General features: G+C 41.7%; 2 protein-coding genes, 1 non-coding gene and 1 pseudogene across 15 annotated transcripts; 2 read left to right on the forward strand and 2 right to left on the reverse strand.

Moving 5' to 3' along the window:
* Positions 1–15,043: 15,043 nt before the first annotated feature.
* LOC136378739 (keratin, type I cytoskeletal 18 pseudogene) lies at positions 15,044–17,191 on the reverse strand (annotated as a pseudogene).
* A 19,739-nt stretch (positions 17,192–36,930) lies between these two features.
* TMEM185B (transmembrane protein 185B) lies at positions 36,931–61,604 on the forward strand. 4 transcript variants are annotated; one of them, XM_066344849.1, is made up of 3 exons: positions 36,931–38,121; positions 58,991–59,066; positions 61,495–61,604. In XM_066344849.1, exons 1-2 carry the CDS (start codon positions 37,421–37,423, stop codon positions 59,022–59,024), a joined length of 735 nt encoding a protein of 244 aa, XP_066200946.1. In that variant the 5' UTR covers positions 36,931–37,420; the 3' UTR covers positions 59,025–59,066; positions 61,495–61,604. The 4 variants fall into 4 exon arrangements, with proteins under 4 accessions (XP_066200946.1, XP_066200942.1, XP_066200945.1 ...); XM_066344845.1 differs by lacking the exon at positions 61,495–61,604 and adding an exon at positions 56,470–56,700 and having other exon boundaries at positions 58,991–59,054; XM_066344848.1 differs by lacking the exon at positions 61,495–61,604 and having other exon boundaries at positions 58,991–61,163.
* A 233-nt stretch (positions 61,605–61,837) lies between these two features.
* EPB41L5 (erythrocyte membrane protein band 4.1 like 5) lies at positions 61,838–204,919 on the reverse strand. 10 transcript variants are annotated; one of them, XM_066344835.1, is made up of 26 exons: positions 204,768–204,919; positions 196,187–196,374; positions 175,085–175,189; positions 163,332–163,374; positions 161,903–161,981; positions 159,791–159,835; positions 159,559–159,611; positions 155,922–156,042; positions 155,703–155,790; positions 154,858–154,946; positions 152,051–152,120; positions 137,776–137,945; positions 136,343–136,449; positions 135,175–135,202; positions 126,983–127,007; positions 126,417–126,532; positions 103,196–103,359; positions 98,491–98,588; positions 90,049–90,177; positions 85,086–85,150; positions 80,526–80,616; positions 77,902–77,976; positions 74,779–74,820; positions 74,592–74,609; positions 74,259–74,386; positions 61,838–61,973 (listed from the first exon to the last, which is right to left on the reverse strand). In XM_066344835.1, the coding sequence occupies exons 2-26, from the start codon at positions 196,364–196,366 to the stop codon at positions 61,907–61,909; spliced, it is 2,196 nt and encodes a 731-aa protein (XP_066200932.1). In that variant the 5' UTR covers positions 196,367–196,374; positions 204,768–204,919; the 3' UTR covers positions 61,838–61,906. The 10 variants fall into 10 exon arrangements, 9 of the variants coding, with proteins under 9 accessions (XP_066200932.1, XP_066200931.1, XP_066200938.1 ...); XM_066344834.1 differs by having other exon boundaries at positions 74,259–74,389; XM_066344841.1 differs by lacking the exon at positions 90,049–90,177 and having other exon boundaries at positions 74,259–74,389.
* On the forward strand, positions 166,345–166,450 carry LOC136379231 (U6 spliceosomal RNA). Its single transcript, XR_010746719.1, has one exon. It is a non-coding gene; the product is annotated as a U6 spliceosomal RNA (small nuclear RNA).
* Positions 204,920–226,949: the final 22,030 nt, after the last annotated feature.

Below are 226,949 nucleotides of genomic sequence, written 5' to 3' on the forward strand. Positions count from 1 at the left end.
TCCTGACATTTGTATCATCTAGTTCATGAAAACCAAAAGTCCTAGACTGGGGAAGAACTGAGGAGAGGACCTAAGACCTTCAGTCTCACTGCTAGAATGGAGTGACTCATCCCTTCTCGGGAAGAGGGAGCGAGCTTCTCTTTCCTCGTTACTGCCTTCTGGTGTCGTCTCTCCAGCCCAGCCAGCTGGCAGGACTAGCCAGATGCTCCTGGGAGCTTCTCTACTATTGAAAGAAAGACAGAGGCCCAAGTAAGCAGCTAGAGAATGAGCTTTTGTCTTCCAAAATAACTTAATCTCCTTGGGAAACATTAGAAAAAAAGAAGATTCATTTCTATTTCAAATTATTGAACTAGCTGGACTTATCTTCTGCCATCATAGTTTATAAAGAATTATCTTGCAGTAATGAATTCAACCCTATCTTGTCATTGAGTAATAATAAGATCTCACCATTATTGCTGATCCTCACTACCTGCCAGTACACGTTCTCACCTTCCTACCATCTATGCAGAGACATGTGTGTCCTGCTTCCAAAAATCATCATAAACAGAGATCTGGTACTCTCCTCCAGGTAACCATATAAAAGCCCCTGCAAAATGATAGCTGTAAAGCACTGATTGAGACATAAAATGAGATTTGAGTGTCTGGGCTTTTGTGCTGAGCTCTCTCCAAAGTGAAATATTATCCAGTCTCCCAGGACTGCATGAGCAGGGGGCAGCGCCATGTGTGTATAGTCTATGTAAGTCTGTGGGTGCTTACCCTCAGGGCAGCAGATTGCAAATTGGGGATTGCCTGCCTGTCTGGGAGGGGCCACTGTTATTGTTTGTGGGAGAAGTGGCTTTTCCCCCAACCTGTTTTTGCTGGAGTGTCCGGAGAGAGATAGGAAAGCTGTTTCCCCTGCCTGCTTGCTTGTCTGCCATTGCAAGACTCTAATAAATGGAATGGCCCACCATTTTCTGGCTCCACAGTTCCTTTACCATCTGCCCGAATCCAATGTGAACCTGCATGGCCATGCCACTGGCCCTACATCTGACGCAGCCTGCAGGATTTGGATCAGATTGGTATGGAACCACTGTCACCCTTGAGGGGGGAGGTAGAGGACTGGTCATTGCTCTCCAGTGTATGGTTCCCCATGGCTCTCCTGTTAGGGACTATTGGTTGGCTTGTTTTTTACAGTCCTGTGAGAGGAAACTGAGAGCTCTCTGTGAGAGGCTGCCTGAGGTCGAGAGCTCCAGGGTGAGCTGCAGACCTAGCAGCAACAAAGGTATAAGCTGGAAAGGTCACTGGAGAAAGATCTGCAGATCCGAGAACTGCAGGTCAGGTTGCAGGCTAAGAACCAGTGACTGCATGAACTGGAGCAAGCTCTGGAGAGAAAGGCTAACCGATTTCAAGAGCTACAGTATGAGGTGCAGGCTGAACATCATGACACCTGGAACTGGAACGATCTCTGGACAAGGAATTATGGGTTCATGAGTTGCAGTTTACCCTGGAAGCGGAATCCTGGCACCAACAGTTGGTGGAGAAACAACTGTGGGTTCAAGAGCTCGAGCCTCAGCTTCAGGCCAAGAGCTTGCAGCCACAGGAGCTGCAACAGTTGCCGAAGGAGCAGCAGTATCCGTGCCAGTGGAGTGGCTCTGAGTTGGCAAGAGCAGGCATTTCCAACTCCTCTTCTGAGGATGAGGAGACTCGGAGCCGAGCTGATGGTCACCTAGGAGGTAAAATCCCCGGCAGAGCTGATGGAGCTGGGGACACAATTCAAGCAGAAACCTATGGAGCCACTGGCAGCCTGATTGCTGCAGTTGTGGGACTTGGGGTGGATGGCATCATGTTCTCTGGGACAGAGATAGAGAAACTGCCACCATTACCACACACTCCTCAAGGCAGCGTTTTCAGAACTGCCATGACAACAGGGATGGGGAGGGAGGAGGCCTGAGGCCCAAAGTAAAATTGGCAGTCCACTGGTCCCCTTCTAATGTGCAGCAAGTGTTGGCATTAAAAGGTAATAGGTGCTTTTTAGCAGCAGCAGCAAAGAGAACTGTCAAGGCAGCACAGGCCAAGTGTTTGACCCTGCCAGACCCTGGGAGCTTGCTGAGGGGTTTGGATGGGGCTTGTGGCAATGGACAGAGTGCTTATGAAAAGTTGCTGAGGTCCGTTAATAAAGAGCTGTATGCCTAGTTGCCTGTAATGAACCTTTACCTTGGTGATTTGCACAGATAGCTGGGCTATCTATCATGGACTGATCATTGAGCAGTGTAATGGACTCTTGGACTGCAACCAGAAGGGGGCACTGGCTCCGTTGTTGGAGGGATATGACACTTTTGGAAGTATGAGAGACCCTGATGGGGAGGGGGGCAGCTCTCTCCTGCATGGGGCAGCTGCTCTCATCCAGTTGCAGAGACACACCAAGGACACTTTACAGTTTCCATAGACACAGCCCTGGACTATACAGGCAGGCCTTTCTACGTACCATGGGGTAAGGGGCTAGAGATGGGCCCCCAGTTAGCACCTTGGGTACATTTGTAATTATTGTAATTATATAACTTGTGCTGTTTCTGTAGTCTGTCTGTTTATGTAATGTACCTCATTCCTTGCACTGGGACCATCAGGAAGATACCAGCCGTGTAGATTGTGAAGTGAGCAACCCTAAAGGGGTTGAATGTTGGGCAAACAAGTGTGTAACAAGTGTGTTAGGCTTGCTCGCTTGTATTTTGACTGATTGGTGCATGAGCACAGGGCAGCACCTAGGAAAGGCTGCTGTGCTTGCCCTCAGGGCAGCAGACTGCAAATTGCAGATTGCCTGCCTGCTTAGGAGGGGCAGTTGTTTGCTATTGTTTGCCAGAAAAGGGTTTTTTTTGACCCAGCCTGTTTTGCTGGAGAGTCCAGAGACAGAGAGGGAAGCAGTTTTCCCTGCCTGTTTGTTCATTCGCCCATTGCGAGACTCTAATAATTGGAATGGCCCACCATTTTGCATCTCCACAGTTCCTTTACCATCTTCCCAAATCCAATGTGAACCTGCCTGGCCATGGCCGCTGGCCCTACACCCTCCCACCCACAAATGTTAAGCCCTCCCTTGTGGCTTTTTATTAGCAACATATTTTTAAACGTGGTCTTTCTTTAACCCTTTGAGTAGTACAAACATTCATGTACATCCTGGTGCCTCCTGACAATCCAGAGTGCAATCATACATGTGTAAGGCAACATTAAAAAAAGGCAAATGCATGTTTTCTTGTTTCCATAAACTGGTTATCAAACAAATGTGATTTTAATAAAACTGGAACTGGAACTAATTTCATTTTTTTTTTAAACTAAAAACTCACTCCTGGAGGTCAGCAAGCATGAAAAAAACTCACTACTCAAAGGGTTAATGGGCAGCCTCATCTCTTCCCTTGCACCTGCTCCTGAGAACTCAGCCAGTTCCAAAGGTCAGGGAACATTCTTTGAATGTGGGCTGGCTTGAGATGGGGAAAGGAACCCCTGAGCCAGGAGACCCCTGCTTTGAAAAGAAAGCAGCTTATCTGCAGGGTCACACCCAGCTCCTAGCAAGCCCCCGAAGCAAGATGACCAAAATATTAAGATGTACGTCTCTGGAGCGGGTGTCCAGGACAGTTCCCCTTCCGGGAATGCATTTTTCTGTAGAGTTTTTAATCTTTACAATGGCCAAGAAGAAATTTGGCAAACAGAAACAAAATAAAGCAGCAATGAAGTTCATGTCGCCCCAGGGGTAGAAGAGCTGCATCCTCTGTAGGTCCCTATGGAGGCCAGCCCCCACAGGGTAAGTTCCAGGAGGAGAGGGTGGCTAGGGTCACTCTCTTGTGTGGGGGGAGGGTGCACATATTGTAAGGTACCAAAAAGCTGAAAATTAGTATTGAAATTCTAGGAAGAAAGGTCAGACTTTCCTATCAGACTTTCCTGTCCCGTCCTACCTTTGGGGAGGGGAGGGAAAAGAATATAGAAGTTTCTGACTTGCAAGAACAATGGGTCATTTAGTTAAATCTAAAATAAAGGTTAACTGAGAAACTTCTTCTCTTTTAATAGGAGGCAGAATTTACATACCACCTTGCATTGATTGTAGTTCCTCCCCCTTCCTGGAATCTTGAGAGTAAAATACCTCTAGGCTAGTGAGGGAAGATGAACCTTAAAAGATTTATAAATGTAGCATCCACTGGGTACAAGAACAAACGTCGGAGACTTTCAGGAGTATAGATGTAACTTTATTGGCCAGTTTTACCTGCGCAGGGGCAAATTCCTGAGGTGTCCAGAGACACCGTGCTCACAAGGAGCTGCGGATGGGAATCGCACCTAGCGCTCACAGCTAAATCTTTTTATAAGTTAAGCAAGCAAGCTTAATACAGAAGCAGATGTGGCGGTAACCTATTTGCTAAGGGGGCTGCACATAGTATAGCAACAGGGGCTGGGGTCTAGCTCATTGGCGAATTCCAAACCTAAACTTCTGATAAGGGTCTTTTAACCAATAGAATGCAAACGTTTGTCTCTTTTTCTTTTTTTTTTTTTTCTTCTCTCTCTCAGCCTCCCAGAGTCCCTATCTGTCTCTGCTTCTTGAACGACCTTGGGCATGTTATTCCTAACAGAACAGGAGCAGGACCTGCCTGTAACCCTTAAGTTCCCTGTTCCATTAGTGCCCTGCTTATTTTCTGATCTTCTCTTGGTCCTTACAATAAACATCTTTGATTGTGTTACCTTGAAAGTCTTATTTTATTTATTTATTTATTTATTTATTTATTTATTTATTTATTTTTATTTTTTCTTTCATTTTTCTGAAGCTGGAAACAGGGAGAGACAGTCAGACAGACTCCCGCATGCGCCCGACCGGGATCCACCCGGCACGCCCACCAGGGGCGACGCTCTGCCCACCAGGGGGCGATGCTCTGCCCATCCTGGGCATCGCCATGTTGCGACCAGAGCCACTCTAGCGCCTGAGGCAGAGGCCACAGAGCCATCCCCAGCACCCGGGCCATCTTTGCTCCAATGGAGCCTTGGCTGCGGGAGGGGAAGAGAGAGACAGAGAGGAAAGCGCGGCGGAGGGGTGGAGAAGCAAATGGGCGCTTCTCCTGTGTGCCCTGGCCGGGAATCGAACCCGGGTCCTCCGCACGCTAGGCCGACGCTCTACCGCTGAGCCAATCGGCCAGGGCCACCTTGAAAGTCTTAATGTTTCTGTGTATCCCCTAAACAAATGTTGTCAGCTCGTGCCATGACGTCATGTTCTCCCTTGCCTGTATGTGATCAAGAGTCTATAAGCAACCCCTGAACTATTTTTGGGACTGCACGATTTGGGTCTGATACCCCGTGTCAGCCATATGAGGCCGGCATATTTAATAAATCTCCTCCTTTCATAAAACTCTTCAAAATTCATCTGGACTGGTGTCTCTATGTGAACTTGATGAAATGAGGTACAGTGCCTTTCAGAATCTGGGGTGCGGTACTTTATAACATATGGGGGCTCATCCGGGATCTGGTGTTTCGAGTCACCGGATAGAGACACCCTGAATGAGACCGACTCTCCGCTGAGCTGCCTGGCTCCCCTTGAATCTCTAGGAGAGGCGCCACCTGAGACTTTTCAGAGCTCCCGGTCTTCCTGTGAGGTCCGGACAGTTCTCCGGTAGATGCTTCCTGGTTCCTAAATTCGACAATTTGGATAATTTGGCAGAGAAATTGAGGAGGTAGATAAAGCAACTCTTTTTCTTTACTGAATTTTCTGGCTTTCCTCTGAATTCTTGCTTTTGCTTTTCTGTTTGGGACTGGTACTGGTCAAATTTGTTTGGGACTAGAATGTAGGTAGGGAAGATTTGGGGGCTTTGGTGAGTTGTGACTCTGGAGATGTGGAACTCCAGTGATGTAGGTAGGGCCTTCAGAGCTGTTTTACTGAATTGATACTAGTCTATCTGAATCTGGGACTCTCCAAAGACCAAGATGTTGGTAGGAGGTCTGTTGGTCCTGATTAGGATTCTCTGTGATGCATTTAGTTGTACTCTGGAAAGTGGGCTTCCAGAGAGGTCCATTTGTGTTTGCACATTTGTACATTTCTCTACAAAGAGAATTTAGGAGACTGAGAAGAGACCCTGAACTTCCCTTCCAGAGGCAGCTAGTTGTGTTATGCTCTCAAAGAAAAACCTGAGTAGGGACACCTTTGTATTTGTTGAGATCTCATTCTTCTTTGTTTTCCTTACTTTTGTCTAAAATTCCTGGGTTTAAGCCTAAAGTCCTTGCAGGGATGCAGCCTGTGTGCACCTGAAAGGCCACGAGGGGAAGCCCTTCCCTCGTCTATGAGGCCTTGTCTTTGTTTATAAAATTATCTGGTATTATTTAATTGAAATAAGGCACACATTGTTTGTGTGTATAAGTCTTTGTTTAATGTTTAAATGTGTCTGTTTAAGGCCTGGCTTGAGTCTTTTGTGTCAAAATTGGAAGTTTCTGACTAAAAAGCAATCTTAAGTGGTTCTCTTTGTTCTCAAATTCTAGCTTCAAGGCAGTCTGTTAGGTTTCTCCCCTAAAGGAAATTATTCTCTTTTGTTGGCTCCTTCACCTTGTCTTGTGTAATAATTAATATCTCTATAGTCAAACACCCTCTTATTCCTTGTGCTAGTTAATTATCTGTCTTATCTTTCTTGTTAGTGCACTAATTCTTAGATTCTCCTGAAACAAGTTTTAGTTTTGTAATAAGTAGCAGCAACCAGGACTTTTAAACCCCAGATAGTAAGAACAGTTTGGAACATCATAACTGGGAATCCAGGCTGTCCCGATCAGTTTCCATACATTGATCAATGGCTAAAAGCTTGTTCAATACAGAAAAGGCTGGCAAGCAAGCGACTTAAATGAAAGAAGAGTAAAAAGCCAAGTGGGGATGCCTGGTGTGCGGAGCGAGGGGGTAGGGCCGTGACGGAGGAGAGGCAAACATAAGCATGGTCCCTCCCCCTCCTGCCATTCTTCCGGCCTCTACCGTCATGCTACACCCAAGCAAAAGGCAAACAGTAAACAGCAAACCAAGCACCAAAAGATAAGCCCCGCCACCTCCTGGCGTTCAGCTAGGCTAGAATACAGCCTGGTGTGTGTGGAGTGAAAGAAAAGGCGATAAAGTAAGAGTGAGGTAACTAAAATAAATATAGAATAGAAACTAGTTTCAGATATCCACCTACTAACCAAAAGACATTTTGTCCATTTAGAAAATACAGGATAGGAATAGTATTAAAAATCAGAACCTTGGTCTGACCAGGCGGTGGCGCAGTGGATGGAGCATTGGACTGGGATGAGGAAGGACCCAGGTTCGAGACCCCAAGGTCACCAGCTTGAGCGCAGCCTCATCTGGTTTGAGCAAAAGCTCACCAGCTTGGACCCCAGGTCGCTGGCTCCAGCAAGGGGTTACTCAGTCTGCTGAAGGCCCGCGGTCAAGGCACATATGAGAAAGCAATCAATGAACAACTAAGGTATAACAATGCGCAACGAAAAACTAATGATTGATGCTTCTCATCTCTCTGTCCCTGTCTATCCCTCTCTCTGACTCTCTCTGTCTCTGTAAAAAATAATAAATAAATAAATAAATTTTTAAAAAAATATATAAGTACTTAACAAAAAAAAAAATTAGAACTTTGCTTTAGAAAAATCTTAAAAAAAAAGAGATTTAGAAACTAACAAACCATAGATGTGGACCTTGCTAGTTAATTGGCAGTTTCTTAAATTAAATTGCAACTCCAGAAGGAATGAGAGAAGCATAAATAATAGGATTATAGGGAATAGAATTAAAAATAAGCCCTCTATGGGTTGGGGATGATGGCTTTTTGCCCTCCATTGGTGTAAAAATGAGGGAAAAGTTCCAACACTCTCCCGCAGGCCGAGGGGGTGTTGGGTCCTCTACAAGTCTCTCAATTACATAGGAGACATGGAGTTCACAAGGAAGACCCACTGCATTAGCCATAACAGTAAACATTGTAAAAAGAATTAGCAGAGAATTGCGGGGGAAAATTGGAAACCTCATATAGGCTCAAGTAACCCACTATTGGGAAAGTAATTTTGTAAAATTTGTATTTCAATTAGCTGCTCAAAGCAAGGCCATTAGTTTGCAGGTGGTGGATTGGTTCAAGTCCTGCTTGGGAGAAGCCCCATTATCTTGCTAAGGAGCTTGGCTGCAGGACAAATGGCAGAAAAAAAAGGGTAAAAGCCGCAGGCTCTCAGTTCTTGGAGTCTGCTTCCCTCTCAGGCATCCACCCCACCCCTCATGATTGACGTAATAGTGTAAATTACTGTGAGTCCAAAGAAAGTTAGTATCTCTTTGCCAGCTGGGTAGTTTGTACCAGGAATCCCTTATTGTGTAAAAAATATTCTCCATGTTAAAATGTATATATGTTATTTCAAAGGCCTTTTATTAATTCTTTTATTTGCTGTTTTATAGCCCTGTAATATTGAAATCTTAGTTTAAATATTAGAAATTGTTAATAATGTCTTTTTATATGTTTAATTTATTATCATTTTGAAACAATATTGTTTAATGCTAATTAATATAAGAAAAGGAGTTGTATCCTGAAACTCCTGCAAATCTATTTTTATCATGCTTTTGTTAAAATTGCTTTTGAATGCTAATGTACTGAATTATTCAGCAGGGAAGAGACTCTGGAATCCTAAAGGAGACACCAAAACCTGTTTTTTCTTGATTTAATCCAGCTAATAACACTGCTTTTGTCTTTTTCCAAAAGTTTATATAAACAGATAAGGACCCTCAAGCCCCTCAGCGAGAGCATGGCTTTTAAGATCTATAATGACCAAGATAGTAACAGAAAAGGCAAATAAGGCCCAAAAGAGATCAAGAAAATACTAGTTCTTGGCATATACCCTTAAAGGCTCCAACGCCCCAAAGGGGCTTCATAAGATTCCATCAGGGCTCTGCTTCAAGAGTGGAAAGAAAGGTCATTGAGCCTTCTCAGAAGACCTGCCAGGCTTCTTGGCCCCACTGGGGAACATGCCTTTGCTGTGATCATGCCTTTGCTGTGGAGATGCCCTTGCTCCACAGAGAAAGGAGTTGGTCTCTTTCAGCCGTAATCCAGCTACCTGTGACCTGACCTTGCCCAGCCTATTGGGACCTGCCACTGAAGGATTAAAGGTGCCCAAGGCCGTTGGCCCACATCTCACGACACCGTTTATGAGCCTAGAGAATTTCTTCCAAGTGGCAGGTAAACTGATCTCATTTCTTATGAACACAAGGGCCATTTACTATGCCTTGCCTGAATATTTAAGTTTTATTTATCCCTCGAAGATCTCTACTGTGGGTATTAACAGTCTAATTTCTGTCACTTTTTTTTTTTTTGTATTTTTGTATTTTTCTGAAGCTGGAAACGGGGAGAGACAGTCAGACAGACTCCCACATGCGCCCGACAGGGATCCACCCGGCACGCCCACCAGGGGCGAAGCTCTGCCCACCAGGGGGCGATGCTCTGCCCCTCCGGGGCGTCGCTCTGCCGCGACCAGAGCCACTCTAGCGCCTGGGGCAGAGGCCACGGAGCCATCCCCAGTGCCCGGGCCATCTTTGCTCCAATGGAGCCTTGGCTGCGGGAGGGGAAGAGAGAGACAGAGAGGAAGGAGGGGGGTGGGGGTGGAGAAGCAAATGGGCGCTTCTCCTATGTGCCCTGGCCAGGAATCGAACCCGGGTCCCCCGCACGCCAGGCCGACGCTCTACCGCTGAGCCAACCAGCCAGGGCTCTGTCACTTTGTTTAATGTATAGTGTCTCCTTTATTCCTCTTGTCTCAATGCCCCATGCCTATTGTAGGCTGGGATCTGCTCCTAATTCCAGCTAAAAACATTAATCATTAGGATTTTGATTCTAGCTGCAAAGTGTAGAAACGTGACCACAGTTCCAGTGCCTCGTGGACTTTTCCTGAATATGTGTGAATTCTGCTCTTGGGACATTTATCAGACTGAGGTAAAATTAAGTTACATTTGTAAATAATATAAAGCAGCAATAGTGTCAACTACCAGGTGTCCCCAAACTACGGCCTGCAGGCCACATGCAGCCCCCTGAGGCCATTTATCCGGCCCCCGCCGCACTTCCGGAAGGGGCACCTCTTTCAATGGTGGTCAGTGAGAGGAGCACTGTATGTGGCAGCCCTCCAATTGTCTGAGGGACAGTGAACTGGCCCCCTGGGTAAAAAGTTTTGGGAGCCCCTGAATAGACAGTGAATTTACATTAACATGTTAAGAACATTTGTGACTGTAATAATTTTATTTTGAATCCTGTTATATTGGTTAGAACTTTGTTTTTGTTTAATAATCAGTAGGCTTTAATCACTTTATTGTATTAACTTGTTACAGTATTTGTTAACATTAGCTATTTGAATTTTATTATTAATTGTATGTTTTTCCAGTCTGCCTCAAAATCAGAACATAGTAATTCAAATGAATAGATGCCACCCAAAACCAGTGGGGTCTTGGGACCCTTATTGCCAAAGATGTATTCAAAACCAATTAGAAAAAAAATTTGCAAACAGGAAAGGAATAATTAGAAAAGCCAAACTTAGAATCTATTACAGAAGACCTAATATCTGAATGTTTAGTTTGTGTCCAAGTGAATACTAAGCAAAATAAGGAAATTATAGAAAGAAACAGGGAGAAAATGCTTTCCCAGGTAAACATTTAGAAATAGAATTTAATAAAATAATTGACAATTGTTTAAAAATTGCTATATAGAATTCTTTCCAGGTTTAGCTTGCCCATTCTAGTATTAAACCTGCATTTGTATCCACAGTCTCAAGCTAGTAGGAAAGGAAGCCAATATTAATTAGAAGCTAATTTGAAGTTACATTGTACCTACAGGCACCCAAAAGGTTCAGAGAAAATAAAACACATGAATCAAATAGTAAAAGAAACATTACCAACCCTTTCTTAAGTGCTTGCAGGATTTATAGGTTACTCAGCAAACTGTTCAAAAGACTGTCCAACAGACACTTCCAACATTATGAGGAGATCTAGTACATCACCCAAGGGCTGACTCTCACGTGGATGAGCCCACACACCGTGATCCTGACAACTCCCACTGCTGCTAAGGTAGTATAATGGCGTGCCTTACTCCAACCACAAACCGGAAGCTGGTTGGTCTACATACGGCTAAAGAATGAAAAAAAACTCACTAAAGACTTTTTTAAATCAGACTTTGGGAAAAAGGGAAACTAGGGTAAAAAGAAAGTCAACTTAATTGTCACTAAAGATTAAAGGTTTTAAAATTAAGTCTGACTAAAAGTAAACTGCTATAAAAGCCAGTTAGTTTTATGTAAATTGCAAAAAGGTTTGTGTAATTTATAGAAAATTAATCAGTAACATTTGCTTCTTTAGTACACTGTATTGCTATTAATGCGGTCTGTTAAATATCTGTTACATGTTATAAGTTAATATCCCTACACAACAGCCTCATGCTCTTCAGTAAGTTAAGTCAATTTGACTTTGGAAATAAAACCAATGGGGATTGTTGTAAGGTACCAAAAAGCTAAAAATTGATATTGATATTCTGGGAGGAAAGGTTAGGCTTTCCTATCAGGCTTTCCTGTCCTGTCCCTCCTTTAGGGAGAGGAGGGAGAAGGATGTAGAAGTTTCTGACTTGCAAGAACAATGGGTCATTTAGTTAAATCTAAAACAAAGGTTAACCAAGAAACTTCTTCTCTTTCAATGGGAGACAGAATTTATATACTACTTTGCATTGATTGTAGTTCCTCCCCCTTCCTGGAATCTTGAGACTAAAATACCTCTAGGCTAGTGAGGGAAGATGAACCGTAAAAGATTTGTAAACATCTTTGATTGTGTTACCTTGAAAGTCTTAATGTTTCTGTGTATCCCCTAAACAAATGTTGTCAGCTCGTGCCATGAGGTCATGCTCTCCCTCGTCCATGTGTGATCAAGGGTCTATAAGCAGCCCCTGAACTATTTTGGGGGACTGCACGATTTGGGTCTGATACCCCGTGTCAGCCATATGAGGCCGACATATTTAATAAATCTCCTTTAATAAAACTCTTCAAAATTCATCTGGACTGAGTGTTTCTATGTGAACTCAATGAAATGAGGTACAGTGCCTTTCAGAATCTGAGGTACAGTACTTTATAACACACATGAGGCCTCTCTGCACAACCTATACAGGTAACATATCCAGCCTTGGCACGTAGGGTCGTAAAGCACAGGAAGCAGTGTCTTCTCCAGATTCTCATGCAGACTTGGACACAGGGCCTCCTCAGCCCAGCAGCAGAATGGAAAAGCCGACTGGCCAGGGCCAGATTCTGCTCCCTGCTCAGTGACTGCCCTCACCTCAGACAGGTAGGAGGAGAGGCCCGAGCTCAGAAGGCACCAGGGATGTGCTTGGGGCAGGTGAGGCTATGAGAAGCCAGTCGGCTGAAACCGGGTTCACCATCTCCCCTCAGCATTCAGGAAGAAGCACTGTGCCAGGTCCTGTGCCAAGCGCCTTAGTGTCACTGTGGCCTCCTTCATTGCTGAACAGTCAAAGAGGGAGGTGTGACTTCCTATTTACAGATAGGTCAGTCAGGTTGACAGGCAGACCAGGCCTCCAAACAGATGTGACAAAATCTCCACTCTTTATCCCAGTTTCTACATCCTTCTCATCCATGGTCTCAAGGCTCTGTGACCTTGAACAAGTCACCTCCCCTCTCTGGACCTTGGTTTCCTCTGCACAGTGATAGTCTCAAGTCTACACAGTATGTGTAGGGGCTATGTCAGCCCCAGCTGGCAGGCCAGAGTGCCTCGAAGGTCCTCTTCTCTGACCCTTCTCTGCCTCCACCCCATGGCAGAGTCAGCTCAGCTCCCTGAATGTTGAGGCCCCTCAGGAGGGCTCCAGGTCCCCAGTGTTCCTGATCCCACTTCACTGCAGCCTGAAGCCATCTCCAGGAGTTTCCCTGGAGGAGCAGCTGGTGTCTAAATGGTGTGGCTAGAGAATCTGTCCCCAGGTCACTTGATGCTGAAACACAGGAGTTTAGGTCCTTTGGTTAAGCAGAGGGCATATCTGATGGCTGCTGTCAACTGCTCATGTTTAAATATGAACTCTTTTAATCCTTCCGATACAACAAAATGCCTGCTACAGCCCACAGTAAACATCGGTACTTGTGGGTGGATGGATGGATGAGTGTGATTGGGAGGCTGTAAGGCTGGTGGCCGTCACTGTTGTAGCCAAGCAGATGCAGGTTCAAATTGGATTCAGGCAGATGGTAAAGGAACAGTGGAGCCAGAAAATGGTGGGCCATTCCGTTTACTAAAGTCCTGTAACTGCAGACAAGCAAACAGGCAGGGACTACTGCTTCCCTTTCATCAGGGCTCCCAAGCCCTGACTCAGTCTCCAGTTCCACATCCCGGACTCATTTTCTGGACTCACCCTCCACACTCACAGAACAAACAGGTCCCCACCAGCCTCAGCAGGGCTCCCAAGCCCCTCAGCACTCTCTCTCTGCACTCTCTAACAAAACAGGCTGGGGGAAAAAACCCTTCTCCTGCAAACAGTAGCAAACAATGGACCCTCCCAAGCAGGAAGGCAATCCATATTGTGCAATCTGCTGCCCTGAGGGCAAGCACCCTCAGCCTTCCACAGACCACACACACATGGCGCTGCCCCATTCTAATGCACCAATTTAGGCAAAACATAAGAGAGCAAACCTCAAAAACATTTGTTTACCCAACAGAGACTCAGAGACAAGGAAGTGCCATTCACAAACTGGGGGTACTCTGATGAGGTAGGTGTGAGGTAACAGATATAGGAGGTACCTTGTTGTGGACCTTAAATGGCAAAAAGCCATTGTAGATTTAAAGGCTTAGCAAAAGGCTAAGTTCTCCCCCTCCATCTCCATATTTGGCTATGATGCTGAGTATTTGCACCCACTCCACTTGCTTCCTTGGGTTGCTGGAAGCAATATACATGCCCTTCCTCTGACTCTTTGTTTTCGGATGTTGGTAGATTTCACTAATGCATCCTGTTTTTATGCCTTGGGAGAGTTCCTGTCTTAGCCTTTGATGTGCAACTTTGTATCAGGGTCCTTGATTTGCATATGTCTATATAATAAAGCGAACTGGGGCTATGAGGCACTCGGATATTGCCAGGCATTTTGAAGAGTCTTCCCAGTCCCATCGGTTTTTGTTTTGTAAGTGTGTTTCCTTAACTCCGCACCGTTACTTGGAGCTGCGCTGGTCCATGGCAGTACCTGGCAAACAGAGTTCTGTCTTTCGCAAGGGAGGGAGGTCTCAGAAGTACAGGCAGGAAATGAGAAAGGTGCATGCAGCTAATAACATGTCAGATCTGGAACACAGTCCCCAGTGTGTTGAGAGTGCCAGTCTCCCACGATGGGTTCTGCTAGGTGCACCGAGCAGTGTCAGGCACACGATCCATCTTATACCTGATAATTATAAATTATAAATATTTATAATTATAAATATACAGTGCCCCTGCTGTGTATAGTGGCTTGACCAAGGCCACTATAGTAGACAAAGTCCCAAGATTACTATGGTTACCATATCAACTATAGATGCATTATTATGGACATAGTTATACTACTATTCATTGTCCTGAAATTAAAATTTAACTGGCACCTTGTATTTTTATCTGAAAATCTGACAGTTCTACCCAAGACTCAGGATCTCTGAGTGGACACATCTCAGTGGCCCATAGCCAACACCACTGTCTCAGCCCCAGCTGCAGCCTGCCAAGAAGGAAGGCCACAACAGCAGACCAGAAAACTGGCTTCCAGACAGAGGGACTTCTCCCTAAGTCAGGTAAGCGCCTCCCCCCACCCCCAGGGAGCATAGCTGGGGACTCAACTGAGAGTGTGTGTGGCTGTGTGACCCCTCAGGGAGGGGCCTGAAGGAAGGTACCCCTCCAGGCCCAGCTCCTCAGGACCTCATGGCCCTGATCCTTCCCCCTCATTTCCTACTTCCCTCTCCTAAGGAGTCTCACCCAGGCTGGACCCATTCATCCCCTCAGAATTCCTTCCCAGGGGCTGGTGGCCATGGTGGATCAGCCATGGCCTCCAGCTTTATCCAATCCACCTCCTCTTCTAAGAAGCCTTCTTAGTGATCTCTGAACTTTTTACTGGCCTCCTGATGCCCTAAGAGGTGCCTCACTTCTGCTGCCTTTAACCTCAGAACTTTGGTGTCAATGACCTCAGACTCCACTTTGCCGTCCACACACCTGCGAGTGGTGGTTTTTTGGATGGACTCCATGAAGCAGCTGTTGCCCGGGGTGTCACTAAGACTGAAGTCCTCCCTTTCTTCCAGCAGGTGGTGGTAGGTGGCAATCTCAGCCCCCAGCTTGACTTTGACATTCAGCAGGGCCTCCTGCTCCTGGGCCTGGCGCTGCCCCTCTGCCCCTCTGGGCCAGCTCTGACTCCAGGTTCAGCAGGGTCTCATCGAGCTGTTCCATCTGCATGGCATAGCCTGTCTCTACGTCCCTCAGGCTCATTTCCAAGCTGGCTTTCAGATTTCTCATTGAGTTCAGGTTGATCTCCAAGGACCAGACCGTGTATCTCAGCTCCGTGAATGTCATCTCAGCAGCTCCTGTCCAGCAGTCTGCAAGGTGACCACTGTAGTGCTCTCCTCAACCTGCTGGGACTGGAACTTCCCTTGCTCCTCTCAGTTCTTCCAAACCAGCTCATCACGCTGTGCCGGGATGTCCGCCATGGTCTTGCTGAGGTGTGGAGACTTGGTCAACCCAGAGTTGGAAGTCTGGTTTGTAGACCATTTACTTCCTCCTCTTGGTTCTCCTTTATGAAGAGCAGCTCCTTGAGAGTCTCAGTCTCTGTCTCCAGTGGCAGTCATGTGATATTGGTGTCATCAGTGACCTTTTGGAGCCTGTGCACGTTGCTCTCGACAGACTGGCACATGGCCAGCTCTGTCTCGTACTTGACTCTGAGTCATCAGCAGCATGACAGGTATTGTCCACAGAAACTGCAAAATCTGAGCCCTCAGGTCCTCTCTCGACAGTCTTGAAATGATGCCCCCAGTCTCTGACCTGGGGTCCTTTCTTCTCCAGGTGGTCCTGGATTTTGCTCTCCAGTCTCTGATCACCAGTATTCAGGCTCCTCGCCTTCTCTAGGTGGGAGGCTAGGCTGTTATTCAGGCATTGCGTTGTCTCCTACTCCCTCTGGATGCCCCCTATGCCGGCCGGACCCCTGGCTATCCCCACAGCCAGGTCCCTGGGCCCCCAGCCACCCTGCAGGCTGGTGGAGTGGGTTACAGAGATCCAGGAGCCTGAGCTCCCAGCACCTGCATAGACCCTAGTGCTGCTGGTCACTGGCCCAAAGCTCAGGGTCTGGTAGGTTGGAGAAGCCGAGGCAGGTGTTGAAGCTCATGTTGTTCAGGGAAGAAAGCAAGAGGCTGAGAGTCAGGTTCATACAGCAGTGTGTTCACACATTTTCATCACTGAATCCCACCAGCTTCTTGTATTCTATTGTCTTGTGGGTATGAGGGCTCCTCCCTGCTGAAATCCTAAGGCCTCTGCAAACTGAGTGCCTGAGGTTATAGCTCAACACAGAGGGACCAGCTCTAACCAAGAACATGAAGATGATTTCAATCCTGGCCAGCCACATCCTAGCAGAGGGGCCTTGGGCAACACGTCATTACTCAGGGTCCCAGGGTTTCTGAGCCAGTTTGTCTGCAAGGAGAGAGCTAGTTCACAGAGGTTGATGGGTGGGGGGCATGAGGATTAAATAATACAAAGTAGAGGGCTTCGTGCGCGTCTCACCTGGAGGATCCTCTCGGCCCACATTCATTTCTTTTTTGTTTTGAGTTAATATTTCTCTTAAAGATCTAATTGGCTTAATTAAGTGACTCAAGAATTGGGTAGCATCCATCTAGCAACTAGAAGGGCTCTCCCTATTATTATTTTTAATTGTGGTAAAATACATGATATAAAATTCACCACCACCTCAACTATTCTTAATTGAACACTTCACTGGCCCTGAGAACATTCACATTGTTGTACTATCACCACCACCACCACTATCCACCTTTAGAAGTCTTCATTTTCCCAAACTGAACTTTATCCCAATGAAACACTAACTCCCCATTCCCCACTCTGCCAGTCCCTGAAGCCATCTCTACTTTCTGTCTCTAGGAACGTCACTCCTCTAGCTAGGTACCTCATGTAAGTACAATCACATAGTAATTGTCCTTTTGTGACTGGCCTCTTCCAGTTAGCCTAAAGTCCTCAGAGTCCATGCTTGTTGTAACACGTGTCAGAATGTCCTTCCACTTTAAGGCTGAATAGTATTCCATTGTCTATATATACCACATGTTTTGTTTAGCTATTCATCCATCAGTGAACGCTTGCGTTGCCTCTCCATTTTGGCTACTGTGAGTAATGCTGCTCTGGATGCAGGTGTGCAGATATCTCTTTGATATCCTGCCTTCAAATCTTTGGGTATATACCCAGACTCGGGGCTGTTGTGTGCCCGACCAGACGCCGGGGCTGCTGTGTGCCCGCCCAGACGCCGGGGCTGCTGTGTGCCCGCCCAGACACCAGGGCTGCTGTGTGCCCGCCCAGACGCCGGGGCTGCTGTGAGCCCGACCAGACTCAGGGCTGCTGTGAGCCCGACCAGACGCCGGGGCTGCTGTGTGCCCGCCCAGACACCAGGGCTGCTGTGTGCCCGCCCAGACGCCGGGGCTGCTGTGAGCCCGACCAGACTCAGGGCTGCTGTGTGCCCTCCCAGACACCAGGGCTGCTGTGTGCCCGCCCAGACGCCGGGGCTGCTGTGAGCCCGACCAGACTCAGGGCTGCTGTGAGCCCGACCAGACTCAGGGCTGCTGTGTGCCCTCCCAGACACCAGGGCTGCTGTGTGCCCGCCCAGACGCCGGGGCTGCTGTGTGCCCGCCCAGACGCCGGGGCTGCTGTGAGCCCGACCAGACTCAGGGCTGCTGTGAGCCCGACCAGACTCAGGGCTGCTGTGTGCCCGCCCAGACACCAGGGCTGCTGTGTGCCCGCCCAGACGCCGGGGCTGCTGTGTGCCCGCCCAGACGCCGGGGCTGCTGTGAGCCCGACCAGACTCAGGGCTGCTGTGTGCCCTCCCAGACACCAGGGCTGCTGTGAGCCCGACCAGACTCAGGGCTGCTGTGAGCCCGACCAGATGCCAGGGCTGCTGTGAGCCCGACCAGACTCGGGGCTGCTGTGTGCCCGCCCAGACGCCAGGGCTGCTGTGAGCCCTCCCAGACACCAGGACTGCTGTGTGCCCTCCCAGACTCGGGGCTGCTGTGTGCCCACCCAGACTCGGGGCTGCTGTATGCCCGACCAGATGCCAGGGCTGCTGTGTGCCCGCCCAGACTCGGGGCTGCTGTGTGCCCGCCCAGACTCGGGGCTGCTGTGAGCCCGCCCAGACTCGGGGCTGCTGTGTGCCCGCCCAGACTCGGGGCTGCTGTGTGCCCGCCCAGACTCGGGGCTGCTGTGTGCCCGCCCAGACTCGGGGCTGCTGTGTGCCCGCCCAGACACGGGATTGCTGGATCATATGGTATCTCCATTCTGAAGAACCTCTTAGCTGTTATCCATTGTGACTGCACTATTTTACATTCCCACCAACAGTGCACAAACAAGTAGTATTCCAATTTCTCCACATCCTTGCCCACACGTACTTTCCATGTTTCGATAGTAGCCATTGTAATGGTGTGAGCGGTCATCTCCTCTATTTCTGGACCCTCCTTTCACCAGGCCATCCATGGGTGTTTGGCCCGTGAACTGGATTTTGTCCTCAGCTTTCTCCCCTGGTCCTTAGAACCCCAGGGATGTTCCTTTCCCTGTGGAGGACCTCAGGCCTTGTGATTTCTAGGGATAATTTACAACTCAGGCCACCTGAGTGCACCCTAACAGAGGGCAGGCACAAGGCACAGGGTTCTCGCCACCAGCTAATCAGGGCCCCTGTGGCTTTCTCTGCAACGCACGGATCTGACATGCCCTGGCAGCTCTGACAGCGCCAAGGCCAAACAGCCCCGTGACTAATGGGGGCCAGGGGCTCCCCTGGCTGCTGCTTCCTTTCCAGCTTTCAGAGCTGACTTTGTTCCTGTTCCTGGTTTCCAGCAGAGGCCTCGCTCTTCCCAAGGCCTGGCCCTCACTGCCCCACCCAAAGGCAGAGACAGCGACAGCCTGAAATCCTACCAGGAACGCAATGCTCCTAAGAGTCCCTAGCACTCACGCTGGGGCCTGGAAGCCCTCCGTACACAGCCACACATCTAGTAGAAGGTATGACCAAGGAGGCCGGGGTGTGGGAATGTGATGGAGGGAAGGCATGGAATGATCTATACAGAACAAGATTGGGGAGGGCAAGCTTGTGTCTAACCTGCTGGGTCACAGAGTCACCATGAAGCTTTGTGAGGCAGCCTGGATACCCCTCAATGTACTCCCGTGACTGCCACTGTTAATGTGGAAATTTTCCTTTTTCCATCCCTACCCCAGCCACTGAGATCCCACACACATTTAGACCATCAGCTGGAGGGAAAAAAACAGGAGATTAAAGGAAAACAGCCTCCTTTTTTCTGACGGGAGTTGACTCACTCCGAGGGGAAGAGCACTCCAGGGACCTAGAGCACCACCTCCTCCACTCCATCCTCTCCTGGGCTTCCAGGGACCTAGAGCACCTCCTCCACTCCATCCTCTCCTGGGCTTCCAGGGAAACAGCAGCCTGAGGGTGCTTTCCTTCCGGGTCCCCGCCCACCCAGAAATTCCCCAGCAGCTGCCACATCAGTGATAAGAAAAGTGAGCAACTTCCTGAAACAGGTAAGCGTATTTCAGAGCCCAGGAACAGAGGCAACGCCTCATCTGTGCCCCCCACCTCTGTGCACACAGGCACAGGTCACCCAGGCCACACTCCCATCAGCACTGTGACCTCCTGGAAGGCAGCACGAAGAGCTAAGACATGGGCCAGATGAACTCTGATGAAGGCTGAGATGGTCATCTCCACTGCTTATCACAGAGCCAGGACAGGGGCAGTGGGTACCCATGCTCCACTGGGAACTTGGAGACACTGAGACGTTGGTGTTCCATAAACATGCACGTGACAGTCGTTACTGACAACAGGCCAGCGGCTGACATTGGGGTGGATATTAGGCCACAAGGTGAGCCAAACAGACCGTTATGGGATGTGGGGATGGGAGTCCCGAGGAAGGCAAGGCCACCTTTGCCCATTCTCACACTGCCCCCCACCCCATGCTTCTGGTTGTCAGAGGATGCACCCTGGGCTTGAAAATGTCCCCTCTGAGGAGCAGTGACAGCAGTGGCACAGGAACAGGAGAGCAAAATCCATGAAGAAGCACCGCTCAGCAAAATAAATGAGGTGTTCCTGTAGCGTTTGATTACATCACAAAGCAAGAAAGTAGGAAGGCCCAGGGAGGTGAAACCAGGGCCTATCTACCTTCCTTATCCAGGTCAAGTTCAAGGTAACTCCAAATAGCAAGTCCAAACTGTACACTTTTTATTCCAGGAAGAGGAATGTGAGGCTGCAGGGGTCAGAAGGCCTGGAATGGGGTCTCTGACTCAGTCTGAGTCAGGAGCACCACAGGCAGCCTCCCCTGGAGTTGGCACCTTGCCAACACCCCTCCCCCCCCCCCCCCAGCTCCAGGGTCTGCCTCTCTCCACCCACTCCACAAGTAATCAAAAGTGGGTGTTTCCCCTCGGCACAGTCAGACTTTCCTGCCTCCTGGGTGGAGTTCAGGCTTCCAGCCACTGCAAAGCCCAGGCCACCAGCCTCCTCCCTGGCTGCCCCCAGACAGCACCCAGTACGCCAGCCCCTTCACCCTGCCCTCATTCCACACCCCTCCTCCTTGTGCCCAACTGCCTTCCCTTACTCCTACTCCGCTAGTGCTCCCGGTTGTCTCCACCTGTCCTCAAACTCAATCAGGACCTTCCCTGCTGCCTAACACCCTCCCGGAGAAGTAAGGTACCCTCCCTCCTGGCTCCCTTCTTCCTGAGAGGCTGAAGACTGCATCTTATGTCCACATCCCTGTGCCTGGAGTAGAACAGGAAAAGGAGCAAAGCATTTTTTGAGCACCTGCTACGTGCTGGCCACTTTCATAAAGGTCTTATCAAATGATGTTCACAACAAATCCATAACGTGTATTGCCTCCATTTGATAGCTAAGGAAAGAAGCCTCCAAAGAGGGGACTTCAGAGCAAGGAGCCCTAGCTGTGTCTTGAGAGAGGCAGAGCTTGAACTATGCTTGAAAAGTAAAGAGGATGCTGGAAAACCTGAAGGAGGGAGAGAGAAGGAGAAGGAGGGAGAGAGAAGGAGAAGGAGGGCACTCAAGGCAGAGGGTAGGACAGAAACAAAAGTCCGGAGTGAGTAAGCCCAGGAAGGGGTTGGCGAGGCTAGACAGGACTGCTTCATATAGGACTCGGGGATGCATTCAGAAAAATCCATCAGGGTGGAAAACAAAGTAACAGGAAGAACATCTGGCCTGCCATGGAGACAGCAATCTCTGAGCAGGGCAGGTGGTGGTCCAGAGGGGAAACACTTGTTGACAGCCTCCACGTGGAAAGCCCATTCCAGGAGGTGGAGGGGCCAGCACGAGACACCCTGGAATCAGCCTCCAGAAATGGCTCTGGGGAGCAAACCTATGGTCACCATCCTTCCATAACTTGCCTCTCCTGCTCCCATGCTGAGGACCCTTTAACTAGGAGCCTTCAGCCCCTGCTCTGACTGGGGTCAGTGGGGTGTGTGTGTGTGTGTGTGTGTGTGTGTGCATGCACATATCCGTGTACATCAAATGTGGGGCTGGTTACCTCTTTCTCTGAGATCCACCCAAGATCTGCACACAGCTCAGGCTCCCCAGAAGCTGAGTTCCCTAACTGGCCGCAGCAAAAGCTCCCAGAGCCCACCAGTCAGCCGGGGAGCACAGGCCCTGAATTCAGAGATTGACACGAAGTCATCAGGGAAATGAGGACTAGTAGCCCAATGACTAATGAGGGTCAGCTGTCTTGCACTGGCTGCCAACCCACCCAAAGGAAACAACCCTAATAGAAGACAGAGGAAGGCCAGATTATAGTTTGGGGAGCACCCCCAGCTCCTGCTCAGTGGACTTGTCCCAGAGTGAGCAGAGGGTAGATGTGGTCCCTGGTTCCAGGTCAGCCCCAGGGCTCCTGGGTACCCCATTTTCCAAGTCTGTGAGGAAGGCAGGCCACAGCTGACTGCTGCCTCTGCTCGCCAATGCTCCTCCAGGTCCCTGGCTCTGACCCTGGCTGACACTGTGGCCCCCAAATTGGCCATGGGATACGGCACTTAAAACTGCTAGTGGACTGAACAGGGGCTGTCACTTGGTGTGCAAGAAAAGTGGTCTGGGGAAACTCATAGAGGAGACACCACTGCCTTAAGGGCCTCAGATGTAGCCCACCGCGTTTGGGAAGGAGACCACTAAGAGAGAAGGATGCACTGCAGGGGCCCGGCCTGCTTAGCAGCAGCCAGTGCTGAGCAGACACTGCACATAACCTGGCTCTTCTGTCTGAACAAGTGACTGATGGTCTGGCCAAACCACTGGTCAGACTGATTTTCCCCCAAGCCCCACATTAATTGGTTTATATATTCTATAACCCAAACTGCTGGGTTCCTGGAACTCCTGGGTGTCTCACAAGGGCTTGGATGTGGAGGCCATGGTCCTGTAGCCGAAACTGTCAGACACCTGGGCTGTGCCGCCTGTGCATGGAACCCAGAAAGCAGGACTGGCAGGCTTCTGGCTCAAGGACGCCTGCAGGAAGAGCGGTCAGCCTGCAGCCCAGGGGGCCACTAATGAGCAGATGTGTTCTGGTTATCTGCCCAGAAGGGCAGCTGCAACTGTGCTGGGAGAGCTGAGGTTACCTGGGGCTCTGCAGCTTCTGCCCTCCCCTGGGTTGGCCTGGCCAGGCGTGGCCCCAACAGCAACGTGTCCTATCAGCTCCAGCCTGGCAGTCAGGCAGAGGGCAGAGCCACAGCTGGGCCCTCCGTTTCTTCCTCAGGAGTCGATCAGCGATTTTAGTTATGTATTCCTACATCACAGCTGGAGGGTAGAAGGTGCTCAATAAACGCTACTCCAACCTCAGCTGGCGGCAGAGGCCATACTGATGTTCAAAGTTAGAATCGACAGCCTGCCTGTCACCCAGCTCAGCCGCTTTCTGGTGTCTGCGCCTGGGTGAGTCACGTACTGCTCTGAGCCTCGGGGCCCTTGTATGCCAACACTGGACAAATCGTCACAGCCTGTAATAGTCCCTGGTTCACAGTATATACCAAATAGGTTTTCAATATTATTTATCTTAAGAGAACTGTGTCCAAACGAGGGGGTTAAGACAAAATAAAAGCTCGAATCCAATTTTAGGGAGTGGGGCCCTGAGCACCCTGGGTCCCACCCTGACTGCTGCCTCTCCCTCTCACATGCCATCTAGAGACAGGGTCCTTGGCTGCGAAGCAACGAACAATCTCAGCGGCTAGCCCCACCCCACCTCCCTTGTGGAGCTGCGTGAAGTATGCCTCTGTCACACAATGGGGGCCAGTTTTTATCATGGACCCAAACGATAAGTAACTTTTCCCACCAAAGAGGCAATAAAATCACACTGCTATCTCCAAAGCTGAATACGAAATGCTGATCTTGACAGAGGTTAGAATGCAGCTTTGGAAGACCTCTTGCTAATTCAAGAAAGAAAGAGGTCGGCTTAGCAAGGAAGTGTGGCAGCTGGCAGCCAGCATTCCCCAGACCCTGCCAAGGGGAATCTGGAAGAGGATGAAAGACAGCGAGACTGCTAGAATGGAAGACCCTGTTCTAAACAGGAGAGCGGCTGACAGTCTTGGACAGCCTCCAGCATGCCAGCACTGGCCTGCGCTTCCCAAGCCTGCACTCGGCCCCTCAGGGTGGGTGCCAGCATCATCCATGTCACAGTAAAAGAAAACAGAGGTGCCAAGACCAAGCCATTTGTTTAAGAGCTCCTGGCCAGGAAGCAGCAGAGGTGGGGTCCAGCGCAGGGATGCCCTGCAGAAAACCCAGGCGCTAACTCACAGCCCGACACTGCAAACAGAGGCAAGAAGCCAGCCCCCAAAACCCTAGGCCAGGAAGCAGCCTTACCAGCAGACAGAGGGCAGGACAGGAAAGCTGGGGGCGCACAACAGTGCACCAGGGAGCTGGAAGAAGAAGGGCCTACGGTTCTGTCCTGCGAGCTCAGCTAAGGGAATCTGCTCTTAGGGAAGAGGACATGAAGCCTGATCCCAACGCTCGCTGTGTGTACACAGGGGGCCAGAGAATGCCCTGTTCTCTCCAGCACATCTTGTGTGGTCCCAAGTCCAGGTGGGGGGACGAAGGAAAGAAATGACCTGATGATTACATCCAGATTTCTACACTGGGAGATTAGGACAACCCAGCAGCTCCTGCAGGGCCTAGCTCATGGGAAACACACAGAATCTGCTGGGTGGATTCGTGCTATCACAAGAAAAAGAGAAAAACCAGCTTCCCAGGAGTGTGCCACCCCCTCATGGTCCTGTCACCTGGCCACTGGCCTCACCCAACCTGCTACTCCTGGTAGCTGTGACCAATAAGCAAGGGATGGTACACTCAGCAGTGGGGCACGTATGAAACCAAACTTGGTGTCATTAGAAAAAAGTGTAAAGTTGGGGTTTTGTGGGGCCTTCAGAAGTCTGGGCCCAGGGCACGTGCCATTAAACCCGCCTCTCTACGTCAGCAGTAATTCTCCACTCTAACGGCTGGTTTGAGCAAGGGGTTACTCGGTCTGCTGAAGCCCCACGGTCAAGGCCATATGAGAAAGCAATCAATGAACAATTAAGGTGTCACAACAATAAATGGGAATGGCCCAACACCTTCTGGCTCCATGGTTCCTCTGTGGTCTGCCCAAATCCAATCTGAACCTGCCTGGCCTTAACCACCTGCATTACACCTGGCATAGTGGGAAGGATTCAGTTTAGACTGGAGTGCAACTGGCATTACACATGGCACAGCGAGGAGCGTTTTGTTCAGACTGGCATGGAGCCACCAACACCCTTGCAGAGTGGGGTAAAGGAGTGGCCATTCTCCCTGTGCCTACCCTGTTGGGGGCCATGGGCTGGAAGCAGTTTCCCCTGCCTGTGTGCTTGTCCACTGTTGTGAGACTTTATTAAACAGAACAGTCCAACACTTTGGGCTCCACAGTTTCTTTACCATCTTTCCAAATCAATGTGTACCTTCCTGGCCTCAGCCACCAGTGTTACAGTGGCACAGGCCTTGAATGTGTTTGACCCTGCCAGGCCTTGTAAGCTTGACATTCATGTGACCTCTGAGGGGTTTGGATGGGGCTTGTGTCAACGGACAGAGCACTATGGAAAGGCACTGAGGTCCATTATCAAAAAGATATATGGCTAGTTGCCTGTAATGAAGGACAACGTGCTCTTGCCTGCCCCAACAGCCCTCCTTAAAGGCCAACGGCTTTGATGGACATGGCCTGGATTGTACAGGCCCCCACCTATGATGGGTGGTCTTGCTGGCACCATGGGGCAGGGGGCTAGAAGTGGACCTCCAGTTAACTCCCTGGGCAAATGGTACCTGGCTTCCTAAGGTAGAAGTGTAGTATCCCTTGAGTGTTCAGGGAGACAGCATTGTGAGGGGCACCTTTGTAATTATTGTCATTTTTGGTATAGCTTATGTAGTCTGTACTGTTTCTGTGAAATATACGTGTACTGTACCTCACTCCTTGCTAGGGACCATTGCGGAATACCTGTTGCGCAAACTGTGAAGTGAGCAACCCTAAAGGGGTGGAGTATAGGGAAAACAGCTGTGTTCAGCTTGCTCGCGGGTTTTCTGGCTGCAAGCGCTTTGCATGATTAGTGTGTGAGCACATGGCAGAAACCCACATGTGTGTGTGTGTGTGTGTGTGTGTAGCCTATATAAGGCTATGGGTATTCTCCCTCTGTAAAGATTGCTTGTTGGGGACCGAAAGCCAACAGAGTCTTTGCAGTTTAGATTTTTGGGGGACAGAGGTGTGGGGAATTGGCTATAAGCTGACAATCTGCCCAGCCCCCCACCCCCACCTCACTTGTTCTGTGAAGTTGCTAAAGGCCGTTAAGCTGTGGTGTTGGACTGTTTATACTCAGCCTATCCCCCATGTCCTCTGGAAAGACTGGAGGCAAGTTTCTTTTATCCTTTGTCTTGTGAAGTTAAGATGTTATGTACGGTGGGGGTTTCCTGCTCTTGGTAGAATTCTTGGGTTGCCTTGGAAATGTGATCAGAGATCTCTTTGATTTGCTAATGGCCCACATTGCCCTATAAATAAAGCAAGAAGTGAGTGTATGGAGCATGCTCTATTCTTGTCATCAGCATTGCAGAGGCCTCCTGATCCCATCCTCTTTCCTTGGTGAGTCTATTTTCTTAATTCTGCGCTGTTCCCACTCAGGACCTGGGATTACTAGGCGTGCTGGCTCACAGCAATTGCTTGCCTACCACTGTAAGGGGAGGTTTTCCTATTTGCTCACCTGCTGCAGCAAGAAGCAGTTTTCCCCTGCCTGTTCCCCCCCCCCCCCCCCCGTTTTGAGAATCCAATAAATGGGAATGGCCCAATGCCTTTTGGCTCTGCAGCCCTTCTGTGGATGGAACCTGCCTGGCCTCAACCACCAGCATTACAGGAGAGAAACATGAACTGTCTGTCAGGACTGAAGGCTTTCCAGAGGCCAGCAGGTGGAGGGTCCTAACACCAAAACCTGGCTGCACACTGGAATGAATCATTTGGGAGCTTTCAAACTTTTGAATTCCAGACCACACTCCCAAGGATTCTGATTTGGAAGTCTGGGTTGAGGCCTGGGGGTCCGTCTGTGTTTAACCAACAGTGCTGCATTTGGACTCACACTTGGAGACCCCTGGCCCACCCAGCCCTTTTAATTTATAAAGCAGAACTGGCCAGAGTGAAAAAGTACTGGCTGCCCGGGCCATTTATTTTAGTTACGTAATTTAAGTTCCCCTTTAGTTATAATCCAGCACACTCTAACGTAGACCTGAGGCGACCCCACTTCCTTCCCTGCCGGACATGCTTCTCTCCAGCAGTGGAATAAGGGGTGAGCGGGCAAGAGAGCCTGGAGAGGGTCCACCCCAGCTGTGCCAGGCCCTAGACCTTGGCAATGCTGTCAAGTGGACATTATCCCCATTGTACAGATGACAAAACCTAGCTCAGAGAGTCTGAGTCACTTGGTCAAGGACACACAGCTGGTTAAATGATGGTTTGAACCCAGGTGGTCCCTTCTTTGGTTCATACTTAAATACCCCAGGGGATTTCTCAGCATTTGGTCCTGAGTTCATTACAGCCAATAGCACAGCCTCTGCCCCTGATGTCCCAGCTGGTCCATTCTTTATCCTACAGCTTCTTTCCTATGCTCCTTTTTTCTAGCTGTTAGTTGACTTTTAATTGGTTTCAGCCCAGTGACCTCCGATTTGTTCTGTGGCTCTTTCAGGGTTATTTGGCGTTTTGTGTCTGTACCCTTTGGCTGTATAGCACAGTAGCCAGTCCTTGGGAACTGGGGACCTAGTAGACTGTCTGGCTGTAATGGATAAGTGACGAGTGAATGGCTTGAAGCACATGCGTGGGCCCCTGAGACTCTGTAAATTCATCTCTCCATAAAGGCATCTGCCCAAACCCACCAATAACTGCCCCTGAGACAGTAAAGGGTCTGAGGGTTGGGGAACAAAGAGAAGCTGCTGTGACCAGAGAAGCCCAGTGAATGGTGAGGCGAGGCCAGAAAGATGGGCTGACGCTGGTCAACGGCCTTAAAGGGAAGGGAAGGTGTCTGGACTTTGTCGTAAGAAATGAGAAGCCACTAAAATTGTGACAAGGGAGTGATGCACTGCGTGGCTCCTCTGTTTGCACACTGTGCTGTCTTGTCTCCTGCACTGCTGGACTGACAGTCCCTCAGAGGCAAATGTGGAAACTCCAGGGCCTGCCTTTGAATGATGTGCCCAGGAGTTTAATTTATGTTTATTTGTTTTTGTTTAATACTGTTTGCCATTTTACACCAGTTAGTAAAATAAAAGGCAACTCAGAGTGAAAACAAGAATGGGGGAGAGAGCTTAAATTATACATGCAAACTGCTCAAAATATGTTAGTCCCACCTATACCCACAAGAAATTAGTTTAAATCAATAATACTTAGCCTGACCTGTGGTGGCACAGTGGATGAAGCTGAGGTCGCTCGTTCGAAACCCTGGGCTTGCCCAGTCAAGGCTCAAATGAGAAATAATTACTATAAGGTGATGCTTCCTATTCCTCCCCCCTACTAAATTACAAAAAAGAAAAATTTAATCCATTAAAAAAATTAATAATACTTTATTTGAATGCCAAAATTAAATTATCCCAGTGCTCAGCTTATAGGTTCATAACACTTGCAGGTTATTGTGATCCACAACAAATAAACCACTGACCCACACATGCACTTTTACACACCAAAACCAGTCCTAGGTTTTAGCTGACTTTCATCTTATGCAGCTCTACACTTGAGTCTACTTTTGTTTTCGGCCTCTTTACCTTGTTAGCATTCATTGTTCACCTTCCTAGAGTTTTCCAGCTAAAGCACTCGACGAGGTGCTACTAGCACAGGCAGATTCACACCCCAACTTGTGGCACTGGCTCCATTTCTGCAAAGTCAACACATAAGATATAAAATCAACCTCCAAAAACACTAGGTTCTTATGTATCATGTATCTTTAGAATAACCATTCCTTCAAGGCAATTTGATCTCTTGAAATTACCCAAATGAAATAATCTGAATAAGAAAGAAGCTGTGTGGAATAAGAAAGCCCAGTGTACCTTATCTCAGAAAAGACCAGAAACAACCACAATACACAGCAAGGGAAAGGGTGAGTCAAGTATCAGACAACCCTGTGATGTAATGTTGTATGGACGTTAAAAAGATGCTCTCACATGCTTAGAGTAATCTGAGAAATATTTCTAGTTATGGTACTTTGTCACATTTATGACACCTATTAAACATGCCAGTACTCCATGGACCACAAAGGAAGAAAGAGTACCCATAACGGGTTACCTAATATGAGGAATTTGAGTAAAGCTGGGACCTCCTGTGTCAAGGGAATGATGGACAGCCATCCAGCAACAATCATGTCTCAGCCTTGGCTCCTGTGCAGGGGGGAAACAAGACCACCAGAGAACGTGAACAAATCTGCACTCACACAGGGTGGAGCCTGAATTTGCAGGACAGATATCTGACACAACCCAAGTGAGAGCTGTAACTGAGTTTCAGTCAATTTTATGTATAAAACTCCTCTCAAGCTGGCAGTACCACCAGGTAACTGTCAGAGCAACAGGAACACCCTTTGGAAGAGCTGAATTTATTTATAATATTTTTGAAAGAGCTTTAGAGAAAGAAAAGAAGTTGGGGGAAGTGTGGGGAGAAAATATGTGCCTCGACCCGGCAAGGCCAGGGTTTCGAACCAGTGACAGTTCCAGGTCGATGCTCTATCCACTGTGCCACCACAGGCCAGGCAGAAGAGCTCAATGTCAACACAGGCTGGCAGTGCCTATAAACCACCAATGGTGCAATGCAGGATCCGAAAATGTGAAAATAAGCAAGTCTGAGAATTCATGTTAAGAAGACAAGCATAATAATGTGGGCAATGACATGTCTTTGCAGAGGCAAACAACTGGAAAAACCACATTGAAATGTTAACACTGAATTTCTGTAGGAGGTAAGACTAAATAAAGTTTTTCTTTTTTTCTTTTTTTTTTTTTCTTTACAGGGACAGAGAGAGAGGGATAGATAGGGACAGACAGACAAGAACGGAGAGATGAGAAGCATCAATCATCAGTTTTTCATTGCAACACCTTAGTTGTTCATTGATTGCTTTCTCATATGTGCCCTGACCGCAGGCCTTCAGCAGACCAAGTAACCCCTTGCTTGAGCCAGCGACCTTGGGTCTAAGCTGGTGAGCATTTTTTTTTTATTTTGCTCAAGCCAGATGAGCCCGTGCTCAAGCTGGCAACCTCAGGGTCTCGAACCTGGGTCCTCAGCATCCCAGTCCAACGCTCTATCCACTGCGCCACCGCCTGGTCAGGCTAAAGCTTTTCTTTTTAATTGACTGCATTTACCAGACTTTCCTACAGTGAGCATGTATTTAGTGGCCATGTAAGAAACAGGAAAAAGAAAACAGGTGACATAAGTAGGGACAGGGACGACTTTAGGTGAGGTGGTCAAGGAAGGCATCTTGGAGGAGGTGACACCTGACCTGAGAAGGGGCCAGCATGGGAGAAGCTGTAGGAGCTGTTCATTGCTGCATCCCATGTGAGGTCAGGACCTGGTTCACAGGGCAGATGACTGACATGTTTGTTGAATGAATATATGAGTTAAGGAAAAGCTCCTAAATCTCAAGGGGGTCCCAACCAGAGTCTGGCTCTTCAGCGGGACGATACTCAATGCACTGAACCAGTGAACAGGGCCGGGACACCAGATAAACCAACAACAAGGTTCAGCTGAATGTCTGCAGCTGTGAGTTTAGCTGAAAGCCATGGCCTCAGTCCATATACTTTCCCCACTGGTGAAATGAGATGAGTAGTGCCTTTGTCACCACACCTTCTCCAAGTTAGCTTAGTTCAGTGCTTTGAAATAGCACAATGCGGCATGCGAGGCTGGCGTGCCCCAGGAGGTCCTCACTTGAACCTGGCAACACCTCCCTGCATACCAAGTTCTCCTGCCTTTAGCTAAACTGCTGTCTCCAGAAGCTGACCTTGCTCCACAGCTCAGCACGGGGAGAGGATGCCACATCAGCCCCACCTTTCTGCCTGCCTGTGACTTCCCAGATAGGTTTCCTACGTGTGAGCCTGTGCTAGAAGCTGGAGATGCAAAGATGAAAGATGAGGACCTGCCCTTGGGAGAGTCACCGTGTGCCTGGGACAGCCAGAGGAGCCAACAATCTCCACACCCTATGGGAGGACAGGCTTCCCAAAAGAAAGGGACACCTAATCTATTGCCAAGGCAGTAACATCAGCCCAAGTGGGGTAACTGTGCCTATTCTGGGTTCTTGTACATTGTTTCCTTTTACCCTCACAGTTCTGTGAGGTTATCTCCATCTCACAGGCAGGGCGAGGGGCTCTGCTGCTTGCCAAGGTCACAGAGCTTGAAGACAGCAGCAGCCACACTCGCGCCTTGGCCTGGGGGACTAGGAGTCTGACCCTGACCACATTACCACACTGAGGAGTGTGGATGCAGGGTGTCTGGGGGCAGGCAAGGAGAGCGGGAAGGAGGCGACTTCAGGAAGAGGTGAGAGCCTGTGCATTTAGGAACTGGGGACCAAGGGGTGATGGCAGGGGCTAAGGCTGACACAAAGGTCAGCGAGGCTGTGGGTTCCTTGTGAAGAAGCACATGGAAACAAACCAGCAACCAGGTCAGAAAGGGAAGACGTCCCTGGGCTGTCCCTGAGGATAGTCATCCCCCTGCCCAAGTCACCCACTTGTAGGACATTCAGCAAGGTAATTCAATCTCTTGGGGCCAGGGGACCATGACTGAGTTCTGACTCCTGCCCACGTTTCAGCTGCTCAGGAACTGCTGGAAACATGCCCAGGTGTCACCAAGGGCAATCTGGGAACTCAGTACTGTTACCCTGGTCTGTGTACAGAGGGCACTCGGGCAAGAGCTCCGTCTGGAAAGCCAGACTCTCCCAGAGAAGTGACCTCTCTTGGAACAGGCTGTCTCCCAGCTCAGAGTAGGACAGCTGCTACTAGCAGAGTGTTAAAGATGCCCCAGCAGTCCCACCCGCCCCCTGGTTAGTTAGGCAAACACTAATAAAGGTAGTGCTGTGAAAGGACTTTGTAGATGGGATTATAGTTACTAATATTCTGATTTCACAATAGATTATCCTGGATTATCTGGCTGGGCCCAAGGTAATCACATGAGCCCTTAAAAACAGAAAAGGCAGAAGAGAGATACAAAGGAGTGGTTCAAAAGCATGAGGCCTCAGCCCTGGCCAGTTGGCTCAGCAGTAGAGCATCAGCCCCACGTGTGGAAGTCCTGGGTTCAATTCCCGGCCAGGGCACACAGGAGAAGCGCCCATCTGCTTCTCCACCCCTCCCCCTCTCCTTCCTCTCTGTCTCTCTCTTCCCCTCCTGCAGCCGAGGCTCCATTGGAGCAAAGTTGGCCCAGACACTGAGGATGGCTCCATGGCCTCCGCCTCAGGTGTTAGAATGGTTCCAGTTGCTGTGGAGCAACGGCCCAGATGGGCAGAGCATCACCCCCTGGTGGGCATGCTGGGTGAATCCCGGCTGGGCGCATGCGGGAGTCTGTCTCCCCACTTCTCCCTGCTTCTCACTTCAGAAAAATACATTTAAAAAAAGGCACGAGAACTTGCCTCCCTCACTGGTGGCCTTGAAGAGGGCCAGGACATGTGGGTGGCTGAGACTGAACCTCAGCTGACAGCAAGGAAATGGGAAGCTCAGACCTACAACTCCATGGACTTGAGTTGTATCAAGAAACTAAGTGAATGTGGAAGCAGACTCACCACCAGGGGCCCCAGGAGCTGCAGCCCTACCGACACCCTGATTCCAGCCCTGTGAGCCACCCTGACTTACACAGCTGCAAGATAATAAGTGGGCATTGTTTTGTGGCAACTTGTTACAGCAGGAATTGGAAGCTAATAACTAATTCATGAGTTATATGCAGACACATCACCTGGCCAAAGAGTGGATGACACAGGGCCTGGGATGCTGGCAGTGAGAGGACTGGGCCTGGTTGTTGGCTCCACAGTGCTCAAGAATGAGAGAGGAAAGGAACCACTAGATCTGGGATCTGGGATGAGAGCATTGCAGTCAAGAATATGTTCAAGGCCTGACCTGTGGTGGCGCAGTGTATGGAGCATCGACCTGGAACGCTGAGGTCGCCGGTTTGGAACCCTGCACTTGTCTGGTCAAAGCACATATGAGAGTTGATGCTTCCTGCTCCTCCCCCCTTTCTCTCTCTCTCCTCTCTAAAATGAATAAACAAATAAATAAAAATTAAATTAAAAAAATGAGTATGTTCAAGTCAATTCACATGTTCCCTCCAGCAACATTTCTCCAGCACTTGCTATGATAAGCTCTGGTTGGATGTTTAGAACTCAGATCTCATGAGGAGAAAGATGGCCAAATAGACTCAACTCAGTGAGATGAATCCTATGATAGAAAAGGAAAACAAACCTGGTGCTATGGGTGCTCAGAGAAAGGTCACCAGTCCACCAGATGTCGAGCACATGTCCCGGGGCCTGAGGCTCTGTCTTGGTCTTGCTGGTCTAGGAAAGAGAGAGACTAGGTGGAGGTGGGCCACTGCTGAGCAGAAAACAGCAGAACCATGAATGCAGAGGCCAGGCCTGGAACATTCACGGGAAGGTTAACAGCTGGGCAGAAAAGGGACTTAGCCAGCACTTGGGCAAATACTCAGAAGGGTTTCCCAGGTCAGAAAGGGAAGTTGTAACTGAGGATGTTAACCAGTGGGGACACATTTCAGGAGCCCATGCACCCAGATTCTGGGGGACAGACAGACCTGTGCTGATAAACTGAAGCACTCACAACCCCTCTATAAATTGATGAATCAGCACCGTGATTTGGGTACCAGCCTCATGGGCAGTTGTGTAATCAGCACCTGGCAAACAGCAAACAGCCCAGGTGAGCTTTAAAAGTAAAATATAAAATCAGGGGCAGGTCCCCGAGAAACTGGCAACTCAGGGAAAACAGCAGAGTGTCCAGTGTATAGAACTGCATCCAGACCTATGGGAAAGCCACTGACAAAGACGGCAGACAGCAGGCATCTCTACCTACGGCTTTGGCACAAACCCAGAGGCAGGCTCTGACCTCCCTCAGGAGTGGGGCAACAGGGGCACATCACATTGATGGGCCACCTACGACCCTACTTCCTGGGTGAGGAGAACAAAGCACTTGTCTTAAATGAGGAGCTAGAGATGAAAAAACACTCCAAACTCCTGTCTTTGTCATGAAGCTGGCAGCAGAGGCTCTTGAGGTTGTCCAGCTACAGAAAGGGGGCTGGGGAGGATTTCTGACTGTTCCAACAGGGTCCAGAGGGCCTGGCTGCACGCAGCCTTCTTGGGGGGCTGCAGGCAAGCCCCTCCCCTCCTCAGGCTTTATTTTCCCTGTGTGGTCGTATTAATAGCTCCCATACCTTTAAATACAAAGTGCTTTCTGTGTTATTGATTTATTTAATCCTCAAAACAATCCTGTATGCTTTTTTAAATTTTTTTTACTCTACTGACAGTGATTAGAAGTTGCATACATCAATTTTCTTTTCTTTTTTTTTTGTATTTTTCTTAAGCTGGAAACGGGGAGACAGTCAGACAGACTCCCGCATGCGCCCGACCGGGATCCACCCGGCACGCCCACCAGGGGGCGAAGCTCTGCCAACCAGGGGGCGATGCTCTGCCCCTCCGGGGTGTCGCTCTTTTGCGACCAGAGCCACTCTAGTGCCTGGGGCAGAGGCCAAGGAGCCATCCCCAGCGCCCGGGCCATATTTGCTCCATTGGAGCCTCGCTGCGGGAGGGGAAGAGAGAGACAGAGAGGAAGGAGAGGGGGAGGGGTGGAGAAGCAGATGGGCGCTTCTCCTGTGTGCCCTGGCCGGGAATCGAACCCGGGACTTCTGCACACCAGGCCGACGCTCTACCACTGAGCCAACCAGCCCGGGCCCTGTATGCTTTTTTTTATTAGCCCTTTTCACAGCTGGACTGGTATAGGGGTTTTCAATTAAAAATTTTTTTTAGCTGACAAATCCCTACTTGAAAGGAAATAATAAAAGAAAAATTCATATGCAAAACAGACTACAGCAACTCTCAGTGAAAGGAAGGGGTTGTGGGAGAAAGGCTAGAGCCCTGCTTGGCTAACATTCTCCCCACAAGGACCTCCAAGGGCTTCTTCGGAAACAGGGGCCTTGAAGACACATCTATGAGATCTGAATCCTGAGGACTGGCAGGGCTCACTCAGCGGGGTGTCCCTCCCCCAGGACTACTCAACTACCTCCAGCTAAGGTGGAAGGCAGAGAAGTTGCGGGGAGATGTACAATGGTTGGGACTGCCCACTCCACACCGCGCTTCTTGAACATCCTGCTGATGCTGGCCTGGGGTAGTCGACCTTTTTATACCTACCGCCCACTTTTGTATCTGTTAGTAGTAAAATTTTCTAACTGCCCACCGGTTCCACAGTAATGGTGATTTATAAAGTAGGGAAGTAACTTTACTTTATAAAATTTATAAAGCAGAGTTACAGTAAGTTAAAGCATATAATAATAATTACTTACCAAGTACTTTATGTCGGATTTTCACTGTTTGGCAGAATAAATCTTTATAAAACAACTTACTATAGTTAAATCTATCTTTTTTTTTTTTTTTCCATTTTTCTGAAGCTGGAAAGGGGGAGAGACAGTCAGACAGACTCCCGCATGCGCCCGACCGGGATCCACCCGGCACGCCCACCAGGGGCGACGCTCTGCCCACCAGGGGGCGATGCTCTGCCCATCCTGGGTGTCGCCATGTTGCGACCAGAGCCACTCTAGCGCCTGAGGCAGAGGCTACAGAGCCATCCCCAGCGCCCGGGCCATCTTTGCTCCAATGGAGCTTTGGCTGCGGGAGGGGAAGAGAGAGACAGAGAGGAAAGCGCGGCGGAGGGGTGGAGAAGCAAATGGGCGCTTCTCCTGTGTGCCCTGGCCGGGAATCGAACCCGGGTCCTCCGCACGCTAGGCCGACGCTCTACCGCTGAGCCAACCGGCCAGGGCTAAATCTATCTTTTTATTTATACTTTGGTTGCTCTGCTACCGCCCACCATGAAAGCTGGAACGCCCACTAGTGGGCGGTAGGGACCAGGTTGACTACCACTGATCTAAACCAATGCCCCCATTTCTCTCTTGGGAAGCCCTTCCTTATTACCCCATGGAGACCCTCATACCAGATGCATTCTTCTGCTGGCCTTCCTCCTTAGAGCCCACTACTGAGTGTTCACATTCTATACCCACTACAGGGAACGGGACTGTATGGGACAAGGAAGGTGGGTGGATTGAGGGGGGAATGAAAGGCAGGAAGGACATTCAACCAGAGCTCCCTTAAGCAGGGGAAGAGTGAAACCTGGAGAGGTCTGCCCCGCTGGCCAGGGTTGGGAGGCTCCACATCACAGACCTGCCGCAGCACTGTTGACCCTCCGAGGGCGCTCAGGCTAGCCCTCCAAATTCAACATCCCAGGAAACTGAGGCCAAGACAGAAGGGGTGAATTTGTCCTGGTTTCTCAACTGGTTGAGTGGCAAGACCTGTACTAGAACCCAAATTTCTTGACCTCTGGTCCAGTGCCCTTTCCCCAACCTTGTTTTGTGAGAATATGGCTGGGGTGGGGCCAAATAAGTCAAAATGAGGATTAGGAGCATAGAGTAAATCTCTGTCCTAACCTGATGGGTGACCGCGGGCAGGAAGCACTTGCTCTTTGGGTCCAGTTTCCTCAATTGCTCCCTCAGACCTTGCCTAGGGGGCCCTACAGGATCTAACACGCGCTGCAGCACCGGCCCTTCCGCGTCTGGGGGGACAGGGGCAAGTGTAGGTACCGCTGCCGCCTAGGCACTCTGCCTCGCGGTCTGAAGGCTGTCTGCTGCCCCACCAAATGGAGTCCAGCCCTGGAAGCCATTTATTGTAGGCAAAGCCTCCCCACCTTACCCGGTGCATTGACTCCACACATGGGCCTCCCTCCTCCGCCCAGGAACAAACCGCCCGCCTCACTCGCGCGCACCTTCACAGACACTGAGCCCTACACATTCCCAGTCACCCCACCCACTCCCTCGCTCACAGACTCCCACTCTACTCCGACCGATGCCTACGGCGTCGCCCCTCTGCTCCCCCCGCACTAGCGGCGCGGGTGTCCGAACCAATGGGTGGGCGGGAGGACGCCCTGGGCCGCGCCTCCACTGGCTTCCGGTACGCCTTGGCCCCGCCCCCGCCCGCCCAAGCCCCGCCCCAAGGATGGCCGGGAGGATGTGAGCTCACTCCCGCCTCCCTGCGCCCGGCTCTGCCAGGAAGCGCTCGCCCGAGGTCGTGGTCCGCAGGTTCCCAACGGGCCGGCTAGGGAGTCAGCTGCGTTCCAGGCCCCGAGTGGGCTGGCTCCTTCCCTGCCGGCGCCACACGCAGTGACTGCCTTTAAAGTAGGTATGGAGTGAAGGCGGGCAACAGCGGGCGGAAGCAGCGCCCTGTGCAGACTCCGCGCCACCGCAAGCCCGCGGGTCCCGGGCATCCCGAGGGCGTGCGCGCCACGATCCACCACGTTTCCGGCCCATGTGACCGCGCGCGCACGTGCTCCATCTTCTTGGTTCAGAGGGTGGTAGCCTCTGTCTGGCCTGCGGGAGCCGGTGTACACCTGGAGGCGACACTGGCTGGCCGGGGAAGGCGGTGCGCCCGGGAAGTGTGGGAGACTCAGCGCCTGCCGCGCGGGGCTGAGCAGCAGGCCCCGGTGGGCAAGCAGCGGCTTAGCCATGAACCCCAGGGGTCTATTCCAGGACTTCAACCCGAGTAAGTTCCTCATCTATGCCTGCCTGCTGCTCTTCTCTGTGCTGCTGCCCCTCCGCCTGGACGGCATCATTCAGTGGAGCTGCTGGGCCGTCTTCTCCCCAATATGGCTGTGGAAGCTCCTTGTCATCGTGGGCGCCTTGGTGGGTGCAGGCGTTTGGGCCCGAAACCCGCGCTACCGCATGGAGGGAGAGACCTGCATGGAGTTCAAAGCCATGTTGATCGCTGTAGGCATCCACCTGCTGCTGCTCACGTTCGAAGTCCTGGTCTGCGATAGGGTGGAGAGGGGGGCCCACTTCTGGCTGCTGGTCTTCATGCCACTCTTCTTCGTATCCCCCGTGTCCGTGGCTGCCTGCGTGTGGGGCTTTCGGCATGATAGATCACTTGAGCTGGAGATCCTGTGCTCTGTCAACATCCTGCAGTTCATCTTCATTGCCCTAAGGCTGGACAGGATTATCCACTGGCCGTGGCTAGTGGTCTTCGTGCCCCTCTGGATCCTCATGTCGTTCCTCTGCCTGGTCGTCCTCTATTACATCGTCTGGTCCCTCCTGTCCCTGCGGTCCCTGGATATGGTTGCCGAACAGCGAAGAACACACGTGACCATGGCAATCATCTGGATAACGATTGTCGTGCCCCTGCTCACCTTTGAAGTTCTGCTGGTTCACAGGTTGGATGGCCACAATATGTTCTCTTACATCTCCATATTTGTCCCCCTCTGGGTTTCATTAATAACTTTAATGGCCACCACATTTAGGCGAAAAGGGGGCAACCATTGGTGGTTTGGTATTCGCAGAGATTTCTGTCAATTTCTGCTTGAAATTTTCCCATTTTTAAGAGAATACGGGAACATTTCATATGATCTACATCATGAAGATAGCGAAGATGCTGAAGAAACATCAGGTCCGGATGCTCCTAAAATTGCTCCGGTGTTTGGAAAGAAGGCCAGGGTAGTTGTCACACAGAGCCCTGGGAAGTATGTTCCCCCACCTCCCAAGTTAAACATTGATATGCCAGATTAAACTCGTCCTGGGGAGTACCCATAAATAGTAAACATATACACACACCCAAAATCCTCCTTAATTTTTGCTTTTTTGTCCATCCCCACCCTAGAACTGAAAACAGACTCCAAACACCGTTATCTCATGTGTTGAGAGATTGATACCTATCAGTGACTCATCGGTGTGCACCGTAGATGTAGGGGTCATTTGAATATGGTTGCGTGTGTGGTGTATGACGTGTGAGAGAACTGGCTTTCTAGGTTGGTGCTTAAAGAGCTAGCTGGGAGCAGTAAGTTGAACTGTTTCAGCAGTTTTAGTAGGTCCCCAGATGAAATAACTATACAGTGAGGGTTTTGGTTTGTTTGTTGGGTTTTTTTTTTAGGTGGTACCATACCTATCAAAAGTATTGTTATAAAAAATATTTTTATACACTGCTAGCCAAAAATTGTATTTCAGGTTGTGCCCGTTGTGACATAATTGATAGCAAATGTAAAGAATTCTCTCTGCCATTACTTATTAACCTCATAGTTGTTATTTTTAGTATTCCTACTGTTAAAATAGCTTTTCTTTGGGCCTTACTGATACTGGTCTTTGATAGCCTGACAGATGAACTTTTCTAATGCATTGTATCCATGCATATATGATATTTATATGAATATTGTAGCAATGTAATATATTGAATTCTAGTTCTATGCAGTACAATGTATTAAAGTATTTTTTTAAGTTTATATGTGAAGATATATGTCTATTGCAGATGTTCTTAAAGATTGCTTAAATATGGACCTAGTCTAGGATCTATCAAAGTACTGTACTAGGCATGAAATTAGGGATTGACAAGCCCAAGGATTTTACTGCTCAGATGTTAGATGACTCAGTCTGCCACCCTTCTTGGGGAAAAGGTGACATGCTCCAGTGTGGTGCCAGGTCATAAAGTGACAGCACCTTATGTTTTCCCACACAACAAGTGGTCTGTCCATTTCTAAGACTATTAACAGTATTAGTTGGTCATAATATAAAGTATTACTTGTCATTTGGAAAGCTTGAGCCAGTGGCCTTAACCAAAATGGACACCAGAGTGAGGTATGTTAAGGTCCAAATTTTTTGATCTGTGAGCAACAGGGAAATAATAGTTCAGGGTGGTTGTTTTTTGTTTTGTTTTATTTTTGTTTTTTAATGATTATAATGTTTCTGTAGGTAGTGGTGATATACCAGGGAATCAGAAGGGCAAATCCAGATCCTGAGAGAGTAATGTTCTAAGAACAAGTAAATACTTTCTTTTTTTTTTTTCATTTTTCTGAAGCTGGAAACGGGGAGAGACAGTCAGACAGACTCCCGCATGCGCCCGACCGGGATCCACCCGGCATGCCCACCATGGGGCGACGCTCTGCCCATCCTGGGCGTCGCCATATTGCGACCAGAGCCACTCTAGCGCCTGGGGCAGAGGCCACAGAGCCATCCCCAGCGCCCGGGCCATCTTTGCTCCAATGGAGCCTTGGCTGCGGGAGGGGAAGAGAGAGACAGAGAGGAAAGCGCAGCGGAGGGGTGGAGAAGCAAATGGGCGCTTCTTCTGTGTGCCCTGGCCGGGAATCGAACCCGGGTCCTCCGCACGCTAGGCCGACGCTCTACCGCTGAGCCAACCGGCCAGGGCCAAGTAAATACTTTCAAAAGGAGGCTAAAATATAAAGGAGTATTGATGTTATTACTGGGGGAAAAGATTGGAGGGAATTCATTTTTATTAGCAACTTAGTAAAAATGATCTGAATTGGCCTGACCAGGCGGTGGCATAGTGGATAGAGCGTCAGACTGGGATGCGGAGGACCCAGGTTCGAGACCCCGAGGTTGCCAGCTTGAGTGCGGGCTCATCTGGTTTGAGCAAAGCTCACCAGCTTGGACCCAAGGTCGCTGGCTTGAGCAAGGGGTTACTCGGCTGCTGTAGCCCCACGGTCAAGGCACATATGAGAAAGCAAGCAGTGAGCAGCTAAGGTGTGGCAATGAAAAACTGATAATTGATGCTTCTCATCCCTCTCCATTCCTGTTTCTGTCCCTGTTTATCCCTCTCTTTGACTCTGGCTCTGTAAAAAAAAAATTATCTGAATTGGGCTCCCTAGGAATTATGGAAATAAGTTACCTGGTGAGGGGGGCATGCTAGCAACAAAATCCAACCCTGGGGACCCGGTACCTGCAAACCTGAGGGGGCTGCAGCTTGGCTAAGACTGAGCCACGGTCACATGCATGCACTCGCTGCCAGTTTCCATCAGCTTTCAGAATTTGGGAAGCAGGCCTGAACAGTGGTGGATATAACATTTCATAAGCAAGAATCTATTCGTTTTCTCAAATATTTATTGATGACCTACCTACTCTGAGCCAGACATGGTGCTAGGAAGTATGAATACCCTGAAGAACAATTGAAATGTGGCTGCCCACATGCACAAAGTGTATGATTAAAAGTACTAAAAGTACTAAGAAGATAGGGCTCATCACAGCAGCCTACGTGTGGGAGGTAGTGAGCCAGGAGCAGGGTGTGCAAACTGCACGGAAGGATGCTGCTGGCCTCAGGGTGACGTTCACCTGGAACTTCAGGCACATCTTTGTTTTCAGAAGCCCAGTGTCCCCTGATGCCCCCCCACCCCAGCCCCAAATAGTATGTAAGATACTACTCTTCAGTAAAGTTTGGGAGTAGAGGAGCAGGTTGCTGGAGGAATTGAAGGACAGACTTGGGGGCAGCAGTGGGGATTACCAGTTCCTCCCACTGTCTGGCCGCCGTGTCAGACTAGGGGCTTATTGGGACCTGGAACAATCTTAACCTGACCTGCCATACCTCCTCTACCCCAAGGTGCCTAGTGTTGGTGAGCTTGCTCTGGAATGTGATTACAGGCCTTCTCACACAGATAGGTCATCCGGTCAGAACTTTTTCCTGCTCAAGACCATTAAGTAACAACAGTGGGAGTGACGGGTTGTAGAAAGTCTACCGGGGGTTGTCAAACTTTTTATAAAAACCGCCCATTTTTGCAGTGCTGGTAGACCTGGTCCCTACCGCCCACTAGTGGGCGTTCCAGCTTTCATGATGGGCCAATCGCGGTGCTGTTTGGTTGCACGGTAGGGACCAGGTTCACCAGCACTGCAAAAGTGGGCGGTTTTTATAAAAAGTTTGACGACCCCTGGCCGGCTGTGCCTGGGGATATACATAATTGCCTTGCACTTCTGATTGTTCACAGTGTTTAGCATTTGTCAAGTTCTGTAATTGTAGTTTCTCCTGTATGATGGCATATTACATTTTGCTACAAAATAACCTCAAAAAATCTCAGTGGCCCACCATTACAAACTCTTGCTCTCAGGTCTACAAGTTGGCTGCAGTGGTCACACTACAGGCTGTGGGTCGATCTACATCTCCACAAGGCATCTCTTACTCTATTCTGGGTCCCAGGTGAAGGAGTAGCATTCCCTGGGACATATTCGTTCTCAGCACAAGTACAAAGGCTAAGCCAAACCCTGCAAGTGCAAATATAGCCCCTGCTCACATGTGACGGGTGTCAAGTGTACTGGCTGTGTTGGCCAAAGCACAGACCAAGTCTTACCTTAGTGGGGTGGGCCAGTACACACCCAAGGAACAGTACTGTAGTCTGCACAGATGTTGTAAGATAATTTTAAAGATAGGAAAGGAATCACAAAATGGCTCAGTCATGAATGATTTCCCCTCTATGTTTTACAAAATAATTTTTGGAAGTTATTTAATATTTTAATAACCATTAGAAGGGAATCTGGGGAGGGAGCAGGGGATAGGTTTGCTGTGAGATGAGGAAAACCGTGCATGGGACCCCTTTGTAGACTGAAAAGGCGTGGGAAGCACCACACAGGAGAGCTTCATGGAAGTCTTGTACCCAGGGCTCCTCTGGGGAACTTGCAGGATGCCTTGAAAAGGTCAAGACTGGGCACAGAGAGACCAGCTGAGCAGGAGGCCGTGGAAAATGAGGAAGAAGCAGTCTAGACAGGCCTGGGCAGCACGCTAGATGAGGGAGAGGCAGGCCTTCCTAGCCAGCCCTCCCCAGGGTTCTGGATGGCATAGGGTATACCCGACTCAGTAAACTGTCAGAGAGAAACAGGTGCGCACGGCTTGAAAGGAAGGCTGGGATCTAGTTCAGCAAGCACAGGCGTCGAGAGAAGTTGTGCAGCCAGAAAATCAGGCACGCTGGAAACCCAGGGACGATTGGTGGCACCACTGCCACATGACACTGCCACCTAAATAGTAAGTGCCACCAGGGTCACACCCACTGCATTATTCCTCAGCTGTCTGCCATGAGCCCAAAATGAAAGTACCAGGAAAGAGGATATGATTGGGAAGCCTCAGGAATGCATTTTTTCTGCAGCTTCTGGAATGTGAGAGGGGAGATGACTGCCTTATTTAGCTCTCAGAGAGCCAGAACACTCAGTAGAGGATTTACCCAGAAAGAAAGGGTGTCTAGATGCTGGGTAACCAAAGATAATGACAAGCGCACTACACCAAATCCCTTGGCTATCTGACATGCATCCTTCCCATGCTACACATCAAAAATCCTCTCCCGTCTAGCATGCTACAACTGGCCTTGCAACAGAACTGTGGCCCGGCCCTTCCAAGAGGAAAAAGGGAGACAACCCAAGCTGCTTCATCAACTACTTCATCCAACGCAACTTGGGACATTTGGAGGTATCTCTGCCTCTAGTTTTATCATGGTTCTCCCCATACAATCTGGAATGTATGGATTAAAGCTAACTACCACAGCATGCCTCCGAAGTACAGCCCAAAGACCCCTGGGCTCACAGTCCTCTCCCCCAACTACAGTTGTTGGGAAGCCGACTCTCTTGGTATTCTTTAACCAAGACAACAGACTGCAACAGATTGAATGCACAAGCACATAGAGATTGCAACAGCCGTCTCTTAACGCCAGACATCAAAGCTTTGCAAATGTGCAAACCAATGCCACTCCTCTACTCACTAATTTTTTTTTAATATGGCTAATTTTATAAAAACTGAGTATGTGATGGATTTATTTTTAAATGAATTAATACATTTTTTAAGTTATTGCCTTTAATTTCTACCATGGTAAATGTTGCTATAACAATTTTTTTTAGATTCTATTTATTGATTTTACAGAGAGAGAAGGGGAGGAGCAAGAAGCATGGACCTATAGTTGTTTCACCCTAGTAATTCATTGATTGCTTGTCATATGTGCTTTGACCAGGCAAGTCCAGGATTTCGAACAGGTAACCTCAGCATTCCAAGTCAATGCTTTATACACTGTGCCACCACAGGCCAGGTGATGTCCTCAACAATTTTAAAGTGTTAATGAGGTCCTATGACCAAAAACTTGGGGCATTTCTGCCCTATATTATACTTTGTGAAAGAAAATTAAAATTGAGTGGATTAAAATACATATGGCATAGCAGGGAAGAAAGACTTAATAGATCACCATCCTTTCTGCAAGAGATCTTCTCTCCCCTGAAGAAGACATTCCCATTGCCCTCCACCAGCACCTTGGTTGGATGGGTTATTTAACCCAGTGGGAGCCCTGTGCCCTTTGCTGATCCTGCTGGTGTCATTTAATTTCACCCAGAACTAAATGGACCTAGGGGTCTCCTGGTTCTGGCCATAAGCCTCCCTCTGTTTGTGGCGGCAACAGTATTTTCCCTAGATAGTCCTTCAAAGGGTGCGGGTGCTGGTGCTGGTGCTGGCTGGGTGGTTGATCCTGACTACCAGGAGGAAATGAGGGACAGTCACTCCCCCCAGAGCTGATAGTCCACCCTCTGTGCTTGCAGGATGTCCTGTTTGTTAAATAGCTTCACAAAAGCACAGGGAAGAGGAAGTGGTTTTGAAACCTCTGCACAGCAGCAGCTCAGAGCTCTCTGGCTCCCCTCCTAGGCCTTTGCCTCTGCTCCTCCCCTTGTCACCATCCTCACCCTGCACCCAGGCCGCAGCCGCAGTGGGACACTCGGGGCCTCCTGCTTCCTCCTGAGACATCAGCAACACTCTTGTGCAGAATCTGGGATCACATGGCCCATCACATCTCTTGCCCTACCCTAAACCCCTGCTGGTGTCCTCACAGCCCTGGGCAAGGACCAAGCCCCCCCTACCCCCTGGTGTCACCAGCCCTCCTCCCATTCCTCCATACTCTGACTCCCTTGCTCAGGCCTCACCTCAGTCTAAGCTAGGGGTCCCCAAACTTTTTACACAGGGGGCCAGTTCACTGTCCCTCAGACTGTTGGAGGGCCGGACTATAAAAAACTATGAACAAATCCCTTTGCACACTGCACATATCTTATTTTAAAGTAAAAAAACAAAAAAAACGGGAACAAATACAGTATTTAAAATAAAGAACAAATTTAAATCAACGAACTGACCAGTATTTCAATGGGAACTATGGGCTTGCTTTTGGCTAATGAGATGGTCAATGTCTGGTTCCATATTTGTCACTGCTAGCCGTAACAAGTGATATGACGTGCTTCAGGAGCCGTGACGCATGTGTCCTGCGTCACCGGAAGTAGTACTGTACGTGAGCGATGCCACACTTTCGGTGCCACCACATACAGTACTCCAGGAGCACAGGGTGCGGATGCATCCTGTGCTCCTCTCACTGACCACCAATGAAAGAGGTGGCCCTTCTGGAAGTGCAGCGGGGGCCGGATAAATGGCCTCAGGGGGCCGCATGTGGCCCGCGGGCTGTAGTTTGGAGACCCCTGGTCTAAGCCATTCTCTAGAGGTCATACGTGGCTGAAGCTCCTCCCCTTTGGCCACACGAGCATTTTGACCTGGCTTTTCCAGGCTTTAATCAAGGGCAGCAAGTAGTGTGGGAAGTTTCAGGACTCAGCCACCAGTCTGAGTGAGACCTTTCCAGGAGGCCAGTTCCTCTCCAATGAGTAGCCAGCCTACCAGTGAGCATGAAGTCTGGGCCCCCTCCTCTTTATGGTGATGACCTCAAGCCAGTGCTGATACCTTGACCTGTACCCCCAACTCTGACCTCCCAACTATCCAGCAAGGTTAGTGACAGGACTCCCTGGTTGAGGGTTCCTGCTGTTGTTTTTGTTGAACACTATTTGCATGTTGTATAAGGCCCTTTCTCCACTCCAGGCCTGGCTTGCCCTTCTCCATTCCAGCTGTGCTTGGTCTCTCGCTTTGTTCTTGGCCGCTGACTGGTTCTTGTCCCCTTGGACAGGATAGCTGAGCCTAGTCTGGCTTACCCTAAGGACCGGGCTGGACTCTAACCCACCCACAGGTGACTGCTCTGACTCACAGGGGTCTAAACACATTGAGCACCCTCCCAAGAGCTGCCAGGTCAAGGCTGTGGCCCAAAAGGGTTGGAACGTCCAATCTAGGATTATCTCTGGTGGTCACCTTCCATCCAAGAGGCTTCAGGCAGAAGTCATGAGCTGGAGTCAGGGCCTTGCCTGGAATGACTCTGAGCCCCCCTACCCCCGATCCACGGACTGCTTGAGGAGCCTTAGCAGGCAAGAAGCAGGCATTTCAGAATAGGCCATGCAGAACAGACACTTCTCCCAGGAAGAAATACAAATGGCCAACAGATATATGAAAAGATGCTCAGCTTCATTAGTTATTAGAGAAATGCAAATCAAAACTACAATGAGATACCACCTCACCCCTGTTAGATTAGCTATTATCAACAAGACGGGTAATAGCAAATGTTGGAGAGGCTGTGGAGAAAAAGGAACCCTCATACACTGTTGGTGGGAATGTAAAGTAGTACAACCATTATGGAGGAAAGTATGGTGGTTCCTCAAAAAACTGCAAATAGAACTACCTTATGACCCAGCAATCCCTCTACTGGGTATATACCCCAAAACCTCAGAATCATTGATACGTAAAGACACATGTAGCCCCATGTTCATTGCAGCACTGTTCACAGTGGCCAAGACATGGAAACAACCAAAAAGCCCTTCAATAGAAGACTGGATAAAGAAGATGTGGCACATATACACTATGGAATACTACTCAGCCATAAGAAATGATGACATCAGATCATTTACAGCAAAATGGTGGGATCTTGATAACATTATACGGAGTGAAATAAGTAAATCAGAAAAAAACAAGAACTACATGATTCCATACATTGGTGGAACATAAAAACGAGACTAAGAGACATGGACAAGAGAGTGGTGGTTACCAGGGGTGGGGGGAGGGAAGACGCAGGAGGGAGGGAGGGAGAGAGTTAGGGGGAGGGGGAGGGGCACAGAGAAAACTAGACAGAGGGTGACGGAGGACAATCTGACTCTGGGTGAGGGGTATGCAACATAATTTAATGACAAGATAACCTAGACATGTTTTCTTTGAATATATGTACCCTGAATTATTAATGTCATCCCATTAACATTAATAAAAATTTATTAAAAAAAAAAAAAAAGAATAGGCCATGCAGGCTACTCAGTGCTCCACCCTTGGCCTGGGCCCATCCTGGGGTCCAGGGAAAGGCAAGGCCCAGAAAAGAAGAAGGTGCAGGCCCCTTCCTCAGAAGATCGCATGCCCCCACACCACAGGGTCAAGCAGAAAAAACACATTTCACAGTCTGGCAGCTGGAAGGCAGAGATCAGGTGCCAGTATGCTCGGGTTCCAGTGAGAGCTCTCTCCCTGGCTCGCAGATGGCCGCTCTGTGTCCTCACAGGCAGAGTGCGGGAGGAAGCAGGCTCTGTGAATTCATTTTCCACAAGGGCACTAATCTCATTATGGGGGCTCCACCTTTATGACCTCATTTAAAACTAATTACCTACCTTCCCAAGGCCCCATTTCTAATTACCACCACATTGGAAGGTAGGACTTCAAATTCATAACTGGGGGGGGGGGGGGAGGGACACAGGTCACTCCACAGCTCACACAAAGCACAGAAGACTCAGAGGCAGGGACCAAGCCTAACATTTAGTTCACATTTCCTGAGAACCTACTGTGTAACGAGTGCACTGGTGGTACCAGATGTGAGAAAACATACACATTGGCCTCTGCTCCAAGTGTCTGGCACGGGGCTCCTGAATCCATTGTCGATTCTTGAGTGATAAGAGCATGTCTCTTGTTCTAATGAAGCAACTCTGGGTGGGATCCTGAATGGGGGCTGGTCATCAGGAAGACAGCCCTGATTAGAAGCTTGGAAATTTCAGCCCCTTCCTCATCCTCCACAGAGAGGAGAGGGGCTGGAAATGCAGTTAACAATGGGTCATGCCTACATGAGGAAGCCTCCATGAAATCCCAATGGCATGGGGTTCAGAGGGCTTCCAGGCTGGTGAACACATCCACACACCAGGAGGGGGATACCCCATGGGGACAGAAGTCCTGCACTCAGGACCCTCCCTGACCTTGCCCTGTCCATCTCTTCATTTGGCTGCTCATCTGGGCCCTTTATCACATCCTTGAACAGACTAGGAAGTGTGTTTCCCAGAGTTCTGTGAGCCGTTCTAGTAAATTAATTGAACCCAAGAGAGGGGTTATTGGAACCTTCCATCTATCTCTGACTGATCAAAGCGTGGCCAATGACATGGACTTGAAGGTGGCACCTTAGGTGTGGGGGAGGCGGTTTCGTGGGACTCAGCCTCTGCCCTGTGGGATTCAATGCTCTTTGGTAGATAGAGTCAGAAATGAGTTGAAATATAGACAATCAACTGGTGTCGCAGAGAATTGCTCAGTGTGGGGAGAAATCTCCACACTTTTGGTGACCAGAAGTGTCAGAGGTGAAGTGTTCTGTGTGTGTGGTAAAGGAGACTCAGAGAAAAGAAAGACAAAGCAGTGAAGTGAGTGTTTCTATTATACAAGTAGGCTCACCACAAATGAGACATGGCCACTGCCCTTGAAAAATTCTCAGTCATCCACAGGGCACCCAGGCCTGAGGGTGACACAGATACAGTATCACAGGTGCCGGGGGGGGCAGGAAGAGACACCCTGAAACCCGGCAGGGCCTCGGAGAGCTACCCCAGGAGGAAAGGGAGGGCTTGCTCAAGCCTGAGCAGGCCTAGCCTGGTGAAGATATGGAGGGTCCAGGGCCATGAAGAGGAAGAGGAGAGATCAGTCAGGATGCCTTGGTGATAATTAATAGCGACTTAAACAATTAGTTACATCACAAGAAATCCAGAGGCAGAATGATCATTGAACAGGGTCCCTAATCAACAATTCCCCAAAGAAGGCAGACCTCCTTTGGTTCGCTGTACCATTCTCTTCCTCAACTGCTGGTGATATCTTCCCCCAGGGTCCCCAGACACAGCTGCAGGTGTCACATGCAGGGGTGATGGCCAGTGGAGAGGAGCAGCAGTCCACCTGTGTTTCTTTCTCAAGGAGGAAGAACCTTCCTAGAGACTGTTGTCATTCCGCTTGGCCAGGAGGTTGTGGGCGGGCTGCAGACTGGATCACTGGCAGAAGGAGGCTGCACAGTGAGGGCGTGCACCTGCCATGAGCCCATCCTGACAGGCAATGGAGGATCCTAAGGCCACGGGGCCTTGAGGAAAAGTCAGGAACAGGAGAGGATGGGCCAGCAGCCAGGCATATAAAACCTCTGCTCTTATATAGCACCATTCAGCCCCTCTTTTATGTTGTTATTGCCACAAATTATACGTGTATACCATGGGTGCCCAATAATATGGGTTTATATTGATTTATAACCATTTTTTATGTGTCTGTCTTTTAAATCCTGTAAAAAATAAAAAATTACATTACAAACCAAAATTATAAATAATACTTGCTTTTATATTTGCCCATGAATTTATCTTTACCTGAGGCTTTTATTTTTTTCAAAGGGCTTTGGGTTACTGTCTAGCATCTTTTTGCGGGGGGGAGCAGAGAGAGAGAGAGAGGAAGGGTGAGAGATGAGAAGCATCTCTCAGTTGTGGCACTTTGGTTGTTCACTAATTGCTTTTCATACATGCTTTGACTGGGGACTCCAGCTGAGCCAGTGACTCTTTGCTGAAGCCAGCAACCTTTGGGTGCAACCCAGTGATCATGGAATCATGTCTATGATCCCACACTCAAGCTGGTGACCCCATGATCAAGCTGGTGAGCCTGCACTCAAGCCAGTGACCTCAGGGTTTCAAGTCTGGGTCCTCATCATCCCTGGTTGACACTATCCACTGCACCACCACCAGTCAGGCTAGCATCTTTTCGTTTTTTACCTGAAGACCACCTTTAACATTTATTGTAGGGAAAGTCTAGTGGTAATGAACTCCCTCACCTTCCGTTTTTATTTCATTTAAAAACATTTTTTTTAATTTTATTTATTCATTTTTAGACAGGAGAGACAGAGGGAGAGAGAGAGACAAAGAGGGAGAGAGAGGAGAGAGAGACAGAGAGAAGGGGGGAGGAGTTGGAAGCATCAACTCCCATATGTGCTTTGACCAGGCAAGCCCAGGGTTTCGAACCGGCGACCTCAGCATTTCCAGGTCGAAGCTTTATTCACTGCGCCACCACAGGTCAGGCTCTTCCTCATTTTTGAAGGGCTGTTTTGCTATATATAGAATTCTTGGTTAACAGTTCTTCTTTCAGCACATTAAATATGAAATACTTTTATCTTCTGGCTTCCATGGTTTATGATGAAATATTACCTGTTACTCTTACTGATATCTCTTTTGCATGATAAATTGCCTCTATTGCTACATTCGATTATAATGTGTCTTGGTGTGGGTCTCTTTAAATTCATCCTACTAAGAGTTTGTTGAGCTTTTTGAATTTGTAGATTTAAGATTTCATCAAAGTTAGGTCATTTTCATCCATTTCTTCAAATATTCTTTCTGCCCCTTTCTTTTCTTCTTATGGAAATCTTATGCATATGTTGGTCTGGTTGATAGTGTCCCACAGCTCCCTTAAAATTTGTTCACTTTTCTTTCTTTTTTTTTTTTTTTTTTGTATTTTTCTGAAGCCGGAAATGGGGAGAGACAGTCAGACAGACTCCTGCATGCGCCCGACCGGGATCCACCCGGTACGCCCACCTGGGGCGAAGCTCTGCCCACCAGGGGGCGATGCTCTGCCCCTCTGGGGCGTCGCTCTGCCACGACCAGAGCCACTCCAGCGCCTGGGGCAGAGGCCAAGGAGCCATCCCCAGCGCCCGGGCCATCTTTGCTCCAGTGGAGCCTTGGCTGCGGGAGGGGAAGAGAGAGACAGAGAGGAAGGAGGGGGGGGTTGGAGAAGCAAATGGGCGCTTCTCCTGTGTGCCCTGGCCGGGAATCGAACCCGGGTCCCCCGCACACCAGGCCGATGCTCTACCGCTGAGCCAACCGGCCAGGGCCTTTTTTTTTTTATTCCTCAAACTCAGGATCAGTTGTCCATTTAAAGTTCATAGATTTCTTCTTGTACCTGCTTAAATTTGTGTTGAACCACTCTAGTGAATTTATTTCAGTTATTGCATTTTCAGCTCGATTGTTTGGTATTTTAAAATATAATTTCTATTTCTGTATTGATATTTCCACTTTCTTTATGCATTATTTTCCTGGCTTCATTTCTTTCTTTTTCCATGTTTTATTTTAGCTCTTTGAGCATATTTAAGATAATGGTTTTATACCTTTGTCTACTATTCTGATGTCCAGGGTTTCTCATAGTTTCTGTTTATGTATTTTGTTTCTCCAAATAGGCTATACTTTCCTGTTTCTTTGTATGTCTTGTGATTCTTTGTTGAAAACTGGATATTTGAATATTATAATGTAGTAACTGTGGAAATAAAATTCTCCCTCTCCCCAGGGTTTGCTGGGTTTTTAGTTGTTGAAAGCTATAAATATTTGTTTAGTAACTTTTTAAAACTATTACTGCAAAGACTGTATTTCTTGTTGGGTGTAGTCACTTATATTTAATTCTGTTTTTTGACAGAAAAATTTTTGAATGCCAAAAGCCAAATAAAAATAAAACAAACAGCAAACAAAACAATAAACAAAAAACCCCATAGAAGTAAAAAGAACTCCTAGTCTTTTTAGATGGCTCTGTGCTAGCGGGTTCCTTCAACACGTAAAAAATAGGCTCTAAGTGTAGGGATCAGCCCAAGGTGAAAGCTTATATTTTTTCTGACCATGTATCTTTCCCTGGGTGTGTATATAGCTATCTACATTCACCAGTATACATAGCTGTTTTCAAACGTCCTAATTTCTCAAAGAAAATTTTTGACTTGGGTAGTCTGTTGTGTTTCAACTGTAAACTTTTGCCCCAGGCATCTGGTGATTGTTAGGCTTGTAGCATTTTTGATTGATGTCATCCCAAGTTCTGAGTTAGGTGAAATAAAAACAAGCACCTTGCATTAGTCCTTTAGGTAGCCCCCAGACAGGTTAGAATAGAAATACACAATACTTTGTCAGTCCTTTGGGTGAAGTAAGACCAAAGGGCAGGGGTGGAGGCTAATGGCTTCACTCTTGGAGAAACTAAAACAGACACCCCCCCACCCCCCCACTGAAGTGTATGTACTTAACTTCCCAATCTTGTCCAATGGTTGAGACTGAAATGGGGAAGGGGCCGCTTTCCTGAAGGTGCAGCATCTTCCCACCTCTGGATCTGGTTCCAAGGTCTACCTACCTATCACTCATTTCAGAGTACCTGGATGCATCTTTCTTCCTGGGTCCTCTTCAGATACCACAACCCTAGGGCTGGGCCTCAATCAGCTGCCCCCAGGCCCTGGGAGGAAGCCACCATCTCTGTGATTTGGTCAAGGCCACACCTTGCTCTGGGCCTGGACTGGGCTTGATGACCCAGGTGTGAAGTGGGATTCTTAATTCTGGAAAGCTGTGGACCAACTTGCTGCAGTAGAATTTCATTACAAGGGAGTGGGGGGACCCATCTCACATGTTTGGTTATAATGCAGATATTCTGAAATGTGCTATCCAAGTGGAAAATACTTCTAACAGATGCAGGAGAGCAGTTATGGGGTTTACACAATAGCCTGGAAGTGTCCTCACAGCAGGAGGGGCAAAGACTTTCTGATTTGCGTCTCATGTGGGGAATAAGTCTGACTAGTTAAGGGCTGATTATATACAAACTTTGGGTTTCCTGTGGTATTTGTAAACACTAGTTAATGCAGCCAGCTCTTCCTGCCCCAGGTGACTGCAAGAAGTCACTGCCAGCCATGCCCAGCTCAGGATGTTGTAAAACTTTCTCTGGTTGGAGAACATCCATGGACATGTCCCATTCCTCACTGGAAAAGCAATTTGTCCAAAACCACACCCTCTGTGTGTCCTCTGGGACAGGGACCCAACAGTCTGTATTTGGGGCAGCGTCGGCAACCCACAGTAGGAGATGAGGCTGGTGGGACTCCTGGCTTCTCTCCAAACCTGGTCCCAGCTGGGTTTCCAATGTGACGTCTCTGTGGACATTCCTGACTCACAGGCTGGGCCAGTCTCAGCTTTCTCTCAGAAAGGTGACCTCAGAGTTCCTCCTCTCTGTATCACTGACAAACACAGTCTACTGTCTTGAGGCTTGGGGGACCCCCTCCCTCTGCAGGACCGTCTGCCACCTGAGATGAGACGAAGGTCCCAGGAACCTGAGAGATCCCAGGCCAGCCTGCACTGACTGCCCTCAGGCCTCCTGTGCATCCTGATATACAGAGCTCAAGCCTACCAAGTTCCCCTTTGGATCTGTGACCAGATGTAAGAAAACTCCTTGTGCTTCATGGGCCCGCCATAGTCCCCTCCCCGAGGACAGGACAGAGGTGAGCTTATGACTCACTCTTACCCCTGGGTGTCTAGGGTAGAGCAGGAACAGCCTTCTGAGACCCACTTGCTCCTGTGACCCAGTGACAGAGAGCAACATGCCCGCCAGAATAACACAGCAGCCAAGGAAGGGACGCACCTCCCTGCGGTTTCTGCATGGTGCTTATTGAACCCGACTTTTCCACACAGTTCAGGGAATGACCCCAAACCTCCCCTGCACCCTGAGTCACTGGTTGCCCCAGCCTTGGGGCTCATGGTCTGATGCTGGGACCTCTACTGGGCAGTGACTGGGTCCTAAGTCCTAGATTTGAAAGAGCTCTGTGGGCCCTGGCCGGGTGGCTCAGTGGATAGAGCATAAGCCTGGTGTGTGGATGTCCCAAGTTTGATTCCTAGTCAGGGCACACAGGAGAAGTGACCATCTGCTTCTCTATCACCCCCATCCCCCTTCCCTCCCTCTTCCCTTCTCATAGCCAGAGGCTCGGTTAGTCCAAGTGTCAGCCCTAGGTGCTGAGGATGGCGCAGTTGATTCAAGCTTTGGCCCTAGATGGGGTTGCATCCCGGTGGGGGTGCATGCAGGAGTCTGTCTATCTCCCCTCCACTCACTTGAAAAAAAGAGCTCTGTGATTCAAATTGAGTGTGCTTCCCTCTGTCAGCATGGGTGGAGGGAGCCTTGGGGTCGCTGGTAGAGACATGTGACACCTGGCAGAGCATAACCTGGAACCTTAGAGCCACTCCATCCCTGCCTGCCCAACTGAAGGCCTGACGTACCTAGGGTCAGAAAAGCAAAGCTCTACCCACCTGTCCTCCTGTCCAGATATAATGGGCTTTGCTCTTGAGACTGCGGGAACCTGGAACTAAGCAAGAAAAACAGGTCTGTCTGAGACAGCAGACCACCAAGGTCTTGGGGGCTCCTCTGCTTCTCTTGGGCCCTGGCTTTGTTCCCACCGCTGGAGTCCTGAAGGTGGAGCTGCCCCTCCCAGGGGGAGAGATGGGGAAGTCCCAGGCTCCCTCGGCACCTCACTTTCTTCTGTCCTCAGTGTTGGGGGGCCCGGGGAAAAAGCTGTCTTGGGAGCTTCCCTTTCTTGTTGAGGAGGTACCCCTTAGAGTTGGGTTAGCCTCTCTCTGAAGGTGAATAAATTCTACCTCAGCACATTTGGGCCAATACCCAATTCCATAATACTCTCTTACTTTCCCAGCAGGCCTCATACCCTGTAGGGGCTGCTCTCCTGCAAACTGGGAGTGCCTCTGGAACAAGAGCATGTTCTTTCTAGCTAGACCTGCCAGGTCTTTTCAGTGCTGCGGTGCCCCCCTGTGGTCACTGAGGACATCATGGCCCAGGCAGTTCCATGGCGAAGGGGGACTGTGCAGGTCAGCATGCTCACCGGACCTCCAGGCATCCAGTCAGGTGTAGAGGTATTCGTGACAGTGCCGAATGGGCCGCCTCTGCCAATCGTAACCCAGGCCTCACTGTCCGGTCTGGGTCCATCTCCCAGCTCTCCGGAGCAGGGATGAGCTAGGTGATACGAGGAAGGTGCATAGGGTACAACATGTGCGGGGGCACTTCCTTGCTCTAGCACCCACCTGCTCACCTGAAACCCAGCCCCTCTCACATCTAGAAGGCAGAGAACACTGCACATCCCTATGCATTCACTCTCATGCTGCTCTGCAGAGGTAAATTTTGGGTGGGTTTTGCTGAGGCAGGGCTTTCTACCCTGTCCCCAGGAATGGAACTGGTGGGGTGGCAGCTGTTGGATGATGGGAAATGTCAAGGCAGAGGTCAGAGGACTCAGGACAAGAGCTCTCAGCACCCTGCCTTAGCAGGAAGCTGACAGAGGGCTCTGGGGCTAGTCCAAACCAGCTGGCCTTCCTGAGGAGCCGGGCCCTGTTCTGGCTCCTGCTGCAGACAGGCCACGGTAGCCTGGGCTCATGTCCTACCTGCGATGCGTGTCAGCTGTGCTCCAGAAGCACCGTGTGTCAACTGCCGGCCCCACGCACACAGGCTTGTCAACAGGTTCCTCACTGGCATCTGGGCAAGACCAGGAGGTAACCTACACACTGTAGTGAGCGCTGACACCTCTAGAATGGACATGGGGTGAGCTCTGCAGCAGGAGAACAGGGCAGGGTCCGGGGAAGCACAGGGCTGCACAGGGCTTCTGAAGTGGGCAAGCTCACCTGGGGGCTGTGTGGGATGGCTTTACGTGATCTACAGACGAACCACTTTTCATTTTAACAACTGTGTTTTACTGCACATTAGCAAAACTATAACCAGCTCACCACAACTGTGATTTACATTTTAGGATAAGGCCATGTAAAAGCAAGTTGATAAAAAGATAATGTAAAGATAAATACTAAGTAACTAACAAAGATGTGGCAACATTGTGAAAAGGGTCTGTTAATCCAGTGACAAGTTGTTTCTGGGTGTTGGGGACTGTCTTGGTATTGGCACTGAAGTCCCAGGTCCCAGGAACCCTCAGTCCAGGGAAACCAGGGCACTTGATGAGTGTGCACGAATGCCTGATGTTTGGGATATGATTACAGGCACTAGTGCCAAGCAGACCTGGTGCAACTTCTTGGTTCACCACCCACTGGCAGCCTGGCTTCCTGGCTTTTTGTAAGACCGCACACATGTGGGAAGGAGAAAATGGGAAGCCAAAATTAAGGACCTGGCAGGGTCCATAGAACACAGTGGTGGCCTAGCCAATTCAGCAATTTTTTTTTTTTTTTTTTTTTTACAGAGACAGAGAGAGAGTCAGAGAGAGTGATAGACAGGGACGGAGAGATGAGAAGCATCACTCATTAGTTTTTCGTTGCGCATTGAGACACCTTAGTTGTTCATTGATTGTTTTCTCATATGTGCCTTGACCACGGGCCTTCAGCAGACTGAGTAACCCCTTGCTGGAGCCAGCAACCTTGGGTCCAGGCTGGTGAGCTTTTGCTCAAACCAGATGAACCCACGCTCAAGCTGGCGACCTCAGGGTCTGGAACCTGGGTCCTCCGCATCCCAGTCCAACGCTCTATCCACTGCGCCACCGCCTGGTCAGGCTCATTCAGCAAATATTTGAGCACCGACTGCACAGCAGGCCTTGTGCTGGGTGCCCCACATGCTTTGTGATCAGGAAAGACAGTTACCAAGCATCTCACAAAGGGTGGTGACAGTGGAAATGGCTGACACCACAGTGCACACAGGGACATCTGGAGGAAGAGAAGGACGATGTGGGCCCTCTGCAAGAAGCCTCAAGGCTTTGTTTATTACCAAAATAATCCCTTTCAGGAGAGCTTCCAGCACAGGTGACTGAGCCCAGGTTCCTGTCTCTCCCTGCACACCTCCAAAGAGCCTACGAAAAGTTCCTTGGTTTCCAAGCCCAATGCTTTCTGTCTTCCAGGCAGAAGAGAGTAGAGGCAAGAAGAACAATGAGACTTCCTCAGAAGCCTGGCCGAAATCCTGTGGTGTGGTCTGTTTGCCCAGCAGTCCTGAAAACCAGCTGGCAGCTCTGGTCTTCCCTGGGATGGTGCTTGAGGGGAAGAGACGAGGACACCTGCCTCCCTGAGCCTGCCAGAGGCTGTACGGCACTCTGAATGCATTCCTTCAGCAAAGGGACGGAGGCACGGATCTGGTAAACACTTATGCTGTCTCAGGGATATTAAGTATGGAGCTGTGCTTCTACTATATCAGGCTGCTCTTGGTAATGCCACTGTTCCTTGCAGGATATGTTGTGTATGACCAATGAGGTTCAGAAACTTCCAAATGCCTCTACTCCCAAATTTATATCAAACATACTAAAAAGAACATGCAAAGCTGTGGTGCTACTTCTGTTCACTCCTTCATGTCCCTAAGGACAACTCTGATCTGACAGCACTGCTTGGGGGGATGACCAATAGTAGGTGTTACACTTCCAAGAAGCTGACATGGCTCATAGAAGCCTAAGTGTGTCACAAAAACTTTATTTGTGGTCAGTCACATTTATAGTTATCACTTAAACATACAAATTCACAATTCAGTGCAGTGCCTCTAACATATAAAACTGTGGACATATCAAATGAATAGTGCACTTGATATAAAAATAAATTACACTTTAAAAGCTACTGCAAAGCTTTACACAAACAAAAAGTAAACACAAAATAGTAAGATCCTAATAGCTATCTATCCTATCCAGGTATGAAAATAAAAAGAGCAATGGATCTGTGCTAAGACACCTCTGATAAAGAGAAATTCTTGGAAGTGACAGAAATATTGTCTCAAGCAGTGTGATAAAGAGACGTCACATCCCTGACTTAGGACTGGAAATAGCACACAGCTCTACCAACGTGTTACCACAGCAGAGTTCAGCTCGGGGCACATTTCTCTAACCCTAACAAATACCCTCATTCTGGCTAATAATAGGAAAAGTTTACAACTTTATTCTGATCATTTGAGAACCAGAGTTTAAATTTTTTATAGGAAAAAAGGACAAATAATATCAAAATGCACATTCTGTAGTCTATAGAAGACTCCAGCTTTCTAAGCAGCTATGCGGCTGAGGGCAGGATTCATGAGAAACTGCTGACTCCTCACAAAGATTCTTAGAGCTGGAGGCCCATGACTACATCGTGTCCATTTGTGAGTGAAGATGCCAACGTCTAGAAACATCAGGGGCCCCAAGAGACAGATGATGCTGAAGAACGTATCTGAAGACCTGTCTGACTCTACCACTCTACAAAGCTTGATATCAGGAATGAGCACCTCCTTTTGTAATAAAGTGTTCCTGAAACACAGCCCTGCCCGGGCATTGTCTGTTGCCTGGACTGCGTCTGCACAACAGAGTTGAGCAGTGAAGTATTAACCATCTCTGCTCTCTAAAGAAAGTGTGCTGACCCCTGCTCTAAATGAGAAGACAAGAGCTTTGCTTTTGAAGACCCTCACTTATAGAAAAATATTAAAAGTTTGTAAGTGACTGTTAAATAATTCTGCTCTACCACGGTCCCTGAAGTGACCCTGAGCTTTCATCCTGGGCTTTTCTAAGAGAGAAGGTAGAGGCATCTGTGCTATTTAGAAATGAGAGGCACACGAGAACAAGCAATCAAGATGTAACAACCCAGGGCTTTCATCCTGAATTGTCCACAGGATATCTATGATTGTGCAAAAGAAGACAGCAAGAAATATGTCTAAAAATAATTTTTCTTGAAACAACATAAACATTTTAGGAAAGCTGCTAAAGGTAGTTTAAATTTATCAGGCTCAAAGGAACCTAATCATTTCTTTGTTCAGCAGTGTTTCCAGAAGGGCAGGAATGAAAGAACAACCAACCTTTCTGTGCACACAAAGGCGATACTACTGACAAATAGTGAGAAATAGGATCTTCTCTTCTTCAAGCTCTGAGAGAAGTCCAGGACAGAAAGCTGAAATCTACCAATTTTTTCACCACCAGGCCATTCTCCCTGCCCCCAGGGCTGTAAAGTGGACTGGTTTGAGGGAGTCTCTTCTGCTCCCTCAGGGCATGCAGCACACGGCCTACACCAGGGCACTGAGCTAAGTGTTCCCAGAGCAGAGCACACAGCAAACCACCAGAAAGCACACCACAGACCAACAAGACAATGGCAAGAGGGCACAAGTACCACCACTTTCTAAGCACCCGCCTAAAATCTGCTTATTGTCACAGTTTAATCATTGTTATTCTTAATGAGTTACCAAAGCAAAATCTGGAAAGAAAGTAACCACAGAGTAGGTGAGCCTATGGCTAAAGGCCTCCTGTTAGTTCTTGCCACCTGGGTCTGTTATGTCAGCTATAAATCGCCCCTAAGCTGCTTCAAGTGCAGGAATGCTAACAGCTTTCTGGATGGGGTGCTCAAATCAACTACTACTCTTGCTCTTTTCAAAGATGTCCTCATTACTCCTAATTGAATTAAACTGCCATTATTTCTTTTCAGCTATGTTGTACTAATGCATGGGAACCTCATCTAGACACAGAAAAACTTCCTGCTCAACTCACAGTCATTTTGAACAGTAAGTCGGGCTATTTTCCCTCATCTGAGCATCAGTCTTTTATTTAGTTTATTGGATAATTTAGATGTGCAGTGATTTCACCCTTTTGTAATGAGGTACTAGGTCCTGAGGTCACCAGCCTGTTAAGCTGCCACCACAGCTGCCCCTCTTCCCACTTCAATGTAACCAGCCTGCCTTCTTATTCAGTATCATCATCTCTCAATCTCTCTGCTAGCTCCCTTCACTGACTTGCACCTGCTTCTCTCCTCAGACAGACTTCTCCCGTTCCCTCGGACACGTTCACAGATAGCCTCAGCCTGGCCCTTCCTCCTTCCATTCTCACATGAGCAAAACAAGAGCAGCTTTGGGATGACCGGCAGCAGACATGGCAGGAAGGTATAGCTGACAGGTACCTAATCTGTCAGGACTAATCCTTCATTAAAATACTCACTTCCATGCCTACCACCTCATGTCAGAACATGAAACAAACTTTCCTTTTAGCTTGAGATTCACATGAGTTTTAATAAAGTCCCTAACAATATTTGGACCGGCAAGAATACAGGTACCTTAAGACATAAAAATTATAGAATATTTTCAACAACTTAGTTCTTAAATTTTTGAAAGTTTAAAATGGGATGGTGCTACTTGATAACCTGGATGGGAAATTTAGGCCTGAGCTAATGACGCCTTAGCCAACCTGTGGGGAAACAGCCTGACACTGTCAGTACACCCAGGCTGTAGGCACCCTGAGCTTTGATGTCCAGTCCAACGTGTCCTCGGTAAAGTCCCTCATTCTAGGTGTCAGGTACAGCTGCGAGAATATCTGTTTTATAGTTAAAAATTGGCAAGAGTGCCCCAGTGAAATTCACAAGCTTAGCATAAAGGCTAAGGGGAGGCTGCCAGCAAGAAGTGCCACTTTCTTTCCTTTGGCAATACTGTTCTGTGCAAAAGTGGTTTCCAAGCTCTACAGCTCCCTGAGAAGCTGCACAGACTTAAATCCCTATGCTTTCCAGCAGACCCCAGTGTGCGTTTGCCTTGAGCCCAGGATTAGCTCAGGGTGGTCCACGCCATGTGGGTTTTTTTTGTTTGTTTGTTTTTGTAGTTTTCTGAAGCTGGAAATGGGGAGAGACAGTCAGACAGACTCCCACATGCGCCCGACCAGGATCCACCCAGCACGCCCACCAGGGGGCGACGCTCTGCCAACCAGGGGGCGCTGTTGCGACCAGAGCCACTCTAGCGCCTGGGGCAGAGGCCAAGGAGCCATCCCCAGCGCCCGGGCCATCTTTGCTCCAATGGAGCCTCGCTGCGGGAGGGGAAGAGAGAGAGAGGAAGGAGAAGGGGAGGGGTGGAGAAGCAGATGGGCGCTTCTCCTGTGTGCCCTGGCCGGGAATCAAACCCGGGACTTCCGCACGCCAGGCCGACACTCTACCACTGAGCCAACCAGCCAGGGCCCACGCCATGCGTTTTAAAGACTGCACACTGGCTGTTCTGTCGTGCTGAGCAGCACAGATGAACACTTGATCGCACGCACAGCACAGGGCAGAGAACTAAGGAATTCCTGGAGGTCCAGTTTAACATCGGTCGTTGACAACCGGGATTAACGACGACTTTACCACCAAGGTCTCCACACTGTTCTCGTTCCTGAAAGTACCTGAGGCCTGCCTTGTGTATTCTGAAGATTAAAAACTACAGTGTAGTTCTGGGTGTGGGAATTGCAGGGGTTTATTTTTATACTTTTCTCTATTTTCTACAATGAGCATGTACTACTACTTTAACATCCAGGATTTTTTTGTATAGACCAAAAGTGATGAGGAAATTCTAGAGAACTTTTTAAAGCTAACATAAAATTCCTAATGTCATGTGGGATGTTAGCTCTTCAGTATATTGTGTCTAGTTTCAGACATAACACGTGTTCAAGAAACAACCCCCACCCCCCTGCCCTGATTCCCTATTTCTGCTCTGGTGGTTTTTGTTTTGTTTTCTTCCATTTACAAGTTCAGGGTTTATTCGGCTTGTATGAAAAGGGGATAGAGTGCTGTGCTGCTCCTTCCTTCCCCAAGTCTGTGGCTGGCTGGGGAAGAGGTGTGGAGGCCTGATGGTAAATACTCCAGGATCTCTTTAAGCTACCCCTGCCCCCTGCCCCCCCCCCCCCCCCCGTGCCAGCAGAGAAGTTAAGAGAGATGCTGTGATGCAGGACAGAGCTTCCTGTGGGAAGGCAGAGGCAAAAATGACAGAAAACTGATTTCTCTGTTGTTCTTCCTTAAGGTTTATCTTACCTTGATGTAAACTTGGAGTATTAAGATAGCCAGTCCAGTTAAGGGCAACATTTGAAAACCCTGTGTTCTACACTTTTCTTTAGTATTGTAAAAAAAAAAAAAAAAAAAAAAAAGCTAGCACTTCATCTATCCACATAATGTCCTCATTAACTTCCTAAATTCTTGACTTCCAGGTAATGCATAGAAAAGTGCAATTTCTCTAACAGGTTAAGGACCCTTGCCCTGATACTAGAGAGAGAACTTCGGCCAGCAGAGACAGCCTCAATATAGAGGCATCGTGAACAATCACAACCACTAGGTGGAGCCAAGAGTCTGAAGAAAATCACGGGGAATTTAAAACTTCAGTGAAATTCAATGAAGTAAAAGACCAGAGCTCCTCATTTGGGAAAATATTCAGTATAATCGAACCCTTCCAGTCGGACGGAAAATGCAGTTTTTTCATGGAACTGAAGTCAAACCTAACAAACCTTTTACCCAACAAGTAAAGGGCAAGCTCCTGAATTCAACCCCTTCAGCAGAAACCGATTTCCAGATAGACTGATGGGGAGCGCAAGACATTCCAGTTATGGGCGAGAAGGCAGTCCCTTAGAGCTCAGTTGTCAGTAAACACTTCCGCTTCAAGGTGGGCTCTTTGGCCAAAGCTGGAGCAGAGCTGAAAGGAAGAAGAAACAGGCTATTCAGTGAAACTCTTTGAGATACATTGCATGCACTTCTCCACCAAACAGAGCACACTGAGAGTATATTACAAACTCAAATGATTATGTCCTAATACCTAATTTAGCAATGAGTTATTCCAAAGAAGGGAATTTTCTAGATAACTGATACATAGTTCATCTTGAAATAAAGATATCAATTTTCATGCACAACTAGCCAAGTCCTATCTATTCTAAGAGATGTTTCTAAAATGACTTCCTATTAGAGGTTATGAATGTTTAACATTCTTACCGCCCACTCACCAGCCCCACAATCCTTCATTCTTATCTTTTCAACAGTTTATGAAAAATTTTAATCATGTTAATATTCAGTGCTTATTGTAATTATGGAAATGTTTTTACAACTGAGTACATGTATTAAATATTTTTTCTTGTATAATTTGTTTTATATGACTTGAACAACTACCTCTTCTGTTGTAAACTGCAGTTTTCTATACTTGTTTCTAGTTGACCCCAACCTCACAGAGAGAACCATGGATCTGAGTACATCAGAAATGTCATATAATTTCTAAAAATTGGGGATGGGCCATGTGTTTTTCTTCTTGGCAATATCCTTCCTGGTTCTCTATATTCTCCTCAAATCCACAGGATGCTTTCTAGACCTGATTAGCAGCTGCTACCATGGAAGTTCTTCACCTTCCTTCTGGTGAATGCCTGCACCTCGCTATTTCCTGGGTTCCCTGTCATCTTTCTTGGACACTCAGCTTATTCTGATGGAACACATACTCCGGTAAAACAGCTTCCTGAACAAGGGCCCCATGAGAAGTACAGTGTGTCCGTAAAGAAATGGTGCACTTTTGACTGGTCACAGGAAAGCAACAAAAGACGATAGAAATGTGAAATCTGCACCAAATAAAAGGAAAACTCTCCCAGTTTCATACCTATTCAGTGCAGTTCGATGTGGGCTTACGCACAGATTTTTAGGGCTCCTTAGGTAGCTATCCCATATAGCAGGGGCCCCCAAACTACGGCCCACCACATGCGGCCCCCTGAGGCCATTTATCCAGCCCCCACCGCACTTCTGCAAGGGGCACCTCTTTCATTGGTGGTCAGTGAGAGGAGCATAGTTCCCATTGAAATACTGGTCAGTTTGTTGATTTAAATTTACTTGTTCTTTATTTTAAATATTGTATTTGCTCCCATTTTGTTTTTTTACTTAAAAATAAGATATGTGCAGTGTGCATAGGGATTTGTTCATAGTTGTTTTTTTTTATAGTCCGGCCCTCCAACGGTCTGAGGGACAGTGAACTGGCCCCCTGTGTAAAAAGTTTGGGGACCCCTGCCATAATATAAATGTACCAAAGCTTTTTAATCCACTCGTCCTCTGATGAACACTTGGGTTGTTTCCAGATCTTCGCTATTGTGAATAATGCTGCCATAAACATGGGGGTGCATTTCTCCTTTTAGAGCAGTTCTATGATGTTCTTGAGGTATATTCCTAAGAGTGGGATAGCTGGGTCAAAAGGCAGTTCGATTTTTAATTTTTTGAGGAATCTCCATACTGTTTTCCACAGAGGCTGCACCAGTCTGCATTCCCACCAGCAGTGCAGGAGGGTTCCCTTTTCTCCACATCCTCGTCAGCACTTATTCTGTGTTGTTTTGTTGATGAGCGCCATTCTGAGTGGTGTGAGGTAATATCTCATTATGGTTTTAATTTGCATTTCTCTAATGATTAATGATGTTGAGCATTTTTTCATATGCCTTTTGGCCATCTGTATGTCCTCTTTGGAGAAGTGTCTATTCATTTCTTTTTCCCATTTTTTGATTGGATTGTTTGTCGTCCTGATGTTGAGATTTACAAGTTCTTTATAAATTTTGGTTATTAACCCCTTATCAGATGTACTGTCAAATATGTTCTCCAATTGCGTAGTTTGTCTTTTTATTCTGTTCTTATTGTCTTTAGCTGTGCAAAAGCTTTATAGTTTGCTATAGTCCCATTTGTTTATCCTGTCTTTTATTTCACTTGCCCGTGGAGATAAATCAGCAAATATATTGCTCTGAGAGATGTCAGAGAGCTTACTGCCTATGTTTTCTTCTAAGATGCTTATGGTTTTACGGCTTACATTTAAGTCTTTTATCCATTTTGAGTTTATTTTTGTGAATGGTGTAAGTTGGTGGTCTAGTTTCATTTTTTTGCAGGTAGCTGTCCAATTTTCCCAACACCATTTATTAAAGAGGCTGTCTTTACTCCATTGTATGCCCTTACCTCCTTTGTCAAATATCAGTTGTCCATAGAGCTGTGGGTTTATTTCTGGGTTCTCTGTTCTGTTCCATTGATCTATATGCCTGTTCTTATGCCAGTACCAGGCTGTTTTGAGTACAATGGCCTTGTACTATAACTTGATATCAGGAAGTGTGATACCTCCCACTTTATTCTTCTTTTTTAAGATTGCTGAGGCTATTCATGTTCTTTTTTGGTTCCATATAAATTTTTGGAATATGTGATCTATATCTTTGAAGTATGTCATTGATATTTTAATTGGTATTGCATTGAATTTATAGATTGCTTTGGGTAATATAGACATTTTAATGATGATGTTAATTCTTCCTAACCATGAGCATTGTATATGCTTCCACTTGTTTGTATCTTCCTTGATTTCTTTTATCAATGTTTTATAATTTTATGAGTACAAGTCTTTAGTCTCCTTGGTTAAATTTACTCTTAGGTACTTTATTTTTTTGGTTGTAATAGTGAAGGGTATTGTTTCCTTAATTTCTCTGACAGTTCATTGTTGGCGTATAAAAATGCCTCTGTTTTCTGAGTATTAATTTTATATCCTGCCACTTTGCTGAATTCATTTATCAGGTACAGTAGTTTTTTGACTGAGACTTTAGGGTTTTCTATATACAATATCATATCACCTGCAAATAATGATAGTTTTACTTCTTCTTTTCCAACTTGAATGCCTTTTATTTCTTCTTCTTGTCTGACTGCTGTGGCTAGGACTTCCAGGACTATGTTGAATAAGAGTGGTGAAAGGGGGCACCCCTGTCTTGTTCCTGATCTTAGGGGGATTGCTTTTAATTTTTGCCCATTGAGTATGATGTTGGCTGTGGGTTTGTCATAGATGGCCTTTATCATGTTAAGATATGTTCCCTGTATTCCCACTTTGCTGAGAGTTTTGATCATGAATGGGTGCTGGATTTTATCAAATGCTTTTTCTGCATCTATTGAAATTATGTGGTTTTTCTCCTTCCTTTTGTTTATGTGAGGAATCACATTGATTGATTTGCAAATATTGTACCAGCCTTGCCTCCCAAGAATAAAACCCACTTGATCATGGTGTATGACTTTTTCCATATATTTTTGGATCCGGTTTGCTAATATTTTGGTGAGGATTTTAGCATCTATACTCAGCAGGGATATTGGCCTAAAATTTTCTTTCTTTGTGTTGTCCTTGCCTGGTTTTGGAATCAGAATTATGCTCGCCTCATAAAAGGAGCTTGGAAGTCTTCCTTCCTCTTGAATTTTTTGAAATACCTTGAGGAGGATAGGAGTTAGTTCTTCTTTGAATATTTGGTAAAATTCACTTGTGAAGCCATCAGGCCCCAGACTTTTATTTGTTGGGAGTTTTTTGATAACTGTTTCCATCTCATTTGGTGTAATTGGTCTGTTTAGGTTTTCTGATTCTTCCAGATTGATTTTTGGAAGATTGTATGTTTCAAGAAATTTGTCCATTTCATCTAGGTTGTCTAGCTTTTTGGCATACAGTTCTTCATAGTATTTTCTTACAATATTTTGTATTTCTGTTGTGTCAGTTGTTATTTCCCCACTCTCATTTCTAATTTTATTTATTTGAGTCCTCTCTCTTTTTTTCTTGGTGAGTCTAGTTAAAGGTTCATCGATCTTGTTTACCTTTTCAAAGAACTAGCTCCTAGTTTCTAGTTTCATTGATCCTCTGTATTGTTTCTTTAGCCTCTATGTCATTTATTTCTGCTCTGATCTTTATTATTTCCTTCCTTCTACTACATTTAGGCTTTACGTGCTGTCCTTTTTTTAGTTCTTTTAGATGCAAGGTTAAGTTGTTTATTTGAGCTTTTTCTAGTTTCTTAAAGTGTGCCTGTAGTGCTATGAACTTCCCTCTCAGTACTGCTTTTGCTGTGTCCCGTAGATTTTGAGTTGTAGTATGCTCACTGTCATTTGTTTCTAGGAATTTTTTAATTTCTTCTTTGATCTCATTCTTAATCCATTCATTATTTAACAACCTGCTATTTAGTTTCCATGTGTTTGAGAGTTTTTGAGCTTTTCTGTTGTGGTTCATTTCTAGTTTCATGCCACTGTGATCAGAGAAAGTACTTGATATGATTTCAATCTTCTTAAATTTGTTGAGACCACTTTTGTGCCCTAACATGTGGTCTATCCTAGAGAATGTACCATGAGCACTTGAAAAGAATGTATATTCTGCTGCTTTAGGGTAAAAGGTTCTGAAGATATCTATTAAATCTCATTGATCTAGTGTGTCCTTTAAGTCTGCTGTTTCTTTGTTAATTTTTCTTTCTTGAGGATCTATCCAGTGATGTTAGTCGGGTATTGAAATCCCCTACTATTATAGTATTGCTATTGATCTCCCCCTTTATATCCATCAAAGTCTGCTTTATATATTTAGGTGCTCCTATATTAGGTACATAGATGTTTATAATAGTTATATCTTCCTGTTGGATTACTCCCTTTTATTTATTTATTTATTTATTTATTTATTTATTTATTTATTTATTTATGCATTTTTCTGAAGCTGGAAACGGGGAGGCAGTCAGACAGACTCCTGCATATGCCCGACCTGGATCCACCTGGCATGCCTACTAGAGAGTGATGCTCTGCCCCTCTGGGGCGTCGCTCTGTTTCATCCAGAGCCATTCTAGCACCTGAGGCAGAGGCCACAGAGCCATCATCAGCACCCAGGCCATCTTTGCTCCAATGGAGCCTCGGCTGCAGGAGGGGTTAGAGAAAGACGGAGAGGAAGGAGAGGAGGGGTGGAGAAGCAATTGGGTGCTTCTCCTGTGTGCCCTGGCCAGGAATCGAACCTAGGACTCCTACACTCCAGGCCAACACTCTACCACTGAGCCAACAGGCCAGGGTGGATTACTCCCTTTATCATTATATAGTGGCCTTCTTAATCTCTTACTATAACCTTTGTTTTTAAGTCCATTTTGTCTGATATAAGTATTGCTACCCCAGCTTTTTTTTTTTCATTTTCATGAAATGTTTTTTTCCATCCTTTTACCTTCAATCTATGTGCATCTTTTGTTTTAAGGTGTGTCTCTTGTAGACAGCATATGTATGGGTTCTGTTTTCTTATCCATGCAGCTACCCTATGTATTTTGATTGGATCATTCAATCCATTTACATTTAAGGTTATTATTGATATGTAGTTGTTTATTGCCATTTTATTCTTTAAAGCTGTATTCCTCTTTTGCTATATTCTTTTCCCATTTTGATCTGTTTACAACAGGCCCCTTAACATTTCCTGCAGCATTGGTTTGGTTGTAATGAATTCCTTGAAGTTTTTTTGGGGGAAGCTTTTTATTTCTCCTTCAATTTTTTTTATTTTTTTTTATTTTTATTTTTTCTTTTTCTTTCTGAAGCTGGAAACGGGGAGAGACAGTCAGACAGACTCCCGCATGGGCCCGACCGGGATCCACCCGGCACGCCCACCAGGGGCGACGCTCTGCCCACCAGGGGGCGATGCTCTGCCCCTCTGGGGCGTCGCTCTGCCACGACCAGAGCCACTCTAGCGCCTGGGGCAGAGGCCAAGGAGCCATCCCCAGCGCCCGGGCCATCTTTGCTCCAATGGAGCCTTGGCTGCAGGATGGGAAGAGAGAGACAGAGAGGAAGGAGGGGGTAGGGGTGGAGAAGCAAATGGGCGCTTCTCCTATGTGCCCTGGCCGGGAATCGAACCCGGGTCCCCCGCACACCAGGCCAACGCTCTACCGCTGAGCCAACCGGCCAGGGCTCTCCTTCAATTTTAATTGATAGCCTTGCTGGATAAAGTAGTCTTGGTTGTAGGTTCTTGTTCTGCATTACTTTGAATATTTCTTGACATTCCCTTCTGGCCTCAAGTGTTTCTGTTGAGAAGTCGGATGTCATCCTTATGGGGGCTCCTTTGTAGGTGATAGCTTTTTTTTCTCTTGCAGCTTTTAATATTTTCTCTTTATCACTTAGCTTTGGTATTTTAATTATGATATGTCTCGGTATAGGTTTCTTTGGGTTTCTCTTTAATGGAGTTCTCTGTGCTTCATGAACTTGTGAGAGTTTCTCCTGCATTAATTTAGGGAAGTTTTCAGCTATGATATGATTGAACAAAATCTCTATCCCTTGTTCTTTCTCTTCTTCTTCAGGAACCCCTATGATGCGGATGTTATTTCTCTTCATGTTGTCACAGAGCTCTCTAAGAGTTTCCTCAAACTTTTTGAGTCTTTTTTTTTTCTTCTCTGCTTTCTTGCCTTCATTCAAGTTGTCCTCCAACTCGCTGATTCGATCCTCAGCTCTATCCATCCTGTTTTTAATTCCTTCCATTTTGGTCTTCATTTCTGATATTGTATTTGTCATCTTGGACTGATTCTTTTTTAATATTTCAATATCCTTTTTTATACTTAGTATTTCTTTATTTAGGTGTTTGTAATGACCATCCATTGTTGTTCTAAGATCCCTAATCATCCTTACAATCATTATTTTGAACTCCACATCGGAAGTTTGGTTATTTCTGTATCACTTCGTTTATCTCCTGAAGGTTTCTCTTGTGGTTTCACTTGGATTGTACTTCTCTGTCTTCTCATTATGTCTGTGTTTTGGGTGTTTTGTTTGTAGAGCTGGTTGAGTCTAGGCTTGGTGTTGTCTGTCTGCCTCCAATTCTCAATTGTGTTATTTCTAGGTCTTCTTGGGTTGGCATCAGCTATTATTTGTAATCCACTTTCGGATTTGGGCTGCTTTGAAGTCTTGATTTGTTTGTTTTTTTAACAGGTGATAGTCTGGTTTACTGATCTCAGCAGGGGGCTTCCTTGAAACTGTATCCAGGAATGCCGTGGGTGTAACCTGAGACTTCATCTGAAGGCCTCTTCTACCAGATAATCTCTCTGGGGGCAGGGTGTTTTCTCAGCTTCAGTAGGGGGAGGTGTATTTCAGATCTCCATGGAGACCTGAGTTACTGTCCCTCCTCCCCACTTCTTGTTTTCAGCTGTGTCTTGTTGCGCTGACTGCAACTGGAGAGATGTCTGGAGATCTGTGATCCAAAAGCAATTTATTCTTTTGTTTTGTGGAAGGATCAGTCCCTCCCCCAGCTATGGCCGCCTCCAGCTCTGGATGAGTCAGCTTTTTAGGTCGTCCTCTGCATTCCTCAGCCCCTCACTGTCTGTCCCTCTCTCTCCCTTTTCCTCTTGGAATACAAGCTGGTTCTTTCAACACACCTCACTCCCTGGTCGCCAGGCAGGTGGCTGTGAGCAGTATTTTCTGCTCTTTTCCCTGGAGTGAGAGCCCCTCTGGGCTCTCAGCCTCACCCCCCCCACCCCATTCCTGTTAGCCAGGGAGATTCAGGCGCTCTCTACCAGGTTTGTTGTGGCTTCTTCTTTGTTCCTTGGTTTTTGAGAGCTGTTCTTGTAGTGCAGAGTTGGTTTTTCATGATGATTATTTCTAAATTTATTTGTATTCCAGTTTGATGGTGAGAGCTGGGAGTCTGTGCATCTGCCTACTCTGCTGCCATCTTCCCAAATCTCAGGGTTTTCCTTTTATTTGGTGCAGATTTCACATTTCTATCGTCTTTTGTTGCTTTCCTGTGACCGGTCAAAAGTGCACTGTGACTTTACAGACACACTGTATATACTTTACAAAGAAACTACTATGGCCCTGGCCAGTTGGCTCAGCGGTAGAGCGTCGGCCTAGCGTGCGGAGGACCCGGGTTCGATTCCCGGCCAGGGCACACAGGAGAAGCGCCCATTTGCTTCTCCACCCTCCGCCGCGCTTTCCTCTCTGTATCTCTCTTCCCCTCCCGCAGCCGAGGCTCCATTGGAGCAAAGATGGCCCGGGCGCTGGGGATGGCTCTGTGGCCTCTGCCCCAGGCGCTAGAGTGGCTCTGGTCGCAATATGGCGACTCCCAGGATGGGCAGAGCATTGCCCCCTGGTGGGCAGAGCGTCGCCCCCTGGTGGGCGTGCCGGGTGGATCCCGGTCGGGCGCATGCGGGAGTCTGTCTGACTGTCTCTCCCTGTTTCCAGCTTCAGAAAAATGAAAAAAAAAAAAAAAAAAAAGAAACTACTATGTCCATTTCTTCTAATCTCACGCTTCACTGACAGTCTGGATATAAAACTCTAGGGGGAAAAGGATTTTCCTCCAGAACTCAGAAGGCATTGCTCCATTATTTTCTCGCTTTCGGTTAGGTCAGCTGTCATTCTGATTTCCAACCCTTTGTATGTATTCTTCCTCCTTCACTCCATAAAGACTTATATCCTCTCTTAACTTTGATATTCTGAAATGTCATGATGTTCCTTGGTATCATCGGTTTTCATTCTCTGTGATGGGTACTTCAGCAGGCCTGTGTAATCTAAAACTCAAGTGCTTCTGAGCTGGGAAATCTCAAGTCCTTTCTTTGACAATCTTTTCACTTTCATGTACTCAGTTCTTTCTGTATCTCTGATGACTCACATATTGAATTTCCTAGACCAACTCTCCAATTTTATTTTCTCTCCTAATTTCTATCTTTTTGTTCTACTTTGTGGGAGATTTCCTCAGTCTTCCACATATTCTTTGGATTTTACTTTTAACATGGTTAATAATTTCTAAGATTGCTTTGGTTTCTGTTTGTTTTCTTTTAAATTTCCTGTTATTGCTGCATGGATGCAGTATCTTTTCCTTCATGATACTATCATTTTTTGAAGTTTTTGTTCCCTGCTTATCTCTTTTTAATTCAATTTACCTGTTTTGGTCTTTCCTCAAACATCTGATAATTTTTGGCCCTTGTCATATGCAAGTCAAGCACTATTCATATTCAAGAGTAAAGCATTAGAATGCTGTTTGGAAACTACATATGGGCAAAACTGATTAACTAGTGGGCTTCCACGTGGAGTTATTAGGCTGATTTACTGGCAATTCCATCAGGGACAACCTTGTGCACCTTTTCCCTCTGGTTTCTCAGTTTCTCCAGAAAATAATTCTCTCAATTTCTCACTTGAGACATTTATACCTAGCCAACAATACTCTGGAAACTGAAAAAAGAAGGAAGGCGGGATGTCTCATATTTTAGTGTGTGGATTTTCCCCCAAATTTGAAAACACTTATTTGTAAAGATATATGAACCCCTATGTTCAGTGTAGCATTATTCAAAATAACCAATGCAGAAAAACAACCTAAGTGACTGATGATTAGATAAATTGTTATATATACAATGGAATACTATTCAGGCATAAAAAAGATGAAGTATTGCCATTTGTGATAGCATGAATGGATCTTGAGAGCATCATTTTAAGTGAAGAAAGAAAAAAACAAAAAATAAACATGATTTCACTCATATGTGGCAACAATTTAATAAACAAGACAACAGAATGGTGGTTGGTTACCAGAGGGAATGAGGATGAAGGGAGAACAAATTGAGTAAAGAAGTCAAATATATGGTGATGAGAGGAGACTAGACTTTGGGGAATGAGCATACAATAGAGTATACAGATGTTATAAAGCTGTATACCTGAATCTTATAAAATGTTATTAACCAATAGATTTAATTAAAAATTTTTTTGTATTTTTTTTTTTTTTTTGTATTTTTCTGAAGCTGGAAACAGGGAGGCAGTCAGACAGACTCCCACATGCGCCCGACCGGGATCCACCTGGCACGCCCACCAGGGGGTGATGCTCTGCCCATCTGGGGCGTCGCTCTGTTGCAACCAGAGCCACTCTAGCACCTGAGGCAGAGGCCATGGAGCCATCCCCAGTGCCCGGGCCATCTTTGCTCCAATGGAGCCTCAGCTTTGGGAGGGGAAGAGAGAGACAGAGAGGAAGGAGAGGAGGAGGGGTGGAGAAGCAGATGGGCGCTTCTCCTGTGTGCCCTGGCCAAGAATTGAACCCGGGACTTCGGCACGCCAGGCCAATGCTCTACCACTGAGCCAACTGGCCAGGGCCTAGATTTAATTAAATTTTAAAAACAATTTGTCCCACATGGATATTTAACTTGTCTAGCTGATTTAATGAAAGACCATTCTTTCCCCATAGCTATAAACCAGGGGTCTCAAACTCAACTCAGCATGTGGGCCGCAGAGCAAGGTGCTAGAGAAATGAAAAATATAAGTAGGCCCCTAGGCTTACTTAATTTTATCCAAAATATTTTGAACTTCATGGATTAGTCTGCGGGCCGCACAAAATTGTTTGGCGGGCCGCATGCGGCCCGCGAGTTTGAGACCCCTGCTATAAACCATCACTTTTTCATAAATCACATAACTGTTTATGTGTGGATTTGTTTCTTTCTGGACTCTATTCTGTTTCACTGATTTATTTAACTTTTTTTGAGTTATAATTGACATTATATTAGTTTCATGTTTACTACTTGTTATTTTTATCTTACTCCTTTATGACTATTTTGCTTTGAGAAGAAATAGAGATAAGCTCTTTTTCATCTGTAACTTTCAATTTTAAAGTCCTTAAGAACTCACATTTTCTTGTACAAATTCAATTACAAAGTACTATCACTGGTCCCCTGTATGTAATCTATGTAATCTCTATTTTTTTCTTCTTCTATTTTTCTGAAGTGAGAAGTGGGGAGAAGCAGGGAGACAGAAAGACAGACTCCTCCATGCGCCCGACCAGGATCCACCTGGCATGCCCACTAGGGGGCGATGCTCTGCCCATCTGGGGCATGGTTCCATTGCAACCAGAGCCATTCTAGCACTGAGGTGGAGGCTGTGGAGCCATCCTCAGTGCCAGGGCCAACTTTGTTCCAATGGAACCTTGGCTGCGGGAGGGGAAGAGAGAGATAGAGAAGGAGAGGGGGAAGGGCAGAGAAGCAGATGGGTGCTTCTCCTGTGTGCCCTGGCTGGGAATCGAACCTGGGACATCTAAACACAGAGCCAACGCTCTATCACTGAGTCAACAGGCCAGGGCCCCATAACCTCTATTTTTTTTTATTTTATTTTTTATTTTTTTATTTTTTTATTTTTTTCATTTTTCTGAAGCTGGAAACAGGGAGAGACAGTCAGACAGACTCCCGCATGCACCCGACCGGGATCCACCCGGCACGCCCACCAGGGGCGGTGCTCTGCCCCCCAGGGGGTGATGCTCTGCCCATCCTGGGCGTCGCCATATTGCGACCAGAGCCACTCTAGCGCCTGAGGCAGAGGCCACAGAGCCATGCCCAGCGCCCGGGCCATCTCTGCTCCAATGGAGCCTTGGCTGCAGGAGGGGAAGAGAGAGACAGAGAGGAAAGCGCGGCGGAGGGGTGGAGAAGCAAATGGGCGCTTCTCCCATGTGCCCTGGCCGGGAATCAAACCCGGGTCCTCCGCACGCTAGGCCGACGCTCTACCGCTGAGCCAACCGGCCAGGGCCATAACCTCTATTTTTTACAGTGGCAATTACTAGGAATGTAAATGTTTAGAAAAATAACCTATTAAATTTCTCTTAAGTTAATTATCTCTAATAATTTTTCCACTCTAATTAGAAAAGCACATATTTCCATTTTCCCACCGTTTCAAGACCAGGAGGACATGAGAAATACCAGACACAATTAGGAAAAAGTCTAAGATGAAAATGAAGGCAATTTTAAATCTTTTGCAAAATGAGCACAGCTTTGGTCCTGACAACTAAATATTGAAGAACTCCATGATAAACCAAAGCTTGGTGGCCAATGCATGCTGAAGTGGGCGTGCAAGAGGTCTCAGGAAAGGCCATCTTAGAGCCCCACCTCGGGTGTCTCTGCCCCGCTAAGCTGCACCTCTTCACCTACTGACAGACAACATAATAGTACAGCATGAAAGGAAGAGACGAATCAATTTTAAAAAAATAAATATGAATTTTAAAAGATAAGCCTATAAAATTTTTATCTAACAAATGCTTCATAAAAAAACCATAAGGTCTACTTCAAAATTTTGAAGAAAATTGCTACTGACAAGAAAAAAACACTAGTCTAAATAATAAATTAAAAAACTGATCCAGTTTCAATTAAGTTCAATTAAAGAAGAACTGACATTATTGTTTTAAATATATTTAATTTTTTCCTATTATCAGAAGCCTAGAAATGGCAACTGAGAACCTCCTCACCTGGTCACAGCGTCCACCAAGAACGGTGCTGGGGGCGAGATCAACAAGGTCAGGTCTCTGTCCCCATGTCCCTCCTTGCCCCCCAGAGACGGGCCGTGTCCTGTGAGTCCATTAGGAAGAACAGTGCTCTGCTGAGGGAGACATACAACATGTGAGCTGAGGTGACAATACTCACCCAAGGGCTCTAAGTCATCTTCTCTAACGATTATAGTGATAAGGAATACTAAGGAATACCCTAATGATTATGGTACTAAGGAATACTAAGGAATACAATTTTGAAGACCATCGTTGTTTGGTTTGTTTGTTTATAACCAGCCTTCCCTCAGGGCTTACTTTTGTCTTTGTCCTCATCTGTAAGCATGTATAAGCAGAAAAGTTACATCACTAGTTTGAAGCCAGTAAGTTGTTAACAGCACTTCGATCATGACCCCTTGTTTTTAAGGGAAAACAAGCACCTGGAAATCCTTTAGGCCTTACTGGGAAAGGGTAACCAATAGAAAAGTTGCAAATAGTAACTTACTGGCACAATCCACCGGGGCATGATCAGGGATGTTGAGGATACCTAAAATAAATGTTATATATATGTATTTATTTTTAGGGAACACTGACTTATTTTCATGATTATACTCATCATGCTTTCTTCTGCTATGAAATGCATTAGGAAAGGCAGTTCTTAATGTTCCCTTTGAACTGGCATCAACTTCTGAATCCAAGATCCTTTTCTACAGCACAGATGCCATACCTCACCTCTTAAGAAACTGTCATAATTTTGAGAATCTCTTTAATCCAAAACTTGACTACTCTAAGGATGCTAATACTACTTTCAGTTCATTGAATAGGACTTTTCCCCAATTCAGTATCAGTTTAACATTTTATTTTCTAAAATTCTAGTTTATTACAAATAATCACAGCCTTCTTGGTAGGATTCTGAACAATGGATTATGACAAATCAAAATGAATAGCACAAAAAAGTACACAGAAAAAAACCTTGTTTGTATACAGATGTGGAAAAGAGAAATAAAAATGTCCACATTGTTAGATTCATTTTAATGTTTAATTTCTAGATCTTACTTCTATATGTGGAATTATAATCTAATAAACTCCCATATTTTATGGAAACTGAGACTAGCCCTTGCACTGGTAGCCTTAGATTCTGATAAAAAAAATTAATATAAGTCCAGGTCTTAGGAAGTTAGGTAACCAGCAGAAGAATACAAATCTGAAGTATGATTTTCCCACTAATATTAAGAAAATGAACTTTTACCACAGGAAATAAGAGAGAGAGAAAGAGAGAAAATGGTAACAGTAAACAAACAATGGTTTGGCAGATCCAGTAATTACCATGCTTACAGTAAATATAAATGGATTAAACTCAACCAAAGGATAGAGACTCTCAAAGAAGATTTTAAAAACAAGATCTAGCAAAATGTTGTTCACCAAAGGTGCATTTAAACCAACACATACAGAAAGGTTGAAAATAAAAGAACAGACAATTATATGTTAGGCAATATAAACTTAAAAGAAAGCTAGGGTGTTAATTTTATATCAATCAAAAGGGAAATTAAGAGAGAAAAGGGCAGAGAAGGACACTTTACAGTGCTTAAAGGAACTTAAGAAAATATAATTATCATAAACAGATAGTATCTCTCACAGCCTACCTTCAAAATATGCAAAACAATAACACGGACAGATCTAGTAACATGTGAAAAGTGGATTAAACAGCAAGTATAGGTAGATATTAAATATACCTTAGAAACTGAGTATTCAAGAGAATCAGCAGATTGACTAATAGAATTCAGCAAGTTTGTTAGACATAACTCAACTTATTAATTTAATAGTAAAAAATTAAATACCATTAAAAATATCAATAAAACTACAAAGTATTTAGGATTTAATGTAACAAAGAATATAGATTTATAGAGAATATTCAGCAACTCAAAGATGAGAAACCAGAAATATATATCAAGTTCATGAAAAGAAAAAGATTTTTAAAATGCCAGTTTTCTTCAAAAAAAAAATCTATAAATTTAATACAGACTCCATTAAAGTATAGGCAGGTTCTTTTGGGGAAATCTGACATAGCAATGGTAAAATTTATAAGTAAAGAGATGCTAGATATTAGAATAGGTTACAAAGCCAGAAAAATAAAAACACAATAGTACCAGAGCAAGAAAAGAGAGGCCCATGGTTCACTTGTGCAGAGCACTGCAGTAAGCAACAGTGTGAATGAGCACGCTGGATAAAGGTAACTCACCTCCTAGGCAAGACGGGGAGGGATGGCATAAGATTTCATCACACTACTCAAGTGGCATGTAATTTAAAACTTATGAACTGTTTATTTCTGTTATTTTCCATTTAATATTTTGGGACCATGGTTGGCTGTGGATAACTAAAACTGTGGACGACTGAAACTACAGATAAGAGGAAGGAGTACTGTATACAAATATTGAATTATAATGTTATATAACTAAAATATACATAATCTTGGGTACTAATTTTACCACAAAAAAATAAACAAAACTAAACAACAACAAAAAAGAGAGATCCAGTGAAACAATAGAAAGATTAGAACAAATCAATTGAGAAAGCATAGGTTATTTAGTAGATAAGATTCAGAAAATTGGCTTTTTGTAGGATAAAATACATAACTGAGTTATATCAAAACTACAACTGACATCCCCCCCACCAACTCAAACTATTCAAATGGGTTAAAATCTAAATGTGAAAGATATAACAATATTATAGCTAATAGAGAACAACAGAAAATTTCTCAGGCCCCACCCACACCATATCAGAAACTTTGACGGTGGAGTCTAGTAATCTTTGTTTAATCACAGAATTACTTGCTATATACCCAAATTTGAGAACGAATGATGTAAGCAAACATCCAGCACATAGAAAGGACCATATGTTCTTCTAAGCCTTTGGAATGATGGCTACTTCCTGAAGCAACTCCTGTCATATTACTCATGAGGCACTATATGGGTTATCTGTGTACCTATCACCCAACTGAGCTATAACTCTGGAGAGAACTATTATATATGGTCACAGTACTTAACACAGTATCTCCTGCACTACAACAATAATCAATATGGTCAATGCCACACATTCTTATCTCTCCACCTGTCTGTAAATTTTTTTTTAAGATTTTATTTATTCATTTGAGATGAGAGAGAGAGAGAGAAGAAAGAAGGGAGACACAAGGGGGGGAGGAGCAGGCAGCATCAACTCCCATATGTGCCTTGACCAGGTAAGCCCAGGGTTTTTGAACTGGTGACCTCAGCGTTCCAGATCAATGTTTTATCCACTGCGCCACCACAGGTCAGGCCCTGTAAATTTTGTTTAAAAATTAAATATGTCCTTATTATCTTAACTCTTTGAAGCTGGTTTACTAGCACATTCCCTGTGATATTGACAGCATGGTGCCAATTACAAATAGGCTCCTAGCAGTGACACACTGTGCAGTGACACACAAACTGCCAGAACTTTATAGACAGAAAGCAATGTTAACTAGGTGCTGCAATATCAACTGCTCTTAAATAAAGTTTTACTAAATTGTTAAAAAGGTTAAAAATTGGAATCAAGCAGCAACATTTTCAAAACAAAAATTCCTTTCCATCTTGCTGTTTTAAAGCATATTTACCTGAGGCGTGACTGTGTGGTCAATTAGATTCTCAGTTAGAGATAAAAGCAAGGTATCCAATTCATCTGTAGCATCCTATGGAGACAAAATATATGTAGTTGTTAAATGACCCACTAATCAATCATGAGACTATTTTTTTCCCATATCCTTTCAATTTACAATTCTGACCCAGGCTTGATAGTGTTAATCATTAAACAAACAGGCACATTCAAGAATCATGGTTATTAGTAATTCCACTTTAATTGGAGGGGAATCTAGACAACAATCAAAATTTTAAAAAGCTAGGTGTTTTATAAATTTGCAGATAGCTATTCCTTTTGGTGAGACAAAACTTGGGTAGGGCTATGAGTGTTCTGGCTCTCAGACTAGAAGAGAGAGATAGAAAGCTCAGCCCAGAAGACAGGTGGGTAAAGGAGATGCCTGAGTTCTAGGTGCTTCTTTGTCCAGATGTATGAAAGCTTTGCTGTTTGCAAAAGAAGACAATATGAACTTCCCCCCATAAATATTAATTAACACTTTTGGTTTAGTTTTTTTGTTTGTTTTGTGGGGTTTTTTTTGTATTTTTCCGAAGTTGGAAAAGGGGAGGCAGTCAGACAGACTCCCGCATGCGCCCGACCGAGGTCCACCTGGCATGCCCACCAGGGGGCGATGCTCTGCCCATCCAGGGCGTCGCTCTGTTGCGACCAGAGCCACTCTAGTGCCTTGGGCAGAGGCCACGGAGCCATCCCCAGCGCCCGGGCCATCATTTGCTCCAATGGAGCCTCGGCTGCGGGGAAGAGAGAGACAGAGAGGAAGGAGAGGGGGAGGGGTGGAGAAGCAGATGGGCGCCTCTCCTGTGTGCCCTGGCCGGGAATCGAACCCGGGACTTCCGCACGCCAGGCCGACGCTCTACCACTGAGCCAGCCGGCCAGAGCCGGTTTAGTTTTTTTTTATTATTATTTATTGATTTTTAGAGAGGGGAGAGAGAGAAAGGCAGGGGGGAGGCGCAGGAAGCATCAACTCATAGTTCCTTCTTGTGTGTGACTTGACTGGGCAAGCCCAGGGTTTTGAACCAGTGACTTCAGCATTCCAGGTCAATGCTTTACCCACTGTGCCACCACAGGTCAGGCTGTTTAATCAGTATTTGAAGCACTTTATGGAGGATGCAGTTCAGTACTGCACAGTATGTGTACATGCATATGCATGCATATGTGTGTGTGTTTGTGGGGATAAGAAAAACTTTAAAAGTATAAAAGATAAAATTCCAATATGCAAATAAGAGAAATAAGTATTTAATGTGTAGTACATTAAAAAGGGCCATTCATTTATGCAATTCTCTTTCTTCCCCATCTGGGGCTAATGCTCAAGTACTGAGCTATTTTTAGTGCCTGACGCTAACATGTTCAGACCAACCAAGCTATTCTCAGCACCCGGGGCCACACTTGAACAATCGACAGGAGGGGAAGAGGGAGAGAAGGGGGAGAGGAAGAGAAGAGGGAGAGGGGAGGAGAAGTATCAAATGGTCCTTCTCCTGTGTGCACTGACTGGGAAACAAACCCAGTACATCCATATGCCGGACTGACACTTTATCCACTGAGCCACTGGCCAGGGTCTACAATTCTCTATCTACTTGCTTTTCAGGCCTTGGTGAATCTCCTGTTCATGTTTCAATATTCAATTTTAATCACACACATGAAAAAAATTGTTCTCTCTTCTTGTATCTCCCTTCTCTCATCCAACCCCTCCCACCCTGTGACCTGAGTGAGTGCCCCAAAACAGCTGTACATATCTCTACCACAATTTATTAAATTTCTCTCTCCCAATGGACTATAGGCAGCTTAAAAATAAGAAACTATGTTTCAACAATCAATTTTAATTTCCAAAGCTTAGCACACTGTCTAGTATATATTATATATGCAATAAATCTTTGAACTTAATGTCTTCTATTCCAAAAAGAATCTCGAGGTCTACTTAACAATTATCAATGATAAAATATGTTAATATATTTTTTTAGAATTTTAATTAGCAGAAAGGAAGCTCCTGGTTGTTTGTTTTTTAACCCAAAAGTCTGAAAAATTACACACCTAAATTCTGGGGTAGCCAGAATACATGTGACTTCTAATTTTTTCTTTTTTGCAAATACTTGGTAACCTTCTACAATAAATGTGCTTATGCAATAAAAGGGAACATGGTAAGTGTTATTTACAAGAATAATTTGTCATTTACCTTGCAAATTAAAGCATTCACTCAGAAATGAACTGGGTTTCTAGGATCTCTGCACTGGGAGGGTACAGAAGAGGCAGGCACTGTGATGAGCTGGTTGTATTGCCACACAGTGACAGATTGCTATGGTTTCAGAATGTTTACCAGTCAACAATCAGTGCCTTCTATGTGTTCTGTACAGTTAGAGACAACAGAGAGGCATAGCCAACAAGTAACACAAAAACTGGAGAAAAACCCCTGAGATTCTCTTGTGAGGCATTTGACAACAAAAGTTTCCCTACAGAATTCAGGCTCAGTGTTTTCCTTGTAGCTTAAGTTCTGGTGTGAATCAGAAGTCACCAGATGTCCATGTTCTTACTAGGGGATTCAACTCAACTCACTATGGTCTTTGGGGAAACCTTACAAAGTAAAAGTATTGTTACCTTTAGAACAGAACCATTTCCTGCATGTGTGGTGTGCACTGGAGCAAGAGAATCTTCAGGGAGAGGCAGATTGTTCTCATTTAATGCAGCACTGGGAAGAAAATATAAATTCACATCAGGGAAGCCCTATGTGGACAGAGGCAGCATTTTCAAAAAAAGGACTTGGAAGGAGAAGAAATTAGATTTGTGAGGAGCATGACAGCAGTCAAGGTCACACTCATGCTTTTGTGAAACGCTTTCTCACCCACCACATAACAGTTTCAAATCCAGGTCAGACTCCCTCACAGATGAATCAAAACTGTGGGCCACTTTGTTTCCCTCATAAATCTCAATGAAAGGACAGAAACAATTTATCTTGAAAAGAAAGACAGGCCTTGGCCAGCGGTTCAGTGGATAGAACATCGGCTTGGCATATGGAAATCCTAGGTTTGACGCCCTCTCCCTCTTCTCTCCCTCTTTCCCTCTTGTAGTCAGTGGTTCAATTGGTTTGAGCATGGCCCCAGGCATTGAGATTAGTGAGTACATCAGCTTCAGGCACTAAAAATAGCTTGGTACTTGAGCATCAGCCCCAGATGGGTTTGGTGGGTAGATCCTGGGCGCATGTGAGAGTCTGCCTCACTATCTCCTCTCCTCTCACCTTAAAAATAAAAAGGCAGATATACAAAAAAGACACTAATAGATAATAGATTGATGTTCCAGATAACACAACAGACCAGCCAGATGAGAGGAGGCCAGGGAATGTTAACTGTAGGCCCAGCAGTAATGACAATAGGGTCTAACCCCAGATAAGAAGAACAAGAACAGGAGCAGTCATACAGATAGATGGCTCTAGAACCAGAGAGGAAAGGGGGAAATGTACAGCTGAAAAGTCATGATCCACTATGATAACACCTCCAGCAGGAACTCCCAACCCTCTCCAGCATCACCGAGAAGTATGCAAGCAACAGGAGCAGTTCTGTCCAGTCCTACAAGGAGACTGAGGAAGACACGAGATGAATCCTAGCTTGGAAGAGTCAGACATATTATTAGGGAAGTAAAAGCTAGGACTGTTGCATCCATGACACTGAGATAAAGAGAAGCAAAAAGATGAAAAGAAAAAAGAGACAGTTATGAAAAACAAGCAGCAAGATATTTCAAGTAATGGATACTGGATATTCAAAATAATACTGTCTTATGATTTTCCAGAACTGAAAAAAGATATAGGTCTTTAGTTTGAAAGCCCACCTTGAATACCAACAATAAAAAAAATAAACCTATTCTTAGGCATACAGTAATGAAAATACAGAACCTCAAGAATAAGCAGTAAAACCTGCAAGTTACCAGAAAAAAGAAATAACTTTGTGCTTCAGAAAGAAGAAACAGTTCAGACAAAAAGAACTGATATAATAAACAGTGAGCAGTAAAAGAAGCGTGTTTTACAATTAATTTTTCCAACTCCTCAACAAAAGATTAGTACACTGCTGCCAAAGATGGAAAGAAGCAAATGAACAGTTTCTGCATCACTCTGCTCAGCATTTGTCATGGCCCAGCAGTTTCACTCCTAGGTACACACCTTAAAAAATCCTCACTACACATGCATATACAGAGGAATACACACAATGTTAACTTAGAACAAACATTTGTCCATTAATAAAAGAATGAATAAAGTGTGGTTGACTCATGTCATAATAGTTAATATGAAGCAACCATAGATAACTTTTTAAAATACAAATATGTCAAAACAAAACCAGTGAATTACACACTTTAAATGGGTGCACTGCATGTTATTTGAATCCTATCTTAATAAAGTTGTTATTAAAAAAATAAGTGATCTGAATAGACATTTCTCTGAAGAAAAGATGGTTAACATCTTTAGTCCTTAGGCAAATGAAAATCAAAGCTCAGTGAAACACCACTTCATACTCACTAGGATGAGTGTAATTAAAAAAATGGAGAATAATAGCATTGGCAAAGATATGGAGAAATTGGAACATTAATACACTGCTGGTGGGAATGAAAAATGTGGCTGGTTTTGGAAGACAGTTTGGCAGTTCCTCAAAGAGTTAAACATTGAGTTATCACATGACTCAGCAATACCCCTCCTGGGTATATACAATGTGGGGCAAAGTATGTGTACAGTTGTAAGTACATAAAACAGTTTATCCTTGTATTATTATTTATTAATTATTGTATTATTTTCCATATGAACAACAGTAAACCTACTTTTGCCCCATCCTGTATTAACGAGAACTGAAAGCATACCTATAAAAATTCTTATATGTGAATGTTCACAGCAGCTTTATTCATAATAGCCAAAAAGTGGAAACAACATAAATGTCCATTAGTTGACATATGGATAAACAAATATGGCAAATCTATACAATGGAATATTATTCAGCCATAAAAAAGGATGAAGTACAAATACATGCACAATATGAATGAACCTTGAACACATTATATATGTTAAATGAAAGAAGCCAGACACAAAAGGCCACATATTGTATGATACCATTTATATGAAATATACAGAACAGGCAATTCCAATCAGAGGCAGAAAGCAGAATAGTGGTTGCCAGGGGCTGGGGATGGGGTGAGGGTGAGAGTGGGGAGGAATATGGAGAGATCAAATGGGTGTGGTGTTTCTTTTAGGGGAAATGACAATATTATGAAATTAGTGATAATAATTGCAAAACTTTGTTAGTTTACTAAAATGCACTGAACTGTATACTTTCAAAGGGTAAATTTAAATTTTTTTGTTATGGAAATTACAACTCAATAAAAAGATAAAAGGCCCTGGCCAGTTGGCTCAGCGGTAGAGCGTCGTCCTGATGTGCGGGGGACCCGGGTTTGATTCCTGGCCAGGGCACATAGGAGAATCACCCATTTGCTTCTCTACCACCCCCTTCCTCTCTGTCTCTCTCTTCCCCTCCCGCAGCCAAGGCTCCATTGGAGCAAAGATGGCCCAGGCGCTGGGGATGGCTCCTTGGCCTCTGCCCCAGGCGCTCGAGTGGCTCTGGTCGCAAAAGAGCGACGCCTGGAGGGGCAGAGCATCGCCCCCTGGTGGGCAGAGCATCGCCCCTGGTGGGTGTGCCGGGTGGATCCCGGTCGGGCGCATGCGGGAGTCTGTCTGACTCTCTCTCCCCATTTCCAGCTTCAGAAAAAAAAAAAAAGATAAAAGAAAAATGGTCAATCTACAAGAGCAAAATGTGAAGATGTGACAAAGCTTGATATCTAGTATTATATAATCTCCACAGTTTCCTCTATGCCTGAAATATTTTATTTCTAAAAAGGGGATACAGTAATTCTTTTAAAATGTGATATGGCATGAGCAAAAGAACCAGTTTAACAGAAAAGGGAAAAGTCCAGAAATAGACCCATATTTACACAAGAACTTAGTATATTTAAAGGATGCATTTGAAATTCTGGCAGAAAAATAGATTATTAAAAACATCAACAGCCATTTAGAGAAATAAATCTGGAAGTAAATTGGAGCATATTCGATGGTCTTTCCAGCTTTAAGAGTTCAATAAAACTGGGAAACCTTATCCCCAGTATCTTCCCCTTGACAAAAAAAAAAAAAAAAATGAATGAGATTATTCTAAAAGGCTCTGATAACAATAGTATTAAAAATGTTGGTCGACTAAATTTTGGCATCAATTTAAAGGTTAAGTTGAAATTACAGTTTTACTCTGATTACTGATTAGTATGTTTGTTGAATACTAACTGTAAAGTCTTACAAAGCCTGCTATATTCTTAATGGTTATGTTGATTATAGTATCTGGAACCAAACATAATCGATCAGAAAATGCTTTATTGAGTAAGTTCTGAATAATGAGAAAAAAGCAGTGTTCATTCATTCAACAATGTTTAGCACCAAACAAGCAGAGAATATTAAATACGAAGTGATGAAACAAATTGGCAGACAGCAGGGAATAAAAGCCTAGTAAGACAAATAAACGGTACAATACTCATCAAAGAAAAGAGAGGCAGAATGGACTCTGAAAGAAAAGCAAAAGAATTTGCTTAAATATCATAACTCATATTAAGGAAGTTGTATAAGAATAAGGCCATTGTGATGACAGGATGGCACTAAAGTTACTGTATTTTTCGCTCCGTAAGACGCACCTGACCATAAGACACACCTAGGGTTTTAAGGAGGAAAATAAGAAAAGAAATATTCTGAACCACATAGTGTGTTAAAATATTTAGTAAAATACCTATTTTTCACTCCATAAGACGCACGGGCATTTTCCGCTCCACATTTGGGGGGAAAAAAGTGCATCTTATGGAGCAAAAAATATGGTAACTACCATACCGAAAAGAGACAATATGCATTCTTCCCAGATATCTTATAAGACTAAAAATACCTGTAAAGCCTGGTTTTGCTCTGTAGTTTGAATCAGTTGAAGAATGAGAATGCAGAGAGACTAATAATGGACAGAAGAGTGAAGCCAAGCTGTCTTTCAAATAGATATCCTGAGGTCATGGGGCAAGAGATTGGGGAAGAAGAAAAAGGCCAAAAAAAGAGACAAAGTCAAGAAGAAAAGAACATCATTTAATTCAGTTTACCCAGAACTGTACCTGTTCGTGGCAGCATCCTGAACATTGGTGTTTTTATGACTTAATAAGCTATCTTCTCTTGTAACCTAAGAAAATGAAATCATAAATAAACATTAATCTTTGTTGAGAATACTAAAGTAACAAGATATTTACATTTCTGTCTTATAAAAATAGAAATATCAGTTTGCTTCAGTTCCAAAAAAGGTAATCATGATCATAGATCAAAAAGGTGATCATAGATAGGTATGATCTATGGAAATACCAGTACTGCACCAAGTGCAGTTCCATCCCATATCCAAATTAATAATCCACACTTCAGAATTAGTGTACAAACCCACATAGTTTATTAAATAGCTTTTCTTTATATTAAGACACCATGGTGTATTAGGCTGTATATACAGATTCCCAAAAGATTCCATGTTAGAATTTTTCATGATAAAAAATAAAGAAACTTGTGTTAAGCTATACATTTGGCTTTTTATTTTTCCCTTAATGTGAGAAATATTTTAAGAGAAAATGCTAAAAACGTTTTTTTTTTTAAATAATTCAGTTTTTTTCCCCTCAACTTCATTGAGGTACCATTTACATATAGTAAAAGGCACACATTTTTAATGTAGTTTGATTAATCTGAAAACTTCATACAGGTGCATAACTGGCACTACAATGAACATTTGTAACATTTTTACTACCCTCAAAATGCTCCCTTGAGGATTTTAATGCAATCCCGTCAAAACCCTTACACATGGAAAAAATGATCTGTACTTCCTAGCTTCATATAAATGAATTCATACTTATCTTTTGTGTCTACTTCTTTAGAATAGCATGATGTTTTTCAGACTCACCTGTGGTATTCCACTTATCACTAATTCATTCCTTTTTATGTGCTGAATAGCATCCCACTGTATGGATATAATATAATTTGTCTACCTGTTTACCTGATAAGAACATTTTAGATTTTACCTATTACAATAAAGCTCCTAGGAACTTCTCTGAACTAATATCTGTTTGATCCTACATATTCATTTCTCTTGGGTAAACATCTAAGAGTGGAAGTGCTGGATCATATGGTTAAGTGTATGTTTAATACCTTGCCAAACTCCTTTCTCAAGTGCTTTTTATACATCTTTGGTCTTACCAGCAGTGTGCACCACAGGAGCTCCACCACTGACAACATAGGACTGGTCAGTTTTTAATTTTAGCTATTTTAGTAAATGTATCTTTTGCCACGAAATATGATGCTATCTATAGATTTTTTTATAGATGCCCTTTATCAGGCTAAAAATGTTCCATTCTATTCCCAGGTTGCTGTGAGTTTTTATCACGAAGGAGGGCTGGATTCTGTGAAATGCCTTCTCTACAGGACTTGAGAAATTTTTATTTTTTTAAATTTACTTTTTTTTTTTTTTTTTTTTTTTTTTTTGAGAGAGAGAAGAAGGTAGAGAGAGAGGTAAGGGGAGGAAAGCATTCATTTATTGTTCCATTCAGTAATGCATTCATTGGTTGCTTCCTGCATGTATACCCTTATTGGGAACCAAACCTGCAACCTTGTTGTTTCCAGATGATGACCTAACAGACTGAGCTAATTGGCCAGAGCCACATTATTCTTCAATAAGGTAAACTATATTAGTATTTGAATGATAAACCAACTTTCTTCCTAAGATAAAGCCTACGTGGTCATGATGTACTTACTATCCTTTACATAAATTGTTGAGTATGATTTGTTAAGAACTTTTGAGTCTGTTCAAGAGAGATTAGTCTATAGTTTCTTTTCCTGTACTATCTTTTTCTGGTTTTGGTATTAGGGTAATACTAGTCTCATAAAATGACCTGGAAAGTGCTCCCTCCTCTTCTATTTTCTGAAGAGTTTGTGTAGAGCCGTTATTATTTCTCCTTGAATGTTCAGTAGATTTCAATGATAAAAGCATCTGGTCCTGAATTTTTCTTTCTTTCTTTTTTTTTTTTTAAGTAAGAGACCAAGACAGAAAGAAGGGTGAGAGGAGGAGAGAGATGAGACACATCAACTTGTAGTTGTTATCACTTTAGTTGTTTATTGATTGCTTCTCATATGTGCCTTGACAGAGAGGTTCAAGCTGAGCCAGTGACCCCTTGCTCAATTCAGCTACCTTGGACTCAAGCCAGCGACCTTGGGTTCATGTCAATGATCCCGCGCTCAAGCCAATGAGCCAGCACTCTAGCTGGTGACCTAGGGATTTCAAACTGAGGCCTTTAGCATCCTGGCCTGACACTCTATCTACTATGTCACCACAGGTCAGGCCTGAATTTTTCTTCATAGGAATATTTTAACAATAAAATAAAATCTCTTCAATAAAGGCTATTCATATTATTTCTCTCTTCTTCAAGTTAAAAAAGATCCAAAAGTATAAGTGAAATGTAAGGTAATGACAATGCCTACCACTGCTATTATGATCTATAGTTCCAACACTGGGTATCAGTATGGGCCAGGCACTACTCCATATCCTAACATTTATCATCTTAGTTCATTCTTATAACCCACCAAAAGGGAGGTACTACCACCTTTTTTAAAACATAATTAAACTGAGGCTCAGAGAAATTAACTAACTTGCCAAGTAACAAAGCTAGTAGGTAGCAGATTAGAAAAAGGATTCAAACTCAAGCTGTCTGATCTCGGAGCCTGTACTGCCATATTTTATATTTATTTTTATATTTAAATATTATGTTTTATGTTTATATTGGGGGAAGAGGGTAGATAAAAAGCATGAACAATATTTTTCAAGGCCTCTCAGTTCTTTCCAAGAAAGGATGGGTAGACTGCATCGTCTCAACAGTAGGATATTTTGAAATCCTAGTTGACAACATGACTTGGTGAGACAGGCTTCTGGCCTGGTTTACTATAGAGGATAAGTTTGAAAATGAGAGCAACAGCAAGAGAAACTGATAACAAAATAAACAGCCAACTAAATGAGAAATGATATTTTCAAACAACAGCTCAGATAAGGGCCTAATATCCAAAATATACAAAGAACTCATAAAACTCAACAACAAACAAACAAACAAACAATCCAATAAAAAAATGGGAAGAGGACACGAACAGACACTTCTCCCAGGAAGAAATACAAATGGCCAACAGATATATGAAAAGATGCTCATCTTCGTTAGTTATTAGAGAAATGCAAATCAAAACTGCAATGAGATACCACCTCACACCTGTTAGATTAGCTATTATTAACAAGACAGGTAATAACAAATGTTGGAGAGGCTGTGGAGAAAAAGGAACCCTCATACACTGTTGGTGGGAATGTAAAGTAGTACAACCATTATGGAAGAAAGTATGGTGGTTCCTCGAAAAACTGAAAATAGAATTACCTTATGACCCAGCAATCCCTCTACTGGGTATATACCCCAAAACCTCAGAAACATTGATACGTAACGACACATGCAGCCCCATGTTCATTGCAGCATTGTTTACAGTGGCCAGGACATGGAAACAACCAAAAAGCCCGTCAATAGAAGACTGGATAAAGAAGATGTGGCACATATACACTATGGAATACTACTCAGCCATAAGAAATGATGACATCGGATCATTTACAGCAAAATGGTGGGATCTTGATAACATTATACGAAATGAAATAAGTAAATCAGAAAAAAACAGGAACTGCATTATTCCATACGTAGGTGGGACTTAAAAGTGAAACTAAGAGACATTGATAAGAGTGTGGTGGTTACGGGGGGGAGGGGGGAGAGGGAGAGGAGAAGGGGGAGGGGGAGGGGCACAAAGAAAACTAGATAGAAGGTGACAGAGGACAATCTGACTTTGGGTGATGGGTATGCAACATAAGTGAACGACAAGATAACCTGGAGTTGTTATCTTTGAATATATGTATCCTGATTTATTGATGTTGCCCCATTAAAAATAAAATTATTTTTAAAAAAAAGAAAAAAAAAAAGAAAATGAGAGCAAGCCAAGGAAAAACTGGTTTTGGACTGACCTGTGGTGGCACAGTGGGTAAAGCATTGACCTAATGCTGAGACTGATGGTTCAAAACCCCAGGCTTGCCTGACCTGTGGTGGCGCAGTAGATAAAGCATTGACCTGGAAATGCTGAGGTTGCCGGTTCGAAACCCTGGGCTTGCCTGGTCAAGGCACATATGGGAGTTGATGCTTCCAGCTCCTCCCCACCTTCTCTCTCTGTCTCTCTTTCCTCTCTCTCTCCCTCTCTGTCTCTCTCTCTCCCTTTCTCTCTCTTCTCTAAAATAAAATAATTAAAAAAAACAAAACAAAAAAACCCCCAGGCTTGCTTGGTCAAGGCACATACGGAAGTTGATACTTCCTGCTCCTCCCTGCTTCTCTCTCTCTGTCTCCCCTCTAAAATGAATAAATAAAATATTTTTAAAGAAAGGAAAGGAAAGGAAAGGAAAATGAAAGGAAAAGGAAAAGGAAAAGGAAAAGGAAAGGAAAGGAAAGGAAAGGAAAGAAAAGCTGGTTTTTGGAGCATGGATGCCATAAATTTTATGGGGGCTGGTCCCAACCCATTGCATCCTTCACAATGTCACAGTCAACTCTTTCACTTTGTGACTTTCACTCTTGTTGCTAATAACATCACAATTTTTCAAAATTGGGGGTAGATGGGTGGTGGGGAGTAGCAGATTGGTTAAAAAATCCTAAAATCATTGACTTAATATTACAGGAACCTAAGAATTTCTAGATTTTTTCGGTTATAAAAGTGGCAAAGATTAGGGACTCACTTCTATAGGAATTTTACCTTTAAAAAAAATCCTTTTAAACCTCTTTCCCTCTTACTCTGTATCTCTTAATCTAGCTTGACTTGAGAGTGGGAAGGTACTTTGCCCTCGTGAGCATGGTTCTTGATACTACTCCTTACCTCTACCACTAGCTAGGTCTCTCCTGTTTGTCATGTATTTTGTTTATTCATCAAGGTCTCTGAACTTGACGTTGATGTTCTTTCACTTCACCAGGACTGTCTCTATGAGAGGCAGCTTACCTTATGCACTGCTTCTACTTGAGCCTTCAAAATGTTACTCTTCAACTCAGGAGGAACTCTCCTCGCATTCAATCCTGGGCTCTCAATGGCATTATTCAGACATTTTTCAGTCAACTTCACCACTTCCTCCTAGACATTAAATATATACTATCAACAACTCTGACAGGTACATGCAAAGAGAAAAGAGACTGATGAAAGTTCATACTTAGACAACCAGGAAACCATGTGTCTTAAATAGTCATATCCTATTCTAGGAATAGTCAACTCCTACATGTAATTTCAAACTAACGCTCATTAATCACAAACATAAAACATAAATGATAGTGATCTCTAGAAATAGCCTCGTCCAATTTCCTATCTTTTAGCAGCTGAATAGCCAACTATATTATCTGGGACAAATGCCTCAATTAACCACACATGAAGAATGTGTGCCATTTGCTGTACAGTAGCCCCCCTTATCCACAGGGAATATGCATCAAAACCCCCAATGCATACCTAAAATCACAGATAGTACCAAAACTTATATACATTATTTCTCTCTACATACATACCTATGATGAGGTTTAATTTATAAATTAATCACAGTAAGAGATTAAAAACAGTAACTGGTAATCAAATAGAACTATAACAATATACTATAATAAAAGTTATGTGAATGTGGTTTCTGTCTCAAAATATCGTATTGTACTGTACTCAGCTTCTCACTTAGAGAAAGCACTTTTGGGCTTCCCTTTGGTAGATCTGAATTGCCAACATCACTTTGGGGGTCATTTTAAGTAAATAAGGGTGCTCTTTGAACACAAATACTTGGATACCATGACAGTCAATCTATAACCAAAGTGACTTATGGTCAGATAGTGTCTATAGCATGGACAAAGGTATGATCCACCTCCTGGGAGGGACAACATGAGAGATTCATCCTTCTACTCAGAATGGCACGTAATTTAAAATTTGTAAACTGTTTATTTCTGGAATTTTTACACCTAATATTTTCAGACTGCAGTTGACTCCAAGTAACTGGAACCATGGAGAGGGAAGCCACCACTACAGGAGGACTACTGTAAATCATTTCCACTGGGTTTCTGGTTATGCGAATCCCTGTAACTCTGGAGCCATCACCAGGTAGATGGTTATGTCTGAGACCACATCATATAGCCACAAACAGGTCACTCTCAGATATAGACTTATGAAAACAATAGAATAAAGCACAAGCCCAGTCAATGAAGATCATAATTAAAACAATATAAATTAACTATTATGAAAAGAAATAAATGGGAGCAAGCAAATTAAGAAAGAAACTTAAAATAAACAACTGATATTTTACTTAACTTAAAATAAATGACAATCAATAATAATAACAACAGCAATTATTACTATGGCTGCTATTTAACACTGGTCTAAATAACAAACTCAGTATTTTCTTAGTCTCAGTACAGCTTTTGTTTGGTAAAACAGGCTAGCTTGTTGTGGACCATAAATGGCAGAAAGCCATTGTAGATTCGAGGCTTAGCAAAAGGCTATGTTCTCGCCCCTCCATCTCCATATTTGGCTATGATGCTGAGTATTTGCACCCACTTCACTTGCTTCCTTAGGTTGCTGGAAGCAATTTACATCCCCTTTCTCTGACTCTGTTTTCAGATGTTGGTAGATTTCACTAATGTATCCTGTTTATGCCTTGGGAGAGTTCCTGTCTTAGCCTGGGATGTGTAACTTTGTATCAAGGACTTCCTTGATTTGCATATGGCTATATAATAAAGCAAATTGGGGCTATGGGGCACTTGGATATTGCCATCAGCATTTGAAGAGTCCTCCGGTCCCATTTTTTCTTGATGAGTACGTTTTCTTAATTCTGCTCCGTTATTAGGAGCCGCGCTGGTCCGCGGCACTAGCTGACCTGACCTGTGGTGGCACAGTGGATAAAGTGTCAACCTGGAACACTGAGGGTTGCTAGTTCAAAACCCTAGGCTTGCCCAGTCAAGGCACATATGGGAGTTAATGCTTCCTGCTCTTCCCCCTTCTCTCTCTCTCTCCCTCCCACTCTCCCTCTTCTTTAAAATAGAATAAATGAAATCTTTAAAAAAAAAATTAAAATAAGAACAAACTTTAAAGAAAAACAGGCTAGCTGCCATCTAAGGGGTAATCTACTGCACCACTCTTTCAGATTTAAAATGATTTAATTAATGTGCTTACTTAATTGGTAGTTCTTAGTATGGTCTCTGTATATCTGTCTCTGCCTGGGAACCCCAAATCTGAATGTTTAACAAGCTTTCCCATGTGAGTCGATACATAAAAGTCTGAGCATCACTATTCTGGAATACAAAATATTTGTTTGTGGCTTCCTTGTCTTCAGAACTGTTCCTATTAATTGAAAGAAGTCCTATTGCCCTTTTCTGATCATGGCTAGTCGGTGCCATATGATCCAGCAATCCCACTTATAGGTATATATCCAAAAAACAAAATTTCTATCTAGAATAGGTCAACTCCCATGTTATTGCAGTATTGTGCACAGTAGCCAAGATATAGAAACAACCTAAGTGTACATTAAAAAAAGAGTGGATAAAGAAAAGGTGGTGTGTCTGTGTGTGTGTAACTGTGTGTACATACACGCAATATTATTATTCAGCCTTTTATTTATTTATTATTATTTATTTTTTAAATCTAATCGGATACTTTGTTTCTTTAATTTTTTTATTTATTCATTCATTTTTAGAGAGGAGAGAGGGAGAGAGACAGAGAGGAAGAGAGAGGAGAGAGAGACAGAGAGAGAGAAAAGGGGAGGAGCTGGAAGCATCAACTCCCATATGTGCCTTGACTAGGCAAGCCCAGGGTTTTGAACCGGCGACCTCAGCATTTCCAGGTTGACGCTTTATCCACTGCGCTACCACAGGTCAGGCTTCATTTTTATTTTTTACAGAGACAGAGAGAGAGAGTCAGAGAGAGGGATAGACGGGGGCAGACAGACAGGAACGGAAAAATGAGAAGCATCAATCATTAGTTTTTCGTTGTGCGTTGCGACACCTTAGTTGTTCATTGATTGCTTTCTCATATGTGCCTTGACCACAGGCCTTCAGCAGACCGAGTAACCCCTTGCTGGAGCCAGCGACCTTGGGCCCAAGCTGGTGAGCTTTGCTCAAACCGGATGAACCTGCACTCAAGCTGGTGACCTCGGGGTCTCAAACCTGGGTCCTCTGCATCCCAGTCCGACGCTCTATCCACTGCGCCACCGCCTGGTCAGGCTATTCAGCCTTTTAAATTTTTTTTTAATTTATTTATTCATTTTAGAGAGTAGAGAAAGAGGGAGAGAGAGAGACAGAGAGAGAGAGAGAGAGAGAGAGAGAGACAGGGGGGAGGAGCTGGAAGCATCAACTCCCATATGAGCCTTGACCAGGCAAGCCCAGGGTTTCGAACCGGCGACCTCAGCATTTCCAGGTCGACGCTTTATCCATTCAGGCCTATTCAGTATTTTAAAAGAAGGAAATCCTGCCATTTGCAACAACATGGATGATGCTGGAAGGCATTATTATGCTAAGTAAAATAAGTCAGACAGAGAATGACAAATACTGCATGATATTATGTACTTATATGTAAAATCTAAAAAACAATTCCAACTAGTAGAAACAGAGTTTAAAGGTTGCTGTCAGAAATTAGGAGTGGGTTGGGAAAGGGAGATAGAAGGGTACAAACTTTCAGTTATGATATAGGTAAGTTCTGAGGATCAAATGTACAACATTGTGACTATAGTTAATTATATTGTTCTGTACACCTGAAATTTAAGAGAGTAGATGTTACCTGACCAGGTGGTGCTGCAGTGGATAGAGCATCAGCCTGGGACGCCGAGGACCCAGGTTCAAAATCTGAGGTCACTAGCTTGAGTGCAGGTCACTGGCTTGAGCATGGGATCATAGACATGACCCCATGATCACTGGCTTGAGTCCAAAGGTTGGTGGCTTGAGCAAGGGGTCACTCAGTCTGCTGGAGCCTCCCACCCCACCCCCCACCACGCCGGTCAAGGCACATATAAGAAAGCAATCAATGAACAACTAAGGTGCAGCAATGAAGAACTGATGCTTCTCACCTCTCTCCCTTCCTGTCTGTCCCTATCTGTTCCTCTCTTTGTTTCTCTCGCAAAAAAAAAAAAAAAAAGTCGATGTTAAGTATTACCAAAAAGCAAAACAAAACAAAATGGTAACTCTGTGAGGTGATGGATGTGTTCATTTGATTGTAGGAATCATTTTACAATGTATATGTATCTGTGTCATATTCTTTTTTTTTATTTTAATTTTTATTTAGAAAATTAAATGGGGTGACATTGATCAATAAGAGCACATAGGTTTCAGCTAACTATTTCTATTGCATTTGAACATCACATGTTCTAAATATATTATAATTTTATTTGTCAATTTTATCTCAATAAAGCTGGAAAAAAATCCTAGCTAGTTCAAATGCTTTGACATTTGAAAAGAGACAATTCTGTTGCAGACTTGGGATGACTTTTTAATCACATAGGATTCTTAGAACAATGTGCCTCTGACATAGTCAAATATTTCTTTTTCTGCCCATATTAAAAATGAAAACATAATTCAACAAATATATCACAGGTAAAAGAATAAAGTGTTACCATCTTTTTGGAAGGCAATTCTGCAAAAGTACCTAATCTTTAAAATTCTGCCTATCCTTTGACCTATCACTTCTACTTCCCAGGAAAAAAACCAGAGGTGATTGTAGATAGTTTTTTATAAAACTATTTGTCATCACACTGATTACAACAGTGGAAATTAGTAACAGCCGACATGTCTACCAGGGAACTGAGTAAACATGATGACATGAGCATGTAGTTAATTACTGCCTATAATGCCACTGAAAGATAGTCACAGCTGATTAGTTCTAAAAACCAGTGTTACTGCAATTTAAAAAATATATATCACATTTAAATGTCTAAAAGTACATATCTTAAAAATGCTAACTTTAGTTACCCGATTCCCCATGTATAAGACGCACCTTAATTTTGGGGCCTGAAATTTTCTTTAAATTTATTTATTTATTTATTTATTTTCCCCCCAAACTTAGAAGCGGGGAGGCAGTCAGACAAACTCCCCACATGCACCTGACCGGGATCCACCCGGTATGCCCACCAGGGGGCGATGCTCTGCTGTGACTGGAGCCATTCTAGTGCCTGAGGAGGAGGCCGTAGAGCCATCCTCAGCACCCAAACCAACTTTGCTCCAACAGAGCCTTGGCTGCAGGAGGGGAAGAGAGAGATAAAGAGAAAGGAAAGGGGGAAAGGTGGAGAAGCAGATGGGTGCTGCTCCTGTGTGCCCTGACAGGGAATTGAACCCAGGACTTCCACACAATGGGCTGACGCTCTACCGCTGAGCTAACCGGCCAGGGCCGGGGCCTGAAATTTGAAAAAAAATGTATTACACAAAGTTATTGAACTAAAGTTTTATTCATCATAAAATTCATACAACTTCTCATAACCGTCTAAACTCCCATCCATTAGTTTGTTCTCATCTGTGTCTAATGAGGAATCACTGTCTTCAACAAGAGCAAAACCAAGCATGAAAAAGTGGAAAATGCAAGTAAAAAAATCTATAATCATTATGTTAGATGCACCCAGTTTTTAGACCCCAAGTTTTTTGAAAAATTGTGCATCTTATACATGGGGAACACGGTATCTTTTAGTAATGAGATAATGGAGGGTTTATCATTTCCTGCTTTTAAACTTTGCTTTAATTTTCTACAATTATCATATATGTGTATGATAGAAAAAAATAACTGAAATTCAAGTTTTCCACTTTGTTTTCTTATCACACATAATTCCAATGGCACCCTAACATTGCTGACATATCTGCCTTAGAAGGCCAAAATGAACAAAGAGAAGACCAAAAGAATTAAAAGGACACTTTGACTCCTAAATACCCCAAGCTAGGCCTAATCTGAAATGACTATGGATGCTCAAACTCTACTGTGGAGTGGTCCCTGGCAGTCAGCTTAGTGAGGAGCTTATGTCAGGGGTTAAAGGCAGTCAGTCCAAAGTCTGCTTAAGTTCTCAACCACTGTAATAGACAATCACTCTTCTCTCCTCCCCAAGATTCATCAGATTTCATTCTTTTTTAGTTTCATCGCAGTCCTCCACTAAATTTGTGTCAAACTGCTAACCATCTAAAGCTTTCAGCTAAAACTTTCAATTAACTCTTCTGTCTCACCCTGCATTTCCCTACTTTACAGAGATAATTAAAAAACAAAACAAAACAAAAAAACAGAAACAAACCAACAAAAAACCCCAAAACCCTGACAATGTGAAAGCAAACAGACTCATATAATTACTGTATTTTTTGCTCCATAAGATAAACATTTTTCCCAAAAAAGTGGAGGGGGAAATGCCCATGCGTCTTATGGAGCAAAAAATACGGTATTTTATTAAATATTTTAACACATCATTTAGTTCAGAATTTTTTTTTTCTTATTTTCCTCCTTAAAACCCTAGGTGTGTCTATGATCAGGTATGTTTTTTGTTTTTTTTTTGTATTTTTCTGAAGCTGGAAACGGGGAGAGACAGTCAGACAGACTCCCACATGCGCCCGACTGGGTTCTACCCAGCACACCCACCAGGGGCGACGCTCTGCCCACCGGGGGGCGATGCTCTGCCCTCAGGGGCATCGCTCTGCTGTGACCAGAGCCACTCTAGCGCATGGGGCAGAGGCCAAGGAGCCATCCCCAGCGCACGGGCCATCTTTGCTCCAATGGAGCCTTGGCTGCAGGAGGGGAAGAGAGAGACAGAGAGGAAGGAGGGGGGAGTGGAGAAGCAAATGGGCGCTTCTCCTATGTGCCCTGGCCGGGAATCGAACCTGGGTCCCCCGCACGCCAGGCCGACGCTCTACAGCTGAGCCAACCAGCCAGGGCCATGATCAGGTATGTTTTATGGAGCAAATAATACAGTAATAATATTAAGGGGAGTCAATAAAATAAAAGCCTTACTGAAATTTAATCAGCTTCTAAAAAACATTTTTTTTTGAGAGAGAAAGGGAGAGGGATGAGAAACATCAACTTGTAGTTGTGTCACGTTAGTTGTTCACTGATTGCTTCTCATATGTGCCTTGACTCCGGGACTCAAGCCAAGACAGGGACCCCTTGCTTAATTAAGCCAGTGACCTCAGGGTTTCGAACCTAGTAACTTAGCCAACACTGGTCATGCTAAAAAACATTTTTAAGAAATAAAAACATTATTAAAAGAAAGGCTCTGGTCAGGTGGGTCAGTGGATAAAGCATTATCCTGGTGTGCCGAGGTTGAGGGTTCGATCCCCGGTCAGGACACAAATGAGAAGCAATCAATGATTTCACAACTAAATGGAACAACTAAGTAGAATAGCGAGTTGATGTTTCTCTCTCTCTTTCTCTCTCTCTCTCAAACCAATGGAAAAATTTAAAAAAGACTTGAATTCAAAGAACAGCTTTAACAATCAATATACAAGAAAGAAGAAATCACTTTCTCCTTCATACTGGTATCTGAACAATTCTAATTAGTTACCCAAGGATGAGAGAACACTGCAGGTCATCCTAAATGTTCCCCTTTCATCTTTAAAATCAAACAAAAAAAAGATTCATTCAACAGATCCTTACTATTTGTTGTCTATATATAGGGAAAATAAGGGTTTCTCTAGATCAGCGGTTCTCAACCTGTGGGTCGCGACCCCGGCGGGGGTCGAACGACCAAAACACAGGGGTCGCCTAAAGCCATTGATTCCCCTGTGTTTTGGTCGTTCGACCCCCGCAGGGGTCGCGACCCACAGGTTGAGAACCGCTGCTCTAGATCATTACCTAAAACTCACTCTTCTATTTAGTGGGGACACCTGGTAGCTAATAAAATTAATTATTTTTACTCATTCAATTTATTTTAGGTATTTTAGGTAGAAACAAGAAAATATTTTACAATTAACTAGAGTTTAAGTCGTTTGCACCCAGCCCTGGATGCCTAGGCCCCGAGGAGACAGGGCGGTGAGAAGTGTGGAGAAGGACCCTGAAGCATCTGGAGTTCTGCTCTGTGCCCTGTTTACACAACAGAGCAGCTCCTTCCGAACACATCCTTCTGTAATTTCAAAAGGCGTTCACCAAGTTCTTTGACTAAATCAAGACCCATTGAACAGAATTAAGAGAAAGAACAGGCTGAATCAAAATAAAAGGTTTAATATCCCTATCATTTTGACTGCGTCTAGAAAAAATTATGAGATGACCTTACAGTTCTTAATGTAGCTGCCCAAGATTCCTCTTTCCCTCCTGAACATCTATACATTTCTCCTTTTTAAATGAGAACACAGGTTTACAAGAGTTCAGCACAGACAGATTTCCCAGCAAAAGAAAAGAGAAAGTATTAGCTTTGGAAACAAAGGACTTCGGGGAGGTATGGAGCTGTGTGACAGGTATACAAAGAAGAAATGTGAATACCTGGTTGTTGATGTTAACATCATTGTTGGGATGAGGGGACAACAATGAACTATTTTCCATCTCAAGGTGTTTCAGCTTCTCTGATGCATCTTTTAATGCTGAAAAAAAAAAATGGCAAAATAGTCCCTTAGTCTGCCGTGCTGTCATCATCGTGTGAGGGTATGCAGGCTTACGTCTATCCTTTTTCCGACGTCAGCTACCATTAATTCAGGGTAAGAATCCAAATGACCACCAAATAAATATTCTTTCTTTTTGCAACCAGTTAACTCTCCATTAATTTGATTAAAAGTTAACCTAAATAAGGTGCTGGACAGTTAGCTCAGTCAGAGAGATGTCCTGAAACACCATGTTGTTTGATCCCTGGTCAGGGCATATATGAGAAGTGATCAATGAACACACAACATTTAACAAATGAATTCTGTCTCCCTCCCTTCCTCTCTTTGTTTATCAATCAATCAATTAAAAAATAAAAGAGTTAACCTAAACAGAAACATTGGCCTATATCTGCACCTCTTCTAAAAAGCCACTAGAAATAGAATCTCAACAGCATGTGTGGTTAAAAAGGCTCACTAAGTCAAGAGTCAAAGAAAAGGCAGAGATCACCTGCCACATGGTCCCTTCTTCAAAATCACAACCCAAGCTCCTCCTGCCAAACCTCAGTACTTGATCATTTTATTTCCTTGGCCCTGGATACAGCTAGTGCTCCATTTACAACCACGATTGGTTCTGACAGACCGGTCGTAACACGATTTGGTCGTAAGTTGAGTAGGCTGTATGTACAGTACTGTGAAATGATGTTATAAAAATGGACTTAATGGTATCTGTTTTTGAATTTGATCTTCCATCCAAATATATAGCAATTTCTCCATTTCGTGGATGGGCCCGCTTCGTTGCTTTGTTATAACTGTTGATTGCATGGGTGCAGAACCTTTCACAGCTTCACGAATTCTTTCTTTATCTTTCAAAATCGTCAACACAGTAGAGTGTGATAACTTTGTATCACATGCGATCACATTCACTTTCTCTCCTCCTTCGTACTGCTTAATTACCTTCATTTTCATGTCGAGATCGATGGCCTTTCTTTCCTTCTTGGCCGGCTGAGGCATAGACAAAGACAACTTCCTCTTAGTAGACATCTTGGGAGGGGTTTGATGAAAAATATCCAAGACACAAAACACAAACTGCTGTACTGAGTCTGGGATAACAGTTGAAATGGTGCACGCCGAGATGGTAGTGCTGCTGGAAGCTGGTCCGCACTGTCATACGCCCAGCTGGGCAACGCTTGTGCTGCCAGATGCAGAGCAGTCGTGGCTAGCAATTATGGTCATAAAGTAAAGTCAAATGGTCGTAAGTCGATCAATACCTGTATACACAGCCTGAAACTAAACTATGTGGTTTATCAGTTAACTATTATTAACTGATGAAGGTCATACATATATTCATTCACTGATCCAACACAGTATATATTGGTAACATAAGGTGTCATGCAGGACAGCATTTTGTCTTCATTATGTTCAATCTTAGCTGTAAAACATTATAAATGAAGTCCTCTAACCACCAAAAAGATAATACATTAATCACAAATTCAGCTTTAAATGAACTCTATTTAAATTAACCACTCTGTAATACTCTTACAAAGGGACTAATTTGGTATGAGTTGGAATTTTTACACAGTCACTTGACAAAAAGTGTTGAATACCTAAAAATTTCTATATAATCAGGTAGGAGAGAGAGAAAAATTGAAATCATTTTCTCTAGGTCAAGGGGATCATCTAAAAGTGTCCATTAACTCAGTGGCTGTCTCTCTTGGCTGAATATTAACATCAGATGTGGAGCTTTTAAGGCGATCATCTAAAAGTGTCCATTAATTAACTCAGTGACTGTCTCTCTTGGCTGAACATTAAAATCAGATGTGGAGCTTTTAAGTAATATTGATTCCCAAAGGTAAACTCAAGACAGTAATATAAGAATTTCTGGAGGTAGTTTCCTGGCACTGGTAGTTTTTAAAACTCTCCAAGTGATGAGAATCACTGATTCAACACTGATCTCAAAATCTTCCATACTCCTTTACTTAACTGCCATCTCTTGGTTTTCTTATACTTTAAATTAGTTGATATACTAATTTTTTTACTATTATTAAGTGAGAGGTGGGGAGGCAGAGAGATAGACTCCTGCATGCACCCTAACCAGGATCCACCCGGCAAGCCTCCTACCTGGCGAAGCAGTGCCCATCTGGGGCTGTTGCTCCATTGCTCAGCAAATAAGCTATTTTAGCACCTGAGGCGAGGCCAAGGAGCCATCCTCAGTGCCCAGGGCCAACTTGCTTGAGCAATTCAAGCCATAGCTGAGGGAGGAAAAGAGAGAAAGAGAGAGAAATAGAGAGAGAGAGAGAGAGAGAGAAGGGGGGGGGGGGGGAGAAGCAGATGATCACTTCTCCTGTGTGCCCTGACCTGGAATCAAACCCAGGACTTCCACACGCTGGACCAATGCCCTACTGCTGAGCCAACCAGCCAAGCCCTGAGATACTAAATTTTAACATGATGATATTGAGAACACAAATGCTTTAGCTTATGCTGATAAATTAATACTGCTGGGCTTTGGGGGGGGGGGTTGTTGTTGAAATAAAGTCTTCTTCTGCTACATCTGTTTGGCCGAGGAATATCCTGAGATTGTAGGATAGACTTTTTTAAAAAGTTACTATTTACAACTACTCAGCTTACGTGAATCAGGATTTTCACTTTACAACCAAAAGAAAATAAAAAATAAATTGGATACTAAGATTCTAAAACCTTAATTCTTAACATCAAAGCACTCAATTTTTATTGACTTTGAGCAAATCATATAAATCTGTACTGAGCCTTATTAATGAAACCCTCACACTATGCAAGAATTTCTTGTCACAACTTCAACAGCATTTAAGCTCCACTTGCATACTTACTGTTAGGTATCTATTTTTTATATATGGCCAAAAATTTTTTTTTAAAAGTTCATTGCTAAGCCCTGGCCAGGTAACTCAGTTAGTTAGAGTATCATCCCAATATGCCAAGGTTTCAGGTTCAATCCCCACCCCATCCCCACTCCCAGTGAGGGCACATACAAGAATCAACCAATGAATACATAAATAAATGGAACAGCAAATCAATGTTTCTCTCTCTCTCAAATCAATAAATTAAAAAAAAAAATTTAATTCTTTCCTATACCAATTTCAAATTTGCTTCCCTATACTTTCAAATCACTGGTCCAGAATTTACCAACAAAGCTCCAAAAAAATTTTTTAGTATATGAGGCTTTCAAATATTTGAAGAGTTATTACATCCCATTTGACCTTTCTTTCCTAGGCACACCTAGATCATTCTACCATGTTCCCCCAAACCAATACAATTTCCTAGGAAGTTATGTACAAAAATAAACACTGTTTGGTAATATAACACTATTGTAGCACTGAAAAAAAACTTTTAAAATTCATATAATGGACATAAATGGAAAGAAAATAAAATCAATACTGCCATCTCTATAATGGAGACTATTTTTATTTTACCCCTGGAAAATACTCCATATTAAGCTAGTCTTGCTTCTAGTTGAATCTATATTCTGATGGCCTTGGCTTCTTGTCTTACATCTAGTGAAAAAGAGTGATCATAGCTAACAAAAGGTACAGTCCAGGACGGGGAAAATAACCAAAAGAAATTATGGCAAAGAAAGTACAACACAAATAGTTATGGAGAATGTTTCTTAATCCAATAACTACTACTTTTAAAATAAAATTAGAACATTATTCTGAAATTACCTACCAACATAATAAGCCAAAGTTAATTTTTGTTTCTTTGACCTCAGATTTATAAGCACAATTCAAATATGGCAGATGTCAATAAGAACATAAAACTTTGAACATATTAGACAACAAACTTTTAATGCCACTTAACCAGTAGTATGTCTGTATGTTCCATCAACCAGAAGCACTGTGTAACTTTTCATTAACATTTCCTATCTAAATTACTAAATACGACTGCTGTGTTCTATATTCTTCAGACACAACAACATACTCAATGGCAATAAACTGGGATGTTTACAGATAGTGTCTAATTTTAGTGGAAGAAATCAAAATTGACAAGAGCCACATGAATATGAGCTGCTTATAAATACACATTACAACAAGATTCAATAGAAAGCTTCTGTTTAAAGACAATTTATAGTTTAATATCAAACCAAACTCACAAATACATAGAAATTTCCAATGTACAATTTATTACTTCCTTTTAACTTTTGAACAAAGTTAAGAAAAGCAGCTTTCTTTCCAGATTATTTCTTTTTCTTTGTGGGTGTGCAACAACAGTCCTCACTGAAAACAAAATACTTTCTAGGAAATAATGGAATGTCCAAATATTTATTCAATCCTGTGCCCTAAAAGTCTTTAAAGAAACATTTTCTCTTAATTTTCACTCAAAAAACAAAGTGAAAAAAAGCACGTTTGAAAATTCATAAATACTTAATGACTTATAAATTATACAAATGTTTAATAGCCTCAATTATGCAATCTTAAATATTTCAATGGACCCTTAAGCCAAAAGAGACAAGAAGGCATAACTATTTTACATTTTAAAATTCAACTAGTATTATATTCTTGGAGGAATTGACTTAAATAGCTCGTTTCAAAGGGAGGTAAAATAAAAAGGTGTCATTGATGTTATACAGAACATTTACTTACTCCTGTCTTCAACTTCAGGTTCCTCTAATCCAGTTTGCCTGGTGGTTGTGTTAATCTCATCTGGTGACTGCCATGTCTCCACAGTGTCAGGTGCCCCAGTTGCATCATCAATGGTTGTTTCCAATAAGGCTGGACTATCTAGCAAATCAATATTCAGAGGCAAGCTGTAAAGGTAACAGAAAATTTACTTAGACCAAGAATTTATCATTAAAAGAATTTAAAACAGTAACAAAAAACTTTGTTGCAAAATTATTCATGTACAAGTTCATATGCCAACTAGTTTATTCATCTGTCACAACCTTTTGGTCAGACTTTGTTCCAGCCAAGACAGAGTAAACGGCACTGGGTTTAACTTCCTACTTGAAATAACCTAACAGGAGAGAAAAACTGTTTCCAAGACATTAAACCTCAAAAAAAAAAAAAACAAAAAAAACAAAGAGCATGGATTTTAAAATTTGGGAAACAAAGGAGATGAGCACTATAATTGCCTTGAGAGAATTTCCATGCCATGGTGCAGAGAGGGAGAAATGAGGCAAAGCACAGAGGACTCCCTTAACCTTCTCCTCAATTAAGAAGATGAGGCTGAGAGTCCAGGGAGTCCATAGCAACTAGAGTTCATAGGACAGAGTACTAGAAAGGAGAGAGCAGCACTTGAAGTAGGAAATCCTAGATCTGCAGAAGGTCCACCTTTAAAGTATTCAGCAAAGTTCTGATCAGAGAATATGTGAGGAAATCCTGAGACTAGGGGAAGAACCATCCAAAATGACTTCCTCCTTTCCTTTGACTTGGGAAAGAAAGTACTAGTGGTACTTACACGGGGCCACAGTGCCTGTTTCCATACAGTAAAAACATAATTCACAGGGCATTGAGTATTCTTGCCTCGGTAGCGAAAAATAATTAACTCAGACTGAGCATGGCAACAGGCCTACCTAGCACATCATACAAGAAAGACCTCAAAGGATCAAACTGTTTACAAGTAACTTAACTGCATTCCAAAACAAAGCTCAAGACTTAGAGGAATATAAAATTAACTAGCATCAGGCAGGAAAGTTAAATTTGTTAGGTGAAGAACTTGGTAGAATGTAGGCATCCACTCAGATTACCAGGAATGCAAAGAGGCAGAAAAAGACATCCCATACTAAAGAGAATAATAATCAATCAATAGAAAGAAACTGATGTTAGAATTAGCAGAGAACATTAAATAGTTATTATAACTGTATTCCACATGATCTAAAGTTAAGCAGAGACATGGAAGATATAAAAAAAAGACCCAAATAAAACTTCTAGAAGTGAAAACTCCACAAATATCTGAGATGTAAAATACATTAGATGGGATTGACAGCAGATAAAATATTAAATAATATCCTAAACTTGAATGCACAGCAACAGAAACTATTCAAAACAAAACATGCCAAGAAAAAGAATACCCTAAAATGAAAAAAATATCTTTTAGCTGTAGGACAACTTCAAACAACCTACTGTGTGGATAATTGGAGCTCCAAAGTCAAGGTGAGACAGAACAACTGTTTAAAGAAATAACTGCTGAGGCTCTGGCCAGTTGGCTCAGTGGTAGAGCATAGGCCTGGCATGTGGATATCCCAGGTTCGATTCCTGACCAGGGCACACAGAAGAAGCGCCCATCTGCTTCTCTACCCCTCCCCCTCTTGGTACTCTCTCTCTCTTTTTCTCCTGAATCCATGGCTTGATTGGAGAGAGTTGGCCCTGGGCCCTGAGGATGGCTCCATGATCTCTGCCTTAGGCACTAAGAAGAACTCAGTTGCTGAGCGACAGAGCAACAAACCCAGACAGGCGGAGCATGGCCTGGTAGGGTGTTGCTGGGTGGAACCTAGTCAGGGCACATGTAGGAGACTGTCTCTGCCTCCCCTCCTCTCACTTTATAAAAAAATAAATAAAATAAGTTGCTGATGTATTTCCAAACTTGATGAAAACTAGAAGCCCACAGATCAAAGAATCTCAAAAAATCATAAACACAAGAATGTGAAGAAAACTACAGCAAAGCATATCATAATCAAACTGCTTAAAACTAATGATAAAAAAGACAATCTTGGACCTGTGGTGGCACAGTGGATAAAGCATCGACCTGGAAATGCTGAGGTTGCCGGTTCGAAACCCTGGGCTTGCCTGGTCAAGGCACATATGGGAGTTGATGCTTCCAGTTCCTCCCCCTTTCTCTCTCTCTCTGTCTCTCCTCTCTCTCTCTCCGTCTCTCCCTCTCCTCTCTAAAAATAAATAAATAAAAAAATTTTAAAAAAAGGCAATCTTAAAAGCAACCAAATATATCATATGTTCAAATAAGTGAAGCTAAGAATGACAGCTGATCTCTCATCAGAAACAATGCAAAGTAAAAGGACAGTGGAGGAACACCTTGAAAGCACTGAAAGAAAAAAAAGCTACCAATCAAAATTTTATAGCCAGCAAAAAAAGCTTTGAAAAGCAAAGAAAAACCTAGGTATATAGAAAAAAGTGGTGGTGGGGAAACAGACAGAAAGATAATGAAAACAAATATCCACACAAAAATGTGTACATAAATAATCATAGCAACATTATTTATAATAGCCAAATGTGAAAACAACCCAAATATCCATTCACTGAGGAATGGATAAATAAAAGGTGATATATTGATAGAAAACAATAAATGGAGTAAAGTACTGACATATGCTATGACATGAATGACACTTGAAAACATGTTAAGGAAAGAAATCCAGACACAAAATATCACATACTGTTTAAATATATTTATATGAAATGTCCAGACTTGGCAAATCCATAAAGACAGAAAGATCTGTGGCTGCCATGGGCAAGAGGTGGTGTCAGGGAATAATGGGGATTGACTGCTGTGGTGTAAGGTCCAAAATTAAGATTCAATATTAAGTGCTATTGACTTCTTTGAGCCTTCTAGGGCCCCGAAAGGACTAAGCACGAGTTCCCCTGCTCTCACCAGATATGTCCCCCTCAATCCAATGAAAAAGTTTCTCCATCCAGCTAGTTCTGCTATCAACTGTGCCAGCTGCATTCTACCAGGTTCTTAACCTAACAAATTTCACTTCCCTGCCAGCCTGTAAAATTATTCAAACAGGCCAGTTACATCCTCTGGTGGGAACCAGGGGTCACCTCATCTTCCTGCTATTATAAAGCCTGCCTCCCACAGACCATGTTTGTTCACTCTGCTCCCAAGAGAAACACTCACGTGGCCCTATATGTTATGAAGTTTCCTCCTACCTTGAGCTTATGAGTATATGTGACCAATAAATTGCTGTCTATCACATCTGTCCAGTGTTGGGTGTCATGTGTTCAGCATCTTGTAGTATTTAGGGTCGGAGGTCCCTCCCTCACCAAAAGGGTGAATAGGGGGTGATCAGAACAACTGCTAATGGTTATAAGGTTTACTTGAAGGGGGGGAGAAATAAAATATTCTAAAATAAAATTGTGGTAACAGTTGCACAATCCTATGAATGTACTAAAAACACTGGATTTTCTACTTTACATGGGTGAATGATATGGTATGTGAATTATGTCTTAAAAGCCATGAAAACAAAAGACAAAATAAAACACTGTCATTCATACAAAATAATTCATAACCAAAAGACCTGTATTAAAAAAATGTTAAAGGAAGACCTACAGGCAGAAGTAAAAAAAAAAAAAAAAGTATTATGGGGTTTATAGCATATGTAAAATATTTGACAAATGATAGTAAAGAGGCTGGGAGAGGAGAAATAGAAGTACACTACTGGAAGGTTCTTACACTATACATGAAATGGTATAATATCCCTTGAAAGTAGACTGATAAGTTTAAAAAGCAACCATTAAAGTAAAACAAACAGTTATAGCTAAGTAGTGAAGAAAGGACATATACAGAATTTTAAAAACTACTTGATTCATAAAAAAGACAGAAAGAAAAAGAAACAGTTGGGACAAACAGAAAACAACAAAGTTATAGACTCAAACTTAATGATACCAATAATCACATTAAATGGAAATGGTCTAAACGTAACATTTTTTATCTTTATTGAATATGTTGGGGTGACATTGCTTAATAAAATCTCACAGGTTTCAGGTGTATTATTCTATAACACGTCATCTGCATATGGCATTGTGTGTTCACCACCCCACATCAGGTCTCCCTCCATTACCTTTAACCTCCTCCACCTCCCCAACCCCTTTCCCTCTTGCAATCCACACTATCTGAGTCTATAAATTGTTTACTTTGCTTAATCCCTTTGCATTTTTCATCCAGCCCTGTAACCTCTATCTACTCTGACAGCTGTCAGTCTGTTCTCTGTATCTATGGGTCTATATTGTTTGTTTTGTTCATTAAGTTCCATATATAAGTGACGTCATATGGTACTTCCTTTTCTCTGAGTGGTTTACTTCACTTAGCATAATCATCTCCAGGTCCATACATGCCATCACAAAAAGTAAGATTTTCTTCTTTTTTTATGGCCAATTAGTATGCCATTGTGTAAATACAGCTTTTTTTTTTCCTTTTGTATTTTTCTGAAGTTGGAAATGGGGAGGCAGACAGACTCCCACATGCGCCCGACCGGGATCCACCCAACATGCCCAGCAGGGGGCGATGCTCTGCCTATCTGGAGCGTCGCTCTGTTGCAACCAGAGGCAACCACTCTAGTGCTTGAGGCAGAGGCCACAGAGCCATCCTCAGCGCCCAGGCCAACTCTGCTTCAATGGAGCCTTGGCTGTGGGAGGGGAAGAGAGAGATAGAGAAGGAGAGGGGGAGGGTGGAGAAGCAGATGGGCGCTTCTCCTGTGTGCCCTGGCCGGGAATCGAACCTGAGACTCCTACACACCAGGCCGATGCTCTACCGCTGAGCCAACCAGCCAGGGCCATAAATACAGCTTTTTTAATCCACTCATCTACTGATGGGCACTTGGGCTGATTCTAAATCTTGGCTATTGTAAATAATGCTGCAATGAACACAGAGTGCCTGTTCTTTGGAATTAGTGTTTTGTGTTTCTTTGGATATATTCCCAGGAGTGGTATACTGGGTTATAAGACAGTTCCATTTAAAATTTTTGAGTTAACTCCATACTGCTTTCCACAATGGCCGTACCAATCTGTATTCCCACCAATAGTATGAGGGTTCCCTTTTCTCCACATCCTCATCAACACTTGTTGACTTATTGATGACAGCCATTCTGACAAGTGTGAGATATCTGATTGTGGTTTTAATTTGCATTTCTCTGATGAATAGTGACCTTGAGCATCTTTTCACATATCTACTGTCCATCTGTATGTCTTAAATGTCTATTCAGGTCCACTGTCCATTTTTTAATTGGATTCTTTTGTGTTTGTGTTGAGTTGCATAAGTTATTTATAAATTTTGAATATTAACCTATGTATCATTAGTGAATGTTCTATCATTCAGTGAGTTGTCTTTTCATTTAGTTGACTGTTTCCTTTGCTGTTCATAAACTTTTCCCCATTTGTTTTTCTTTTATTTCCCTTGCCTGAGGTGATAAATCAGAAAAAATACTGCTCTAAAGAAATGTCTGATATTTTATGGCCTATGTTTTCTTCTAGAATTTTTATTGTTTTGGGTCTAACATTTAAGACTAATCCATTTTGAGTTTATTCTTGTGTATGGTATAAAAAGGTGGAGCAGTACCAACCTTGCAGCCCTGGAATAAATCCCACTCGATCATGGTGTGTAATTTTTTAATGTATTGCTGTATCCAGTTTGCTAATATTTTGTTGAGGATTTTGGCATCTATGTTCATTAGGGATGCTGGCCTATAATTTTCTTAGCTTGTACTGTCTTTATCTGATTTTGAAATTAGGATGGCCTCATATAATAAGCTTAGGAGTCTTCCTTCCTTTTGAATTTCTGGAAAACTTTGAGGAAAGGTCTTAGTACTTTGAATGTTTGGTAAAACTCACCTGTGAAACCATCCAGTTAAGAAATTTTGTTTGTTGGAAGTTTTCTGATCACTGCTTCAATTTTACTAGTTGTAATCTATTCAGATTCTCTGATTCTTCCTGATTGTTTTGAAAGATTGTATGTTTCTAGAAATTTATTCATTTTGTCCAGATTGTCCAATTTGTTGGCATATAGTTGTTCACAGTATTTTCCTATAGTCCTTTGTATTTCTTTGGTATCAGTTGTTAATGCTCCTCTTGTTTCTGATTTTATTTCCATGGTTCCTCTCTCATTTTTTCTTTATGAGTCTCGTTAAAGGTACATCGATCTTGTTTATCTTTTCAAAGAACCAGCTCTTGGTTTCATTACTATTTTGTATTGTTATTTAACTCTATTTTGTTTATTTCTGCTCTCAACTTTATTATTTCCTTTCTATTCACTTTGGGCTTTGTTATTCTTTTTCAAGTTTCTTTAGGTGTAAAGTTAGGTTGTTTGAGATTTTTCTTGTTTCTTGAGGTAGGCCTGTAATGCTATGAATTTCTTAGAACTGCTTTCACTGTGTCCCACAGATTGGGTTGTTGTGCTCTCATTTTAATTTGTTTCAAGGCATCTTTTGATTTCTTCCTTGATCTCATTGTTAACCCATTCATTGTTTAATAACATATTATTTAGCCTCTATGTCTTTGTTTTTTGTTGTTTCTTGTGGTTGATTCCTAGTTTCATACTATTATGAAGATGCTTGATATGATCTCAATCTTATTAAGTTTATTGAGATTTGTTTTGTGTCCTAACATGTAGTCTATCCTAGAAAATGTTCCAAATACACTTGAAAAAAAGTATATTCTGCTGTTTTGAAGTGAAATGCTTTGAAGATAATTAAATCCAGCTGATCTAGTGTGTTGTTTCCTTACTGATTTTGTCTGAAAGATCTATTCATTGATATCATTAGTGTGTTAAAATCCATTACTATGACATGGATCTTACCTTCTTATCCATTCAGCTACCCTATGTCTTTTGATTGGAACATTTAAGTCATTTACATTTAAAGTAATTATTGATAAGTAATGTAGTTGTTGCCATTTTATTCTTTTAACCCTTTGAGTAGTACGAATGTTCACATACGTCCTCATGCCTCCTGACTATCCAGAGTACAATTGTACAAAATTTTTTATTTTAAACATGTGTAAAGTAACATTTAAAAAAGGCAAGTGCATGTTTTTCTTGTTTCCATAAATTGGGTATCAAACATGATTTTAAGTTAATAAAACTGTAACTGGAACTAATTTCATTTTTTGAAAAAAACAACAACTCACTCCTGGGGGTCAGCGAGCATGAAAAAACTCAATACTCAAAGGGTTAACTATGTTCCTCTCCCCCTCCTTCACAGGCCCATTTCTTATCATACTGGTTTGGTAGTACCAAACTCCTTACCTAGGAAGCTCTTTATTTATTCTTCAATTTTAAAAGATAGCCTTGCTGGGTAAAGCAGTCTTGGTTGTAGGTCCTTGCTTTTCATCACTTTGAGAATTTTGTGCCAACATCTCCTGGCCTGAATGTTTCTGTTGAGAAATCATCTGACAGTCTTATGAGAGCTACATTGTAAGTAACTTAACTGCTTTTCTCTTGCTGCTTTTAAGCACTTTTTTGTCTTTAACCTTTGCCATTTTAATTATGATGTGTCTTGATGTGGGCCTCTTTGAGTTCATCTTGTTTAGGACTCTCTGCACTTACTGGACTTGTGTGTCTTTTTCAGTCATTATGACTTGAAAAAAGTTCTCAACTCTGCTCTGTCTCTTCTCCTGTGGTACCCCTGATATGGATGTTTTTATGCTTCATGTTGTCCCAAAGGTCCTTTAAACTCTTCTCGTTTTTTATTTTTGCTGATTGTTTTTCTACCTTGTCTTCCAAATCTGATTAGGTCCTCTGCTTCATCCAACCTACTCTTTATTCCTATTAGTGTATTCTTGATGTCAGTCACATAATATATTCATTTCTGACTGTTCCTTTTTATGATTTCTGTTCTCATGCTGTTGTTGAGCCTTCTTATAACCATTACATTAAACTCTATATCTGGTAATTTGCTTACCTCCATTTCATTTAGCTCTTTTTCTGGAGATGTTTCCTATTCTGTTAGTTGGGGCCTATTTTTTTTTTATCTCCCCATTTTGCCTACCTCTTTGTGTTTGCTTCTGCATATTAGATAGATCTGCTATGACTTCCAATCTTTGTGGGATGTCCTTACATAGTAGGTGTCCTGTGGGACCTGGTGGTATCTCCTTGGTCACCTGAGCTGGGTGCTCCAGGAATGTTCCTTGTGTAAGTTATGTGGGTTCTGATGTTGTAACTGGGTCTGGATTGCTATTGGCCTGTTTGTGCATGAGACTGACCTTTGGGCTGGATGACTGTGAGGCTCAACCCCCAACACAGAATGTGAGCTTCCATGCAGGTACTGACCACATGAAGTAGAATTCACCTCAGCAGGGTTACGTACCTGCCAATATCACCCTTTGGATATGCTGCTTGTGAAGGTTACTGAATCTGTCCACTGGATATGTTGATTCTGGGTCTCTAGTGAGGGACTCCAGTGTAGGACAATATCAGACACTGTCTCTGTCTGGCCCTTGGCAACCTGTTTGGAGCTACTAGCAATCCAATTTGTAGCTGCCTCTGCTGGGCAGGGGTGAGAGTGGGACTGGACCAAGCTGCATAGCAAGGCTGACTTTTATCAGAGCTGGGCCTACAGGCAGGACAGAAAAAGTCCCCAAGGTACCCCTAGATCTGCCTCCAGCAGATCTTAACTGGCTTCTAAACTGCCACCTGCCTGTTAGGCTCAGTTACTGAAAGAACATCTAGTGAAATTGGTAGGATCTGGCTAGTGGATTTCCCATGATGGGGAAGATGGTTGGTGTGGCATCCAACTCGGAGCTACACAACTCATTTAGACCCAAATTTTGCTCTGGCCTCAGCAATGCAAAGCCACTAGGAGTCAGGCAAGTGGGGCCTCTGGAGACAGCAACAGGTGTTGCTGAAAGCCATGAGGGTAGTTCTATTGGGTCTCCTGTGAGGGAGAAGTACCAGTCAGGTCCATAGAAAAGTGGGGTAAATGGCCTCCACCCCAAAACCAGACAAATGAGTCACTGACATTCCTTGAGTCTGGTTAAACTTCTAAAACCTGGCCAAGGCAGTTGAATCTTCTGCAGGGTGAAGCAGATACAATTCTGAGGGTGGGGAAATTGCTTTGCCCCAGGCCACAGGAAGTGGAGTGCTCCACCCAGGAAAGATAGCATCTGTAGTATTGGAGGATGACACTCAGCACAGGGAACCTGGAAGTTGTCCCCCCCATGTCTCTCCCCAGAGCCATAAACCCCAGTCTCTCTTCATGTGACTCTAGTCTGCTCAGCCCTCCTTCCACTGGAGCCCAGGATGAGTGTCTACAAACCAAATATCATGCATTGGCCATTTAAAAGTGTGCTTGTGTCTCTAGCTGTCTCTCCCTGGCGGACAGAAACCTCACTGCTTTCCACAATTGAATGTTATGTGGGTACCTCTTCCAGGCTTTGGTGCTCTGGGTTGGAGAGCCCAGCTTGGGGTTTAGGCCCCACTCTTCTCAGGGAACCCCCCAGACACAACTGAGATATCTCTCAGGAACCTTGGCCACCACAACATAGGAACATGGCTAGCCCTTCTCGCATCTCTTCCCTTCCTTCAAGTCTCAATGTGGCTTCTTCTGTGAACCCTTGGTTACAAGACTCCTCTTCAGCTAGTCTTCAGTTGGATATTCAGGATGACTGATCTTTAACCTAGCTGTAATTCCAGTTTGGTCCTGGGATGAGGTAAGTGTAGCTTTCACCTACTCTTCTGCCATCTTGATTTTCCATACTAATTTTTAAATACAAAGATTGTCCATTAAAGTTAAAAAATAATCCAATTATGTGCTGCCTATATAAAACACAGTTTAAATATAAAGAACCTGAGATTAAAAATAAAGGACAGAAGAACAGTACTTCAAATGAAGATGAGTATTTCATAAGAAATAAAGGGGTCATTTAATTAAGAGGACATAACAATCCTAAATACTTATAAACAATGACAGAGCTTCAAAATATATGAAGCCAAAACTGAAAGGAAGTGCAAAGAGTAATAGGCAAATCCATAATTATGGTTGAAGATTTCAACACTTCTTTCTCAATAGCTGATAGAACAAGCAGGCAGAAAATCACCAAGGATATATTAGACATGAACAATACTAACCATCATCTTTTCCTAACTGATGTTTGTAGAACACAAGACAAAAACCAGCAAAATACATTTTCCTCAAGTGCACTAACATAAACCATGTTCTGGGCCATAAAACAGACTTAATAAATTCAAAAGCATTCAAGTAATACAAAGTATGTATGTTCTTTGACCAAGACAGAATTAAATTAGAAGTCCAAAATAGAAAGAACCTTGGAAAAATCTCCAAATATTGGAATCTATTTAAAGCACTTCTAAATAGCCCACAGATCAAAAAAGATATCGAAAGGAAACTAGAAAAATATTTTGAATAAATGAAAATGGAAGCACAAAATATCCAAATTTATAGGAAGCTACTAAAAATATATTTAGAGAAATATTTATAGTACTAAAATCAATGATTTAAGATTACATTTAGATAAACTAGAAAAAGAAGAGCAAATTAAATACAAAAAAAAGAGGACGGTAAGAAGTAATAAGGATTAAAGGGAGTAAAACGATAAAAAAAAAGAATTAAACCAAAAGCTAGCTCAATATGATGACAGCTTCTAACTAACTGATAAGGGAAAAAAAAGCAAATACACACCAACAGGAATGAGCTCCTACAGATACTAAAACTGTATAAGAGAATTTTGTGAACTTTATGCCAACAAATTCAACAACTTAAGATGACATGGAAAAATTCCTTCAAAGACAAGAAAGTTCCAGAGCCTGCTTCAGAACAAATAGAAAACCTGAATAGATCCAAAGAGTAAATAAATTGAGTAAGGGATTTAAAATCTTCTCAAAATCATAAACTGGGCCCAGATGACCTCCTTGGTTAATTATATCAAATTTAAAAGAAGAAATAATGCCAATCTTCAACAAACTATTTCAGAAGTGGAAGAAGAGGCAACATTCCTCCTCAAATCATTCTGTTATTCTCCTAATACTAGAGCCATACAAAGACATAACAAGAAATCAAGCCTGACCAGGTAATGGCACAGTGGATAGAGCATTGACCTGGGATGCTAGGACCCAGGATTTGAAATCCCAAGGTTGACACTTGCACAAGGGCTCACCAGCTTGAGGGCAGGGTCACAGGCTTGAGTGCAGGATCACAGACATGACCCCATGGTTGCTGGCTTGAAGCAAAGGGTCCCTGGCTCAACTGGAGCACCCCTCCCCCCGCCCCAGTCAAGGCACATATGAGAAGCAATCAATGAACAATAGCCACAACTATGAGCTGATGCGTCTCATCTCTCTCCCTGCCTGTCTCTCTCTCTCTCACAAAAAAAATAAAGAAAGAAAGAAAAAAAAAGTTATGCTAAGACAAAGTCCAGGGGGTTAGGAACATAAGGAAAAACTAACAAAAGGAACAAAACACAATGGCTAGTGAGCTTAGTAAAAGTGAATGATGTCCTTATGCTACGTGAAGAAAGCATTTCATGAAGTAAGCAACTGTTTTGAATGCTAGTAACTTGACTGAAGATTGTGAGATCAGAAATGTAGAGGTCATTTGTGAACTGACAAAAGCTACTTTGGGGGAGTGATAGCATAACACTACCAAACCTAGAGCCTCTGAACACAATTAAGCAATACTGCTGCTGAAAACACTTTTCCATCTCTTGCAAAATTGTCATATAATATACTGATTTCATGAGAACATGACATTTAGTGCCACCTGCTGGAAAACTGTTATGAATGTGATCAGTCTTGAATGTGGCACTCTTATGCAGTGCACAGCCTGAACAGTTTATTAGCTTAGATGTCAGAAACAAAGTCTGATTAGAGTGGGTTCAAACAGTATGAAGAGAAGCCAGTAAGTACAGACAACTCTAGTTACAAGGAGTTTAGCTATCAGTAGAACAAAGAAATGGTGGAACAATCACCCAAAGAGGTGGATTCATCAGGGAGGGTTTGTTTTGTGTTTTTTTTTTAAATGATATGAGATATCACAGGCAGTGTCTGTGCTGATGAGAATATTCTAGTAGAGAGGAAAAACTGATGGTAGAACTTCTGAATGAGTAGCTAAGAGTAAAGATCTCTGGACAGGTGGCAAAGTGTGCTTTCATCAAGACCATGAACAGTTCACCTAGAGCAGGGGTCTCAAACTCAACTCAGCATGTGGGCCGCAGAGCAAGATCACAGCCGTTCGGCGGGCCGCACTAGGTCTACAAAAGGCAACTGTTACGCAACACTTTTCTCACTGCAGTTGAAAACAAAAAAAAATCAGTACAACAAGCACAATCGTACATGCAGTTTACTCAGTGTCACAAAATGACCAGAAACTGTAGTTCGCATCACAACTGCTGTTAACTAAGCTAATATCTAGCTAGGATGCTAGAGAAATGAAAAATACAAGTAGGTCCCTAGGCTTACTTAATTTTATCCAAAATATTTTGAACTTTGTGGATTAGTCTGCGGGCCGCACAAAATTGTTCGGCGGCCCGCAGGCCGCGAGTTTGAGACCCCTGACCTAGAGCAACAGAAAGGAAAGCAGAGCATATTATGACCAAATGGAGATAAGGTAGTTAAGATGGGTGTGTACAGAAGATCTCTTATGGTTGCTTATTTTCTCAAAAAAATATTGGAAGCAAGGTCATTAGCTGAAAGTGAGGAGTAAAGAGAGAGAAGTGAAGAGGTGACAGAGGTTTGAAAGAGGAGAAACAGGTGCCAGCACAGTGGGAGAATGACTAGATTAAGGAAACGTGATAGAATTTCAGGCAGCACTGAACGCCTACTTGAGCTTAGAAGCCTAAATTTAAAGTTAAGACCACTCTACAACATTACATTTCACATTCACCATCTACTATACATTACATACATAGTAGAGTTGAATTAACCAGATGTGTACAACAGGGGAAGAGTCAAATATTTTGGGGCTATCTGCAAAGAAGTAATTATAAGTGATTATGTGTAAGGAAGTGAAGAACAAGGAGGTATTCCGGTAGGTAAACAACAAATAATGAGATGAATAAAAGAGTATCAATACATCATGCCCCAAATCTTTCACTTAAAAAAATTCACAAAGATTGACCCAGGTCTCCTTACCAAACCCAAACTCCCCAATGCCTTTCCAACCTACTCAAATACGTTTAATTGCTTGTGCTCCAACAAATCTGTTAAGTTCTGATCAAAGTGATGGCCTGGATATTCTGAGGAACCTGTATTTACCAGGTCTTTCTAAAGACTTTCCAAGATTTTGTTGATGGTGCCCCCAGAGAAAATTAATATAAGTTGTTAAACACAGGTCTTAACTCCAAACTCCTGGAGAGTTTATGATTAAATAATCCCTGAAGCTATTGGCCTTGTTATAAGAAACTCTTCTGTATATATCTAGGTATCTTACATCCTGGGAAGTTGTCCATAATTTCTGGCTAATTCCACAAAAAAAATCAGGCCAGCAATTATCTTCCAACTATCATCTCATACATTTCATTCTTTTCCTTTACTCCCCTCCTAATAATTTAAAATATTATTCATTTTATTAACAATAATCAGTTATTAGTAAACTATACCTTTATTAAGGAATTTGAAACTTAACAAATCCTAACCATACACTGGTATATCTCATTTCTTCTTTATTAGAATTAATTAAAAACAAAACTTACAAGAATTCTTTCAACAACAAAAAATAAGGTCTGCAGCTGCTGAACCTGTTTTTAAGAGGAGGATGTATAGGTTGATTACACCACTAAGGCAATCTTCAGTCACACTCCTTGGAGAATGTTGTTCTCCGAGTCAGATACCTCTTCTCCATGCCAGTATAAACAAAATGTTGGCCAGTTTTCAGGAACAAAATGTAAAAAGTTCACTCAACCATTATTACCTAGAATTAAGGCCACAGCTTGTTGTTAGGAACATAGAGGCTTAAATAATTTCTAATAAACATTTGTGATAACAGTCCCTTCAGGAAAAACAGGAACACTTGTTTCCATGTTTCAGTATAAAAATAAGGATGTGTCATTAAAAAAGGCCACAAAAGCCCAGGCCAGTTAGCTCAGTTGGTTAAGAGCATCACCCCGAAACAACATGGTTGCGGGTTCAATCCCTGGTCAGGGCACACATGGAAGCAACCAATGAATGAAACTGAGTGAAACAACAAAAGAATGCTTTCCTTGGCGGGATAGCTCGGTTGGTTGGAGCGCTGTCCCGAATTATAGAGGCTGCCAGTTTGATTCCCTGGTCAGGGCACTTACAAGAATAGCTTGATGATCCCCTCTCTCCCTCCCTACCTCTCTCCCTCAAAAAAAAAAAAAGACCACAAATTTTTTTCCTTCCAATTTCTTTTAAAATTTTCTCTTCAGGAATTGTCTAAGAAAGCTAATACAGTATAACAATCCTCCCCACCAGCCCAAAGAGCTCAAAGCAGCTAACGTTTATTACACATTAGCAATGGTTAAGAATTGGAGAAAGAAATAAAGTTAAATAACACACTTTCTATTGAAAGTGACATGCTTTGCATCCTAGTGTCATTACCACCAAGGTTAATGTCAACTGAGCAAGACAAAATTCTCACAATGATTTCATGTGACTAAAGTAAAAGTTAACATATGAATAGAGGATAAGAAGTTTTTATGTTCTTTAAAAAAAGGAGCTGAGGAAGTATACTATACCTAAATTCACATAATTCAGAGTATCTAGAAAAGATGACAAATCACATTTTATAAATGAAACAGAGGCAGAGAGAGAGACACACAGAAACAGGTTTCCCCACCTCAAAAGTACCTTCAAATTCTATTTCTCTATGTAAAAGCATCTCATATGCAATCATTCACAATAAACCCAGGAGCAAGGAATAATTTATATTAAATTGTGGTATAATTTATATTAAAACATAGGAAGTATGTAGTGGTCAAAGATTGTTATTGGTGCAAGATGATTTATTTTTGCAAACCCATGTATATTGCAAAGCCCTACATACAAAGAATACAAAACACATTTATAAACTTGATACTATTTTCAAACCCAATATTTAAAGAAAGACTAAGACAAAAAATTAATGGACTTTCAAGCAATGAACTATGTTTTAGAAATGAAGAATATGTCCCAACCAAAACAGTTAAAGTGCCATGGTTCAAATGATGACTGCTTCCACCAAAAAAGAATGTTGCACTAACATGGGACAATCAATCATCTCCCAGCTTTTTCAGTTTACATCTGTGAATACATATAGAAGTAAAAGGGATCCAAGTTGAGGATTATTCTTCTTGTGCCTGTGAAGCCAATCATCTCCACAACTTCCTTCCTCCCAAAACCCAGACACCATATTCCTCCACTCCTTACCCACTTCATCCATTTTCCTGTTTTGGCAAAAAGGAAAGATAAAATGCATGACATCAGGACATGTAAAGTGACAAAGCAAGGTTGATAAAATAACAAAGTAGATATGCAAAAATCTAGGAAATAAGAGAAACTACCATAAAATTCAGCTAATTGTTTTATTCCATTAAATAAGCTGCCTACCCATCCTCCACTGAAGAGATACTTCACTTTTATATCCTGACATATTTACAGGGCACCTATTACATCATGAACAATGTTAACAAAAGACTCACCCAACTGCATATCATTTTCTGGGTCAACATTTTAAATAAATTAAAAAGCCCGGCACCAAAAGGATGATTTAAATTTTACTAATGATATTATAATATTAGAATGTTTGTATACTACCTGCTTTTTAAAGTATAGACATATTACATACATGGTAGGACAGTTTTTTCTTTAAATTCATTTAAAAGTATACTGGTGATTACCCTATCAAGGTAAGAAAGGTTAATTATAATTAGAAATAGATAAATGCCTTTTAAGTGTTTTACTAGCAAAATAAATAATGATCTTTTTTAAAAGCTTATTTATTTTCATGTGTGAAAGTCACTACCTTTGTTGTGTTTCTGTAAGTTTTCCTCTCTATAACCATTAGGTTGAAAGATAACCAACCTAATATAAGATGTGAAAATTAATTATGTTAAATAAAATTAGCCGGCCTGACCTGTGGTGGTGCAGTGGATAAAGCGTCAACCTGGAAACACTGAGGTTGCCGGTTCAAAACCCTGGCTTGCCTGGTCAAGGCACATATGGGAGTTGATGCTTCCTGCTCCTCCCCCGTCTCTCTCTCTCTATCTCCCCCCCCCTCCTCTCCAAAATGAATAAATAAATAAAAATTTAAAAATAAATAAATAAATAAATAAAATTAGCCAAGGCATGAAGGTGAGTCACATGCCTCAAGTTCTGTGGTGATGGCTCCTTCTGATCAGAAGGATAGTAACCAGGTAGTAAGGTGCTTCTGGAAGAGAGTAATGTCCTAATCTAGGATGTATGACCACTGACCTCTTAAATGCAATAAAATGCAGAGTATAAATATGTTAATGACTATTTAATTTAGGCTGAGCCACCTATTCTTTCTTCATAGCTCTAGAAACATGAATATCCATCATGAAAACATCAGTAGGTAGAAGTATTCACAACATTTGGTATGAAATCCTGGAGCATATGGGAACTTCTGCAACACACACAAGTTTGATTCTACTACCACCCAGTTATATAGCCTTTCACTCTCCTCAACCTTTTTAATGCATTCTCTCCCTATCATCCCTCCAACCGTTTCTATTATCAGGAATTTACAAATGAACTATCATGTAATAAGGTTTTCAAAGAAAGAAAAACCATGATGGATTTATCAATCATTAAATGTAACAATACTGATTAACTCAAATTTTAAGTATAGAAATCACCATTTTAAACTCAAATTGAAGATCTTACTCTTCAATTACAATCCTCTCATATTTCCCAAAGTTAGGATTCTGCTAAGAATACTATCAGACTGACCTTCAGATTTCAATATTAATTTCAAAGTGAGAGAAGTTAATTTAAGCCTTGGGACTTTCTAAAAGACCAGAAAAACTTTATTATTGTGCCTATGGTTTCTATTCTAGGAATGGTAGCTTCTTTTCATATTAAACCCATGAAGTCTTTTCTTGCATGGCACAAACCAGGGTTTCTGTGCTTAAAATGTTACAATTCAATTTCCTTTCTTTTAAGAAAGAAATCCGCATCAACAGTACTTAACAATTATAATCTTAACTTCGTAAAGTCTAAAATAACATACACTAGTGGCCATTTTAAAGTACACTTAAGCAATGACAGACTTATGCAGTCGGGAGCTGGGCTAGTTAAGATATGGATCTGTTCATCTTTATAGGATGCACTAAAGAATACTTTCAGGGCCGTGGCTGGTTGGGTCAGTGGTAGAGTGTCAGCCTGATGTGTGGATGTACCAGATTCAATTCCCAGTCAGGGCACACAGGAGAAGTGCCCTCTGGTTCTCCACCCCTTTGCCTCTCGCTTCTGTCTCTCTCTTTTTTCCTCCTGCAGCCGTGGCTTGACTAGAGCAAGTTGGCCCAAAATGCTGAGTATGGCTCCATGGCCTCCACCTCAGGCTCTAAGAAGAGCTCAGTTGCTGTACAACGGAGCAACGCCCCAGATGGGCAGAGCATCACGCCCTAGTGGGCTTGCTGGGTAGATCCTGGTCAGGGTGCATGTGGGAGTCTGTCTCTGCCTCCCCTACTCTCGCTGAATAAAAAAAATACTTTCACCATCCATGTCTCACATATATATGATTGTGATAAACTCACAGTCTGAAACCTGCCTATAAATTTCATTACCTAAATATTTACTTCTCCTAACTTATGCCTTTTATTAACAAGTTATCTTATATTTGGAAACATCAGGCCACTAATAAAGCTCTCTATCTAGCAGAGAGGGATAAGCCTGACCTCTGAGGTGAGCAGATGGTAAACCAGTCAGGCTGTTTATAATGAAGCTTCATTATCATGAGGTATTATAAACTCTCAAATTATAATGTATCTTCAAATTACTACCTACATAGTTTAAGTTTGAAAATTTTGTTAAAATTTTTAAAAACTGTAAAAAAACCCCAAAATGCCTCCCTTACATCAGTTCCCATTAAATCAGAAATGTACATTTTCCTGCTAATTTGCCTCGATGAATTATACCAAAGAGCGTGGATAATTACATTCTGAAGTTCCTTAAGAACCAAAAACAGTAATATATCCAATCCATTCAAAAGTGATGTAGTTTTGGCTTCAAAATTTTATTTTAAAAGTTGCACAGGGCCAGATTATGAGGGTATTACAAATGTCTTTTTTTTTTTAAAAAAAAGATTTTTTTATTTATTCATTTGAGAGAGGAGAGAGAGAGAGAAGGGAGACACAAGGGGGGAGGAGTAGGAAGCATCAACTCCCATATGTGCCTTGACCGGGTAAGCCCAGGGTTTTGAACCTGAAATCTCGGTGTTCCAGGTCAAGGCTTTATCCGCTGCGCCACCACAGGTCAGGCACAAACGTAAGAAATCTAATCTGATGCATGAGAAAAGAGAAAATTGGAAAGACAAAAGTAAATAAATGTTCCACTTTGTACAACCATTCAGTAGTAATGAGACCATTCAGCTAACCATTGGTTAACTAGTTAATCATGCAAAAGTAACTATTCAGATTTCCCTCTCTGTGAGTCGCATTATTAATGTAATTTCTAGAACATCTGGTAAATTAAAATATTTGTGTTTATTAAAAAGAGTTTTGGCCCTAGCTGTTTAGCTCAGTTGGTTAGACCATGTCCCTACCCCCCAGCCCCATGTTAAGGTTGTGGATTTGATCCTAGGTCAGAGCACATATAAGAATCAAACAATGAATGCATAAATAAGTGAAACAACAAATTAATATTTCTCTCTTTTCCTCTAAAATCAATAAATTTAAAAAAAAGTTTTTGGTGAAATATTAATTAAAAGTATAAAACCTTAGGCACTTAACTGAAATTAAGGGTCACTTTTGAAAAAAAATTCACTAAAGACTGATACTTCATGCCAGGATATTATTCCTTCTGAGTGTGCTTTTAGTGTGTCTGATTTTTTAATCTCAATTGAGTTGGATGGCATGGGGTGGGGTAAAAATAGGCTGTGTGTTCACAAACACAAATCTCTTGGATATCTTATAAGTGGCATGTTAACATGTTAAATCATTAAAAACCTTTCCAAAATTACAGTGATATATACATACACTTTCAACACAAAAACATTTGTCATTATCACTGATGGCATGTAGCTTCTGCAGATCCTTTTCCCTTTCACAGAATTCAATTACAAACACCACCACATAACTAGTGACTCAGTATGAAATAACTTCTCCCAGATTCTCCTAATGTAATCAATCCTTTATAAACACTAGAGAACGTGTACCATCAACTTTCATGACAAAGAGTCCCGATGCCTAAGAGGCTCATTGCTCATATATCAGTCATGGCTGCATGGCTGGGAAAATGAACATCATGATGGACTCCTGCATTCTTCACATTGTGCTCATGGACAAAGTCAGTGTAGTTTCTATGTACAGGCTGGGGCGGGGACAAGGCCCTGGTGTTCCACTGGTTTCCACCACGTTGACAGCAGTCACTGGCAGCATAGAGCCTGGATGGTTGGGGAGTGGGAGGGGAGCATAGTTAGTGAACAAGAATAGGAGAAAATTGATGTGTAAGAGGTAATAAAAGAGAAAGACAATGTGACCAGCATGCACCACTGCTAAAAGTAGTTATCAAACATCTCCATGCAAGCACATTCAAGAATAACAAAGGTGGGGATATCCCACAAAGTTACATGTAATGGAAAATGTTATGTGTAAGAACAGTCTGGTAAATGAATTAAATAAAGAGGAGATTCACAGCAAGACACTCTGTATCTTTTCCTGATGTTGCTACCAAAATTAAGGCAGAAATGTTTGAGGTTCTAATGAGAAAAAATATATTCATAATCTCAATTCAAATATTTGATAAGACAATTCTACATAAGGACAAAGGCACATAAAAAGGGGGCAACTTTGAAAAATATTCCCCAAATTAAGTGACTACAAAACTGAAATCCAGAAAATAAAATTCAGAATGAGTATTTTTTTTTTAAATCTACCCTCAGAGGCTATTTAATTTTACATGAATGTTCCCAATGAACAATAGGGAACCACTGTTCCTTCTATAATCAAAGTTCACAGGAGCTCAGAATGAAATTCAACAAATATAGATAATGTAATAAGATTGTAAACCCCCTCCCCTCCAAGGAATAGTTTAATAAGCGTATTAGGTGCCTTTAACACAGTGCTGTAAAGCAGGCCTACAGAGCTATGAGAGTGCAACATGCATACAATTAGTTCCTGATTAGAAATTATTCCAGTCCTCCAGTAGAAAGAAAATATTTGCCAAGGTTCAGAAAATCAAGGTTTTATGACATGGCAAAAAGGCCAGCACATATTTAATATAATTATAAAGAAAAAAATACCACCCCAATTATAAAAGGTGTCTAAGGATAGATATTTAAATATGGTATTTTTCTAACTCAACCAAAACATAAATATTCACCATTTTTCTTAAGAAAACTAAAAAAAAATTGGCTAACACAATTTCTCAGAACAAACTTGGAAGTCTTTTTTTTTTACAACAAAATCATCTTTCCTTCAACTGAAATACAATTTGTTCATCAGATCAAACCCATAAAATTCATGACCCTTAATATAGGATCTCTGAAAATTTAGGACAATAAGGTTTATATTCTCCTCTATATATGTAGATTTTCCAAATATTCAATTTTGTTTTTGTTGTTTTTATAAATGGTTTAGGGATTTAAAAGAAATTGTTTCTCAAAAGGTGATACTTATTGCATAATTCTAAATTACTAATATACTAAATCACACAATGAAATAATGGTATCATTTAGAAAATACTGGGAAGAAAAAGATAAAGAGCCCGACCAGGCACTGGCACAGTGAAAAGAGCATCAGACTGGGACAAAGAAGATTCAGGTTCAAAACCCCAAGGTCGCAGGCTTGAGCACAGGCTCATCTGGCTAGAGTGTGGGCTTACCACCTTGAGCGTGGGGTCACTGGCTTGAGCCCAAGGTCAATGGTTTGAGCAAGGGGTCACTCGCTCTGCTGTAGCCCTCCCCTCCATCAAGGCACATATGAGAAAGCAATTAATGAACAAATAAGGAAACTAAGGAACCACAACAAAGAACTGATGCTTCTCATCTCTCTCCCTTCTTGTCTGTCTGTCCTTATCTGTCCCTCTCTCTGTCACACACACAAAAAGAGAAGAAAAAAAAAGCTAAAGAACTGAACAAGGAGTAGTTTTAGATAAAATTAGTTAAAAGTCATCTGTTAGAAACCTAATAGTCCATGATTCTGCTCAACTGATCAAATTTAGGAAGTGTTTCAAAATTTTATCAATGTATCACTTTCTAAAGGAGGACTTTTCATTTAAAAGTATTAATAAGAATCAAAGCATGCAGAAAGAAAGAATGAAACGCAGAATGCTTCAAATTCAAGCTGGGGAACCCATTAACTCCAGATGTCGGTTCTGTATTCAGTCCCATGCCACGGCTGCCATACACTGAGGCTCATCAGGTTCTAGAGACCACCACTGTACTCCACTTCAGCAAGGGGCTCTCAACACAGTTACAGAAAGGAAGGACAGACAGCTCCATATTTTTCATTTTTCTTATAGGTCAATACTTTCAGATTCAATATTCTCTCTTTCTAAAGGATGCACCAAAAGAACCAAAGTAGTGCTTAGGAACCAAAGTAGTGCTTAAATAATCAAATTAAACAGACTTAAATATGTATCTATAAACGTTGGAAACTCAATAAAGACTTAGTGCCATAATACAGGATGCAAACTAACTAAACTCGCATTCCATATTAATATAAAAGAAAGAATGTATTAAAGGGGTTCTTTCACAGCTGAAGTCTCAGTATTTATTACATTTCCTTGCCAATAGGACTTGGTGGTAATACTAAGCAGATAAAACACAGCTTCTCACTGGAACTGTGTTTTCAGTAAGAAACTAAAAAAAATCTTAATGCCTTAAAGAAATAAAAACTAAAATTTGACGTTTAGAAGCCTCACTGTTCATACTTTCAGTGTTGTGTCCACATGCACATATACAAAGTCCCCCCACCACACTCTCAAAGAAAATGCTCAAAAAAATTAGGAGATATTTTATAGTTTGATATTCATTTTGAAATATCTCCTAATTTTTGTGAGCAGTATAAGAGAAAAAAAGAAAAAATAGAGCAGATCCCCTCAATTTCAGAAACTAATCAGCTTATTTGTAACTGAAGTAAAATATTCCCGACCACCAAGAGCAAAGCACCTTGCAGTTAATTAAGCAAAAATAACAGTGAAACACAATTAACATAGGAAAGACTTAAAATGATCACCAACCACTGTTGACCCACCACCATGAAGGAAGAACTGGTTGCACAGAAAGCTGACCCAAACCTTGAGATCACCACAGAAATTCATTAGCTTTCAGGTAATAAACAAACTAAGAGCAAGAAAAAAAAAAGAGAAAAGTCCTATGAATTATCAAAGTTCATTGCATAAATAGACACAAAACTTGAAGAGATGATGTAATCAATATGACCACTCAATCACATAATTCCCAAGGAGCCCACCCAAGCCACATACATTTAATTGGGAAAGGATGAACCCTACTGATTAAACCCAGTAAGCCACAAAGTATCCATATTTGTATATTTACAATTGAATTTAAAAAAACAAAAACAAAAAACCTTGAAATCTAAACAAATGAAATCTCTTTCCTGTCATCAGATTTTCTCTCCATCTTCTCAAATGGAGTAAATGTTTTATTAGACTATAGTCATGTTTCCCTTTTGGCTTTAAGCTGAAAACACATCCAAAGCAGTAGCACTATGTTTGAAATAACATGCAACAAACATATTTTCCTTATGCATCTGGGAAAAGGTTCTACTGACTATCATTGAAATCTAAGAACCTTCTCTACCACTTCCAGACCGAAATAAGGAGAGCTGCCTGATGGTCTTCATTTAAACAACTGCACTCCGGAGTTTCGCATCCACATCTATTAATTCCTCCAACCCATTAACTGCTTACATTATTATTCTTTTCAGCTTACAAATATGAATAATTTGTCTTCAATCATATTTAAAGTACTCTACAATTTTAGCTGGGAATTTCAAATACTATTAAGCAAGCAATATTTTATTTTGGTTTAAGGAGATAACAAACCATTTCCTGTCATGCTGTTCTGTCCCAGGACTCCTTGGAAGATCCTCTATCTCCACCAGCACAGGACCAGAGGGCATGGAAGGGGTCATAGGCAGGGTAGCTCTCACACCCCAAGCCTGTGGACACAAATTATATTACCCATTTTGCCTAGATAAAAGATCCCTTCACCAATAAAGAGAACACTAAAATAAAATACTATCTACATAGTGAACAAATATAATGTAAACAAATGCTTGAGTGTTATACATCACCTTAGAGATAAATAATAATCTAACTGAATATTAACATTTTATTTAACAAGATTTACAAAAATAGGATTTTATAGAGTACCTGCCCAATTTATATCTTAGAGACTAAAATAACAGAAGGTGAGCAGTATAAAAGAGAAAAAATAGAACTGACAATTAAATCATTATTGAGCCACTTTACAGACTAAAAAAAAAAGCAAATGCACAAAACTTTCCCAAAGTCATACCATTATGAAATTCAATTAATAAAAACAGTTTTGCCATAATTAACTGAAGTGTTCTTGTACTTTTAGAAGCTTAATATTAAAAAAGCCTTACCTGTTGGGAGCCATTACTGTGAACACTGTAAGAGGAAAAAAATCAATTAAAACCTATTAAAAATTACACATAGGGTTTCCTTCACGTTGTCAGATGACAATGAAAATAGATTTATTTTTGAGGCATTAACTTTATTTTGAATAAAGAAAACAATTATTGTTGCTTTAAAGAAAAAATGTAAGATGCCCAAAACACTTGTTTTTCTATAATCTACTATTTGATATTTCCATTTATTTTAATTGTATTGTAATTGTGCTTTAGATGTACTACTAATCTTGTTTATTTATTTGACAATATATATCAAAGATGACAAAATAAAGATAGCAGCACAACTCATGGCTGAAATTCAAGGCATTAAGCACAAACACCTACATAAACTTATCTGTCACTTCTTTGGTATATTCCTACCCTCTCAAGATTTTCCAGTGTCAGCAATAGTTCAGTATTTTAGAACCCAAAAGGCCTGAGTATAAACTTAAAGTCAGAACCTTCTCTGTATACCTTCTTCTTCAAATAATTCATAAATATGTTTTTAAATTTTCAATTCAGGCTGTACTTATCCCCCCCCCCCACACACACACACAAAGCACTTATAAAATCTAAACCTGTAGCACAACAAAACAAATAGAAAATAAAATCAGAACAGTTAAAAAAAAGAATGAATATTCAATGAAATAAAAACTAAAAGAGGGGATAATATCATAACAAAATGAGGGAAGAAAAGAGGTTTCAGACCTTCTAACATAAGCATAATTAGTATCCTGACCTAAAGAATTTAACTAAGGCAACAAAAAATATATTCAAAGTTATTTTAAAAGTTCCTTAAAAGTGAGAAAATAATGTACAGATTTAATAATAGCACCATGTTGCAGAAAACTGAGATACAGAATTAAATACATTCAACCTCTATTGTTAAATCACTGACCTTCAAGGACAAGGAAAGAATATTACAGGTATCCTAAGATTTAAAAGCCAATCATTGCTAGCACCAGGTTGGCACAGACTTTTTTCAGTAGCAATACTCAGGAATATTAACCCAGGCCCTGGCCGGTTGGCTCAGCGGTGGAGCGTCGGCCTGGCATGCGGGAGTCCCGGGTTCGATTCCCGGCCAGGGCACACAGGAGAGGCGCTCATCTGCTTCTCCACTCCTCCCCCTCTCCTTCCTCTCTGTCTCTCTCTTCCCCTCCCGCAGCCCAGGCTCCATTGGAGCAAAGACGGCCTGGGCGCTGGGGATGGCTCTGTGGCCTCTGCCTTGGGCACTGGAATGGCTGTGGATGCAACAGAGCGACGCCCCAGAGGGGCAGAGCATTGCCCCCTGGTGGGCATGCCAGGTGGATCCCAGTCAGGCGCATGCGGGAGTCTGTCTGACTGCCTCCCCATTTCCAGCTTCGGAAAAATGAAAAAAAAAAAAAAAAAATATTAACCCAGTCAAGATGTCACTCTAATTAAAGGAAATAGGCAAAGCTTCTCAAACACAAAAAAACACTGAATGCGGCATCCAGGAGCCTTTCTCAGAGGAGTGAGAACAAAACAAAAACTACCTGATGATGAAAAAAACAAGAAAGAAAGAATGAAGAGGTCTTACTGAATGGCTAGGTGATGAGGGGTGAAACCATCTTACACTATTTTTAATTAACTGCATCTCTACTACAAGTTGAATTACCAGAACATGCACCACCTGTTGCCTGGGTTCAAATCCAAGCTGCAGCACTAGCTCTGTTCTCGGAACCCGGGTTCCTCATTTACATGAGACAGTTAGGAAGATTAAATGAATTAATATGAGCAAAGCACAAAGAATAGTGAGAAATAGAACTGACAAAAAAACCCTTAAATAATAGTTGAGTAGCCCTGGCCGGTTGGCTCAGCAGTAGAGCGCCAGCCTGGCGTGCGGGGGACCCGGGTTCGATTCCCGGCCAGGGCACATAGGAGAAGCGCCCATTTGCTTCTCCACCCCCCCCCCCCTTCCTCTCTGTCTCTCTCTTCCCCTCCTGCAGCCGAGGCTCCATTGGAGCAAAGATGGCCCGGGCGCTGGGGATGGCTTCTTGGCCTCTGCCCCAGGCGCTAGAGTGGCTCTGGTAGCAGCAGAGCGACCCCCCCAGAGGGGCAGAGCATCGCCCCTGGTGGGTGTGCCGGGTGGATCCCGGTCGGGCGCATGCGGGAGTCTGTCTGACTGTCTCTCCCGTTTCCAGTTTCAGAAAAATAAAAAAAAAAAGAGAAAAAAAAAATAAAAGTTGAGTATAGATCTGTCCTCAAGACAAATGTAAAAAATATACCTGTCAGCATAAGTTCTTTTAACTAACCATGCTGCTCTTCTCAGAGTACATTGATGTTGGTTTAAGTAACCTACAAACCCAAATATTAATGAAATCTCATCCAACCTGCTTGGTACAAGAAATTAATCTCCTGGCCCTGGCTGGTTGTCTCAGTGGTAAAACGTCAGCCCAGCATGCGGATGTCCCGGGTTCAATTCCCGGTCAGGGCACATGGGAGAAGCGACCATCTGTTTCTCCACCCTCCCTTCTGTTTCACTCACTCCTCTCCTCCCACAGCCATGGCTTGATAGGAGTGAGTTGGCCTTGGGTGCTGAGGATGGCTCCATGGCCTCCACCTCAGACACTAAAAAATGGCTTGGGTTGCAACAGAGCAATAGCCCCAGATGGGCAGAACATCGCCCCCTGGTGGGATTGCCAGGTGGATCCTGGTTTGGGTGCATGCAGGAGTTTGTCTCTGCCACCCTTCCTCTCACTAAAAAAGAAAAAAAATATTAGTCTCACTACTCTATGGTCTCTTGGGTTACTCTCTGGAGCTTTTCCTAAGCTGGGAATAACCCTAAGAGGTGATGAATAAAATATGGTCTTTAACCTCCACTAATATGAAAGTAGGAAAGCACACTGACATAATCCAAGTCTTTCCTTTTATTTTTTATTATTTAATGATTGATTTTTAGAGAAACTGAGGAAGGAAGGGAGAGGGGAGAGGGAGAAACATTCATTTGTTGTTCCACTTAGTTGTTGTATTCATTGGTTGTTGCTTCCCATACATGCCCTGAGTAGAGATAGAATCCATAACCTTGGTGTTTTGAGACAATGCTCTGAGCTAACTGGCCAGGGCCTTAAGTTTCCCCCTTTTTTTTTTTTTTTTTAATAGGGATCGAGAGTCAGAGAGAGGGATAGATAGGGACAGACAGACAGGAACGGAGAGAGATGAGAAGCATCAATCATCAGGTTTTTTTTTGTTGTGACACCTTAGATGTTCATTGATTGCTTTCTCATATGTGCCTTGACCGCGGGCCTTCAGCAGACTGAGTAACCCCTTGCTCCAGCTGGTGAGCTTTTTCTCAAACCAGATGAGCCCACGCTCAAGCTGGCGACCTCAGGGTCTCGAACCTGGGTCCTCAGCATCCCAGTCCAATGCTCTATCCACTGCGCCACCGCCTGGTCAGGCTAAGTTTCCCCTTTTAAAGGATTACCTGCAATAACGGACCCCTTTTGCTTTTCTACCACCTCTGTTCATCATTTCCTCCACTATTTTTTTTTATTTTCTTCTCTTTGCTGTGTACAAAATTCTATCTGCTAAGCCTATACAAAAATGTGAACTAGCATTCACAAGGTTACATCTTCTGAAGACACTTTATATTAGTCAAGACTCACAAGAAAATAGGAGAAGGTAAAATAGTACAAGGAAAATGACATCAGCCAATTTAAAAACCTGTCATTCAAACTGGCATAGTACAAAGTCAAGAAGCTCTTTAGGTCAAATAGTTGTGCTCATTCAAACAGTACTGTTTTCCATGGTTCACTGGAGCAAAACTGTTCATGCAAACAGAAGAACAAGGGCAAGACTGAAACAGGGCGTCTGTGCCAGTCCCCGCTCAGGCGCTCAAGCCCCATTATGAGCAGTGCTCAGTAACTTTCAGTCAGGAGAGCTGCCCCAGCCCATACATTTCATTTCAGAAAGCTTAGTCTAATAAAAAAAATATCATCACTTTAATATCCCATTTCTAATGTGTTTTCCAAAACCAAAACATTACTCAAGAGATTTAAAAAATTAGTTATTCAAGTTAAATTAATTTTAATTCTAGGAAGGAGACTATATATTAATAGTATTTAGTCAGAAATGTGAATTTCAAAATATTATAATATTTAAGGACAAACTCTTACAAATAAAAACATTAATTTTTCAGCTATATACCACTGCTTGAATGCTTTGTTTCTATTTTTGCTAACTTCACCAGGCTATCTTCTTTAAGTGCTAATATTCTGCCCAGCATCCCTTTTAAGAAAGCAAGACATGATCCGTTACACAAACAAAAACAAAATACAGTTTAAAAAATACAGAACACCTCTAACATTTCTCCACCACTACCTTAATAGCATAACTTATATATAACTCCAAGGAAAATACAATAACAAACAGCTAAAGAAACTATGGGTCCTCTTTCAAAAAGCAAAGTGCTTCTGTGGTGAAGCACTAATCACAGCCTGGCTTTGACGGCTTTCTAGATGAAAAAAACTGAACAGTATAGCTGACCATCCTCAGTGTACACAAATTCAAAAAGGAATAGATTTGAATGTCCTGAACCTGATACTTTAACAGGCATTCCAGGAGACTGATATATACCAAGATTGAGAAGCATTATATAAACTATACATTGTAATATATACTATTAAAATGTATTGTCATGAGAAGTAGGACATCTAGAATGATGGTTGGAGGACACTCTCCCCAACAAAATAAAGATTTAGCTGGTGACAATTATTTTTTTAAAAAATCATCAAAGGACATATATTAAGTGGAGAAACATTTATTCAACAAAATATTCTAATTCTCAAAGGCCAGATCTGGCATTTGAGCCACAGCCTCCGCTCCTTTCCATTCTCCCAAGTTCAGTGTTGTAGAAACTCTACTTTAGGCTGGTGCAGCCAAGAAAATGGAACTCTTTCCCAGCAATGCAGACTTTCTTCTTTCTTTCTTTTCTTTTAAGTGAGAGGAGGGGAGCTAGCAAGACAGACTCCTGTATGCGATCCAACCCAGATCCACCCAGCAACCCCATCTGGGGTAGATGCTCGAATCAACAGAGCTATTTTTAGCAACTAAGGCTGATGGTCAAATCAACCAAGACATCCTCACCGCCTGGCCAATGCTGGAACCAATTGAGCCACTGGCTGCAGGAGGGAAAGAGAGAGAGAAGGGGGAGAAGGAAGGAGAGAGAAGATAGTCATTTCTCCTGTGTATCCTGACTGGGAATTGAACCCGGGATGTCCATATGCCAGGCTGACACTATCCACTGAGCAAACCAGCCAGGACCTCAGGCTTTCAATCAGCTATTTTAAATATGTTCAGGAACTAAATGAATCAAATCTAAAGAAATAAAGGAAAGTATGAAAACACTATCTCCACAAATAAGAGATTATCATTCAAGGAGAGCCAAATGGAATTTCTGGAGTTAAAATATACAATAACTGAAATGTAAATTCACCAGGAAAACACAAGAGCAGATTTGAGCAGTTGGAAGAATAAGTGACTTGAAAATAGGTCAAAAGAGATTATCTAGTTTGAGCTACAGAAAGAAAAAAAATGAAATAAAATAGACAAAGACTTGAAGACCTATAGACTAGCAATATATGTATAATAGGAGTCTCAGAAGAAAAGGAAAGGAGTAAAAAGATAATTTGAAGAAATAATGGCTGAAGACTTCCCAAATTTGATGAAAACAATATACCATAGAAAAGTAAACAGAAGAGAACTGGATTGGCAATACTTGTATCAGACAAAATATACTTTAAAACAAAAAAGTTACTAGAGAGAGACATTTTATCATAATAAAATAAATGAAGGGAGAAATAGACAACTGAACAGCAATAATTGAAGACTTCAATACTCCAGGTCTTAAACAGAACTAGGCAAAAGATTGCCAATGAAGTAAAAGTCTTGAACAACAGTAAAAGCTTACTAGAGCTAACAGACATCACAGAACATTACACTCAACAATAGCAGAGTATACTCTTCTCCAGTTCACATGGGCCATTTTCTAAGAAAAATCATATGCTAGGCCATAAAATAAATCCCAATAAATTTAAAGGGATCAAAATTAGATGAATCAAGTTCTCTAATCATAATGGATTAAAATTTAAAAAATAAGATGAAAATTTAAGATATTCACAAATATGTGGACATCAAGCAACACCCTTTTAAATAACCAATGGATCAAAGAAGAAATCACAACAGAAGTTAGAAAATAAATTGGGACAAATAAAAATAAAAATATAACGTACCAAAACTTACATAATGTGATTAAAGCAGTGTTTGAAGAGAAACTTGTATGTATAAACGTTGTATTAAAAAAAAGAATAGGCCCTGGCCGGTTGGCTCAGCGGTAGAGCATTGGCCTGGCGTGTGGGGGACCCGGGTTTGATTCCCGGCCAGGGCACACAGGAGGAGCGCTCATTTGCTTCTCTACCCCCCCCCCTTCCTCTCTGTCTCTCTCTTCCCCTCCCGCAGCCAAGGCTCCATTGGAGCAAAGATGGCCCAGGCGCTGGGGATGGCTCCTTGGCCTCTGCCCCAGGCGCTAGAGTGGCTCTGGTCGTGGCAGAGCGACGCCCCGGAGGGGCAGAGCATCGCCCCCTGGTGGGCAGAGCGTCGCCCCTGGTGGGCGTGCCGGGTGGATCCCGGTCCGGCGCATGTGGGAGTCTGTCTGACTGTCTCTCCCCATTTCCAGCTTCAGAAAAATACAAAAAATAAAAATAAAAAATAAAATAAAAAAAGAATAATCTCATATCAAAAACCCAATCTTCTACCTTTTTTTTTTTTTTTTTTTTTTTTTCATTTTTCTGAAGCTGGAAACAGGGAGAGACAGTCAGACAGACTCCCGCATGCGCCCGACCGGGATCCACCCGGCACGCCCACCAGGGGGCGATACTCTGCCCATCCTGGGCGTCGCCATGTTGCGACCAGAGCCACTCTAGCGCCTGGGGCAGAGGCCACAGAGTCATCCCCAGCGCCCGGGCCATCTTTGCTCCAATGGAGCCTTGGCTGCGGGAGGGGACGAGAGAGACAGAGAGGAAAGCGCGGCGGAGGGGTGGAGAAGCAAATGGGCGCTTCTCCTGTGTGCCCTGGCCGGGAATCGAACCCGGGTCCTCCGCACGCTAGGCCGACGCTCTACTGCTGAGCCAACCGGCCAGGGCCAATCTTCTACCTTAAGGTACTAGAAAAAGAGGAGCAAATTAAACCTAAAGCAAGCTGAGGGAATAATAGATCAGAGTGAAAATTTATAAAACCGAGAAAAATTGAGGAAACCAAAATCTGTGCCTTGAAAAGGTCAACAAAGTTGATAAACTTTACCTACACTGATGAAGAAAAGAGAAACTCAAATTATGAAAATCAAAAATGAATAAGGGAACATCATTACCAACGTTACAGAAATAAAAAGGAAAAAGAAAAAATATGAACTGAATGTCACAAATTAAATAAATGAAATAAATTCTAGAAAGACACAAACTTCCAAACTGACTCAAAATGAAAAATGGAATCTGAACAGGCCAATAACAAGAGATTAAATCAGGAATTTAAAAACTTCACACAAAGAGAAAGCCAAGGCAAGATGGTTTTAATGATGATTCTATCATAATTTAAATGCCAATTATTTATAAACTCTTCCCCAAAAATAGAGAAGGAAATATTTCCCAACTCATCTGTGAAGCCCTGATACCAAAACCAGATGATTACAAAAAACTATAGACCAGTATTTTGGATGAGTATAGACACACAAATCTACAATAAAATATTAGTCAACCAAATCCAGCAACATGTAATATAAAGAAGGATCATATACCATGACAAAGTGAAGATAAGCCCACAAATAAAATTAATTGCTTATCTACAAAGCAACCTTTCTTCAAGTCCCTTGTGTGCAAGGATCATAATGTTTTTATCTCTAAATTCTCAGTCATGTGCCAATAACAAATGTATGTCATTCTCATAAATAGCATAACCATTACACTCTTATTTCTTTAAACTGCTTTATTTTTCTTTGTGTCAACTTTATCTGGCATTATGTGTTTTTTTCCCAAATGCTTAGGGACAACTTAACACTTTGGTAGATCTTCAATAAATACTTGTTTAATCAATGACAGCAACTACATAAATTCTTAAAACATTCTATGTCAAATCCTAAGTTGCAAGACATTACCCACCTGATTTCTTCAGGTTTTGCTGTACTTGCTGATGGAATAAAAAAAAAAAAAAAAAAAAAAGAAAATGTCTCATTAGTTTCCTCCTATCATAGTAAACTGTGCCACTACTCATGTAAGTAAATCTGGACTAATTGCTTTATAAGCCATGTTTCCCAACTGTAGATTTTAAAATCTTCACTTCACAAAAGTGTTCTAGAATTCACATCATTAAAGTCAACATGACAATTACTTCCATTTTTTAAATAAAGAAATAAAATAAACACATATCTCTCCTTTTAAAACAAAACCATAAGCAACCCTTCTGGAGTAAGCTGAGTGAATATGGAACATTTGTCAGTTCAAAATAAGAAGTAACTTAGGGTTTTAAACCATCACAAGTTGAAATAGCTTCTTTAATAGTTACACGTTATTTAATTTATAGCCATACCAAAAATTGGGAATAGAAATCTTTTTTTTTTTAATTTACACTGCTATTACATCAGGTCATGACAGTTGTTTCTGGACAACAGGCGATGATCCTGATACTGCACATACTTAAAATTCAATCTGCATGTTAATACCAATGTAGATTTGAAACCAAACACAAGTTTTAGTTTATCTGTTAAAGTAAACCATGCTTTTTATTATATAAATAACTTATAAGAAATAACATTTATGAGTTTGCAAATATCTATGTATGCTATACATTGATGATTAAAGTTAAAAACTGTCATTTCACAGAATCCTTAGTAACACCATGAAATAATTTTTATTTAAAATTTTTCATTTGTTAATGTTTTTAAAAAGTTTGTAAGGGATTTTAAAGACAATTATAAATAAGGGCTAAAAGTCAGAAAGGGAAGGGGAAATGTTGCTCTACAGAATTAACTAAAATAGTTAATATGAACAAAAACTGAACACTATTTCTGGAACACTAAACTGAACACTATATTAAACACTATTAATTTAGTGTTTAATTTTGAATTAACATAAAATTTAGTCTCAGCATATATGCAATTTTTCCCCTTGTATTTTATTAAACTGATTATGCTCAAAGCAAATTTAATAAATAAGAGTACTTTAGTGAATAGAATAAACGCACGATTCAGACAATATTCTTTCAAGTAAATACCAGCAACATCATAAATTGTCAAGAAAAACAGTCCTCTGAAACAGGGCTGCATTTCACCTTTCATTGGTAGAGTTCGTCGAGAATATCGTTTGCTGGGCCTTCTTTCAAAGGATGTTGATCTTCTTGCTTTATTGGTTTTTGTGGTCTGATACTCAGTTTTCCCACTAAAATAAATAAGGCATATTAACAGGAATAAAAGAATGTAAGGCCTACAGTAATCAGTTACACATAAACAAGAGAAAGTCTACACTGGGATTCCTTGAAAACCCATCCTGAATTTCATCCTGAGGGAACTGCTTCTAATACGTAATAGTCTTGATGTCTCTCTTTACTATTCCATTCTTTCACTCTTTAGGCTTGTGTGAAAATATGCAACATATAAATTATAGTTTTTTTCTTAAGCTTGTATACCACCTAATAACATATTAAATAAGTGTGAGAAACTATGCTTTTGTGGAACTCCCTTCTCCTCACCATCCACACTCTTCAATGCAAATTAACAAAGCATGCAATTAACTCAAGGTTTTCAGTTACTTTATCTAATTGAAATATACTTTTCAGAATCCTTTTCCAAAAATATCTAAAACTATTGGTCCTATTCTCCTTGATTTTCTATTTAAATTGTTAAGAAAATGCCTCCTCACCTTTACTATAGATAGAACAGAAGCTCTCTTAATGAATCCCACTATTGCCTCACCACATTATTTACATTCCTTCTTTAAATCATACTGGCTAGGCCCTGGCTGTCTGGCTCAGAGGTAGAGCATTGGCCCGGCGTGTGAAAATCCTGGGTTCCATTCCCGGCCCGGGCACACAGGAGAAGTGCCCATCTGCCTCTCCACCCTTCCCATTCTCATTTCTCTCCATCTCTCTCTTCCTGTCCCACGGCCAAGGCTCCACTGGAGCAAAATTGGCCCGGGTGCTGAGGATGTTCCATGGCCTCCACCTCAGGTGCTAGAATCGCTCCAGTTGTAATGGAGCAATGTCCCAGATGGGCAGAGCATCGCCCCCTGGTAGACATGCTGGGTGGATCCCGGTCGGGTGCATGCAGGAGTCTGTCTCTCTGCCTCCCCACTTCTCACTTCAGAAAAATACAGGGAAAAAAAAAAATGGAACTTCAGGTTCATAAAAGACCAGAAATGTTATTCAAATTAATTTCACACTCAGTGAAGACACCCTTTTACTATATGCTATTCAGCTGTTGGAGGAAGACATCTTAAAGTGTCTTAAATTGGGGGCTAATTAATATATAAAGCAAATGTCAACAGGGATATAAAATCCATTACAGCATTTTAATGTTTCCTGTCTATTCTGGAAATTACCATCAATAACAATACCACTTTTTCTTTTATTTTGGTCAATAGAAAACACTAGCAATCCACTTTATTTCTCTGTGCTAAGTTACTAAGTCTATAAAATAAGGTGTTGATCTCAAGGTTTTGGCCTCTGTGAAAGAACGAAAGATAGAGAAGGCAGCTGTTAACATTAACCTATATCTAAATCGTGATCCTAGTCGAATGAACCCTGATCGCTGAGAGCCCTTTTGGACAGGGCCTCGGAGGCGGAAGAAGGCATGATGCTCCACAGCACATTTCCATAAATGTTTGCATGCTTTTGGATGGTCCAGTCTGAAGACAAATGTGTGCTCCTGCTCCTTGCCCTGAAAGAGAAAAGGATATAAATAGAGGTAATTACTAAGTCAAACACTCCTGTCCCATTACTCGGCTACAAATACAACCCCAGCAATACCAAGAATCAAATAAAGCATCTAGTTTGCTCCCTGAAACTTAAGAGTTGAAATCAAGCTGTCCATTTCTCAGCTAATATAAAATTATTCCTCAGGGGGTCCTCTTTACTTATGTGATCTCACTTCTCAGAGATACATAAAATGAGGCTTTATCTGCCATATTTAGAATAAATGTATAATTATAATTTAAAGGATCAGACAAGATCTGGCAATACTTACCAGACTTAAAAATGTCCACATTCTGCACAGTGGATAGAGCGTCGGACTGGGACGCAGAGGACCGGGGTTCAAGACCCCGAGGTCGCCAGCTTGAGCGCAGGCTCATCAGGTTTGAGTAAGGCTCACCAGCTTGAGCCCAAGGTAACTGGCTCAAGCAAGGGGTCATTCGGTCTGCTGTAGCCCCCCGCCCCCCCGCCATCAAGGCACATATGAGAAATCAATCAATGGACAACTAAGGAACCACAATGAAGAACTGATGTTTCTCATCTCTCTCCCTTCCTGTTTGTCTGTCCCTATCTGTCCCTCTCTCTGACTCTCTGTCTCTGCCACACACACACACACACAAAAAAAATTGTCCACATTCTTTATCATAGTAGCCATACTCACAGGAATCTAATTACTGTGTAATATTTAACATTCATAGGCACTTTCCTAAGACTTTCACAGGAATTACTTTAGTGAGCAGATGCTATCATTACACCCATTTCACAGATAAGGAAACTGAGACTCAAGAAATTAAGCCCACGGCCACAAAGCTAGTAAGGGAGGAAACCAGGATCTGAACCTAGCCATTCAGGCTCCAGACTGTATATCTATAATATCTAAGCTATATCGTCTCTCCAGGAACAAAGATTTTCTAAACAACAAAATTTTTATCCAAAGATTTTCTTCAGTCTCATTTATAATAGTAAAAACTGGCAAAATAAACCAAACAAAAAAACCCCTAATTGTCCAAAACAAAAGAAATAATCAAGTAAATAATGGTATATTTAAAAGCTATATAGAGAGATAAATGAATAAGTGATGAATGAATGGATGCAGTATTGTTCATTCATATTACAAAATATAGTGCATATGTAGATTAATATGAATGAACTAGATCTACATCACTACACTTGTTTGGGTAAAATAGGCAAGCTGCAAAAAAAAGCCCCCCTTGCGATTTATGCAAATTTTAAAAACAATTCCATCATGTGTTTATATTTGGAAAAAGAAAGTATGAGAATGATACCCTCTAAGAATGGTGGCTACCTACAGAGAAGGAAGGGGCAAGCTGAGGGGTTAGACCTTAGTTGTTGCAAATATATGTTTATTAACTTATCTATTTCTAAACGATAATCCTGAAGAAACAATGTCAAAAATGTTAAATCTAAATGAGTAAAATGGATATCAATTTTATAATTTTTGTATATTTCAGTATATTTGAATATCTTGTAACTTAAACTATTTTGTCATTTAAAAGTAATTTAGAAACTCTATATGTAGTTTCTTCATGATCTTGGTATAGGCAAAGATTCTTAAACTTTAAGACACAAAAAGTACTAATCACAAAGGAAAAAAATCTATAAATTTTATTACATTAAAACTGAAACCCTCTATTCAAAAGATACTACATATTAGGGGAGACAAACGGCAAGCCAGAGAGCAGAAGATACTTGCAACACATATATCTGACAAACAACTAATACACAGAATATATCAAGAACTTGATAAGAAAAGAAAGCACATGACTAAATAGAAAAAATAAAAGACTTAAACAGGCACTTCATAACAGAGAATAGTCAAATATCCAATAAATATATAAACAATAGCTATACATATAGTCATCAGGGAAACACAAATTAAAAAAAACTCTACTAATAGACTGGCTAAAATGAAAAAGGAGAATACCAAACATTAGCAAATAAAAGTATTATAACACTGGAGGTGAGAGTATAAACTTATATAAACACGTTGGAAAACAGTTCAGCAGTACCCACACAAACCAAATAATGTTCAGAGGTACTCTTCTTAAGAGCCAAATAGTAAAAACAATTCCAATGTTTGCCATGGATAAATAAGTGTGTTCTACTCATAAAATGGAATACTATACTCTATGACAGTATATATTATATATACTATGTAACAATATGCCAACTACAACTCCCTGTAACAAGGCTAATGCTCACAAATGCAGTTAGAATAAAGAAGCCAGACACAAAGAGAACATTCAGTTAGGTTTCACAAGTTCAAAATAGAATCAAAACCTAATCTGTCATGTTCAAGTCAAGAGAGTGGTTACCCTTGAGGGTCTGTCCCTGGAGGGGGAGAGGTTGCACAGAGAAGACTATTATTTTGGCATTACTCTATTTCTCCATTTGGGTGCTAGTCATACAGATACATGTGACAATTCAACAAGCTGTACATTTATTTTTGCACTTATTTGAATGTATGTTATACTTCAATGAAATTTACCAACAAAAACTACACAGAAAAAACATGAGAAAATGCATAAATTCAAAGCAGGAAAATCTTTCTGTGACACAATACCCATCATATCATAACTTATAAACAATTGACAAATTTACCTATTTAAAAATTTTTAAATAAATGCCAAAAATCACAATAAGCATTGCTAAAAGACAAACAACTATTAGATAAATATTTGCAATTTCTATGATGAATGGCAAAATCTGTAAGAAAAAGGCCACCAATCAAAAAGAAAAATGGGCAAAGGATATACAAAGATAGTTTAGAGAAAAGGGAATATAAATAACTCAAATGTATGAAAAGATGTTCATTATCAGTCATAATAACAAAAACAAAAATTAAACCTACAATGAAATTCCATTTTTCACCTTTCAGACAAAAATATGGTAACCTCCAGAAACAGGTGTATACAAATAGTGCAACTTGATAGGCTCCCTATATCTATGACAAATGCACATAACCATTTGAACCAGCAAGTCCACCTCCACCTAATCATCCTATAGACCAGGGGTCCCCAAACTTTTTACACAGGGGGCCAGTTCACTGTCCCTCAGACCGTTGGAGGGTCGGACAATAAAAAAAACTATGAACAAATCCCTATGCACACTGCACATATCTTATTTTAAAGTAAAAAAACAAAACAGGAACAAATGCAATGTTTAAAATAAAGAACAAGTAAATTTTTTTTTAATAAATTTTTATTAATGATAATGAGATGACATTAATAAATCAGGGTACATATATTCAAAGAAAACATGTCTAGGTTATTCTGTCATTAAATTATGTTGCATACCCCTCGCCCAAAGTCAGATTGTCCTCCGCCTCCCTCTATCTAGTTCTCTGTGCCCCTCCCCCTCCCCCTAACTCTCTCCCTCCCTCCCTCCCATGTCCTCCCTCCCCCCACCCCTGGTAACCACCACACTCTTGTCCATGTCTCTTAGTCTAGTTTTTATGTTCCACCAATGTATGGAATCATGTAGTTCTTGGTTTTTTCTGATCTACTTATTTCACTCCGTATAATGTTATCAAGATCCCACCATTTTGCTGTAAATGATCTGATGTCATCATTTCTTATGGCTGAGTAGTATTCCATAGTGTATATGTGCCACATCTTCTTTATCCAGTCTTCTATTGAAGGGCTTTTTGGTTGTTTCCATGTCTTGGCCACTGTGAACAGTGCTGCAATGAACATGGGGCTACATGTGTCTTTACGTATCAATGTTTCTGAGGTTTTGGGGTATATACCCAGTAGAGGGATTGCTGGGTCATAAGATAGTTCTATTTGCAGTTTTTTGAGGAACCACCATACTTTCCTCCATAATGGTTGTACTACTTTACAGTCCCACCAACAGTGGATGAGAGTTCCCTTTTCTCCGCAGCCTCTCCAACATTTGCTATTACCCGTCTTGTTGATAATAGCTAATCTAACAGGGGTGAGGTGGTATCTCATTGTAGTTTTGATTTGCATTTCTCTAATAACTAATGAAGCTGAGCATCTTTTCATATATCTGTTGGCCATTTGTATTTCTTCCTGGGAGAAGTGTCTGTTCATGTCCTCTTCCCATTTTTTTATTGGATTGTTTGTTTGTTTGTTGTTGAGTTTTATGAGTTCTTTGTAAATTTTGGATATTAGGCCCTTATCTGAGCTGTTGTTTGAAAATATCATTTCCCATTTAGTTGGCTGTTTGTTTATTTTGATATCAGTTTCTCTTGCTGAGCAAAAACTTTTTATTCTGATGTAGTCCCATTCATTTATCTTTGCCTTCACTTCTCTTGCCATTGGAGTCAAGTTCATAAAATGTTCTTTAAAACCCAGGTCCATGATTTTAGTACCTATGTCTTCTTCTATGTACTTTATTGTTTCAGGTCTTATATTTAGGTCTTTGATCCATTTTGAATTAATTTTAGTACACGGGGACAGGCTGTAGTCGAGTTTCATTCTTTTGCATGTGGCTTTCCAGTTTTCCCAACACCATTTGTTGAAGAGGCTTTCTTTTCTCCATTGTGTGTTGTTGGCCCCTTTATCAAAGACTATTTGACCATATATATGTGGTTTTATTTCTGGGCTTTCTATTCTGTTCCATTGGTCTGAGTGTCTATTTTTCTGCCAATACCATGCTGTTTTGATTATCGTGGCCCTATAATATAGTTTAAAGTCAGGTATTGTAATGCCCCCAGCTTCATTCTTTTTCCTTAGGATTGTTTTGGCTATTCGGGGTTTTTTATAGTTCCATATAAATCTGATGATTTTTTGTTCCATTTCTTTAAAAAATCTTAGGAATTTTGATGGGAATTGCATTAAATTTATATATTGCTTTGGGGAATATGGCCATTTTAATTATATTTATTCTTCCTATCCAAGAACAAGGAATATTTTTCCATCTCATTGTGTCTTTTTCTATTTCTCTTAATAATGCCTTGTAGTTTTCGTTATATAGGTCCTTTACATTCTTTGTTATGTTTATTCCTAGGTATTTTATCTTTTTTGTTGCAATCGTGAAGGGGATTATTTTTTTGAGTTCGTTTTCTAATATTTAATTGTTGACATATAGAAAGGCTATGGACTTTTGTATGTTAATTTTGTATCCTGCGACCTTACTGTATTGGCTTATTGTTTCTAATAATCTTTTTGTGGAGTCCTTCGGGTTTTCGATGTATAGGATCATATCATCAGCAAAAAGTGATACCTTTACTTCTTCTTTTCCGATATGGATGCCTTTTATTTCTTTGTCTTGTCTGATTGCTCTGGCCAGAACTTCTAGCACCACGTTAAATAACAGTGGAGAGAGTGGACAACCCTGTCTTGTTCCTGATTTAAGGTAGAAAGTCCTCAGTTTTATGCCGTTTAATATGATGTTGGCTGATGGTTTATCATATATGGCCTTTATCATGTTGAGATATTTTCCTTCTATACCCATTTTGTTGAGAGTCTTAAACATAAAATTGTGTTGTATTTTATCAAAAGCCTTTTCTGCATCTATTGATAAGATCATGTGGTTTTTATTCTTTGTTTTGTTGATATGGTGTATTACGTTAACCGTTTTGCGTATGTTGAACCATCCTTGAGATTCTGGGATGAATCCCACTTGATCATGATGTATTATTTTTTTAATATGTTGTTGTATTCGATTTGCTAGTATTTTGTTTAGTATTTTAGCATCTGTATTCATTAGAGATATTGTTCTGTAGTTTTCTTTCTTTGTGCCATCCTTGCCAGGTTTTGGTATGAGGGTTATGTTGGCCTCATAAAATGTGTTTGAAAGTATTGCTTCTTCTTCAATTTTTTGGAAGACTTTGAGTAGAATAGGAACCAATTCTTCTTTGAATGTTTGATAGAATTCACTAGTATAACCGTCTGGGCCTGGACTTTTATTTTTGGGGAGGTTTTTAATAGTTTTTTCTATTTCCTCCCTGCTGATTGGTCTGTTTAGGCTTTCCGCTTCTTCATGACTCAGTCTAGGAAGGTTGTATTGTTCTAGGAATTTATCCATTTCTTCTAGATTGTTGTATTTGGTGGCATATAATTTTTCATAGTATTCTACAATAATTCTTTGTATATCTATGATGTCTGTGGTGATCTCTCCTCTTTCATTTTGGATTTTATTTATTTGAGTCCTGTGTCTTTTTTCCTTGGTGAGTCTTGCCAAGGGTTTGTCAATTTTGTTGATCTTTTCAAAGAACCAGCTCCTTGTTTTATTGATTTTTTCTATAGTTTTTCTGTTCTCTATTTCATTTATTTCTGCTCTGATTTTTATTATCTCCTTTCTTCGGCTGGTTTTGGGTTGTCTTTGTTCTTCTTTTTCTAGTTCCTTAAGGTGTGAAGTTAAGTGGTTTACTTCGGCTCTCTCTTGTTTGTTCATATATGCCTGAAGTGATATGAACTTTCCTCTTATTACTGCTTTTGCTGCATCCCAGAGATTCTGATATGTCGTATTTCATTTTCATTTGTCTGTATATATCTTTTGATCTCTGCGCTTATTTCTTCTTTGACCCATTCATTTTTTAGAAGTATGTTGTTTAGTTTCCACATTTTTGTGGGTTTTTCCCCCTCTATTTTGCAGTTGAATTCTAGTTTCAAGGCTTTATGATCAGAAAATATGCTTGGTACAATTTCAAGTTTTCTAAATTTGCTGATATTGTCTTTGTGGCCCAACATATGGTCAATTCTTGAGAATGTTCCATGTACACTAGAGAAAAATGTATACTCTGTCGCTTTGGGATGAAGTGTCCTGTAGATGTCTATCATACCCAGGTGTTCTAGTATTTCGTTTAAGGCCACTATATCTTTATTGATTCTCTGTTTCGATGACCGATCTAGAGCCATCAGCGGTGTATTGAGGTCTCCAAGTATGATTGTATTTTTGTTAGTTTTTGTTTTAAGGTCAATAAGTAGCTGTCTTATATATTTTGGTGCTCCTTGGTTTGGTGCATATTTATTAAGGATTGTTATGTCTTCTTGATTCAACTTCCCCTTAATCATTATGAAATGACCATTTTTGTCTCTGAGTACTTTTTCTGTCTTGTAGTCAGCATTATTAGATATGAGTATTGCAACACCTGCTTTTTTTGGGGTGTTGTTTGCTTGGAGTATTGTTTTCCAGCCTTTCACTTTGAATTTGTTTTTATCCTTGTTGCTTAGATGTGTTTCTTGTAGGCAGCATATAGTTGGATTTTCTTTTTTAATCCATTCTGCTACTCTGTGTCTTTTTATTGGTAAGTTTAATCCATTTACATTTAGTGTAATTATTGACACTTGTGGGTTCCCTACTGCCATTTTATAAATTGCTTTCTGTTAGTTTTGTATCTTGTTTGATTCTTCTCTTTTGTTTTTCTATCATTTGTTTTGTTTGTTTGTGTTCCATACTTCTTTCCTCAGTTGCTACCTTTTTTAAGTCAAGTGTTTTTGTGGTGGTTTTTTCAAGGGTGGTTACCATTAAGTAATGAAAAGGATACCTACCATATTCATTGTAGTACCCTATCTTATGAGTATTTCTGCACTTCATTGTCCTTTGCTACTGTTAATCTCCATCCTCTCCCCCCTTTTTTTCCTTTGTTGTCACAGTTTAAGTTTGGTTTTATTGTGTTCTTGGTGGAGCTGTTACTTGTGGTGTTGTTTTCTTTTGTTCTTTGAATCTGGTTGGAAAACCCCCTTTAGTATTTCCTGGAGTGGGGGCTTTCTGATGATAAATTCTCTCATCTTTTCTGTATTTGTGAATGTTTTTATATCTCCTTTGTACTTGAAGGATAGCTTTGATGGGTATAGTATTCTTGGCTGAAAGTTCCTCTCTTTCAGGGCTTTAAATATTGGGGTCCACTCTCTTCTAGCTTGTAGAGTTTCTGCTGAGAAATCTGATGATAATCTAATAGGCCTTCCTTTATATTTTGTACTCTTCTTTTCCCTGGCTGCCTTGAGAATTTTTTCTTTGTCATTGGTTTGTGTCATCTTTATTATGATGTGCCTTGGAGTGGGTTTGTTGGGGTTAAGAAAACTCGGTGTTCTGTTTGCTTCTTGAATTTGAGGCTTTAGTTCTTTCCACAGGCTTGGGAAGTTCTCGTCTATTATTTGTTTGAGTATATTCTCCATTCCATTTTCTTTCTCTTCTCCCTCTGATATACCTATTATTCTTATGTTATTCTTTCTGATGGAGTCAGACAACTCCTGTAGGGCTTTCTCATTTTTTATTATTTTTAAGTCTCTTTCTTCTTCTCTCTGTTGTGCCTCAAGTTGTTTGTCTTCTATTTCACTAATCCTATCTTCAATCTGGGCTGTTCTGTTAGCTAAGCTTGTTACCTTGTTTTTCAGCTTGTGAATTGAGTTTTTCATTTCTGTTTGATTTGTTTTTATAGTTTCAATTTCCTTGGTAATATATTCTTTGTGTTCATTGAGTTGTTTTCTGATCTCCCTAAATTGCCTTTCTGTGTTTTCTTGTATATCTCTGAGTATTTTTAAGATTTCTATTTTAAATTCTCTGTCATTTAGCTCCAAGGCTTCCAATATGTTAAGTCTTTTCTCCATAGATTTTTCCACATCTATTTGTGTTACCTCTCTTTCTTTTGTATCCATAATATTCGATTTCCTCTTTCTTATTGGCATCTGAGGGTGGTCTTGTTGATAGCACTAATTAGAATTAATAAAGAGTAAAAAGAAAAAAAAAAGAAAAAAAAAAAGAAGGTAAAACACCCCACAAAAAAAACCCAGTAATAATTTATTATTTCCCCCTTTTTTCTTTCTTCTCTTTCCCTCCTCTCCCCTCCTCAGGGAAATATCGTGATGACCTGTGAATTATATTATGCTAAATGGAACAAAAACTGCCTATAATGGAGGGCCTGATTTGGGGTGAAGAGTTCAAGGGGCAAAAAAAGGGAGTAGGGACCTACTAAATGCAAAAAAAAAAAAAAAAAAAGGAAGAAAATCTTAGACAAGCATAAGATGATTTGCTTGTAAGTGATGGTCGACTAAGAGATATAATGAGAGGGATAAGAGGGAACCAGGAAAAAGGAGAAAAAAAAAAGAATAATAAAGAAAAAAATAAAAATAATAAGTAAAAATCTGTTGTATTAAGTGGAGTGAAGACTAAATACAATGGAGACCTTGGGTTGGGAGGAATGCTAGTGAGTTAAAAAGCAACGTAAAAAGTACCCAAAATGCCACAAAAATAAACAAACAAAAACAAAAGCGAAAAAGAAAAATAAAACCAAAAAAAAACCTTGAGTCCCAAATTAACTAATTTGTTCGTGATTGAGGATTAAATGGGAGGAAAAGTAAAACGAGAAAAGAAAAAACGAATAGAAAGGAAAAAATAAGAAAAAGAGAAAAACGAAGGAAGAAAAAAAAAAGGAAGAGAAAAAAACAAAATAAAGCAAAACAAAAAAAAAAACAAAGGAGGATAGAGTGAGATTTAAGTGTTTTGGAGTATAACCTTAAAGGAGGGTGAGGATGAAGATAAGAAATAAAATGTAACACTCATGGGTAGTGTAGTTCAAGAAAAGGGAAGCATAAGATGGGCAGAGAATAGAAGGACCGAGGTGGAGGAAATAGAAATAATAATAATAAAGGCAATAAGATAGAAGAAACAAACAACAGCAAAAAAAAAATTAGTGGAACAAGTTGTAAAGTCTGTGGATTTTTCTTGATTTTGAGAGGTTAACTTCTTCCTTTTTCTTTTCTCTCCCTCTTCCTGGTCAGTGACTCTGTACCCCAGGCTCTGCCCCTGTGTCACACTTAGGTAGGGATTTGCAGTTGATGGGATTCTATGGCAATGTCATATAATTGGCTTTAGTCTTGCTGGTAGTCAAGGCTTGTTGGCGTTTGCAGGGTCCAACGATGAGAGAGTTTGCTTTCCTGGAGTCTCTCTCCTAGTCCCCCCTTCCTGAATTAGCAGCCTGGTGATCCAGCTATAAGGCTGCTACTGCTTCTGCCTGGGGAGTAAGAGGCTCAAAGAGCTAGGAAATCCCCACTCTATCCCCACTCAGCACAAGGCTTTGGGAAAGGCTCTGGCAGTCAGAGCCTCCAGTGTAATCAGGCGGGGGTGGGAGTCAATTGTTGTCAAGGTGACTGTTCAGCGCCTAGCATTCAGTTGGACCACTCAACCCAGGTTTTCCACACTTTGTAGCCTGTTTTGGCTGGGAAGAAGAGGCACTAGTCTCTGCTTGCGACTAGTGTAGTAAAGATCTTATTATCTGCCAAGTCCCTCTTGTTAGCGTTTATCCCTGAATATGGAGGCTCTATCAATCAGAAGTTGCCCCCGCCCCTTTAGCGAGAGGTACTAAGAAATATCACGCCTCTTGTCTTGGATCGCTGAACTGAGAGAGATCTTATCAATTAGAACCCGTGGGTGTGCAGATTTCATGGGTTAAGCTAATTTCAGTGATTGGGTCCGCAGCTGTGCTCCCGAAGGTATTTCAGGCTGCCTGCGCGACCCTCCCCCAACACTTGATTGTTAGCTTGAATGGCTAGGTGAGGTGCCCCGCCCGCGGAGAGAATCTCCCAAGTAGGGAAGACCGCCCTGGCGCCTCTCCCGCTCGCCCCGCCGCTGGCGGCTGGGGCGCACCGTGCGCAGGATAATGGGGCACCCTGGGTGTGCGGGCCAGTAGGGCACGCGCGCGAATGGGGTGCTCCAGGCACCGGTGGCTGGGGACTCTCACTCGCAGTGCGCGGGCCGCTGGGAACATTAGCGGTGCTCACTCTGCAACCGGACCGGGCGCGCGCCAGCGGCTGCTCGCCGCTCCCGAGTGTGGGCCGACTCACCACAGGCACACTCCCTCCGCGGCTTGAATGAACGTCCCTGTGGTAGTTAGCTTCCTCCACACCCTCGTCTCTCAGATTCAAGTGATAACAGTCCTTTCGCTTTCAGTTTGTGTGGAACTCCGGAGTGCTCCGAGGATAAATTTTTCTGTTTCTAGTTGATAAATTTGTTGTGATTTTGGGGAGATCTGTCGGACGCGCTGCTCACGGCGCCATTTCCGTGACGTCACTCGAACAAGTACATTTAAATCAACAAACTGACCAGTATTTCAATGGGAACTATGGGCCTGCTTCTGGCTAATGAGATGGTCAATGTCCGGTTCCATATTTGTCACTATTAGCTGTAACAAGTGATATGACGTGCTTCTGGAGCCGGGATGCATCCTGCATCACCGGAAGTAGTACTGTAGGTGAGCGACACCACGCTTTCTGGTGCCGCCACGTACAGTACTCCAGGAGCACAGGATGCATCCTCCCTCACTGACCACCAATGAAAGAGGTGCCCCTTCCGGAAGTGCAGCGGGGGCCGGATAAATGGCCTCAGGCGGCCGCATGCGGCCCACGGGCCATAGTTTGGGAACCCCTGCTATAGATATTTGCCGATATACAAATTAATGTCTGTATCATGAATAAATGTCAACTGAGAATTGATTTAAATAAATTAGGGTACATCCTAGAATACGATGCAGTTTTGATTTATGTTTTTAAAAAGAATGAAGAAGCACTTTATGTACTGGTATGAAAAATATTCCAAGTTATAATGTAAATTTTAAAAGGATAAGTAGAGGCCCTGACCGGTTGGCTCAGTGGTAGAGCGTCAGCCTGGCGTGCAGAGGTCCCAGGTTCGATTCCCGGCCAGGGCACACAGGAGAAGCGCCCATCTGCTTCTCCACCCCTCCCCCTCTCCTTCCTCTCTGTCTCTCTCTTCCCCTCCTGCAGCCAAGGCTCCACTGGAGCAAAGATGGCCCGAGCACTGGGGATGGCTCCTCAGCCTCTGCCCCAGGCGCTAGAGTGGCTCTGGTCGCAACAGAGCGAGGCTCCGGAGGGGGCAGAGCATCGCCCACCAGGGGGCGTGCCAGGTGGATCCCGGTCGGGCGCATGCGGGAGTCTGTCTGACTGTCTCTCCCCATTTCTAGCTTCAGAAATACAAAATAAAAAAAAATAAAAAAAATTAAAAAATAAAAGGATAAGTAGAGAGCGGTACATAAGCATGTTAACTTACACACAAAAAACTAATATACACATTCACTTGCATTTATATATAAAATACTTTTAAAAAGATATCCAAGAAGTTAATACTATATATTAGATAAAATAAAAATGCTATTAATTTTAAGATGCAGAATTATTTTATGGCCCACTAAGAACAAGTGTTGCCAATTAAATTATGACCCTATTTTCTTATCACACAGAATTGTATTTTAGTCTTCTTGAAGAACTGCCTTTAGATTTACATACAAATATTATTTAATCACTCATATGCTTACATAAAAAGGAAAATATTCGTAAACATTTTTAAATGTGATATCTGCCTCTTCTGAACCATTTTAAACTCATTTGATGATATAATGATCATCCTCTGTGCCATCAAGAGATTTCTCTTTTACTGGGGGGTGGGAGCAGTGATGAGAAGCATCAATTTAACAGTTGCTTCACTTTAGTTGTTCACTGATTGCTAGTCATGTGCCTTGACCCAGCAAGCCCAGGATTTCAATCTGGCGACCTTAGCATTTCAGGTCAACACTCTATCCACTGTACCACCACAGGCCAGGCAAGATATTTCTTTTTAAAATGACCTATTATTGCCTCTATAATTTTCTTCCAGTCAGTGTGATGGGGCAAGCCTTTGTATGTATCTCAGTAATAAAACTTTCAAAACTTAGCACTGTTTCCATCTAATTTTTAGAATCTTCTTTTTTAGGTTCTGCTAAGTAGCCCTCCTTACACTTCATCATGCAGACAAATCTTTTTAACATTTTATCCAATTTGTTTTTACCTTATCTATTTATATGTATATGTGTTTTTCAAATTTATTTCTTTGCATGCATTATTTTTATTTACTCACAATTTGGTAAGTTTTGACAAATGCAAAGAGCAGCAATTTCCAACCAGTGTATAGCAGGAGTTGTGCCCTTAGACTGTCAAATAACAAAATGACAACAGAAAACACAACAACAGCTATCTAGTATCTATGAATCAAATTACCAATATATTTTTTGTCAGACTGGCAAAAAAAAAAAAATCTTTTTGGTATGCCATAGAATTTTAGTAGTTATGTTTGTGTGCCATGAAATGAAAAAGGCTGAAAATCACTGGCATAGAGTATAGCAATCACCACCAAAATGACGCTACAGAATAGTTGTCTCACTTTCCAAAATTCCCTGTGTTGTTCCTTTATAGTCAAAATTCCCACTCTACCTAGTCCCAAACAATCAGTAATCTATTCTCCATCCCCAGAGGTTTTCCAGACTGCCATATAAATAAACTCATACAGTCATAATCTTTTGAATCTGGCCTCTTTCACTCAACATAATGCAGTTGAGATGTAGCCATGTTGTGTGTGTATCAAATAGGAACTAATTTAACTGAGGGGATGGGAGGTAATCCTCAGTCTGGAAGTCTTTATTTAAAAATATTATTAGATAGCTCTTTTATTATTTTCATATTTTCTAGAGAGATAGAGACAGAAAGGGAGAGACAGGAGAAGCATCAACTCGTAGTTGCTTCATTTTGGTTATTTCTTTTTCTTGATTGCTTCTCATATGTATGTGCCTTGACCAGGTAGTTCAAGCTGAGCCAGTGACCTCTTATTCAGGCCAGTGACCTTGGGCTTCTATAGCCAGTGACCCTGAGATCATGTCGATAACCCTGTGTTCAAGCCAGCAACCCTACACTCATGTCAACAAGCCTGCTATTTTGACAGTGACCTTGGGGGTCTCGAACCAGGGCCTTCAGTGTCTAAGGCCGATGCTCAATCTACTGCGCCACCAATGGTCAGGCTAGGTAGATCCTTTTGATTAATAATTTTGATCAGGTACTAAACAGATAAAGTCATCTGTAATTTGTATACACACTGAGATATATTATTAATGAAGAAACAAGAATAATCTTTTATATTATCTTTAATTTTAGGGGCAGAAAAACCGTATTTTTAGTACAGTGTGACCGAAAGTAAGAAACTATATAATTATATACTAATCATACTAAATCTAGTGGCTCTATAAAACAAGAAACATTTTCCCCTTTTAGAGATATAAGTTAACACGTAACATAGTCAGTATTAAATAAGTAATACAATTCTCACCTGATCATCATCTTCTACCACCACCAGTGTTAATTTATTCTTCTTAAAATCCAATCTGGTTATCTTGGGCCTGTAACGATATGAGAAAAATATCCAGATTTCAAATAACTTCCTTCTAAATTAAAAAAAATAAAACTGCTGTTACTTCAAGCATATCAATCATCTAACTTCTGAATTGAAAACTGGTAAGGACACACATAACCTGCACTGCCCATCAAAAAGTCTTCCGCCTGACCAGGCGGTGGCGCAGTGGATAGAGCGTTGGACTGGGATGCAGAGGACCCAGGTTCGAGGCCCCGAGGTCACCAGCTTGGGCGCAGGCTCATCTGGTTTGAGCAAAAAGCCCATTAGCTTGAACCCAAGGTCGCTGGCTCCAGCAAGGGGTTACTCGCTTTGCTGAAGGCTCGCGGTCAAGGCACATATGAGAAAGCAATCAATGAACAACTAAGGTGTTGCAACGCGCAATAATGATTGATGCTTCTCATCTCTCTTCGTTCCTGTCTGTCTGTCCCTGTCTATACCTCTCTCTGACTCACACTCTGTCTCTGTAAAAAATAAAAAAAATAAAAAAAAGTCTTCCAATCTAAAAAACAGTTAAGATAACAAAAAAATATTTCAAAAGAAATATCTCTAGCAAAACTGATGCTTCATATTTATCAGGCATAAAAAATGTTAAGAAAAAAATACATATAATGCCTACTAACTATCAGGTACTCTTAAGTGTTTAACATATATTAATTCAATTCATTCTCACAACAATCTACAAGGTGGTACAAAAGATGCTTTCTTTATCTCTCCACCTACAGCATTTTCTATCCATGAAGCATATCCCATCAGCCCACAGGGCAAGCTGAATGTGTCAGAAAATGAATACCCAAGGCCTAGCCTGTGGTGGTGCAGTAGATAGAAAGTTGACCTGGAACACTGAGGTTGCCAGTTCAAAACCCGGGGCTTGACTAGTCAAGGCACATGTAACAAATAAGCAATGAACAACTAAAGTGAAGCAACTATCACTTGATACTTCTCACTCTCTCCTCTCCTCTCTCTGTAAAATCAATAAATAAAGTCTTTAAAAAAATAGTAAAATAATAAAAAAGAAAACTAACACTCAAGGACTGGGTAAATAAATACCCCTTACACAGTAAGGAACAGTTATAAAGGTCTTCCACTCAAGTCTCTGAGAGTCCCTAGCAAGGACACCTGGATGCAAAAATAAATGATATACTATCTTCTGGTTTTTAAGGAGAAATTCCATTCTCAGCTCAATTATCAAGAAAGCTTAGGAGAAGACTATATACCATTTTGAGGCATCTGAGGATTCAAATAATTCACCTATGCCCTTTTCTCAGGTAGTTATTTGAGTATATATATGAGAAAAAAATAAAAGCAAAGAAAGAAAAATATGGGAAGAAAACACAGGATTCTGGCTACAAAAAAGAAAATGAATGTCCCAAAATAAAAGCTGTAGAGAAGCTTGGAGGGCAAACAGTTCTCAATGAAGTAGAAGAATCACTTCATACAACTCTTGAGAATCTGAAAGAACTTAAGGAGAACACAAAGGCAGGTAGTTTAAAAGGATGTATGTGGTGCTGTGCAATACACTGAGGGAGAGGGAATCAAGAGCTCTAGGAAAAACAAAAAGCTATACGAAAAGGAAATGTAATCCCAGTTGTGACTTCAAGGATTATGGATTTTGGGGTTGATCAGAAAAAAGACAGAGATAGCAGTACTGTACAGCAAGCTTTACTGAGAGGTATTTGGACAGGGTTGCATTAGAGGGACAGTCCTTCACAGCAGGAGAACATCCAGAGCCAAATAGCATGGGACCACCACCTGGAAGGGGATAAGGGCATGGGAAATGCCAGAAGAGGAGAGAAGAGAATTAGAAAGGGGGTTTATGGTATTCAGCAGAAAGGGAGTAATCTCTTGGTCAGAGAGCTCTGAAGGGCTGGAGTTTGGAGTCTTTATAGCTATAAGATTTGTCTTATCTATAGCTTGCAGTTTTCAGTGGCATATGCAAGATGGGCTCTAAATGACTAAACATATACTTGCTGGGCTATATGTAAAGCAATGGATGTGTAAGAATTTGAGTTTGGTGCTGGTGGGCTTTGAACTAATAGTCCTCACATCCTGTGAAGAAGTAAACAACACAGGGGCCAATATACAGGGGCCAGCTTCAGCCCAAGTATGTAACACCAGTGCACTGCTGAAGTCTGTAACAGTTCTGACACAGACATAATAATGTAAACACTATTTCTTGAGTTTCAGCTTGTAGAACCAGACAAAACCTGAAGAACTTAATTATGGTTATAAAATCTAAATTATATATATCCTTGATATAAAATGCAAATATAATTTAAAAGTCTGGGTGACAGAAGTTGGGACGCAAGATAGCTTAAAAGGAGATGTAAAAGGTATTAATAGCTTCCTCTCTCACAAGGAGCAGGAAGTAAAAAGACTCTGTGGAACAAGAAATACTAAAAATAGTGACATAAGTACATGTTGAGAGTGACTGACCACATAAACATTTAATACATACAGAATACATAATATTTATATTAAAACATATATTTTGATATACCTTGAAACTAATGAATAAACTAGATAGAAGAGTTTTAAAAATTGCCTCTGGGGAGTGAGACTAAAGATGGGTAGAAGTATGACAGGAGATAGTTTTAATTCATTTACAAGCTTTTCAGAACTATCTCATTTCCAAATTTTGCTTTATGTATTAACTTCATATACATGATTTTACACATTAAAAAAACAAAACAACAATAAGTATCTTTAACAATAACTCTGCTTACCAAAAAAATAAGCCAATTTTGGTCTCTCCTTCAAAAACAAGAACTCCTGTTGGGGTCAGTCCCAAGCTATAGTCATTCCCATCTCTAGCCTAATTTAAGGAAAGAGAAATGCACAAACTAATTTGCATAAAACAGGCTTCAGATTATCACACAATTGTTTAATTTTATTTCCACATTGAATTATATTGATTATATACAGGTAATATTAATATGCAGGCTGTTTTCAATAATTATAATATCCAACATCCCAGGAAAATTAATGTGTACAATTAGTTCACTGAAACACTATAGCTTTAAGATGTCTTTGTTGAAAATAGTTACACTCCCACCACAACAAAAGCTCTTTACAGATTCTTTCCATATTCTATTCACCACTTAATCACAAATTTTGAAAAAACTGCCTTTCCAGGAAAATTTAGCTACTTAAATTAGAAGTAACTTAAATCAACACACAAGCTATCTACAGTTTATCAAAGTTCTCTCAAGATACAAACTTTCAACTTTGCTTACTAAATTAATTTCTATAGAGCCTGTTAAGCTTATATGTTATGAACATCAAATGAAAGACTAAAAAGTGGTTTAAAAACCTAAAATAATAATAATAATAACAGCTTAAAAGAACTAACATATCTTTTGGATATGTTGGTTGTTTTTCTTCTTTCTTATAATTAATCTTTACATGAAATTCTTATTTAATATTTCATCTCAGCCTTTAAAACCACATATCTAAAGTAGCCACAGCTAGCCCATGCAAACTCTTTGGCCTCTCTCATACTAAAAACTTTCAGTCACCTTGAATCTTGAAGGAGTAACTTTTTTAAAAAGCATCACAACACAGTGCTTACCTTGACTACATGCATATCAACCCCATACATTTCTAGCCATTTGGCTTTATTCAGATAATTGGTTTCAGCTTGTGCTGGTGTCTGACCTCTGAAATTAAAAAAATAATTTTTTAAACGATAATAAATGTAAAATGAATTCTATACCAAGTATAGAAAGAAAACAAATATAAGATCACTATTATGGTGATGTTAAAGAAAGTATGATGAAATGTTTAGTACCTGTATTCCTTCCATTTCTCAAAAATAGCCAGCTCCATCTCTTCAGTCTGAATGGGCATAAACCTGAACTCAGATACAAGCTCAGGACTGTGCTCAGCAAGATCAAAGTCACCAAGTTCAGCTACAAATGTAAGTTTTACAAAGTCATATTTTGTTAATACATTTATTTTCTGCTGAATCTTTCTTCAAAACCAATTTTATAAATAAATATTGTTAGGACTAGAAAGAGTCTTTCTTAAACTACCAGGAATTTATAATACCCAAACCTCTCCAGGTTGACGAGCACTGCAAAAGTGGGCGGTTTTTATAAAAAGTTTGACGACCCCAATGCTTAGGTTTTGAAAACCTCTATCTAGTCTTCCACAGAGAAATTCCTTTTGACCTTATAATGAATAAACAAGAATATTTAGCAATCGTTAACAATTAGCCGGCATCTGTTAAGAATCTAATATGCAAAAAGAGTGTAACATCATATGCCACTATAAAATGCTGTCCTGGAATTTAAGATTATTAATCCTAAAAAATAACAAAGGAAAACTGCTAAAAAATATTTAAGGAAAGAAGTAACAGGAAAAGAACCAAACAATGTACAAACCTTTATATAATCATCTTTGTGCCTGACCAGGCGGTGGCGCAGTGGATAGAGCGTCGGACTGGGATGTGGAAGGACCCAGGTTCAAGACCCCAGGGTTGCCAGCTTGAGTGCGGGCTCATCTGGCTTGAGCAAAAAGCTCACTAGCATGGACCCAAGGTCACTGACTCGAGCGGGGGGTTACTCAGTCTACTGAAGGCCCGTGGTCATGGCACATATGAGAAAGCAATCAATGAACAACTAAGGTGTCACAACAAAAAACTGATGATTGATGCTTCTCATCTCTCTCCGTTCCTGTCTATCTGTCCCTATCTATCCCTCTATCTGACTCTCTCTCTGTCCCTGTAAAAATAAATAAATAAATAAATAAAAATAATAAAAAAAATTAAATAATCATCTTTGCTTATCTCTAAACTATGGGTTTGAGAGAGAAGAAAAAAAATTCTAATTTTTTATACTTAAAATTTTTTCTTTTAAAAGAATATTTTACTCATTAAAAAATTAAAATATTTCCATTTTATTTAAGAAATCTAACTGTGAAGGGAGAAAAATATGAGAACTACATTGAGATAATCATAAATGGTAATAACATTACTTATTGAGCACCTACTCTACACACTGGACATATCACAGATATATTATCATTTAACTTTGCCACAGCCTTGAATACTATCACATTCCTTTATTGCTGAAGAAATTCTTTTGTCTGGACCACAGTGTCTTCAAGAAGCTACAAACCAAATCTGCTACATAATGTTGTTCAGGATAGATACTAAAATGGTTCAGAAAAGTAAACTTCAGAGTATGAGAAAAAGCTAGTAAAAACTATTCTAATGAAATATAATATAAATGAGAAACAAGAAGCTCTTTTTATGAAGATGGAAGTAACACTTCAGCCAATTTATTCTTAAAGACCTTAAGAATTTATATAATTTGGTAAACTAGAAGACAGCAGACAAAGACAAGAAATTTAGAAGAATTGGCCCTGGCCGGTTGGCCTAGTAGAGCGTTGGCCTTGGCATGTGGATGTCCTGGGTTCGATTCCCAGTCAGGGCACACAGGAGAAGTGCCCATCTACTTCTCCACCACTCCCCCTCTTGCTTCTCTCTCTCTCTTCTCCTTCTGCAGCCATGGCTCAATTGGAGTAAGTTGGCCATGGGTGCTGAGGATGGCTCCATGGCCTCCACCTCAGGTGCTAAGAAGAACTCGATTGCTGAGCAATGGAGCAAGGGTCCCAGATAGGCAGAGCATCACCCCCTACTGGGCTTGTTGGGTAGATCCCTGTCAGGGCACATGTGGGAGTCTGCCTCTGCCTCTCCTTCTCTCACTGAATTTTAAAAAAAAGAAAAGAAAAAGAAATTTGGAAGAATTCAAAATAATGGTGCCATGATAAAAATTACAAAGGAAAAAAAATTTTATTTAGGAAAAAAATATAAGTAGGGTTAAGAAATTAACAGTCACATGTATGAGTCAAACAGTAAGTATTTAGTGAGCAACAATAAACAGTAAAACAGGAATACTCTGAGTAGTGTTTTGTTAAATATACAAAAATATATAAACATATTTTCAAGAAGCATAAATTTTGCCATGAAAATTATTCAATAAGATAAAGACTGCTATATGATGCCATAAATGGTAAGAGATATTGAAAATGACAGCTCTTCAGTAGATCAAAGAATTTTAGAATTAACAACTTCATACAGGAATTAATAAAATATAAAAAAAAGTGCTTTCAAGAAAGATGCATGCAATTATATAATTTCAATTGTTAAAATGCTAGAGGCATAGCATTTCCAAACTAGTATCTAGTCAACATTCTGCAGATGAGAAAAGTAGATAATAATTTATAGTAGTGGCAAATTTTTGAAGTATAGCAATTTCTTTCACTCATCAACCCCTCTATTAAAGCAAAATATGCTTTCTTAAATAGTGGAAGCACAAAATAAGCAAAATATTAGGTTTACTGTAAGACATTAAAAATTCAGTACTATTACCTATACAATGGCAAATAAATACTACTGATCTTAGAGAGATTAGGGATATATATGGAATCAGTCCCCTCAAAAAAAAGCATAAAATTATAATCAGAATTTTTCTTTCCATTTTGAGAACCAAAATTAGTTTTACTAAACTGTCAATTTTTCAGAAGAAAATTCCTAAGTTTAACAATATGTAATCAGTATAACAAGGTACAAGATTTGAGTTTCTCATTACTTTCATTTACTAGAAAACACTTTTTTTATCCTTTAAATAACCATTAGAAAATTTTAAATACACTTTATTTTTTTTATGGATGCATTTTTAAGAATAAAACAAAAAGTATACCATATGACTACAGCCACTTAATAATATATAACTGCATTCTTTTTAAGGAAAAAATTAGGTAAGTGTCAATTATTATTTATTGAATTATCAAATTAATTTTTTTTTTTAGCAAGACAGCAAGAGAGAATCAGATAAGGAAAAAGGGAAGAAACGAGGAAGGAGGCAGAGAGATAAGAAGCATCAACTCGAAGTTGCGGCACTTTAGTAGTTCATTGATTGTTTCTCATATGTGCCTTGATGGTGGGGGAAGAGGGGGCCCAACTGAGCCAATGACCCCTTGCTCATGCCAGCAACCTTGAGCTTCAAGACAGTGACCTCTGGACTTAAGCCAGTGACCATGGGATCATGTTGATGATCCCATGCTCAAACCTGGATGAGCCCACACTCAAGTCAGCAACTTTGGGATTTCCAACCTGGGTCCTTGGCACCCCAAGTCGATGCTCTATCCACTGCATCACCACCAGTCAGGCAAGTTGACTGCCATTTTTATTTGAAAACACCATATACAGAAAAAGAGCAAATGAAATGAAAAGGAAGAAAAAGGCAATATTCTAAAACAAGTGAAAGTAAAGTCAGTTGAATACTGAAACTGGAACAAATATACACAAAAACTTGCTGCTTTACGTCTTGCACATCACTGAATCTTTTGAAATTCTTTAACTAAATACACACTGAAAGAATTACGCTTTACTCCCAATAGTCAACATGAGGAATGCTTACCTTGCAGATTATAAGCTGCCAACTGAACTGCTGTATCAAAGGGACACTCCAATCTGAGACCAAACACAAACTGGTTAAACAAGTCAATTTCACAACCTTTATTTTAGGATAAGTGGAAATGTATACTTTATGTTGACCACTTTTCTTTCATAATTAACTCTGAACTTATTTTTCAAAAACATTTTTCAACTACAAAAGAAAATGTGGTTTACCTTAAGCAACTAATACTCACTTTCCACTGAGAATATCTTGTTTTAATTGAAGAACAAATAAATACCTAAGAAAAACAAAAGGTATAAATTGAAATAAGTAGAACAATTACTGTAAAAATAATCTTACTCCTCTAATTGGAGAAGAAATATTCCTTTTTTTTTTAAGTGAAAGGAGGGAAGGCAGAGGCAGAGTCCTGCATGAACCCCAACTGGGATCCACCTGGCAAGCCCACTAGGGGGCAATGCTCTGCCCATCTGGGGCCTTGGCTCTGTTTCAACTGGAGCCATTTTTTAGTACTTGAGACAAAGCCATGGAGCCATCCTCAGTGCCCAGGGCCAACTCGCTCTAATCGAGCCATGGCTGAAGGAGGGGAAGAGAAGTGAGAGACAGAAGAGGGGGAGAAGGAGATGGGCACTTCTCCTATGTGCCCTGACCAGAAATCAAACCCAGGACATTCACATACTGGGCCGATGGTCCACCACTGAGCCAACTGGCCAGTTCCTGGAGAAGAAACATTCTTAATTATAGAACTTACCCACAATAAAATCTGTAAGAAAAATAAAAATTAAAAAAGGAGCCTGACTGGTGGTGGCTCAATGGATAAAACATTGACCTCCGGGATGCTGAGGAAACAGGTTTGAAACCCCGAGGTGGCTAGCTTGAGTCGGGTTCACCAGCTTGAGAGCGGGGTTGCTGGCTTGAGTGTGGGATCAAGACATGACCCCATGGCCGCTTCTTTGAGCCCAAAAGTCACTGGCTTAACACCCAAGGTCGCTGGCTTGAGTAAGGGGTCACTGGCTTGGCTTGAACCACTGAGTCAAGGCACATATGAGAAACAATGAAAAACTAAAATGACACAATTATGAGTTAATGCTTCTCATCTCCTTCCCTTCCTGTATCTGTCTGTCTCTCATAATGAGTAAGTAAGAAAAAAGGAGCAATAAGTATCAGGGAAGATGGTAGTATGTCCATTAAGAAAGGAGCAAGAAATAGCAGGCACAGAGTATATACAAAAGTAAAAATAAGTTTTATATAACCTACTTAAAGTTTATTCAAAACTATGCAAACCAAATCAAAATCTCACATTTTTTTATTAATCAATGGCATTTCAATAGGAAAATCAGGAGCCAACTTGAATCAACTCCCAGTAGCCCAGGTCATTTTGAACATCAATAAACATGGCAATGTATTTAAACATATTAGTCCTGTTTAAAATCCATGAGTTAATAATGATACTTTAAAAAAGTAGCCTGACCAGGCAGTGGCGCAATGGATAGAGCACTGGACTGGGACGCAGAGGACCCAGGTTCAAAACCCCAAGTTGCTGGCTTGAGTCCAAAAGTGCTGGCTTGAAGCCCAAGAACGCTGACTTGAACCCAAGGTCACTGGCTTGAGCAAGGGGTCACTCACTCTGCTGGAGCCCCCCAGTCAAGACACATATGAGAAAGCAATCAATGAACAACTATGGTGCTGCAATGAGGAATTGATGCTTATCTCTCTCCCTTCCTGTCCCTCTCTGTCTGTTGCAAAAAAAAAAAAAAAAAAAAAGAACTCACTAGTTACCTTTGGAGGATGCTAGAGAACCAATTCTTCATTTTGAAAACTGATAATGGAAAAGAACCTTATACAGTACTTAAAATATCCCAAAATGAAATTCTGTTATCTCCGAGGAAAGGAATCCATTTCATTAGCGGCCTGTAATCTAGAAAGAATTATGGACGATATTCCAAAGTTTTTGCTAGCCTAACTGCAATGCTGGTGGCCGAGACCAGACAGGTTCACACAGGATTTCAGAAGATGGTAGAAAAACCGCAGAGCCCGAAAGTGTTAGGCTGTTCCGTTTAATAAAGTCTCACGACGGCGGACAAGCACACAGGCACGGGAAATCACCTCAGGCAAACAAACAGCAAAATGGCCCCTTCACAGTGGTGGGCAGGCAATCTGCCATCCACAATCCCCCTGAGTGTAAGCACCCATAGCCTTATAAAGGCCATGCACACATGGTGCTGCCACACGCTCACACACCACTCAGGCAAAGTGCTTGCAGCCAGTACACCAGCAAGCAAACCTAACACAGCTGCCCCACACTAACCAAACTTTACCCGTGTACAACTCTGTATCGTGGTCTTACCGGGTTAGCTCTTCACGAAGATTATTTGGTTCTGAGGAATAAAACTTAACACGAAAATGCAGACAATACGGTGAACCAACTGCCATTAAAGAAAAGAAGAAAACATTTTAATTTTTTATAACTATTTAAATAGTAAGAATTTAGTCAATAAATTTGACAAAATCCACTGAACTGGGAACAAAAGATAATAGGTTATTGTGGCAATACTTCAGTTTACACTGTAGGCTTGATTAAACCTAATACAAAAAGATTAATCAGTAATTTTTATATGTAACAAACATATAGTAGTACTAATATATTACTATTATAATCATCTGTCCTCCCAAGAACAGATAACTCTAAATTAATTCTAATAGTTCAGGGCCAAATACATCAACTAATAAAAGTTTTTAGGCCCTGGCCAGTTGGCTCAGTGGTCGAGCGTTGGCCTGGAGTGCAGGAGTCCTGGGCTCGATTCCTGGCCAGGGCACACAGAAGAAGTGCCCATCTGCTTCTCCACCCCTCCCCCTCTCCTTCCTCTCTGTCTCTCTCTTCTCCTCCCGCAGCCAAGGCTCCATTGGAGCAAAGTTGGCCGGGGCACTGAGGATGGCTCTGTGGCCTCTGCCTCAGGCACTAGAATGGCTCTGGTTGCAGCAGAGCAACGCCCCAGATGGGCAGAGCATCGCCCCCTGGTGGGCATGCCGGGTGGATCCCAGTTGGGGGCATGCGGGAGTCTGTCTGACTGCCTCCCCGTTTCCAACTTCAGAAAAATTAAAAAAAAAAAAAAAGTTTTTGACTGTGCAATCTAACACCCCTAAAAATCTGTGAAGCTTTGTTTCTTGAGAGAGCACAGAGAAATGCCTGTTATTAACTGTTCACGGCAAATCCTCCCACACACTTTCCAACTGATGTCCCCTACTTCATTAACCCCTATTCTCAGTGCTTCCATTATTTTGTAAAGACAAGAGTTGAAGTGCCCTGTAATCAGTTACTACACAGGACAAGATGTATTACAGATTGAACAATTGTATTTTTCCAACTATCAGTAGGAATAATACTGACATTTTATGTGAATTCCTATATTTGCTATTTTTAATTTTTTAAAAGTTATAGCCGTAAAGTCTCAAAATATTTTCCAGAGTGGTGCAGATGCCAAACACAAAATTCCAACATAAGAAATTACTAACTGAAAATTAAGCATCTCATTGGACTCAATCTCATTGGCATGTTGCAAGGCTTTCTCCTGGAAACAAGCAGTAAGGGACCTGAATCTAATTACCACCAACCCTATATAATTTAGAATCCATGTATTAGGTTGAAATTATTTTTAGAAAGTAGAGATGCTAAGAAATTCATCTGAAACATGTGTTCTTACTTTTAGAAATCAATTACTAATATATAATTATATATAATTCAATTTCTATTTCTTCACAATTTTTTCAACACTTACTTTTTACTTGCTTTTTGATACTCTTTGTACCATCCAACCAATGCTGAAAACAAAAAGAAAAATTCAGTTGTTAAGATGACAGAACTTAACACTTTAATCACTAAAAGTTAATTTTATCATGCTTTTATTGATAACCACAAGGAAATAAGATCACAAGAGAAAAAGAGTGAAAATGAGAGGGAGGGTTATCTATCCAATATCCATAGCAAGCTTATGATACAGATGAGCAAAAAAAGATCTAAAACCAGATATATGACTTCTTAAAGCAGTACCTTTACTCTCAGTAACAACGATGATATTAATATTGCCCTTAGTTCTTAAAAAACAACAACTCACAATTGTTAAAATTAGAAGAAAATATCTTCATATTCCACATTCTTATAATAAAAATATAAGATTTACTAAGATAACCCCAAACTGAATGAAACAACAATGCCCTTAGCTTGCACAATAAAATTAGATTTTTTTTCTCATAACCAAGGCTGTAGCTATTAAATGAAGTAGTCTCTGCTACTTTATTTAACACATAAAAAATGTTAACATTGTACTAGCATACCTCCGGTTTCATGAATAATAAATAGCCTTTTGATTTCTATAACCTCTTCACTCTAAAATGTCCATAATACAAACAGACCTAAGAACCAATTCCAGAGACTTGCACTAAAACCATTCCCAGTTCACTTCTCTTTATTAATCCTTTTACAACCACAAAGTCCTAACAGTGACAGGATATACTCATCCAACTAAGATATATACAATTGTGTTCTCTCCAGCTTGCTTTCAATTTCAAATACCCTAAAAGAAAGGAGGGCTCTTGTGCTAACTAGTTCGGAGCTAAGGAATCCAGTTTCAGAAATCCAGATAGGCAAAGAGTGGGCAAACAAGGCTGCACTGTAAACAGACTTGTAACCATTTGCTTTTCTTGCCAATTATTTGCCCTAGCCTCTTCTCATTCTCTTCCAAGATTCAAAAGTAAAATTCACAGAACTACCAGTATGCCAGCAAAGTACCTCTGCACACTGAACTAAGATGGTCAGTAAACATTTCAAAGGCAATTAAATACTGTGCAATGTTTTCTCTGGATTCCAAGTGTGTAAGCTACCTAGTCAGCCATCTCTCATCTTTTAATAACTTCAGTTGTACATCACTTTAAGCATATTTCAATCTAACAAATGTTCAGTTTACACAGGTAGAATACAATTCAACCTAATAGAAAATATTTCAATCTAGGACAGCAAAAATTCCATCCATCATGGCCAAACCCAACAATCCAATATTCAAAATATATCCAATATCCAAAAATTCCAGACTTAAATGTGCAAAATACCTATTACAGCCTAATTTCAATTACATATTGGGTGTAATAAAAAATTAGTTTTCATGCCCCAGATCAGTGGTTTTCAACCTTTTTATACTTGAGGTCCAGTGACCTAGCTGGCTAGAAACAGAAGCACACAACGAATAAAGTTTTATCTTACCGTGCATAACACTGCAATATGGTACAAGGTGGTTCTCGATTTCCAAACTCCACATGTGCGATGCATGGAATGTTTGTGTGAATGTTTTTTGTCTATTGTGCCTGATTTGTAAATGCTCTGCACAATGCAAAATGTTGTTTGAACGAGCCTACAAGTTTCAGATATTTAAGACAACCTCAATAGTATTTTTATCAAAAATATAGGCTAGTAAGGCAATCACCCTTAGCATAAGTGAATTTGACTAAGATCACTGGTTCTATAATCTTTATACAACATCAGGGTGGTTAACTCTTTTACAGACGAGAATGAAATTTCTTGGCAGACTGGCACCAGTGTGCAGACTGGAGGTTAAAGAAAAACAATGCCCCAGATTGTTTTCTCCCCACAACCATGGATCTAAGTGTTGCCTTATCTTCAGGTTTTACCTAATATACTGCAATGAATTAATAAGTTAATGCTGGTCACTTGTCTTAAAAATAAATCATTATGGATGAGCACTTTCCTACAAGAAATTACATCAGAGAAAGTTAAGATGATCTATATATCCAACAATAATAAACTGCTTAAATGAAGTATTTCAAAATGGCAGACCACCATACAACAATTAAAGTAAATGAAAGCAAATACTTAAGAATCAGGAAAATTACTTAAAACATATTGTCAAAATTTAAAAGGCAGGTTATAAAATATTATAACTTATTTTGTCAAAAGGTACAAATTTATATACATAAACATGCAATTTATTTTGGACTGAGAAAGTCTATAAAAAATAGTAACAGAGATATTATCTAGGTGGTTGAGAAAATTGGTGATAATTTTTCTTCTTTGTTGTTTCTTGTATTTTCAACTCACTCTAACAAAAGCCCAAACTTAAAATAATAATTGTGGACCACTTTAATATTTTACATAACCAATAAATTCATTTAGTTTATTTTTTTGGTAGATGTCAACAGTCTCTCTAACTCCTGCAATAGGCCACCCTCCACCATGTAACCAATTTTTATCATCACAATCACAAACATACCCCCGCCCAGGTGTTACTAGTTTCTGATTCCTTTCAGAGTTTCTTCAAATAGGGAAGAAAGAAATAAATGTGTGTGTGTGTGTGTGCGCGCGCGCGCTGGTCAAGAGTAAAGAACATTAACAGTGCTCACTTTGGTAGTACATATCTAAAACTGGAACGGTGGGCCCTGGCCGGTTGGCTCAGTGGTAGAGCGTCGGCCTGGCGTGCAGAAGTCCTGGGTTCGATTCCCGGCCAGGGCACACAGGAGAAGCGCCCATCTGCTTCTTCACCCCTCCCCCTCTCCTTCCTCTCTGTCTCTCTCTTCCCCTCCCGCAGCGGAGGCTCCATTGGAGCAAAAGTTGGCCCGGGCGCTGGGGATGGCTCCTTGGCCTCTGCCCCAGGCGCTAGAGTGGCTCTGGTCGCAACAGAGCGATGCCCTGGATGGGCAGAGCATCGCCCCCTGGTGGGCGTGCCGGGTGGATCCCGGTCTGGCGCATGCGGGAGTCTGTCTGACTGCTTCCCCGTTTCCAGCTTTGGAAAAATACAAAAAAAAAAAATTAAAACTGGAACGGTACAGAGAGATTAGCATGGCCCCAGTGCCTGGATGACAAGCAATTCGTGAAGTGTTCCATCTTTTTAAAAAATCTTTGCATATTACTTCATTTTCTGGTTTTATTTTATGTCCTCTATTTTTGGATATTAGTAGTAGTTTAGTTTTTTCTATGTTACAAACTATGTTAGGATAATATCACTGTGCATATACAGTGTGCCCGTAAAGTCATGGTGCACTTTTGATCAGTCACAGGAAAGCAACAAAAGACGATAGAAATGTGAAATCTGCACCAAATAAAAGGAAAACTCTCCCAGTTTCATACCTATTCAGTGCAGTTCGATGTGGGCTCACGCAGATTTTTTAGGGCTCCTTAGGTAGCTATCCCGTACAGCCTCTACAGACTCGTCACTGACTGATGGCCTACCAGAATGGGGTTTCTCCACCAAATTGCCGGTTTCCTTCAACTGCTTATCCCACAGAGTAATGTTATTCCTATGTGGTGGCGCTTCGTTATAAACACACCGATATTCACGTTGCACTTTGGTCACAGATTCGAATTTAGCGAGCCACAGAACACACTGAACTTTCCTCTGTACCATCCATATCTCGACTAGCATGGCCGTGGGCTGCTCCACTGTATACAGGGTGTTACGTCATCATCTGCACATGCGTAAATGCTGCCACATCATCCTACAGAAACTGGGAGGGTTTTCCTTTTATTTGGGGCAGATTTCACATTTCTATCATCTTTTGTTGCTTTCCTGTGACTGGTCAAAAGTGCACCATGACTTTATGGAAACACTGTATTTTATACATGTTTGACTATCTACTTGGAAGATATTATTACAAGTGAGGTTTTGGTCAAAAAGTCTGAACATACTAAAAGCTTTTAATACATATTTCTAAGTTTCTAGCTTATATTCAAAGTGAGAGATAATCTGTGTTTAAAAAGTATTGACAAATTCAAAAACAAAAAACATTAACAAAAGACTAAAAATCAATAGGCTAAATATAAAGTTTGAGGAATATAAAGAAACATTGAGCCTGACTTGTGGTGGTGCAGTGGATGAAGCATCGACCTGAAACGCTGAGGTTACCAGTTCAAAACCCCGGGCTTGCCTGGTCAAGGCACGTACGGGAGTTGATGCTTCCTGCTCCTGCCCCCTTCCCTCTCTCTCTCTCTCTCTCTCTCTCTCTCTTTCACTCTCACTTCTCTCTAAAATGAATAAATAAAATATTTATTAAAAAAAAGAAACATTGATACAAGACAGACTACTCACTATTTCAAGAACAACCTAAAGTCTTCTTAGACACTTATAACTTAAATTTTATCCAGTTTAAGAAATTTAGGACTAGTCTCTTAAATACTCCTTAAATTTCTAGTTTGTTCCCTGCTATTATTCTAAGCAACACATTAAACATAAAGCATCCCAATGAAATAAAGGACCCGTTTTTCCTAAAGTAAGCATTTTAGTCTCTTTTCTATCTGCATGTAATAACTTTCTACTATCCGGCATGTCCTTAAGACAACCCAAAATTCAGATAAAGCATCAAGAACATTTTCAAGTGAAATTCAGGAGCTGAGGGAGTTCTGGGTGACGTTCTTCTGGGGAAGGTCTGAGCTCATGTTTGTATTCTCAAGTCTGTTTTCTTTCATCTCCTCCACATTCCAAGCCCAAGGACTGGAAAATTCAGAGCTCACAGATAGGCACTGACAGTATTTTTCCTTGATTCAGGATCTTTAGGAGTTGAGTGTAAATTACATTAGAAGACAGAGGTGAGAGCACACAGATATAGATTCTTGGATGTTTACTGTGAAACTAATATGATCCTCTTTCCTCATAGTACTTTAAAAAGAAAACAAACTTTCTTCTAATTTCCTACTTTTAAAGTTTGGTTAATAAACATATATATCAAAGGCTACGGAAAGCCACATTACTTTCAATGCTACTAAGCTGGGCATGAAAGAACAATTATTTATTTGTATGTCTTAAAATATAAAAGACATATAATCACAAACACAACAGACATAACTAAACCAAACAAAGAATCACCTACGGAGCTTCCAAAACACACACACTCTCTTTCTCTCTCATTCACACACACACACACACACACACACACACACATACACACACACACACACATACACACACCCTTCATCCCAGGCCTTCTTGCCAAACAGTCTGTAAACAGCTCTTCAAATCAGTATCGGACTTCTAACTGCCTATATTACTCTGCTAAAGAAAAGCGCCACTTTTGTTCAGAGTCAAGACCTTAAGGCAGAAAAATGTTAAATCACCTTTCAAAACAATTGCTTCTGCAAAAAAATATTTCATCTGTGAAAAGTAGAGGCTTGTGCTCTGAATTAAGGAACTGGTTTAAAGCAAATTTTAACATTTTAAACAATGAACAAAATGTTAAAAAAAATCCCTGCTATGAAAACCGAGGACCAATACATTGCATTGCTGTAAGCTAACTGAAAACACTTCAATTTAGTCTAGATTCCATCGTAAGTTCTTTTTGGGTAATTAAATTTCTGTCATTAATAGTCTTTGTTATAAAACATTCCAAATGAAGACTTTGAGGAGCCATTAAAACCTATTTTCCACTGTACCTATTTATGTATTACCAATATACTAGCTTAGAATTCTTGTGGAAATGTAGACAAGTTAGGTAGGATACGTAGTCGTTCTCAGAAAAAGAGCATAAAATCTACTTTGGAAATACCTTTTTCTTTTTTCCTGTCTTTCTTTACTACTACTCCTTATTTAGTAAATGTATATGTTTCAATATACATATTTATTTAACATATATGGTACTTAATTATTTCTATATATTTTTCACTTCCCACTACTTTATTGAATTCTATTGTTCATGTTAAGTTCTCAGTTAATCCACTCGCCTTTCAACAGTGAAAATTTTACCTCCTCCTTTCTACCTTTATAACTTCAATAACTGCATTTGCTGATATACTATTATGAAATTAAACAGCAGTGGTAATAACGAGCATCTTTGTCACCTTTCTCTCTTTAGTATGAATGCTTCTATTGTTTCTCTAAATAATATATATTTTTTCATTTTAAATAATTAAAAAGCAGTATAGAAAGAAAACAGAAGCACTGAGCTGCCCTGCATGGGATGCCTATTGAGCCACCTGTCTGCCCAGCACCAACCACTACTACCCCTGAATATGGGCACACTTTCCAAAGGCTGGCTAGACCTACATGGATAGCAGTGTTGATTCCATACAGGCCAAAGTCCATTAGGTTTATTCAAGGTGTTGTGGGGCTAGAAAGAAAAGGCATAACAGGCCATCAAAACAAACAAGCAAGCACGCAAACAAAAACAAAAAACATAAGAATTCTAGAGTAGAGTATTATTATCTTCCCAACCTCAGATGTGTGAGGTCAGCAAACCAAACCAAACTAGCAGCTCACCATATCATGTCTATAGAACCTGAAATAGCTAAATTCTAAAATTGTTACAAGAATTGCCTCTTGTCTTAGTTCAATGATCTTGGATATGCTACAGAGGGGATCTGCTGTTGCAGCCTCCAAATGTGCCCTTACAAAACATTTATCTGATGTTACACTAGACAAATGTTTTCTAGCTCTCCACTTTGGACCTAACATCTTCATCTCTGTTCGCACAGAATTTTGTCTTTAAACTAAACATCATAAATTTCAACTAATCAAGTTCCTCATCTTACTTTCTTTTGGGGAAAAAAGTTTCATTTCAATCTTATTGAATGTATTTTCAGTTAACTACACAATAAATCTATAAAAGCATACATGAAGGCTTAGTTACCCTGTTCATAATTGGCACACATCACATCAACTTACATTCCATTGCCAAAAGCAAGTCACATGACCAAACCTGTTATCCAGCTTTCATGGTGGGCCAATCACAGGCCCATTTGGTTGCTCCACTACCGCCCACCATGAAAGCTGGAAAACCCACTATTGGGTGGGAGGAACCAGGTTGACCAGCACTGCAACAGTGGGTGGTTTTTTTAAAAAGGTTTGCCATCACAGGTATACATATTAGTCAAAGCAAGCTCAGATTATGTTATACAAAGGAAGAAGAGTAAACTATGGCTTAATCAATTTACTAATTTTGGTTACCTCAACAATGGATGCATAATTCTAGTCATATATATGTTGTACTGATCTAAAAAGGCCAATAAACTAAACTTTAACACACTAATTTTAAATATATGGATATACCATACATTCATAGTTAAATTGTTGCATGTTAACTCCTTGGTCAAATTTTTATACTGCCTTACCCCCCTTAGATTCTACAGTTTTGTCAATACAGTAAATATGACAAAGAAATATGGAAATAATTGGGTTAATATAGTTTAAGAGCTGATCCTGGTAAAAAAAAAAAACCACTTGATCTATCATATTCACTATCTTCACCAATAAACTGAAGTGTTCTATAAAGTATCAATTTTGAGGTTAAATCAGGCCACACAAAAAATAACAAAGTTTTCTCTGTTTACTTAATATCATAAGACTGTTATGGAATCAAGTGAATTAGCACTTTAAGAATATTTAGCCCTGGCCGGTTGGCTCAGCGGTAGAGCGTCGGCCTAGCGTGCGGAGGACCCGGGTTCGATTCCCAGCCAGGGCACATGGGAGAAGCGCCCATTTGCTTCTCCACCCCTCCGCCGTGCTTTCCTTTCTGTCTCTCTCTTCCCCTCCCGCAGCCAAGGCTCCATTGGAGCAAAGATGGCCCGGGCGCTGGGGATGGCTCTGTGGCCTCTGCCTCAGGCGCTAGAGTGGCTCTGGTCGCAATATGGCGATGCCCAGGATGGGCAGAGCATCGCCCCCTGGTGGGCAGAGCGTCGCCCCTGGTGGGCGTGCCGGGTGGATCCCAGTCGGGCGCATGCGGGAGTCTGTCTGACTGTCTCTCCCTGTTTCCAGCTTCAGAAAAATGATAAAAAAAAAAAAAAAAACCTAAAAAAAAAAAAGAATATTTAAAGTGCTAGCCCTGGCAGGTTGGCTAGTGGTAGAGCGTTAGCCTGGCGTCCCGGTTTCGATTCCCAGTCAGGGCACACAGGAGATGCCATCTGCCTCTTCCCCCTTCCCCCTCTCCTTTCTCTCTGTCTCTCTCTTCCCTCCTGCAGCCAAGGCTCCACTGGAGCAAAGTTGGCCCGGGCGCTGAGGATGGCTCCACGGCCTCCGCCTCAGGTGCTAGAATGGCTCTGGTCGCAGCAGAGCAACGCCCCAGATGGGCGGAGCATCGCACCCTGGTGGGCATGCCGGGTGGATCCTGGACCGGTGCATGCGGGACTCTGTCTGTCTAGCCCTCCTTTCTCCCCCCTACTTCAAACTTCGGAAAAATACAAAAAAAAAAAAAAAAGTATTTACAGTGCTATCTAGAGTTTATTTTTAATAGTTTTCATCTACCAACTACTGTTCTTTCAGCTCAACTCACATAGCTTAGAGTAGCATTTTTCAACCCATGTACTACAAGAATTTTTAAAACATGCAATAATTAGTCAGGGGCACTGACCTCTTTCCCTTAGACTATCAAATAAAAAAAATGATAGCAGCCAACAAAACAATAACTGGCATGAATGAATTAAAATTATAACTTCTTTTTGTTAGATTGGCAAAATATTTATATTTTTGGTGTGCTGCAGAATTTTAGTAATTAGTTTATATGTGCCATGAAATGAAAACTGTTAACAATCATTGGTTTAGAGCAGGGGTCTCAAACTCGGGCCCTCGGGCTGCATGCGGCCCGCCCACCAATTTTGTGCGGCCCGCAGACCGGCCCATAGACTAATCCACGAAGTTTGATTAGTCTGCGGGCCGCACAAAATTGGTGGGCGGGCCGTGAGTTTGAGACCCCTGGTTTAGAGTATTTTAGCAACAGCAAAGATAGAAAATAAGCCTGTATAAATTTAATCTTAAAAACCTAGATTTCTGGGTATTAGAAGGAATAGATTAGAACTAAAAATAGAGATTAAAGCAAGAAAGGCACTACATGTATATCAAAGAAAGGGAAAATAATCATAATTGCTAATATTAATAAAGAGCAAAAATACAACTTAGCAATGATTCTATTTCTTTCCATAATTACTTAAATATTTCAAGTACCTGAAACCTAACATTGGCATACTTCTACATCTTTTTTCCACTTACCCCTCAAAAACCAGCAAACTATGAACTGTCTACCCATAAAATCTTTTATTTTTTCATGTGACTGCAAGACTTGAACCCCTTATTCTAGAAATGAGAGTTGAATGATATTAAACAGTCAACAGTTTAATTATCAAACTACGTAGCAGACCAGAACTGAATTCAATAAATGTTTTGTGTGTTTACTATATTCTGGGCAAAAGAGGTAAGTAAAACTCACTCCCTGCCCTTAGTGCATTTAGTCTAATAAAAAAGAAATAACATCGCCTGACCGGGCAGTGGCGCAGTGGATATAGAGCGTCGGACTGGGATGCGGAGGACCCAGGTTCGAGACCCCGAGGTCGCCAGCTTGAGCAAGGGGTTACTCGGTCTGCTGAAGGCCCGCGGTCAAGGCACATATGAGAAGGCAATCAATGAACAACTAAGGTGTCACAACACGCAATGAAAAACTAATGATTGATGCTTCTCATCTCTCTGTTCCTGTCTGTCTGTTCCTGTCTATCCCTCTCTCTGACTCTCTCTCTGTCTCTGTAAAATAAAATAAAATAAAATAAATTAAAAAAAGAAAAAGAAAAGAAATAACATTAAAAAGAAAAAAAATAACCTGCTATACAAACTCTATCCAGACATCAGAACTCTGAAACTGGGAAATAGCTTTGCAAATATTTTTCAGGTATATGTGTACATATATTCAGATTTTTTAAATAGAAAAATCCACCTGACTTGTGGTGGTGCAGTGGATAAAGCAATGACCTGGAATGCTGAGGTCACTGGTTGAAAATCCCGGGGCTTTCCCAGTCAAGGCTCATATGAAAAGCAATTACTACAAGTTGATACTTCTTGTTCTTCTCCCTACTCTCACCTCTCTATAATAAATAAAATCTTTTTTTTAATTTTTATTTTGTGACAGAGACAGAGAGAGAGGGACAGACAGGAACAGACAGGCAGGCAGGAAGAGAGATGAGAAGCATCAAGTCTTCATTGTGGCACTTTAGTTGTTCATTGATTGCTTTCTCGTATGTGCCTTGATGGGGAGCTACAGCAGAGCAAGTGACCCCTTGCCCAACCCAGCAATGTTGGGCTTCAGGCCATTGACCTCTGGGCTCAAGCCAGTGACCATGGGGCCATGTCTATGATTCTGTGCTCAAGCTGGTGAGCCCGCGCTTAAGCTGGTGACCTCAGGGTTTTGAACCTGCGTCCTCTGCATCCCAATCTGACACTCTATCCACTGTGCTACCACCTGGTCAGGCTATAATCAATAAAATCTTTTAAAAAATAAAATATAAAAATTCAATTATACTGTTTTGTAACTCTTTCCACTATTTACATCATTCCATGTCAATCAGTATCACCACTTTTAATGAACTACAGAGAATGCCAACTATAAAACAATGGTATTTGTAGATCTAAACATATCCAAACATAGAAAAGGTACAGTAAAAGCACAGCATAAAAGATAACAAATGGTACACCTGTATAGAGCACTTACCATGAATGAAGCCTGTAGGATGGGAAGTTGCTCTGAGCGAGCAGTGGGTGAGTGGTGAGTCAATGTGAAGGCCTAGGATATTACCATACACTACGGTAGGCTTGATAAACACTGTACACTTAGGCGACTCTAAATTTATTTAAAATAGTATAGCACTGCACTTCTACATAACCAAATGATAGGAATTTTTCACCTCTATTGCAATCTTATGGAACCACTGTTGTACAATATATGTGGTCCATCATTGACTGACATGCTGTTACGTGGCACACGACTATGACACTTTCGGTATTCAGTTTGGATAACATCACCACTAATTCACCTTCCAATCCTTACCTACTACTTTCTTTCAAATATCCTCCAGTTAAATTCTAGTACAATATTCAGCTGTTTAAAATGCCTCCAACTTCCTACCCTATTACATATACTGTCCTCTCATCTGAAATGCACACGTCAAAGAACATCTATTTATAGATCCAAAATCACAGATCTAGAAAGGACCTTAAAAAGGAATACCCTAGTCCATTCACTTTATCTTCCAAGTAAGAAACTTCTGGCAGGTAAACTTCACTTACCTACAAAACTCTGACATTCTTTCCATTACACAGCACTTCACAAACTCTAATATGCCCAAGAACCAATACACTGGTTACTAAAAACACGTATTTCCAAGACATGGGTTAGGGCTAGAACTCATATTTTTTTAAAACAAACATATTGTTATTCTGAAGCAAAGGGTCAATACTTCAGAACTTAATAAGGAAATTACAAGGGAAAAGAACATATTAAGAATACATAGCCTGGGAGGGGGGGTGGCATAAAGAGAAACAAAATATAGGCTGATGGAGGATGATTTGATTTTGGGTGATGGGTATATAACATAATTGTCCAAATGATGTGGAGATATTTTCTCTAAATCTGTGTACTCTGGTTGACCAATGTCACCCTGTTAAATTTAATTCTCTAAATAAATAAAGAAAGAAAGAATATGTAGCCTTGTAGCACTTAGCACATTATCTGAAATATTCCATTTCTGTGTCCATATTGAAACCTCCAAAAACCAGCTACTTACTGCTACTTGTGCAGAATCCATAAATCTCAGTCCAAAATAGTCGCTTTCAATAAGGTCCAGGTGGTACATAATCTGATCAAATAGCTCTTGACCTTTGGCTTTTTTCTGAAATGACAAGAAAATAAATGAATCAACCTGACCTGTTGTGGCACAGTGGATAAAGCATTGACCTAGAATGCTGAGGTCGCTGGTTCGAAACCCTGAGCTTGCCTGGTCAAGGCACATATGGGAGTTGATGCTTCCTGCTCCTCCCCCTTTCTCTCTCTCTCCTCTCTTAAAAATGAATTAAAAAGAAAATAAATGAATCAATAAGTGGCTTGCAAGATCAACTAGTCTGAACTGACGATGGTTTTAGTTATACGAAAACTCTTTAAAAAAATAAAAGTCTTTATTTGTAGTACCGAAAGTATTACCATGCAGCAGATAATGAGTAAGATACTATAGTTTTCCAATAAATCATCTAAGGCCAAAAGAGAATTTATGATCCCTGTGTACTTTCCTGGAGAACATTAGTTTCTATTAACCAACAAATGTTACTTTGTACCTTAACACTGTGTATCAGGAGAAATTCTTGGTTTGTCCTTTCAATTTTTAGAGTTCCTACTTTGAAAAGGAGCTTTATAATATAAATGAAAAAAGAAAACTCAGGACACTTAAGTACAAATCATGTGGAAAGAACTATATTTGCAAATAAATTTTAAAGAAGAGATAGTCACAGAGACTAGAATTATCAGTGAAGACTTAAAAGATCAATCTGAAACTGGAGAAGAATAATAAGGTAGGTAATAACAAAAAACAAACAAACATGGAAGGTGGGAGAAAATACAGACAATGAGAAAACTACTGTCCTGACCAGGCGGTGGCACAGTGGATAGAACGCCAGACTGAAATGCAGAGGACCCAGGTTCGAGACTCCCGAAGTCGCTGGCTTGAGTGCGGGCTCATCTGGCTTGAGCAAAAAGATCACCAACTTGGACCCAAGGTCACTGGCTCAATCAAGGGGTTACGCGGTCTGCTGAAGGCCCACGGTCAAGGCACTTATGAAAGGGCAATCAATGAACAATTAAGGTGTCCCAACAAAAAACTGATGATTGACGCTTCTCATTTCTCTCCATTCCTGTCTGTCTGTCCCTATCTATCCCTCTCTCTGACTCTGTTAAAAAAAAATAAAACTACTGAAATCAATACAGAAGACACAAAAATGGAGGGAGGAGGGCAACAGCAAAGAAACATATAGATAAAGCAGTTCTCAATATGTGACCTCTGAGAGTTCCCCAGATTGTTTAAAAAAATCCACAAGGCCCTAGGATCTTCTCATGTTCCTCAGTCAAAACATCTTCCAACAGAGTGAATGCAGAAGCAGATAAGAGACCTAATTATCTTTTTTAAATCTGACATTTAAAGAGATTTGCAAAAGTGTATAAAATAATGCTACTCTTCTCACGAACTTTCACTGTTTAGTACAAGTTATTTTTCATTAAAATATTACTTATATTAACATACAAGGTATATTACAGCTATTTGTAAATTAACAAATGTTTTTAAATTTTTTCAGTTTTAATTTCTAATATGGTAACTATTGATAGCAAATGCTTTCTTAGGATTTTTAAATTTTCAAATATTTTCATATACATCCAATCCATTCCCCTCCACCTATATAATTTAAAATTGATTTATAGTATTTCTTATAAATAAACAAATAGTTGGATTTTTCCAAGTCATTAATCTCTGCCTTTTAACTGACTTTATTATTTCAATTTGTCCATTGCTTTTTCTGCACTTTTTTTAGTCTTTCTTTTTGATAAATAAAAATTACTCCTTTATCCAGACAAGAACTTTACCATCCCCTCATGTTTCTGATCTCCCTTCCACCCTGTCTTCATATTTTATAAACATCTGCTTCTATTTCTTTTCTTTGGTCATGCTAATTTATTAAAAAGAACAATCTTTTTTTAATGTATTTTTTAATTAATTTATTGTGTTTACATAGATTCTAGTGTCTCCCAAAATACCTCCTCCCCTCACCCGTGTTCCCCAGTACAGCTCCCTTGTCCCCCATCCCATAACGCCCTCCTCCCTTGCCTCCAGGATTTGCTTTTCTGTTCTCATCCCATCCTATCAGCCTATCATCCCCTTTCCTCTGTCCACTTTCCTTCTGGATCCTTTGAACTCGCCTTTGTCTCTATTCCGCTTCTCAGTTCATATTGTTCATCGGATTCCTCAAAAGAGTGAGGTCATATGATACTTTTCTTTCTCAGCCTGGCTTATTTCACGTAACATAATAGTTTCCAGGTCCATCCACATTGTCGCAAAGTGTAGTATTTCCTTCTTTTTCACGGCCTCACACTATTCCATTGTATATATGTACCAAAGCTTTTTAATCCATTTGTCCACTGTTGGACACTTGGGCTTTTTCCATATCTTTGCTATTGTAAACAATGCTGCCATAAACATGGGGCTGCATTTCTCCTGTTGAATCGTTGATGTTGTGTTCTTGGGATATATTCCTAAAAGTGGAATGGCTGGGTCAAAAGGCAGTTCGATTTTTAATTTTTTGAGGAATCTCCATACTGTTTTCCACAGTGGCTGCACCAGTCTGCATTCCCACCAGCAGTGCAGGAGGGTTCCCTTTTCTCCACATCCTCGCCAGCACTTACTCTGTGTTGTTTTGTTGATGACCGCCATTCTGACTGGTGTGAGGTGATATCTTATTGTGGTTTTAATTTGCATTTCTCTAATGATTAGTGATGTTGAGCATTTTTTCATATGCCTACTGGCCATCTGTATGTCCTCTTTGGAGAAGTTTCTATTTATCATTTCTTTTGCCCATTTTTGATTGGATTATCTTCCAGGTTTTGAGTTTACAAGTTCTTTATAAATTTTGGTTAGTAACCCGTTATCAGACGTATTGTTGAATATGTTCTCCCATTCTGTGGTTTCCCTTTTTATTTTGTTCATATTGTCTTTAGCTGTGCAAAAGCTTTTTAGTTTGATGTAGTCCCATTTGTTTATCCTGTCCTTTATTTCCCTAGAGCACGAAGATAAATCAGCAAATATATTGCTGCAAGAGATGTCAGAGAGCTTACTGCCTATGTTTTCCTCTAGGATGCTTATGGTTTCATGACTTACATTTAAGACTTTTATCCATTTTGAGTTTATTTTTTTTAATGGTGAAAGTTGTTGCTCTAGTCTAGTTTCATTTTTTTGCAGGTAGCTGTCCAATTTTATAAAGACCTTTTGTTAAAGAGACTATTCTTCTTTACTCCATCGTATGCTATTACCACCCTTGTCAAATATCAATTGTTCATAAAGGTGTGGGTTTATTTCTGGGCTCTCTGTTCTGTTCTATCTATATGCCTGTTTTATGCCAGTTCAAGGATGTTTTGAGAACAATGGGCTTCTAGTATAACTTGATATCAGGCAGTGTGATACCACCCACTTTATTCTTCTTTGTCAGGATTGCTGAGGCTATTCGTGCACTTTTTTAGATCCACATGAATTTTTGGAATATTTGTTCTATATCTTTGAAGTATGTCCTTTGATATTTTCATAGAATTGCATTGAATTTATAAATTGCTTTGTGTAATATGAACATTTTAATGATATTTATTCTTGCTAGCCATGAACATGGTATATGCTTCCACTTGTTTGTATCTTCCTTGATTTCTTTTATCAATGCTTTATAATTTTCCAAGTACAAGTCTTTAACCTCCTTGGTTAAATTTACTCCTAGGTATTTTTTGTTGTTGTTGTTGCAACAGTGAAGGGGATTGTATTTTTAATTTCTCTTTCAGACAGATCATTGTTCGTGTATAAAAATGCCTCTGATTTCTGAGTATTAATTTTATATCCTGCCACCTTGCTGAATTTATTTACCAGGCCCTGTAGTTTTTTGACTGCGACTTTAGGGTATTTTATGTACAATATCGTATCATTAGCAAATAATGATAGCTTTACTTCTTCTTTTCCAATTTGGATGCCTTTTATTTCTTCTTCTTGTCTGATTGCTATGGCTAGGACTTCCAGAACTACATTGAAAAAGAGTGGTGAAAGAGGGCATCCCTGCCTTGTTCCTGATCTTAAGGGGATTGCTTTTAACTTTTGTCCATTGAGTATGATGTTGGCTGTGGGTTTGTCATAGATGGCCTTTATCATATTGAGGTATGTTCCCTGTATTCCCACTTTGCTGAGCATGTTGATCATGAATGGGTGCTAGATTTTATCAAATGCTTTTTCTGCATATATTGATATTATCATGTGGTTTTTGTCCTTCCTTTGTTTATGTGATGAATCACATTGATTGATTTACGAATATTGTACCAGCCTTACCTCCCCAGAATAAATATCACTTGATCATGATGTATGATTTTTTTTCATGTATTGCTGGATCCGGATTGCTAATATTTTGTTGAGGATTTTGGCATCTAACTTCATCAGGGATATTGGCCTATAATTTTCTTTTTGTGTTGTTTTTGCCTGGTTTTGGAATCAGAATTATGCTCATCTGATAAAAGGAGCTTGGAAGTCTTCCTTCCTCTTGAATTTTTTGAAATAGCTTGAGGATAGGAGTTAGTTCTTCCTTGAATATTTGATAGAATTCACCTGTGAAGCTATCTGGCCCAAGGCTTTTGTTTGTTGGGAGTTATTTGATAACTGTTTCTATCTCACTTGTTGTAATCGGTATGTTTAGGTTTTCTGATTCTTCCAAATTGATTTTTGAAAGATTGTATGTTTCAAGGAATTTGTCCATTTCACCTAGGTTGTCTAATTTTTGGCATAGTTTTTCGTAGTTTTTTCTTACAATATTTTGAATTTCTGTTGTGTCAGTTGTTATTTCTCCACTCTCATTTCTAATTTTATTTATTTGAGTCCTCTCTCTTTTTTTCTTGGTGAGTCTAGTTAAAGGTTCATCGATCTTGTTTATCCTTTCAAAGGACCAGCTCCTGGTTTCATTGATCCTCTGTATTGTTTCTTTAGCCTCTATGTCATTTATTTCCACTCTGATGTTTATGATTTCCTTCCTTCTACTACCTCTGGGCTTTACTTGCTGTTCTTTTTTTAGTTCTTTAGATGCAGGGTCAAGTTGTTTATTTGAGCTTTTTCTAGCTTCTTAAGGTATGCATGTAGTGCTATGAACGTCTCTCTCAGGACTGCTTTGGCTGGGTCCCATGTATTTTGAGTTGTTGTGTGCTCATTATTTGTTTTTAGGAATTTTTTTATTTCTTCTTTGATCTCATTGTTGACGCATTAGTTATTCATTAACATGCTATTTAGTTTCCATGTGTTTGAATATTTTTCAGTTTTTCTGTTGTGTTTGAATTCTAGTTTTATGCCACTGTGATCAGAGAAAGTGCTTGATATAATTTCAATCTTCTTAAATTTGTTGAGACCACTTTTGTGCCCTAACATGTGGTCTATCCTAGAGAATGTACCATGAGCACTTGAAAAGAATGTATATTCTGCTGCTTTAGGATGAAAGGTTCTGAAGATATCTATTAAATCCAGTTGATCTAGTGTGTCCTTTAAGTCTGCTGTTTCTTTGTTAATTTTATTTCTTGAGTTTTTTCTCTGCTGTTTCTTTGTTAATTTTATTTCTTTGTTAATTTTATATCTAGTGATGTTAGTGGGGTATTGAAAACCTCTACTATTATAGCATTGCTGTTGATCTCGCCCTTTATATCCACCAGAGTCTGCTTTATATATTTAGGTGCTCCTATGTTAGGTGCATAAATATTTATAATGGTTATATCTTCCTTTATCATTATGTAGTGACCTTCTTTATCCCTTACTATAGCCTTTGTTTTAAAGTCCATTCTGTCTGATATAAGTATTACTTCCCAAGCTTTTTTTCCATTTCTATTTGCATGAAATATTCTTTTCAATCCTTTTACCTTCAGTCTATGTGTATCTTTTGTTTTGAGGTGTGTCTCTTGTAGACAGCATATGTACAGGTCCTGTTTTCTTATCCACGCAGCTACCCTATGTCTTTTGATTGGACCTTTTATAATCATTTACATTTAAGGTTGTTATTGATATGTAGTTTATTGCAATTTTATTCTTTAAAGCTATATTCCTCTTTTACTATATTCTTTTCCCTTTTTGTTCTTTTACAACTGGCCTCTTAACATTTCTTGCAGCATTGGTTTGGTTGTAATTAATTCCTTGAGGGTTTTTTTTGTCTGGGAAGCTTTTTATTTCTCCTTCAATTTTATTTATTATTTTTTTAACTTTATTCATTTTTTTAGAGAGAGAGAGAGAGAGAGAGAGAAGGGAGAGGAGCAGGAAGCATCAACTCTCATATGTGCCTTGGCCAGGCAAGCCCAGGGTTTTGAACTGGCGACCTCAGCGTTCCCAGGTAGACACTTTATCCACTGTGCCACCACAGGTCAGGCTATCCTTCAATTTTAAACAACAGCCTTGCTAGATAAAGAAGTCTTGGTTGTAGGCTCTTGTTCTCCATCACTTTGAATTTTTCTTGCCATTCCCTTCTGGCCTCAAGTGTTTCTGTTGAGAAGTCGGATGTCATCCTTATGGAGGCTCCTTTGTAGGTGATAGCCTTTGTTTCCTTAGCAGCTTTTAATATTCTCTTTATATCTTAGCTTTGGTATTCTAATTATGATGTGTCTTGGTGTAGATTTCTTTGGGATTCTCTTTAATGGAGTTCTCTGTTTCTTGAATTCGTGTGACTTTTCCCTGCATCAATTTAGGAAAGTTTTCAGCTAGGATTTCATTGAACAACGTCTCTGTCCCTTGTTCTTTCTCTTCTTCTCCTGGAACCCCTATGATGCAGATGTTGTTTGTCTTTAGGTTGTCACAGAGCTCTCTTAGAGTTTCCTCAGATTTTTTTCAGCCTCTTTTCTTTTTGCTGCTCTGCTGCCATGTTTCATTTATCTTGTCTTCTAAATCGCTGATTCGATCGTCTGCTTCATCCAGCCTGCTTTTAATTGCTTCTAGTGTAGTTTTCATTTCTGATATTGTATTTGTCATTTCTGACTGGTTCTTCTTTATTATTTCAATGTCCTTTCTGATGCTTGTTATCTCTTTATTTATGTGCTCACTGTGCCCATCATTGTTGTTCTAAGATATTTCAGCATTTTAATAATCATTAATTTAAACTCTTCATCCAGTAGTTTATTTCCAACTCACTCAGTTCATTTTCTGGAGGTTTCTCTTGTTGGTTCATTTGGATTGCATTTCTCTGTCTTCCCATTTTGTCTATGTATACCCTCCTCATTTGGGTGTGCTGTTTGTAGAGCTGGCTAAGTCAAGGGTTGGTGTTGTCTGCCTCCAATTTTCACTTTTGTTATTTCTAGGTCTTCTTGGGTTGGAATCAGCTGTTGTTTGTAATCCGCTTTCTGCTTTGGCTTTTCTAGTAGAGCCTCTTTGAAGTCTTGATTTGTTTGTTTTCTTCTCAGTTTTCATAACTTGGTGGTAATCTTGTTTACTGATCTCACCAGGGGGCTTCTTTGAAGCTATATCCAGGAATGCTGGTGCGTGTAACCTGAAATTGTGAAGGTGTGATCTGCCAGCTTCTCTGAGGGGGGGGTGCTTTCTCTGCTTCAGTAGGAAGAGGTGTATCTCAGATCTCCATGGAGACCTGAGTTACTGCCCCTCCTCTCCACTTCCTGTTTTTAGCTGTGTCTTACTGCACTGACTGGAGTTGGATCACCTGGAACCACTAATTTAGGCTTGTGCTGTGTGGAGGGGTCAACCCCTCCCCCAGCTATGGCCGCCTCCGCACTGGATGAGTCAGCTTCTCAGGTCATCCCATGCATTCCTCTGCCCCTCACCGTCTGTCTGTCTCTCCCCACCTTCCTTTTGGAAGACAAGCCAGCCCTCTCAGCACACCTTGTTCCAAGGTCCCAGGCAATTGGCTGTGAGCAATATTTTCTGCTCTTCTCCTTGTAATTAGAGCCCTTCTGGGCTCACCCCCCCCTTGCTCCTGGAAGCAGGGGAGCCCCAACTGCGCCTCTGCGCCCCCTACCAGGCTCGGTGTGGCTTCTTCTTTATGCCTTGTTTTTTGAGACCTGTTCTTTTAGTCCAAAGTTGGTTTTTCACGATGATTGTTCCTAAATTAATTTGTAATCCAGTTTGGTGGTATGAGCTAGGAGTCTGTGAGTCTGCCTACTCCGCTGCCATCTTGGTATCCCTTGAGAACAATCTTTACTTTGTTACTTGATCATTCTTTACATGTCTTACACATGTGCATTAAACATCTAGTAGCATCTACTAGATTTGTGTCTCTACTCATCTGAATTCATCCTCAGAAATGTTCCCCATATTGGACTAAAGACAGATTCCTCTGCATGTGTCCTATCTTGATCCACCAGGCAACCCCCATCTAGGCCAATGCTCTGCCTATCTGGGGCTGCTCGGAACCGATATCGTTTTAGCACCTAAGGTGGAGGCTCCACAGAGCTATCCTCAGCACCATGCTAACGCCAGAATCAATTAAGCCAAGGCTACAGGAGGGGAAGAAAGAGAGAAAGGGGAAGAGGAGGGAGGGAGAAGCAAATGGTTGCCTCTCCTGTGTGCCCTAACAGGGAATCGAACCCTGGATTTCCACAGGTCGGGTGGATGCTCTACTGCTGAGCCAACACAAGGGTGTTTGAGAATATTTTAACCATGTATTTTTACTTGAACAATGATTGGCTGTATATAAAATTCAATGATCAAAGTTATTTTCTTTCCATAATCTCTTTAAAATTCAAAATGTACTTCTCTATCATCTAATTACATTCTATATTGCTGTTGAAAAGTGTGATGTCATCCTGGCCAGCTGGCTCAGTGTGAGAACGCCGGCCTACCATATGGACATCTCAGATTTGATTCCCAGTCAGGGCACTCAGGAGAAGAGACCATCTGCTTCTCCACCCCTCCCGGTACCCCTACCCTCTCTCCTCCTCCCGCAAACATGGCTTGGTTGGAGTAACCTGGCGCTGGGCACTGAGGATGGCTCCAGTCTCCCCTCAGGCACTAAAATAACTCAGTGGCTGACCAACAGAGCAACAGCCCCATATGGGCAGAGCATCACCAAATAGGGGGCTTGCCAGGTGGATCCCCATTGGGACGTAAGCAAGAGTCTGTCACTCTGCCTCCCTGCTTCTCACCTAAGGGGGGGAAAATGTGATGTCAATCTGAATCTTGTTCCTTAATAATATTTATTCACCTGGGTAAGCTTTAGATTTTTTTCTATCTCTGACAGTCTTAAATTTCACTATAATGTGTCCAGGTGTGGGTTTTTTCTTAACTCTATTTGGTATTCTATTAGGCTTAATCTGAGATCTTTCATTTCTTTTCAATTCTGAGAGATCAATCTCTATTATTTCGTCAAATATTTCTCCTCTAGTTTTGTTATTTAAGTTTGCTACCTAAGTTCTGGCACTTCTGTTTTTTTTGTTTTGTTTTGTTTTGTTTTAAAACATACAGTTGCCTAACCTGTGGTGGTACAGTGGATAAAGCATCCATCTGGAATGTTGAGATCACTGGTTCAAATCCCTGGGCTTATCCAGTCAAGACACAGAGAAACAAGTACTACTACAAGTTGATGCTTCAGGCTCCTACCCTCCCCTCTTTTTTTCTCTCTAAAAATCAATAAATAAAATCTTTAAAAAATAAATAAAAACATAGTGATTTAATCAATAATCTTAATGACTATAGCTTATTCACCCATTTAACAAATACAAAACTGCCTGAACAGTGGTGGCGCAGTGGATAGTGTCAACCTGGTATGCTAAGGTCCCAGGTTTGAAACCCAGAGATCACCAGCTTCAGCACAGGTTCACCAGCTTGAGTCGTGGTTGCTGGTTTGAGCATCAACATCCCATGGTCACTTGCTTGAAGCCCAAGGTTGCTGGCTCGGCTAGAGCCCCGCCCCCCATCCCAAAGCACTAATGAGAAGCAATCAATGAAAAATTAAAATGCCGGCCCTGGCCGGTTGGCTCAGTGGTAGAGCGTCGGCCTGGCGTGCGGGGGACCCGGGTTCGATTCCCGGCCAGGGCACATAGGAGAAGCGCCCATTTGCTTCTCCACCCCCCCCCCTCCTTCCTCTCTGTCTCTCTCTTCCCCTCCCGCAGCCAAGGCTCCATTGGAGCAAAGATGGCCCGGGTGCTGGGGATGGCTCCTTGGCCTCTGCCCCAGGCGGCAGAGCGACGCCCCGGAGGGGCAGAGCATTGCCCCCTGGTGGGCAGAGCGTCACCCCTGGTGGGCGTGCCGGGTGGATCCTGGTCGGGCGCATGCGGGAGTCTGTCTGACTGTCTCTCCCCGTTTCCAGCTTCAGAAAAATACAAAAAAAAAAAAAAAATTAAAATGCCACAATTATGAACTGATTTTTCTCATCCCCCCCTCAAAAACCCCCAAACAAAAAATACAAAAACAAAATAGACAAAGTTCAAAAAGCTTTCCTAACATAACATAAAGCAAGGCTAAAAAAAAATGACAAGGCTACAATTTGAATTTTGCTGTCTACCAAACACTCATATACCCTAAGACAGGGGTCCCCAAACTTTTTACACAGGGGGCCAGTTCACTGTCCCTCAGACCATTGGAGGGCCAGACTATAAAAAAAACTATGAACAAACCCCTATGCACACTGCACATATCTTATTTTAAAGTAAAAAAACAAAACGGGAACAAATATAACATTTAAAATAAAGAACAAGTAAATTTAAATCAACAAACTGACCAGTATTTCAATGGGAACTATACTCCTCTCACTGACCACCAATGAAAGAGGTGCCCCTTCTGGAACTGCAGTGGGGGCCGGATAAATGGCCTCAGGGGGCCGCATGTGGCCCGCGGGCCGTAGTTTGGGGACCCCTGCCCTAAGGGTTACACATTGTACCCCATTTCTCTTTAACATAAAATATACCGTTTTAACCATTTCAAAGAAGACAATTCAATGCCATTCAATATATTCACAATGCTATGTAAACATCACCACTATCCATTAACAGAACGTTTTCTTTTTGTTATATTTTTATTTATTGATTTTTAGAGACAAAGGAAGGGAAATAGCCAGTGAGCGAGAGAAATACCAATTTGCTGCTGCACCCACCTATGCATTCATCAGCCAACTTCTGTGTGTACCTCAATCAGGGATCAAACCTACAACCCTGGTGTTGGGTAAACAAGTGTTATTTTTTAGGTTTGCTGGCTTGTATTGGGGCTGCGCCAGGTGTGTGTAGTCTGTGGAAGGCTGTGGTGCCTGCCCTTAGGGTGGCAGATTGCAAATTGCGGATTGCCTTCCAGCTTGGGGAGGGGTAACTATTTGCCAGAGAAGGGGTGACTCCCCCAGCCGGTTTTTTGGGGGAGTGCAGTGAGAGAGAGTGGAGAGAGAGCGAGACTGTGAGAGAGCAAGAGCGAGAGAGAGCGAGAGAGAGAGAGAGAGAGAGAGAGAGAGAGAGAGAGAGAGAGAGAGGGGACACACACGCTGAAAGGCTTGGGAGCGCTGAGATGTCTTCCCAGCCTGTTTGGCTGGGGAGTGCTGAGGCTGGTGGAGACCTGTGAGTCTGGGTAAATCCTGGAATGCTGAGGGGCTTGGGAGCCCTGCCTGTTTGCTTGTCCTCCGCTACAAGGCTTTAATAAATATATAAAATGGCCCACCATTTTCTGGCTCCACTGTACCTTTACCGTCTGTCCGAATCCAATGAGAACCTGCATGGCCATGGTGGTGGCCATTGGCCCTTCACCTGGCAAATCAGCATGACACTCTAACCAACTGAGCTACCCATCCAGGGCCTCCAGAACTTTTTCAATCATCCTAATCAGAAAGTTTGTATTCATTAAACAATCACTCTTCATACCCTTACCCTTAATCCGATCTTCTGATCGGATGAGCTTGGCATAACTGGCCGGGGACCGGTGCCTCGCGCCAACGTGGCGGCAGCCCCAGCCCCTCAGCTTGTTAGACTGAAAGAATGTCCCATTTTAATTAATGATATGTAAATATCCTTGAATGGGCCGCATTTGCATATTAAGAGAGATTTGCGGAATCTGCGGGGTAATATATTTTAATTAAGGATTAATTAAAAATAATGGGAATTTCATTTCGCCTGGCAGAATCCTTTCGCCTTCCTATCCCCCCCACCCCCACTGAATGGTTAGTTAGCATCTTTGTGGAAAGTCACTTGATCATATAGTTCAGAGTTTATTTCTAGACTATTTTTTTAATATTTTTTATTTATTGATTTTAGAGAGAGAGGAAGGAAGAGTGACAGAAATATCCATCTGTTTCTGTATGTGCCCTGACAAGGAAATGAACCAGCAACCTTTCCTTGTCAGGACGATGCTTTAACCCAGGGTCCCCAAACTACGGCCTGCGGACCGCATGCAGCCCTCTGAGGCCATTTATCTGGCCCCCGCCGCACTTCGGGAAGGGGCACCTCTTTCATTGGTGGTCAGTGAGAGGAGCATAGTTCCCATTGAAATACTGGTCGGTTTGTTGATTTAAATTTACTTGTTCTTTATTTTAAATATTGTATTTGTTCCTGTTTTGTTTTTTTACTTTAAAATAAGATAAAAGTTTGGGGATCCCTGCTTTAACCAATGGAGCTATCCAGACAGGGCTATTTCTAGACTTTCTATGTCTGTTGTATGACAGACCACACTGTTTTAGTTAGTAAATCTTCATAGTAGTTTTGAAATAAAAACTCATTGAGTCCAACCTTTTTCTTCTTTGTCAAGACTTTTTTGCTACCTGATATCCCTTGAGATCCCACATAAATTTTAGGATGGACTTTCTGATGTCTGCAAAAAATGTCCTTGCAATTTTTATAGGTATTACACTGAATCTACAGATGGCTTTGGGTAATACTGTCCTCTAAACAATATTAAGTTTTCCAATTCATAAACATGGGATATCTTTCCATTTATTTAGTTATTCATTCATTCCTCTCTGCGATGCTTTGTCGTTTTCAGTATATAGGCATATCTTAGAGATATGCTTCCAGACCACTACAATAAATAGAGTATCACAAAGTGAGTCAGGTGAATTTTTCAGTTTTCCATTGCATATAAAGTTATGTTTACACTATATTCTATACAGTAACTTTATTGTCTATTCAGTGTACAACAGCATTATGTCTAAAAAACGGTACATTCCTTAATTAAAAATACTTTATTACTAAAAAATGCTAACCATCATCTGAGCCTTCAGCCAATCATACTTCTTTTGCTGGTGCAGGATCTTACCTTCATTTGTAAAAACTAGTTTCTGCAAAGCACAATAAAGTGAAGTACAATAAAACAAGGAATGCATACCAGTTTTTTGCCTCCTTGGTTAAATCTATTACTAAGTATTTTCTCCTTGACACTACTATAAATTAATTTTCTTAATTTCAGTTTCAAATTGTTCATTGCTAGTATACAGAAGTACAATTGATTTATATTGATTTTGTATCCTGAAATATTGCTAGATTTGTTTATTAGCTCTACTATTTTTGTATACGGCATCTTTAGGGTTTTTTACTTATAAGATCATGTTATCTCAGAGATAATTTTGCTTCTTTCCTTAGAATTTGGATGCCTATAATTTCTTTTTCTGCCTGATTTGCTTTGGCTAGAACTCCCAGTACTATGCTGAATAGGAGTAGTAAAGGCATGCAACCTTGTCTTATTCTTTATCTTAGGGGAAAACAAACTTCTGCCCTTATTTTCCATTTTGTAACTTTTTATGCTTCCAATTGTAGTTTTTTCCTCCTATAAGAGAAGTGTCAATATATGATCTTCAAACTCACTAATTTGTTCTTTATATTAATTCATATTAATTTTATCACACTGACTATTTTCTTTATACTTTTCATACCTAATTTTTTTCATTTGGTCCTTTTAAGTTTTCATTCTTGTTTCTTATTTCTAGTATCTTCTCTTATCTTTTAGAAACTTTCCATTTTTTCCCATCTGGCTTTGCATCTAGTACTATCTGTAATAGTTTGATGATGTTTTTTGTTATTTGATTTTTAAAATGTTTGTTCTCACCGATCTCCTTATTACAGCCATAGTCATTGGGAATGAGTTACTTTCTGGAGACTACATGTAACAAAGGAAAGAGCTCAATTCACATCTGCATCAGCTCCCTTCAACTCTTGAGAAATTGGGGATAGAGGGCAGTCGTAGGGAGGAGAGCCCCAAGAACCGAAAAAATGCAGTTAATCATTTCAGTCACTCATCAACTCCACAGGTCAGTGATTCATTCCTACTACCAAAGGGAAATAAAAAATGTATACTCCTTTCATTATAATTCACTTTTCCTAAGAGTTTGGTGAAAGAGGAGTAGGGAATTTGAGTAAGGAAATTTTCGGGGTCAGGAATTTTAGAGGTAGGGTACTTTAGCCACACTCTCATGATTTATATTTGAGAACACTTGCCCCCACTGTGTAAGCCACTGCTACCATACCACTCAGTCAGCGGCAAATAACAGTTATCAAGACAACAATGGGGGTAAGGATCAAGACCTGATCAGATGGTCATCCCCCTCCCCAGTTCTAATTCCACAGCCCTACTAACCTACGGCTGCCACCACTACCACACCTCTCCACCTGTCTGTGTGTGCACACACACACTCCAGTACCAAGACCCTCTTCCTGGGGCTTCCTAATTATTCTTTTTATTTCTTAGATTTTATTATCTTTCCTTCAGGGGTTATTCTTAGGAAAGAAAGCCAGCACCTGCCTTATTCCAAGAGAAGTAAGTTCAGTGACTAAAGCAAAGTGAACAAGAGAAAAAAGGTCAACAATGTGACAGCAGCAAAAGACCATGAAATCTTAACCCACATGGGCAAATAACATAAGCTAATTTAGTATTTGAACATTTTTGTTCTCCTAATATGATGAAAAAGAGAAATATGGACTAATGAAGGGAAGAGACAGACCACCATTACTGGAAGCGACAAAAGAAACTTTGTCCCAGGTTGACCCTCTATCCACTGCACCACCACTGATGAGGCTTTCTTATTCATTTAAAACTTAGAGCCCTGGCCGGTTGGCTCAGCGGTAGAGCGTCGACCTAGCGTGCGGAGGACCCGGGTTCGATTCCCGGCCAGGGCACATAGGAGAAGCGCCCATTTGCTTCTCCACCCCTCCGCTGCGCTTTCCTCTCTGTCTCTCTCTTCCCCTCCCGCAGCCAAGGCTCCATTGGAGCAAAGATGGCCCCGGCGCTGGGCATGGCTCTGTGGCCCCTGCCTCAGGCGCTAGAGTGGCTCTGGTCGCAATATGGCGACACCCAGGATGGGCAGAGCATCGCCCCCTGGGAGGCAGAGCACCGCCCCTGGTGGGCGTGCCGGGTGGATCCCGGTCGGGCGCATGCGGGAGTCTGTCTGACTGTCTCTCCCTGTTTCAGAAAAACAGGGAGAAAATGAAAAAAACTTCAGAAAAATGAAAAAAAACAAAACAAAAAAACTTAGGGGATACAGAGTTTTAAAAGACCAGCTATTTACTAAACAATACTAAACTCATAAATTAAGCAGTTACTGTGGCATTTCCAAAGAGAAAGTTTTATAATCATAAATTTCTACCTGAAGCCTAATGCCTTGCCAAAATACATTAACACTGTATTAGTTCTTTAAAAAAGAGAGAGCTCTGGCTGGGTGGCTCAGTGGATATAGCATGCACCTGGTATGCCAGAGATTGTGGGTTCAACTCCTGGTCAGGGCATGTACGAGAAACAACCAGTGAGTGTGCAACTAAATGGAACTAAGTAAAATGAGTTGATGCTTATCTCTCAAATCAATGGAAAAATTAAAGTTATAACTTAAATTAAAAAAAAGAAAGTAGAAGGTATTTAAATCCCTCCCCCAATTTTGAGACAAAAGGAGAGCAGAAAGAAGAAAATGACCATTACTACCTGTACATATTAATTTGAAGTCCACAGATTTAAATTACTCTATTTAACCACAGCTTATTCCTTACATATTACCTGAGCATCATCTTACTTCCATGCTGGCTTGCAACAATCACCGTGACTCTAATTCTAATAGGAATTAAGTATGTGCTTCCTTCCATTTCCAAAATCAATTCTAAATCTTTTTTAGAATCATACTAGACTAGTTGAGACACTAAATAAGAGAAAGGCAAGAACTTTTCTTCTCAGAAATTAATATTCCTCTGGTCTATTTTTCTCTTCAGTAAAGCAGTTTAGCTGGCAATCCAATGCTCATTTTATAACATCTAGAGTTAGTTTACTAACTCTAGGGCTTCACCTGCAAAGCTGAAAAGATAATTGTTCTAGTTCCACAAAAAGTCAAATCAAAAACTTGGCTTTTTCACAGCAATTGTCTGCATGAGAGGTCAGCTTGCATTTCTGGCCTTGTTCAAGCACCACATACAGTCCAGCGGTTCTCAACCTGTGGGTCGTGACCCCGGCTGGGGTTGAGCGACCAAAACACAGGGGTCGCCTAAAGCCATACACCCTCCTAAGCATACCAAGCACAGGAAGCCGTTCCAAACCAGTCACTATTTGTTCCACTACTTTAAAGCCTACTGCTATTTCTCCTCCACAATACACTGCCTTTTTAAAAAGCCCCTACAAATTCTATTTGCCAAGTATCAGCCTCTCCATCAACAATCCTGAGACTTCATACTTCAAACATTAGGTAACAAGAAACTTCTTTCCAGTCTCTTATACAGCAATCTCAAGCTTTTCACTACATATCTGGTGAGAGTTTAACAGAATAGTACACAACAATCTTAAGACACTTATCAAATAAGAAATAAATATGAAAACTATCCTTAAAACATATCACATACTGGAACGTCAGACAAACCCTCAAGAAGCCCTTACTGGAAGAAAATTTAAATGCCTTAAAGTCTTCTTAAATAAAAAAACCTTTAAGAAATCCTGTGTCTTTAATTTTATACTACATTATTTTAAAAAGGTACATACTTAGTACATTCTAAATTACTCAATAAGCATGAAATTCATTTAATAAAACTATCCAATTCCTTTATCTCTGTGAGTTTATGGCCTTCCAGAGCTTATCCAACTAACAGAGCTTATGCAACAACCAGGGTATCACCTCCCACAAACACTTTTTTTAAAATTGCATTTTGGGTAAATGAGTGTTTACTAAAAAGAGTTTGTGGAGCATGACCAGGCAGTGGTACAGTGGACAGAGTCAGACTGGGATGCAGAAGGCCCAGGTTCGAAACCTCAAGGTCGCAGCCTTAAGCGTGGGCTCACCAGCTTGAGCGTGGGATTATAGACATGACCCCCTGCTCGCTGGCTTGAGCCCAAAGGTCGCTGGCTTGAAGCCCAAGGTTGCAGGCCTGAACCTAAAGTTGCTGGCTTGAGCAAGGGGTCATTCACTCCACTGGAGCTCCCTTCCCCCAGGCTGGTCAAGGCACATATGAGAAAGTAATCACTGAACAACTAAGGTGCTACAACGAAGAGCTGATGCTTCTCATCTCTCTCCCTTCCTGCCTGTCTTTCCCTTTCTCTGTCACTATCACACACACACACTCAAGAATTTGTGGGAAGGAAAGATACTGTGAAACATCCTATGATGCTCACATCAAATAACACATTTTATAACTTGGTTATGTAAATTTTTTTTTAACTTTTTTTTTTCAGGGACAGAGAGAGAGAGAGAGAGAGTCAGAGAGAGGGATAGACAGGGACAGACAGGAACGGAGAGTGATGAGAAGCATCAATCATCAGTTTTTCATTGCGACACCTTAGTTGTTCATTGATTGCTTTCTCATATGTGCCTTGACCGTGGCCCTTCAGCAGACTGAGTAACCCCTTGCTCAAGCCAGAGACCTTGGGTCCAAGCTGGTGAGCTTTGCTCAAACCAGATGAGCCCGCACTCAAGCTGGCGACCTCGGGGTCTCGAACCTGGGTCTTCTGCATCCCAGTCCAACACTCTATCCACTGCGCCACCACCTGGTCAGGCTATGTAAATCTTTTAATGCAGAACAAAGACATGAGAAACAGATTTGGCAGTAAAGAAACACCTCTAAGGAGTAAGGAATAAGTTAGCACCTTTCAAATATATTGGGACTGTTTCACACTATAAGTTAGGATTATTCATAACAGTAAAAACTCTACTCATGCTAACCAGGTGGTAGCACAGTGGAGAGAGTGTCAACTTGAAATGTTGAGGACCCAGGTTCGAAACCCCGAGGTCACCGGCTTGAGCACTGGCTCATATGGCTTAAGGGCGGGCTCACCAGTTTGAGTGCAGGGTTGCCAGCCTGAGCATGGGATCAAAAACATGACCCCATGGTCACTGGCTTAAACCCAAGGTTACTAGCTTAAGCAGGGGGTCACTGGCTCAACTGACCCCCACCCCAGGATCAAAGCTCATATGAGAAAGCAGTCAATGAACAACTAAAGTGCCACAATGACAAGTTGATGCCTATCATCTCTCTCCCTTCCTGTCTCTCTCTCTCTCACTAAAACAACAAAAAACTTCTACCCAAAACTTGAATATAATTACAACACACTGTCTTGAAATAAAGATCACACTGGGCCCTGGACGACTGGCTCAGTGGTAGAATGTCAGCCCAAGTGTATGGCCATCTTGGGTTCAATTCCTGGTCAGGGCACACAGGAGAAGAGACCATCTGCTTCCCCACCCTTCTCCTTGTCCCTTCTCTTTCTCTCCCTCTCCTCCTCCTGCAGCCATGGCTCGGTTGGAGCAAGTTGGCCCCAGGTGCTAAGGATAGCTCCATGGCCTCACCTCCGGTGCTAAAACAGAGCAGTTGCTGAGCAACAGCCCCAATTGGGCAGAGCATAGCCTGTAGGGGGCTTACTGGGTGGATCCCAGTCAGGATGCATGAGGGAGTCTGTCTCTCTGCATCCACCTCAAGCAAAAAATTTTGGGAGCAAAGAGATAGGCAGTCAGAGCTGAGCTATGGAAGGAAAATCCTTTTCCTCACTTCGTTAAAATTTTTGCAAGCAGGAACAGAACGGAGAACCCAGAAATAAACCCACAGATCTATGGACAACTGATATTTGACAAAGGCAGTAAGGGCATACAATGAAATAAAGACAGCCTCTTCAACAAATGGTGTTGGGAAAATTGGACAGCAACCTGCAAAAAAATGAAACTAGACCACCAACTTACACCATTCACAAAAATAAACTCAAAATGGATAAAAGACTTAAATGTAAGGCGTGAAACCATAAGCATCTTAGAAGAAAACATAGGCAGTAAGCTCTCCGACATCTCTCGCAGCGATAGATTTGTTGATTTATCTCCACAGGCAAGTGAAATAAAAGACAGGATAAACAAATGGGACTATAGCAAACTAAAAAGCTTTTGCACAGCCAAAGGCAATAAAAACAGAATAAAAAGACAAACTACACAATGGGAGAACATATTTGACAGTATATCTGATAAGGGGTTAGTAACCAAAATTTATAAAGAACTTGTAAATCTCAACACCAAAAAGACAAACAATCCAATCAAAAAATGGGCAAAAGAAATGAATACACACTTCTCCAAAGAGGACATACAGATGGCCAATAGGCATATGAAAAAATGTTCAACATCGCTAATCATTAGAGAAATGCAAATTAAAACCACAATGAGATATCACCTCACACCAGTCAGAATGGCGCTCATCAACAAAACAACACAGAATAAGTGCTGGCGAGGATGTGGAGAAAAGGGAACCCTCCTGCACTGCTGGTGGGAATGCAGACTGGTGCAGCCACTGTGGAAACCAGTATGGAGATTTCTCAAAAAATTGAAAATCGAAATGCCTTTTGACCTAGCCATCCCACTTTTAGGAATATACCCCAAGAACACTATAGAACGGTTCCAGAAGGAGAAATGCACCCCCATGTTTATAGCAGTATTGTTCACAATAGCGAAGATCTGGAAACAACCCAAGTGTCCGTCAGAAGACAAGTGGATTAAAAAGTTTTGGTACATATATACTATGGAATACTACTCAGCCATAAGAAATGATGACATCGGATCATTTACAATAACATGAATGAACCTTGATAACATTATACGGAGTGAAATAAGTAAATCAGAAAAAACTAAGAACTATATGAACCCATGCATAGATGGGACATAAAAATGAGACTCAGAGACATGGACAAGAGTGTGATGGTAACATGGGGTGAGGTGGAGGGGTGGGGAGGGGGCGAGGAAGGAGAGGCAGGGAGTAGGGGGAGGGTAGAGGCACAAAGAAAACCAGATAGAAGGTGACAGAAGACAATTTGACTTTGTGTGAGGGGTATGCAGCATAATCAAAAGTCAAAATAATCTGGAGATGTTTTCTCGGAACATATGTACCCTGATTTATCAATGTCACTGCATTAAAATTAATAAAAATTAAATTAAAAAAAATTTTTCAAGCATACCAATCTATGGAGGAAGCATTTGTGTTTTGGGGGTTTTTTTTGTGGCAGAGACAGAGAGAGTCAAAGAGAGGGACAGATAGGGACAGACAGACATGAAAGGAGAGAGATGAGAAACATCAATTCTTCGTTGCAGCTCCTTACTTGTTCATTGATTGATTTCTCATATGTGCCTTGATGGGTGGGGGCTACAGCAGACCAAGTAACCCTTTGCTCGAGCCAGTGACCTTGGGCTCAAGCTGGTGAGCCTTGCTCAAACCAGATGAGCCCGCACTCAAACTGGCGACCTCGGGGTCTGGAACCTGGGTCCTCCACATCCCAGTCCGATGCTCTGTCCACTGCGTCACGAACTGGTCAGGCGGAAGTATTTGTTTTAAAGAAAGTAAGGAATGTTTTGAAAACTGCAGAAAAGTATAGAGAAATAAAAGTCTTACTGTATACATGTAAGAATCATTCTGGTTCCCAAAAAATCTCACTGCTTTAATAATTGCTCGACAAGTATTGTGAGGAATCCACCAGAGCACACTATATACTGCCATTGCAAAGAACATACACACAAATGACTCGCACCAACAACTGCCTTATCATTTAGGTGTTTAGTAATGATCATTAACTCCAGAGAAATACTATCATGCCAGGATCCTAAGATTACCTGATTCATGTATCTGCATGTTACAGTGACTGACCCATACTAAATTATACCTTTTCCCTCAGTAAGATATCAAGTAGAAAGCTCAAATGAAGAAAGTGATTGCATATAGAATTTAAAGGCCAGCAAGACCTACATACCGGCAAGTCCACACTAACATCAGTACCATCCAGAAGGGACACCCGACACGTGATGATAGACTTAGCATCTCCAGCAGCAGGAATGTGTGTGGCAGCTCGTTGAGCTTCTCGAAGTCGTTCCTTCTCAGCATGTTTACGGATTGACCGACGCCCAAGCGTCCTGCGGAAGAAGCTCAGCATTTTTGTCACTATAAAATAGGAGAGAAAAAGATATCAGAAGATTCTCAAATTTGCAGTTAGAAAAATGGTGTTATTTAGTCAAGTCCTATTGATATTAATAGAAATGTTATTTAAAAGGGTTCCTGGTTCAATTAAATTTGAAAAAATAATTTAACTGGCTATTTCAAAGTTTTTAAAGATTCTATTTATATAAACTATGGTATACAGCATTTCTGAACTTAGTAGACTATTTTATAAGGTAAATACTAAATACTGACCTAACCATAACTAGATAGATAGATATTCACAACTATAACTGAATGATGGTATAATAGAGGTCATCAGGTCTTTGGCTCAATAAATTATATGTACAATAGCCATATATCCCCACAAACTTTAGGAGATGATGCCATACACTAAGGTATCCTCTGATGACAATAATCCTAAGAAGTTCCATTTCTCTTCTGAGCTTTCATGATAAAAATACAAAAATAATCACCTATTTCAACTAAAATACAAAAATATTTCAAATATAAATTTTTGTCAATTATATTACTTACAGATTTTAAATTGCTACTTAATAGACATAATTCTTTATAACATCAAATTATTGTTACTTTGTTCCTTATATCTATCATATTAAGGACATTAAGGTTAGTCAAAATAAATAAAATGGGTATTAGTAATTTAAAAAATATAGCACAAATAAAATGAAAAGACCAAAGAAATTACCTTGCTAACCTAGTATTTGGATTTATAAAACTAGGAGTTTATACTTTAAGTACATATAACTAAGCCAACAAACAAAAAAGACAGTTATCCATTTCAGAGAAACTAAGAAGTTACACAGAAAAGAGAAAGTAAACACAGTATATACTACATGACTCAGCTAGTAGTTTAGTCATAATACTATAAATACTAAAAACTGACCTAGCAATAATTAGATAGATACCTATAACTATAACTGAATGAGGGTATAATAGAGGTAGATGTGGACAGAGAGCTAATCCTTCATCTTGCCTAGTATGAATTCAACAGATAATCCCTAAAATTAAAAAATCAAACTAGCGCCTGACCAGGCGGTGGCGCAATATATAGAGTGTCGGACTGGGATGCAGAGGACCCAGGTTCGAGACCTCGAGCTCGCCAGCTTGAGCGCAGGCTCATCTGGCTTGAGCAAAAAAAAAAAAGCTCACCAGCTTGGACCCAAGGTCGCTGGCTCGAGCAAGGGGTCACTTAGTCGGCTGAAGGCCCGCGGTCAAGGCACATATGAGAAAGCAATCAATGAACAACTGAGGTGTCGCAACGAAAAACTGATGATTGATGCTTCTCATCTCTCTGTTCCTGTCTGTCTGTCCCTATCTATTCCTCTCTCTCTGTAAAAATAAATAAATAAATAAAAAATAAATAAACAAATAATCAAACTAGCAATAAGAGCATGCTATTTAGCCTGACCAGACAGTGGCACAGTGGATAGAGCATCGGACTGGGATGTGGAAGACCCAGGTTCAAGACCCCGAGGTCGCCAGCTTGAGCGCGGGCTCATCTTGTTTGAGTAAAAGCTCACCAGCTTGAGCCCAAGGTCACTGGCTCCAGCAAGGGGTTACTCGGTCTGCTGAAGGCCCGCAGTCAAGGCACATATGAGAAAGCAATCAATGAACAACTAAGGTGTTGCAACACACAAGGAAAAACTATGATTGATGCTTCTCATCCCTCTGCGTTCCTGTCTGTCCCTGTCTATCCCTCTCTCTGACTCTCTGTCTCCGTAAAAAAAAAAGAGCATGCTATTTAAAATGTGACGGTGGTTGCCTTGAGGAAGAAACAAATTCAGAAGAGTGCTGATTTTTGAAAAGAAGCCTTCCCACTAGATGAGTCTTGGATAAATAAATACCATCACATTAAAAAAAAAAAAAGTATCTAGGTCCTGGCCAGGCAGCTCAGTTGGTTAGAGCAGTGGTCCCCAACCTTTTCTGGGCCACGGACCGGTTTAATGTCAGAAAATATTTTCATGGACCGGCCTTTAGGGTGGGACGGATAAATGTATTACATGACCAAGACAAGCATCAAGAGTGAGTCTTAGATGGATGTAACAGAGGGAATCTGGTCATTTTTAAAAAATAAAACATCATCAGACTTAAATATAAATAAAACAGAAATAATGTAAGTTATTTATTCTTTCTCTGCGGACCAGAAACAAATGGCCCACAGACCAGTACCGGTCTGTGGCCCAGGGGTTGGGGACCACTGGGTTAGAGCATCCTGATTCGTTAAGGTTGCAGTTCAATCCCTGGTCAGGGCACAGTTCAATCCCTGGTCAGGGCACATGCAAAAATCAACCAATGATTCTCACTTTCTAAAATCAACAAAAACAACAAAACAAAACCAAAAAAGTACACGTAGACTGGAAAAGCCATGGTACTTATGACTTGTATGTTCATCTGCTTAGATCCCACAGAAATAACTAAAATTTTAGATAGCTTTCAAGTTTACAAAGCATTCACATATAACATCTGGCTCCAGTCTCTCTCTCCAGGGTTTCTTTCAGGTACTGCTGCTCCCTTTGCACCTTGCCATCCAGTCTCATTTCAGCTGCCCATGGAAGTTAATACTTGTGATCCTAGACTTCTATCAGAGATTCTCCTTATTCCAATTAACTCAACAACTCCACCTATTATCTTCCCCAAGAAAGAGTTCTGAATCCTGAAAATATTTAACTACTTCACTAATCAGATTTCAATTATTTATTTGTATGCCTGTCTCCTTTACTGAAAGCTCCTTGAGGAAATAATTTCTACTTTGACTAGCTAGCCACCCAGTACATTTTATCATCAAGTACAACAAATGAAATGTTTAGTAAATAATCTCACTTGGTCCTCAGAAAAACTCCCCAAAGCACTGTCTTATTTTCATGCGTAAAATAAGGGCCCATTATTTAGTGAATAATGAAGACGGGCTCAAACTCTAATTTCTACTCCAAATCTTGGTCTCTCTTTCTACTACATCATAGAATCACTCATGTAAAACTCTAACTTTAGAAATAAGAAATTATCAAAAACAATAGCTAAAAAGAAGCTGAATGAAAATACAAAGTATTCATGATGACTTTATTTTTCAAAAAATTAATTCAGCTTATTCAACAAATAGCAAGGTGGGGGAATAAAGAGGTCCAAAGGAAAGTATAAATTAAAAGAGACTTAAATACATATCAAACATTACAATCTATGGACTATTTTAGATCCTAATTCAAATAAAGTTTTTTTTTATATTGTCTAATGTTATCATTGGGGAAATTAGGTGAAAGATATATGAGAACTCTGTACTATTGTTTTAACTTCTACATAAGTCTAAAATTATTTCAAAATAAAAGTTTTAAGACACATTTTTGTTATATATAATTAACAAATCTTGCATAACCATTTGATCCTTTAAACTAGATGCATTTGTAAACATGATAAATATAAAAGCTGAATTATTAACATATATACCAACATATTAAAAATAACTCAATAACTATAAATTGAGGATTACATCCTCCTTCTACAAGTATGCATACTAAGTAATTATGTAAACCGGCAAAGTCATGACAGATGTCATTTGAACTTCCCAAGGATATAAATTATACACGGCACTCTTGAACACTGACCAGATTGTTTATGATCACCAAGGAATTACCATTTTTTATTAGTTAAAATAGTGGTATTAAAGATGTATTTTTTTTAAAGTCTTTATCTTTCTTTTAACCTCCAAAAATGTGTCCTCTTTAATATTAATGAGAATACAATACATAGTAGATACATAACTTAAATACATCTTAAATACATTGCTTTGATTTGGGTTTACATATTACATTTTTAATTCCTGCCAATGTTATTTCCAAGTTATACTCTCACCAGGAAAATGTGAAAAAGATACAAATGTATTTTCTGTGATTTTATGCCACAAACACCCTGTATAGTAGACCATTTAATATGAAACAATTGTACTGACATATCTTGTGCCATTTTCCCACTAGATAGAAATATATACAAACTTAATAACTTTTTTTGGCATAATCTGACTATATTTAAGAGTCTTTATCTCTTCAGGATATATACTGAAATATTTCTGGAAGAAATGATGTTATGTCAGGTACTTGCATTAAAATAATACAAGGAAAGGAGTTACCGTATTTTTCGCTCCATAAGACACACTTTTCCCCCCCAAAAGTGGAGGGAAAAATGCCTACATGTCTTATGGAGTGAAAAATACGGTATTTCATTAAATATTTAAGCACACCATTTGGTTCAATATTTTTTTTTATTTTCCTCCTTAAAATCCTAGGTGTGTCTTATAGTCAGATGCATCTTATGAATCAAAAAATACAGAAGTGGGAATAGAGCTGAAACAAATTGGCCAGATAACTGGTCCATAACTGTTGAAGCTGGATGATGGGTACATGGAGTTTTTATACTCTTCTGAATACTTCTGTCTATGTTGAACTTTTCCATAATAAAAAAGTTTTTTAAGAAAAAAAATATTCAAAATGCACTACAACTTTGAGGTTCCTAGAAAGCAAATGAATTATAAAATAAGTTTTCTGACTTTCACTTATCCTACACCAGCGGTTCTCAACTTGTGGGTTGGGACCCCAGCGGGGGTCGAACGACCAAAACACAGGGGTCGCCTAAAGCCATCCTACACCTTGAAAATAAAGACTCACTATACAGAATTACCCTGATAAGGAAAAAAACAGCTTTTTCCAGATTTAGAATTTTAATAACTATGTATTTTGAACTATAAAACCCTATATCACAAATAACAAGTTCTTTTTACAAAAATATGAAAGCAACTTACATAAAAATAAATTTCAGATGAACTAAAAATTTAAAGTGAAAGAAATGAATACTAGAAGGAAACAAATAGTGTATTTAAGGTAAAGGGCTTTCAAATTTTTTCTGCAGAAAGATATTTTCGAAGGACTAATATGCAACTTAATTTAGAACTATCACAAATCATTAAAATAAGCAACCCAACAGAAAAACAAATGGACAAGCTTTAAAGAAAAAAAGCTCTAAAAGGTGATATGGAATGAAAATATTAATTAAAAATATGTTCAACCTCATCATTAACCATGAAAATCCAAATTTAAAAAATAATATAATTAAGTGGTAGAGCGTCGGCCTGGCGTGCAGGAGTCCCGGGTTCGATTCCCAGCCAGGGCACACAGGAGAAGCGCCCATCTGCTTCTCCACCCCTCCCCCTCTCCTTCCTCTCTGTCTCTCTCTTCCTCTCCCGCACCCAAGGCTCCATTGGAACAAAGTTGGCCCCGGTGCTGAGGATGGCTCTGCGCCTCTGCCTCAGGTGCTAGAGTGGCTCTGGTTGCAGCAGAGCAACGCCCCGGTGGGCAGAGCATCGCCCCCTGGTGGGCGAGCCGGGTGGATCCTGGTGGGGCGCATGCGGGAGTCTGTCTGACTGCCTCCCTGTTTCCAACTTCAGAAAAATACAAAAAAAAAAAAAGATAATTGTCATTCAAAAGACTAAAGATAGTAAGTGTTGAAAAGAATATGGGAAAAATACACTGCTCTCTTTGGAGGAGAATTTGTAAACACTAACAAAATTTTTATGTGCATACCCTTCACTCAGCAATTTTACTTCTAGTAGGATATCCTAAAGAAATAGTCCCTCACATGCTTCAAATTGTGAAACAAGGATTTTTCAAGGCATAATTAACTTAAGAAAACATATGTCGCCTGACCAGGCAGTGGCGCAGTGGATAGAGCATCGGACTGGGATGCGGAAGGACCCAGGTTCGAGACCCCGAGGTCACCAGCTTGAGCACGGGCTCATCTGGCTTGAGAAAAAAAAAAAAAGCTCACCAGCTTGGACATAAGGTCGCTGGCTCGAGCAAGGGGTTACTCAGTCTGCTGAAGGCCCCCAGTCAAGGCACATATGAGAAAGCAACCAATGAACAACTAAGATGTCGCAACGAAAAACTGATGATTGATGCTTCTCATCTCTCTCCGTTCCTGTCTGTCTGTCCCTATCTATCCCTCTCTCTGACTCTCTGTCCCTGTAAAAAAATAAAATAAAATAAAGAAAAAAAATGCCTGACCTGTGGTGGCGCAGTGGATAAAGCGTCGACCTGGAAATGCTGAGGTCGCCGGTTCAAAACCCTGGGCTTGCCTGGTCAAGGCACATATGGGAGTTGATGCTTCCAGCTCCTCCCCCCTTCTCTCTCTCTGTCTCTCCCTCTCTGTCTCTCTCCTCTCTAAAAATAAATAAATAAAGTAAAAAAAAAAAAAAAATATTTTAAAAAAAAAAAAAAAAAAAAAAAGAAAGAAAGAAAGAAAGAAAATATATGTCCATTAACATGCAAGTTAAATTATGGTACATAAATGGCACAAGACACAGCTGTTCATAAAACACAGTTGGTCTTAGGCACAAACAAAATTTATAAGTGAAAAATTAAATCACTTCTGCTCAGTCCAAGAGTCTTTTTTTCTCCTTATCTGTCCCATTTTTCTGGAATGCTCTTTTCCACTTCTCTCACACTCCCCCACCCTCTTCTACTTCACATGGCTAATTTCAAGTTTCTGGCTGAAATGCCTTTCCCTCAGAAAAACAATCCTGACTCCTGAGTCTATATCAGGTGCTCCTTTTAGTACCCTTAGCCTTTTCTTTATAACCTTTAAAGAAACTATAATTAAACAACCAATTGTTCAATTACTTGTTTTACTGGGTAATTCTCCCACTGAAACACAAGGACAGAGACCTGCTCTGACTCTTTCATCAAGATGACCTAGCTAGCACAACATTATGCATATTAGGCACTTAATAAAGAACTTGTCGGACACAAATGATAACAGTGAAATTTTGGGATAGTTGGTTCTTATGTTTTGGGGTTTTTTTTAATACTAGTTTTTAATCTGTTGTTTCTAATGTTTCAGCAGTGAACCAGAAGGGTTTCCTTTACAATTGTAAAAGTGCAAATTGCCTTTACTACCTATATTGTGTTTTTATACATATCTAAAATTCAAAAGTATCATGAAATGTGTATACTTTCACATATGGCTGGTGGCCACAATCTTTGGCAAGCAATTGCTTTTCTTTTTAGGGTTTGTTTGTTTTTTAGAAAAAGACAAGAAGGGAGAAAAAGTGAACAGAGAGAGATGAAAAGCATCAAGTGGTAGTTGCTTCACTTTCGTTGTTCATTGATTGCTTCTCCTAAGGGCCTGGGGCAGGGGTGCTCAAGCCAGCGACCCTGCGTCCACGTCTACGATCCGATCCGGGCTCAAGGCGGACACCGGCCTTCCCCCTCTCCTCCCCCCTCGCTAAGTCCACGACCCCGGGGTTTGGAACTGGGGACCTCCAAGTTCCTGGTGGGCGCTCTATGGACTGTGCCACCACCAGTCAGGCAGCAATTGCTTCAAGTGCCATAAGGATATTAATATCTTTTGTCCAGTACAAGTAATCACAAAATATTTTCCTATAAGAGAATTGTTCATTTGTAAGAGAATTAATTCAACAGAAGTTACACTGTACGTACCATTTTTCTAATTAAGTTTACCCATAAAAAGACGAAAATCCTGCAAACTAGTTTATGTCCACAAATAATCCACTGTTAAGCAGGGCTGAACAACGTGTTACCTTAGAAATGGAGTTATAGGTAATTTCCCCCCCTAATTCTTAAAAAAAAAAAAAAAAAAGCTTTTGATATTAATCTAAAATGTCGAACAGTTTAAAAGACGGGTCTCTTGCTCTTAAGTAGCATTCACCAGACTGGAACCATAAAGGTAGTGACAAATATAATCCATGTTTACACGCCAAAGAAGCCATCATTAACTCGCCCCACGCCATGGGTGGGCGGAGGGCTAGGCCCGTTAGAGCCCGTCCTCCGTGGGAAGTTCCCACTGGGCACACACCTGCCTCCCACCGCGGCCAAGCAGCTGAAGTTTTGGTCAAACGCAACTGAGCTCCGCAGTCTACTCGGGTGTCTGTGCTAAGACCGTGACCAGCTGCAGGTGCGTTTCTCCCTCGGCCTGCCACAGCCTCCCGGCCAGCCGGCCGGCTAAGCCGCGCCCGCACGGGAAGGGCGCCCCGCCGCCGGGACTCCCGCGCGAGCTCGGCGGTCCCAGCACGCAGGACCCGGCGTCGCCCCGGGCGCTCCGTTCCGCTTCGCCGCGCCGGCCGCGCGGTATCGCCCGAAACTCGGCGGCCCGGCCCCATTGGCCGCCGCCGCCCCTCCCCTCGCGGCGGGTTTAGTTTCGCCGGCCAGGCGGGGAAGCTCCGGGCGGCCACAGGGTCCCGGGGTGGGACCGTAGCACCGGTCGCGAGCGCAGAGTCCCAGAGCGACGAAGAGGGGTCCCCGGGGTGTGAGGGGAGCGGAGCGTGGAGCTAGCCGGGCGCGGGCAGGGCGGCTGGGGCCGCAGGGCCTCGCGCTTACCTGGGCTGAGACGACGACGCAACCGCGACCGAGCGAAGCTAAGGAGGGGGCCGCCCCTCGGGAGATGCCAAGAAATGGCGGCCTGAGGCACGAGCCTCCACCGCCTTAATCCCCTGGAGGACCCTGACTAACCGCCGACCCGCCCTTTAAAGTCCTCCTAGGCTCCGCCCTCAGGGGGCGGGGCGGCGCGCGCCGCTCTTAAATGGGCGATGACACCGCCCCGGAAATTGCCCGGCTAGGCGAAACTTAGTTTAAAGGGGCGATAGTCGGCCCTCCCGATTTAGGACCTGCGCTGGGTCCCGGGGACCCCAGCTGGTTTAAAGAAGCGCTGCCGAAACCCAACTCTGGCCATTAGACCTCTGCCCCCATGGCGGGTGCAAGCCTGCCGCTACCCTCAAAAGTAGTGCTACCATAAGGCGGCTTCGCGGTGCTGCTAGATTCGTTCAAGAAATTACATAATTCATTTAGCAAATATTTACAGCCCCGCTGTTAAAGGAACCTTCATTATAGTAGAGAGACGCTGTACACATGCACATTTGATATGCTGATTAATAAGTATCATGAAGGAAAGTAAAGCAGCGAATGGGTAATAGGAGATTCCTATTTAAAATAGTGTGGTCAGGGAGATCCTCTGTGACAAGGAACCATTTCATCCATTCTCAGCCTACAGACAATTTATGGAAGTGCTTACTATGAATCAGGCTGTATTCTACACACTAGAGATGCAACGCGTAAAGAAGACAGATGAAAAGCTCTTGTGCAGCTTAAATGGTAGCAGGAGAGACAGAAAATAAATGAGATAAATTAGTTAAATTAAATATTATGCTAGGCATTGCTAAATAATAAAGAGAACATTCAAATCAGGGAAAGGGTTTAGGTAATGAGAGGTCGGTAATTTTTGATAGACTGGCTAGGTAGGTAAGGAGGAAGGTCTCAATCAGAAGGTAGTATTTGAATAAAAACCTAAAGGAGCCCTGGCCAGTTGGCTCAGTGGTAGAGCGTCGGCCTGGCGTGCAGGAGTCCCAGGTTCGATTCCCAGCCAGGGCACACAGAAGAAGCGCCCATCTGCTTCTCCACCCCTCCCCTTCTCCTTCCTCTCTGTCTCTCTCTTCCCCTCCCGCAGCTAAGGCTCCATTGGAGCAGCGATGGCCCAGGCGCTGAGGATGGCTCTGTGGCCTCTGCCTCAGGCACTAGAATGGCTCTGGTTGCAGCAGAGCGACGCCCCAAGATGAGCAGAGTATCGCCCCCTGGTGGGCATGCCGGGTAGATCCCGGTCGGGCGCATGCGGGAGTCTGTCGGACAGCCTCCCCGTTTCCAACTTCAGAGAAATACAAAAAAAGAAAAACAAAAACAAAAAAACCCTAAAGGAGGTTAAGAGTGGCCGGCCTTGTGGACATCTAGGGGAAGAGCAGAGGGAACAGCAAAGCCCTGTGATGTCTTGGCTTGTTCAAGGGAACCGAGTGTGGCTAGAGGTGAGGGAGCAAAGAGAAGAGTCCAGGAGATGATCAAAGAGGAGAAGTTTATGCGGTTCAGGGCATTGTTGCCCTGGATCTGAGTTCTTAGGGCTGTGGGGAGCAGTGGAGGGTTAAGTGGAGCCCCCTGCTGGCTGAAATGAAAAGAGACAAATTTTCATTGAGCCTCTGGGATTTGGCACCACGGTTTCTCCACCAACCCAAAACTAAATAGTCAAGTCTGGTACGGATAGCTGGTCTCTGCTCCACATAGTGCTCGCTAGGGCAGCTCAATAGGAACTGAAGTTGCCCAAATGTCTGCATTCCTCTGTGTAGTATCTCAGCTGGTTGAAACCAACAGCTGAGTTCTGCCTGGTTCCTCTCTGGTTCCTCTCTCTAGCAGGGTAGCAGGGTAGCTCACGCTTATGGAAGAGTGAAAACTGAAGCTCCAAGGCCTATTGAAAAAAAATGCCCAGCCTGACCAGGCAGTGGCGCAGTGGATAGAGCTTCAGACTGGGATGTGGAGGACCCAGGTTCAAGATCCCGAGGTCGCCAGCGTGAGCGCGGGCTCATCTGATTTGAGCAAGGCTCACCAGCTTGAGCCCAAGGTCGCTGGCTCGAGCAAGGAGTCACTTGGTTTGCTGTAGCCCCACTCATCAAGGCACATATGAGAAATCAATCAATGAACAACTAAGGAACTGCAATGAAGAATTGATGTTTCTCATCTCTCTCCCTTCCTGTCTGTCTGTCCCTATCTGTCCCTCTCTCTGACTCTCCCTGTCTCTCCCACAAAAAAGAAAAAAAAAAAAGAAATGCCCAGAAGTCACACAGTGTCACTTCTGTTACCTGTGTTTGGTCAAGGCAAGTCAGAAGGCTAAACCTGTCTCAAGAGAGATGGAAACAAGATCCCACGTCTTTTTTTTTCTTTGAATAATATTAGAGAATTTTTCTTTCTCTATACTTTTCAAAAATAGCTTTACTAAGATATGTCACATTGATACAAAAATCCACCCATTTAAAGTATACACTTCAATGGCTTTTAGTATATTCACAAAGTTGTGCAAACATCACTACTATCTAATTGTAGATCATTTTATCACCTCTCGTGAAAAGAATAGCACGGATGTACAGGGATGCAAGGAATTGTTTGGGGTCATTTTTGCATCTTTATCTCAATAAAAAAAAAAAGCAATGATGATGATGATTTGGAAGGAAGGGAAATAGTGGACATACAAATAAAACAAGAAAGAGCCACAGATTGAGGCAGGGTAGATAGGTACATTAAACTATTATATTTTATGTATGGGTTTTAATTTTTTTCATGATGAAAAGTTTTTTAAAAATACATCTGTATTTAAAAAAACAAAACAAAACCATGTACCCCTTGGAAAACCTTCATGTCCTCATAATTCTGATTACCCCTGTTTGGAAAATGGTCTCTCAAGGTCTATCACTCAAGTCTAGCAAGGTCCTCTCCCTCCAAGTGTTGCCCAGTGTTTACACATTTGAAAGCTGTATTGTAATTCATCTGTTGATTAATCAAAAATGGCAGCATTTTTTGTCAATTCTTATAAACCTACCTCATTGTCCTCAACTGTTACATAGCCCATCAGTTTGGAGAAAATGTCTTCTTCTACTCAAACCTATTTCCTACCTCCTGTGAAGGGTAAGGTTGAGGAAGACTGTGGATGAGGTGAGAGAAATATATAGATAGAGAAAGATGGCTATAGCATGAAGGAAAAATGAAGACATTGGGGAGAATAAAAATGAAACCTAAGGATCCAAGTTATAGGAAGTTGTCTTAATCTAATCAATAAGTAAGCTTATTCCTAATAATAATTTATCACTTCCCCAAATCCTCTCTGCCAGACATAAATAATCTCTGCAACATCCCTGTTTTGTGGCAAATTAGCCTGCTAATTGACTCCAACCAGAAACAGAGAAGTCTCTCTCCTAGATCTCTGGTGAATTAAGTAAAAATGCAGAACTTAACCAAATAAGTTTATTTTTCTCACATAAGCAACCTAGAGCAGTGGTTTTCAACTGCCAGTTTGTCAGAAATTTTATGCATGTCCACGGAAGAGTAGTTCACCACCCTGATGTTGTATAAAGATTGTAGAACCAATGGTTATAGACTCCATAATCTTCAAACAACATCAGGGTGGTGAACTCTTTCGTGGACCAGCACAAAATTTCTAGTGGATCAGCATTGGTCCATGGAGTAGAGGTTGAAAACCACTGACCTAGAGGTAGGTGGCAGCCTGGTATGGGTTCAGATCCTCAGCAACACTGAGGATCCTAAACTCTTCCTTTCTCTGTTCTGCCATCTTTGGCACATTGAGTCTGGTTTTTCTGCTTCTAGCCTACTGGCCACAGGAGGGCTGCAGTATCTCCAGCTCTCCTGAGTTTTAAAAATGAAAGGGAAAGGGAAAAAGACCTTGTCTTCCTGAAGCCTTGTCTTTCAGTTCAGGGAAGGAAGTCCCACCAACCCATTTCACTGGTTAGAACTAGATTACCTGCCCGTACTAAGACTAGTTATTAGCCACTGGGAAAGAAAATACCATCATTGGTTTAAACCAATCATAAATCACTCATGGAACTCTGAGAAGGGCCGGCTCTTCTGAGAGCAAGACCTCTCCATGTTATTTTTTTTTTAAGCAAGATAAAGACAGAGAAAGAGAGACAGATAGGGACAGACAGACAGAAAGGAAGAGAGATGAGAAGCAGCAATTCTTCATTGTGGTACCTTAATTGTTCATTGATTACTTTCTCATATGTGCCTTGACTGGGGGGATCCAGCAGAGCAAGTGACCCCTTGCTCAAGGTAGAAACCTTGGGCTTCAAGCCAGTATCCTTTGGGCTCAAGCCAGCGACCATGGAGTCATGTCTAGGATCCCAGCTCAAGCCAGCGACCCCATGCTCAAGCTGCTGAACCCGCACCCAAGCCAGCAACCTCGGGGCTTGAACCTGGGTCCTCTATCCACTGCGCCACTACCTGGTCAGGTTTCATGAACTTCTTAAATAAATCCAAGTTCTATTAGCAGTAAGAAGGGGGTATTGGTAGAAAGAATTGTAACCAAAGAAGTGAGTCTTGTAACCAAACAATGCCTGATGCAACCAAAGCCAAACTCATGAGACAAGTGCTGGTGCAAAAGGAAAGAAGTTTATTCAAGTGCCTGGGACAATGGTGAACTCCCGTATCAAAGGCCATCTTGCCCTCCTGTTCAAGACCACACAGTTCTTAGAGGAATAAAGAAGAAAGGTTTTTTTCTCTATACAATTACCTTACTAGATTCTGCTCAGTGTCAGAATCTCCCCCTGCACCATTCTGGCCAATGTGGAAGACTCCCTGGAACTCTCTTACTGTCCTCAGTAACAATACCCCCTTCAAAACTTTGGACCCTTGCAATCTTACAAGGGTAGATGGATGGAGGCCTCAACTTTCATCGTTTCTTCCTCTTATCAAGGGACATAGTCTTATCTATCCCCAGTCCTGAGATTCTTGCTATCTATTAAAGGAAGAGGGGTTTCAAGAATGGACGGAAGCTTTTATGTGAGGGAGGACTGCTGTCTTCAGAAGGTGGCACACACAGTGTCCAGAGGATGGCACTGCTGAGCAAGGTAAACTGGTGGGCCACTTCATATTTCAAGAAGCAGTGTTACAGATGGGCTTCAAAAATTAGACCTATTGTGTAGATAAGTAATCAATATTCAGGGACGGATATGCCTACCAGTGCAGGGGGAATTGTAGTGAAACCAGAAACTAGAGAGACTCAAGGGTCCCCATGATCGGATCCTGAATGAGGCTTCAACAGGCACACCAAACAGCAGATTGTTTGCCGAGGAAGCCACTGTCTGGGAAATGTGGACAAAGGTATTATCAGTCCAAGTATGGGTCAAATCAGTTTGCAAATATGATGTATATGTTTGCTCACTTATAGTTTGCATTGGGTGTGGGGGACAGGCTGTAAGTAGGCAGGGTCATTATAACCTAAGGCTTAGTTTTAAGACTAACCCTTTCCCACCATTTTAATACTAAGATCTTCTCAACACTAAGCTTTTCCCCACACCCTTGACTGATTGCATGATGTAGGGTGGTGCACTCTTATGAGGTGTTGGGCAGATAAAATATATTATGCTCACTTTGTTAAAGATGGCGCTGCCCACGTGGAGGCCCATCGCCCAGGTGATATTAATGTGTGTTGGGGGCAGGTTGTGGGCAGGCAGGATCCTTGTAGCCTGAGGTTTGGTTTTAGGACTAAGCCTTTCCCACCCTTTTTGATGTGGGGTGGTACAATCCCATCATGCCCCAGATAAGTGACTTTGTATTAGAAACTTCCCTATTTTGTATATTGGATTAAAGGTTTTGGTTTCTACACTATGAAATGGGGGCAGAACGGGAGCTTGCTCTCTCGGTTCCTGAAATTAGCATTAGGGAGCAGAGCAGAGAAAGGCCATGTGGAGGAGGCCAGGAGAAGCAGCCAAGATGGTGGAGTGCTGAGGGAGAAGCCAGTTTGTGCAGAGTTTGTGCAGGGAGAAGGAAGGAGATGGGGAACAGAGGTGAATAAGTCTGGTGAGCTAGAAACCTTTGATTCTAGGAAACTCAGATAAGTCAGTAGCTTTGTGAGCACTAAATGTGAGTGGGTTTTGGAACCCAGTGTGTGTTTTTTACTTGCCCGCCGGGTGCAAGCTAGGAATAAAGATGATGGCCCATCAGTTTTTGGCTCCACTGTTTCTTTACCGATTGTCCGAATCCAATGTGAACCTGCATAGGCCAGGCGGCTGTGATAGTGGCCGTGGCTTCTGGCTTTACATTTGGCATAGTCGGCAGGATTTGATACAGATCGGTATGGAGCCACCACCACCTTTGAGCGGTGGAGTAGAGGACTGGCTGCTGTTATGGTTCCCCATGGCTGTCCTTATGGGGCCAGAGGTTGGCTGACTTTTACAGCCATGTGTGAGGAAACTGAGAGTTTTGTGGAAGAGGCTGCCCGGGACCTGCAAACCGAGCAGTGGAGGGAGCTGGAGCAAACATGGGAGAAACAGATGCTGACCCTGGAGCTGGAGGAAGTGCTGGAGGAGGCCGACCAGGTTTGCGAGATTCGCCTGGAAATGGAGAAACTGTTGGAGGAGGATTCACAGGTTTGTGAGTTGCAGATTGCCCTGGACATTGTGGAGAGCCGGCAGCAGCAGGAGGCCAGGGCTGAGGCTGAGGCTGAAGCTGAGGTCGGGTCCAGAGCTGCAAGGTCTGCGGAGCAGAAGGCTGCGGCGGGCCGGGGCTCGAGCCCGGCAGCCGGAGCTAGTGTTTTCAGTTCCTCTTTGGAGGATGAGGAGAATTGGGCTGGAGTTGCAATCCGCAGTCTCCAGAAGGTGAGAGCCAGCTGGAAGGAGCACCTACTATAGCCCTGGTAGGTCTGCAATTTTGGAACATAGGGCTGGACATGCTCTTCAGAGCAGAGATGGAAATGCTGACTGCCATTGCCACATTCTCCTCTTTGGGATAATGTAAGACCTGCCAGGATGGCAGGGATGAGGGGGGTGGCTGAGGTCTCATGTGCATGGACTGATTTCCTGGACTACGACTGGAGTGGGCACTGGCTCCTTTGTTGAATGGACTTATGGATTTTGGACAACGTGATATACCTTGATGGGGGTAAGGGGCGGCTTTGCTAGAGGCCCTTACCCTGCCCCGGGAAGCTTTTCCCATGGCTAGAAAGAAGGCCAAGGACATTTTGCGCTTTGGGCAAAGTGCTCAGAGACTGGTGAAGTGTACCTTTGTGATTGTTGAAACTGTATGTAATTTGTATAATGTGCCTAATCTCCTTGCACAGGGATGCCAGTGATGTAGATTGTGGGTAGTAAAGTGAGCATAGGGGTGGATTGTTGGGCAGATAAAATATATTATGCTCACTTTGTTAAAGATGGCGCTGCCCACATGGAAGCCGTTGCCCAGGTGATATTAAAGTGTGTTGGGGGCGGGCTGTGGGCAGGCAGGATCCTTGTAGCCTGGGGTTTGGTTTTAGGACTAAGCCTTTCCCTTTTTGATGTGGGGTGGTACAATCCCATCATGCCTCAGATAAGTGACTTTGTATTAGAAGCTTCCCTATTTTGTATATTGGATTAAAGGTTTTGGTTTCTACACTATAAAAAGGGGGCAGAACGGGAGCTTGCTCTCTTGGTTCCTAAGATTAATATTAGAGAAGAGAGCAGAAAAGAGAGTAGGGAAAGGCCATGTGGAGGAGGCCAGGAGAAGCAGCCAAGATGGTGGAGTATTGAGTGAGAAGCCAGTTTGTGCAGAGTTTGTGCAAGGAGAAAGGAAGGAGATGGGGAACAGAGGTGAATAAGTCTGGTGAGCTAGAAACCTTTGATTCTAGGAAACTCAGATAAGTCAGTAGCTTTGTGAGCACTGAATGTGAGTGGGTTTTGGAGCCCAGTGTGTGATTTTTACTTGCCCGCCGGGTGCAAGCTAGGAATAAAGATGATGGCCCATCAGTTTTTGGCTCCGTTGTTTCTTTTTTTTTTTTTTTTTAATAATTTTATTTTTAATGGGGCGACATCAATAAATCAGGATACTTATATTCAAAGATAACAACTCCAGGTTATCTTGTCGTTCACTTATGTTGCATACCCATCACCCAAAGTCAGATTGTCCTCTGTCACCTTCTATCTAGTTTTCTTTGTGCCCCTCCCCCTCCCCCTTCCCCTCTCCCTCTCCCCCCTCCCCCCCGTAACCACCACACTCTTATCAATGTCTCTTAGTTTCACTTTTAAGTCCCACCTACGTATGGAATAATGCAGTTCCTGGTTTTTTCTGATTTACTTATTTCATTTCGTATAATGTTATCAAGATCCCACCATTTTGCTGTAAATGATCCGATGTCATCATTTCTTATGGCTGAGTAGTATTCCATAGTGTATATGTGCCACATCTTCTTTATCCAGTCATCTAATGACGGGCTTTTTGGTTGTTTCCATGTCCTGGCCACTGTGAACAATGCTGCAATGAACATGGGGCTGCATGTGTCTTTACGTATCAATGTTTCTGAGTTTTGGGGGTATATACCCAGTACAGGGATTGCTGGGTCATAAGGTAGTTCTATTTTCAGTTTTTTGAGGAACCACCATACTTTCTTCCATAATGGTTGTACTACTTTACATTCCCACCAACAGTGTATGAGGGTTCCTTTTTCTCCACAGCCTCTCCAACATTTGTTATTACCTGTCTTGTTAATAACAGCTAATCTAACAGGTGTGAGGTGGTATCTCATTGCAGTTTTGATTTGCATTTCTCTAATAACTAACGAAGATGAGCATCTTTTCATATATCTGTTGGCCATTTGTATTTCTTCCTGGGAGAAGTGTCTGTTCATATCCTCTTCCCATTTTTTTATTGGAATGTTTGTTGGTTTGTTGTTGAGTTTTATGAGTTCTTTGTATATTTTGGATATTAGGCCCTTATCTGAGCTGTTGTTTGAAAATATCATTTCCCATTTAGTTGGCTTTCTGTTTATTTTGTTATCAGTTTCTCTTGCTGAGCAAAAACTTCTTAGTCTGATGTAGTCCCATTCATTAATTTTTGCCTTCACTTCTCTTGCCATTGGAGTCAAATTCATAAAATGCTCTTTAAAATCCAGGTCCATGAGTTTAGTACCTATGTCTTCTTCTATGCACTTAATTGTTTCAGGTCTTATGTTTAGATCTTTGATCCATTTTGAGTTAATTTTAGTACAGGGGGACAGACTGTAGTCCAGTTTCATTCTTTTGCATGTGGCTTTCCAGTTTTCCCAGCACCATTTATTGAAGAGGTTTTCTTTTCTCCATTGTGTGTTCTTGGCCCCTTTATCAAAAATTATTTGACTATATATATGTGGTTTTATTTCTGGGTTTTCTATTCTGTTCCATTGGTCTGAGTGTCTATTTTTCTGCCAATACCATGCTGTTTATTGATTGTCGTAGCCCTATAATATAGTTTGAAGTCAGGTATTGTAATGCCCCCAGCTTCATTCTTTTTCTTTAGGATTGCTTTGGCTATTCGGGGTTTTTTATAGTTCCATATAAATCTGATGATTTTTTGCTCCATTTCTTTAAAAAATGTCATTGGAATTTTGATGGGAATTGCATTAATTTTGTATATTGCTTTGGGTAATATGGCCATCTTGATTATATTTATTCTTCCTAACCAAGAACAAGGTATATTCTTCCATCTCATTATATCTTTTTCGATTTCCCTTAACAATGGTTAATACTTTTCATTATATAAGTCCTTTACATTCTTTGTTATGTTCATTCCTAAGTATTTTATTTTTTTTTGTTGCAATTGTGAAGGGGATTGTTTTTTGAGTTCGTTCTCAAATGTTTCATTGTTGGCATATAGAAAGGCTATTTACTTCTGTATGTTAATTTTGTATCCTGTTTGTTTGGATGACCGATCTAGAGCCATCAGCAGTGTATTGAGGTCTCCAAGTATGATTGTATTTTTGTCAGTTTTTGTTTTAAGGTCACTAAGTAGCTGTCTTATATATTTTGGTGCTCCTTGGTTTGGTGCATATATATTAAGAATTGTTATGTCTTCTTGATTCAGTGTCCCCTTAGCCATTATGAAATGGCCATTTTTGTCTCTGAGTACTTTTGCTGTCTTGTAGTCAGCATTATCAGATATGAGTATTGCTACGCCTGCTTTTTTTTGGATGTTATTTGCTTGGAGTATTGTTTTCCAGCCTTTCACTTTGAATTTGTTTTTATCCTTGTTACTTAGATGAGTTTCCTGTAGGCAGCATACAGTTGGATTTTCTTTTTTAATCCATTCTGCTAGTGCCTTTTTATTGGTGAGTTTAATCCGTTTACATTTATTGTAATTATTGACACTTGTGAGTTCCCTATTGCCATTTTTTTTTTTTTTTGCATTTTTCTTAGCTGGAAATGGGGAGAGACAGTCAGACAGACTACCGCATGCGCCCAACCAGGATCCACCCGGCACGCCCACCATGGGGCGATGCTCTGCCCACCAGGGGGCGATGCTCTGCCCATCCTGGGCGTTGCCATGTTGCGACCAGAGCCAATCTAGCACCTGAGGCAGAGGCCACAGAGCCATCCCCAGCGCCCGGGCCATTTTTGCTCCAATGGAGCCTCGGCTGCGGGAGGGGAAGAGAGAGACAGAGAGGAAGGCGCGGTGGAGGGGTGGAGAAGCAAATGAGCACTTCTCCTGTGTGCCCTGGCCGGGAATCGAACCCGGGTCCTCTGCACGCTAGGCCGATGCTCTACCGCTGAGCCAACTGGCCAGGGCTCCTATTGCCATTTTATAGATTGCTTTCTGTTAGTTTTGTGTCTTGTTTGATCCTTCTCTTTCATTTTTCTATCTTTTGTTTTTATTTGGTTGTATTCCATACATCTTTCCTCTGTTGCTATCTTTTTTATCTCATGTGCTTCTGCGGTGGTTTTTTCAATGGTGGTTACCTTTAAGTAATGAAAAGGGTTTCTACCCTGTTCATTGTAGTGAACTATTTTGTGAGTACTTTTGTACTCCATCGTCTTTGCTACTGTTAATCTCCATCCTCTCCCCCCCTTTCTTTTTGTTGTTGTCACAGTTTAAATTTGGTTTCATTGTGTTCTTCTTGGAGCTTTTACTTGTGGCTTTTTTTTTTTTTTTTTGTTCTTTGTATCTGATTGGAGAACCCCCTTTAGTAATTCCTGGAGTGGGTGTTTTTTGATGATAAATTCCCTCATCTTTTCTGTATCTGTGAATGTTTTTATTTCTCCTTCATATTTAAAGGATAGCTTTGATGGGTATAGTATTTGTGGCTGGAAGTTCCTCTCTTTCAGAACTTTAAATATTGGGTTCCACTCTCTTCTAGCTTGTAGAGTTTCTGCTGAGAAATCTGATGATAATCTAATGGGCCTTCCTTTATATGTTGTATTCTTCTTTTCCCTGGCTGCCTTGAGAATTTTTTCTTTGCCGTTGTTTTGTGCCAATTTCATTATGATATGCCTTGGAGTAGGTTTGTTGGGGTTAAGAGAACTCAGAGTTCTGTTTGCTTCTTGAATTTGAGGCTTTAGTTCTTTCCACAGGCTTGGGAAGTTCTCATCTATTATTTGTTTGAGTATGTTCTCCATTCCATTTTCTCTCTCTTCTCCCTCTGATATACCTATTATTCCTATGTTATTCTTTTTGATGGAGTCAGATAATTCTTGTAGGGCTATCTTATTTTTTTTAATTTTTGAGTCTCTTTCTTCTTCTCTCTTTTGTGCCTCAAGTTGCTTGTCTTCTATTTTGCTAATCCTCTCTTCTATCTGGCCTGTTCTATTAGCTAAGCTTGTTACCTCGTTTTTCAGCTCATGAATTGAGTTTTTCATCTCTGTTTGATTTGTTTTTATAGTTTCAATTTCCTTGGAAATATATTCTTTGTGTTCGTTGAGTTGTTTTCTGAGCTCCCTAAATTGCCTTTCTGTGTTTTCTTGTATATCTCGGAGGATTTTTAGGATTTCTATCTTAAATTCTCTGTCATTTAGCTCCAAGTTTTCCAATATATTAAATTATTTCTCCATAGATTTTTCCTCATCTAGCTGTGTTACCTCTCTTTCTTTTGTATCCATGATATTTGATTTTCTCTTCCTTAATGGCATCTGAGGGTGGTTTTTTGATAGTATTATTGAGATTTAATAAAGAATAAAAAGTTAAAAAAAATAAAAAATCGAAAGTTGTTTTTTTTTAAAAAAATTAATAATGAAATAAAGAAAAATAAAATAAAAATTAAAAAAAAAAGGAAATATTCCCCCCCCCTTTTTTTCTCTCCTCTCCTCTCCCCTCTTTCTTGAGAAAATCTTGTGGTGAACTGTGAATTATATTGTACTAAATAGAACAAACAATGCCTGTAATGGAGGGCCTGAATTGGGGAGAAGTAATAAAGGGGCAAAAAAAAAAAAAAAAAAAAAAAGAAAAAGAAAAAAAAAAGGGCATATGGACCCACAAAAAGAAAATAAGAAAAAAAATTGGGTCAAGAATAAAATGATTTGCTTTTAGGTGTTGGTTGACTAAGAGTTATGATGAGAGGAATAAGAGGGAAACTGGAAAATGGGGGGACAAATTAAAAAATTACTATTGTATTTAGTGGAACAAGAACTAGATAAAATGGAGAGCCAGGGATGGGAGCACTGCTAGTGTGTTAAAAAGGTGAAGTAAAACCCCCCCAAAATGCCACAAACATAAGTTTGAGTCCCAGATAAGATATTGTTTGTTATTGAGGTTTGAATGAGAGGAGACGTAAAGGAGAAAGGAAGAAACTAATATAGAGGGAGAAAAGAAAGAGAGAGAGAGAAAAAAAAGAGGGAACCACTAAAAGAAGAAAAAAGAGGAGAGAGAGAGAGAGTTAAGGGTTTTGGAGTGCAACCCTCATAGAGAGAAAGGAAGAGGAAAGAAAAGATAATGGGAGATGTAACACTTATGGGTAGTGTAGTTCAAGGAGAGGAAAGAGTAAGACCGGCAGAGAGTTAAATGACCAAATTGGAGGAGGAATAAAAAATATCAAGAATGAAGATAAGAGAAACAAACGAACAAATATAATAAAATGGGATAGGCTATAAAGTCTGTGTATTATTCTTGATTTTGAGAGGTTATCTTCTTGCTTTTTCTTTTCTCTCCCTCTTCCTGGTCGGTGACTCTGTACCTTGGGTTCTGCCCCTTTGGCACGCTCAGGTAGAGGTTTGCAGTTGATAAGTCTCTATGGCGATGTTGTGTATTGTGCTTCAGTCTCGTTGGCAGTCGAGGCTCATTAGCATTTATAGGCTCCACCAGTGAGAGAGTCCGTGTTCCTGGAGCCTTTCTCCTAGTCTTTTCTTCCTCAATTAGTAGCCTGATAATCCAGCTATGGGGTTGCTGCTGCCTCTGCCTGGATATTAAGAGGCTCAAAGAGCTGGCAACTCCCCACTCTATTCCCACTCAGCACAGGGCTCTGGGTAAGGCTCAGTCAGTCAGAGCTGCTAGCATAATCAGGTGGGGCTTCCGCCCACTCAAAGACCTCTGGCTCTGCCACTCTGTGGGATAACACGGGCGCGCACTGCCGAGGCACTTGGAGGAATCTCTCGCCCACTATCTGTGTGCGCAGACCAGGATATCAGGCCAGCAGTCTCACATTCTGAGTGAAACCCCCACTCGCACGGAAAAGTTCCGGCGTTGGAATTGGCTCTCGCTCCGTCCCCGTGCGCGGCTTTCCCAGGGCACTGGGGTGGCCCGGAGATTCCGCTTTCGGCCCACACAGAGGCCTCTGACTCTGCCCCTCTGTGGGGTAACATGGGCGCCCACTTCTGAGGTGCTGCGAGGAATCTCTCGCTCACTCTCCGTGCGCGCCGACCAGGATATCAGGCCAGCTGCCTCACCCTCTGAGTGAATCCCCCTCCTGCACAGAAAAGTTCCAGTGTTGGAATTAGTTCTCGCTCCCTCTCCACGTGCGGCTTTCCCAGGGCGCTGGGGCGGCCTGGAGATTCCGCTTTCGGCCCATACAAAGGCCTCTGACTCTGCCTCTCTGTGGGACAACATGGGCGCACACTCTCAGGGCTTTGGGAGGAATCTCTCGCCCACTATCTGCGCGCAACGACCAGGAGATCGGGGAAAATGGCTGCCTCGCTTGTCTTTCTTTGTCTGGGTTTGGCGCGAGTGTTAGTTTGTATTGCCCGGGTTGCCACAGGAACAGTTTTTCCTCAGCCTGGATCTCTGTGCCACAGCCTGGTTCGGCTGTTTGTGCGTGGCCTGGATCTATTCACCCCCTTTGCCCGCCTCAGTTTCTATATTCTCAGTTCCCAGTGAAAGCCACCCTGTTTAGGTTAGTGAGGAAGGCAGAGCATTTCTTACTCCCTATTTCCTTCGGGGTTTGATTATATATTTAGCCAATTTTTCGCTCGACCATACCTTCGAGTGTATTGCGAAGCATCTGGAGGCTCCAAGGATAGGTTTTTCTGTTTCTGGTTGAAGATCTTGTTGAGTTTTGGGGGAGAGTTATCGGTATCACTTCCTACCGTGCCATTACTCTGACATCATCCTCGGCTCCATTGTTTCTTTACCGACTGTCCAAATCCAGTGCGAACCTGCATAGGCCAGGCGGCTGTGATAGTGGCCGTGGCTTCTGGCTTTACACTCACCCACCACACATGGGGAACTCTGAGTCAGACATCCCCAAGACAATGCCTCTAGGCTATCTCTTTAAAAACCTCCAAACCCTGGGAGGATCTCAGGCCAAAACACCTTATTTTCTACTGCAACACTGCTTGGCCTCAGAATGAACTGGACAATTTGTCCAAGTGGCCTTAAAATGGCACTTTTGATTTTAACATTCTGACTGACCTTAACTTCTGCTCGTGAAACCAGAAGTGGTCCAAGATTTCCTATGTCCAGGCCTTTTTGCATTCAGGTCACAACCCACTCTCTATGTGTGATTCTTGCTCTTCCTCTCAAATATTTCTTCTCCACTTAAAACTGAAGGATCTCCCTGCTCTGGAGGACCCTTGTTGTGTTCCTTCCTCCCTGTGCTCCTCAACCTCCTGATTCCCAAGATGCACCCCCTTTGCAACCAGAGGCCCCTCCCTATTCCATGTCACTACTCTCCCACACCTCCACTCAGATTTTCCTTCAGCTGCCAACCTTTTCTTCACGAGTGCATACCCACTCTGGGATAATCTTTGACACTGCTCTTTCCCCTACCTCAGCCCCCATCTTACAGTGCCCATTATGGGAGGCAGCTGGGTTGAAAGCATTGTCCAATTCCACCCCCCTTTTTCCTTAACCAACCTATCACAAATATCTAAACGTCTCACTTCTGCTGCGAACCAGCATAACTTGTAATTGTGCAGGTCTCGAATGGGAATGGTGTGAGATTAGGAAATAAACACAGAGAGAAAAAGGATGGGATCGGGAGGCCTCCCATAGGCTGATGGCATACAGGAACAGGGGGAAAAACCCCGGCCAGCTTTATTATATAGTGCAGAGAGCAAAAGCCATTTGTAAAACAAGGATGTTTCTGATACAAAGGTATAAATGGGAATCCTCTTAAGAGTGCACCACCCTCCACCATGCAACGGCCAAGGGTGTGGGGAAGAGCTTAGTCTTAGGCTAAGCCCTAGACTGTAAGGATTTTGTCAGCTTACAGCCTTTTTCCCACAGTTCCCCCTTTTTATTTTTTAATTTTAGCTCGGGTGCTGAGATTTGTACTCTTCCGATTTCCCGGATTCCAATTCAGAAGCAGACTGGAAAAATACAGAATAAACACAACATTAATATAGCCAATGCTAACAGATACCAAAATGAGTGTCTTAATACATTGATGGGATTAAAGACTTTCAGATCATAAAGCAAATTCTTAGCCAATACATCAGGATCTATAATAGAGTCTTTGCTGTTCTGAGTGTCCTGAATATGTTGATGTAATTTCACCAAGTCCATGCTGACATTATTATTGTTTCATACTCCTTGTAGATGCAACTTAACCTTATTCCAGTCCCATTGAGAACTGTTATAAGGAGCAGGAGTCACACATATCTAGGCAAAGTCCTCATGGCACTGGAGCTACTGTCATTCACACTCCGTAGCTGATTTCCAAGTCCTATGACCACTGCTTTCAGTACATTAAATTTTTTCCTCAAGCTTAACATCAATGGCTTCTTGATCTCTGGAACCAGGTTGCTTTCTAGGGGCTGATGCTAAGTTATGACGAGGCTTCATGGTTTCTGTTCCTCACTGGTATTCAAAAGGACCTGCTGATGACAAAATTGGAACATGCCCTCACCTCCAAGTTAGTAATTTGATTGAATTCTGCCACTCAGGGCCGGCTAATATATTCCAGTACAACATGAAAGGCTTAGGCCATTGTTCGGCTGGTATAAAAGGCCTCTTGGCTGTAGTAATACCTAAGGAATAAATGTTTTAAAAAATTAAGAGTAAAATAAGCCTCTGGCTCTGGCTTGTTGGCTCAGTGGTAAAGCATCAGCCTGGCGTGTGGAAGTCCTGGGTTCGATTCCTGGTCAGGGCACACAGGAGAAGTGCCCATCTGCTTCTCCACCCTTCCCTCTGTTTTTTCTCTTGATGTCTCTCTTCCCCTCCTGCAGCCAAGGTTCCATGGCCTCCGCCTCAGGCACTAGAATGGCTCTGGTCACAAAGGAGCAACCCCACAGGTGGGCAGAGCATCACCCCCTAGTGGGCATGCCAGATGGATCCTGGTCAGGTGCATGCGGAAGTCTGTCTGTCTGCCTCCCTGCTTCTCACTTCTGAAAAATAAATAAATGAAAATAAAGACTCCTTAATTTGGCTACTTAAAAAAAAAAATAAAAGTAAAATAAGCCTTATACAATTGCTCTTATGGGGTGAGTCTCTTCTCCTGACTCATGGTGTCTCACTAAATGTCAGGACCGCACTGAGGAGCCTCCGCAGACCTAGGAAACGGACACACATGTCCTCAGCCCCACAAGAGAACAGGCTCTGGCCCTGCTTCATTCCTGTGAGCGGGTCCTTCCATTGCACTTCGGGGAAGGCTTTCCTTGTTGGATTCCAGTCTCTTGGCTGCTGAACGGTCCTGTACATCAGTATTAAAAAAATAAATAAATAAGTAAAAAGAGCATGAAAAAGAAGATTTCCAGGAGTTCGAGGATATAACTGCCCCTTTTAAATTTTTTTCCTAATTGACCTTTAAGCATTTGATGGGCACGCTCTACAATGCCTTGGCCCTGAGGATTGTAAGGAATACCTGTCCTCAGAGTGATTCAAAAAGTCTGACAAAAAGTAGTAAATGTGCCTGACCAGGCAGTTGGGCAGAGTATAGAGCATCGGACTGGGATGCCGAGGACCCAGGTTCGAGACCCCGAAGTTGCCAGCTTGAGCGCAGGCTCATCTGGTTTGAGCAAAAGCCCACCAGCTTGAACCCAAGGTCACTGGCTCCAGCAAGGAGTTACTCGGTCTTCTGAAGGCCCACGGTCAAGGCACGTATGAGAAAGCAATCAATGAACAACTAAGGTGTTGCAACGCGCAATGAAAAACTAATGATGGATGCTTCTCATCTCTCTCCATTCCTGTCTGTCTGTCCCTGTCTATCCCTCTCTCTGACTCACTCTCTGTCTCTGTAAAAAAAAATAACAAATAAATAAAAATTTAAAAAAATGATGTAGAATGTCTTCTTGGGCATCATCTTTTTGAAAATATACTAATTTATATTATGCAGTAAATACACTAATACATTAAAAGATATGATTGCATCAGAATTTGTCTATACTTTCAAAATAGAACATATTAAAACACTTATTTTAATCATAAAATTTATGCAAAACTTATTTCAATTCTAGTCAGGCAAAAATTTGAGTTTGTAGCTCATGAGTTTGTGTACTTGTTGAGGACAATCTCGTTTGAACCAGAAGTTCATAGTTTTCTGCTTTTTTGTTGCCAAGGAAGTTCTTTGTAACTGCCACAAAAGACTGCCATGCTGCTTTCTCCTCCTTATTCATCTTCCTGGCAAATTCTTTGTCACATATGAGGGTTCGAATTTGAGGTCCATCGAATACACCTGCTTTTATCTTCTTGAAAGACAAGGCAGGAAAAGCAGAAATAATATGTTGAAAGCATTCTTTCTTTACTCAAAGCCTGAACAAACTGCTTCATTAAGCCAAGTTTGATGTGAAGTGGGGGAAAAATGATCTTGTCTCGATTAACTACAGGTTCATTCACAATATCTTGCATCCCTACTTCCAGAGCTTCATGTTTTGGCCACTCCTCTGTGTCCAGTGTTTCTCCTGAGCTCGGCTGTTCCACAAACACAGAAAGCAAGAATACTTTGTGAAACCTCTCTGTTGTCCTAGCAGGAAATTTACCATTTTAAGATCCACACAAATGATCCAGTTATGCTCCTCATACTTCAGAAAGTCAAGGACAATTTTTATGTCATTCTTACTAAGTCATTCAATTTGGGTTGGCTAAACTGCTGAGGGGTTAATGACTGCTTGGCATCAGAAGAAGACCCTTCAGATTCTACAACCATTTCCTCATGCATCTTATCAAAATACACTTGATCACCATGTTCACTTTCTTTGTCCTTAGAAGAAATAAATCCACTGAAAACTGGAACCGGGAGTGTCTCAGAGTGTGGGATAGGTCATATTGCTGAAGGAATATTAGGATAAGCAACCATATGCTGTTTTTTCTTGCCAATGCCCTTTGTATGGATCAGACAGAAATAACAGTCACTGCTGTGGTCCTTAGGTTCACGCCAAACCATGGGAATACAAAAGGCAGTCCTTTGCATTTTCCTTTTGTCCAGTCACGAAGCATTTCCTCACAATTATGACACTATATGAGGAGCCCAATTCTTGTCTTGATCACCAAGGGGAACTTGAAAATAGGCAATATATGCACGTGTCACAAATGATGAAATATTGCGCCTTTAATGTTGAAGTGTGTAACAGCCACATATATAACAGAAGGTGTCAGGACTATTCTTACATTTACGCCTACTCGAAGAAGCCATTATTCAATCTTAAAACAAAATAAGAGGGTGTTTTTATCAGATAATTTTTTACATTTAAAAACAACTACAATTATGTAAAAGTGATGTTTGTAAAACATTAATTGCCTTGTGGTTATGTTCAATCCAAGAGTTGTTGCCCTTTAACTCCAATTTAAAAACCAATGCATGCCATTAACTGTAACAAAAATAAATTAAAATTGCATAAAAACTAGAGCATGCACCAAAAAACAAATTTCAGATTTGGAATCGGCAATGTAGAAATATATAGAAACAGTTCTAAAACCTCATGCAACAGAAAATGAAATGAAAAAAAAAATTGTTCCCCAGTGTAATGAGTTGAGGTTTAAAACCTATAAGCTATAAAAGTCATCTATGTCCCTTGATAATCAACAACGTAACAAGATCAAAATATGGAGACAAGATTTTCTTAGGAGTAGTAGCTAAATGAATCCATGCACTAGGACCGGAGACTTGCCATAATAGTCCCGTTAGAGTGTAGCTCAAGGGACAAATTAGTAAAGTGATTGGTTCTTTAGGATTTATGCATTTTACTTGTGCCTGCTGTAAAGCCTGTTCTATAAGCTGTAAATCTTGCTGCCCTGCAGCTGTAAGCTGCCAAGGGAAATTGGTTCAGGGGAACCTCTAAGAATGTCAAAAAGTAGTTTCAGTTCCCCTATAGTTAATTTTAAGTAGCGTCTAAGCCAGTGGTCGGCAAACAGTACAACGATTGAAATTTCTTTTGAGAGCCAAATTTTTTAAACTTAAACTAATAGGTGGGTACATTATAATTAACTTAATTAGGGCACTCCTAAACTGGCCTTTGCTAAAAACGTCCTCAATCTGATTGAGGTATGTTCGCTGAGGTCGACCCCTTCCAACTCTCCCATCCACACTCATCTTGTATACTTGTTTCGTCTATCTCCTTTCGTTCATCCTCTCTGTATGTCCAAACCATCTCAACATGCCTCTCTCTGTCCTCAACACTACATCTTCTTTCACTCCACAATGCTCCCTAAAATTAACTTAATAAACTTTACTTAAAGTTTTAAGTTTTAGTTAAACTACAAGTACATTGAATAAAACGATATCATACTTAATAATGATATTATTTATTGACAAAATTAAATTGTAAGGTATCCATAAAATTAAATCATGACAATGACTGACAAACACTAATGTGAACAATGGTCTTGCATCTCCTTGGAAAGTTTGGGTAAGTCAGGTTTGTATGTTGTTGTTTTTAATTTTAGGCACAATTCCAGGTTCTCATCAACAAGACAACTTCTTAATTTACTCTTGATAATGATTCATGCTTGAAAATGATTGTTTGCATGAATATGTAGACCTGAATAAGGAAAGAACAGCAAACGCTAGTTTTTTCAGCTGATTATGAGTCAGGAATACTATTCCAGGTGTTAAAAATCAACATATCTTCCTTCTCCAGGTCTTTCAAAGCAGACCACTTGGGCTGTGAACTAAGTTCACATTTGTTTTTCTCCAATATTTCTGTATCAGCACAAAGACGTTCAAATTTTGAGTTCCACAATTCTTTGTTTTTTAAATCCAGTAATTGCATTTCAAAGTTGCCAATGTCAATATTAAAGGGAGAAAAATTTAATTCTGTTACAGTAGCATTAAGAGGTTTTTTAACAAAGGCTAATGTCGCTTTGCTGTTTCTGAATTCCTAAAACCTGTTGAGAAAAGCTTTCCTCGTATTTAAAAGTGTTGTTTTGAAATAGCAAATGTCAATATCAGAATTATTTTCTTGGCGAAGTTTCAACAGGCTTGGAAAGTGAATCAAAGTTTCTCTTTCAAAATCTTGAGCAAAAAGAGATAATTTGTTTTCGAACGAAATAACTTCTTCTAACATCAAAAAACTTTCCTTTCCCCTGTAGTTTACGATTAAGCTGACTTAGATGAGACGCAAGGTCTACCATGAACTAAAATTTTTTGGGGTTTTTTTGTTTGTGTTTTTTTGTTTTGTTTTGTTTTGTTTTGCATTTTTCTGAAGCTGGAAACAGGGAGAGACAGTCAGACAGACTCCCGCATGCGCCCAACCGGGATCCACCCGGCACGCCCACCATGGGGTGATGCTCTGCCCACCAGGGGGCGATGCTCTGCCCATCCTGGGCGTCGCCATGTTGTGACCAGAGCCACTCTAGCGCCTGAGGCAGAGGCCACAGAGCCATCCCCAGCGCCCGGGCCATCTTTGCTCCAATGGAGCCTTGGCTGCGGGAGGGGAAGAGAGAGACAGAGAGGAAGGCACGGCGGAGGGGTGGAGAAGCAAATGGGCGCTTCTCCTGTGTGCCCTGGCCGGGAATCGAACCCGGGTCCTGAACTAAAATTTTTGGATCCACTGATAGTTCGTTAGTTCTGGATAGTGAACACCCTTCTCAAGGACAAATGCTGTAATTTCTGTTAATAAGGAAGCAAAATGTTTCAAAACATTTCCTCTTGATAACCAACGTACCTTTATGCAGCAGAAGATCTGCGTATTCACTCTCTATTTCAACTAAAAATTATTTAACTTGGCAATGATTAAGAGTTTTAGCTATAATGGAGTTGATAATCTTAATCACCAATTCCATAACTTTACAAATTTCTTCTGGAAATGTCTGTGCACAAAGCGCTTCTCAATGAATGATGCAATGGTAAGTATCTCGCGATTAATTTTTTCTTTCAAAATAGCAACAAACCCGTTTCATACTTTTTACCCCATCTGTTGAAATTGAGACAATTTTATCGAGTGGAATATGTTTTTCTATGTACTCAATTATAGCATTTGCTATATACTCCCCATGTGTTTGACCTTTGAGTGGCAATAATCCTAAAAGTTCTTCTTTAGGACCTGTAGATGAAATAAATCATACAAACAGTAAAACTTGTGCTGTATCATGTATGTCACAAGACTCGTCAACTGCTATTGATAAAGCTGAAACCAATTTAAGATCTTCGACTTGCTGGTTGGTTATATTCGAAGACATTTTGACTGTTCTATCTTTCACTGTTTTAGCAGACAATGGTAACTCTTTAATTTTTTTTAGAATATCTGCTTTGTTCTTAAAATCCCGAAATAGCTCTTCAGATGCATTTATAAAACAACTTTTTATGTATTTGCCATCTGTAAAGCCAGTAGCTGTGGCCACCATCACAGCCACCTGGCCCGTGCAGGTTCGCATTTGATTCGGACAGACGGTAATGAAACAATGAAGCCAAGAACTGTGAGCCATTACCTTTAATCC

The sequence above is a fragment of the Saccopteryx leptura genome, chromosome 7 (genome assembly GCF_036850995.1).
Source record: "Saccopteryx leptura isolate mSacLep1 chromosome 7, mSacLep1_pri_phased_curated, whole genome shotgun sequence".
In the NCBI taxonomy this organism is placed as follows: domain Eukaryota; kingdom Metazoa; phylum Chordata; class Mammalia; order Chiroptera; family Emballonuridae; genus Saccopteryx; species Saccopteryx leptura.

Excerpts from the sequence above, each read along its gene's own strand:
- EPB41L5 (XM_066344834.1), bottom strand. The coding sequence starts at position 196,366 with ATGCTGAGCTTCTTCCGCAGGACGCTTGGGCGTCGGTCAATCCGTAAA. Across the intron at positions 159,612-159,790 it reads CAAGATATTCTCAGTGGAAA|ATTGGAGTGTCCCTTTGATA; the intron begins GTGAGTATTAGT and ends GTTTGGTCTCAG. Across the intron at positions 90,178-98,490 it reads ATGTTAACATCAACAACCAG|GAGGAAGTGGTGAAGTTGAC; the intron begins GTATTCACATTT and ends TTTAATGTCTAG.
- TMEM185B (XM_066344845.1), top strand. The coding sequence starts at position 37,421 with ATGAACCCCAGGGGTCTATTCCAGGACTTCAACCCGAGTAAGTTCCTC. Across the intron at positions 38,122-56,469 it reads GAAGTTCTGCTGGTTCACAG|GCAGAAGAGAGTAGAGGCAA; the intron begins GTTGGATGGCCA and ends TCTGTCTTCCAG.